This window comes from Leguminivora glycinivorella, chromosome 8, assembly GCF_023078275.1.
Source record: "Leguminivora glycinivorella isolate SPB_JAAS2020 chromosome 8, LegGlyc_1.1, whole genome shotgun sequence".
In the NCBI taxonomy this organism is placed as follows: domain Eukaryota; kingdom Metazoa; phylum Arthropoda; class Insecta; order Lepidoptera; family Tortricidae; genus Leguminivora; species Leguminivora glycinivorella.
This window is the reverse complement of record NC_062978.1, coordinates 16,093,276-16,381,633: the sequence shown is the minus strand read 5'-3', so window position 1 is coordinate 16,381,633 and position 288,358 is coordinate 16,093,276. Positions and strand designations below refer to the sequence as shown.

The window sequence follows — 288,358 nt, the reverse complement described above, 5'->3', positions numbered from 1 at the left end:
CCGATCTTAAGTAAGTATGCATATCATACATTTCACTACGTTACTAATTATAATATTTAAATTAGAATAGTAAGAAAAATACAAACATTTCAAATTTAATAATTTACCCACACAATTCATACTTAATTAAAATGTCATGATTATAATAAAATTACAAGAAATACTTCAATAAATTTAAAGTAATGCGCCTATCTATTTTATGATGTCAAAAATTCATTAATTGAATAAAATTGAGTATCACACCTTTTTTTGAACCATATTGAAAAAGGCCGTTTTTAGAAATGTTTGATTGGCTCTAGCGTCTTTTAAAATAAAAATAGCAAAAAAATCAAAACGGTCCGACGCAGATAAAAATAATAATAATCTGTGTTGAAAAAATCATTCCTCTATCTTCAAAAACCAGGGAGGAAATAGTCGAGTGCGTTTGTATGGAGAATTGACCTGTATCGTATCGTCTTAAGTCGATACTCAGCGATCGGCATTTATTTTAACTAAGTGTAGAGTAAAATTTCAAGTAGCGAGTATAAGATATTATAGAGTTCAGGCTTTGCTTTACATGAGATCTAATATTTTAACAATGCGAGCCATATGGGCTCGCCTTGGCATCATTTTATATGAAAATGTTTTGAAGGGATAAATAGCAAGGTATATCCAAAAACATAAAAAGTTCCTTCTTATTTTTCACAGCCAAAATAATTCAGCCAGACGTGTTTGAATCGATACGAAATATGCTGTATCACTAAATAAACAATCGTATCACAGTCAATTCCTACAATGGCAAAAGGGAATGTGGTGCAAAAACCGTCGCGTAAAAAATATTAAGCTTCTCCCAAAGTTGGTTGCAACGTGATAAGTTTATTTTGAAATAGAGATTCAAAATCGGCTTAAGTTTCCTATTTTGACCTTCTATTTTTGTGATTTGTAATGTGATTAAGTTATTTGGTTTATATACTTAAACCCCAATTTTAAGAGTGATTTTTCTCAATATTTAAAGTGATTCTTTTGTGACGTACAGTAATTTTAGCCCATACAGACTATACCTACTACATAGGTTTACAAAAACCAACAATCAGTCAAAACGAACTGTTTTTAAATCACTTTGATACGAAGAATTAAATTACTTCCCTGTAAACTGAAAAGACGCCAGAATGATCCAACTAAACCATATATCTTAACAAGTCGTTACGAAAACTAGCTTTAACTACTGAAAATGAGGAAAAGGTACTGCTTTTTGAAACTCTACATTTAACTAATGAGAGACGCGTTTTCACCGTGATGCTAAGATAGGTACCTACCAGTGGCGGCTGGTAAAAATTTCTGCTAGGCAACACTGAGCAAAAAGATACCTATCTATCTTTGCATTAGGTACTTTACTAGTAATCATGGCTTGGCTTGGCTTGGCATGGATCGGCTTGTATGGATCAGCTGCTGCTGGTCTGGTACCTACTTTGCTCTTAAATCATACAAGGGATTAAATAAACTACCTTATAGTACACGTAAGTCTTATGATTAAATCCTAGCTTTAGTAGCCTTTTATAAGTGATGGCCAATCATTTTATTTCGTATACTTACTTTTGATTTTGACAGACAATTTTTTCCCTAAATTAGACCTCCGGCAAAATTCTTAAACTGCATGTTTTTTACTCCTCTTTTTCGCCTCCTGATTTGCGCCCGTTTGTGATATGAAATGTACCTATATATTTTGTCTGTTTACTGATGCGAATGCGAATTTACACTTCAGTTATTTAAAATGTTCAATACGTTCCCTGAAATGCATCGCGACGCGACAGGCTGCAAGCATTCGCGTGTCGATGAACCCGAACAAAAACTCCCCCGCGCTATCAGCCGCGTTCTCACGCGTTCTCCTGATCTCTGACACGCCTGAAAAACCCACTTTTTATACAACAACTTTAAACAAATCCAACATGTTGTGACAAAAAGTATACGCGAAATAATTACCGTCAAAGTTTACAGCTTTGCATTTTTGACATAGCTTTTGCCCACCTAGTCACAGTTTAGTTAAAGCGAAATGCTTAGCTCAATAATATTTATTACGTTTTTGGTTATTTATTTCCCATTTATACTGAACTGTCATTTCTGTGATGCGATGAGTAATTGTGCTAAAATGGCAATTTGGTATATTTTAAAACAAGTTTTCAGTACGGACAGCCTGTTATCTTTAATTTTCTTTCATACTAGGTCAAAGGATAGCTGGAAAATGGTATTATTGTCTATTTTCTGAAATCCACTTTACATAAATTGCACTTGCGGCCTTCGTCGACAATGGAAGCACATTTACCTGCCACCACCTTGCATAACATATGAGCGTCTGATTGAGTTAGATTACACAATCCTTTATGCACTTTTTGTGCACATTAGGGGTAGATATTAAAATGTCAGGCATGCATTATGACGACGGCACCGGAAGTCGCGTTTCACTGCGAATGTTGTTTCCGGTCCGCCCCCGCTGTGAACTCTCATTATTCTTTCAGCAAATATGTTTTGACTAAGGCTATTACCTCTTTCGATCAGTGAGCGGACGCGGCCGTCTCAAATGATCCTGCGCACCGTCATTAATATAATGATTGAATCATTATCAATCATTAAAGGGTGAGGGCATCACCAGATGCTTCAACTAAAGGTACGTCTGGTCGAAGCCAGTTTGAAAGCGAATTCGGCTTCTTTTAATGACAACTTGTAAATATGACCGACACCTTCGTGAAAATGGGAAACATTAATATATTACCTAACTCAGTTCAGGAAATGTGTAATGTGTCACAGGCGTAAAAATATAGCCAAAATTACAATATTAAGGTAGGTACAATACAATCGACCGATTCAAGTACGTATATATATTAGTGACTGATCGTAGGTACGTTTAGGTAGATCGTTTCCTAATAGACATCGTGAAATGTGAGGTTTTTTTCTCATACCATGAGTCAACTGAGTCCTGCTACAAGGCACTTCTATTTCATAGCAGTTTGCTCTTCGAGTATCTGAACTTAAAGAACCATAACGAACTAATCCTGCCTATAGATATTATATTATATTATACTGCCTATATTTATAAATAGAACGTGTTATGTACCTAACTTATTTTTATTCAAATACTAGATTTTGCCCGCGGCTTCACTCTCTTTAAATTCGAAAATTGCGGAATGCTCCGTACAAACTTTCACCCCCCATTTTAGGGAATGGGGGGGTTAGAAAGAGACTAAAAGTAGCCTATGTCACTCTCCATCCCTTTAACTATCTCCACTTAAAAAAATCACGTCAATACCTCGCTCCGTTTTGCCGTGAAAGACGGACAAACAAACAGACAACACACACTTTCTCATTTATAATATTAGTATGGATGAATTTTGCCGCATTGATACTCATGCAAACAGTAAACTTTAAACTAGCCTCGAATGGCTCAAATGTTAAAATATAAATAAATAAATAGATGTTGATTTATAAATAGTAAATGTACATACAATTAAGATAAATGTCTCATTTAAATATATATAAATACGCAACAAATAAAAACTTCTGTACGTAAATAAATATTTTAGATAAGCGACGGTGTTAATTAACCTTGGCTTTTCTTATATCAGCCGAGGACTACCTTCATGAAATCGTGATTACACATCTTGTCAAAGTTAACAATAATATCAGTAACCTTTGTTTTCGACCTTACTATGTATATTTAAGCAGGTACCTACGCATAGCCCAGCCTTTTTAACCCCCGACGCAAAAACGACAGGGTGTTATAAGTTTGACGTGTCTGTCTGTTTGTCTGTCTGTGTGTGTGTCTGTCTGTGGCATCGTAGCTCCCGAACGGATGAACCGATTTCGATTTAGTTTTTTTCATTTGAAAGTTGTGTTAGTCGGGAGTGTTCTTAGCCATGTTTCATGAAATCGGTCCACCAGGTCGCGGTCGGGGGTTTTTTCAAAATTTTAATTTTGTGGTTATAGCTTATCAGGAGCTAAAGGAACTAAGAACACGAACAGTATAACCTAACCTTAAAATGAATTAAAATTTTGAAAAAAAAAACCCCGACAACGACATAGTGGACCGATTTTCATGAAACATGGCTAAGAACACTCCCGACTAATTCAGCTTTCAAACAAAAAAAAATCTAAATCGGTTCATCCGTTCGGGAGCTACTATGCTACAGACAGACACACACACACAGAGACAGACAGACAGACAAATAGACAGACAGACAGACTCGTCAAACTTATAACACCTCGTCGTTTTTGCGCCCGGGGGTTAAAACCCTGGTTCTAATGAATTTATCATTCCGTTTATGCATTACCTTTGGCTCATTAGAACATTCAGGATGCCAGATGGAACAGATTCGACTGTTAGAATTTTGCTGTTGTAAACCTGAATAAAGTAGTTCATCTCCAAGTAAATACTCGTATGTCGCCGAATAACAATAAACTATCTAGGCAATCTAGGCATTACACATTGCTCATGAGTCTCATGACACACCATTGTAAGTCCTCAATATTTATAAGATTAATTTTAGGTAATTGAGGAAGGCCAATAGTTTACACATATTTCCTGTAGTCGTGATGCAATGGAATGTGATTATCGACATACCAATAATACGATTTTCCGTAGCCTTTATACCATCAAAAGCGTAAAACCGTTATAAATCGAAAATAATCCGTATAACTGTCATCAGTTCCCCGTTCGCATAAAGAATGTGGGAACAAATTATCGCAAACACTTTGATGGCACGCAAAAAACCATTGCACAAAACATCACCTGATCAAAAAAATTACACTCCCACGCTACGAAAGGGTTGCGCGCACCTGACCTATATTGCTGGAGCGAAAAAAAATGTTTTCTTTTGCGTTTTTTAGCAGCGTTCTTTGCTTAGATCGTACAGATTGCAATGGTTATAAGATATGTAGTGTGTCCCAACCTTAAGGTGAAGCCGGGATATACGTAGACAAGAGTACAAGACATCTTAAGGTATCCATTCTCACAATAATTTCTTGAAGGAAGGAGGAGTTTTTCATGTTTTAATTTTAAGTGACTGAGTAAGTAAATACCTACTTTATCTAATTAATTTCATAAGTTGTATAGTTGACCAGTTACATAATCCAAACCAAACCATCTTTGGCTTAGGTTAGGTGACCAGTCCCTTAAAAAATCTAAAACTCATAAATTATTTACGCATGTTGTTAACAAAACAATCACGGCAATCTTTTATTCCTCGCATATCTCTACGATCAAATCACGCAATACAAGTTTCCGTACAAAACAAACATACAAAATACTTGTCCCGCGACGCCGCGCGGGATGCACCCCCTTGCGCAAGCGCACAATACACCATTGTGCGTACACGCAGGTAGCAGGTAGCTTAAAGGGTTATCCGCTTATGCAAAAAACGCTATCCGATTAACACTCAACACGAGTTACCTGTTTATATGCTAACGAAGTTCGCAGCCTCTCCTTCATCCCAAACGCGTGTACCTATACATATTTAATGTTTTATTAAATTTACATACTCATCCAAAAACGTGCCATGTACTTGATTTTATTATTTTATTCATTACCTATTGAATTTATTCAACAGTGACGTATGGTAACTTCAAGGAAATCTAATATATTGGGTTGGCACAAAAGTAATGACACACTCTACAAAACTCTATACATTTCCTTTCTTAAGGTAATTGTTTTCGATAATATTCTAGTATGTTGTAGAACATTCTAGGTACTTCTAATGTGAGGGTATATAAAACCGCCCTCGTGATTGGTTTAGTTAGATTGAAATAAAATGGACGAGCGACAAGTTCGAACACTTTACTTATACGAGTACTTGTTAGGCCACAGTGCGCGGGCTGCTGACAATATCAACACTGCATTGGGCGCTGGAAGTACAAGCCATGCCACGGTGTCCAGATGGTTTGACCGTTTTAAATCAGGAGACAGGAGCCTTGAAAGTCAGTCACGCTCAGGGCGACCACCTGCATTCAATGATGACGATTTACGCCGCGAACTACAGTCGAATCCTGCAGGGTTAGCACATGATTGCCGCGAGAGTATGTCGCCGCGAGATAGACTACCCGTCCTTATGTCATTAATACAGTTAGAAGAAGACGTGTCATCTATCTCGCGGCGACATACTCTCGCGACCATCATGTGCTAGGCCTACTGATGCTACTACTCGTGAATTAGCGGAAGTACTTAACTGCAGTCACCACGCTGTGGAATACCATCTGCATGAGCTTGGGTATCGAAAAATTTTGGCTCGATGGGTACCGCACATCCTTACCGACGCCAGTCGTGCAGTCCGTGTCGCCATCTGTCAATCACTTTTGCTGCGACCCCGACGTAAAGAGTTTTTGACTGATCTGGTTACGGGAGATGAATCATGGATTTATTATGAGAACGATACACGTCGTGCTTTTTGGCTGCCTCGAGAAGAAACGCCACCAACTCAACCGAAGCTGAGTCAAAAGAACCGCTTAAAAGTTTTGCTTTGTTGTTTCTGGGACTCGCAAGGCATGCTGTTTCATGAACTATTACACAATGAAACTGTAAACGCTAACAAATATTCAACACAGCTACCGAACCTACACTACCTACGTTTATGTAGCAATAGGTGTAAGTAAAAGAAAAGTAAACTTGAACGTAAAGTTTATAATGTTACTGCAAATGTAAACATATTTACGGCACATTCACAGGAAATCTTATTCTGTAACATGCAATGTAAACCTATTATGTCACAATTTGTGACAATGTTTCTATGACAGATTGTAAACTGAACTTTGGTGCGATAAGTGAAAAGATGAATCTGTCATGTGTGTTGGAAGCATATTTTTGTCATGCAGTGTGTAAAATTATTTAAATGTAAAGGTATTTTTGTAACACTCAATTGTAAAGGTATTTTTGACCTCGACTGTACATATATAAGTATAGGTACCTATAGATACCTGAGAGAATATAGCGTCCTGAACTAATGATAAATTTCTATAGTGTGCCTGCCTACGCGTTCAAATTACTTAATAGTAGGTATCATCAATTACAGTTGAATTATTCGACATATTGTGTTATACATACCTTTTCAGTAAAGATGGTGCTTATTTTACGCACTAGTGTGAGAAGTGGTTCATTTCTTATCAGGTCGAAACTTCAGAAGGCCATCTGTACTGAAAAACGTCGTACGATACACGTGCGAAAAGGAAATCCGTAACTCGTGTTGATTTAAAACACTCCCTTCGGTCGTGTATTCATTTATCGCCACTCTCCTCTCGAACTTCCTTTTTACCCACTTGTATACGATATGTACTATTTTTGTGCTATTGCTTATTTTGATGCTAACTGAATCCACTGAAGGATAGAAAACTACTCGTAGGTATTCATTTCATTGGGTAGGTATGTAGTATGAAGTAGATACCCACCAGTGGCGGGGCGTGAAAATTTTCGTTGGTAAAGCCGGAGGGGTTTTTGGAATCTGTTTTGTACGGGCTTCTACAGATTCTAGAGAATTTTAGGGAACCCGTTGGGAATCGAGTTGTATCGACGTTCCGCCACTGATACCCACAGTCTATAGATACATCTATGATCTAACATGCCATGATTATTGATTAGGTATTATTAGAGCTAGGTAACTGATAGTGTCTGTATAAACATTACAATAGCATGTATGTAAATACGAGTCATAAAAAATCCATAACCTGCCATTGCAAATATCAGGCACAAATGTCAATAATTAACCCGCAACGTAAATCAATATTTAACGACAGCAATTCTAGCGAGGGGCGGTTGCGAACTGTCGATAGTAAATACCGTACATTATCGTGTCCGCGAACAAATTCATTAAGTATGCCGTATTTCGCGTCAACCAGCCATGCTGGGCCTCATTACCCATGCGAAACTAGTAGCGAGGGAGCTAAGATTAGAAATAGCTAGAAACAGTGCCTCTACTATGGTCCATGAGATTTTGATATTTTACTTAGGACACGTTAGGGTGAAGTTGAAGTCACATCTATGAGCATCGAGTCACATTTTATGTTTGAGAAATCGCTCGTGAACATGCCTACGTTACGTATGCTTTCAGCTTTCCGATGCGTAACGTAAGCGTCTTGATACTAAAGAGCGATTTCTCATGCATAAAATGTGACTCGATGCTGATAGATCTATGTGGCTTCACTCTTACGCGATATCATCGCGGAAAATGTACATACTTACATAATTTTTTATTCTATTAACTAACCGTTTGGGGGTGCTTTTCACGTCTCCATACAATGTAATTTTCTGTGACGTTCGTTATCGAGTAACATATTGTATGTACATCGTTAAAAACTGATAGTAGAGGTTCGGATGCATTATTGAGTCGAGCGGCGGTTAGGTTAGAACTGCCCTCATTTCTCGCCGCTATTTATTCATTTTGCAACACATCGCCTGTCAGGCTGACCACCCCTGTCGGCTCACGCTTTCTCGTCGATGAATTCGTAATGAGCTGGCTTCGTTAAAGGCCGCGAATTCACGTAGGGCCCTCGTTGTAAACGCGTTAACCGCAACGCGGACACGCGACCGGGCACCTTCATCGAGCTTTGCCTTAGAAACAACGGAAGTATATATCGCTATAGATAGGCAGCCAACCAATATCTAAAACGAACCACCAGCTAGCTATGTTATAAATAATCTGGACAAATAGAATTTATCATAGGTCCGTCAGTAGGTAAGTACTCAATGCGTCAACACTCTCACTAGGTATGCAGTTATGCACCTATCAATTTATAAAGTGCAAACCTGTTAAAAAGTCGTAGTCTCGGAGGTAAGTAACAAAAGAATAAACTATCGCGAATTCAGCTAATTGTAACATCGATTAAAAACACTCCCTTCGGTCGTGTTTTAATTTATCACCACTCGTTTTGAACTTCCTTTTTTACGCACTTGTATCGTAATGTACTGTTGTACTTAGTATAATAACTAAATAAAACTATTGTTTTACATACATATACCTGCGTACATAGGCTACGCATAAGCTATAAACTGCTGTATAACTTACCGTGTGCACAGAACCAGAGATGAGTAAAAAACTGCATTAGACAGATCTGTCTGCGCAAATGCATAAAAAACCCACTGGGCGAGCACCATGTGCAGTCGCAGGTGCCCTCCGTTCCCACACAACCCTTTCAGCGACTCCCGCGCCCCTCTCACTCTATACAAAACTCACAACTCCAACACCTTCAAATATCAACTCTAAAATTTCCTACTTATGTAACATTTTACAAAGGAAAACTAATAGAGACTTAGGTACGGACTTGTGAATCAGGCTTCATTAGTCCCGAATCTACCTGTTCCAATCGTATTTATAGACGCTGTCGTGTCATTAGATTTATTGTGGATATAATGCAATCCTCTCCAATTTTTTGCCTTTCAACTCGAACAGAAATACTTTGATGCGTTTATGCTATTTTCATCGAAAAAAGTTTGATGACACGACGCGTTAGACGTCATACAAAGTAATTGTCCGTTTAAGTGGCATGGGCACATTACGTTTATCTTGAAATGTTTTTTCAAAGTCGTAAATGAGGAGTAAATCGTGAAAGGCATTAAAGATGCGTGCAAAGGTTTACACTTACGGGTAATGAACCTTCCTCAACATAACCTAACATGTCTTGGGATAACTGGACTTCTAAAAAAAACTACGCTTCATCAGTTAAAAAAATACCGCCTTACAGAAGACCGCAGCCAAATAGCACTAGACCCTACTCATAGTGTTGTGTTCCTGCCGGTGAGTAAGGCTGCCAGAGTTCAACGAGGGTGCGGTGTGCTGATGACGGGAGGACTTACGGAACTAATTGTTCCGTCTATTGTCCTTTGAGTCGTCGGCAATCCGAACCCTCCTTAGAACTTGTACACTCCTTTTTGCTGTGTAGGTACTTAACACAGCAAAAGTGAATGTACAAGTTTCTAATGGGGTGGCAACGCGCATGTGACACTGTTTGAGTTGCAGGCGTCCATAGGTTACGGTGACCGCTTTACATCAGGCGGGCCGTATGCTTGTTTGCCACCGACGTAGTATAAAAAAAAAAATATATACATATATAAAATTAACTTATAAAATTAGATGTACCTAAGCAATAAAATTGTTAAAAATGATAATGCGAACTCGGGCTAGAGCTATGTCTAAAACAAAAATATTTTGTACTTCCTTCATTTATCTGAAATGTATTTAGGTACTCGTAATTAAGCACGAATTGCAACTCAAACTAGAATTTATTATTAGCACGCACACACTGTTAGATAAATATCAAGCCTACTCACGTAAAGTTTATTTGAACTAAAAAAATTAACCAGAACCAAACTGAAAATACAAAAAGTAGTCGTTATCTGGATGTTTTGTAGCCAATTAAAGCAATCTTTGGTGACCGGCTGTCGAAAGGCTACCCGCAATAAATCGCAACCCTACACAAAATGTTTCCGCTGGGCTGCAGATACATCAGAAAACTTTACCTCTGGTTTTAGTTTAATATAATATAACATAGAATACTTTAGAAATTATTTCAGAGTTTGGTCTGTTTTACATTATTTCATGATAAGGCAATATTTTCATGAATGATCTCATACTGCATAAAAAACCATACAACAATGTTAAAGAGATTAAGGCCATCTAAAACTTCGGACTGGATTATAAGTTAGTACTTTAGTAAATCTTTAGTACTTATATTATGTATAAAAGTAAATATGATATAAAAACGCAGCTTTTATTTACATACGATTATCTATAAAGACTTGCTGACCTAACGTAACATAATTTGACCTAACGTAGAAGCGTAGCCGAACATAGCGAAAATGTCGTAGCGCCGCGTAGAGCCCGGTTTTAATGATGCGCTTTGTTCGCTTGTGTAAAATTCTCACATTTTCTTAGTTACTGAGTTAAAGACTAGCTGAATTCTGATATATTTCGTATTGGATTTATATGTTTTGGTTTTTGGACAATTATGTTTTGGTTTTCAGAAACGTATCTTGCTTTAAACTGTTTCCTTATAAATATTACATCAGTCGAAAAACAGCTGGAAAATAACACAATACCATGATCATGATTATTTGGGAGGGTACCCAGAAGGCTGGCTGATTGCCCCTTTATTTTATGTTTATTCGTTGGGCAAAATATAATAACATTTCCTATATTAATTCTCACATCTACAAGTCAGATGTGTGCATTCCCTAACCGTCTTGGTGGTGGTGAATTAATTCGATGCGCGCGCCGGCCTCCCATTGGTCAACGTGCTCAAGCTGCACTCGATTATGCAGTTGCAGATCATGTCCGATATCATGCCTATTTTATATTTAGCTTTTTACATCTGGCTCATTCACCCGCTATTTTGCCTTCCGACCCTATTTTTAGATAACGCTTTTTGGAGGGTCAATCGAAATTGTAGTTTCGGTTTTAACGAAACCTAATCGTAGATGACAAAATTAAATATTTGAAATGCAATGAGTGTTTCCGTAACCGATATTTCTCATTGAAGCCTGTTTGCATGGTAAAAAACGAGGAAGTCCGAGGGTGGCCGGTGGTCTGAGGCAGAAGGGTTGCGGCTAACAGCCCTCAGGGCAGAGGCAGAGGTAAACAAGCAGATGGCTGTGGCTTTAGTTACATAATCAACACTCATCGTATTCAAATGGGAATGCATCGATTCTCGGCGCAACGACCCTGAATATGTTAAACGTGCAAACGAAACATGAGAATTATTTGTTTGAGTTTTAAATCATTTCAATGGACAATAAATATGTCAATGTTGTACGTATAGAGACATCCTTATATTAGGCAAACATGCAATAGGGTCAAGTTCAAACACTGATGATAGAGATATCTACACTAACCATTCGAAATCTTATTAGACCAAGTCCATTCATAATCTGTACAGTAATATTATCTGATTGGAACTTCACTTATCCAACCTGGCATAACAAAAATCGAAACCGAAAGTTTTATAGAAAGCAGTGAGTACATATTATTGTAAAGTCACTGGAGCACCGGGTAACGACGATTGTTCTGCTGAGGCGGCAACAGGCTCGTCAATGCATTTGAGTCTTAGTACTACGCTGCTCAAACATAAGCGACCATCAAAATGTAGGTAGCATTCACTGACGTGTCTCTTTAAGGCTACCAAAATTGTCGTATATATAAGCGTCGATGGATTTGGAATATAGCGACGGTTAGGTGTGAGAATAGTTTTAGTGATGAAGATGAGTATCACGATGCGCTATATACGTAACGGTGCATTAGTGGCTGACTCACAGGGAACTGACCTAGGGGCATGCAGCGGAGTGCATTGACGTCGCCTCCTCACTTATCACTGGCATGTCTCCTCAAAGATACGTTAAAGGCGTTGAACATGCCCTTTCGGGCAGATGAATAACGCATATGTGTTCTTGTCTGAAAGTTTTGAACCACTCATAAAGTCACGTGAGGATAAAAACACTAAATTTGATATGCGGCAGACGGTTCGTTGTAGGCACATTTCAGTTGTTTGAGTCGTTGCATCTTATTCCTCTCGAGTTGATCTAGGTATTTATCCTAAGTGTGCAAAGTATTATTTTTGTACGTTAATAGAGTAAGTCCAAGGGTATTATTAGTTGGCAGCGATTGTGATAGCATAGTTAGATGTGTAGGTACCTCTATAAAACTGTTATTTTTAAAAGTCAAGCTTCTATGCGATTCTGAGATTCTGGCGCATAAAAACTGTGAAAAATCACTACCAACTTTGCCTGGTCTGTTTGGTCTGACTCTTTTTATTTCCCTGCTCCCAAGCTTTAGAGTTTAAAGTAAGTAAGTACCTACAAGTTAAAAGTACCTCATTAAATGCAAAATAAATGAAAATATGTTTTCACCACACCAACTGATGCTATTCGAAAACAGCAAAATTGCATTTTATCCACAAGAGTGCAAATTAATTTCATACAAATTTTAACTTGATGTCTAAAGCTGGGTGTTGGAATTATTTTAATTTTTAATTTGTTTTAATTATTAATTTGGAATTCACGTATATATGATGATTTTTAATCATAAAATTCATAAACGTTAAATAAATTGAAGTATTTTATTTATTTTGATGGTTTACAGTTCATATTTTCATAGTGTTGGTGTGGTGAAAAATTTTGTGTTTCACTCGGTGGCAAGTTTGTTTAACCTTCGTGCCTTGATACCCTCGCAATATTGGCGCGTGCGGTTAAACAACAACTTTGCCCCCTTGTAAAACAAATAACTATTAATTTCAGGTTGATACTTCATTCATGACACGCAAAAACCGTAGGTACCTATATTACCTTACCTAAGCTTACCTTTCATCAGCACATAACATCTCTTGTGTCAGATTGCTATAAAAGACTGGGTTTCATCGTCCGTAACACGAAAAACTTCAATAACCCTAAAGTATTGCAGTTATTGTATACGGCTTTAGTTAGGAGTAAAATAGAATCGGCCTCGATGATCTGGAACCCTCATGAAAAACTATATATATTGCTCCTCGAAAAAGTTCAGAAAGCATTTCTTCGTTTTTTGTATAAAAAAACATATGGTTATTTCCCTTTTCTTTACCCCACCAAATACTTACTTGGTATGTTAGGTTTCAACTCCCTAGAGATTAGACGTATTTCTAACTTGTTGTCCTTTACTTGTCAGATTTTAAGAGGAGATTCAGATTGCTCTGAGCTGGTTAATAGAACGTGTAGCCTATTCGTTCCTGATAACTACTTACGTAGCCGCAACCATCGTCTTCTTGCGGAGAACGTGGCCCGAACTGTGACGCACCAACACTCTCCTTTATTTTATTCACGGGCTCTTTTAAATCAATTTTTAAACGTTGCACCAGAATGCGATTTGTTTAATGATAGATTTAGACAACTTCGCTCCTATTTTATACGTTTCTGTGAGCTATCTTTTTAATAATGCTTGTTTTATTTGTGTGTGTGCTTATACTTTTTGCTTATTTTAACATAATATTTCAATTTTACAGCGCATTGGCCTATAAGTATAAGCTGTAATGCTGTGAAATTTTTCTTGGAATAAATAAATAAATAAATAAATAAATTAAAAATGGCACCTACCACCTACTAAAACCATGAATATTCTAGAAGCGTTATTTTCAAGGTTACGTAGATTGGAATTGGAGCATTGTTGATAGGTACTGCTGCGTTGTTGCAGTGTTGACGCGGGCAATATGAAAATGTAAAATAATCGATTAAGATGGTATTTCAATACGGGATATTACACAAAACTCTGCTCGTGTGACGGCAGAATATTGTCGTAATATTCCCTAAAATGGCATATTTCCCTCTAATTTATCCGCATGAGGTCAAAACTGGCTAGAAGCACTAAAAATCCTGCCTACTACCGTAAAAATAGTCACGGAAACTTTATCATTATCACAAATATCTATAAACACTAAATATTCTTAATAAACAATAAATAAATAAATAAATAAATATCATGCGACGTTAACTTGACCGTAATTCGTATGATCTAACCAAGGCGATGATAAGCGCTGTTTCACAATAGCAGAATTATTGGCGCTCTAGGGCCGCGTTATCTTTGCCTTGAGATGCTCCGCGCAAACAACTGATCGAGCTCACTGAAACGTATCGGAGACTATCGCGCGCGAAATTACTTCAGTTTCCCAATAAATGTTAGGCAGCTGAGAAACTTGAGTAGCCCTGTCCCACCTTCCTATGGTTTTTGGCCAAATAAAATTAAGATTTTTTCCTATTGCAAGCAAATAATTTTAAGAATATTAGGAAGCCTATTAAGGATCATAAGTATCTCTCGTCTTATCCTTACAATGGAAAAAGGACTCGATGGTTTTTGGCCAAATAAAATTAAGATTTTTTCCTATTGCAAGCAAATAATTTTAAGAATATTAGGAATCCTATTAAGGATCAAAAGTATCTCTCGTTTTATCCTTACAATGGAATTAGGACTCTCTAAAAAGAAGTAGGTACCTATCTTTTTATTGAAATGTTGGTTTCCCTATACAGAGTGTAACAAAAATGGTAGTGATCCGTGTAAGGGCGTACTCAGTATCGTATTCTTATCAGGAAAAAGTAGAAGAAAATTTTTTTTTCGCTAAAAAAATTTTTACTTTTGTATGAGCCGGGCCGCGCGAATCGGTCGAATCTCCATACAAAGATAAAAAAATTTTTTGCGAAAAAAAATTTTTATCCTACTTTTTCCTGATGAGAATACGATACTGAATACGCCCTTAAACGGATCACCACCATTTTTGTTACACCCTGAATACACTTATGCCGATTGTGTGGCTGAAAATTACATAAGTAGGTAGTATTTGGTATTGTGGTGGTTTATTTTAAAATTGTTGCCAACTAGCCAATTTTTTTATTTAAGTGTGTGTGTTTCTTCGCTTATCCTGCACTCTGAGGCTACTAATCAAATGATAAATGTATGTATACTAATAGGTAATTTATTACCATATAAACAAACATGTTGGCCATAAAACAAGATGAACCGCACAAGAACGCATGTCGCAAGGCCAGTTGCCTACTTACAAATTGAGAAACATCTAGATGTCGCCCGCTATCAAGTTCAAATCAAGGTATTTTACATGTGTATTGTGGAACGTGACCGAGTAGTGTCGCGAAGGGCTTTTAGCAGCGAGCATACTGCGTGCGCGCCGCTGTCGAGCACCATTCTGCCAACGAGCCCTTGCCGCTGCCGCAGCCAAACATCATACGTATACTCATTGAGATAAGCTCCAAAACTGAGCGTTCTATTTACACTTGTTAGTAAATAACATGGTTATCTATAGGTATATGTAAGTAGGTCAATGGCGGCGCGTGACGCTGGTGCGGCCCTTCGCGAACCGCGCAGGGCTCGCCTTGAACTAACCGCCTCATCAATGTCGGCAGCTTTCTTTGCTAAACTGATTTGATCTTAATTTTCCAACGCGTTGTGGTAATTTAAAAAACACAGGACAGTCTGGGCAGTAAGCGTGTTGAGTAAGACTGAGCTATAATTTTATTATTTTCCTTCGCAAAAAAAACTTGACAGGATTACGTTACCTATAGTTCTTATTTACGTTACTGAAACAACATCTTTTTCCGAAGTCATACTTAATCAGATCAGATATTTGGCTTTTTTAAAAGTAACTGGTTTAATGAAAATAGGAAAAAATCATTCATAATTATTTCACGATCCTAATAATGATGTTACTTAATGTTACTTAGGTTGACTGGAGGAGACGAGAGACGATACTATAGTGATGACCCGCCTGTCTTTTAGCTCCTCTACAGTTGTATTATTTCATGTACCTGTTGAGGTGTGCACTGTGTAATTAACAAATATTTGGTATTGCATTGTATTAGCATGAGTACCTAGTACTTAGATACCTGAAAAGCCGAAAGCAGTAAATATAAACTGTGGCGAATAATTCCGAAATATACGGAGAAAATGCTGGCTAGAAAACCAGCTATTTATTGTTTCAGTTGCATACAATACCTACAGCTCGCGTACCTATTCGTTATAAATAATAACCAAAATTTCCTTCGAATTTGTATACAATCAGAGTTCGTTTAGTGAAGAAACTAATATGAACAGCAAAAGACAAAATACCATCAATTCATCATCGCCAAAGAAGGTCGAAAAACCACAATTACTCGAGCCTTCCTAAATACACTAAGCACATGTAGTACAAAGCTACTGGAATGTGTGTTTCAGTCAAACAGGCATGTTTCGCAATGGCACTCGCATTGTTAAATCGTTCTCGATAGCGTCATCGGCAAATTGCCGAGGTCGGTAGGACCCAGGCCCTTATTCCCATCACTACATAAACCCAAACCTTGAGCCCAACCAGTACAAGATTTATCTCGGAGTACGCTTGTTTGTCAGAGATACAGATATCTCACTAGTATGGTTTGCTAATGGGAGATACGCATGTCGAGCGGAGCGATAGACATTCGGCCCAGGCTGCGTACGCGGCGGTATCTGGGGCAGCTATTTACAGCGAGCCCTCGCAAGGGACGCGGCGACTTTGACACGTATTCATCTCAGCAATATTGGCAAATACATCTAAGATAGAGACAGTTGTTTGAATAGGTTTCAATTCTTAACTTTGATAACCACACGTAAGTTAGGTACCTCACACTCGCAAATATTTTATTTCTGTGAATACTTAATTACATTACGAGGATTTAGAATAATACATTTATCTATGTGTATACAATTTCTACTTGTAGACTTACTCGTAGGTTCTCTTAGTAGGTTATTCTATCCTTTGTTGGTAAATTGTATTAACAAAATATGTACCTACTTGTATACTTAATATTCAAATTAGTTATGTATGTTTCAAGTCTTCGACCTTTTAAAAACCTTCAATGCCTCTCCGATTCTGACGATATTGAGGAAATAAATGCTTAAATCCGAGTGCGTTACATGAAAAACGATTTGCATAAGGGCCGCAGTTAATGATCGTGGTTTAATAGTGGTTACCAAGAGGTTTTAATACGTTGCTCGATAGCGGAAACGTCATGATATATGGCTTTCACTGTATGGAGAAGGTGAACAGCGCCCGAAAACAGAAGAGTACTTACTAAAACCAACGTGACGTGACGTGAACCCTATCAAGTACCTAAGATCTTTTAAAACGTTCAAAATTCGTGGTAAAGGACGAAGTCTGAGGAAATAAAAGGTAAAATAATACGAGGTAGCTTGAAGACGATTTGCATCTTAAGGGCCGACCATGCTGGCAGTTAGTAGTGGGCCAGTAGAAGGTCTTGGCCTCTTAGGCGAGGCCCTTTGATTCGCTATTACCATACCGCTTTATAGCAATCAACAATCAATGGTAACCAATACGCTTGTTAAACAATTTTCGTGAACAACGTGTTTCGAATTGTGTTGTGAATTGTGATGCTGTTGCTTATAAACACCTAAAAATATTAGGTACAGATCGATTATTGGATCTAACGATGTTGCTCTTTTCACGATTTAAATACGAGTGCTTATTTCAGCGAACTGAAAATTTTCCTCGGCGTTTTTCACTTAAAATATCTTTACAATTTAGAGCTATCGCATAATGTCTATACCTACCTTGTAATCGGATCTCATACTGCTATAGTTTGCTAACCAACAGGTATCTGCGCAAGAATCTGTCCCCAATTCTTATGAGAGTCCATTTTGTAGTTCTCATGAAATGCAATTTCAGCAGCTACGCAGGGTTACTTTTTCAGAGTGTAGGTATTCTGATTGCATTTCGGTATTGCGAACTATCAAGTACATGGTCAGGCGGTCCTTTTCGCACTATTTGTAAGTTTATCGAACTAGTGTGCTACGCCCGCAGAAGAACCATTTCTATCTGTGTCCGTTTCTGTTTGATATCATCATCCACGCCCACAGCCCGTTAAACTGTACTAAAACGAAACTATTAGGGCGTAACACACCGTATATTCGCGCAAGGCTGCATTACGCAAGCGTTACACGTGTCACGCGCAGCCTCGGCACGACCTCTTCTAGCACTTCCGATTCGCATGCACAGCGAACAACTCGAAATATTTTGAAAGGCGAAGGTGACGTCCATACGGAAATAAACCTTTAAAGGAACGGTTCACACTCAAACAAAGCAAGGACGACATAATTTGCTCTTAAGTCGATAGATGAAAACGATCTGTCCATTTGGTTTAAGTAGGTAGTAGTTTAGTACTTTAGTTACATAATTCGTTTATTAAATTCAACTACCCTCTGATAAAGAGTCACCCCTGATGCTGATACTTAGTTATTAATTCCTTGATTATTTCTAGATCGAGGTAACCTCGCGGGTGACTCCGGAGTCATTTTAATAATTTTGAGATTTTCATTGGAGATGGTGTTGACAATGTTGTCTCTATTTTTCGTAAGTATGAGTATGTTTACATTGCCCCTACTCCTTCAGTGATTATCTGAGTTCTAGCAATTGGTTAATATTGGTAGTCGACTGGCATTAATGCAAGGTTAAACTATTTCTACACCATTTTAATGCTAATTTGAAATTGGTCAAATCAAAGTAGGTAGATCTAGATTAGCATATAATGCATTAGGTCATAAATAGTCTAGTTTCTGGAGTTTAAAATTAGTGCAATTGAATAATTAACTTCTTGACTGCGCTACGTGATTGCGAAAATAAAAGAGCTCCAAAGAATATTCATATTCATATTCATATTCATATTTAGAGGTATTACATAAACATTCTATAGTTTAGTAAAGTAATTTAAATACATTAGTCCTAAAATTCAAAGAATAGAAGGCATTATCAATAAGCCATTTTTTTAATTTTAATAACTAGGCATAAGGTAAAAAGTGTTCGAGAATATGTCAGTACCTAGATCTATGATATTTCGGTCATTGTCATTAAATGTGCTAATAAGGTGTCATCTATTGGGCATTAGTCTGTCGAGCACTGGTACTTTTACCTAACCTAGTTACCAAGTGTTAGTGATGTTAATGAAAACAGTCACGTAGCACGCAGCAGTCCTGAAATTCGAGTCATAACGACCGACCTCAAATGCATCTACTTAAATATTATATATAAGCTGGAAACGTGATCTGCTGAAAAAAATCACGACTTTCCTACATAGAGTCCATATAAAGTTATAAATTGCTATTATTTGCTGCGTTTGAATAATAGGCTAGTTTCCTACTAGTCAAATCAGCTTATTTTTAAGAACTGTCAAAACGATTTGTTAATATGGAATTACTATGAAATACTGAGGAGTGACGTCACGGTCAATTCATTAACTTTATAAATGTCTTTCTCTTTGACTTATTAAATAGAAATTATGTTTAAACATAACTACTGTCCATATTTTTCTTCTAATGATGTGGTGCTTTCGTTCACTGCATGAAATATTTTATTTTAAGTATATTCTATCCACCTAGGTACTTATGTAAATTTATTTAAAAAGTTAATTTTCTATATGCAACATGATCTGACTACTTACGTCCTGTTTCTAATTGTTCGATCACGATCGCCCGTCCTATAAGTATTATTTTTAGAAGTATTTATTTAAGTAACTTTTCTAGCTACCGAAAACTCGTAGATTGTAATTTAAATCTCTAGAAATCGATATATACAAAACTTATTGGTCGAACTATTGAACAAATTTAATCAGCAAAGGACAGAGTACGTTGATTACGCGGCCGCCAAACTTGCAGCTGTTTAGATACGCGGCCGCAAGACCCTGAGATGTTTTCTTCTTCTAGAAGATACTACATATATAATTTTTGTATAAGTATGAGTAGATGATTTAAACAACAGTGTGTTTTGTTTCTTCAGCGAAATTTAATTAAATATTTTCTTAATAATTATGTTCTTTGTCGTACCTATTATTATGCGAGCTTTCGTAGCTTTTAATTTACATTGTGACTCATCATTGCAGTCACTATTGTAAAAATCCGCACAGAAAATGATTTTGATATTTAAGGCAGTAAGTACTTACCTATATCTAATACTGGTATAGGATGTAGGTAGTCTAAATCCGAACGGTAAGTACCTTATAGTTTTTATCACATCTTGTAAAGCGAAGGGCAGCAGTCGCGTCATAAGTTCTCGTGGACCTTAAGAATGGGCGTTTCCTTAAAAGGTCAATGAACTTACGATACCTATTTACGATGTGCCCTTGCGAGACGTACCTGCTTGTTTACATACTCAAACAGAATTCGTGTTATTTTGTGGTTTGTGACGTACCTCTAAATAACAAACATTATTTCTTGCTAATCATATGAACATTTTTGGCCGCTCCTTATTTCCATTGCTTATCATTATTTAAATATTCTACTGGTCAGGCACCGCAGTACAGTCAGAATTATTGGTGTACTATGTAGATACATGTTCTCAACAACCACGTCTTATGCCTTTGCTCTCGAAAATAGGTCATTTTAGTCTTCAGGGACTACCCTGAAACCCTTTTTTCAAACATTATTTACACTATAAGGTAATATCATTAAACGTTTTCTGCAAAATCAAAATCAAAATAATTTATTCAGCAAATAGGCCACAGGGGCACTTTTACACTGCTTAGGAAGACTTCAGAAGCAAGTTTACTAAATGAATGTAAAAGCATCCGTCACCTTGGTATCTAAATTATTTGGTAGCTAAACAGAGTACCTACCTAAATTATTTTAAAGAGCATTAGTGACTGTCCTACATTATGGTTTCCTTCTATCTTTACTGAATCATCGGTAGTAGGTATTAAACAAAACCCAGCTAAACATGAGACAACGTAAATAAAATCGGGAAACCTACTTCTATGATTCTGTGTCCGTATATGTTTTTTCAATCAAATATAAATTTTAGAGTTACGTAAAATTCAAGGCATCATTGAATTAAATTAGCCAATTTCCTTTAAACATCGCCTAACGCGTTTATTTTGTAACTAATCGGTGCGCACAAGAAAACCTTCACAAAACTAATTGAGGAAAATTCATAACAGCTATTTAGCATTCAATTAATCGCAGGTCGACCGCTATGAGCCCTTCACTTAGATAAACCAGATGCTATTAATACCGCCCTAGCGAAGACAAGGCGATCGCTCTGACGATTCAGATCTGTGGACTAGGTATTTGTAAACGTTGTCAGAGAATGCACTTCTGATGGTCGACGCGACAGCGTTCGACTCGCCTGCATTTTGTGAGCAACAGGAACGCCCAGCCGGCGCAGAAATGAAATAAACAAGTCCAGTGTGTTGGTGTGCCCGTGCCCATGGGTATGCCACGCACACAGTCACACAGGTTTGTTTTGCTGTTGAGATTCGCGCGTGCTCTTGCGCAAGAGCGAGGCCGTTGACTCGTGGCAGTCGTGGCCGCCATCGCTGCGGCGCGCGCGAATCCAGGGCCCGTAGAAAAAAGCCAATCGCTGACGCTCCGGATCGAACTGCAACTAAGCTGTCACTGGCGCACTGATATGAAAAAGCGACAGAGAGACACAAAGCGTTTCGTTGTCGAAGCGACAGCGATAGTGGTTTTGGCTAGGCTGACTCCCGAAGTGTCGCAACCGTGTGTCGCCGTGACCACCCGTGCCGTCCTAACGAAAACTGTATTTCATTAATGGAACTCGTATGTAGTTACGCCTTTTCGGTTTTTCGGGAGCGTGGCCTTAGCGCGGAATGTGACCGCATTAAGGGAACCTGGTCCCTGAGAATAAACAACATTGTCAAATCCCTGTAAAAAACATCAATCGAAAATTGTAGGTTCTGTACTCGGCATAAGGATGCCGTATTAAACCAAAATCATCATCTATGCATGTCTTGTGGCATAGATAACCTATTCCGTTCATAAAACTGACACAAGTCCTCAAGAAAACGTCAATATTCTTAATTTTGTCCCGCCGCTTACAGTCGACCCGATTCGCCATTTAATAATTAATGTCGCATCCATTAAGAACATTTTAGAAGCAATTTATTGAACAGTCCGAACAATTAATGGAAAACGTTTAATTAATAGAAAATTTCAGTAGAAAATACGTCAAAGTTTAATAGATATTGTTGAAATAAGTTCGTCGATTAGTAGGGACGGGTCGAAACTTATTTTGCTCATGGTACGTTGCGCAACAATTCGCAAACAGATAACGGAGTGGCGCTCCCCTCCGTCCTCTCGCAGAATCCGGTCGGGTTTCCCTCTCACTCTCGCACATCTTGTATATTACGCCCGTCCCGCTCCCACGCAATGACATAAATACCTACCAGTTGAGTTGCGAAACAGCGCGGATTATATGTAGGTATGGCAGGTGGATTGTGGCAAACGAGTTTAAATAACTGCTTTCACATGCCTGCGGATATCTAGGCAAATACTTGTAGCCACTTATGGCGATTCTTAATGTTGTACCGGAGGCGAAACTTTTCCTGACGTAAGCAGGTAATAAAATAGCAATTTCATGACATTTAGTTCAAAGGGCCCATTTTCATCAACATAAATTCGAAGGTTTACCAGCGACATCATAAAATGATTTCATCCGAGAAATGCAATATCGACTCTCCACACTTTAAACTACAATTCCATTCATAACAGCAGAATCGGACAACATTTTTATACCATGACGTTGGCCAATGGCATTTGTTTGCAGTCCAGAAGTGTCACGAGTTTATCGCCGATCGCTGACCAACATTTTTCAGAGATAGAGAATTCACAGTTTAGAGGTATTAATGCATTGGGTCCGTACATTAGGTCGCTAGGTGTAAAGTCTTAACAATGCACCGTAATTAATATATATGCATTATGTTTGTAGATCTATATAGTATCTTTTGCGAGGTTTTACGTGATGACAATGATATCCAAAATTGGACCTATTCGAAATGTCTAAATAAGTAATCTGACATAACCTGCCGATCAAATGAGTCCATTGGATGCATGTGATTTCATAGATGTAGGTAGGTAATTAATTAAATTTTCACAAAGTGTTATTAAATGAAATATCACAGATCATTCACCCCCTTAACGCTTTTAAAGTCTGTTTATTCTGAAATATGTAGGTATAGATACATATTCAATAATTAACAATATTTTTCGGGAATTCCATAAAGGAAGTTCTTATCGTTTTGAGGCAAAAGGGCCGTTTTACTAGGTTACGCGGATAATTTCACGAATTTAGGTACATATTAGTTATAAATACGGTGTGGTTATGACTTATGATGCTGCATCAACGTTGAGGTTTTCCTGTTATGGATATGGCCAAATAAAGTCAGTAGCTGCATTTAGAACAACTAAATAGAATCGATGAGTAACTATTTATTTTAAATAATATGACAGATAGGCCGACAGAGTCGCAGCTTAAGGGTTCGTTCGTTTTGGAGCTTTTAACATAAGAACATACAACCTGGTAACCCTAGCAATTGTCAAGAAGGTTCCTGATATGTTGTCACTATTATGAACGATATGAGGGTTCAGAATTTTTTCAATCAGAACTTCGTCAGGTGACTACTTGAATAGAAATTGTCGGGTCAGGTGATCCGTGTGCTCGTTTACCTCATTTGTGCCCCCAATTGCGATATCACGAATTTCCAAAAAGTTAAAATCGCCCCGTGTCACGCATCTAAAGCGAAGCGTAGTAAATCCTAACCAGCCGGCGTATCATGCTTCCAATTTTATCACTTATCCACGTGGATAAGACAACGGTCACTGTCACACTGACATACTTGCCAAAGCGTGACGGATGCTTTATCCACGTGGACAAGTGATAAAATTGGAAGCATAATACGCCGGCAGAAATATACATATGACTACGCGCCATGTTGCGGAATTTTATTAGAACTATTTTTTTTTTCATACTATACTCAACTGTCACCGTATACTGTATACAATGCAGCAATGCACGGTCGAGAAGTTTCCAAAGTTGCAGAACATTCCTCATGAGAATTTTCGGTAACTTCTGAGAATGTTCTCGAGAACGAGAATTTAGCAGAATACTTAGTAACTTCGTAGTTTATACCATAATTTCGTCGAACTCAGCAAGTCAAGACGTAGTCCCGTGGTAGTGCGCTGGCTTCGTATGCCGATGTTCTCAGGTTCGATCCTGACAGCGATCTTTTTGTTTTTATTTTGTTTGTTTTTTTTTTTGTATATACATATATTGGCATGACCAAAACAGGCATCAAAAAATAATAGTTCGGTACCTAATTTAAAAAAGTCAGGACTAAAACTGTGAAGTCTGAAAGTCGAAATATTCCCTGAAGTATAGTGAGAATTTAAGCAACTTATAGTGAGAATTTAGGTAACTTATCACTTATCAACAAAATAGCTAACTGTAATAGACAATATTATACCTATAATAACATATAGTTTTATATTATGTCCATTTAAACATTATTTCAAGTATATTTTCTTGTTTAAATAATAAATTGCATGTTGCGGGAATGTTCTGCGAACATTCTCAAGAATGTTTCCGCTTTTTGGGAATGTTCTGCAATTTCTACATTACTACGTATACATCAGAATAACAGCGCCCTCCTGACAATAATCATATACATATTTCTGGTCAGGCTTTAAGCAACGATGCAACTTGCGAATTGTCAAAGAGGCGGAGTCCGCGACATCCAATACGGCGGCGTAACGTGCGCATGCGTGCATGTTGCTGCCAGGTCCAATTGGTTCTCGCTGAAATTATTCATGCCACCTATTTGCTTTCACTGAAGCGTTCGGTAAGAAGTTAATCTGGCTATTAGAGACATAGGGAGATAAAAAGGCCGAGAGTTTCTAGCAGAAAACGACAGCATAGCGAATGGTCCATAATATGACTTCTTTCACGTGTAAGAGCATCCCTGAATGGTTTCAGTATCTTCTTCACTACTAATAAGTAAATGTAGTTATGTCGAAATTAGACAAAAACCGGCCCTATTTGTACCAGAAATGAACCGAGAAACTTATTTACCAATCAATTAATAGGTAATAGTTACCGCCTGCTGGGTACTCTGGGTAGTCCAATAATCATCTATCAATATCAACTGAAGCCGCTTTGAATATCCAAATCAAATACCTACAGCCTGATTTGAAAAAACTGTTCAAGGATAAGATATGACTATGCTATAGTCGACAAGGACAGGGACGTTCTTTACTCGTACCTTATGAAGAAACCTGAGGAAAAGCATTCGCGCTTAAAACAAGTTTTTGCTATTGCAGTTACTCGGTAATTTTTCCACGGACACATAGAGAGTCTAAAAACTCCGAGCGCTGCGAATCGCATACGTTAATAACAGCCTACAGCCTGTGCAATTTCAGGCATCAATCTTATTACTAAGTACTAAGTAAGTATCTTCTTCATTTTCATCATCTTCATCATCATATCAGCCATTTATTTCCCAGCATAGTCGTTCATTTGTATTTACGTCGAAGTCTTAAAATGGGAATGGCAAGATTAGCAGTGTTGCCAGCGATGCGTGTTTCTGACTCCCATTTTGTGCGAGTGCGACACGGCAGCGCAGCGATAGCGATAAGATAAGAACAATCGATATTTTCGCGCGATTCGTCCGCTCGCCGCACGAAAGGTCGCGTTGCGAAATAGCCAGTTGTAGTATAGCTTCAGGATTTAAAAAGAAAATAGCAAAATCACCTTCAATTAGACATTCCGAATGTAATGAAACCGTTTAATGAAATATCTATATTTTACCACTATTTTAATATTTTGGTGGTTTTGGATAGTAATGTGTTTAAATTGGAATCCATTACAGAACATTGTAGATTTCGTAGTATAAGGTTTCGTACTATTTGATGAGGAAGAAACGGAAGAATGAAAATTATAAAAACATACAAACAATTTGAAAACAAGGTTTGTTTTGTCGGAAGTACCTAGTGCAAATCCTAACACATAAGTGTCATAATGAATTTTTATTAATTTTAATTTACGATATAAAAAAAGCAATAATAGTGCGTGGAGTCCCTCCACGCGGAAGAAGTGAAACTTCATAACAAGAGGCGCGTTCCTAACACACATTCTAAGCTCCTGTAGGTGAACGCGAACCATCTGTAGGTAGGTACCTACAGTAAATTGCAGTGCCAGTATGACTGATAGGTAAAATCGAGTTCGGCGCCCGACTGGTGACAAATGTACCCCGTCCCACTCGCCTCAAAAAAGGATGTCCCCAAATCAATCATTTTGCCGGCGGCTAATGATGGGCTTGTAAATGTTTTGTTGGCATCTCTTATTCCGCTGGCACTTCATGTTGTTCATTTATGTCATTGCTATTTCATAAAAGCAATACATCAATATATATTAACTAGCTTTTGCCCGCGGCTTCGCTCGCGTTAGAAAGAGACAAAAAGTAGTCTATGTCACTCTCCATCCCTTCAACTATCTCAACTTAAAAAATCACGTCAATTCGTCGCTCCGTTTTGCCGTGAAAGACGGACAAACAAACAGATACAAAAACTTTGCTATTTATAATATTAGTAGTATGGAAGTATAGATACTTAGGTTAATTAATTAATACAATACTAGGCACATGTCCTAGGTAGTAAATTAATTAGTATTTAGTACATTTTTGATACTACTGCTCAACATTTACAGACTTAATTTCGAAATTGTAAAAACCTATGTACCTACTTATTAATTTACTACACAACACAATGCGCATTATTAGGTATAATGAATAAAAATCTATACATATATTTCGTGTAATATACATAGACAAATATCGATCTTGTAAAATATTTGCAAACATGAGGCGCGGAACCTCCTGAGGCCGATTATGAATTTCTATTTTGAAAATCTTTCGGTGTCTTTTTATATGGCCGATAGAAATTGGGAATTCCCACTGGTGATAGCACTCGTTTTCAATTATATTAGGTAGATAATACAATTGTAACACCTAGTACGTAGTAGAGATCTAATATATTATATTATATTGAACACAAAATACGAAATTGATCGGTCGAAATTCAAAAATCGGTCCGCTGGTGTCATTAGATTACGATTACTAGGATAACCTCATCCTGTAAGGTTAGTCTGTGATTAATGACTACACTCACTTAAGCGATATTTGCGAGGTTCAGCGTCTCGAAACTGAGTGATTTATGAACTTCGAACCATTAAGAAGCTTGACACGGCTTGTTGCCAAAGTGTTGATAGAAATGCGCTTGCTTCGGCCACATATGTGCTCCAAGGTTTCGTTTATGCATGTTGTTAAATATTAAAAGTCACTGTTTCAAACTATCCCAAATATGTATCGTATAATGTTGTGCAAATATTTGTGATTTGTACATACCACCAATGTTTACAAGTGTTTTTTTTTTTTTTGTAAGATACATACAGTACAGTAAAGCGCTGGTAGCTGGTAGCCTAGCGGTAAGAGCGAGCGACTTTCGATCCGGAGGTCGCGGGTTCGAATCCCGGCTCGTACCAATGAGTTTTTGGAACTTATGTGCGAAATGTCATTTATGATATTTGCCAGTTGCTTTTCGGTGAAGGAAAACATCGTGAGGAAACCGGACTAATTCCAATAAGGCCTAGTTACCTTTCGTGTTGGAAGGTCAGATGGCAGTCGCTTTCGTAAAAACTAGTGTCTACGCCAAATCACGGGATTAGTTGTCAAAGCGGACCCCAGGCTCCCATGAGCCGTGGCAAATGCCGGAATAATGCAAGGAGGATGATAACATACAGTACAGTATAGGTATACGCAGCTAGGTAATTAAATCAACTTTAAAATTTTTTCAAGGCGCATAATATTTATTAACCTTTAGCCATTATCATTTTTACCACAAAAAACCGGCCAAGAGCGTATCGGACCACGGGCGTAGGGTTCCGTAGTTTCCCGTATTTTTTTAAAAAACTGTTTAACGTATCAAGATCAAAATAATTTTCCTAGAAAGTCTTTATAAAGTTCTACTTTAGTGATTTTTTTCATATTTTTTAAACTTATTATGGTTCAAAAGTTAGAGGGGGGGATAATTTTTTTTTTTACTTTGGATCGATTATTTCCGAATGATTTTAGTAAACCCCTATTCATTTTTAAATACCTAATTTACGTGTACGGGGGGTACACGGATAGAATCATACTCATAGGGACAAACATGGAGGACAACTTGACAAGTACCTACCAAAAATTGATATAATGGATGTCGATATGTGGAAATTGCAAAGCAAATTTGTCTTCAAATGAATCTTCACAGCTCAAATATTGGTGCGACCTGGAAAAGGGTTGAACTTAATAAACAGTTCTAAATATTGTTATGAAATCTCAACACCAGACACACGAGCCGCATATCTGTATGAACCAAAGGGTCATCCAACTTGAACCAGGACCTACCCGAAGGCAAAACCGATAACGACTGCACCACACTTGCTACTACTTCAGTAACAAACACTCCTTTCAGAAATAGAATGTTCAACCGCAGCATCAAGGTGTAAAAACATCGTAAACTTAAATTAATGCCGAATATTTATTCTAATCTCAATATTAGGAAGAGTTTGTATTATGCCACGTGGTATCGATAAAATTTCAACATGTCTTGAAAATAAAGGGTTGAATTGAAAGTAGACACATATTGTTGAAAGGCATTATTCAAATTCGGTCCTTCAAGAACAAAGTCGGGTAACTAACAGTATCTGTGCATTCGTCCTACCTATGTAAAATCCGTTTTGAAATATTTTCTTTAAAATATTGGCAAATAATAGAAAGGGCCTGAAAGTACATGAAAACGAAAGTTCGGATACTTCGGATGGACGTAGTATTTTGTGGTCGAATTGAAACGGCGTGAGATGCTTTAGCGAGTTTATTGTTACTTACTTGCTTAACTACTTACTTTGTTAGTCAAAGTAAGTCTTAGCCTCCAACATAAGAGCATGCTACTTTACGCTGTCCAGAGCGACCTCCCGCTGGACCTCGTTGACGCCGAGTTCTCGGAGATCTGCCTCCACTTTATCTGATCGGGCAGTCAAGAGGGCCTATCTGGGCTGTCCAACTGGACGCCGTCCTGCTAGCCATCCTAAATATCGTTGGGCAGATAGAGTGGAGGCGTTTATTGTTACCCATCTGTACATAATTTAAATTTTTCATTGTACCAAATATTTATAAATTTTGCCAACATTCAACGTAAAGTAAATGAACTAAGGCTTTATATGGCACACAATTTATCCGATGCGCGTAAGATAAATCCCTTTATTCTAATATGCTTGCTTTTTCTGACGTTTTTTTAGCGTCTGCGAGCAGGTTGGTTGATATAACAGCACAGAGCCGAACTCAGTCTGCTCTATCATTTGGCTAATTTAGACAACTATATAATTATGTTTTTGGCTTTTTGATCTCACTAATAATTGTACGAAAATAATTACTTTATATTTGGTAACATAAATACTTATAGGTTTAGTAGTAGGTTTTGGTAACATTAATATTAAAATATCTAGGTATAAGCGGACCTCTGTCCAGCGTTCGTTTTCAGGTACGAGATCGTGATACCAAAATGTGCGTTTTCTTCCACATTTCCAGCAAAGTGTAAGCTCAACTTAACTTATTCTTTTGTCGCTAGCATTAATTAAAGCGTATTATAATTCGGCCCGATCACGAATCCGCCCCGCGGTTCTGAGTTATTTAATAGTGTTTTTTGTGCGCGAGTTGCCCGCCACCCTCGGCTTCGCGCAAAAAACCCTCACAAACACACGCCGTTTCGTTCAGGATGACGCGTGGCTTAGTCCTTTCTGTCTTACCATTAAAGTTTGGCTTTGTTAAATTCGTGCGACGTCGTGACACGATGTATACAGAATGTTGAGGAGTACGAGGGCGGGGGAGGGCGATCGCTATCGCACGCACCTCCAGCACGCACCACTATCCTTTGGCTGCCCACTTAATTGTTACGCGACGCGAACTCTTAATAAAGAATTGACTTGACCCTTTACCTAAGAAAGTACTTAAGGTACATGAGGCTACGTTGCATGTATTTTGACCAATTGAACACATTTGGAAAATTTTTCCTGTACCCAAAAGTTATAAATATTAGTAAGACAAAATGTATACCTATTTGTGCTCCCCGATCAAGATAAATTTTAAGCGATGTAACTTTGCAACAGTAGTTGCACGTAGTTGCAACTCGCAACCAAAAATGTTTGGCAAAACTTTTGAAATGTGTAAAACGTAAATTGGTTCAATCTGTCCAACGTTACATTATGTCCAATAAATAAATCTAAATCTAAAAAACTACGTATCTACTGAAGTTTATTGCCAGTACATACATGCAATAGTACAAGTTTCCAGTAGATACGCACCCCATATTATTTAGTATATACCTTCAGAAAAAAAAATGCTTGTAAGTACGATATGTTAACGACAAGAGCATAAAATATAGCGTTTATCAGAGTAAATTTAAATATAGGCGAGACAGCATGAGACGACAGGTGGGCAGTAACCTGTTCTCATGGTAAATGTCGGCAAAAACTCTCACTAACCCCTTGATCCCCGGCCTTTGAGGAGGATCCGCCCTTGCATGTAGAAATATTTTATTCCATGTTTGCATTTTGTAGATATTTATATTGATTATCTTTTAAAGCTTATTGAATTGTAATAATGCAATACTTTTTTATATGCAACAGTTAAATTTTTCGCTGTATTGATATGTTTACTTAAAGTAGGTAAGTAATTAGCGATTTTAGACGCTCATGTCGGATTCTGACGTTTCGTGTGTTGATTCTTCGTTTATATCCAGTAAGGCCCTAGGTGGCATACTCGTAGTAAGCACATTTCTGCAACAACAGCAGGGCAGGGGTGAACAAGAAAAGACGGATATGGTAACTTTATACCCCGCGTTGCGGAAACATCAGTCACAAGTCGGTACCTACCTAAAAGTCCCCAACAGTAAGTATAATCTTATGGTCAGTCGTATCGATAAGTGTATCCTCTAAAATGTGTAAATAATGCATATTGCAAGCGTGTGTAATTATGAAATATCTTAGAGACCGAGCTTAAATTAAGAAGCAAGTAAAAACTCCAAAATATACGTGTCCATGAAATAAAACTATCTAGGTTGATTTTTCGCCCAATTTAACCTTTAACCGCGATTTAAATAGGCATTTCATCGAAATCTTTGCAGCTAATTCCAATTTCTCCGAAATAGTTGTGCTCGTATAAGATTGGCAATAGGTAGTTATAAGTTTCATCAAAACGTGCTGTTTTTATCGTCTAATTATAATTACGGGTACGAAAAATAACCAACATTTACCGTAACACTGAAACACATTGCGTTTTGTTTATCCTAAAATTAATGTTCGCGCGGCCTGACCTTATTAAGATTTGTGGGCGTTGTAAAAATATTTTCTTACAGTTTTTCCCCGAATTTGCTGCATAAAAATGCGTATTGGTTGCGTGTGCGTACCGTGGTAGCACGATGGCGATGGGGGAAGCTCATTAAGGTAAAAAGCCGAGTGCAAACGGCGACTAATGGCGAATTACACGAAGGGGAGCGCGAACCCCACAGCGCCACCGCGACATTGTTTACATGTTGCTTTTCTGGCTTTCCAAAATTTTGTGAAATTTTAGAATTTTACTTTTCAACACCTTCCCAGACGGCCTTTACATATGATAATGCCATAATACTCTCAAGGTTTTTAAATGATTGGCTTGAGTGGTGATGTGTGTTTGGAATTTTTAAAAAATAGCCAATTGTGAGGCAAACCAAAGTAGTTTTTTTTTTATAATAATTCGGAGGACTACGCCGCAGGATTGGACGTCACGTCATACCCCAATATTTGATACACTGATGTTACGTGACGATTAAAGTCATTAAAGGCGTGCAGGACCTGGTTCTAACCTCAAAATATGTCTAAATAACAAAATTAACTCTAGGTACGATATGGATGGGATATCTTATCACATTTCTGTTTTATGAACAGCACGACTCTTGATACGTTAAACACAATTATGCTTAGTTTCATGTTGGGCTATTATTAGCTATTACTGCTATTAGGTACCAAAAAAGTTGCATGAGGTCCTCCGTTTATTACCTACTAGGTACGACAAAATTTTATTTTTTTCGATGCAAGCTAAAACGATGAAGATGATAACCGAACCATGTTGCTAATTGGCAGGATGCGAAGATTTGTGTTACGTTCTTAGGTTACAGAATTCCTGGCAATGACTGAAAAATGGGCCGAGTTGCCGAAATTACACCAGATGCACGATGTTTCTTTTTTAATACTATTACTACTATTAAATACCTACCTACCCATAGTACCCGTACTTTCCGAGTCAAAAGATTCGTCTCGAATATTGCAAATGATATATAGATAAAGATCACTAGTGAAGTTTAGTTTTTCAGGTGAATAATTACGACTAATACATTTTGAGTTGGAGCATGCAGCACAAAATGTACCTATTAAATATTTGATTTAAACACGTATCGTGAAAACGCAACATTTTAACTAAATACGTGTGTATCTAATTATGCCAACGTTTTTTGGTCTACTATCCATTTTGACTCCTGAACGTGCGTTGAAGCAAAAGTCCTATCAGCATTTCGGCGCGTCCACGAACCCTCCCCTCCCCAGCTTCTTCGCCCCCTGTGTCGCCTCTGCTGCACCGCGCCGAATTCGCCCTGCGCCTTCACTCCGTGCCTGTGACGCTCCCCTCTTCGCGTCGAACCAACCTTGAAAATTGTTTTTACCGTCATCGAGGGTATTCACCCCGAACCCGAATTCCGAGGCCCGCGCCACACTACCGCTTTCGGCAGGACGAACCACAAATTCTTATAGGAACCCGACAAGACTTTCATGAATCGCGTTGTGTAGTCCAACGTGCTGTTTACGCGCGCCGGGCGAAGGATATTTGACTTCGTCGAGTTTTTTACACGAATCGTGAGTTCGCTTGATGCGGCTCCTGCCTGAGATTTGTTTGTGAATCTTTTCTAAAGAATTTTCGACGACGCTTTGTGTTCCAGCTCGTTTTTTGTTACCTGTATTCTATTTGAATATTAGAAATTATAGAAATGAGGTAGATTCCCTACATTTATTGCAGTAAGGGCCTAAGTAACAACCAACCTAACTAAAAATTTACACAACACAATGAAACACATCATTGTGTTGTCAGGGATAAATCAATACCTATAAGTACTTTATATGCGATGTAAAGAAAATTTTGCATTTTTTTCAAATGTGTTTGATGATTACCTACAAAGAAAATGATTTTTATCTTTGCTGTTTCAGGAATCTTTTACTATAGATTAGTACACCTAAAAATTATAGGCGCTTATCCCTACTAGAATCTAATTGGAATTACCTTATTACTCACATCCCAATTAGGTACCTAAGGTATGTATCTAATCGTTCTAGTACCTGTCGCTACAAAACCCTAACCTAACTTAACATAAACGCAATAAAACACAAATACTACACAAATTATAGCTAACTCCGCCGCGCAGCCATTAAAAGGCGTGTACAAATTCCTCCCACAAAGAAAAACTAAAAAATTAGGTTAGGGCCTTATTTACCTGCAAGCGCTGCAAGAGAGCAAAATAAAAATAAAAAGCTACATGAGCGAACGAAGAAGGGTGGAACGGCAAAAAAGCAAAAACAAAACAAACGCGATGCACTCGGATCGGCGCGGGCGCGCCTACGCGAAGCGCAACAGCGTACACAATACAGAATGTCTATACTTATAGTATACATACAACATTAAAAAATACAACACATAGATACTTTAGATAAGTCCAGTCAGGAATATACGCTTAGTATCTGTATATAAGTTTATATGCAGGAGAGGGATCACGTGTTGTCGAAATGGATGAAACGCGATAGAACGATGTAAGAGGAAGTAGGTACCGTAATAGTTTTCGGCTTCCTAAAAAAAAAAAATGAATCTATAGTAAGTAGTTACGATTAGTGATTATACCTATTGCTGTGCTGCAACTGCAACCATGGCGTAATGTTTCATAAACGTATGCTGATAATATCCCTAAAACCTAAGATAGGTTACTTGTAATTTAGGTTAGCCACCAATAAAATTGCTAAGACAAGGATATGGTTTGAAACTAATAAACGTATTATTACGTAAAGTATTAGTGTATGGTGAGCTATCTGTAATGTTATTATCTGTGCTACGATCAGCGTTGCGGCCGCGCGTCCCACCACTTCCACACCAGAATTTTGATTGTCTCCATTACATTTTGGTGTAAATTGCTTTGTTTATAAAGAAAAGGGTTATATCTTGAAATAGGTAACTAGCACCAAGTTTAATGCCTACTACCTACTTTTAAACGCTATTTTTGTTTTTACGGTGTCACCATTTCATTCGGTCGGTTTCAGCATGAAAATCATGTTTCTAGAAGAGAACCAAGTCGTTCTGTGGTTCCATGTCAAAGTCAAATCATTTGCGATCTCGTAAACAGCCTGTTAATCAGATTTAAATAATTGATATTTAAGACAGCGATGATATTTTCATGCTAAGACTTTGATTTTGATAGGACAAACTGCGAAAGGTGACCCCCATGTACACGTAATACAGATATTTGTAAAATACATATATGTAAAGGTGCTAAACGAGTAGTAATTCTGACAGTACAATTCCAATCAATGAGGTATATTAGGGCAAACTGTGCATGTGTTAAGGTTATTTAATAGAAGTGGATCTTACAAAATAACTCTTGAGCAACTTATGGTATAAAAATCGTTGACAACTTAGCTTGGTTTGACTATCGTCGCGATTGTCATAATTCACGACATTGCACGTGCGCTGCTCAATAAGTCCTCATTAGTTTAGATGCGGGTTGTCTCCCATTACGTTATCTATTTTACTATTATGAGTGTACCTACTTATAATATTATGTTGGGAATATTTAGTTTTAAATGCAATTAAAAATTATTTGAGTATACGATCGGCATTGATAAAATGGATAAAACAACGTGTCAGTGATTGCCATCCCTTAAAATAATAGTCCCCACCCGACGACTTTAAAATATAATATGTATACCCTCTTAAGAGGGTATATTACATTTTACCTAGTGATGTGCAAGTTGCGGAAACTTTCCAAAAAAATCTTAACTTTCCCGAAAAATTCACGAAACTTTCACGAAAAATAAAGGGAATTTAAATTTATGAAATGGAAAGTGACCGTCCATACCATTTTCCATACAAAATATGGAAAGTTTCCGAAGTTATCCTATGTGAAAAATTCAGAATTTTGGAAACTTTCCGTCGGCACATCAGTAATTTTACCTATTTGGAAGACACCACAAAGCGATGACCAAAACTAAACTTTTAAAGCTCAACCCTCACTCACCTTTTGATCAAAACAACTAATAGTCATGAGCCGTCAATTAACTCAGCAACCCCTGCACAGTGCACATTTTGATTGGTGGCCAGCTGCCCGTGGCGGCAAAAAACTGCTTTCTAAAATTACTGCTATCAACCGCCGTAGATATCCAACGTGAACTTAGTGATGTGCCATGCTAGGAATAGTGGAGTGTGTTCAACGATTTCAAATGTTAAATTCAACGCAGATGCAATGGCAGATCAACGAGCCCTCACGAGACATATTCGAAAAGCGGTACGGCGGGATCTTCGGGCTTCAAATACACACCTCATTACGGAGGCCATAGAGCAAAACCGAGGTCCCAAAGTATTCATGAAGCGTCTCGGGAGGAGCCATATGTCTAAACTGACTACCGCCGATGGCCGTCTCGTCTCTTCTAAGCCAGAGATACTCTCGGAGGTGGAAGACTTCTATGGCCAGTTATATGCCTCGCAATCTCCGCAACCTGAACCTGTCTCCAGCGATCCCCGAGCTACTTTAGTCCGACACTATACCGACGAACTTCCCGACGTCAGCATTGACGAACTTGAGCTGGCCCTCAAACAACTTAAAAATGGAAAAGCCCAGGGAGAGGACGGGGTTACGACTGAGCTCCTAAGGATAGGGGAACTCCTGTCCTTAGGCAGCTGCAGCGCATATTTAACTCCGTTCTCCACGAAGGAGAACTCCAAGTGCGTGGAGCAGGAGCATGGTAGTTTTATTTTTCAAGAAGGGGGATAAGACTCTTCTCAAGAACTACCGCCCTATATCGCTCCTGAGCCACGTGTACAAGCTGTTCTCGAGGGTCATCACAAATAGGCTGACGCGGCGTTTAGACGACTTCCAACCACCGGAGCAGGCCGGGTTTCGTAGAGGATTTGGCACCATAGACCACATTCACACAGTGAGACAGATTATACAAAAGACCCAGGAGTATAACCAGCCTCTGTGTCTAGCTTTCGTGGACTATGAGAAGGCCTTTGACTCTGTCGAGACCTGGTCTGTTCTGGACTCTCTGAAGCGATGCCAAGTTGACTATCGATACATCGAGGTGCTAAAAAGCCTGTATGACGCCGCAACTATGTCCGTCCAAGTACAGAACAGTCAAACAAGATCGATTCCATTACATCGAGGAGTAAGGCAAGGGGATGTTATATCCCCGAAACTGTTTACGAATGTATTGGAAGACATCTTTAAGACTTTAAACTGGAACAGACGGGGCATAAATATAAATGGTGAATACATCTCGCACTTGAGGTTTGCAGATGATATCGTGATCATGGCAGAATCGCTGCAGGAAGTCCAAGAAATGCTGCACAGCCTAAATGTAGCCTCCCAACGAATTGGTCTCCGGATGAACCTGGACAAGACGAAGGTCATGTTTAATGATCTCGTCATTCCGGAGCCAGTAATCATCGACGGCACGCCTCTCGAAGTTGTCAAGGAATATGTATACCTTGGGCAGTTAATGCAGTTGGGTAGATACAACTTCGAAAAGGAAGCCGATAGGAGGGTCCAGTTGGGTTGGGCAGCGTTTCGGAAGTTACACCACATATTTTCGTCAGATATACCACAGAGCCTAAAGACGAAAGTTTTCGACCAGTGCGTCCTTCCTGTTATGACGTACGGATGCGAGACGTGGACTCTGACTGTGGGGCTAATCCACAAGCTTAAAGTCGCTCAACGTGCTATGGAAAGAGCTATGCTTGGAGTGTCTCTGAGGGACAAAATTCGGAACGAAGTGATCCGCCAGAGAACCAAGGTGACCGACATAGCTCTGAAAGTTAGTAGGTTGAAGTGGCAATGGGCTGGCCACATATGTCGCAGAACCGATAACCGCTGGAGCAAGCGTGTTCTGGAGTGGAGACCGCGTCTTGGTAAACGTAGTGTGGGACACCCTCTGGCTAGATGGCGGGATGATTTGCATAGGGGGGCCGGCGGAAACTGGATGCATAAAGCAGCAGACCGGGCTCTGTGGCGTACCTTGGGGGAGGCCTATGTCCAGCAGTGGACTGCAGCGGGCTGATGATGATGAAATGTTAAATTTAAATATGTAAGTAGGTATAGGTAGATACCTATCCTTATCATAAACCTGAGAAATTACCACGGCCGCATGCACTCTCTATTGCTATTAGAAAAAGCCGTTTGAAGAGAACGATTTAGGTAGTTGTGTCCCTGTTCCCTTAACAATCGAAATGGAGTAGGCAAATAACGAAATTGTAGAAAATGCGACCCAGAAAAGAAGTTCTAACCAAACCGTTCCGTTGCCGCATACCTATTTATAAAATAAATGCTACGAAACTGAAAAATAAGACAATAGATAAGTTTGTGTGAGTTAGTTACAAAGGTAAATATTATACCTAATAAATCACATGCTCGCGAGACCAGCTAACACGTATTTAGGTGGGCTCCTGTTGATATTCCTCACATTTCTGGGAATCTAGAACGGAATATTTCTGGGAATAATGGGAATATTCCCGGGCTCAGGAACAACTGCACAGCACACCACTAAACTCGTCCACCCGTCTTACGGAGATCACAATCAACCAACAGCGGCTTCTGCCGCATAAAATTTACGTTAACCTGACTTATGTACGGCGGACCTCGTTTTAACTGCTTTCTTCGTCGTTAGATTGGCAGGGTTAACTGAAGTATGTTATCTAAATGGTAAAATGGAGTTAAAGAAGCGGCGATGTCCTTTTTTGTTCTATAAAAACTGCAGTTTTGTTTCTGACTTAAAACTGCTGAATAGAGAGATTAGACTAATTCTGGATATCGCCGCCGCGAAGCCGTGTCAAATGTGTGAACTTCTTATCTGCCAATTTTTTTTAATCAATGCGGTCGATTCTGCTTTAAGCATAACCAATTAACCAAGAATCTGTATTATTTGTTATGCCTTGATTATCAAATCGAGATCTATTTGCTGGCAAACATTTGAATATCAATTTATTGCATCTTGGCATTATTCTGGCGATTATAAAATTTATAATTTAATAACGTTCAGTAATCACACTGTATTTATTTATGCTATACCAGAGTTACGGTTACTTTATTCAGAATTCGAATTTAACCTTGTCGGTATAGCGTAATCGATTCAACTTCAAAAAGTACAAATTATGCAACATATACCTATTTAAGTAAATTACCTACGTAGGTAGGATCAATGGTGTTGCATTCCCAATCCAAATGTAGCCTTAAATAGGTATAATATACACAATTTAGAGGTAACTTGAAAACTTACAACTTATGCATAGACATAAGTAGGTACCTCTTTAAGTAAATTACCTACATCTTCATTGTACAATAGAAAATACTTGCTGTGCTTACACGTTGCGGTACATTTACCAAACATATGTTATGTTCATACTCATACCAGCTACCCATACCCACTAGAAACAATTTCATTTTAGATAAAAGCTGCGAGGTTGACGTGGCGGGCATCGCAGCGAAGCTCGAGATAAGGAACTGTTTACACTGCTTGAGTCAATGTCCTCCTGCGCATGAACAGGGAAAACCTTGGAGACGTGCCGTACTAAGTCTTCCGGATTTGAGACCTTGCGCAAGGCTGTTGACCACCGAAGGGCCTGTGTGGGCCATTTATACGCAACGCACTTAGCTGACTAATGAATGGCACGTGAATTATAGACTAGTGTTATTGTTCACCGCTTGACGTTGTTTTCGTGCAAGCAAGCAAAGCATGTTCTAATAGAAAATAGCAGTTTTCAGTCGACTTGCGTACCTAAGTATTTAATGGTGTTTGTGCGTTTTATTTGTAATTTATTGTTAACAAGAAGTAGTAAGACGAGAATCAACGCTACAAATCAACGGACTGTAGCACAATTATTACACATTATAATTCAACAGTTTTCCTTAAGTACAATTTACAAAGTTTTTACATGAAATCATGCATTTGTATGGTATGTTTAGAAATTACATTATGAATACTTTCACCATTTCCAGGGATCGGACACTGTCTTGATCGGGCAATTCTGACTGGCATTGCTACGTAGCAATTATTAGGGCGAGCACAACTTGACGTTCCTTTGCGTGCCCTAGCACAGATAAGATATTACTTTATTTTTGATAAGCCTAATAGTCGACAGGTTCGACAACACGATTCGACCCTGAACCGCGCTGTCGAACTTCTGTTTTGTAGGAAGTGTCTTTCTGTACGTAAGTAGGTCAAGCAAATCTTGTCATTTAAAAACAGTCAAGCAAATCTTGTCATCTAATACAGAACCCTAAAAAAGGTGCGAAAAAAGGTTCTATGGATCGATAAACCATCGCCCCCACATTTTTCAAATTTGCCGCCTAAGATATGATTTGCTAGACCGTCTAAATATATGTATTTTATTCTGTGGTATTTCGTCCAAAGCTACTCCACGATAGACTCGCGTCTCTGTCCCGTAACTCGCGCGCCCCTAGCTGCCTCGTAAATAAATTGAGCCTGCATTAGTGGCAATTGTTCGCTTGCCGATGCGCTCCTGCTTGCTCGGCCGGACGAACCAATACCAATTACATAAGTCGCGATATTCGTATTTTGTATGATAAAAAACTTTAAAGCGTCATCTCAGAGCATAAGTTTGGGATCCGGGTCAAGCTTCAATGGGAAAACTATAAAAGAAACATCTTTCCTAACGTGAAAAGCGAACCTAAGTCGCACCTGAAAAAAAAAATTACAGCGGTGATCTCTATCGAAAGTTCGCGTTTTATACAAATTTTAATGAAAGGTCATATAATCCCCATTTTGTATAAGTAGGCAGTTATTTTTTACCACAGTCATCAATCACAATATAGTCAAAATTGAATAATTTAAATGCAGTAATTGATTATCTGCTTGGCAGATTCTATGACAACCTTTACAACCTTATATCAACCTCAACAACTTACCTACTTATAGGCAACGTTCATTGTGAATTCGATTGCCGACACGACAGTCGACCCCTTTGAGTCGGAACCCTTAGACTTATTATCGCAAGACTAAAATATTAACGGTACTAAAAAAATTCAATAAGTGCCAAAATAATACCAGACCGTGCTGGATCCCGATAACTCAAATCTATTCTGCTCCTAGACTCCTAGACCGTATCTCACGAACAGAATCAGTTCACAGGTCATTGAGTCGAGGACTTAAGTGGGTATTGCACGTTTAGCGTCATAGCGAATTCATATCAACACGAAATATTGCTTCACACACCACAAATAACCAGGTTGGTGGGTATTCCTATTGTAAACTGAGTCGTAGAGTCAAGTGGTTCGGCGACATACCTACCAAGTCCCAGGCTTAGACCAAAAGAATCCTTTTATAGATACTACGTCGGTGGTAAAGAAGCATACGGACTGCCTCTGTGGTCCCGGTTACTCACCGGAGCTTATGGTCCAATCAGCGCCCACAACTCCAGAGGTGTAACAGGCGCTTTACCGACTCTACAGAAGGCACCCTCGTTGGGCTCTGACAAATTTCCTATACCTTACTTAGGGTAAACCTAAGATTCATCTAATAAATAAAGTTACTGCGTATACCAACCATAATTCGAACTAAGCACGGACACTTACTTTCTATACTGGGTATTTATATTATTAATAGGTAATATTATTTCGCATCTTTGTTTTTAGTCAATAGGAATACCAATCCAAGACGGTGAAGATTAATCTGAGTAACGTACTGCATGGCTGGTTTAAATTAGTGCATTCATGCTACGCGATTTTAAAAACTAAGGTTATTTAATTGCGATGACGTACTAAAAGTACTTGTAAATATCTAAGTATAAAATTACTTTTAATAACAAAACTATATACCGTGAGACACTGACAAAAATAAAATCAATCGATTTTACATGTTTAATTTACTTACTTATAAAGTTACTTTATGAAGATAGGGGTCGCGTCAACCGGGTCTCCGATGTATTTGCATGAATTATTACTAAGTAATCTTTCAGTTGCGCCTTTTCCGTATAGGTATTCGAACGAAGATCCCAATTCATGCAAATAAGAGGTCGGATGGGACACGAAGGAAGCCCACGTTTTTAGTTTAATTAACACCTCCAAAATCCGTCCGCCATTCCCCGCCGAGCCCACCGAGCTTCGGCAGATAACGAATTGCAAGAAAAAACGAATCTCTACAAAAAACAATTGCAGATACGCGAACCATTAACGTTTTTGTAAAATTAACTTTTTTCGATATAACGGGACCCGTCTAAATTATTGCGTGTAATCTTTTGTATATTTCTTTTGTTCTTTCGAGAAAAAAAACTTTCCCACACTGACCTGCAGAAGGAAGCTTCAGCGAGATTTAACAAGATTTATTACTTGATTATTTCCGAAAAGGTTATAAATCTATTTCTCTGTCTGATATTCCTAATAAGTCATTTGACGTACGGTTATCTACTTAACATGAAAAGTAACTCTATTCACTTTTTGTATCACCCGCTTAGCAAAAATACAATGATATGTTAAGTTTATGCTTACTTTTTATAACGCGGGTCTTTAAAGTCGTCTGGGAAGACTCCAAACGCCGTGTGTATTTATAATATGATATTATAAAGAATGCACAAGTCATAGAGGCACCTGTGTCTCGCCTCTAACGCGTATAGTATGGTAACTAACTACCTGCAAAAACACATCGTGATATGAATGTGGATGCAACTCCGTTTAGTCTTGGCTAAAAAATATTGAAGTTCACAGATTGCATTTGCTGCAACCTACTAATTATTTTTTTACGCTTTTCCTTAGTGCATAAGTGCCTTAGTGGCTAAGTGCCTATATCTAGTTAGGTACTTATACTTTATTATTTAATTTTCGGCAACATAGCCGTACTTTCCTCTATATAATTGGTAATTAATTACCTATAGTTATTTATAAATTAACTTTAATCTGGCCCAGTCGGTAGTGACCCTGGGCTACCTAATGATTCTCCGACAATTTTTTAGCCGATTATTGATTCGCCGACAACGATTCGCCGAATGCCGTTTAGCCGAATAATCAAACTATCGCTGTCACTTTTGGTCGAATAACGTTACGTAGAATCTTGGTTCGCACACAGTTCAGTTCGCTTCTGTGCAAATTATCCGAACTATTATTGGACATTTTTCATTTAGCAAAGTAATATTTTCGTTAAGGCCATGTTTAGTCGAATAACGTTGCACATTTTAGATAGATAGATAGATAGATATCTTTACTTCTTAAAGAAAAAGACACAGTAGGTATTTCACACAATTATAAAACAAAGACTTTCTCTAAAAGATCGTCAATTTCATTTTTTTTTACAAAATGATAACAAAGAATACAAGTAGTAAGTAATCAACTTAAAATTATACAAAAAATAAATACAAATCAAATCAATAAATAGAACAATGTCATAGATGTCACATACAATAAAATCAAATGCTAGTGTATAATTAGCTAGGGCTAACCTAGGTCAAAATGTCAGTATTAATAAAAAATAATTATTGAAAAAAAAATACAATAAAAAATAAATATATACATTGTTAATAAATTTATACATTGCTAAAATATTTTCCAACGAATGAATTATCGCTGTTGTAAAAAAATTACGCACTTAATAGACACTTTTTTTTCTTACATTCATACATACATATAATCACGCCTGTAGCCCATAAAGTTTCAGTGTCACTCTTGGCAAAAAGGGGTTAAAAGAAATCCAGACTGTGACATTGCAGTGACAGCGCCACAATTTAACCCATACCCCACAGTCGACCTCTACGACACCCATGGGAAGAAAGGGGGGGGGGTTCTTAAACAATGTATAATGTGAAATTGTTTTCGTTGCGGTAATAATTTACATATACTGGCAACATTATGTTCTTGAAAAAAATTGGTGAATTTAAAACAACAATACATAATTTACTAAAATTAATCATTGGAATCAGAACATGATGATTAATTTAAATAAGTAAATGAAATAAATGTGAATTACTCTTACAAACGATCTAAGAACTAAATTTTTGAATCCGCAGAACACTTTGTACGCAAGTTCCAGGCTCCAGCCAACTCACCAAAAAAAAAACCCAAATGATCACTCGACCTATTGTGTTTCGACCAATTTTGTGTCGGCCAATTTTTACAATTACTAAATGATTATTCGTCGAAAAGTAAATCGGCGTATCAAATTTCTGCCTACCGACTCCGTTTACGAACGAATATTATGCGAAATGAGAATTTTCCAATCGTTATTCGGCCAAAACAGACGTCGGCGAATCGTTGTCGGCGTACCGAAAATCGGCGTATTTTATTTCGGAATATCAATCGGGCACCGTGACCCTGCCTGCTAAGCCGCGGTCTTGGCTTCGAATCCCGTTAAGGGCATTTATTTATGTGATGAGCACAGATATTTGTTCCTGAGTCATGGATGCTTTCTATGTATATAAGTGTGTATTTATCTATTACTGTATGTACGAGTATATCGTCGCTTAGCACCCATAGTACAAGCTTTGCTTAGTTTGGGGCTAAGTTGATCTGTGTAAGGTGTCCCCATTAATTATGTATTTATTATTTTTATTTATTATTTAATTGCATGTATTACTGGCCAGAGGCAGAAACAGATACAGCTTAGCTTGCCTATTTCTTTAATCAGAATAAGGAACAAGTAAAGACTCGGTGCCGTGAAAAATAAAACTTCCCACACCAAATCGAGTTGCATCCTTTTTAGGTTCACGCGAATAAACTTTATAGGAAAGTGGGATAAGGGTTTTATGTAAAAAAAAACATATTGTGAAAGGTCGCCCTGTGTCGCGGCATTTCGACAAAAACTATCGCGGACCCCTCTCATTTGTGTTTTTTATGCGCGATAGCCGCGCGCGCAGGTAGACGCGCATCTCGCAATCTTTGTATAGTAATATAAGTAATAATTATATTCTATCGGCTAGTTATTTTTATTTAAAGTATTATTTTCTTTTCATTATAATTGAAAATTACATTTGTCATTTATAGAGAAGGATATTCGGTCGACAAAGTTTACCTCAGTAAGGTAGGTACAGATTTAATTTTGAAAAATATGCGCAACTTTTTAGTAAGTCCGTAAGTACCTTTACATTATGTATGTAAAGTTATTGCAGCTCTGGTGGCTGTTTTTATAATATTTCTGGAAAATATATATTTCGAAAGTGTTAATATTTATTCGGGTTCTCTTATTTATCGCCGAAAATTGTATAGCCGAATATCACTTCCCAACTCACGTTTCGCCGAATTTCATTCCGCCGAATATTCATTTCCCAAATTATCATAATGTTTTTTTTTTTATTTGCCAACTTAACGTTTGGCCTTTTTCTTAAAAGGCCTTTTTGTAAAAACCAAACTTTCATGTTGCCGAATATTTTGCTTGGCGTAATATACAACTAGTTGTTTATTGTATAGGTATCAAATGTTTTATTGATCATCAACAATATGTATGGCGTATTTCGAAAAATATGCAATACTAAAGTCTTCTATGAAGTTCTTAATTTATTGACAGGGATGCAATTTTTACGTATAAATATTATTATTTAAAATAGTTACCTACTTACTTTTTTACAAATTGACAGGGATGCAATTTTTACGATTAAACAACAGTTTCGCCACTTTCTAAAACGAATAAATGGTGTTCTGCCTTTTCGCAGAAATATTATTATGTTTGGCCGAATTTCATTTGCCAAACAACGTTTGGCCGAAGTTTCATTTTGACAACTAACGTTTAGCAACTTTTATGCCATGTATGCCAACTTTTCATTTGGCAGAATTATTGAAAAGCAGATTATTATAATCCAACTAAACGTTTGGCAGACTAATCATTTGTCAAATGTTTCACTTGGTCAAATAACTTTTGGACAAATAACGTTTCGCAACGAAACATAACTATATATTTTTTAACATCACCCATTCGGAAAGGGTACTTTTCTTCCCTGTTAGGAGGGAGCAAAGTAGCACTTTTCTGTTCAAGGACTATGTTGCCAGCATAATTACATATGGCAGAGTCCAGTTAGGTGCGACGACGAGCGAAGCGAGGAGGAGCGTGTTAGGTTGACCGTGAGCAAACCGGAAAAAACTTTTTAATATAATAAAAACAATATTCTTGTAAAAAAGTAAGTAGGTAACTATTTTAAATAATAATATTTATACGTAAAATTAGTTTATCTTATCCGTTCGTGTCCATTCTAACTCATGCCACTGTCAAGGAAAGGAAGTTTGAGCATTGCAAGGAGTTAAACTTTGCCACCGAGTGAAATACAACATATTTCACTACACCTACACTACATTTTCAATCACTACAGTAGGAGAATGTGTAGATAAGAAATTACTTACTTAATAGTTTCTGATCAAATTGGTCGATTTGATCATCGGACTGACCTTTACAGTTGAATAAGGCAGAATTATTTCCGTTTGATCGAGCCTTTACATATTATAATACTTACTCCTCTTTTGCACATCATCTTTCATCAAAAGGAAAATAGCAAAAAATGAGCAAAAATGCAGGCGCAAGAAAAGTAAACTATACGCCTAGCTTCCCGCTGTAAATTTTGAATTCGCGCCTTTTTCTACGGCCAAGTGGGTCTGTTTAAGCAAGACGGTTAAATAAATAGATATTTTATTTTTCTGTGGTCGTTTTAACATAGTTCTCAAACGGCAAACTTGAACTGTCACTGTCAATGCCAGTTGAGTGACACAAGACTAGTACAAATGACAATTCAGATCGGTGAAATCGGCCTAAAGAAAACTTCGATAAGTTTTGCCGAGTAATTGGTTTCACTGATAATATTACTTTAATTTAAACTGTTAATATGGAGTACACTAACAAGGTAATTAGCGCTTATTGTTGATTCATTTATGCAAATGAGAGTTAAGGTTTATTAAGTTATTGCTCTTTATTATAGGACTTCCCTAAACTTAAGAACGATAGATTGTTAAGAGCTGCATTAGGACAAGAAGTAGATAAAGTCCCTGTGTGGGTTATGCGGCAAGCCGGCAGATATTTGCCTGAGTTTCAGCAAGTCCGCGCGCAGCACGATTTCTTCACTGTTTGTCGAACCCCAGAGCTCGCTTGCGAAGTGACCCTACAACCACTGAGGAGATACGAACATCTAGATGCCTCCATCATCTTCAGTGACATACTGGTTATACCACAAGCTTTGGGCATGACTGTGGAAATGCACCCAGGAGTGGTTAGTATTTTATTACCATTTTTCTGCAAATTATTGACCCCTTAAGTCTGAAAGTAAATGTGAGAGCTGAAAATAAATTTAGCAATATGCAGTATTTATTAGAGAAGTCATAGACTGTATAGAATAATTGAGATGCCAATTTCATTTCCAGTTTATAAATACTACATCATCTATCAAACTCAAACTTAGATGTTCAACTTAAAAGTCATATAATAGCAAAATTTTGTTTATCAGCATTATTCGGATAGTTGAAATGCTGTTAAAAAAGTCTCTTATCAAGATAATTTGAAAGTGATTGCCATGTATGATATGAGATATACAATGATAGACACCTATGCAACAACATACACAATTTCATGTTGATATTTCCGCCTGTTGTTACCTATTTATACTCTCACTCAACATTCTGTATATTTTTTACATGTAAAATGGTGCAATAAAGAATATTTACTTACTTCGACGACAACAACATACAAGGCGCAATCTGCGATTTTTTTTTGTAGCAGATAGCACCTTGTACATTGGTAGGTAAGGTGCAAAATTCAAAAATTGCAGATTGTACCTTATATGTTGTTGTCGTCGACTTATTTCAATGTTTTTTTAAAGGACTTATTTCTATCTTAGGTAAGTTTGCATGCATATATTTGTATGCACCCTTGTCATATGTATGAATGACTGTATGTGTTCTAAATAAATAAATACTGGTGCAAATCAAATGCAGATACACATTCAAAATTAATTTAATGAAATAGATGTTGATTGTTCAAGGATCAATATGGAAGTGTCAAATGACAATCAAAATTGTTCATTGGACTATAAGAGCTTGCCAACAAGCAAAGACCAATTCTTATGACACTACACAAGCACATTATTATTCACAAAAAAAAAATCAAAAAAAATCAAAATAATTTATTCAGCAAATAGGCCACAGGGGCACTTTTACACGTCACATGTACATAGGTATTTAAAAAAATATTTAAAATTGAGTTGAAATTACAATTGATACTATTATATACTAATTCTAAGTTCTAACTAAAGTTAACTCTATACAATTAATTAGAGATGTAGAAGGTCTCTAAATGTCGAATTACAACCAAGAACTACACTAAATTTTAATATAAAAAGTACAAATACAAAAAAAAAGTCTAAAATTACTTTAGAGGTGCAAATGACTCTAAATGTCACAACTAAAAATAAAATGTATATCTACTTGTACACATGTGCTTCTAAGCCTGTGCAGATTTAAATTCTACAATATTTCTGTATTTACAGGGCCCAGTTTTCCCTAAGCCGCTTGGTGGTCCTTCGGAAATTGATCAATTGCAAGAAGAGGGAGCAGTGTCCAGGTTACTGTATGTGGGCAAGGCGATCACACTTACAAGGCACAAAATAGAAGGCAAAGTACCTTTAATTGGATTTACAGGTGCACCTGTGAGTAAAAACTTAAATATTTTTTTATCACAATTGTTTAGTTTCAGAAGGAGATATTCTTTATATAATTTTAGATGAGTAATCACTTAATAAGTCATTATTTGTTTAGACAATTCTCAATGAGAAATTTCACACTGGTTAAAAGCACACTTGGAGCCTAAAAGATTCTTGAGGGCCATGGGTTTTAGTTAACACCTTTGCTGCAACAATTAAGTTAACTCGCAGTTAACCATACTTTGTATAAGATGTACCGGTACCGCAGCGAATGTGTTAACAAAAAATAATATGTACCAACATAAATTTTGCTTGAGATATTTGTTTAAATAATATTTTCATAAACTGCATGTTTGCAAATTAATCTAGGTTTTTTTCTGCTACACTACTCACAGTGCTTGTATTGTGGTTTGTCAATTAATTTCAGAAGAGATACATATTTTTTTGCTGGCATTGAGTTTTAAATTTAAATTATTAAATAGTCTGTTCTTTAATTTCAGTTTACATTAATGGGATACATGATTGAAGGAGGAGGCAGTAAGACCATGGCTAAAACCAAGGAGTGGCTGGAGAACTACCCTAAGGATGTCCATAAGCTCCTCAGTATGCTAACGAGAGTCATTATTGATTATTTAGTCATGCAGGTAAGCAAGGTTCCATTAATTTAATTTTTAGCTGACCATCCTGACTAATAATTGGTCACTAAACATACAACACTTTAAGTTTTCGCGCTTTGTACACATATTTAAAGTCACATACAGGTTGAACGCGATTAATTAACATTATTTTTACCTTTTTTCCCAACATTAATCGCGTTCGATCTGTATGTGACTTTAAATACTAAACATACAGCCTGGCAAAAAAAAAAGAGTAGAAATTAAAAACAGGCAACATCATCGTGTTGTCTCATATTTTCACACATACTGGTAATAAAGGGATGGCACTTTTTAATTTCTTCTCTCTTTTGCCAAGTTGCATAACTTGAAGTTTAAGAAAGCTTGTATTGTTCACTCTAAGGTTTATACTGCCCCAGAACTTACTTTCCAGATAAAATACCAGATTAGAGCTGTCCCTTAAAAAAAGGCATTAGCGAATAAACGAATAGATTGCCAGCTGTTTATTCATGAACAGAATAAAATCATTCATAAAATTGTAACGTCTAAGACAGTACTCTATTTATTTTGTATGTTAAGACAAGATAGGAGTCGGGCTAAGCTAACTCCTCAAAGTGTGATACAGTGTGAAGTTTAGAATAATACTTTGACGTTGTTCTGTTCTAGTTTGTGCAAAGTTAATACTTTAGACGGAATACATTGTATATGACTGACTCTCTTTTGTTTCCTTTATGTACAATAAAGCTTATACATACTTACATACATTAGCCGAGTCCACACAGAGCGAGGCAATTTCCTCGCGCGGCACAGAGAGTATGTAGAAGTGCCTAGGCCGGGGCAGTCCGCGCAATTTGCTCGGCCGAGAAACTTGCCTCAGCCTTGGCATATCTACATTGGACATTTGTGGCGCGAGCACATTGCCTCGCCACGTCTCGCTGTGTTGACAGGCTATTCAATATTGTTTATCAACTTCCAGGTTGAAAGTGGAGCTCAGTTGCTGCAGGTGTTCGAGTCCAGTGCCGACCATCTTACGCGGGAACAGTTCATTGAATTCTCTGCACCGTACTTAAAAGACATCAGAAGTGACGTACTTCAGAAAATCAAGGAGAAGAATTTGGAAAACGTCCCTATGGTAATCTTTGATTTAATTTGTAGTTTAGGCGAAGGCTAAATACATAATGTAAATCCGGAAAGATTACAATATTTTGTTCATTCCTTTGCCGTACATCATCATCCTCCTTGCGTTATCCTGGCATTCGAGCCTGGGGTGGGCTTTGACAACTAATCCCGAGATTTGGCGTAGTCACCAGTTTTACGAAAGCGACTGCCATCTGAACTGAACTACCAACCCGAAGGGTAACTGGGCCTTGTTGGAATTAGCCCGGTTTCCTCACGATGTTTTCCTTCACCGAAAAGCGACCAGCGCTTTTTTTCATGCCTTTGTAATTGTGAAAATGCATACCTTTGCCATACATACATTGTCACAATTACTTAGGTAGTGTTCAGATAATCCATAAATATTTTTGAGATTTACGTAATAGAATAATTCAAAATTATATTTCTTAATGATTATTTAATTATAAAATATACTTATTTTTATTCACAGACAGTGTTTGCAAAAGGAGGAGGACATTCTTTAGACGTTCAAGCTAAACTGGGGTACGAAACTCTCGGGTTAGACTGGACTGTGGACCCTATAGAGGCTAGGAAAATTGTTGGAGACAACATCACACTGCAAGGGAACCTGGACCCTCAAGATTTATATAAAACTCCGGTATGTTCATTTATTTATTTAAATGTTTACTGCAGATTCCAGATTTACTGTTTTGTGTCCCGATCCCGATAGTAGCAGCACCTCAGTAGCATGTAAGAGTTGATGACTATATATCAAATGTACTATAAATACTCCTTGAATTTTGCTACATAATTTACCTAATAAATTATACTTACTCATGTTTTTGTAATTATGACAAAAACAAGGAGGGTGTTGACTGTTGCAAGAATAAAACGTTTACATTATGATTGTTTCCATCAAACAAATTTTTACTTTACAGGAGGAAATCCGACAGATGACAATAGATATGGTGCGAAAATTCGGCAAGCACAGATACATTGCCAATCTAGGACACGGGATAACGCCGCAAACTCCGCTGGAGAGTATGACCGCATTTACTGAGGCTGTGCATGAAGCAGTTTGATACATTGTATCCTAGATTATTTTAGATGTCCACCATGGTAAGCATATGATGGACGCGACAGTATATCGCCCGCAAGATCCCCCCGTCACCCGTCCACCACCGACCCGCCCTCATCATCCTCCTTGCGTTATCCCGGCATTTGCCACGGCTCGTGGGAGCCTGGGGTCCGCTTTGACAACTAACCCTTAGACTACCCGGCTTACTCTAATTGTAATAAATACAGATCTACCCATCTGTATTTATTACATCTAACCTTACGGACGACATAAAGTCATACTCATCATATGTAGCCTGCAGGCAGTCTATCACAACTTGCGCTCTCGCTCGCGAGTCCATACTTGAAGTCGTGTTTGATTTATGGACTCGCGCGCGAGAACTCAAGTTAGTGCTAAACTGCCAGATGTTAAAAGCCAAGCTATCGGACATCTTAAAAACTATATTTAGAAGGTGGACAAAGATTTTCTAAGCAAACTAGTTGGGTTTCGTTATTGTTATATTAATTATGGTAATAAATGGTTTATTGTTTTCCTAGTATGTTTTTATTAAAAAAGAAAGACTTAAATATGTACAGACGAAGGTAATATAATTACATAGAGTAAGTTGTTTTCGTGTTTGTTCCGGGCATTTCTTCGTCATGGCTTCCGACTGACTTTTTCACGTACTGAAAACAAGAAAACAATAAAATTATAGTAACAGAAAATTTTCATCAATGCAGTATAAAAACTTTCTTTTGTCTTTAAAATAATATAGAAATCCTGTGACCAATTTTCCGACGTATATTAAAATTAAGCTATAAGATCATCTAAATATATAAAAGAAGAAGCTGACTGACTGACTGACTGACATATCAACGCACAGCCGAAACCGCTGGTCCTAGAGATTTCAAATTTGGCACGTAGGTTCCCTATATAGTGTAGAGGAGCACTAAGAAAGGATTTTCCAAAATTCACCTCCTAAGGGGGTTAAATGGGGGTTCAAAGTTTGTATGGGGAAACAAGATTAGTTTGACTAATTTATTCGAAACTTCACAAGAAGATTCCTTAAGACATATGACTGAATACGTGTTTCAGGTTTTTTGAAAATTTAACCCCTAAAAGGGTGAAAAGGGGGTGATAAAGTCAAAAAATCAATATGGGTATCGTTTTTATGGTTTATCGGGTCGCTGATCACGATAAATACAACGTTTTTAAAATCTAACGAGGCGGAAGTGAAATACCTTCTCCCCTGTTGTGGTGCAATGGGGTTTAAATATCAAAAAATATATATAAAAGAAGATATTGACTGACTGACTGACATATCAACGCACAGCCGAAACCGCTGGTCCTAGAGATGTCAAATTTGTCAAGTAGGTTCCTTATATAGTGTAGAGGAGCACTAAGAAAGAATTTTCCAAAATTCACTTCCTAAGGGGGTCAAATGGGGGTTCAAAGTTTGTATGGAGAAACAAGATTAGTTTGACTATTTTATTCGAAACTTCACAGGAAGATTCCTTAAGACATATGACTGACTACGTGTTTCAGGTTTTTTGAAAATTTAACCCCTAAAAGGGTGAAAAGGGGGCGATAAAGTCAAAAAATCAATATGGGTATCGTTTTTATGGTTTATCGGGTCGCTGATCACGATAAACACAACGTTTTTAAAATCTAACGAGGCGGAAGTGAAATACCTTCTCCCCTGTTGTGGTGCAATGGGGTTTAAATATATAAAAGATATTGACTGACTGATTGACATATCAACACACAGCCGAAACTGTTGGTCCTAGAGATTTCAAATTTGGCACATAGGTTCCTTATATGGCGTAGAGGAGCACTAAGAAAGGATTTTTCAAAATTCTCCTCTTAAAAGGGTGAAATGGGGGTTCAAAGTTTGTATGGGGAAACAAGATTAGTTTGACTATTTTATTCGAAACTTCACAGGAGGATTCCTAAAGAAATTTGACCCCTAAAGGGGTGCAAAGGGGGTAAAGTCAAAAGCACAATATGGGTATCGTTTTTATGGGTCGCTGATCACGATAAATACAACGATTTTAAAATTTAATGAGGTAGAAAATAAATTTTCTCCCCTGTTGTTGTGCAATGGGGTTAAAATATCCAAAATAGCCATAAGTATAGCTTTAGTTTTTATCTTTACTTCTGGTTCAAGAGATTTCAAATTAACACGGAAGTTCCTTAGAGGAGCACTAAGAAAGGATTTTTTAAAGTTCACCTCCTAGCATGATAATTTGACAGGGGCAAGGACAGGGCCAGGGATAGGGACAGGGACAGGGACAGGAACGGGATAGGGTTAGGGACAGGGATAGGGACAGGGACAGGGACAGGGGCAGGGACAGGGACGGGGACGGGGACGGGGACGGGGACAAAGATAGAGATAAGAATAGGGATTGGGGTCGGAATAATCGGTCGGCAATCGATATCAAGGCAGTGTAAAATGCAGGTGGCTCAGTGGGAAGGTATTAGTAAGTAGGCATCGGCGAGTATAGTTTATTTTTTACATAATTGTAACAGTGTTTGACGGTGTATGATTAGTACCAATAAATGTATCTATCTATCCTGCATCCGTAATAACTATTACATTCAATGTGCTGTAAGAAGATCGTTGCTTGCTTGCCTTTTATATGTTTACGATTGCAATAAGTATAAGCAAAATGGAAAAAATTGTAAGCGATAATGCAAGGAAGTACTTTCTACCCTACCGACCATAGCGTCGAGATACTGGCTATGTGGGTTGTATGAAGTTTCCCCAGTATAAATATTTAAATAGGTAAAATACATACATATTCGTACCTACTACCTACGCTGTGGTCGCTTTGTAACAATTCTACAATCATTGCAAGAATTTATTTTAAAGCAATAGTAATATGTGTAAGGTACAGTCAGCCAAAACCGGACCGTACAGCAAATAGATCAGTTACAATGGCCCTCCAGTCGAGAATGGCCCCGCTTTACCTTAATCGAAATAATCGCGGACATCTGTACCTACAAAGAAACCTAAGGATCCAAATGAAAATCTTATTTTTTGTAAACGTTTCAATAAGAATACTTTTATTACGCGGGCGAAGCCGCGGGTAAAAGCTAGTAATTATATATCAGTTCACTCCATCGTAGGCCACGTCTTTGCCTTTGGCTAGTCTGTGGTCAAGAGTAAGCCCATTTATAAATAAATAAAAAACCGGCCAAGTGCGAGTCGGACTCGCCCACCGAGGGTTCCGTACAAACTTTCTTTCAAACTACCTAGTAAAAATAATCTCATATTTTCATATAACTCTATATAATGACTTGACTAGAAGACAAAAGTATAGGCACTAATGAGTATTATTGTGTATAGCGCCATCTCCCGGTCAATTTGCTAACTAATTTGCGCGACCTGGTTTTTCAGGGATAATTCTTTATACTGTTAACCGATTTAAACAGTTTTTACTTTATTGGACAGAAGATGGTTTACGTAACATCTCGTATTAATTTTAAGCACGATATACATCCGCAAGGGTGGGTAAATTGAAAGTAAAAATCTGAAAAGTTTTTTGTGAATTAAAAAAAAGTATTCAACATACAAACACGATTATATTTTTCCTGTATAGCATAAAACCAATGTTTACTAAAATTTTCATAATTTTTCGTTGGTAAACTTCGGAGATAAGGGGGGGGGGGAACGGTATTTTTTTTTTTACATTTTCCTTCAAAATTCTTTTTTTTTTCCTCAACAAAAAAAATATAAAAAATAGTTTATTTACGTTCAATTTGAGCTCTTTCCAACGATACCCCACTTGACCTAGTACTTGAAATTTACAGTTTGCCCCCCTTTCATTTTGGTCATTTTCTACAATTAAAATTAATATATTTAAAAAAATTATACTTTCTATTTGTAGAGGTTTACAATGTTCACAACTATTCCAAATTTCAAGTTGATAGCATTAGTAGTTCTCGAGATATTTAGGAATGTGACAGACGGACAGACAGACGGACAGAGTCGCACCATAAGGGTTCCTGTTGTACCTTTTTGGTACGGAACCCTAATAATAATAAAAAAAAAAGATACCAATCCACATTGGAACAACGTAGGAAATATGGGCCACAAATCCTCTCGCACATAAATGTATTTTCTCCGGGCTGTCCGGTACGAATCACCATCATATACGGACATGTTATTGGTAGTGGCGGTATGCATGGACCAGGGTCAGGGGGTCCATCATAGCATATGTTGGTTACCTGAGGGTTGACTTGAATCTGCTCGTCCATCTCCTGAATGTACTGGTGCAGCTTGGTGCATGCCGCCATTTGCTGTTCAAGCACGCACAGCGTTTCAGGAGACGCGTACTTCTCCGGGCTGTCTAGGAACACCACCATGCCGTCCTTCTGGTTTATCATGGCGTATATTTCGCCCTCTTCGATCTATAAATAACATGTGTCCATAATATAAAGAAATTTAGATACTGGTCCCACCAAAATGGAGTAAGCGATGAGCAGGGCCCGTAACTTTCATGCCGATGACATACATTTGACGTCACGCTGCATATAGGATGATTCAAGAGTTTTATTTAATAATTAATCATTATTCATCAATCATTTTAATCATGACTTCAAAACTAATCTATTCATGCGTGAAATAATTATACCTACTTGACTTGATACGCGAAAAGTAATATATTTGTTTATTTTTTTACATCCGTTTTATTAAATATGTTTGTTACCATATTTCAATACATTATTAAAACAAAACAAATTGTTTCACGCATCGAGTAGGTATTAATTATTCCACGTCTGAATAGCTTATTTTTGAAGTAATTTGTACATGATAAAAATTGATTCATGAATAATGATTAATTATTACAATGAAACTATTTGAATCATCCTCCTCCTGACGCAGCGTGACGTAAAATTGATGTCATCGGCATGAAAGTTACGGGCCCTGGCGATGAGCTATCGACGAAAGAAACTAAACAAGATAGTCGCCCGCGTGTAAATAAAAGAGATAGCAAGCGATTTATAGTCCATCGCTCAGCGACGAACTAATTAAACTATAACTCGCTCACGCTATCATCGCGTCTCATTTATTTATACAGGAGCGACTATCCTTTGTTAGTTTCTATAGCCAATAGCTCATCGCTTACTAGCTTTTGGTGATGGGATCAGAGTTGTAAGAAAATATTAGATAAGTAACCGGCAACCTTCAAATTTAGGGTGAATAGGCATTTTCTGGGCGAGCTCACTCCATCGTAGGCCACGTCTTTGCCTTTGGCTAGCCTGTGGCCAAGAGTAAGCCCATTTATAATTAAACGAAAAAAAAAGTGGTTTAGTTTTTTCATATGATCGCCTTCTTAAATATTATTATTGCCTGTCATAAAAATACATAAATAAATATTGGGGACACCTTACACAGATCAACTTAGCCCCAAACTAAGCAAAGCTTGTACTATGGGTGTTCAGCGACGATACACATACTTAAATAAATAAATACATACTTATATACATAGAAAACATCCATGACTCAGGAACAAAATATATACAGATATATTGAGTCTGTGCTCATCACGCAAATAGATGCCCTTTCCGGGATTCTAACCCAGGACCGCGCCTCGGCAGGCAGGGTCACTACCGACTGAGCCAGACCGGTCGTCAAACACATGCTGTGTAAGAAACTATTTTTAACCCCCAACGCAAAAACGACGGGGTGTTATAAGTTTGACATGTCTGCCTGTCTGTTTGTTTGTCTGTCTGTGTGTGTGTATCTGTCTGTGGCATCGTAGCTCCCGAACGGATGAATCGATTTATGTTTAGTTTTTTTTTGTTTGAAAATGAAAATCGGTCTACTACTTATGTCGCGGTCGGGGGTTTTTTTTCAAAATTTTAATTTTGTGGTTAGGTTAGTTTCTTACCATATTAAGAATGTATGTCTCCGCCTGCTGCGGGCCGGCGAGCTGCACCCTGGACGCCACGTCGCTGAGGGACAGCGTCAGGAACGTCTTGGTCAGCCTTTGAATGTTCTTCTTGTACATGGAGTTTAAAACCTGAAATGAGAGGAATAAACAATGAAAAACTAAAATCACCTTATATTCTCAGGTGACCCTTTCGAATTTCATTTGTGAAATGCAAAAATTATCAACGCAAATTATTACGGAAGTACAGTGCGACATAAAGCAAATTTTTGGCGTGTTTTGCGTTCTACGTCAAAAATATGACAGTTACGTAGAAAATAGCGCCCTCGTTTATTTCCTATAATGTTCGCGAGTCACTTGTGTTGTGGAGGATTAATTATTTATTTACAAGTAATCATTATTGCACAAAACAAAATGTACAAATAGCGGACTTGATGCCTAATGGCAATCTCGGCAGTACGAGTTGACCATCAGGTCTCCGGCCGACCAGAGACACGTAAAAAGGTGCTAGAGGTGTCTATTCCAATAACTCTAAGAAACTTATGATATTACTATAAGATTTAAAAAAATCCTTACTTGATTAACTATTCCCATGTTCTGATCCCTGACGAATGTCTCGCGATGTTTGATGGCTGCATGCTGCGACGTTGCCAGCTCGTGGTAGGCTACGGACAGTGGCTTCAGAAACCTTCCTACTACTTGCGATGTGTATTTCGGCATGGGTAGAATCTGCAATGAAAGAATCCATACTAATATTATAAATGGGAAAGTGTGCGTGTGTCTGTTTGTTTGTCCTTCTGCGAGGAGACGAGGAGGAGGAGGACGAGGGCTTCGGCGAGGATAACATAGGCTACCTTTTGTCTCTCTCTGACCCCCTATTTCCCCAAAATGGGGGGGGGGGGTAGATTGTATTCCGCAATTTTCGAATTTAACGCGAGGGAAGCCGCGGATAAAAAACCGGCCAAGAGCGTGTCGGGCCACGCTCAGTGTAGGGTTCCGTAGTTTTCCGTCATTTTCTCAAAAACTACTAAACCTATCAAGTTCAAAACAATTTTCCTAGAAAGTCTTTATAAAGTTCTACTATTGTGATTTTTTTTTTATATTTTTTAAACATATGGTTCAAAAGTTAGAGGGAGGGGGACGCACTTTTTTTTTCCTTTAGAAGCGATTATTTCCGAAAATATGAATATTATCAAAAAACGATCTTAGTAAACCCTTATTCATTTTTAAATACCTATCCAACAATATATCACACGTTGGGGTTGGAATGAAAAAAAAAATCAGCCCCCACTTTACATGTAGGGGGGGTACCCTAATAAAACATTTTTTTCCATTTTTTATTTTTGCACTTTGTTGGCGTGATTGATATACATATTGATACCAAATTTCAGCTTTCTAGTGCTTACGGTTACTGAGATTATCCGCGGACGGACGGACGGACGGACAGACAGACATGGCGAAACTATAAGGGTTCCTAGTTGACTACGGAACCCTAATAAGTAGGTGGACATAAAAACGAAACAAGATGTAAGTAAACTACACAAAATACCCTGTCATAAAAATTAATCAATAAAATGTACTGTCTCTGTTTAACTTAGTTTCATTTCATCTCACTTGGTAAGAAGGAATAAGGAAAACATACTGAGCGAGAGGCACGACAGAGACATCTGTCCTTTTCTAAATGTTTCTATTCAGAAAAATAACGATTCTTTTTAGGGTTCCGTAGTCAACTAGGAACCCTTATAGTTTCGCCATGTCTGTCTGTCCGTCCGTCCGTCCGTCCGTCCGTCCGTCCGTCCGTCCGTCCGTCCGTCCGTCCGTCCGTCCGTCCGTCCGTCCGTCCGCGGATAATCTCAGTAACCGTTAGCACTAGAAAGCTGAAATTTGGTACCAATATGTATATCAATCACGCCAACAAAGTGCAAAAATAAAAAATGGAAAAAAATGTTTTATTAGGGTACCCCCCCTACATGTAAAGTGGGGGCTGATTTTTTTTTCATTCCAACCCCAACGTGTGATATATTGTTGGATAGGTATTTAAAAATAAATAAGGGTTTACTAAGATCGTTTTTTGATAATATTAATATTTTCGGAAATAATCGCTCCTAAAGGAAAAAAAAGTGCGTCCCCCCCCCTGTAACTTTTGAACCATATGTTTAAAAAATATGAAAAAAATCTCAAAAGTAGAACTTTACAAAGACTTTCTAGGAAAATTGTTTTGAACTTGATAGGTTCAGTAGTTTTTGAGAAAAATACGGAAAACTACGGAACCCTACACTGAGCGTGGCCCGACACGCTCTTGGCCGGTTTTTTATTTATTTTAACATCAGCAACAAGGTAAGCGATATTGACGTATCTTTTTATTTATTTTTGTTTTTTAACCTTTAACTCCCTCAAAAATGTAATAATTAAAACTCACCTTTCCATGTAAGATGAGTGAAACTAAAATGTACTTCTTGTAGGCTTCAAGCATGATGTGAGAGACCACCATTGCCGGCACAGTCACTACAACTTCAAAGAAGTAGAGGGCCCGTTCATAGTTCTTCATTGCCAAGTAAATCATTCCTCCGTAGTAATAGTATAGCAGGAAGTGTTTGGAGTCATTGTTACCGCCCAGCTGAAATAGAGGATATATATGTACAAAAATACTTGAACAGCTGGGTCTACCCAGAACGTGCAGTCTTGCACAGCAAGAGGCCAACAGATGTGCCTCGGTCGAGGCAGGTCTCAAAAAATTTAGTCTATATAGGCAGTTTGCTGCTGGCAGCTCGCAACACATTTTTATACAAGAGACACATCAGTGCAAAAACTTGTAAATAATGATGTATTCTTTACCTCAGAACTAATTCCAGTAACATCAGTATCCAGGAACTCAATTGCAGGTTTCATGCATTTAGACAACAAGCATAGCTGGCATAAGTCCGCATGTATAGAAGTGAGCTGCGAGTCAAACAGCTGTATTTTCCGTATAGCCTTCTTTAGAATTTCTATGCCTCTAATTGGTTGCTTGAGGTCAACAAGGTGGTCTGTCAGTAGATGGCAAAGATCGGCATCTGAAAATATTATGGATGATATTTTAACATTTTAGAAGAGTAATTATGACGAAGGGTAGATATTAAAGTTTTATTGAATAAATAAGCAAATAAAGTAAATAATAAGTACAAACAAAAATCCACAGCACAGGCTTCGTCAAATATAGTATCTATGTCATGTCAAGTACGTTATTAACATATATATATATATATAAAAAGGAACACAACATACACCTAAATCTAAAATAACCCTCCCTGAATCGTACCTGGCTCAAACGTCCCCATTATACCCGCCGCATTTCCCCGCTGAACTGCAATGGAGACCTGTTGGACCAGATACGACCCAGAACGAGGATCGCAGCCCCTCTCCCGTAAACGACGCCCTAATTCCCTGAAAAAGGAGCGAGCCTCTGAACCCCAAGGCCCCGCTGTCTCAATTGCCACCGGCACAACGTCATAAGCGGTTTCCAACGCGGAGTACTTTGTGTGCTTAGACTTTGCCGCGGACTCCGCCGCTGAGCCAGCACAACTTGTAGTCTGCCTCAAATGGGATGCAGCGTAAGTGCTGACACAAGTTGCATCCCACACGAGACAGCGCCCCCTTCGCCACGGAACCAAGGTCAGTCCGTCTGGCCGTTTGCCGTCTGTGCGACTCAACCCCGGTGGCTCCAAGACGCAAGGCACATTGGCAGAGACCAACGCGCGACGCACGATCTCGTTAATTGATTGATGCCTCGGGAACCGCCCAGCACACCTTTGGCAACTAAGGCCGTGGTGCCCATCTTCCTCAACCATCACTCCACAACGGCAACGGTGAGCCTCACACACCCTTGCCCCCAGCCTAAGAGCCGCTGAAATTCGTAACGAATCATTATCTAACAGCGTACCAAGCTGAGGCGAAGGCAAGGCATGTAACCACGCCCCAGATTCAGCCCGTTCGAGGGCTTTAAGGCGCGCCAGAACAACGCCCGATGCACCACTCACCAGCGAATCATACACCCGCTTGCTCAATATGTCATCCCACTGTTTTTGGATAACAGGATTGTCAGGCCGCTTACCGCAGGGGATTGTGTCCGACCACTGTGCAAGTGCATCAGAAACGTACGAGACTGGAAATTGCCGCCATATTCAGGGTAAATGCGAGCGACAAGATCCGCAGCCCCGTGAGCTGATGCAAGAAATGCAACTAGTCCCAACCCCTCAACCGCGCATATCCCTAGACCCCCATATCTTATGGGAAGAGCAGCCTGAACCCACTGGGTGTTGCTCAGTTCCACGTTCAACACCATCTCCAAAGTCACCCTGAGCTCACGATCGATTTCCTTAGCCAAATTTCCACGTTGGGGATGTTCTGAGGATGTAAGTCATCCGAGGCGTGGCAAAACAGTTCCGTAACAGCGTCAAAGCGACATGGGATGACAAATTGAGCAAATGGTCCCTAACATTAACGAGAGCATCCTTCTTCATCCGTAAAGCCGCGCTGACCCCCTCAAGAAAAATAGGCGCCCCCAATAATGATAACCCCGTCTTGTCAACCATTTTAATCCCAGGCAATAGAGACTCCAAATTATCCAAATGAAATTTCGACACTGGCCCGCACGTGAAAAGCTCGCACTTTGTTGGGTTCACCTCTAAACCCACATTTTTCAAGGCTGGTATCAATAGCTGTAAGTCCTCCAAGGGTAGATTGGTATGTACAACATCATAAACATCTTTAAGGGTTGTATTCCTACCTACCTGTTAAATTTTTGATCAAATTTGTATTGGATTTTATACACCGTGGGCCTGAATAACCCGAAAATTTTAACAGTGCATTCATGACCACATTTAGAGACTATAAACTTCAAACTTGGGTAAATTCATTCTGCTTTAAGGTTGAATTTATAAAAAATATAATATGATCTGAAAGATAATCAACCTTATAGCAGAATGGATTTACCCAGTTTTGAAGTTAAGCAACACAAATGTCATATAAACTTTTCTGGATATCTCCTAGTTCAGAGTTATTACCAATTGAAAAAAAGAATTCTTACTGTTACTCAGTACAAAAGGCTTTTAACGTTGATGCCATTATGGAGAATAGACTCACTATCCTCATTGATAGATGAGATAGCGTAATGAGAAAGTGAAATGCTGTCCTCACATAATTTCTTTTTTGACAGCTTATTATAAAGAAACATAACATAACCATATACTTACACAGGTCAGGTGCAAATCGGACTTGCTCTCCATTGCAGTTATTGATAAAATCATGGATTTGTTGGAACATCACAGTTCTATCAACATCATTGTTTCCCTGTAACAATAAAACCATAACTCAAGGATTCAAGTCTGGCACAGCTTGTATTCTTGCTCACGAGTCCATGTATACGTACTGTCAACAACACAACTGTGAATACAAAGTGCCAAAAATATGTATACAGAACTTTATTGCCTGTACATAAAGGTGTGTATACATATTTTCAGCACTTTGTCTGTATTCACAGCTGTGTTGTTGACTGTACTAGTGTAACTTCAAGTATGGGTTTTTTGCGCAAAAGCACAAGTTCTGTTAGACTTGCAAACATTTAGCAAAAGGATTCAATCAGTAATTCCAGGAGTCGCCAAATTCTTTGTGGGACCACAATGGTGATCTTGTCCCTACAATCTGAATCCCAGGAGGAATTAATTGGTGACTCCTGAGCTCTATACAGCCTTCAAGTGGCAGGACTTGGCTTTCAAAGCCAAATTATAGACTGATCAAAATGAAATCAAAGTTCTAGCATCTCAAAAATTATGTATATCATTTGCAGGGAGTGGAACTGACCATCTCAAAAATTATGTATACATATCATTTGCAGGAAGTGGAACTGCAAGTAGCGACAAACACATTTTGTGATATCAAAATTAAAGGATAAGAATGGAGAATATTGCAAAATGCCTAGTCCTGTACCTTATTTAGATAGAGCATCAGACGTAAGTTGCAAAAAAATTATAAATGATTGGAAAATTATTTATCCCACCTTAATGGTAACCAACAAAGTAGGATGTTTTACTAAACACACTCACAAATAAGCAAATTTATATTTAAGTTAGTAAAAAAATAACCTCTTTATTCTCAAAATAAGTATTGAACTTTAATACAGTATTCCAGCATAATCTGCATCAATAGCACACATAGCCTATGCTTACCTGTGGTAGTGAAAATTTAGCAACAAGGACGGCTAAAACACCAAGCGAATGTTGCTGGATGTCTAGAGTCTCCAAAACAGTGGTAAGGTGGGCGCTGTTCCTCTGAAGAACTTCGTCAGACTTTCCAATTATATCACACAGTTCCCGAAAATTCCCTGAATAAATAGCACAAAGTTTTAATTTTATTACAACAAAAATATTAGCACCGTCATGTGAAGGATACATAGGACATAGCTTCATAGTGGTGAAGAAAACACAACAAACAGCAATGAATAGCCAATCTAAAAGTAACAATACTAAGTAATAAAAATTCAACTAACCAGATCCAGACATGGCTCTTACATTGTTCACAAATTGTTCCAGTGGTGATGCCATTTTCAGTTAATCGTATATTTTGTCTTAAAACGTAAGAAAAAACAGACGTATTGAACTGACCAAGAAACTAGAACTATTTTGTTTATTCAAATCAAAATGTGAACAATTTCCCGTTCAGTCGCAGTCAAGATAAATTTGACCGGACCGGACCGGACGTACAATTACAAACGTCAAAAATGTCAAAATTGATGCGTATTATGCTGAGGTCCGTTCCAAAACAAGAAAAAAACTAATTCAATTCGACATCAAAACAACTACTATAGCCTGTCAACCAAATTTTGGCAGTAGCAATGTACATCAAACTAAAGTATGGTATCCCTATGAAAGGAACAAAAACCAGCAATGTACGTCGAACCACGGAAGTATAACTAAGGCTCCCCACAGACAGTCTTAAAAATTCATAATCTTAAAAAAAACTTGTATGCAATCTGACAGTTCAGATCTGTCAGTGTCTTGTCAGTGTCAGTTTGAACTGTCAGATTGCATACAAGTTTTTTTTAAGATTATGAATTTTTAAGACTGTCTGTGGGGAGCCTAAAGCATGGAAGCCATGCTAAAATAAGAGCTCGGTGACATGTATCTTACTCACACCACACTATTACCATTTTTGTATGAGCGAATGAGACAATATTCCACAACTTCTTTCGTTTTCTCGAAGGTTGTCCCTAAATGCTGATGTCAAAACGGACCTGGGGTCCATTTATTATACGGCAAAATTAAATATACGTTTGTCATTTCACACTCGGTCTCCATCTTTGACAACTGTACATAGTCGTATTATATTGGTTCGAGTTTTTAGCGCGACTTCAATGGTCGTCTTGACGATATTTATTTATTTTGTGAGGATTTCTGATAGATCGTGGCAAATATAGCTCAGTGTATATTTGTGATAGTTCCAAGTTTCATTTCTGACTATGGCTTGTGTGATCAAGTGTTGCAAATCACATTCAGGAAGAAAAGAAAACACGCAAGAGGTTATATCATTTCATCGGTAAGTTTCTTGAGTTTTTGATAATATTTATTGATACGACCTGGCAGAAATATAAATGTACATATTAGTAGTTTATACAATTCAAATCTTATTCAATTCTGTATAGATTTTTGCATATTTTTTAGAAGTTTTCTCAAACTCGGAAAGGTTATGTTTTTTAGCATAGTGATGTGATGTGTTTTATCGACCTTGCAATAATAACCTATCAATATTCATACCTTAAAAACGCCATCAATGATTATTGTTCTTTGTTATGATTCTCTTGTTATTTAGCTATTTTACAAATTCAACTTTATATATTTCTTAGATTTCCGAAGAAGAAGACCGGAAACACGAAGTTCAAGGTGCGATGCTCGCAGTTCCTTTACTCCCAAAACTCCACCAAAAAGAAGGCCAAGAAGCTGAAATGGAGCAGGCCCCCAGATGTCTCCCCAGGTGTCTACCTTTGACAATTGTACATAATCGTATTATATTAGATCAAATATCTCGGCGGTCGTCTGGCCGATTTTTAATTTAATTGTATTTATTCCTGATGGATAGTTGATGATTCTGCTAAATTCTTATTTGTGATGTGTTCAAGTTCCTTGTGTGATTATGGCTTGTGTGATTGAATTAAGGACTGTAATTCACGTACATGGAGAAAAGAAAACTCCCAAGAACCTGCTGTGTTTCATTAGTGAATTTCGGTCAGTTATTGATATTATTATTTGTAGGATCTAAACAAAGCATAAAATACGATCTTTTCATAGTTTATATAATAACTACTACCATGTTAAATTCTGTTCTGAAGTTTCTCCAAACTGTTTTTAGGTTATGTTTTTGTACTAGTGATGTGTCATTTTTATCGACGTCCCGACATTAACTCTATTGACATTCTTGCATTGAAAAGGACATAAAAATGATTAATGATGATCAGGTATCACAGACTGGGTAAATGGTAATGTAACATTTCTAGTGAATTAAACTTATAGTATTTTTTAGTTTTCCAGAAATTCTCAAACATTATTAAAAAGAAACTAAAAATAGATGAAACTATTGAAATAATAAATTTTGGTACCTACACTGCCGTTTTGTTTTATTTTCTATTTGATAGAGAAAATATTATTGAGGTAAGTATAAGTAGATTCTTGAGTGGTGGACTAGAAATTAATACAGGGATGCTACACGAATTAAATTACTTAGGTCTTTGCGTAAGGAGAAGAGAAGAATGTATTTATTTGTTTTATACTCGTATCTCCCATCTTCTATTTTTTACAAACTATTTAGGCCGATATTACACTATCATAGAAATATAGTCATAGACAACATGCCGTCCTTTTTATTCACGTTACAGAAAAAGGGAGGCATACAGACCTATGATCAGAGATATAGGTATGATAATGTAATATTAGGACTTGGTAAGAGAAGAGAAGTGACCGTTTATGTAGGTAAGTACATAAACAAACCATTTATTTGCAATCAGTAGGTACGGTTAGCCAAGAAGGCAAGAATGTATGAATATATGACTTTCATAGCCAAAAAGCCACATAATAATCCAAATGAAATGTTTATATCAATATTGTACGTTTTCGTTACTTTTATATATATAACGTTTATATTATTTTTAAGGTGAGAACGTAAGTAAGTGCATATTTTATCGATAATTGAATCGACAAAGTAACATCCCTAGCTAACACAAAACCAGGGACCACCTACCAAAAAGAGAAATAACTAGCATATATCCATCCTTCTTCAATACATTATCTAAGTCATAAGGAAGTCAAGGATGAGTATATGCATTTTACACGAATTTTTATTAGGGGGGCTTGGGGTGGAGATTTCCACAGATAAGATACAAATGACACGCGAATTTCCACCGATTTTCAAAACTAGTGTTGCTAGCCCTCGATTTTTCAAATTTGCCGCATTTTTCTAGTGACAAGATTTGGTTGACGGCCTATACAAGTATATTTTTAGAATTGTAAAGTTCCGTTTCCTATATATAGTCAGACACGAAGAGCATTGAATCACTACGTGTCAGACCAAGCTAAGTCGGCAACTACTTTGATAGCCGCTCTTCATCATCAAATCAAATTCATCGATTTGTACGTTAATCGAAAAGTAGTATAAATTGCATCCTAGTGAGTATTATATTCTTTGGTATAATCTAAATACGTATCGCCATTATTTTTGAACGAACATTTCGGTGTAGTTTACTAGTTTATTCGACACACAGTTAAAAACGGTTCTTTGTATGCCTAACCTACAAGACGAAGCTGTCAATGTCATTAATGATACCTGACATTGAAATGTCGTACATGTGTGCACTTCACTTGATTGAACCTACTCTACAGAAACAAACAAACAATTATTATGTACGTCACGGTTAATGCAATTCTACCAATAATTACTATCATAGCATTCATAGCAAATGTGCTTTTGCCACGTAAACATAAACAAATACATTTCAGGGTATATTGTAACCATATCTAGTTTCAAAAGAAGCTGCAAAGTGAAATAAAGAGTGATGGCAGCTTCTGAAGATTCTGTTAAAGAAAAGCTCACAGATTCTCTATCACAGCAACTAAGTGAATATGAATTACTGAAATCCATGTATCCGAACAGCGAAGATATAATTTTAACTGACACAAATATTCTTGTGGACATAGCTAATTTTGTGGAAAATGAATCAGGAACAGAATATACCCCTGGCCATTTGGATTTTACCTTAAACCTTAATGTAGATGGTTTAAAATTAGAAGTCAGTGTTAATTTACCCACCTTTTATCCAAGTGAAGAGGCAGATCTATATGTAAGGTGTAATCAATTGAATCGCTACCAGGAGACAAGCTTGAATTCAGAATTGTCTAACTTTCTTAAAGAAAATTTTGTTGGAGAAGTATGTATATATTCTGCAGTGTCATGGTTACAAGACAACATAACAAAATTTACTGAACAGCTGACAAACAAAACTAGTGCAGATATTATTTCAGAGCCGAAATCTAAAAATAATGATAAATTTGTCAGATTGTGGATTTATTCTCATCACATATACAACAAAAGGAAAAGAGATGAAATACAATCAAAAGCCAATGATTTGAACTTGACAGGGTTTTGCCTGCCTGGCAAGCCTGGTATTATTTGTGTTGAAGGTGCTGACAGTGACTGCAAGGAATGGTGGTCAATCATTAAAAGCATGTCATGGAAAAAAATTGTTGTCAAAAATACTGAAACTTTTGAAATTAGTGAAAAAGAAAAAGAACAAAGATTTCACAAGTTTCAAGAACTCCATTTTCCACATGCATCAGTGCGTTCTAAGCATGCAGATATGAGCGGACTTTCCAAGTACATGGATGAGCGTGGACTCACTGATATATTTAAGAATATGTTTGGGATAAGTGAAATTTGACAAGGGTCTTCTGGAAGAGTACATACCAAATAATACCTAACCAGATCGTATTTTGTAAAATACTGGACATTTTGCTGTAAAACCAGCATTCAAGAATATGTTAGAACAAGAACTAATAGTTGTAAAACTCATAAATGTTGTAAAGTACTCCTTATTGGTTTTAAGTTATGCTGGATGAAATAATTAAATACAACTGCTATTAACATGTTTTGAGCCCTAGTTGTTTATTAGTAATCAATTAGACTCTTTGTCATGCTTTAACTGCTTACCTATTTTGTTTCGAGTCAAAAGGATAAAGACCAGGCTATTAAAAAAAAATCATATTTGATATGATTTTGATCATTGCAATTTTCATCAGTTTTAATAAAAGCTTTCTAACAGTACACCTAATTATACATGATCATACTAATTTTTTTTATTGCATAGTTTTACATGAAACGAAACCCCCACAGGCCATAGTGATTGTGTTTTTTACAAGATATTATTTTTTGTATATGAACTTTATTAATGTCTATTATTTGTTACGAAAAAGTCTGTAATTTTTAAATACTTGACCAAACTATAGTTGTATTTTTTTATCTGAATCTGAATAGTAAGTAGCAAGAAATAAAAATATTTATTTTCTATATTTTATTTCAATTTATTTACTATGCAAAAAAACTTATATTGCAAGGAAAAAGGCGTAAAACTCAAATTTCATATTGTGTCACTCAACTTCAGACTCTGGTAAATGCATTCTGCTATAAGGCCTATAATGCTATAAGGCCTGCTATAAGGTTGATTATCTTAGTCTGATTATAGATTTTTTTTTATGTAATCGACGGAATAGTCGTAGTCGTAATAACAATAACTCGAGCCTGAACTTAAGAGCGCTATGACAAAAAATGGCGATATATTGTAAAATGCGCAATATTCAACGATAAAATTGTACACTTTACCCATACTAAAAGACAGTAAAAGTACTTGTTTCAGTTAGAACATGTTATTAACCGTAGGTTAAACAAAAAACATATGAAAGAAAAAGCTTATACAATTGGTAATGATTTTTTTTCTGATGCTCGTTTAGGAAAAACCGCGTGAAGCACTGATTTCGGAGCTCTTATTATGTACAATTTGATAAGCTCACTCTCATAAATGCGGTAAATTTAAGTTCCTAATATCTTGTACTTTAGGGCCATTAAACGATATTTATCATTTAATCCTTTGAAATTGAGAAATTGAAAGTAAAACGAACTCAATTTTGTCTTGAAAATACATCGAAACAAGTGATCATTTCTCCGAAAATCTACATGTTATCGAAGTTATTTGAGTATAATTATAAATAATCTGCACAATCTGCTTAAATTGCTGTTATCCATTTGTCGTTATAATATTTTATAATGATTTTTTGCCAATTTTTTGAAAACTAGCCTTCCTGTCGCTATTTTACCGGCAACGGACGCCTGCGATTTCTTTCAGTGCCGCGCCGGAGCTCGTGGAGGTGAGATGTATGTCGCTTCGCTCTCTGAGTTTTCATCGCGAACGTCGAGAATATTTATCGTTGTGTGGGTCGGACGCCTTGTTTATTACACGGGCTATCCTCGCATTGTGTGTGTGTGTTTAGCGACCAACGAATTTGATCCTAGATCCGTAAATATTTGCTTTTGTAATATTTTGTTATGTTTGAATGTTAAAGTATTACAACGTTATGATGATAAATATGTGAAAATTACAATACGGTCAAGATGGTAAGACACATCAAGATGGTACTCGGGATCTGATGATGGAGCCAGAAGGTGGTCACCAGTACCAGTGAACCATGTAAGTAAACCACTTCATGTTTAGGCTCGTTGGGTTCGTCTCAACAAGACCTTTGACAAGAGGTGGTACTCAGGGTCTGATGATGGAGCCAGATGGTGGTCACCAGTACCAATGAACAATGGTTCATTGGTACTGGTGTCTTGTTGAGACGAACCCAACGAGCCTAAACACGAAGTGGTTTAGTCATATGGTTTATTGGTACTGGTGACCACCATCTGGCTCCGTCATCAGACCCTAAGTACCACCTCTTGTCAAAGGTCTTGTTGAGACGAACCCAACGAGCCTAAACACGAAATGGTTTAGTTACATGGTTCATTGGTACAGGTGACCACCATCTGGCTCCATCATCAGACCCTGAGTACCACCTTGAAGTAATTAGAATTGTATTTGACTTATTTTATCATCATATTAATATATACTTTACTCTAATACTTATCATATAACAAAAGCAAATATTTGGGATGGGATCTACTTAATTATGATCACAGTTTATAATTATTACTTTAAATTTTTAAATAAATTTTAACATAATTAATATTATTTTGCGCTATATTCTAGTATTTTCGTACAAAATAATGTTATTAGAAATCAAAAGTTTATATCGAGATAGTAGATAGTGGTTGTTATCAAAATTCCATACGAAGGATCAAGATTGTTTTGTCCATTATTGTAGTGCGAGCGAGTGATAAGACGTGCTAGAAAGGGTCGGCATATTGGGCTCACGCGGCGGGTAAAATACCTAATTTCGCCCGACGCCGAAATGTTATAACGCTCTTAAACAACACATAATAATTTTATGAGTAGTCCACTCTTAGCACTTTTTCAGCGTTCCTTTTTGAATTTACCGCTTTTTCTATTGACAGGTTGCTGTGCCAAACATCAAATGCATACCTAGTAAAAAAGAGTAGAAATTAAAAAAATGGCAACATAGCCTCGTGTGTGAAAGGGACGGCACTACGATGTTGCTACTTTTGGGTCTAATCTTTTTTTATGCCAAACTGCAAAATTTTTGTGGCCTAGTGTGATGACCAGCTAGCTGTGTCTAGCGCTGACTGCGTCATTGTATCCTCCTAGTGAGTATTGATTGATTTGATATTGATTCTATCGTGGTCAAAGCCACCCATAAATAACCGAGAAACAAGCCGTAAGTGAGAGGGAAAATAAGAATCAAAGAAAATAAAATAATACTCACTGCTCACTGGTAAGCCAAGCAAATCTTGACACTAAAAAATAAGCTCGTTAGAAAACACGGAGAAACTAAAAAGCAAAAAATAATAAACCTTTGAATTCAGATTTCTTATCGGATTGCAATAATCTAAACATCCAAATTATAAACAAATCAATTCTTTTTGTAGTCGGCACCAACCCTGTTCCTCGCCAGTCGCCTTGATATTGCTTGTTTGCCCCACCCAACCATACTCAAGCTGGCAAGCGCGGATCCAGCTTCGTACCCAGGGGGGGGTCACGTGGTAAAGGCCCGGGGCCCCAGGGGGGGTCACGTGGTCTATTTGTATGGCCAACTTAGGCTCCAGGGGGTCATGACCCCCATGACCCCCCCCCCTGGATCCGCGCATGCAAGCTGGCCCCGACTCCGATTTGTTTATACTTAATTTGGATGTTTAGATTATTGCAATCCGATAAGAAATCTGAATTCAAAGGTTTATTATTTTTTGCTTTTTAGTTTCTCCGTGTTTTCTAACGAGCTTATTTTTGAAGGCGGTTTTATTTTTTGTTAAAAAATTGGTCGTCTGTAAAGTCGGTTTACGGACGGTAGTTTAACGTGATAACGTCAAACATTACAGTAGTATAGACAGGGGCGGTCAGAGTATAGCAAAAGGGGCCCGATTCTGGGACTTTTTTCACGTTTTTTGATTTATTTATTTATTTATTAAAAATACACAAAAGTTAACAGTATTTCACCAAAGCACTTATGTGGTAATATAATTATGTACATGTTAAATTGACATAAATAAAAGCAAACACACTTAAAAGTTAAACTATGGTTATTACATTAATCACCTGGAGTGTAGAGTCTATGAACCTTAAGAGTTTTCTGTAAAACACACCAACACTATCAGCAAATATGTCAATATCGTCTGTCTCCAACATGATGCGGTTAAGAGCAGCTCGGGCTCGAGCGGTGCGCCGGCCGCCGCGAACAGGCGCCGCCGCCGCCGCGCCGGCACCGCGCCCGGCATGCCAACCACCACATTCGCTCTTGGCACTTGCAGCCCCATTCTCTCAAGCACGGATGCGTCATCTACTCTATGGTGAAACAGTTGGCGGTAATGCATAATATGCAGCAGTTTCCGTCTGGTTTCTAGAGTTTGAAGACCAACCATTCCTGTACGAATAGAGATGGATACATATATGGGTAATATCCGTACAGTCGTTTGTAAATGTGCCTACAGAACTTCCTCTGCACTCTTTCTAGCATAGTGTTTTGTTCTTATTAGAAAGAATGCATTAAAATAAGCATCTTTTATAAATTAAAGTTTTTTTTAAAACCTACTAATTTAGGAGTTAGAGTGGTGCAAAGTTGCAATATTTTCCCGTAGCATTACTAAGGCGCCAGAGACAGAAAGCGATATCGACGGAGCCCCGCTTATTACAGAAACTGCACAGAATAGGAGCCTTCGGCCGTTTTAAGATACCTAACGAATCTAACCTATACCTATATAAAAGTCGTCATTTTGTATCCTAGACCGTTTGCGAGACACGCATTAATTTTATTAAAGTGCTAGTGCCATTTATTAATCTTAGAACCCTAATATCTCAGTAAATATTAATGGAGAAGAAAAAGTTTATATAACAAAACATCCTTATTTAAACGTGTTCTATATGATTTATCAATATTAACATCCATACTATCCATACTATACTATATACTATATATACTATAATATTATAAATGCGAAAGTAACTCTGTCTGTCTGTCTATCTGTTACGCTTTCCCGCTTAAACCACGCAACCGATTTTGATGAAATTTGGAACAGACAATCTTTAGACCCTGAGACAGAACATAGGCTACTTTTTATTTCGAAAAAAAAAGGGATGAAGGGGTTGAAAAAGAGGTTGAAAGTTTGTATGGGATTTCTTAATTTTAAAAGATAAAACCATGAAACTTTATATTTTAGCACTTGATAAGAAATCATTGAACATCTTGATAACGGATAGGGATAGGGATAGGGATTGGGATAGGGATAGGGATAGGGCACAGAGAACCTCCTATAGAGTGGCAGTCTTGTATATTTGGTTCGCGATACGAGTCACCAGTGTTTGGGGTGCGAGGAGCGGGCGGGGAATGTGTTAAGCGCGCTGTGATTGGCCGTTTCAAGGACGGCGGGCAGTCGCGCCAGATGAAAAGGGACAGAAGTATGACTGTCCCTCTACTGACGCGTAAGTGGCCAATGTAAGTTGACCTATGCCGGCTCTGAATAAATTATAAATATGACTTATTTGTGGAATGAAATGCCGTCTGTTTTTAAATTTGAGCTTCTTGTTACCTTTCCACACCATTTCACACTACAGGTGGACATCTTTAAGGCATCAAAATACCCTTTTCCAATTTTTTTGTGCGAAAAACACGCGCTGCTTTCGGGTCTGTTACTTGGTCGATACTGATCGGGCACGGCGAGCGCCCGCGCTTATATCAGTGCAAATACTAGGAAGGCTGGCGACCGCGAGTCGTCTTGTAATAGATGTCTATAGGGGTTGGTCTGTGGGATAGGGATAGCGATAGCGATAGCGATAGCATTAGCGATAGCGATAGCGATACGGATACGGATACGGATAATATGGGTATCGTTAGAGGGATACGGATAATCGGTCGGCGGTCTCTTACAATCAATGTGCTCTAAGACGATCGTTGTTTGCTTGCTTGAAGATTACGTTTGCGATAAGTATAAGCAAAATGTAAAAAAATTTAAGGGATAATAGAAAAAAGTACTTTTTACCCACCGATCATAGTGTCGAAATACGGGCTATGTGGGATGTTTATAAAGGTTTCCCCAGCGTATATAGAATTACCTACGCTGTGGTCGATGTGTAATATTTCTACAATCATTGCAAGCAAAAGTATTATGTGCAATCGAAATAATCGCAGATAAATATACCTACAGAGAAACCGGGTGAAGCCGCGGGTAAAAGCTAGTAGGTTATATTGGTAAAAAAAAATCATCGTAAATTTATTGTCTCTGGCGCCTTAGTAAATACTATGGGAAAATTCGCAACTTCGTACTGCTCTAACTCCTAAATAAGTAGGTTTTTCAAACAACTTCATTCTATAAAAGATGCTTATTTTAATGCAATCTTTCATGTTTTTAAATTACAAACACTCAAAAATAATAAACACGGGCGCGCCATCTGTCGCAGCTGTGGTGCTTTACTCAGGCCACAGAGCGCATCGATCAGCCGCTTAGTTCCAACGCGCGCCAATAGATGGCGCTTAAGCTATATTGGGAAACGGGACAATGACGTCATCTTTTTCGTGCATGCTGCCCGTAGTAACGAGTTATTAGACGTTATCACGTCAAAAGTTTATTTATTTATTGATTTTTAGTGGTTCCTATTGATATTATAAGTATGAGTCCGAATATGCGTACAGTAGTGAAAGAATTTAAAAGTGGAAAATGTCTGCCTTGGGTGAGACTTGAACTCACGGCCTCTGGATCAATATTCCAGCACTCTGCCAACTGAGCAACCAAGACTTCAACCAAGCCAGCGAAATTTTCCACTACTAAGGTCAATGGGACCCGTAGCGACATCTACCGTAAGAGTGTTAAACTTCTTATACGGCAACCGGAGTTCCAAGTCATATTGGAAATTCACCAGTTACGATGCGCTAACCATGCTAAATTTTCACCCAAGTCTCAAGTCTCACCCAAGGCAGACATTTTCCACTTTTAAATTTATTCTAAGCCTAGTGGCATCGATTGCAGACGTTTCTGCTAATCAGAAGTTAAAAAAAAAGTAGTGAAAGAATTATCCTTTAACTCTTAACTAATGAGGAGTTGACCTTCCATTCATCAGCTCAGCCACATAAAATTATTACCATCAGGCGAAAATACTGGTGTACCTTTGAAAAATACACTAAAAACATTGCATGTGCCTATAACATTTGAAGAGTTCCCTCGATTTCTCCAAGATCCCATCATCAGATCCTGACTTGGTGGCAATGGGATCATTTCGGGGTTATACCCGTTCGATTAAAAAAAAATTTGGAAATTGGTTCACGCATCTCGGAGATATCGAGTAACATACATACAAAAAAAAAAAACATTCAGTCGTATTGAGAACCTCCTCCTTTTGAAGTCGGTTAAAAAAAGGCGGCAAATTTGAAAAATGTAGTGAAGTAACGGGCCTTTTTTTAGTGACAAGATTTGCTTGACCATCTTCTTTATATTATTCTTCAATATCTGTCTCAATGTAAACTTACATAGTACATCCATTTTTTCTATGTTATGATCAAAGGTCGTGATTTTATGAAATTTCTAATTTTTCTGTACGTTTCGCGACAGACCGTCTAGATTTTAGTGTATTAAAACATAGTTTCAGAACAGTCGCTCGTCAAGGTCGTGTTGAATAGTCTTGCCAAATTAAATATTCTCAATTACTTTCTTCAAGCTATCTAGTTTCTCTTTTTCACCTAGTGAATATTACCTCAAGGTTGCATGTACCTTTCATTTGCTTTCGTTTCAATGGTGTTCTCTGAATTTGCAAGTAATCGCTGTGCCAGGTTCACTCGGTCCATGAAAGGCATGAAAGCTAATGGCCGCTAAAGTCTATCCACGAAACAGCTGATGTGCGTTGTTGTTTCTCAATTTTAAATTGATATTTTAACGGGATCAACTGTGGCAAAACACTTAGATGATACGTTATTCGCGTAATTGTTTTGTGTGGAATTCAGGGTTCGTGAAATTTAGTGCATAATCTGTTTTAAACGTGTACTTCGAGCGTATTTTATATCGCTGGTTTTTTCAGATGTCACTGACCATACAACAAATAATTTTGGATGCAAAAAGACTCGCTGGCCGTCTTAAAGAACGCGAAACTGAATCGGATGCTTTGCTAACTGAAACTCAATCTGCGTATCGACAAATCCATACCATGAAACAGGTAATTTATGCTTATTAAGATCTGGAGTGTGAGGTGATGCTAATATTGCTGCCTAATAGTGATAATAACTATTGTCCCATACGGTATTCATTTGTACGTAGTTATAATTGTTGAATTAGACTGACAGTCATCTACTGCTCTGCTACTGGTTCGTATTACATATTGATAAGCTGTAAAACACAATTATCATGGATTACATTTAACCTTTTATATGATGATGTTGATATGTTGTGCCGTATGTCTGTTTTGATTTCTTACCTATTGGTTATGAGCTTTTGTTTACAAAATTATGCATAAAACACAAGGACCATGAAAATTTAAGTAATAGCATTATTTTAAAGCTATTGTTACATCAACTGTTGTTATCACAACCAAACAACTTTTAGGTTTGTATAACAAACATAATTTGATTTTGAAATATGGACTGCTCTGTAATCTATACCAGCCACATGTACACTTATGAACTCAGGGTTGTCAGATTAATAAATACCTTCCCTGTGGTGCAACACAAGCTGTACATTGTACAACAGTTTCAGATACTATAAAGAACTCAGAACTTAAATAATAAACTGCATAGCTTAAGACAGAATATCTACCTACCTAAATCAGTAATCAGTAATTTATTGCAAATTCATAGGTACATAAAGTTATTACAGTATTTATTTTGTGGACAGTTATGAACCCTGTAAGGGCACTGCAAATTTGTATCCTTATTGCTAGCTTACTATCTAAATTCTACCTAGTTAAATAGAATATGAATCCATTTTATTTATTATTGGTTACCTGGTATCAACCAGGCGAAAATCTGATGTTGGTAGTTGCGTTAAAGAGCCTGGTTTGGGATGAGTATTTGGGTTACCACAACTAAAAAAAATCTGAATTTTATTATCTCGGAAACAAGATCTTTTACTCAAAAAGGTAGCTAATGATCACATATTTTGCTTCTAGTACAAAGAAGAGGTTGATACACTGAATGAGGCTTCTCGTGAACGCCCGCGAGGCGCCCTTATAGCTAGCATAGAAAGGGAGTCACGCTTAATGAGGGATGTTCAAAGGGAAAATGGCGAGCTCCGGGCTGCACTAGAAGAACACAGGCGGGCTTTGGAGCTCATCATGTCAAAATACAGACAGCACACTGAAAAGAGAGTGTGGGAGTCCAGAATAGACTTTACAGCAGCTGTCAATGAAAAACAGCAGGAGGTGAGTGCTAAATGTTACAGTTTATGAGTTGGTGACGGTTTAGCAAAATTTAAATGGAAATCTATTCATATCAGAAAATTGAGGGTTTCAATTTAAAAAAGTAATGTGCAAAACTTACAAATTGTTCTTAACTGTCCTTATTTCAGTTTCAATCATTCCTTTCGACTTGGTTGATACATGAACCAATGGTAATTTTTGAATTTTAATATTTGTAAATCAGGCAGGCAGTTGTACTAACTGATAAAGCCTGTATCCGTTTTTTACATTCATAAGTGTTTATAATTTAAACCTATAGGATTGGTAACTTTACAATTTCACACAAAGGGAATATTACAAAGAACTGTGAATGGGGGCGCCACTAGCACCAACAACCCACTTTGCTGCATCATATTTATTTGTAAACTAGGCACGCGTTTTGTAAGTGGATCCATACACATCAAGGCATGTCACGACTCACGAAACAATGACCTAGCGTGGAAAACTGCTATTGGAAATGTGTTGGGGCCGTAGCAGCGCGCGAGATTTCCTGTCCTTGTGCGGACTCGCCTACTGTACTGTCATGATATATTCTAGTGCTGCACTCTAGTGGTAGAATTAGAACATTCCAGTAACATTCCCTATTACTTATTTTCGCAGCTCATTCGTAAACAAGCAGAGAGAATCAATGAAATGACCAGCATCATGTACAAAGCTGTGAATATGGAGGAGAACGGTGAGAAAAGAAGGGAGGAAGAGGTGTACCACAGGCTCATCACTGAAAACAAGGTAAATACATTCACAACTTTGATCTTTCTCGGTTGAATCTCTTTGCCTACCTACAGGAATCGAAGGAAATTCAACAAAGGCTTTTATTGGTTTACTTGTGTATTCATGATCTGATCTTAAGGCCTACTGCCAGATTAGAAATTCGAAGATTGTTAGTTGTTGTATTGCGCAAAGATTAAAGTCGTCTCATGAAATTGCGCGCAAAGCAGTACCATCTCTGTAGGTGTGACTCGGGGGAAGTAGGTATGTATGTACATGCGCACACACTCGCTTTGCCTCTGCCGAGGCTTTTTCCAATACCGAGTTTTTAGGTGCAGAAATTTACTCGCAAGGCCTATTGGCAATTAACCGCTCAGTATTTTTTAAAGTCACCATAGATAAAATATAAGAAGATCATACCATCCCATACATTAAAATGCGACCGCCTACGAACGCGCATACACTAGACCACACATAGATGGCGCCACAAAAAAAATATCTTATAGCTTGTAGCTTTTTTTTTTTAATTTTGCTTTGGCTTTTACTCCCTGCCAATTGACAACATTTCATATTTTTGAGTACTACTTTTTATTGTTTGGTTTGAAAGAACTCAATACTAAAAGATACACGTATTTTTTTATTTTTCCAAAAACTGCTATTTTAATGAGAAATTCCCTTTTTATTACTGCTTCGAGCAGAAAGAGCGTAAGTTACAAACGTCAAGACACAGCTTCGTGACGTCACATGTGTTGTTTCATACACCTAAGAAAACGACAAAATCATTCCTAAAAAAAAAGTTTTAACAGTCAGCTTAAACAGTGCGGTATGTCTGACTGTCAAGTGTCACTGTCAACCACTAGTGAATGACTTCGAATCATAGACTAAGCCATGATTTTTTTAATATCTTTGCTACGAACTGTGATAAGTTTCACTGTCAAACTCAAGTGACATCCCAACTGGAAGATTTTTTTGATATAGTGGCAGCTCTAAATCAGCTATTTGACGTCACTTCTCCTTTAAACTATTTTTAAGATTTTTTATACTAAAAATGCGGAAAAAAAAATAAAAAAATGATTTATGTGATCTACAAGCGTATATCTCGAAATGGTTTTCGATTTAGGGACATTGAAAATTTTGAAACGTTGTCAATTGCACAGGGTGAATTTGCCAATGTCAGTGTTGGCTTGGTGTTACCGTAGTGTTGACTTTCACACGTGAGGAGAATGTTCGGTATTTTTTTTTTTTTAATATATATTTTTTGATGAAGGATGTGGAGGGAAAACCTAAAACAAAACATGATTGCTTGCATGCATGCTTGTAGCTTTCGATTATACTTGTAGATGACGTTAAGTGACACTTTTGACATAAATTTATGGCTCGAAAGTGACACTTAACGCCATACTACAAATCATCTACAAATAATCGATGGCAACAAGGCATTTTTTGTGGCGCCATCTATGTGTGGTGTAGTGTATGCGCGTTCTTAGGCGGTCGCATTTTAATGTATGGCATTTTAATGTATGATCTTCTTATATTTAATCTGTGAAGTCACTGAGATTAGTTAAAGTTTCTATTAGTTTAAAACTTTGGCCCACTCTGACTGTTTAACCTTTTTAACCCCATACTTAGGCACTGGTCCCACCGCGAGCTAGTAAGCTGGGCTATCGGCTATAAAAACGAACAAAAGATAAGCACTCCTGTGCAAATAAAAGAGACACGGCGATTTTGATAGCTCACCGCTGGGCGAGTAACTATAAAAATCGCCGTGTCTCTTTTATTTACACGGGGATGCTTATCTTTTGTTCGTTTTTATAGCCGCTAGATCATAGCTTACTAGCTCGCGGTGGGACCAGTGCCTTATGTTAAGAGTGTGTCTAAGTTGACTTTAAGTCGGTTGACAGCCGGTTATGGCACTTACACGATAGTTAGCAGGTCAGCTTATTCATATGAATGTAATAGACATTGTGCATCAAGGGAGGAAGTTGAATATTACTAACGGTTAAGACTCGAGTTAGTAATATTCACGAGTTACACACAATGTTTTTCATCACACAATGTTAAAAATATGTAAATAGATGTAAAAAAGTTAAGTATGGGAAATTTCATTATTCTTGGGAGAACGATTTTTCTATAACTCACGCTCCGCCTGCATCAATATGAATGTAAACATATTTATCGCACGGACGGCGTATTAATATTGTTAATGAAAATTATTCTGACTCGATGCTCTCATCTAATTTAATAGCAAATTTATGAACTCGGAGTCCTAATACCTCTAAACTAATCAAAATGTGCGTGTACGTGATCACAGGGCTTGCGAGAGATGCTGGACCTGTCGCGGCGGTACGGGTCGGACCGCGCGGCGGCGCCGCCCACCGAGGACAAGGACGTGCAGACGGACGCGCCGCCCCGCCGCACGCGTGACGCGCCCCGCCCGCGCCCGCCGACCACGCTGTACATGAGCCCCCCCGTGTCTGAGTGCTGACATCACACCCCGACTCTAGAGTTGAGACAGTGCACTGTGGAACGACGCCTGACGGGCCGGTTGCATCAAACCGTCTGTCACCGTTAAAGCGTTCGTTCAATTTTATTGTATGGCAAGTTCCATAGACGTCTGCTGCGTGACGATTCTATGTCTGTCAAATTTGGTTGATGCAACTGTCCCTTAGTGAGTTTTCACAATATCCGATCCGATATCCTAGATGTAGTGCGAAAATAGTATTTTTTAAAGCCCTGTTTTTCGTAGGGAATAGTTTTTCGACGCCCCGCCACTGAAACGTACCAACATTTCATGTTATTTCAGTCAGTCTCAGTATGAACGTACTGACACTGTCTGAACTAGCATCACAATGTCAAATACGTACCGTAATAAGAACACTCCCGATTAACTCAGCTTTCAGACAAAAAAAACTAAATCAAAATCGGTTCATCCGTTCGAGAGCTACGATGCCACAGACAGACACACACACACACAGACAGACAGACAGACAGACAGACATACACACAGACAGACACGTCAAACTTATAACACCCCTTCGTTTTTGCGTCGGGGGTTAAAAATAAGAAGGAAAAGCTTTTCGCACTACATTTGTACCTATTCAAAGCAGCATATTTGACATTTGCGTTTGACATCCATCCTACATCCGATATGGGATCGGATGATGTTAAACACTCACTCGGAAGGACTGTACCTAATTATTGATAACTTTTTATTGTCCTGAAAAAATCTATGAATGAAGACCTGATAAATCTGTTTGGGAAAACTTAGGATTCTTTTTTGACGCTTTAAAATGTTTTCAATAAAAACTGAACTCTTCAAGTGTCATACGAGTAGTTGGGATTTTGATTTTATTCCAATTAATCAAATTTTTAATTTGATTGACGTAATCATTTAATCAATCAATCGGTCGTCGTTCCACAGTGCTGCAGTAGCGTTCCAGTATACAACCTTTGTTCTACTTTACTATGGACAACCGAGTTACTGAAGACGTACATTTATATAGTTGTAGTATTCTTTGTCGCCTTGACGGTGACGCTAGGTGGCGCCGTGGTTTCGAGATAAAATGAAACGACTAAATTATGGAACACAAATGCGAAGTCGTAACGATTTTTTTCCAAATGTCTAGAGGCAATTTATTCGCGCGGCAAATTAACGTCCAAAATAAACATGCCTCTTTCGGGACAGGTCGCTTGAACGAGGAAAATATGCTCATTGCCTCGGCCGCGGCATGTCTGCGTCAGCAGTTTGCCGCGCTAAGACATGGCCTCGCGACATGCCTATAGCTCTATGTGGACTGGACCCACCTAATCAGCATTCGTTTCTAAACGGCGTTAAACATGATAAAATGTTTTGTCAAGAACCTAAAAATCTGTCTAATAATGTCTAATGTATGGTTTAGTCTTGAAGATTCTGCTAAGCAGGCAATGCCCATAATAATCTCGTGATTTTTTAAACTTTGGCAGTGGTAGAACTGTTACTCTCGTCGATTGAATCATATATTCCCACTTTTTTATCTGTATGTCTCGGAGTATTCGAGTTTATACACCAGTCTCGGTTGTCTATCAATTTACACACACACACAAACACAGATTTTTGAAAATAGGTCTTTTGACAGATATCGGCATTTCACATTTTGCAAAATAAAAGGAGAGTGACATAAATACAGCGAACTACATTATATCTAAAGAAGTGGCTATGTTCTCCTTTGGTTGTATTGATGTTGAATAGACTAGAAGTAAATTTGTATTGTAAAATTTCAAGTTATCGCTCATGTTATAATCTATGTATTGAGAAACAAAGTTTCTTATAAAATATGTAAATTATAGTATTAACATTATCATATTATCAATCTTTGAAATCACACATGGCAATTTTTTTATACTGGGTGGTTTATTTATTATACTGGGTGGAATCATATACAGGAGCAAAAATTTGACTGGTGATTAGACAGATGTGAATTGGTGATACTTCCTCAAATTGTCACTACAGTGTACAATTGTACATGTAATGAATCAAATTACAATCTCGTAGCCTTACGTATATACGTTAGCCGCGATTTTTGCTCGTACTGCATAAGAGCCCACCAGTATATTGTTGAGTTAAATCTTTTTTTAATAAGTACATTAATCAAATTGGAATTTAGTCTTGTTTTAGTAGTAATAATGGAATTATGTGAGTAATCAACCCAGTCTATTTCTTAAACTGGCACTAAATGCGAAAATTGTAAAACGGGTTTTTGTGCAGTGCTCATGCGAAAATTCAAAATGTTAATAACGTATATTTACAATACTCGATTATGTTAATTAAACCTTAATAATGCATAGGAAATTAGTTTAATTTAGCTTATTTGGATATAGCGTTAATGAAAATACTTAATATAGAAGGTCCTCTTTCTAATAATACGTAGGTCAGTACTTCCTGGGACCCACTATCCGTAACATATAAATACAAATACGTATGGTAATTTCAAGAACATAACATCATATGGCATCAAAAAACTTTTTTTTATAAACTAGTCAGTAAAGATATTTCTTATTAGGCGGGTCCACACAGGGCGATCAGCATCGCGAGGCTATGCGGCCGCTGCCTCGGCAGAGGCAAGCCATATGGTCAATTGGTCATTTGACGCACGCAGCTGCTTACTCTATGTGGATCTGCTTATTGTCAAGTCTATTAAGACGCCTTACCCTACCCATTATTGGACTTCAATGGTGTCGAACAATATCAATACTAATAAAATAACAGATTTGGATGTAACAAAATGGTGAAAATTAGATATTGAATCTGTTGGTAACTGATATTGCCACAGTTTCAATATGAACGTTTGTAAATCCTCTTTAAAATAATTTACCTAGATTGAAGCAGCATGATAGTCAAGAATCATAGATATTCATAATTTTCGTGATGTCATGTCTGATCTGATGTTAGTATAAAGTGATTATTGCTAAATAATTAACTACCTAAAATATGCAATATTTTTTCATGCGGCTTAGTAAGGTCAGCTTTTGATGTTAGAGACATATTAAGTAGAAGGACGGAAGTAGGGATTCTTCATAGGACGTAGTGAGGTTTCTGATCCATGTGTCGGTGGTTTCTATCCACGATTCTTGTTGTTTTGTAAGGTGTCCAATTAACCGGGTCCACACAGAGCGAGGCATGTCGCGAGCAATTTCGTCGCGCGGCGACTGTGCTATTTAGCCGTGCCTCGGTCGAGGCAGCATGTGCGTTTTGCTCGGCCGAGTAATCTGTCTCGACCGAGGCACGTCTACATTGGACGTTTGCTGAGAGAGCACACTGCCAGGTGACCTGCCTCGCTCCTGTGTGGACCTGGCTAATGGAATAAAATTATTTGGAAATCTTAGGTATAAAAGATTATCTATACATTAATACTTACTAATAGCCATTTATAGTTTTTATCATCATTTCCAGTGGCACAGACAAATAAAAGCACATGGTAATGAATGCCGTCCTTATTTTTACCATCATGTTGGCATTAGTCTACCTTTCAGATCACTTTTTCAAATGGCATTTGCTACGAAACGTGTTGTCATTTACGAGTGATGTAGAAGTTTTTATAATAGGTACTTTACCTTAAATTTAGCGCAGTAGTTAAGGAGTTGGCCAAGCCAAAATATATTTAGACCCAAAAAGTACGCTCGATAATCAAATCGAGTTGGGAAAATAATATTCTTACCTAAATTAGCTGATATGAAGATGCTAAATTCATTTAGAGTCAAGTCTTTTCATAATGTTAATCTATACTAATTAGGAAATAAATTCAAGTATATTTGGTTCAAGAACTAACTCAGTGCACTATTTCTAGGAACTGTACCAGACATTGATTAACTGACCAATTTAGGTATGTTTAATTCTATTAGCATTTGTATTTTTTAAGAAACCTGAAATTATTTGATTGATACAGATAAATAGCACAAAGATGTATTGATTGTACCTACAAAAAAAATGTTGTGTTAACGAGACCTAGAAGAATTTGCACTTAATAGTGCGAGATTTCGCACTTGATAGTGCGAAATCTTCTGAGAGACGAGTATTTTGTGCAGTTTTGTCAACGTATATAGATGGCGCTGTACGACTATATTGCGTTTATCTAGTTGTTAGAAATTGAGTATTGATTTTAATTACTTATTACAAAACTTGATTGATGTTTTTTTATCATAGTTAACATCAATCAATACCTACAAATTTGATGTCTGTTTGCCAGCATGGTACAAAACAAGTTGCTATGTGTCGACTTATTGATTCACAGGAATGTAGATTGCAGACAGCGGCAGTATTAGCTATGAGCACAAACAAGTCCTCTTATGTATCCTTGTCCAGTCAACATAAAATAGACAGTGACGGCCAAAGTAGCCAAACATAATATATGGTAACATACTTTTATTGTGATATTTTTTTGACTATGACCGTGATAACCTATTTGTTGCTGGCTGCACCATACTGTTGAATCTATAAAAAACATAGTCCACATCATCGCCTGATTTAAATTGTGAAATCAAGAATGTATATTATTATTTCTATTTAGTTAATCGTTTATTATTAGAATTTTAAAATTGACTTGATTTATGAGTGATACCTTTTCATGATAGTTTGAGCGAATATAAATAGGTTCGTCGTCCGCTAACATAGAAAAAAGTCGAACGCAACCTAAGAACAACCCATGGGTACCAGCAAAGCTATCAGGGTCAATTTATACCTTTCATTGCCAAAAGCCATGCCCTTTGACCCTAGGGTAGATGTGCCCCTGCTAATATCAACATGAGATGTATTCTTAATCAAGAGACGGGTCCACATAGACCGGGCCGCCTCGCGAGGACAACTGTAGATGCGCCTCGGCGACCGAGCTGCCTCGCGAGGCGGCTCGTTTTGTGTGTACTCGCCTTATAGTATATTAAACATACCTACTTATTCGTGATTCGCAAGTGTAAAATGTAACATTACCTCATTTGCTTTTGCGTGAGAAATTAAATGTGATGTTGCATAGGACCCTTTTACTATGGAAAAACACAAATATATAAACAAGTAGATTAAATTTTAGATTGTTAATTGTACTGTAACTTTAAATGCATATTTGGTGGTCTCGAGGACATTTTGTTAGGCGTAATTATTTGAATTTGACAAATTAAGAATATTGTACTCTATAAAGATCTTTTATCCTGTTGAAATTCACAAGCCCTTTAATGAATCACAAATTGTTTTATATAAACTCATCCCATTACTTATAATTATAACTCTTATAAGACATAAAATAAGACTTTAGATGTGACTTTCAGTTGGTTCTCTGACTTAAGTACCTATCCAAGTATCCACATTTCTGTTCATATACTGCGTTGACGCGAGACGATAGCGCTCGACCCCTTCTAATATCAGCAAAAAGTGAAGCGATCGCTCTTTTTCCTCTTATGTAGCTGCAAGAACAATTGTTAACTCATTATTGTTGTTTGGCCTCAAAACTACAATAACCTTATTGTAGACTTGAAGCCAAACAACAATGTACCTACACCTGTACAAAATAGTCATGTGATTGTGAACAGTCGTACTTGGCAGAAATTTTCTTATAACTCGCTTGTTAACGAGTGGCATTTGAGCACACAACAAACTTTAAGTAATGGGGTTCTTTATAAGACGTAACAAATGAGATTGGTAACTTGTACCTATGTGTAGATATTTTTACTGAAAGCAATGATAGAATATAAATGTACTAGTTTTTTCTGCTGTAGGACAACACATATAGAGCAAAAATGATAATAAATGTATCTGATAATATAAAAAAAATTAAAATTGCTATAATGACTTTTATTATGCTCAAAGTTCTTAAAAAACTGTCCTGTGTTCCGAAACTTTCATCCTAGTAGTACTAGGTAATTAGGTATAATAATCTGTAGTTTATTAAATTCAGAGAAGAAAGGATTAGTTACCTAATTTAATACGTAAAATTACTAATTCAAACGATGGCGCGTATGCAATAACGCGCCATCGTCTGAATTAGTAATTTTATTAGCGTAATAAAAAAAGAACAAAATATCTGTGCTCACCATAAATAAATGACCTTACCAGGATTCGAACCCCTGTCATTTGGCTTCATTTAGGCCATTTCTCTTATACTCTAAATAAAACAATATTTTCAGGAAACATGTATTGACTTATGATCTTATGTCACACCACATTCACCCATTTACAGTACAGCCTGTTATGCATCTCGGCAATCTGTCTCCTCTTCCGCTACAGAGAGCAATCAAAGGGAAAGTGGCATATACATCATAACAGTTATTACTATAGAAGAGGTTTGTTTTAGCGCTTACGCAGTCTTAGTATTATGGAATGGGTTTCAAGCCCGTGAAAAAAATTAAGTTTGAGCGACATCCAGTTATGAGATTTTTAACAGTAGGTACTGTTAAATCTGGACTTCTATGCTTAACCCTTAAATGCATGGTGATGTATATATGCATCATATATTTGATGGCCTGTGGCTCAATATGTAGCTATCCAAAATCACACTTATAGCTTAATTATTATTCAGTATTTATTATTTAATAAATAATAAAATAAATTAAATAATATTATGATTCACTATTTATAATTTAAGGATAAAGATGAAATGGCGGAAAAGTGTAAAAAAACAGGATGATGGCGATTTTTAGTATGTGATTTAGACAGATTTTTTCGGAGTTAGTAATTAGTTTATGTTTAAACATTTTATCATGGGGGTTTCACAAATAGTGTACCTTTCTAATAGTAGTCGAACTTCACAAATAAAACTTACCAATAATTATATATTTATATAAATAAGTTTTGGCCTATTTAACTTCTAACACTGATTTAGTATTAAAATCGGTATTAAATATTTTTTTAATTATTTTTCCCAGAGTCAGAAAACCATTGTCTATCACATATATTAATATCTCGTTAAAAGAAAAATTCATGCATTTAAGGGTTAAATTGCTTAGCATAACACATTGGAACCATTTCTGCGTGCAAAGGTGTAAATTGTATGACGATTCGTGCTTTCATGGTGATGGATATGCGATGTGTGCCACAGAGCTCTAAATATCTCTAAGTCACACCATTGCAGCTTCAGATAATTACAGAGAAGGCCAGCCATCATACCGTCGCCACATGCGATTCCGTTTTTTAGCAACATTTTTCCGAGATTTTATGTTGTTATGTGCCCAAGGCAACTTTTTCCTAATTTTTTACACCTCATCTACAATCAATAACTCCTTGACTATACATATTTGTGAAAAGGCACATTTGCCGAGGTGTATAACTATCCTAGTACTTTACTGAGATACTTTTAAAATAAAATTGCATGTTGATCACACTCTGGTCTGGGTATACTCAGATGGGAACCGGAAGGAGTGGTAGCCGAGGGCCATGATGTTTGGCAGCAAACCTGCATTGGGGATGATGTTCCATGACAGTGTGAGTGTCACATTGTTATGACCCCTGAAAACATACAACATTTTGGATTATTATTTGGAAGAATTCCAGTATTATGCCTGATTTTATAATATTTTTTGTCATATTATGCTTATGAGGAACCGCTATCTGAATTTGAATAATGCAGTTTTGTATGTTTTAGAAATATTTCCAATATTAAAAAAAAATTAATACACACAAGTCAAATTTTATGTCTTCTTTTCAAAATATCTTTTGAGAGAGTACATTTCAACTCTGTTTATAGTGATATGTGACTAGTATGTAAAGTACTACGTAAAAAAAGCTAAAGCCCAATGAAAGACAGACAAGTATAAAATTAATAACAGGGTGCTGATTGTCAATCTTCACTTATGGAACCCTAAAAATTACTAGGAGATATTTTTATAGCAATCAGATTTCTGTGGTTATATTTCTATTATTAAAATATCTTACTTACTTCAAGCCTTTACCATCATCCCAGAAGTAGTATTTCGTGTTCATATTCTTGAAGTCGAGAACAGCATTTTCTCCTCTAAGAATAATTTTGTCCCAAAGCACAATTTGGTTGAGCTCGTTGTTGGGAGTAATGTATTCTGCCGTCAGGTACAAAAACAGTTGTTTCACATTCCAGTTGAATAAATGGGACAGATCAGTCTTGAGATCAAAGGTAAGGAAGCCCAGATCATTTCTCTCTCTAGAAACTCCATAATCCGGTACATTCTTGCTGTAAGCAAACAAATCATTAATAGAATCGCCACTTCTTAAAAACTACACAAGTTACATGTAAGCAAAGTATAAGGATAAAATTTTATAAAACTTACACGACTACTTTTACTGTGTTCATTTGAGCATTTGTTCTGTAATCAACAGTTAATGTAGACAGAAAACACAAGAAAGTTAAGCATGCTAGCACGCTAAGAGTATACGTTAATATAGCGTTTCCTCTCGTTAACACTGAATACATATTTGCAGTTTAAATTGAAATTTAATAAATATAAATTCCTAGCGGTGGCTGTAATGCTAACCTCCGCAACGACCACTGTTTGACGTTTTAGGACACGTCAATTGTAAACGTCATGAAAGTGTGTTCAGAAACCATTGAATAAACTTACGTTCGGAAATAGTTATTTGTTATACAAGGGGGCAAAGTTGTATTTTAACGCCGAGTGTGAAATTGAAAAACGAGCAAGTGAAAGGACCACGAGCGAAGCGAGTGGTTCGAGAATAGAATCCTGAACTTGCGAGTTTTTTAACCCACGAGAAGTAAAATACATTTGCACCCGAGTGTAACACAAAAACACAAAACTTTTCCCCTCATTATAGCGAGGAAACTACAACGCAAAAAATGCGTTTATCACTGCTTCCAGTAGTTCCACAGGTGGTAAATCATCTTTATTACTAGATTCACCTACTTTTATCAATTTTAAAGCAGTTAATTTGACTTTATTCAAAGTCAAATTACTTTACCCACTAGTGGATAAAATGCGTTTTTACCCGCTGGTATTAAAGGACAAAACACGTGTTTCCGAGCTAGTGAGGGGAAAAGTAAATTAAAACTACGTCGTCAGGAGAGGGTTGAGTATGTCTAAATAAAAGAATCACTGTTTAAATCAGTAAATAATTTGTCTAAAATAAATATTCATCGGAATTATATTTATTACAAAAGTGACACAATAGTTGTCACATGAAAAACTCTATACATTTCCTTTCTTAAGTTAATTGTTTTCGATAATATTCTAGTATGTTGTAGAACATTCTAGGTACTTCTAATGTGAGGGTATATAAAGCCGCCCTCGTGATTGGTTTAGTTAGATTGAAATAAAATGGACGAGCGACAAGTTCGAACACTTTACTTATACGAGTACTTGTTAGGCCACAGTGCGCGGGCTGCGGCTGACAATATCAACACTGCATTGCCATGCAACGGTGTCAAGATGGTTTGACCGTTTTAAATCAGGAGACTGATGCTACTACTCTTGAATCAGCGGAAGCCCTTAACTGCAGTCACCACGCTGTGGAATACCATCTGCATGAGCTTGGGTATCGAAAAGTTTTGGCTCGATGGGTACCGCACATCCTTATCGACGCCAGTCGTGCAGTCCGTGTCGCCATCTGTCAATCACTTTTGCTGCGACCCCGACGTAAAGAGTTTTTGACTGATCTGGTTACGGGAGATGAATCATGGATTTATTATGAGAACGATACACGTCGTGCTTTTTGGCTGCCTCGAGAAGAAACGCCACCAACTCAACCGAAGCTGAGTCAAAAGAACCGCTTAAAAGTTTTGCTTTGTTGTTTCTGGGACTCGCAAGGCATGCTGTTTCATGAACTATTACACAATGAAACTGTAAACGCTAACAAATATTCAACATAGCTCACCGAACTATCTTCTGCTATCAAGAAAAAACGACGTAGACGAGCCACTGTAATTTTACTACATAACGCTCGACCTCATGTCGCATCTACCGTTCGCCAACAGCTGCAGAACTTGGGCTGGGAGACGATACCCCCCCACCCTATTCTCCAGACCTCGCACCATCAGACTTTCATTTGTTTAGAGCCCTGAAACGACATTTGCGGGGTTAAACAATTCAATGATTTCCATGATGTACAGGTGGAGTTGAACAACTTTTTCGAGGCACAGCCATCAGAGTTCTGGGCGAAAGGCATCCAAACTTTGCCGGATCGTTGGCAAGAAGTCATAGATGCTAATGGTGATTACATCATCGACTAAGCTTTTTGTATTGTAATAATAATAAAAAATATAAAACGTAAACCAAGTGTCTCATTACTTTTGTGCCAACCCAATATTATACTCATTGATTTCTACTCTTATTCTTATTTGCCAAGCCGTAAGAGAGCGCGCACACGGGCAATTGTTGCCGGCGACTTTTTTGTCGCGACCATGGCCTAGTATGAAAGTGCGCACACGAGGCGACGCAACTTTTCATACAAATACGAAAGTCGCCGAGCAACTGTTGCCCCCGTGGGCGCGCACCCTAAAGAAACGACAAGGACACTTCCTACAAAATCGAAGTTAGACAGCAGTTCAGGGTCGAAATACCTACTGCCCACAAACTGCTACTAATAACTGCCCCATATGTCTTAAAAGGTTGGAAATGTTGGAATGAAACAACTCAGCTCTCCACCATTTTATTTATTATGTACCATCTATATCATTGGAAGTACTCTCCTATCAAACACTAATGCGAGGGCTAATACGATCGTGAACACCGAAACTACTGTGGATATGGAACTGTTGCAGGGGACGCCTCCTGGTAAGGAGCGACAGAAGCACACTCTAGTGGTGGAGCTCCCGTTCGTAGACTCGTAGCAGCCCCGGTTGATCGAGTTTCCGAGCTGGTCGACCGCTCTGGTGCACATGTATGTGGAGTTTTCCGCTGTAAATATAGTTATTATAATTACGCTCGTGTCAAAAATTGCCATCGAAAAAATGTCTTTCTATGCCTAAAATTCAAGTGTAGGTAATATCTCTTACAGAGATACCTTTTTACGAGTAATTGATGGTGTTACTATTGAACGAATCAAAGGACATTGAATCCTGAGCGTAGCGAGACATTCTAAAATAAAATCCAGAGCGTAGTGAGGAATTCAAGTGTTCAGTGTAAATTATTTTGCTACCTACCATGTTACACATATCTACTGATTTTCACGTCACCTATCATTGAGGTATATGTACTACGTACTAGAGGCGACGTTGCTAAGAGAATTTTTACACAACGCACTGCGGTCCACTGGACCGCAACGTTGTCAGTCCTTACCGGGTCCTTGCGGTGCAGTGACGTGCCGTGATGCATTTACTTTCCACGTGAATAATGCCTTCTTGTGTGTTTAAAAATTGTACTAATCACTCGAGGAAATCAAATAAAAGCCAAGGTGTGACATTTCATCGGTAAATTAAACAAAAAGCTCGTCTATAATATTTTAAGATTGAATATTCTACAAACTCGCGAGCGGGCGCGACACTGCCGCCATTTTGGTGACGCAATCATAGACTATAAAAAGTTAACCGCGCAGATGTGCCATTTACACTGTTCCTACTACATATGTAATGTGTTTCATCTCTAATAGAGTTGCGAAATATAAATATTTCTATTTGGAAAATTAATAAGTAACTACTTACTATTTCATTAATTATGTTACTAAAATAATTAATATTTTTTTTTTAATATATATAGTTAATAGTTTTTGAGTAAAATTGTATTTTTAGCACGCTCACTTTTTGCAGTTTTCTTCGGCCTGGTCATGAAAAAATGGAACAATTTATACGCTTTGTCCAAAAAAATCGTGCTGAGGAAACTTGGTTACCAACTGACCACACATATATATGTTCATTGTGTATTTTAAAGAAGAAGATAAATACAGCACATTTATTTTGTATTAATCTGTATTGTTTAAGTTGTAAATAAATAAATACGTTTGACTAGAATATCCGTATTTAACTATAATGTAAAATTCCCGTTAGGCAGAATATAATAATGTGTCACATCTGGTGGTAGACCTACTCTACGCGTAAATAACCGCTCCCCGCACCCCGCGCATTTGTCAGCATGTGCAGTGTTTTTTGCTTGGCAACGTCGCCTCTAGTACGTAGTACATATACCTCAATGTCACCTATTAAAAAATTATTAGTTTCTGTTCTCCGGCCGGAAAGCGTTAAATTTCAGTCAGCTGCGCTAAACGAAGTTATCGCTTCCCGGCTCCGTCGTCGTCCTTGGCCAGTAAATAAGAAAGCTTCAGGTCACAGTCATGTTTGTTGACCTCGGCTCTGTTTCGGCCGAAAATTAGATACCTACGTGTTTCTTACTTTTTACTGGCCGAGGTATGTAATCTAACTGAGGTACATTACGGGCCTTTTACAAGGTACTTGGTATATTTTTCAGAAAAATCCCCGAAAAGAAAACACTCACACTTGACTAAATAATAATGTATTATAAATCAATATAGAGGTATAACTGGTAATAAATTATAACTATGATTTGTTTTCTGCCAGACGTCACGTTTCACGGAAAAATCTTAACACCGCGATCTAGCTTTTTTGACACTCCGTACAGCGACATCTAGATGGAAATTTGACAACTAAAAGAAACATAATCTTGATGCAAATGAACTAAGAGAAACATACAGAGGTTAGACATACCTACAATGCAGGCATCGCAGCTCATAATATGTAACGAGCGCGTGTAAATACATACCTATATCATTGAAGTAGTACGTATACTGCGCGCAGACATCGTTAGGGCCCAAAATGCACGAGGCTTCCAGTGAATGGTGCATCCAAATGTACTCCACGTCAGGCCATGTGCCGTCGACTGTGAATGCAACGTCAATTTGTGTATTTACGTATCCAAGAGCCATCGAAACAGCTCGGCGCTTAAGAGGTAAAGCAGAAAAAAAAGCATTTCGAAGGTTTGTGCGCCGCGCGAACCTTGCTGTAGGTATTGTTGTGATTGTAAGTCTGAGATAGGGATGTCGGATAAATGGGGTAATATTTTGCCTCAATTACTCTGAAAATACTTGTCTTAAAAATTCACTAGAAAAAGTGACTATCGCCACCAGATACATCCGACCACCCGAGGTGATTTAAATATCCAGTATATAAATAAAAAAAAAATATTGGGGGACACCTTACACAGATCAACTTAGCCCCAAACTAAGCAAAGCTTGTACTATGGGTGCTAAGCGACGATATACATACTTAAATAGATAATTATATGTATACACATACTTATATACATAGAAAACATCCATGACTCAGGAACGATTTTGGGTGCTCTTATGTATCTGATGGCGACTGTAGGTACAACTCAAAACATAAAATTACATGCATTGCGGTCGTAGGTAAGTCGTTTACCTGTTCGAGGTAATAATGATACCGAGCAAGCGAGACCTTCTAAAGTTGAATCCTGCCCTGACAGGTCGTGTTGAGAATCACACTGTTGTTGTTGTTCTGCGGACCCAGCCACGTGAATTGGAATCAATGACTCACTGACCAGACTATGCCAATTATTTCCTTATTTTGAGCTAGTAACTATAACCTCGTAACGCCCACCATACAAAAATGTTGCTAGAGAATTTTGATCCTAGTTGCATTTTAAATTAAGTTGAGTTTCATTTGTTCGAAAAATTTTAGAGACAAAAGAAATGCTACTTTATTTATTCACATGAAAGTTAAAATTACAATGAACCCAAATGTACATCTCATTGCACATTGGGCGGCAAGAGGATAAAAGTATACTTACAAGATGCGACCAACGGCTGCTGACATGGCACACCGGTCGCCAGCCGGGTCGCGTCCTGATAGGTGGCGTTGAGAAACACACTGTTGTTGTTGTTCTGCGGACCCAGCCACGTGAATTGGAATCAATGACTCACTGGCCAGACTATGCCAATTATTTCCTTATTTTGAGCTAGTAACTATAACCTCGTAACGCCCACCATACAAAAATGTTGCTAGAGAATTTTGATCCTAGTTGCATTTTAAATTAAGTTGAGTTTCATTTGTTCGAAAAATTTTAGAGACAAAAGAAATGCTACTTTATTTATTCACATGAAAGTTAAAATTACAATGAACCCAAATGTACATCTCATTGCACGTTGGGTGGCAAGAGGATAAAAGTATACTTACAAGATGCGACCAACGGCTGCTGACAAGGCACACCGGTCGCCAGCCGGGTCGCGTCCTGACAGGTGGCGTTGAGAAACACACTGTTGTTGTTGTACTGCGGAACCAGCCACGTGAATTGGAATCAATGACTCACTGGCCAGACTATGCCAATTATTTCCTTATTTTGAGCTAGTAACAATAAAAGTATACTTACATGAAATGAAATGAAATGAAATGAACAAACTTATTTTTATTCGTAACATACAGTTATAAGTCAGTGAGAGAATATGTTAATTATTTATATTTGTTACAATTTGCTTTTTTATATTGAAAATTAGCTAATTTATATATTTTAATATCATATTAGCGGTAAATTGAAAAAATCTTGATTTAATTACAATAAAAGTTATTTTCTTCGAGCCACGACTTTAGCCTATATTTAAAAATTTGGGCGGATGCCGCATTTCTCACAGTGCCTGGCAATCGATTGTACACGGAAGGCCCTATGTAATATACGGATCTTTCCGTCTTCGCAAGTTTGTGCGAGATTGAACTTAGCCTGTCCTCATACTTATTACTACGTAAGCTGTATTTCTGATTCGTCCCCCTGCGCTTGAATTCGTGAATGTGTCCGTACGTGAACACGGCTACTTGATAAAGATACAAGCATGGAAGGGGCAGGATATGGAATTCTTTAAACAGCTCACGTGCTGAGGCGTCCGCAGACACTCCGGCCATCGCTCTAATTGCACGCTTTTGCATCGAGAATACTCGTAGCCACTCAGAGGCTCTGCCCCATAGTTCGATGCCGTACGTTAGCAGCGAGTGGACCGTTGCGAAGTAGCAGTCGCGGACTGCAGTCCGTCCGGCCGTGCGCGCCAGCCGCCCCAGCGCAAAACAGGCGCGCCCGAGCCGGCCGCACAGCTCGTCTATGTGAGTGTCCCACACCAAGGCGCTGTCCAAGTGGAAACCGAGAAGGCGTGTGTGTGCCACATTCTGTATCTGGACATCTCCCGCACTTACCTTCAAGCTCTGTGACGGATGTCCATTGAGTTTGAAACTTATAAAGCAGGTTTTTTCTTTATTGAGTGCTAACCCATTCGACATGAACCAGTCCTGCAGCTGCCCCAAGACGCTGTTAAGAGCTCCTTCTATTTCTCGTGCAGATGACGTGCTCACTACGGCTGTGACATCATCCGCGTACATGTATATACTTGCTCCATTTATTGCCCCTGGTAGGTCATTTAGAAGCAAGCTGAACAACGTGTTGGATAGGCAAGATCCCTGCGGAACACCCATTAGGTTGTCCATTTCCGCAGATGAGATTTTCCCGTTGTCACCGACGACGACTTGGGTTCGCTCGGTCATAAAAGACAGCAACAGGTTCAGTGCCGGTCCGCGGATCCCGCAGTGTGCGAGTTTCTCGGCGACGAGCGAGTGGTCGGCCGTGTCGAACGCGCGCGACAGGTCGCAGCAGATGACCGCGACGTGGCGTCCCGCCTCGCGCGCGTGCAACACGTCGCGCACCACTTCTCGCACTAGATCGGTGGTAGATCGGCCCTGTCGGTAAGCATACTGACATTCGGATAACACGTTCCGGGGAAACCAGTACTCCAGTATCCTTCTATTAAGTCCGACCTCGAAGCATTTGCTCGGGCCGGGGACTAGTGAAATTGGCCGATATGACTTCATGGCAGATTTTTGGCCTTTGCCTTTGTAAAGTGGACATATTTTCACTTTTTTGAAACCGTCTGGGTATATTCCTGATTTCATGCAGTCGTTAAATAAATGCGATAGTATGAAGCTAATCGCACAACCGGCCTGTTTAAGCAGGCTAGCGGACAGCCCGTAGATGTCTGTGCTGTTCTTAGAAGCTATCGCGGTTTTAAGAATCAGGACTATTTCTGCGGGCGTAAAAGGCAACAATCTGATGGAGGTGTCGCTAGCTTCGCGCCACTCGGCCATGGCGGCGCGGCAGCGCGCGCGGGCCGGGGCGGGCGCGCCGCACGCGGCCGCCGCGCTCACGAACTCGCGGTTCATGGCGTCCACAAGCTGCTGTTTCGACGCAAACGGTTTCCCATCGGTGTCGCGTAGCAGGTCCGTGTAGTCGACGCGCTCGCGTGGTTTTCTCGCTAACTCCATGTTTATTGCCCTCCACATTGCCTTATTTTTATTGGGATTGCTGTTTATAAACGAATTAAAATAGTCCATTCGCTTAGTTTTTAATTTTTGGTTATATGCAATTTGTAATTTGGCTAAGGTGTCGCCTACAGTAAAGTTACCGGGGTTATCTTTTGTGTATTGTATATAGTCAAACAATAAAAGCTTAAGATTATAAACTTCGGGATCTATCCATGGTTTGCTCCTCAAATGAACCTTAGTGTTTTTTATTGGTATGTGTATATTTAAAAGGTTGACTAGTATACATAGCACCGCTTCAGTGAACCGTGTACAATCGCCTTTATATTTGCTGACAATTGCTTGCCAGTCGATTGATGCCAGTGCGTTCACAAACGATGTCTTATTATTTTTACTATAGACTCGTCCTTTTACCGTCAACGGCGCTGTCGGGCGCGCGGCGGCGGGCCGAGGAGCGATAAGCCGCTGCGCCAGATGGTCGCTCACGTTAGTGCACACGCACGCCGCGGACACACGGCCGTCGCGGATATTGGAGTACGCGTGGTCTAATAGTGTGGCACTGTCGCCCTCGATCCTTGTAGGGTGCTCCACGTGCTGGCTAAATCCATGAGCTGACAGTATATCACTCAGTTGTTTTTTACTTGATATATTAGAATTAAAATCTATATTAATGTCACCCATTATAATCGCCGTTAGTTTTTCATCATTAATTTTACTTAAAAGACTATCGAACAACTTCAAGTAATCACTATGATTAGTTAAGTTTGAATGATAGATCCCTACTACCAAAATTTCGTCGTCCAACAAATAAACTGCACATATATCGAACAATTGCTCGTGGGACAATTCACAGTAGTCGGGTCGATTTACTACTTTTATGTTGTGCCGGGCATAAATACAGCATCCGCCACGTTCAATTACGGGTCTACAATAAAAAGATATCAAGTCGAAATTTGTTAACGTAACTGACTGTATTTCGTGGCTTCTAAGAAAATGTTCAGTTATAACTAAAATATCACAACTTAATTCGTCATTTAACAATACTTCCAACTGTTTGGTTTTACCATGCAGTCCTCTTATGTTTTGGTGGCAGAGTGTGACGATGTCAGTTCTAACCGTCCGTATGTACGGTCGGCGTTCCAAGGACGTATCGGCGGTCGGTGTTGTCGGCGCCGGCGGCAGACCGGCGGTGGCGGCGGGTCGGCGCGCGCCTCGCGCGGCCGGCGCCGGTGCGAAACCACTCACTTACTTCCGTGCGTGGTGGCCAGTAGTCAGCAGACATGAGGATCTCGAACATGCTGTGTGTTGTCGTTATCGCGAAGGACGCGTAGTGGTCGTGCTTTAGGCGTAATTTAGCTACAGTACATTTCGTATTGCCGCTCTTCTTCGTGATGTACGCTTTTATTGCTTCAGCAGTGGTTTCGTATTCGAAAAAGCACGCATGTATTTTTTTAACACGCTCTGTCGTTTTCAAATCGCTATCCTCTGGTCCGGTGCCGGTTATTGCTATGCGCTTTTGTTTTGTTTTTTTGGAAGATACAGTTTTCCATGGGGGACCAGAGATAGAATCGACCTGTTCCGCCTCATCTACTGTTATTGTCGCGTTTTTATATGTTGTGTTTATTTCCTCTGACATCGGTGCTAAAGATTTTGTTGACGTCTTTGTCGTGTCATTTTCATTTCTTGATTTTTGGTCGTTAACAACATTGCTGACGGCGGGTAGAGAGCAGCGCCGGTTGTCTTTACTGGCGGGTAGCGCGCGCGCGCGACTCGTGGTAGCGATAGCGGTGGATTTGTTAGCGACTTTTGTCACAGGATTTTTTGCACACGTCGTCTCGGTCGTCGATCCGTTCGGGCTAGAGTCGCTTGCGTGTGGTCGGTCGCATCTTATGCAAACGAATTGCCTTTTTTCTGCGTCTATTATTCTGTCTTCAATCTTCTTTATTTCTGTTAAAACGCTCTCGATTTTATTTTCTATCGGTTTAAGGAACTTTCTTATCACGTTTTCTAGCGAGGCTATAGTGGATTTTGCCATGATTACTTTTAATTTTGGAATTAACTTCGCACACACTAAGAGCGCACTCGTTGCGCGACCGATGACGCGACGTATCTATACCTACTCAATATTTATCTTTAGATGAGTCAATTTGTTATCGTATAGGGGAATCACATCGCATATTTAATTGATAAGTCTTACTGATTAGATGTGATGGGCATGAATCGACACAGGATACCGTGACTTTATTTCCATGCGTATTTATAATTATAATCTAGAAAGACAGGAAGTTAAATTTTGAACGCATTTGACACCAAGAACCTGCTAGGCACCCGTAAACTTTGCTCGGATAGGTACAGACAACCAATTGGAACCCTAGGCCACTGTAGAACTATGGCATAGTGACGTTATGAATCAGACTAAGAAATTTCTTACTGTTTGTCATTTTGACATGGTTGTAGAGTGGCCTAACTGGTTGACTATACCTAACGTACCGGACAACCCGCTGGGTGGTAAAGTATTATTTAAAAAAATATATAATTATTAATTATAGAAAATGGCCAAAATGAAAGCGGGCAAACTGTAAATTTCAAGTTACTAGGTCAAGTGGGGTATAACAAAACTATTTTCTAAAATTTTTTTGTTGAAGAAAAAAAGAAGAATGTTGAAGGAAAATGTAAAAAAAACCGCCCCCCCCTTATCTCCGAAGTTTACCAACGAAAAATTACAGAATGTTGCCTCCATGCTAAATTTTACAGGAAAAGTAAAATCGTGTCTGTATCTTGGAATTTTTTTTAACTGTCAAAAAACTTTTTAGATTGTAACCTTCAATTTAACCATCTTTGCGGATGTATATCATACTTCAAATTAATAGGAGATTCTATGCAAAGCATTTTCTTTCCAATAAAGGCACAACTGTTGAAATCGGTTAACATTATAAAGAATTATCCCTGAAAAACCAACACACTTTACAGATCTCGCAAATTAGTTAGCGAATTCACCGAGAGATGGCGCTATTCACAATAATGCTCATTACTACATATACTTCTAGTCACGTATATGAGAATCATGAAATTATTTCACCTTTTGAAAGTTTGTTCTGTGGTTTGTACGGATACGGAACCCTCGGTGGGCGAGTCCGACTCGCACTTGGCCGGTTTTTTTTGTCAGGTAGTGAATGTGTTTACCATACGTCAGCAAGAATTTTGTTCTCACGAGCGATTTTGAAGTCCATGTCCATCATACCTACTAGAAGTACCTACGGTATTGCGCGGTGGCTTATTTTTTAAAGTCCCCTAGCATTTTTCTTGACATTAAAGAAAATTTCTTTAGCACTTCATAGTCGGTGGAGGGTTTGAAAACAAAGCCATTGTAGTAAAATTACTCCCTTCATTTTGGCACAATGCTTAAAAAATTCAATTTCAAAGAACCACGTTGGTATCGTAAGCTCGAAAACACAATAGTTCCAACTGGAAGGAAGTATGCATACCTACCTAATATACCTATAGCTTGTGTATTATATCTACAACAGGAAGTGGGTATTTTTCGCCTGTTAGGTTTGTTTTTATTTATTATGCAGGTATTTTATGGACATAAAGGACGTGTTACAGAAACTGTAGGTACAAGTGCCTACTGTACTGTAGGTATAAATAAACAAAATAACTTACATCCAAAATAAGTCCTTGAGACAATGTAGCAAGGAAGCTCAATGCGCATCAGGCATTTTGCATGGTTTTATTTTTTTAATCTGTTTTACTATTCACCATTCTTTTTAACAATGATAAACAGGAAAATACCATAACATATTATTTGTTAGAAAATATTGATTAAAAAAACGAAATGATAATGTGACTGCATGTGACACGATATTTTTTTGCCATAAACATTATCCTAAGGGCCGGTACAAACTATAAATAGTATAAATAACACTACTGCATAGACGGCGTGAAATTCAATCAATGTATGTATCAGCAGTTCTCAAAAAGTTTATACATAGCCACATCAGCAAATTTTTATGGATCCTATTTTGTTACCAACATTTAGTAATAGGTATAAATCGACTTTTGTAAGATATATACAGGATAATAGTTATAATTAAGAAAATATAGATACTAGAGAACCTGAATGATGAAATAAAACATAGTAAAATCTCAATTTATCAAAAAATCTTGGTAACAAAATAGGAATAAAAAAATATTCAACTTTTTCCTTAATTTTTGTACAAACTTTTTGAGAACTGCTGGTCTGGTATACATTGCAGTCAACTTTTAAATCTCCTAGCTCCTGTAGCAGCCCAAAGGGATTTAGTGAAACATTTTACACTGTCTTTCTTCTCATTTATTAAAAGTAGGTATTGATACATTCACGTCCCCTATTTGCAATCCGCGATGCGACTACCGATGGCGATGCATACCTGCACGAAATGAAATTATTCCCCATTCGCCATCGCTGGACGATAAGCCGATTTCGTCTAACCTCGTTCAATCAGCGAACACTGAGCTCCACTGCATTTGCGTAGATTTGCGGTGGAAACAGACATGTTCTGGTTTTTAAAAGATTCTGTATTGCGGTGGATAGATTACATACATACATTCAACTCACGCCTGTTTTCCAAAAAGGGGTAGGCAAAGCATATGAGGCTGCTAAAGTTTCAGAATCACTCTTAAGTGCGTTTTCACACTATCCGATCCGATATCTGATGTCCCATACATTAAAGGCGACATTTTGGATTTTTTCCATTGAAAACCTTCCGACATCCGATATCGGATCGGATTATGTGAAAACGGACTAACACTTAAGAGTTTTAAAGAATCCTTTTAATGCGTTTCCAATAACATGTGTGTGTACTTAGTACTTACTTACACGTACGTATCTAAGCTAATCTAATCTACTTAAGGTTACTGGGTTACTGGCAGACTGGCACTGCCAACCGCAACATATTTACTGATATATTATCGATCATCTCGCCTATAAGTATGATTTATGTACTACTTAATAAACCAATATTGCGCACATCATAGTTTACGAAATAGTAAATCGTGCTTTTTACATTGGAAATTTAAAAAATTCCAAGTCTATGTCTACAATTACAATTCAAATCATAACACAGTTATCGGTAAAAGGATCACTTCAATTTTACATCGAAGGGTGATTGCTGCACTCAATGGTATTAGTGTCATCAACAAATATCTAAGAAATCAGCACGCTCTTACTTAGCAATGAAGGGCTTATTTATATTGCCTTGTTTCCTAAATATTAATACGGAGTGTTCACTGTTCAATTATTTTAGCATCGATCTATAACTATAGCAATCACCTTAAACAGTTAATCCAGACATCTAAAGATCCTGAAAAAGGATAGAAATTGGAAAACAAGATTTTACCCAAGTAGGGTCCTAAAATTGATTCAGTCAGGGTAAAAAATCTGATGCGCCACAACATTATACAACGAAGAGCGGCGTAAAGATTTTGAGAGCAGTGAAGCCTGTCTACTAACATGTACTAACCTTATTTTTAGATCCCGGGCGTCCGGTATTTCAGGAAGCTGTTAAATCGGTGGAGATCGGAGAGTGCAAGTTTTAGACGTTTAAAGGCTTGACGGTTTTCATGTCAACTTTAGCCAGTCTTCTCCGAAACCACGGGGATATAGCAGTTCTCTAAACGTCAGCGGTCAGTACCTATCTACATAAAAAAATATAACACTATTGTAAATAAGAGCAGGCCAATTACGACTAGGAGGCAATTTTCAAGTGATGTAAATTTTTCTATGTTCTTTACTTCTCACTGAGCTCCATATGTATCCACTGAAAACGCGTGTCATTGCGTATAGTTGGCACTCTATTTAATAAGTACTTATCTGATGCAAAAAAATATAAACTTGGAAAAAAAAACCGTGGTTGAAATTTGACCCCCAGTCGTCATTGTTCCGATGTAGCTTGCGAAATTTTAATGAGTCAACGTCATGAGACTTAATTAAGTATATCGTGTACTGTTTTCCCTATTTACTCATTCAAAAACGGCATAAATGTATCCCACATCGATTGCGGTTTGTTAATACGTCTCAGGTGAATTCGTCATTTCGATATGCTAATTTCTGATTTGGTTTCGGGATTTATGCGTGGACAAGTTTAGTGGGAAATTAATGTATATGCCAAGCGTATTACCGCAATGCTGAATAAATGATGGTAGGCGTCCATAAAATGTATGTTTATTTCCCTTTAATATATATTGAGCTCTGCCACTGTTTTCTGAATGGAAACTCTGTACCTTTAAGCTTTCGCCACACATAAAGCGTTTTGATAGCGTAGCGTTAGCAGAGCGCAATGATAGCGGTGCGCCGGACGAACGCTGGCGTTCCGCTCGCAATCCGCGCGCATTCCGCTCGTTAGTTCCCGCCGGCGTCCGCTGGGCGCACCGACACCGACAGCGTCCGTCCGGCGTACCGCTATCATTGCGCTCCGCTAACGCTCCACCTACCCTCTTAAAACGAGCATGTGTGGTCGAGCTTTTAAAGTGACTGCCGGTTCTCTGAACCCTGCCGTAGTAATGATGAACTATCACTGTAAGAATTGCTACAAATAAAAAACAACTGAGCAAAAATAGTAGTCATATTCACTGGTGATGAAAATGGGGCTGAAAAGTTAACTTAGGCTCCTGGATAATTCCGCGTAACAGTAACGTAAGTGACCCATTGCGTGTCTATATATTTATGATGCAAATTGAAGGGTTAATTTATCTCTAGATAAGCTTAATTTTAGTTATTAGATATACCTACTTATTTTTTAATGATATAGGCAGCAAACGAGCAGGCGAGCCGCCTGATGGGAAGCAGTCATCGCCGTCCATGGACATAAGCAACATCAGGGGAGCCACTTATGCGTTGTCGACCTTTGAGAACCCTATATATACTTGCTTCTTGAAGAACCCATTGCACCATTTATAAACAAACACGCAATAAATAATGTTGCCTATTCGTCGTATATTTTTAACCATACAACTTACCCGGTTTATTTTAAAATGTTAAAACATTAAATTCTAGACAGAACATCACTTTCTTTCAATTTAAAAATTCAAAGTTTAACAAATCCGCCAAGCCTATTGTATATGGTAACTGAAAGGCATTGCAAATAAAAACCATAAGCGACAGTTTACAGGAAGGTAGCGTTTGTTTGGTCGTGTTTCAGAGGTCTGTGGAGCCCTTGTCTCTGCCACTATCGGAGTGCTGTCGATGACAGGCTTTGTGTTGCAGACGCGGTGCCGTTCAAAGCGGTGATAACGAAATCACTGTGCTATAGATACAAATTGTTTTTTTTTTAAATAAGATGCGGAAGCAGAATAAATTCAATAGGTATAGTGTCCGTTTTTATGTATTTTTAGTTACACAGTGCTTTGGTTTTTTACTGTCATACTGTATAACGTATTTGAAATGGGTCTCTATTGGTTCCCATAATTTTTTAAGTCCGATTTTTACTATCCATGACGTTTTCCGTCATAATTTTGCTTAGTCATATTATCACTAGTCATAAAATTAAACGTCAGAAATAGTAGTTCCGAGTTTTGAAAGTCATAATTATTGTTAGTCATAAAATTTATTAGACATAATAATCAAAGTCCATAGTTGTAAAAATCCATAATGTTGAAGGAAATAAACTTATTCGGAATAATTGTTCTAAGGATTTTATCACAAGTAATAATGATTAATAACCACGTGTTTCTTCACTAATAGCATTCAATGGGATCTCTATTGTTTCCCATAAAAAATGTTGCAATGTTTTTTCGTCTGCATTTTCGTAAGTTATAATTTGGCTTACTAACTTCCTCAGTATTTATTAAACTTTCATGGCACCTATTAAACCAATTGGTCTCGCCAAGGAGCTGACGTCGACAACTTCTATATCCGATTTTAAGGACATAAGATAACTAGCAAAAGGAAAATAACGAAACTAACTACACGAGGCAAAGGGTTGCTTTTTGAAACAATTTTGTTCCGTCAATAAGTCGACGGAGCCCCGCTACGCGGGCCTCCTATTTCCGCTCTAAGGTACAAAAGGAAACTAACGAACCTACACGAGGAAAAGGGTTACTTTTTGTTTTGAAGTCGTAAATAATATTTTATGTATAAAAATTTTCTGTGTAATTATTATGTATGTCTGAAATATATACTTTAGGAATTTTAGACATTAAATCTATATGCAGAACAATCAGTAGGGCTTCAAAATATATGCTTAATAATATTTCTGAATAATTATTGTTATACTTTTCAATTTTATAATCATCAACTTTATGACTTTTGAGATTATAATATCCAATATTATGGCTTTTTATTGTTAGAACCATTAAACATTATTCGTAACAAAAATTATAACTAGTGATGTTTATGACCACAAAATATATGAATAACAACTACTGACTAACGAAATTATGAACAATAAGTTTATGGGAAAGAAAGGGATCCCATTTGAAATATATAAAATAAATTTTAAATAAATAAATGGGATCCCTTTCTTTCCTATTCCTAAACTTATTGTTCATAATTTCGTTAGTCAGAAGTTGTTATTCATATATTTTGTGGTCATAAACATCACTAGTCATAATTTTTGTTACGAATAACGTTTAATGGTTCTAACAATAACAAACCATAATGTTGGATATCATAATCTCCAAAGTCATAAAGTTGATGAGTATAAAATTGAAAAGTATAACAATAATTATTCAGAAATATTATTTGAAGCCCTACTGATTGTTCTGCATATAGATTTAATGTCTAAAATTCCTAAAGTATATTATATTTCAGACATACTTACATACAATTACACAGGAAAATTTTATACATAAAATATTATTTATGACTTCCAAACAAAAAGTAACCCAATTCCTCAGGTAACGAAAATATAGATTTTTATTTATATTTTGTTGTGCAATAAAGTTTAAATAAATAAATATTTTGACAGAAGTGTGAAGCTGAAGTGTGTATTCAGTGTATTGTATACGTTTATGACGAAATTTTAATTTTTCACACTTTCTTGGCAAATATAGTACCTTTTGGTCTTAGTGGCTCTGTATCCCAATGTGCACTGCTAAGCAAGAAGTGATTTTATTGTTGAAAGATTTCACCCAAGACCACAAATAACTTTAGTATACGTTTTAAAAATAAAATCTTCGTATCTATGTGCTTAATGACGCTTCAATTTAAAGGCCGCTGTACACACATGGCCAACAGCTCCACCAACCCCCTTGGCCATGTGTGTAGAGGGCTACTTGGCCGTAAGTTGGCAGTTGGCGCTAGCGCTTGCCGGCCAACCGATTCGTGTCGGTTTTTTGTCCACACATCAAAGGATCTTGGCGCCAATGGCCAACTGCGTTTACACATTGGCGCTTCATTCAGTTGGTCGTCAGCCGTCAGAGAGGACGGTAGTGAAATATTTACGAAAATAATAAGTTTATCTATGTCAATAATAGTGTAGATTTTAGGAAATAAAATAACCTTGCAAATGTTTAATGTATTTCCTAAAAAAGATAAATGTTCTTATCATAATATTAAAAAAATTGTTAATATTTCAAATAATTTAATTTTACTACGGGGTTATTATTTTTTAATCAAATTTTTCTGTCAATGTCTATGATCTAGAATTTCCTAGATTTTTCCATTCCACGTCCATCTTTCATGAAGAGCCAATGCCAAGTGATTGGTTCGCCAATGTGTAAACAGCGGCTCTAATCTTGGCCAAGGGCTTTCACAAAGGGTTGGTGGAGCTGTTGGCCATGTGTGTACAGGGGCCATAACCTGCGAAAGCAACGGTTTGACATTTAAGGAAGAATAACATTTTGAACGAAGAAGTTGCCAAGAATTCATTAAAAGAAATCGTGATGCTAAGGTATTTTGCCTAGATATTCGTGTATAGCTTAATAATACTTGACTCGCTACGTGCATAGTTTGTAAAGTTTAAAGTTAGTGTTTAGCTGGTAGCAGGGGTGGGAGTAGCGTAAAGTTAGTTTGCTGCTTAATAAAGAAAAGTAAGTAGAAACCGTGTATGTTTTAGTCAAGTTGAACAAAAAAATCACAGTTGAGCTTATTAAGTTTATAAACAGCTTACATTAATCTTAGTTTCATAACGCCACCGCTTTGTTTCTTTCGGCGCCCCGCGTGGCATGCAACGACTTTAATTAAGATATCATGGGAAATAAACCAAGCTCTCGGCTCTTTGAAATATTACACAGTGGAGTAAATTTGATACCTGGGGATCGATTTTTTAATTTCGAACGCACGAATTCGCCGTTGGAAAGTCTGTGGAAAACGACGTAATGCTATTTTTGAATAAGTTTTTTTGCAAAAAAATCATTTTTGGCACAAGCTTTTATCGCCGACTGTCATCTTTCTTTCTATCAACAGTCATCTACTGCTCTCCGAGACGTTTCTAACAACCCCTTACTCGATGGGGATACAACATTTCATAACAGAGTTCCTATGACCACCCACCTCTCTGCTCCATAATATTGCATTGTCACGTGATTTACATACGTATGCAAAATTTCAGCTCAATAGGAAACCGGGAAGTGGGTCAAATTTTGCTTCTACTTTTGACGCACACTAACAAGGCAAGTAGAATAAAAGCTTGTAAAAAGGACGGTTAGTAATTTTATAACAAGTGGTAAAATGACCACTCGTTTTCGATTCTGTTAGTAGAATCTAAATCGCTAGTAGTGGAGATATTATTGAACGAATTTCACGAAACCGAATGGCCGAGATTCAAAAATCGGGCCCCTGTAGACACAATTTCTTTAATAGTATACTAATGTATTATTATTTAGTATTGGGATTAACAGTGTGTAATATTTGCTCGAGTATACAAAATGCGACATGCTCGTTATTGTTGTCATTATTAATGATAATGACGGATACCTTAGATCATTATTATATTATATTTGATTATATGTGTACTCGTGTGATCAATTAAGTTATTCTGAAGTACTTTGATGTACGTACCGTCAAAACATGTCATTAAGGAATGTAACAGGAGTAATAAATGAAACTGTAGACTGTACTCTTAAAACCGACCAACCGGTTAGGGTGACAAGTAACGTGAATTATCACTTTCGAAACCGGGCTCTACGCGGCGCTACGACATTTTCGCTACATACGGGGAAACCCATGTAATCGGCTACGCTTCTACGAGCGGTGTACCCGACAGTCGGGTTCTTGGTAGCGAAAGTGTTATTAGGTAAGGTACAGCGGGGCAAATCTCGACTGGGGGACAATTGTAACTAGTAATTTTTTTCCATTATTAAACAATATCATAATGTTGAGTTCTACATGTAACCTACTGAACCTGAAGATACCTACCATTATATAACCGGTGGACACTATTTAATAATGCAAACATTGTAAAACATGGAAAAAATGGACCAGTTACATTTGTTCCCCAGTCGAGATTTGCCCCGCACCTTACAACAAAACAATGATAGTACATTGAAGGAAATATTTAAGTATGTCATGTATTTTAAACGTCTAAGCTACATAATTATGCATGCCAAGTGTTATGCTTTCTGCCCCATCGGACCACAGCGGCTGCACTAGGTAAGTATCTGGTTTTGTAATGGTTTACGGTTGTCTATTGTTTGCCCGACAGTCATTTAACATAATATTCATTTGCCCGAATCTAACTTGCCTGAATTTCATTTGCCCGAATGATTTGTTTACCATAAAAATCATATGACATACTCGTTGTTTATCCGAATATTACCTTCCATAATCATACAATGCCATACTATTTGTTAGCCATATTATTAAGTTCAATAATATGGTTTCATAGAATATTCAAACGCCATAAGCAATTATTGCCATATTAATTGTTGCCCATATTATTACCTAACCTAACCTACTTTCTGATAGCAGTTTCATTTTCCAGGGGGTCGCAGTTCTAACCTAACCTAACCTACTGTCTGATAGTATTTTCATTTTCCGGGGGTCACAGTTCTAACCTAACCTAACCTACTTTTCAAGCAGTTTCCTTTTCCAGAGGTTCACAGTTCTAACCTAACCTAACCTACTTTCTGATAGCAGTTTCATTTTCCAGGGGTCACAGTTCTAACCTAACCTACTTTCTGATAGCAGTTTCATTCTCTAGTCCTTCTAGTACCTATTATAGTAGTTTTCGATTCTGCCAAAGCACATTATGGAAATTGACTTTTCTGGACGCTAATTTGTATGACAAATGATGGTATGGAATGTGGTAATTACGGATTTCGATGATTCTGACAAATGACATTATGGAAACTGACTTTATGGGAAACAAAGTTTCTGGCACTAGATTAATATAGTAAACAATGATTATGGCATAAGATGTTATGAGAAACAATATTATGATTGTTGAATAGGATGGAAAATAAAATTATGGCAAATGAAATTCTGGCAAATGGGGGTATCCCGGCGTGATTGTATGTTGTATGTTGTTACTATTAGTATTACCTTTTACCTAACGTTTGTGTATGAAAAACGATGTTTGTCTGAATAGTTCGTTAAATCCTCGTGCTTTGAACGGCGAAACCCTCGCCACGTTGGATTCCATTTTTCGAGTCACTGGCTCCACATGTATTTAGTTTTGGAATATTTCCCTTGTTCGGGTTTAAATTTATCAGAGTTAATAGTGTATAAATAAAAAGTTTGCCCTTCGAACTTAGTCAGACAAATAGTTTTTGTATGAAGTAGGAAGCCAGTAGAAAATGAAATAAATAACAAAATATTTAAGAATGTTTCATTTATTTAATTATACCTATAGGCAAATTAATACAAAAATATACAAAAGTACAAAACTTTTTAGATTAAATTACAAAGTACTGTAATTTTAGTAATTCTATCTAATTAATTACATATATTTATGGTTTATGTACAAAGTTCAAAGTATTAAATACTATTATTTACAAAGCAATAACTAAAATGTCATTCATATACCCATATGATTTTTTAGTATATTGCTGTATTATGTCTAAAATATTATTATTCCTTTAAAACACGCGCAGGAACGCAACGTCGCGCTAAGCTGGGAAACTTTAATAGAAGAAAATATACAACTTTAAAGTTTTCGTGTTCCCACAAAGGCCATAAATCTCTACATTCTGCTGCTTTTGCACTGTTTACTGCTCACCCACTCGCAATATAGTTTATCACATGCACTGCAAACAATGACATACTCGCTTAAAGTTTAGTTTTAAAAACTTACGTGTTATCGTAATCACTGGCACTGAGAGTTCTGCACTATGATTTATGCACGTCCAAAAAAATCACACACAGCTTTTTAGATTTTAAAATTTATCCTACGTATGGGAAAGGTGCAAATGGTGCGGGGAAATATCCCGGATAGCCGGCGCTGGCCTGGACAGGCAGCGAGGAAGTTACGTACGACGTCAGCACCGTCGGCACAACTTTAGTCGTGTACAACGTTGTGTGCACAGTCTTCGCGCCGAAAGTCAATTTCAAAACTTGGCTGTCTGTCGCTGTCACTTCTGTGTTCACGACCACCGGCGTCGATATTACTGAAAATTGTTGAGGGAATAACGGGTTAATCGGCTGTATGGGCAGAGCAGGAAGACTGCTAGTGCCGATTTCATACTCTGTTTTCGTAACTGTAGCTACTGCTCTGGAAATAGTACTGTGGACCGTGCTTTTACCGTCGAAGAACGGAATCACGTGGGATTCATAGATCGTCTCGTATTTCAGGACTGGTTTGGACGTGGTGACCACGTTAGGGATTTGTGCAGCCGCTGCAGGGTTGAGTAGTCGCAATAGAGCCAGTTGTTGTGCTTGTTCAGGAGTTAAGGCTGGTGTCGGGGGTGTTGGGGATTCCGTCACGTGATTGTTCTTGTTTTGACCGTGGGCCTTTTTCGATCTTAGGTGGTTATCTGGCACCCTATATTTGTCAACTTCAGCAAGATCAAAATCAGAACCAATGTTAGCTAGATCAAGGTCTGGTGGGAAAACTCGACGCGGAACACCTTCTTCATCTTCATTACTATCTCCGAAGTCTAATTCCAAGTGTAGCTCTGATCCAGCTTCATCGAGACGACTGTTGAATTCCTTTAGAGTTTTGCTTGGTATGAATTGGAAGTAGTCCATGGGTGGCAGTGTTTTAGTCGCTGTGACAAATCTTGTGATTTGATAGGTTTGAATAAACGTTAGACTGCTCGTTAGATTTACATCTTTTACCACTGGTAAGATATGAGTTTTTAGCATGTGTTGCGTAGTGCTAAATGTTTCTACTACAGTTTCTAAAGGCGGAGTTTCCATATCTGAAGATAATGTTATTGCAGGCAGTGTAGCTATGCTTGAATCTAGATTATGATCTTTTCCATATGGAGAAGCGGTGGCAAGTATGTTTTCTGTTAAAGGTTCGTTCAGAGCGCTTGGTGTATTAATAACTGCAGTTGGTTCTATTCGTTTTTGAAATGTAGACGTCACGGTGATAATCCGAGTGTTTTTAACGCGTCCAACCTGTAAAGAATTATATATAAATGTATTAAAAGCATAATTATGTATGATGTAAAACATGATTGAAGTATTTTATTAAATATTTTTTGATCGGTTTTTCTTTAGTGTATGGTATTTATTACAGTTTATAATGATTGAAGTTTTTTTAAAATACCTGGAAAGTGTAGGGAGACTTGATTGTAGCAATTTCATAGTAAACATCTTTAAAGTCAGCAGGAGTCGATATTTCAACCTTAAGTGTTTCTACTGGTGGAGGTTTCTCTATGGAATTATCATCAGCATCGTTTTCTAGCAAGGAGCTGGCACCGTTTTGAGAGCCCTGCAACTCAAGATCATTGTCGATTCTTGATTGAGATGATACATCGTTGGAATTAATGTCCTCTAGTAGTGGGTTGGAGTTAGGCGTCGTTTGTTCATCGTCACCGTTCATTTTCCTGATTGTAACTTTCGGTTTAGGGCTTGTTTTGTATTGCCAACGCCCTGAACCTGGGGTACGATTAAGTTTGAATTTGTAGACGCTGGTGGATGCAACTGGAGTAACTTGTTCAACAGGTGTGGCTTGCACACGAGGCTTGAATCCACGTTTCGATTGATTATCGTTGTTTGAAGGTGTAACGATAGTCTTATGGCCGGAGTTACGATTGCTCTTTCTTCTGTTGGAGAATGATGGAGTGGCACTTTCACTAAAAACAAAATGATTGCATATCAATACGTGTGTTTTGTTTCATTAACCAAAATTTAATATTATAAGACGATAAAATATTGAACTAGAGGTTTAAATGCCACATTTATGAGTTAAGATTATTAGCAAATGCTATTAAAACTAGCTAAACAAATGTCCATGAAAAGAATATGTATTGTATGTGAAAAGCTTACAAAAATTTTTAGTCCTAGTCATGTTGGTTTTTTATACTCTTAACCTTTTTCTCTCATCTTACCTTTGAAGTCGTTGGGTTTGAGATGAATTACGGTTTTTGTATTTTTTGCTTGGGGCTGGAGAAGTGTCGCGATTATCGTTATCGGAATTGTTTTGAGGACGGTGTCTGTTTTTAAATGAACTTCCATTAGATGTTTGTCTTCGAGGTTTACCAAAATTAGTTTCTTCATCGCTAATTGACGGGGTTGGTTCTAAGTTATGTCTATTATGATTTTTAGGTAATGTAGGTCCGACTGTTTTTAAAATTCTGTGCGCTGGGCTGGGTGAAATTTTTGGTCTATGACCCGGAGGTTGTAATATTTTCGAGTTGCTGTTTAGCACCTGGGCGTATTTTCCGGATATAAAGGTACCAATGACGCTTGTCTCATGTACGGTAGTTAGTCCATCCTTAACTATAGTTCCGCCGAGAGTAGTAACAAGGCCAATGGGATGTTCGTCATCATCCGGAGGAGGAGCTGGCTGGTGCACTCTATGTTTAGAACCATGCTTTGGCTTTTGACCGGGGACCTTGGATGGTCTTAAATTGATAACTTTGTATGTTTCTTCTACAAACTCTGATGGTTGGCGAGATAAGAAATCGTATTCCGGTTCACCAATGTTATTGTTTGTGATTAGGACGGCCGGTTCTTCCTCAGGGTTATCCGATTTAACTTCAATGACACTGTTTACTTTTGAGTTATATACAGCGGACGGTGGCGAATCATGTTTTACTTCTACTTTGCTGCTCAAAATAACGGGTTTGTTTTTAGGAGCTTCGGGTTTCGGTTTTTTGTTGCTGGACTGAGGAGAACCTTTAGGTTTTTGGGGAGCCTGCTTTGATGCAGCACTTTCTACAATTTTAGATGGCCCAGCTACAACTTCAACTTTTGTTATTATCTGTTTTTCATTTTTAGCGACAGATTTTGGGCTGTTTGCTACTTTATCTTCTTTTTTAGAGGTAACTACAGATACCGCGCTGGAAACGGCAGGAGGGCCAGTGGGCTTATTAGTTTTGTCTTTGTCCGCTATTTTACTTGGGTTGATAGCTTCAGGTTTTACACTTGTAACTGATGGCGGCGGTGGTTTAGTTTCAATTATGTTTTCTTGAACAGATTTTTCGGTGCTTGGTGGTTCTGAAATGAAATAATATACCGTTAATATAATAACTAAAAATTATTTTCATGACAGATTATTTACAAAAATCACTGTTGCAAGCTATTAAAGAAATTTGTGCATAACATCACCGATACATAAACATTATTCAAAGTTCCTAAGTATAAGCTAAAACATACAAATACAAAGCAGAATTGATTATGAAAAGTTCTTTGACCTGGTGGCGGGGCTGATTGAGGCGAGAAGACCATGACAGTGTTCCCTATCGTTGTGGTGAAGTCCAGAAAGCCGTAGACGGTCTGCGTTAGGTACTGCCCTGCTGCAGGCGGTGGGCTAGGCGGCTGAGGTGATCCTCCATCGTAAACTGGTCCGTCAGCTAAAACTATACTACCTGGAATAAGAAAACAATATTGATCAATGATCAGTCTCACTTCTTTAGACAGCTAACCCCAACGGCATCACAATACATCTCGCTGGCTGTGTGACTCAACCTCGTATAAGTACGGTCTTACCAAGCTCATATGAGAATCGTTCGAATATGCAGATTGATCTGCAATATTTGTGAGTGTCCCACTTTGTCGGTTAATTACTAACTCTGGTTAATTATTATTAAGGCGAGATTTACTTGTATCTTTATATGGATAAACTGACAAAGCAGCTTCATGGCAATCGACAAAGTGGGACGTTTTCTCGTGCACACTCACATTTATTTATTTATTTAAACTTTATTGCACAAGCAAAGAAACATGTACTACTGGCGGACTAAATGCCAAAAGACATTCTCTACCACTCAACTAATGGGTTAAACAGAGACATAATATGCAATACGAGGTTGAGTCATAAGACGTCACTTAACTATACGAGTTTCTCACACAACCCTCGAATTGTATAATTAATTAAAGTAGTCTAAAACATGTTCTACATTTTAAATGTGAAAAGCTTGAAACAAAGGATATAAAGATAAAGAAGAGAACCAGTGACGGCATTACTTCGGAGCCATTTGCCGGTAAATGATCCGTGATAGTACCTTCATATGGCTTAAAAAAAGGGTGTTAGCAAAACAAAGTCATTGGCGAGATACGAGTATATCTAAACTAATGACGTGTTATGTCGTTTAGCTCTGTTTGTATACTTTTGATAAATATATTTGAAGCACTTCGCAACGACAAACCGATACATGTTTTTGCTTTCTTATTGTTTATTTGTTTTCCTCCGCGATGAAAGTCTTAGTACTTCAGCAGTCCTTATGGCGCCACTGACGGGCGTCCATCTGTTGTTTACGCGTCTATACAAGGTGGAAATAAATATCGTGCCAGATCCCAATAAAATACATGCATGAGAGTATTTTGAGATTTCGAATGTATTAATTACTAATAACAATTAAATATAAATATATACATACATACTTATATATGCACGAAATATACATTGTTTACCAAAATTATAAAGTAACCGCGTTACAAAAATCATAATATGTACAAATTCATTAAAATAAATAAATAAGTAACTATTAAAATTATACACCGTGTTTTTTTTTTCGTTAAATTCTACACGTAGCTAGCTAGGATCATTATCAGGAACCAACCTGTATAATACATATAAGTTTTAGTTAAATCGGCAAAAAAAATTTTTTTATCATTTTCTCACATAATTTATGAATTTGTTAGTGTGAGAGACGCTTAAGAATAACATTCAAGTTAGTGTCAAGTGATTGACGGCATATGTCAAAAAAAATAACATTAGAAATTGGTAAAGGTTGTCACACACGTGTTTAGTAATTATCTTTATTTTTTAATAACTCGATAACCGTAAGAGTTAAGACGCTAGTTTCTCCGATAAATTAATTGTATTTGATCTAAAAAAACTTCCCTTAAAGTTAACGGATTTCAATAAAAACAGGGTGTATATTTATTCATTTTTATTTCCCGTACGGTAAAGACGTTGTGTCAAAAGGGTAGGGGCTTTGTTTGTCTCAAACTACAAGACCGTGGCGAAGTTATACATAGGTTGAGATCCCGAGGCCAAAAGGTAACAAATTCAACAGGGATTGTGACTAGTGCTCTTCCTTCCGGGCCATTTGCCAGCAAGTGGGCTGAGATAGTCTGCCCCGGATACGGATCGGGAACCTCAAGCGGTCTGATGTTTATACTTTCAATTACTTAACTCCAAAGATTGTACTCACACACACTTAGATCCACGATATGTGATACCATTTCGCGGAGTCTGTTTAACCTGTTTAACGATTACATTCGAAGGACCTTCTTATCGCGGTACAAAGGAATATTTAAACGTAATAATGTAATAAATGTGCAAAAGCTACCCACTTACAAGAAATATTAACGAACCATGACCACAAATAATATAGATTTCTAAGGCAGGTTCACACACTATTAATAAAGCCAGTTATACAATATTCAAAAAATTTTACCATTACTCTGTTAAAAAATAATTAACCAATTAATCTACACAAAATTGACAAAGAAACAAACTGCAAATGTCCAACACCATACAACACAAATGCCTCACAGCCTTCGTCGTGCTTGTTCCATTATCAGATGTACTACTGGATCCACCACTGGTGGTGGACTGGTGGTACTTTACCACCGGCTTGGGATCCAGTAGTACATCTGATAATGGAACAAGCACGACGAAGGCTGTGAGGCATTTGTGTTGTATGGTGTTGGACATTTGCAGTTTGTTTCTTTGTCAATTTTGTGTAGATTAATTGGTTAATTATTTTTTAACAGAGTAATGGTAAAATTTTTTGAATATTGTATAACTGGCTTTATTAATAGTGTGTGAACCTGCCTTAGAAATCTATATTATTTGTGGTCATGGTTCGTTAATATTTCTTGTAAGTGGGTAGCTTTTGCACATTTTAATTTTTTCCTCAGTCACCCGTTGACCACGAACGCTGTAAAGAGTTCGAAACGTCGGGATGTATTTTAAATTCATTATACGCGATTTAATCCGTTTCCATAGTTTTATTTCGTAATAATGTAATTGAAAACTGCGTAGAATATTCGCACAGCTTTAACATCATCCTCCTTGCTTTATCCCGGCATTTGCCACGGCTCATGGGAGCCTGGGGTCCGCTTTGACAACTAATCCCAAGAGTTGGCGTAGGCACTAGTTTTTACGAAAGCGACTGCCATCTGACCTTCCAACCCGAAGGGTAACTAGGCTTTATTTTTAGTTTTCCGGTTTCCTCACGATGTTTTCCTTCACCGAAAAGCGACTGGTAAACATCAAATGACATTTCGCACATAAGTTCAGAAAAACTCATCGGTACGAGCCGGGTTCGAACCCGCGACCTCCGGATCGAAAGTCGCACGCTCTTACCGATAGGCCATCAGCGCTTCGTACAGCTTCAACATTAGAGTAAAATACACTCATTATACAATAGTTTTCGTACGAAGGAGACTTCTTAGTTAATAACATGTTGTTAAACAAAGTATGCTTAATAACCTACCCATATCTACATAATTATTATATTGTATATTGGACTATTATTGGTATTAATTATGTTCTATAATGGTATTCATTGCTGTGATGAGGTATATTATTAGGATTGCACAGGATTGTTTTATTTCATAATTCATAAAGTATTAGGAACATTCAATGAAAACTAGATGAAGATTGTTTTGACAAAAAAATCATTAATTAATAATTATGCAGTGCATAGTGCATACAATTGATAAGCAATAGTTTTATAACTTTTCCTGTTAATACAGACCCTTTAAATACACGATGTAACATGAGAGAACCGAAAGATTTTAACTACGCATTTCTGAGGGCAAAATAAAGATAAAATGTTACTATGTCAAGTAAATTTCTAAAAAAAAAAATATTATTTTAGTTTTTTTTCGATATTTTTTTACATAAAAAGTAAATGTTATTGGTAAAACTGGCAGTAAAATAAAAATTTACATTTTATTAAAAAAAAATACTTTTTTGCAATGAGTTGACATCTATCAACGAGGATAGTTAGATTATGCCCGATAACGGCATCATCGCCATCAAAATAGCGTTTTGTTCTAAGAAATAATAAGTAATTGTTATATTTTTAATGCTTATAACTCTGAAAATACCTAGGCGAAATCCAGAAAAGTTTATAATTATGACATTTTATTCTTATAATATGATGAGGAATACGCTGTTAAAATTATTCGATTTTCTCATGTTACCTACACCGTGTATATTAACGTGGCTTCCTAAGCAGCAAACGGTTCGATTCCTTTGATCAGATATACTCGGAGCATATCTGTTCATGCGTATTTTTTGAATTCACCTAAAGCTTCACCCTTTTTATCGGCTTACTTGTTTACTCTGAAGGATGTTAAGAAGACCGCAATGGAATGTACTCCTGGGGACCGTTTCTCGAAAGGTACAAGCCTTGTATTACAAGTGCGCAAACTGTCAAATCGTATGGGCTGTCATGAATACACACTTGTAATACAAGGCTTGTACCTTTCGAGAAACGGGCCACTGGTCATATTTTGAGACTAGAAAGTCATATATATTTAAGTGGGTTTTATTAGGCTTCCGTAGGCAACTAGGTACCCTTATGAATATAGTAAGTCATTAGGTCAAAGCTGACTCACACAGCACGCACTTGTGCGGTTTTTAGGGTTCTGTACCACCCCAGGAGTCAAGGCACATTTGTGATCGATGCGGCAGGAAATGCCGATCCGCCATTGGCTTGTACCTTGTACAGCCATCATAGCCGATGTAGGCTGTAGACTGCCTACTCAGAATACCTACCTCTTACTTAGTCGCTGCAAGTGCTGGAAAGATGCTGTAGCCAATGATGATGTACCAAAAAGGTACAGAAGGAACCCTTATGGTGCGACTCTGGTTCATTATGATCGGCGCTTCTTTTGTAGCTGCGAAGTTTGTATACGTTTACAGTCCCTTCAAAGAACCTATCGAAAAAGCCTCCCACCCCTCCCTCTCTTCCCTCTTAAACCTATCAGAAAACAAATATTAAGTACCTAAGTATACGGACAATATGCTGTTAATATGTAATCACCGAAATTTTATTATGCTTGAATAAGGATTATTGCAATCTGGGCTATGTGAAGTATTCCGTGAATTATCGTTTTAATTAACACGGCAGCGTGCCAATTTACTACATGTCTGTTTACATACTGCAGTTTCATGAGGAACGGTAATCATTTATTTATTTTTTTAAAGAAATTTAAAGCACTGGGTTGATAATTTCAAACGAAGATGGATAGAGTCAAGGGTTTTTGGCGTGCTGACGTGGCGTGATTTTTCACTAGTTTGAATATCAACAATTAAGCAAAATCTGTTCAGTGAGATTGAAAACGTAACAATTACATTGGGTCTCGTTATAGCCGAGCTTGTACCAAATATATAGGTAGTTTCAACTCAGTTGAGGCCACGCACACTATAACACTGTCATGTAAAGACAATGAGATTTTGAAATTAGTGTTCTTACCGTGTACCGACTGCAGATTCAACAGTGAATTGCAAGAAAGACCAAAAAGTTTCTATTAACTATTTTGTTAAGAATTACGTCTATTAGAACAATTTTCAAACAAAACAGAAAATAAAATATCTCGTATGTGATTAATTAATTGTCAGATTATGATTGTAACATTAATCGTAGAAATCAAAGATAATATGTAATAGATTGCCTTATATTATCATCGTAGCTGTTAAAATGGTGTTTACCTATTTTTAGGGTTCCGTAGTCAACTAGGAACCCTTATAGTTTCGCCATGTCTGTCTGTCTGTCCGTCCGTCCGTCCGTCCGTCCGTCCGTCCGTCCGTCCGTCCGTCCGTCCGTCCGTCCGCGGATAATCTCAGTAACCGTTAGCACTAGAAAGCTGAAATTTGGTACCAATATGTATATTAATCACGCCGACAAAGTGCAGAAATAAAAAATGGGAAAAAATGTTTTATTAAGGTACCCCCCATACATGTAAAGTGGGGGCTGATTTTTTTTTTCATTCGAACCCCAACGTGTGATATATTGTTGGATAGGTATTTAAAAATGAATAAGGGTTTACCAAGATCGTTTTTTGATAATACTAATATTTTCGGAAATAATCGCTCCTAAAGGAAAAAAAAGTGCGTCCCCCCCCCTCTAACTTTTGAACCATATGTTCAAAAAATATGAAAAAAATCACAAAAGTAGAACTTTATAAAGACTTTCTAGGAAAATTATTTTGAACTTGATAGGTTCAGTAGTTTTTGAGAAAAATACGGAAAACTACGGAACCCTACACTGAGCGTGGCCCGACACGCTCTTGGCCGGTTTTTTTTCATTACTTATTAGCAGACATATAAGTCGCGGTAGCAATAACGTCAATTAACATAGGGACATCCTTCCGATATAAAATTATATCGATAGCTGAATACTTATTTGGAAGTGAAATTTCATAATGAGCTATAAAGTTCACCGGATAATACCATTACTGCTTTTAATACCATTAATGATAAGTATATCAATAAATAATAATGTTTTTCAAAAATATATTAATTGGTTTTTTTACATTCACTCACTTATTTCATTCATTCATTTTTTTGCAATCAGTACTAATCTTCATTTAGCTGTGTGTGTTATCATTCACTTCAACCTCCGTGGAATTACCATACACGCCGCAATAATTAAGATTTTATTTCATTCATATTGGTAGGCAATAATACTTGTTCAGTATGTGTGATCAGAAGTAGAAAATCCATACTAATATTATAAATGGGAAAGTGTGTGTGTCTGTTTGTTTGTCCGTCTTTCACGGCAAAACGGAGCGACGAATCGACGTGATTTTTTAAGTGGAGATAGTTGAAGGGATGGAGAGTGATATAGGCTACTTTTTGTCTTTTTCTAATGCGAGCGAAGCCTCGGACAAAAGCAAGTACTTACATAAATGGGCGCTCAAGCCAAGAAGAATAATGAGTCTGGGATCCATGGCAATGAAAATGACGTATCTCAGAGTAGACGATCAAAACAAAGTTGCTTGTTTGTGATGTGATCTCATTTTGATACACGACGTAACTTGTGGCGGTACCTGAAACAATAATAAATGATGTATATAAATCATCTGGACCAAATGAATAGGTATCTTTCTATATACAAGAACACGGTGATGTTTAATTGGACATCAGCGAAATTTCAGAAAATGCCCGGTATTTTGAAATCATGATCATAATTTACTGTCCCTATAAAAATTAAAAAGTTGAACATTCATCGCACAAAAGCCAGCGAACAATAATGCATATTCAATACGTCCTTCACCCGCAAAACATACAAGTATATGTGTTGAACAAAAAACAATTATAGAGGCAGTGAACAATTGGGTAAACATGTTAAATTTAAAATCGGTATTGGTTGTGTGCAATGGATTGTTTGCCCGAATAAATGGGAGGCCGCGGGCCGTTTTGCATATGGACTGATTATATTGTTCATTAAGTGGTCTCCAGCTTATATATATATGTACCTATCTATAAGCAAATTTTCTCAGACATAAAAGAGAAGAGTTCTTTGCAACGCTTAAGGATCGGTTGAACCAAACCGTCTGTTACCGAATTTAGCGTTCTCTTAATTTTTGTAGATATAGGGATTTCCATCGACTTCTGTTGTGTGTTTGTTAACTGTAGTTGATTCAACTGAACTTTAATCATTAAATATTTTTTCTACTCCCGAACTGTAATTCGTCATTTACAGGGTCGTGCATAGATCTTTAAAACCCTACATAAAAAGCCAACGTCCGCCGGCTTTCCGCGCATGCGCGCAGTATCGAAAAAACTGAAAACGCATTGTTTGGATCTGTAACCATGGCAACATATTGTTATACTCGTAACGATACTGCGCGCGTGCGCGGGAAGGCTTTGGGCAGCTGAGCTGACAGTGCAAACCTTTGCGTAAAAATACAGGAAACAGTGTGAATTTCACGAAAGTTATTTAAAAAAAATTATTAAAAACTAAGTGCATGGTCGTAGAAAAAGTATTATATGCAACGGTGTTTAACTGAGTCAAAAAATACTCGTGGCGTCTTAATAACAATTGCCACTCGTCTTTTTTGACCTCCTTTAAACGCCTGTTGCGTAAAATACTATTTTAATGTTAAAGGTTGAACACGCCAAAAGTGGGGTACACATAAATGATTATTATAAAAAATGTATAATAAATAAATAAAAGATGATTGATTTAACTATGAGCAAATTTAATGTATTTTAAATGAAAATCATAATTAGTCAAGGTTTCTTGACGAATAAGCCATGGACCGTACTTTTCGTCGAACACGATTCATATGAGTCTGCATCATCACGTCAGGATACCTCTTTGTCGCCAGGTCCACAGTTTTCGCAGCTCCGCCACGGAATTAACCTCTCCGCCTCTCATTTTAAGAAACCCTTTCATTATACTTCAATACTCCTTGATGGGCCTGAGTTCTAGACAATTTAGTGTATAGCTATATTTCTGTACCACGGCTACTCCATTTGCTTTGTACCACTCCATGATAGGTTTCGCGTAGTAATACCTGGCAAGGTCTGGCCAAAATAAAGGTCGGGAGTGGTGTTTCTTAAAAAACGGAAGCAACCGCTCTTGTAAGCACTCTTTTTGATAGATGATGCCGTTTATTGTTCCGGTAGTGACAAAAGAGCTGCTTCTTTTCCCGCAACTGCAAATTGCCTGCTAAACTAGGTTTTTTTTTGGAAACTTATATCTTATTTTATTTATTAGGCCTTGGGAGCCTCTGTGCTGTTTTTGCTAGTATAAAACTCTTGGCCAAGGATTTTTAGAATTCGGATTTTATGTAAGTTTCGCTGTCCATCAGAACGCATTCAAATTTTGTTAGTAAATTTTCGGTAAGCGTCAGGACCCCTGGACCACTACAGATATTTGATGTTTAGTACATACTAAAATTTAGTACCTATTTGATACTATTTGGTACCTGAGTACATATATTTGGTACCTCCACTGATATCGAAAAATCGAGCGAATAAAGTGGCCAGACATTCTGACGTCAGGATGTCTGGACCATTTTTGGTTTACATAGTTCTAGACAACACTACTAATTGATATCTTAGTCAATATTTACTACCTATTTGGTACCTGTCAATATATTTTTTTCAAATTTGCTGCCCTCCTGCGCGTCAACTTAAATAGGAATTTATTTTTAGGCACTCGCACATCATCTCTACTGACTAGTGGCATTAATATAGTCGGCGGCCTCTATACTTTTGACAGGCGCTACATACTTCAACGGCACGGCCGGGCTCACAACTTTAAATTCCGTCATAACTTTTTTCTGGTACGCCAAAAAAAATTGAAAAAAATATATTGACAGGTACCAAATAGGTAGTAAATATTGACTAAGATATCAATTAGTAGTGTTGTCTAGAACTATGTAAACCAAAAATGGTCCAGACATCCTGACGTCAGAATGTCTGGCCACTTTATTCGCTCGATTTTTCGATATCAGTGGAGGTACCAAATATATGTACTCAGGTACCAAATAGTATCAAATAGGTACTAAATTTTAGTATGTACTAAACATCAAATATCTGTAGTGGTCCAGGGGCCCTGACGCTCACAATTTTCGTATATTTTCTCGATCGAGTTTTTGCTATTGAATTCTGTCTTGCATTCCGATCAGGTGTCGTTTTGTGCTTTAAAATTTCTTAGCCCTGCTCTACGTTTCACCTTTTGAACATACGATTGGGACATCTTCACTTTTTAGCCACGTCACGAGGTGATATCATACAATTTGAAGCAAATATCCTTAAGATGCGTTCCTCCTTTTTTTTATCCTTTATACCTTGCAATCCACCACTTCGTGGCTTTCGTTCTAAAGTTAAGCGTTCCCAAAACCTCTTCAATACGGAACAAACAGTGGATTGAGGAAATTTTAATTTTTTACCCACATCCCTATAGCTGAGCGTTGGATTTTGCGTGTTTTCGTGCAAAATAAGTTCGCATTGTTTCAGTTGCCTGTTCGATATCGCTACATATATAAATTTCTCACAAAAGTTACTGATATATTTAAAAACTATGCTTTTTTACGATTTATATGGCATCAAAACATTTCCTATACCTTTAATTTTAACGAAGCAGTAAATGAATTTATATGCCTCAATTTTGGCGTGTTCAACCTTTATCAATATATTTTTCTCCTTCCATGGTATTGTTTTTATAAATTTAAAAATCGTTTGTAGGTAAGAATCACTTAAACGATTAATATGAAAATGAAAAATGAAAAACGATTAATATCACCTTTAAGTTGTAGGTTTTAGGTAATTTAGTGGCACAACGGTAAGACTAAATAGATTAGGTACAGGCAATTGATTTAGGAGCAGGGGTTATCTTCGAATGCTTGGATCTGTCTTAAGAATGCTAATAGTCCAGGGACACACCTGCCCAGTATTATTTTGCTATGTATAGGGCAGAATATCGATTTCGCGTAGTTTGGCTATTCGCATACCGAAATAATAAAAGGTAAAGCTGAGACCATTATCACTCTTTTGTAAGTAACCTGATTTGTCTTCATTTATCCATGAAGGATAAAATTTTAAGAAGGCCTTATAATCTATAGGTATAAACATTTTATTGGCCAATCCTGTAACCGTTCTGTGTAATACGAATAATATGACACTAGTAGTTCAATCTTTTTCATAACACATTAACTTGGACAAGTAAAACCTACTTTACTCTACTACCCATTCCCTGCATAAAAGTCAATATCAATACCTATTTACTTCCTATTTGTCGTAAAGTCGTCTCGAACTAGGTCGCTCAATGTAAGGTCCCGATGTCCCATGCAATTACCACTCGCGTCCATCTGTTGACTTATCACTTCTGCTGGCGACGGTTTCAATTGTATCTGGCGTGTTGGCGACACACTCAAGCTTCCATACGTATGGAACCTCGTCAAGCCGAATTTCTGTGTAGATTGGCATCTATTGTTCAAAGTCCAGTCTGGCATAGCGGAGCGTATTGAAAGCATTTGAATGCTTAGTAAGTTCCGATTGTAGGCAGTAGTCGCATCACTGGAACACTGAAATGTATGCAGGAAAATTCTACGGACGTTACAATCTATTCAGTCGGAGCCTTTAAATAGACGGGTAAAGAGATTAGCACGGTAGCTTTCATAAATAGAATTTGATAGTTCCGATTCCGATAGAATGCACCGTTAGTTTAGGTTCTTGTGATTTAAACGAGTCTTTTACGAGTTGATATAAATATACATACTTACTAAAAGCACTTCGATGGTGCAGGTAATCAGCAGAAAAACAATTGTATAAACACATTTAAATACTTTACGTATTATTAAAATGTTTGTGCAGTTATTACTGTACATAAAAATGTTAAAAACGTCTTGTTGAACACCTTACTACTTGTCTAATCCACCAAAAACTTCCATAATATTTTCCGGATGCCGCATTTCTAACTACGAGAATATTTGCAAATCTGTTTGAGCCTCTCCCGATATACACAGCTGTCAGCAGTCGAGGCCCTATCGACACGTGAAGGAGCTTTGTGCCTGCGAGGGAGTTGCGTGTGTGCGTGAATGGGCCCTGTTTGCCAGAGATGGTCGATGTTTGTGGTGGCTGGCGGCCGTCTGGAACTATTAAGCCGATGCTCGCGTTACAGTGGGTAGCGATAGAAAAATAGGAAGGACCAAAATTACTCGTGTGTAAAAGATGTGTTACACGTAATTTATTACGTAATGTGTTCTAAAACACTAAAATAATAACCAGAGCAGAAGCAATATAAGTGATCACAGAGAAAAACAATATAAATATTTTAGCCACAACTATAACTGCTACACTTCGCTACGCCGTAGAGCCGACGTAGCATGCGGCCTAAATATGAGTAGGTAGGTACGAGTATACATATAATAATATTCAGCTGAAACTTGAATTTTTGCAAAACTTGTTGCTTACGCCATCCGAGTTACAAAACTTTGAGGCGAAAAACATACGGTATGTAACCGAATTATCATAATGAATCACAACTCGTGAACGCTACTAAAAACTTTTTCCTTTATCTTTTTTGCTAAAGATATACTTATAATTAGGCTAACATGTACCCTGACAGTACTACAACTTGACATAAAATTTTACATTAATTAATTATTTACTGCCTGATGTTACGTAACAAGCAGCAAGGCAGTGTTTCTAAAATAACTTTTGCCTGGATAAAAGAAGCAGCACAAAAAAAAGAGCTTTAACTTCACCAGAATAACTACGCTGTCACCGCTATTTTACCAAAGGCGAGTGGGATTGGATCGAAGTCGATTGTATTTGCCGACGCTACCGGATCCGAGTGCTGGTTCATCCCTCTATTCAAACAACATTTAATGAGGTGGCCCGACTGAAAGACTGCGACTCTTATGTTGTCGCTCTTTGTTCATACAAATTTTATATGAATATTCTGTATTATACAAACCTGGTTAGAAGTGCAAATATGTTCAATAGAACACATTTTCTTTTCACAATCATGTTACAAAACATCATTTCTAAATTAAAATTTTATTAAATGTAACAACTATTTACGATAAATAAATTAATGTAATTGGACATTATTACACAAATTTACTTTATGTAAGCGACACCTACCCTACGTGTGTTATGTGCTATTAGCCAATTACTAAAACTGGTAACACTTGATACATATTTATTTAGGTACACATACAATTTCCAAAAGAAAAATAATCCAAAATCTTATGCGAGAGGGCGCAAATGTAGCAAAAGTCCACGCCCCCACGGTATGTAAATATTGGCAGACCCTCTGTAGACAAACTGGAGACGAATGTTGTCCGGTACCTAATTTATGTTGGCAGATCCGCGCCTATTGCCCCTGGACAAACAACGTGTACGCTTCACCAAATTTATATTCCAAGTTCCAGCGGAAAGCTACCCGCAGAAACATCCCGTGGCCGCCGAAACCGATAAAGAACTTACCAGAAGTGATACAAATGAGCGTAAATAACAAAAAATCCCGATGCTTATTCTTTGTTCGCCGGAGTTCCTGTGTTTACACTACGAGAAAGTTTGCGGGATCACGTCTGAATTAGAAGCAATTGTAGCGAGGAGATGTTTGATTCAATGAAACGTACCTATGTAACGTGCACGGAGCGAAATATTATGCTAAACAAATACGGCGAGGAGGACGCGACCGCGCTGCAGTTTTGGCTGCATCCCAGACACGTTTTACATTTTATTCAAAACGTTGACTTGAAGGACAAAGTTTTATTATTTTACTACTGTGACGTGATTCGAATGCACCTGGGCCGCCAACGCTGGTAAGTACCTACCTACATTTCAAACGGATTCCCTTTTGTACTGAATACATTTTTGTTGAGAAAATTGAATCGATATATATATTTACGAGCTCTCGGGTAGTTTAAAGGAAGGTATAATATGTAGCTACATAGGTCTGGCGGGTTGCAAGCATATATTTTTAACCATTATCTTTCTTATTTGTACAAATATCGCAGTAACTAAATATTGAGAATTCAAGTTATTTTGGGTATAATAGCGTCGAAGTTCCACGCTGTACGGTTGGTATGAAAACGTGATCGGGCACTTAGGGCGCTGCCTTAACCAGTAAAGGTGAACGTTCCAAAGGTTTAATAATTGAACATAATAACAAATACCATCATGAAATGTACTAAGCACAATATGGTCTTATACATTTATTCCAATTTTCTTTGGTATTGTTACTTATTTATAGTTAATTACATAATACATTTATAGTTAATTACATACCTTTAAACGAGAAATTCTTGTATAATTATGTATTTATACCGGCGATCTCGGAAACAGCTCTAACGATTTCTCTGAAATTTATTGTTTGGGGGTTTTCGGGGGTGAAAAATTGATATGGCTTAGTCTTAGGTCCAGGTAACGCGAAGTTTCGATTTTAGAACTCCGAGCGAAGCTCGTTCGCACAGTTACTATAGGAATAAAGATTGAATGGAAAATTGTATTACGAAGCTGTTTACTAGGATATGATATGATAGGTAATTTATTTTTATTGCAAAGCCTTTTGAATAAATTTAATTATACAAAATAAATAAATGTACACAATGCGGTACCAGCCTACAGTTATCCGAAACCGATTTTCATTTTAGACATTCGACCACATCTCATTCAGATGCAAATCCATTATGCGCACCGCGAAACGTCCAATACGTACGTTTTACATGCGCAATGAATATTAAAATAACATAAACGGATGTTTCATATGCCATTTTTAAACTAGTAAATTGACAAATGCAATCGCCAATGAATATATATGAAATACTGTTTTGCTTTTTTTTTACTGAAACGCGTTGTAAAATTCCCATTGTCAATTTATGGACTGTTTAACTTTGGACTCTGGTCTCGAAAGGAAAAAGCCTCAAATCAAACGCCCACTTTATTAATAAACGAAAGTACGATTAGTCGGCTAAACTGAATAGGTACCATACAAGTCTTCTTATCTTATCTCATCGGTACTAAAAATAACTCAAATCTCTTATACAAATTACGATACACAACTCTTGGCTAGTTGTAAATAGCAAAAGAGACATCTCTCGGGAAATTTAGTGAACACCTAGGTAAGCGTTTTATATAAGGACATAATTGTTGGACAGGTAAGGACATTTTTGTATGTTCAGACACAATGCTATATTGTTCATGAATAAAGTACTATGACTATGACTATGACTAATTATAATACTGTAATTTATAGTAGTTTTAGAAGGAAGATGTTTGGATTGACTTCTCACAAGAGATAAAGCTGCATCCAACTGTAGAACGTAGGCGGGGATTATTGATGCATGATTAATTAGATGATCTAAGGGCCACTTGCGAGTTGCAGTACAGTTCAACCTTGTATAAGTGGTAACCCTAAGTTAGTTTGTTAATCCTAGAACTTGTAAGTGGTCCTTAGTGAGTATAACAATTTAAGTTCTCGCTTTTTGTACACATATAGTCGCGTTTGAAAAAAGGTAAAATTATGATATTTCATCGCGTTCGATTTGTTTAAATATGCAGTGACTTTAAGTATGCCCTTATACTGAGTGTTACTAAGTTACCTAATAATAATTTTAAAATATGTTGCGACGTCCAATAATTAAACTGTTAAGTCAGGCGTGAACAATAATTCATATTAATCAGCAACACAATCCATGCATTTGCTGAATTACCCAACAAAGCCTTGCCTTACACTTCCTCAACACGATTCAGTTAAAATGCTGTTCCTTGGGTTATTTCGTAAGGTTGAGTTGAGCCTGAGGCATTTGAGGCATGAGTCACTGCGAGGGCGCGCCTCCGATAACAACAATGGATCCTAACTGCCAGCCAAAGGTTATCGCCGAACCTCCCACGTTACAGGTACATCGTTACTTAATGAGCACGGGATTTACGCGAGTCTGTCAGGCAATTATAAGTCTGATTAACAGCTTTTATTAGGGTCAATGAATCTTATTAATATTTCTGTCGTAAATATTATATTTTGGTTAGTCTATAAAAACATATAATGAGGATTGTAGAACTAAGCTTTATACAAAATACTTACTTTATAAAACATGACATAGGGTGCTACTAGCAGCGGGATATGGTTCTATTCGTTTGATTGCATTATACGTAGATACGCTCTTCTACGTTACGTCTCAAAAGCACCTGCCGCAAAGGTTACACGTGTCAGAAATAAACCAAATCGTGTTTAATCTGATTAAGTATATAGAATTATTACAAGGTTGATAGTACCTAGATATCATGATATTTATGGCGGTATTTGGGTGGAATCAAATTAGATGAATAATAGATGAACAAAAGTTATATTAACTCATATATTGTAACCTTAGGACTACCTTAAGGGGAAATAACGTGTATTGGCCAAGCTACACGACACTACTAAGCCTGATGTGATACCGAATTTGTAGTAGCCACAAAATGTACATGAAAAACATGGAATTGAAACTATTCCAAATCGCCATTCAAAAATTATTATCTCCAAGCTAAACGGCAAAAGTGAACTTTTTAAGGCATGAAACATATAGCCTATTAACCAACCTATACGACACTACTAAGCCTGAAGTGATACCGAATTTGTAGTAGCCAGAAAATATACATGAAGGAAATGAAATTTAAACTATTCCAAATCCCCATTCAAAAATTATTATCTCCAAGTTAAACGGCAAAACTGAACTTTTTCAGGAATGTAACATATAGCCTATTAGCCAAGCATAACGACACTACTAAGCCTAACGTGATACCGAATTTGTAGTAGCCAGAAAATGTACATGAAGGAAATGTAATTGTCTCTATTCCAAATCCCCATTTAAAAATTATTATCTCCAAATTAAACGGCAAAAATGAACTTTTTCAGGAATGTAACATATAGCCTATTAGCCAAGCTACACGACACTACTAAGCCTTACGTGATACCGAATTTGTAGTAGGCAGAATATGTACTTAAAGGAAATGGAATTGAAACTATTCCAAATCCCCATTACAAAATTAGTATCTCGAAGTTAAACGGCAAAAGTGAACGTTTTTAGGCACGTAATAAATAGCCTATTAGCCAAGCTACATGATACTATTAAGCCTTACTTGATACCGAATTTGTAGTAGCCAGAAAATGTACTTGAAGGAAATGGAATTGAAGCTAGTCCAAATCCCCATTCAAAAATTATTATCTCCAAGTCAAACGGCAAAAATGAACTTTTTCAGGCATGTGACATATAGCCTACTAGCCAAGCTACATGACACTACTAAGCATTACGTGATACCGAATTTGTAGTAGCCAGAAAATGTACTTGAAGGAAATGGAATTGAAACTATTCCAAATCCCCATTCAAAAATTACTACCTCCAAGCTAAACGGCAAAAGAGAACATTTTAAGGCATGAAGCATATAGCATATTAGCCAAGCTATATGACACTACTAAGTCTGATGTGATACCGAATTTGTAGTAGCCAGAAAATGTACATGTAGGAAATGGAATTGAAACAATTCCAAATCCCCATTCAAAAATTATTATCTCCAAGTCAGACGGCAAAAATGAACTATTTCAGGCATGTAACATATAGCGTATTAGCCAAGCTACACGACACTACTAAGCCTTACGTGATACCGAATTTGTAGTAGCCAGAAAATATACATGAAGGAAATGGAATTGAAACTATTCCAAATCCCCATTCAAAAATTACTACCGCCAAGTTATTTAAACGGCAAAAGTGAACTTTTTTAGGCATGACCCCTCTAGCCTATTAGCTAAGCTACAATACAATACTAAGCCTGATGTGATACCGAATTTGTAGTAGCCAGAAAATGTACATGAAGGAAATGTAATTGACTCTATTCCAAATCCCCATTCAAAAATTATTATCTCCAAGTTAAACGGCAAAAATGAACTTTTTCAGGAATGAAATATATAGCCTATTAGCTAAGCTACACGACACTACTAAGCCTTACGTGATACCGAATTTGTAGTAGCCAGAATATGTACTTGAAGGAAATGAAATTGAAACTATTCCAAATCCCCATTAAAAAATTATTATCTCTAAGTTAAACGGCAAAAGTCAACGTTTTTAGGCACGTAATATATAGCTTATTAGCCAAGCTACATGATACTATTAAGCCTTACTTGATACCGAATTTGTAGTAGCCAGAAAATGTACTTAAAGGAAATGGAATTGAAGCTATTCCAAATCCCCATTCAAAAATTATTATCTCCAAGTAAAACGGCAAAAATGAACTTTTTCAGGCATGTGAAATATAGCCTACTAGCCAAGCTACACGACACTACTAAGCCTTACGTGATACCAAATTTGTAGTAGCCAGAAAATGTACTTGAAGGAAATGGAATTGAAACTATTCCAAATCCCCATTCAAAAATTACTACCTCCAAGTTAAACGGCAAAAGTGAACATTTTTAGGCATGAAACATATAGCATATTAGCCAAGCTATATGACACTACTAAGTCTGATGTGATACCGAATTTGTAGTAGACAGAAAATGTACATGAAGGAAATGGAATTGAAACAATTCTTAATCCCCATTCAGAAATTATTATCTCGAAGTTAAACGGCAAAAATGAACTTTTTTAGCAATGTAACATATAGCCTATTAGCCAAGCAACACGACACTACTAAGCCTTACGTGATACCGAATTTGTAGTAGCCAGAAAATGTACTTGAAGGAAATGGAATTGAAGCTATTCCAAATCCCCATTCAAAAATTATTATCTCCAAGTCAAACGGCAAAAATGAACTTTTTCAGGCATGTGACATATAGCCTACTAGCCAAGCTACACGACACTACTAAGCCTTACGTGATACCTAATTTGTAGTAGCCAGAAAATGTACTTGAAGGAAATGGAATTGAAACTATTCCAAATCCCCATTCAAAAATTACTACCTCCAAGTTAAACGGCAAAAGTGAACATTTTTAGGCATGAAACATATAGCATATTAGCCAAGCTATATGATACTACTAAGTCTTATGTGATACCCAATTTGTAGTAGCCAGAAAATGTGCATGAAGGAAATGGAATTAAAAAAATTCCAAATCCCCATTCAAAAATTATTTTCTCCAAGTTAAACGGCAAAAATGAACTTTTACAGGCATGTAACATATAGCCTATGAGCCAAGCTACACGACACTACTAAGCTTTACGTGATACCCAATTTGTAGTAGCCAGAAAATGTACTTGAAGGAAATGGAATTGAAACTATTCCAAATCCCCATTCAAAAATCATTATCTCCAAGTCAAACGGCAAAAATGAACTTTTTCAGGCATGTGACATATAGCCTATTAGCCAAGATACACGACACTACTAAGCCTTACGTGATACCGAATTTGTAGTAGCCAGAAAATGTACATGAAGGAAATGGAATTGAAACAATTCCTAATCCCCATTCAAAAATTATTATCTCCAATTCAAACGGCAAAAATGAACTTTTTCAGGCATTAGTCATATAGCCTATTAGCCAAGCTACACGACACTACTAAACCTGACGTGATACTGAATTTGTAGTAGCCAGAAAATGTACATGAAAGAAAATGGAATTGAAACTATTCCAAATCCCCATTTGGAATGAATTCGGCTGCTAAGTGATTGCGTTCAAAGTAAACAAGGTACAGCTGTACTAAAAACAGATTTAAATAGCCAGTTAGAAGCTTAATAAAAATTATAGTATTAAGTTGTGATAACGAATTTGTAGTAGCCACAAAATGTACATGAAAAACATGGAATTGAAACCATTCCAAATCGCCATTCAAAAATTATTATCTCCAAGATAAACGGCAAAAGTGAACATTTTTAGGCATGAAACATATAGCCTATTAGCCAAGCTATACGACACTGCTAAGTCTATTGTGATACCGAATTTGTAGTAGCCAGAAAATGTACATGAAGTAAATGAAATTGAAACGATTCCAAATCCCCATTCAAAAATTATTATCTCCAAGTCAAACGGCAAAAATGAACTTTTTCAGGCATGTGACATATAGCCTACTAGCCAAGCTACACGACACTACTAAGCATTACGTGATACCGAATTTGTAGTAGCCAGAAAATGTACTTGAAGGAAATGGAATTGAAACTATTCCAAATCCCCATTCAAAAATTACTACCTCCAAGCTAAACGGCAAAAGAGAACATTATAAGGCATGAAGCATATAGCATATTAGCCAAGCTATATGACACTACTAAGTCTGATGTGATACCGAATTTGTAGTAGCCAGAAAATGTACATGTAGGAAATGGAATTGAAACAATTCCAAATCCCCATTCAAAAATTATTATCTCCAAGTCAGACGGCAAAAATGAACTATTTCAGGCATGTAACATATAGCCTATTAGCCAAGCTACACGACACTACTAAGCCTTACGTGATACCGAATTTGTAGTAGCCAGAAAATATACATGAAGGAAATGGAATTGAAACTATTCCAAATCCCCATTCAAAAATTACTACCTCCAAGTTATTTAAACGGCAAAAGTGAACTTTTTTAGGCATGACACCTCTAGCCTATTAGCTAAGCTACAATACAATACTAAGCCTGATGTGATACCGAATTTGTAGTAGCCAGAAAATGTACATGAAGGAAATGTAATTGACTCTATTCCAAATCCCCATTCAAAAATTATTATCTCCAAGTTAAACGGCAAAAATGAACTTTTTCAGGAATGAAATATATAGCCTATTAGCTAAGCTACACGACACTACTAAGCCTTACGTGATACCGAATTTGTAGTAGCCAGAATATGTACTTGAAGGAAATGGAATTAAAACTATTCCAAATCCCCATTAAAAAAATATTATCTCTAAGTTAAACGGCAAAAGTCAACGTTTTTAGGCACGTAATATATAGCTTATTAGCCAAGATACATGATACTATTAAGCCTTACTTGATACCGAATTTGTAGTAGCCAGAAAATGTACTTAAAGGAAATGGAATTGAAGCTATTCCAAATCCCCATTCAAAAATTATTATCTCCAAGTCAAACGGCAAAAATGAACTTTTTCAGGCATGTGAAATATAGCCTACTAGCCAAGCTACACGACACTACTAAGCCTTACGTGATACCAAATTTGTAGTAGCCAGAAAATGTACTTGAAGGAAATGGAATTGAAACTATTCCAAATCCCCATTCAAAAATTACTACCTCCAAGTTAAACGGAAAAAGTGAACATTTTTAGGCATGAAACATATAGCATATTAGCCAAGCTATATGACACTACTAAGTCTGATGTGATACCGAATTTATAGTAGACAGAAAATGTACATGAAGGAAATGGAATTGAAACAATTCTTAATCCCCATTCAGAAATTATTATCTCGAAGTTAAACGGCAAAAATGAACTTTTTCAGCGATGTAACATATAGCCTATTAGCCAAGCTACACGACACTACTAAGCCTTACGTGATACCGAATTTGTAGTAGCCAGAAAATGTACTTGAAAGAAATGGAATTGAAGCTATTCCAAATCCCCATTCAAAAATTATTATCTCCAAGTCAGACGGCAAAAATGAACTTTTTCAGGCATGTGACATATAGCCTACTAGCCAAGCTACACGACACTACTAAGCCTTACGTGATACCTAATTTGTAGTAGCCAGAAAATGTACTTGAAGGAAATGGAATTGAAACTATTCCAAATCCCCATTCAAAAATTACTACCTCCAAGTTAAACGGCAAAAGTGAACATTTTTAGGCATGAAACATATAGCATATTAGCCAAGCTATATGATACTACTAAGTCTGATGTGATACCCAATTTGTAGTAGCCAGAAAATGTGCATGAAGGAAATGGAATTAAAAAAATTCCAAATCCCCATTCAAAAATTATTTTCTCCAAGTTAAACGGCAAAAATGAACTTTTACAGGCATGTAACATATAGCCTATGAGCCAAGCTACACGACACTACTAAGCCTTACGTGATACCCAATTTGTAGTAGCCAGAAAATGTACTTGAAGGAAATGGAATTGAAACTATTCCAAATCCCCATTCAAAAATCATTATCTCCAAGTCAAACGGCAAAAATGAACTTTTTCAGGCATGTGACATATAGCCTATTAGCCAAGCTACACGACACTACTAAGCCTTACGTGATACCGAATTTGTAGTAGCCAGAAAATGTACATGAAGGAAATGGAATTGAAACAATTCCTAATCCCCATTCAAAAATTATTATCTCCAATTCAAACGGCAAAAATGAACTTTTTCAGGCATTAGTCATATAGCCTATTAGCCAAGCTACACGACACTACTAAACCTGACGTCATACTGAATTTGTAGTAGCCAGAAAATGTACATGAAAGAAAATGGAATTGAAACTATTCCAAATCCCCATTTGGAATGAATTCGGCTGCTAAGTGATTGCGTTCAAAGTAAACAAGGTACAGCTGTACTAAAAATAGATTTAAATAGCCAGTTAGAAGCTTAATAAAAATTATGGTATTAAGTTGTGATAACGAATTTGTAGTAGCCACAAAATGTACATGAAAAACATGGAATTGAAACCATTCCAAATCGCCATTCAAAAATTATTATCTCCAAGATAAACGGCAAAAGTGAACTTTTTTAGGCATGAAACATATAGCCTATTAGCCAAGCTATACGACACTGCTAAGTCAATTGTGATACCGAATTTGTAGTAGCCAGAAAATGTACATGAAGTAAATGAAATTGAAACGATTCCAAATCCCCATTCAAAAATTATTATCTCCAAGTCAAACGGCAAAAATGAACTTTTTCAGACATGTGACATATAGCCTACTAGCCAACCTACACGACACTACTAAGCATTACGTGATACCGAATTTGTAGTAGCCAGAAAATGTACTTGAAGGAAATGGAATTGAAACTATTCCAAATCCCCATTCAAAAATTACTACCTCCAAGCTAAACGGCAAAAGAGAACATTTTAAGGCATGAAGCATATAGCATATTAGCCAAGCTATATGACACTACTAAGTCTGATGTGATACCGAATTTGTAGTAGCCAGAAAATGTACATGTAGGAAATGGAATTGAAACAATTCCAAATCCCCATTCAAAAATTATTATCTCCAAGTCAGACGGCAAAAATGAACTATTTCAGGCATATAACATATAGCCTATTAGCCAAGCTACACGACACTACTAAGCCTTACGTGATACCGAATTTGTAGTAGCCAGAAAATATACATGAAGGAAATGGAATTGAAACTATTCCAAATCCCCATTCAAAAATTACTACCTCCAAGTTATTTAAACGGCAAAAGTGAACATTTTTAGGCATGACACCTCTAGCCTATTAGCTAAGCTACAATACAATACTAAGCCTGGCCCCGTAGCCGAATGGCATTTCTCCGACGCCAAACGAAAGCGATACGCCGCTGGCTCTGTCGCGCCAATACGCAAGCGCGATAGAGATAGATATCTACAAGCGCTTCGTTTCGTGAGCGTTTCGTGAGCGATTGTGCCATTCGGCTAGCCACCCTGATGTGATACCGAATTTGTAGTAGCCAGAAAATGTACATGAAGGAAATGTAATTGACTCTATTCCAAATCCCCATTCAAAAATTATTATCTCCAAGTTAAACGGCAAAAATGAACTTTTTCAGGAATGAAACATATAGCCTATTAGCTAAGCTACACGACACTACTAAGCCTTACGTGATACCGAATTTGTAGTAGCCAGAATATGTACTTGAAGGAAATGGAATTGAAACTATTCCAAATCCCCATTAAAAATTTTTTATCTCTAAGCTAAATGGCAAAAGTCAACGTTTTTAGGCACGTAATATATAGCTTATTAGCCAAGCTACATGATACTATTAAGCATTACTTGATACCGAATTTGTAGTAGCCAGAAAATGTACTTAAAGGAAATGGAATTGAAACTATTCCAAATCCCCATTCAAAAATTACTACCTCCAAGTTAAACGGCAAAAGTGAACATTTTTAGGCATGAAACATATAGCATATTAGCCAAGCTATATGACACTACTAAGTCTGATGTGATACCCAATTTGTAGTAGCCAGAAAATGTGCATGAAGGAAATGGAATTGAAACAATTCCAAATCCCCATTCAAAAATTATTTTCTCCAATTTAAACGGCAAAAATGAACTTTTACAGGCATGTAACATATAGCCTATGAGCCAAGCTACACAACACTACTAAGCCTTACGTGATACCCAATTTGTAGTAGCCAGAAAATGTACTTGAAGGAAATGAAATTGAAACTATTCCAAATCCCCATTCAAAAATCATTATCTCCAAGTCAAACGGCAAAAATGAACTTTTTCAGGCATGTGACATATAGCCTATTAGCCAAGCTACACGACACGACTAAGCCTTACGTGATACCGAATTTGTAGTAGCCAGAAAATGTACATGTAGGAAATGGAATTGAAACAATTCCAAATCCCCATTCAAAAATTATTATCTCCAAGTCAGACGGCAAAAATGAACTATTTCAGGCATGTAACATATAGCCTATTAGCCAAGCTACACGACACTACTAAGCCCTACGTGATACCGAATTTGTAGTAGCCAGAAAATATACATGAAGGAAATGGAATTGAAACTATTCCAAATCCCCATTCAAAAATTACTACCTCCAAGTTATTTAAACGGCAAAAGTGAACTTTTTTAGGCATGACACCTCTAGCCTATTAGCTAAGCTACAATACAATACTAAGCTTGATGTGATACCGAATTTGTAGTAGCCAGAAAATGTACATGAAGGAAATGTAATTGACTCTATTCCAAATCCCCATTCAAAAATTATTAACTCCAAGTTAAACGGCAAAAATGAACTTTTTCAGGAATGAAATATATAGCCTATTAGCTAAGCTACACGACACTACTAAGCCTTACGTGATACCGAATTTGTAGTAGCCAGAAAATGTACATGAAGGAAATGGAATTGAAACAATTCCTAATCCCCATTCAAAAACTATTATCTCCAATTCAAACGGCAAAAATGAACTTTTTCAGGAATTAGTCATATAGCCTATTAGCCAAGCTACACGACACTACTAAACCTGACGTGATACTGAATTTGTAGTAGCCAGAAAATGTACATGAAAGAAAATGGAATTGAAACTATTCCAAATCCCCATTTGGAATGAATTCGGCTGCTAAGTGATTGCGTTCAAAGTAAACAAGGTACAGCTGTACTAAAAACAGATTTAAATAGCCAGTTAGAAGCTTAATAAAACTTATAGTATTAAGTTGTGATAACGAATTTGTAGTAGCCACAAAATGTACATGAAAAACATGGAATTGAAACCATTCCAAATCGCCATTCAAAAATTATTATAACCAAGATAAACGGCAAAAGTGAACTTTTTAGGCACGTAATATATAGCTTATTAGCCAAGCTACATGATACTATTAAGCATTACTTGATACCGAATTTGTAGTAGCCAGAAAATGTACTTAAAGGAAATGGAATTGAAGCTATTCCAAATCCCCATTCAAAAATTATTATCTCCAAGTAAAACGGCAAAAATGAACTTTTTCAGGCATGTGAAATATAGCCTACTAGCCAAGCTACACGACACTACTAAGCCTTACGTGATACCAAATTTATAGTAGCCAGAAAATGTACTTGAAGGAAATGGAATTGAAACTATTCCAAATCCCCATTCAAAAATTACTACCTCCAAGTTAAACGGCAAAAGTGAACATATTTAGGCATGAAACATATAGCATATTAGCAAAGCTATATGATACTACTAAGTCTGATGTGATACCCAATTTGTAGTAGCCAGAAAATGTGCATGAAGGAAATGGAATTGAAACAATTCCAAATCCCCATTCAAAAATTATTTTCTCCAAGTTAAACGGCAAAAATGAACCTTTACAGGCATGTAACATATAGCCTCTGAGCCAAGCTACACGCCACTACTAAGCCTTACGTGATACCCAATTTGTAGTAGCCAGAAAATGTACTTGAAGGAAATGGAATTTAAACTATTCCAAATCCCCATTCAAAAATCATTATCTCCAAGTCAAACGGCAAAAATGAACTTTTTCAGGCATTTGACATATAGCCTACTAGCCAAGCTACACGACACTACTAAGCCTTACGTGATACCTAATTTGTAGTAGCCAGAAAATGTACTTGAAGGAAATGGAATTGAAACTATTCCAAATCCCCATTCAAAAATTACTACCTCCAAGTTAAACGGCAAAAGTGAACATTTTTAGGCATGAAACATATAGCATATTAGCCAAGCTATATGACACTACTAAGTCTGATGTGATACCCAATTTGTAGTAGCCAGAAAATGTGCATGAAGGAAATGGAATTGAAACAATTCCAAATCCCCATTCAAAAATTATTTTCTCCAAGTTAAACGGCAAAAATGGACTTTTACAGGCATGTAACATATAGCCTATGAGCGAAGCTACACGACACTACTAAGCCTTACGTGATACCCAATTTGTAGTAGCCAGAAAATGTACATGAAGGAAATGGAATTGAAACAATTCCTAATCCCCATTCAAAAATTATTATCTCCAATTCAAACGGCAAAAATGAACTTTTTCAGGAATTAGTCATATAGCCTATTAGCCAAGCTACACGACACTACTAAACCTGACGTGATACTGAATTTGTAGTAGCCAGAAAATGTACATGAAAGAAAATGGAATTGAAACTATTCCAAATCCCCATTTGGAATGAATTCGGCTGCTAAGTGATTGCGTTCAAAGTAAACAAGGTACAGCTGTACTAAAAACAGATTTAAATAGCCAGTTAGAAGCTTAATAAAACTTATAGTATTAAGTTGTGATAACGAATTTGTAGTAGCCACAAAATGTACATGAAAAACATGGAATTGAAACCATTCCAAATCGCCATTCAAAAATTATTATCTCCAAGATAAACGGCAAAAGTGAACGTTTTTAGGCACGTAATATATAGCTTATTAGCCAAGCTACATGATACTATTAAGCATTACTTGATACCGAATTTGTAGTAGCCAGAAAATGTACTTAAAGGAAATGGAATTGAAGCTATTCCAAATCCCCATTCAAAAATTATTATCTCCAAGTAAAACGGCAAAAATGAACTTTTTCAGGCATGTGAAATATAGCCTACTAGCCAAGCTACACGACACTACTAAGCCTTACGTGATACCAAATTTATAGTAGCCAGAAAATGTACTTGAAGGAAATGGAATTGAAACTATTCCAAATCCCCATTCAAAAATTACTACCTCCAAGTTAAACGGCAAAAGTGAACATATTTAGGCATGAAACATATAGCATATTAGCAAAGCTATATGATACTACTAAGTCTGATGTGATACCCAATTTGTAGTAGCCAGAAAATGTGCATGAAGGAAATGGAATTGAAACAATTCCAAATCCCCATTCAAAAATTATTTTCTCCAAGTTAAACGGCAAAAAAGAACCTTTACAGGCATGCAACATATAGCCTCTGAGCCAAGCTACACGCCACTACTAAGCCTTACGTGATACCCAATTTGTAGTAGCCAGAAAATGTACTTGAAGGAAATGGAATTTAAACTATTCCAAATCCCCATTCAAAAATCATTATCTCCAAGTCAAACGGCAAAAATGAACTTTTTCAGGCATTTGACATATAGCCTACTAGCCAAGCTACACGACACTACTAAGCCTTACGTGATACCTAATTTGTAGTAGCCAGAAAATGTACTTGAAGGAAATGGAATTGAAACTATTCCAAATCCCCATTCAAAAATTACTACCTCCAAGTTAAACGGCAAAAGTGAACATTTTTAGGCATGAAACATATAGCATATTAGCCAAGCTATATGACACTACTAAGTCTGATGTGATACCCAATTTGTAGTAGCCAGAAAATGTGCATGAAGGAAATGGAATTGAAACAATTCCAAATCCCCATTCAAAAATTATTTTCTCCAAGTTAAACGGCAAAAATGGACTTTTACAGGCATGTAACATATAGCCTATGAGCCAAGCTACACGACACTACTAAGCCTTACGTGATACCCAATTTGTAGTAGCCAGAAAATGTACATGAAGGAAATGGAATTGAAACAATTCCTAATCCCCATTCAAAAATTATTATCTCCAATTCAAACGGCAAAAATGAACTTTTTCAGGCATTAGTCATATAGCCTATTAGCCAAGCTACACGACACTACTAAACCTGACGTGATACTGAATTTGTAGTAGCCAGAAAATGTACATGAAAGAAAATGGAATTGAAACTATTCCAAATCCCCATTTGGAATGAATTCGGCTGCTAAGTGATTGCGTTCAAAGTAAACAAGGTACAGCTGTACTAAAAACAGATTTAAATAGCCAGTTAGAAGCTTAATAAAACTTATAGTATTTTGTTGTGATATCGAATTTGTAGTAGCCACAAAATGTACATGAAAAACATGGAATTGAAACCATTCCAAATCGCCATTCAAAAATTATTATCTCCAAGATAAACGGCAAAAGTGAACTTTTTTAGGCATGAAACATATAGCCTATTAGCCAAGCTATACGACACTGCTAAGTCTATTGTGATACCGAATTTGTAGTAGCCAGAAAATGTACATGAAGTAAATGAAATTGAAACGATTCCAAATCCCCATTCAAAAATTATTATCTCCAAGTCAAACGGCAAAAATGAACTTTTTCAGGCATGTGACATATAGCCTACTAGCCAAGCTACACGACACTACTAAGCATTACGTGATACCGAATTTGTAGTAGCCAGAAAATGTACTTGAAGGAAATGGAATTGAAACTATTCCAAATCCCCATTCAAAAATTACTACCTCCAAGCTAAACGGCAAAAGAGAACATTTTAAGGCATGAAGCATATAGCATATTAGCCAAGCTATATGACACTACTAAGTCTGATGTGATACCGAATTTGTAGTAGCCAGAAAATGTACATGTAGGAAATGGAATTGAAACAATTCCAAATCCCCATTCAAAAATTATTATCTCCAAGTCAGACGGCAAAAATGAACTATTTCAGGCATGTAGCATATAGCCTATTAGCCAAGCTACACGACACTACTAAGCCTTACGTGATACCGTAATTGTAGTAGCCAGAAAATATACATGAAGGAAATGGAATTGAAACTATTCCAAATCCCCATTCAAAAATTACTACCTCCAAGTTATTTAAACGGCAAAAGTGAATTTTTTAGGCATGACACCTCTAGCCTATTAGCTAAGCTACAATACAATACTAAGCCTGATGTGATACCGAATTTGTAGTAGCCAGAAAATGTACATGAAGGAAATGTAATTGACTCTATTCCAAATCCCCATTCAAAAATTATTATCTTCAAGTTAAACGGCAAAAATGAACTTTTTCAGGAATGAAATATATAGCCTATTAGCTAAGCTACACGACACTACTAAGCCTTACGTGATACCGAATTTGTAGTAGCCAGAATATGTACTTGAAGGAAATGGAATTGAAACTATTCCAAATCCCCATTAAAAAATTATTATCTCTAAGTTAAACGGCAAAAGTCAACGTTTTTAGGCACGTAATATATAGCTTATTAGCCAAGCTACATGATACTATTAAGCCGTACTTGATACCGAATTTGTAGTAGCCAGAAAATGTACTTAAAGGAAATGGAATTGAAGCTATTCCAAATCCCCATTCAAAAATTATTATCTCCAAGTAAAACGGCAAAAATGAACTTTTTCAGGCATGTGAAATATAGCCTACTAGCCAAGCTACACGACACTACTAAGCCTTACGTGATACCAAATTTGTAGTAGCCAGAAAATGTACTTGAAGGAAATGGAATTGAAACTATTCCAAATCCCCATTCAAAAATTACTACCTCCAAGTTAAACGGCAAAAGTGAACATATTTAGGCATGAAACATATAGCATATTAGCCAAGCTATATGACACTACTAAGTCTGATGTGATACCGAATTTGTAGTAGACAGAAAATGTACATGAAGGAAATGGAATTGAAACAATTCTTAATCCCCATTCAGAAATTATTATCTCGAAGTTTAACGGCAAAAATGAACTTTTTCAGCGATGTAACATATAGCCTATTAGCAAAGCTACACGACACTACTAAGCCTTACGTGATACCTAATTTGTAGTAGCCAGAAAATGTACTTGAAGGAAATGGAATTGAAACTATTCCAAATCCCCATTCAAAAATTACTACCTCCAAGTTAAACGGCAAAAGTGAACATTTTTAGGCATGAAACATATAGCATATTAGCCAAGCTATATGATACTACTAAGTCTGATGTGATACCCAATTTGTAGTAGCCAGAAAATGTGCATGAAGGAAATGGAATTGAAACAATTCCAAATCCCCATTGAAAAATTATTTTCTCCAAGTTAAACGGCAAAAATGAACTTTTACAGGCATGTAACATATAGCCTATGAGCCAAGCTACACGACACTACTAAGCCTTACGTGATACCCAATTTGTAGTAGCCAGAAAATGTACTTGAAGGAAATGGAATTGAAACTATTCCAAATCCCCATTCAAAAATCATTATCTCCAAGTCAAACGGCAAAAATGAACTTTTTCAGGCATGTGACATATAGCCTATTAGCCAAGCTACACGACACTACTAAGCCTTACGTGATACCGAATTTGTAGTAGCCAGAAAATGTACATGAAGGAAATGGAATTGAAACAATTCCTAATCCCCATTCAAAAATTATTATCTCCAAGTCAAACGGCAAAAATGAACTTTTTCAGGCATGTGACATATAGCCTACTAGCAAAGCTACACGACATTACTAAGCCTTACGTGATACCTAATTTGTAGTAGCCAGAAAATGTACTTGAAGGAAATGGAATTGAAACTATTCAAAATCCCCATTCAAAAATTACTAACTCCAAGTTAAACGGCAAAAGTGAACATTTTTAGGCATGAAGCATATAGCATATTAGCCAAGCTATATGACACTACTAAGCCTTACGTGATACCGAATTTGTAGTAGCCAGAAAATGTACTTAAAGGAAATAGAATTGAAACTATTCCAAATCCCCATTCAAAAATCATTATCTCCAAGTTAAACGGCAAAAATGAACTTTTTCAGGCATGTAACATATAGCCTATGAGCCAAGCTACACGACACTACTAAGCCTTACGTGATACCGAATTTGTAGTAGCCAGAAAATGTACTTAAAGGAAATGGAATTGAAACTATTCCAAATCCCCATTCAAAAATCATTATCTCCAAGTCAAACGGCAAAAATGAACTTTTTCAGGCATGTGACATATAGCCTATTAGCCAAGCTACACGACACTATTAAGCCTTACGTGATACCGAATTTGTAGTAGCCAGAAAATGTACATGAAGGAAATGGAATTGACTCTATTCCAAATCCCCATTCAAAAATTATTATCTCCAAGTTAAACGGCAAAACTGAACTTTTTCAGGAATGTAACGTATAGCCTATTAGCTAATCTACACGACACTACTAAGCCTTAAGTGATACCGAATTTGTAGTAGCCAGAATATGTACTTGAAGGAAATGGAATTGAAACTATTCCAAATCCCCATTCAAAAATTATTATCTCTAAGTTAAACGGCAAAAGTGAACGTTTTTAGGCACGTAATATATAGCCTATTAGCCAAGCTACATGACACTGTTAAGCCTTACTTGATACCGAATTTGTAGTAGCCAGAAAATGTACTTGAAAGAAATGGAATTGAAGCTATTCCAAATCCCCATTCAAAAATTATTACCTCCAAGTTAAACGGCAAAAGTGAACATTTTTAGGCATGAAACATATAGAATAATAGCCAAGCTATATGACACTACTAAGTCTGATGTGATACCCAATTTGTAGTAGCCAAAATGTGCATGAAGGAAATGGAATTGAAACAATTCCAAACCCCCATTCAAAAATTATTTTCTCCAAGTTAAACGGCAAAAATGAACGTTTTCAGGCATGTAACATATAGCCTATGAGCCAAGCTACACGACACTTTTAAGCCTTACGTGATACCTAATTTGTAGTAGCCAGAAAATGTACTTAAAGGAAATGGAATTGAAGCTATTCCAAATCCCCATTCAAAAATTATTATCTCCAAGTCAAACGGCAAAAATGAATATTTTCAGGCATGCGACATATAGCCTATTAGCCAAGATACACGACACTACTAAGCCTTACGTGGTACCGAATTTGTAGTATCCAGAAAATTTACATGAAGGAAATGGAATTGACTCTATTCCAAATCCCCATTCAAAAATTATTATCTCCAAGTTAAACGGCAAAACTGAACTTTTTCAGGAATGTAACGTATAGCCTATTAGCTAATCTAAACGACACTACTAAGCCTTAAGTGATACCGAATTTGTAGTAGCCAGAATATGTACTTGAAGGAAATGGAATTGAAACTATTCCAAATCCCCATTCAAAAATTATTATCAATAAGTTAAACGGCAAAAGTGAACGTTTTTAGGCACGTAATATATAGCCTATTAGCCAAGCTACATGACACTGTTAAGCCTTACTTGATACCGAATTTGTAGTAGCCAGAAAATGTACTTGAAAGAAATGGAATTGAAGCTATTCCAAATCCCCATTCAAAAATTATTACCTCCAAGTTAAACGGCAAAAGTGAACATTTTTAGGCATGAAACATATAGAATAATAGCCAAGCTATATGACACTACTAAGTCTGATGTGATACCCAATTTGTAGTAGCCAGAAAATGTGCATGAAGGAAATGGAATTGAAACAATTCCAAACCCCCATTCAAAAATTATTTTCTCCAAGTTAAACGGCAAAAATGAACTTTTTCAGGCATGTAACATATAGCATATGAGCCAAGCTACACGACACTTTTAAGCCTTACGTGATACCTAATTTGTAGTAGCCAGAAAATGTACTTGAAGGAAATGGAATTGAAACTATTCCAAATCCCCATTCAAAAATTACTACCTCCAAGTTAAACGGCAAAAGTTAACATTTTTAGGCATGAAACATATAGCATATTAGCCAAGCTATATGACACTACTAAGTCTGACGTGATACCGAATTTGTAGTAGCCAGAAAATGTACTTGAAGGAAATGGAATTGAAACTATTCCAAATCCCCATTCAAAAATCATTATCTCCAAGTCAAACGGCAAAAATGAACTTTTTCAGGCATGTGACATATAGCCTATTAATAGCCAAGCTACACGACTCTACTAAGCCTTACGTGATACCGAATTTGTAGTAGCCAGAAAATGTACATAAAGGAAATGGAATTGAAACAATTCCTAATCCCCATTCAAAAATTATTATCTCCAAGTCAAACGGCAAAAATGAACTTTTTCAGGCATTAGTCATATAGCCTATTAGCCAAGCTACACGACACTACTAAACCTGACGTGATACCCAATTTGTAGTAGCCAGAAAATGTACATGAAGGAAATGGAATTGAAACAATTCCTAATCCCCATTCAAAAATTATTATCTCCAATTCAAACGGCAAAAATGAACTTTTTCAGGAATTAGTCATATAGCCTATTAGCCAAGCTACACGACACTACTAAACCTGACGTGATACTGAATTTGTAGTAGCCAGAAAATGTACATGAAAGAAAATGGAATTGAAACTATTCCAAATCCCCATTTGGAATGAATTCGGCTGCTAAGTGATTGCGTTCAAAGTAAACAAGGTACAGCTGTACTAAAAACAGATTTAAATAGCCAGTTAGAAGCTTAATAAAACTTATAGTATTAAGTTGTGATAACGAATTTGTAGTAGCCACAAAATGTACATGAAAAACATGGAATTGAAACCATTCCAAATCGCCATTCAAAAATTATTATCTCCAAGATAAACGGCAAAAGTGAACGTTTTTAGGCACGTAATATATAGCTTATTAGCCAAGCTACATGATACTATTAAGCATTACTTGATACCGAATTTGTAGTAGCCAGAAAATGTACTTAAAGGAAATGGAATTGAAGCTATTCCAAATCCCCATTCAAAAATTATTATCTCCAAGTAAAACGGCAAAAATGAACTTTTTCAGGCATGTGAAATATAGCCTACTAGCCAAGCTACACGACACTACTAAGCCTTACGTGATACCAAATTTATAGTAGCCAGAAAATGTACTTGAAGGAAATGGAATTGAAACTATTCCAAATCCCCATTCAAAAATTACTACCTCCAAGTTAAACGGCAAAAGTGAACATATTTAGGCATGAAACATATAGCATATTAGCAAAGCTATATGATACTACTAAGTCTGATGTGATACCCAATTTGTAGTAGCCAGAAAATGTGCATGAAGGAAATGGAATTGAAACAATTCCAAATCCCCATTCAAAAATTATTTTCTCCAAGTTAAACGGCAAAAAAGAACCTTTACAGGCATGCAACATATAGCCTCTGAGCCAAGCTACACGCCACTACTAAGCCTTACGTGATACCCAATTTGTAGTAGCCAGAAAATGTACTTGAAGGAAATGGAATTTAAACTATTCCAAATCCCCATTCAAAAATCATTATCTCCAAGTCAAACGGCAAAAATGAACTTTTTCAGGCATTTGACATATAGCCTACTAGCCAAGCTACACGACACTACTAAGCCTTACGTGATACCTAATTTGTAGTAGCCAGAAAATGTACTTGAAGGAAATGGAATTGAAACTATTCCAAATCCCCATTCAAAAATTACTACCTCCAAGTTAAACGGCAAAAGTGAACATTTTTAGGCATGAAACATATAGCATATTAGCCAAGCTATATGACACTACTAAGTCTGATGTGATACCCAATTTGTAGTAGCCAGAAAATGTGCATGAAGGAAATGGAATTGAAACAATTCCAAATCCCCATTCAAAAATTATTTTCTCCAAGTTAAACGGCAAAAATGGACTTTTACAGGCATGTAACATATAGCCTATGAGCCAAGCTACACGACACTACTAAGCCTTACGTGATACCCAATTTGTAGTAGCCAGAAAATGTACATGAAGGAAATGGAATTGAAACAATTCCTAATCCCCATTCAAAAATTATTATCTCCAATTCAAACGGCAAAAATGAACTTTTTCAGGCATTAGTCATATAGCCTATTAGCCAAGCTACACGACACTACTAAACCTGACGTGATACTGAATTTGTAGTAGCCAGAAAATGTACATGAAAGAAAATGGAATTGAAACTATTCCAAATCCCCATTTGGAATGAATTCGGCTGCTAAGTGATTGCGTTCAAAGTAAACAAGGTACAGCTGTACTAAAAACAGATTTAAATAGCCAGTTAGAAGCTTAATAAAACTTATAGTATTTTGTTGTGATATCGAATTTGTAGTAGCCACAAAATGTACATGAAAAACATGGAATTGAAACCATTCCAAATCGCCATTCAAAAATTATTATCTCCAAGATAAACGGCAAAAGTGAACTTTTTTAGGCATGAAACATATAGCCTATTAGCCAAGCTATACGACACTGCTAAGTCTATTGTGATACCGAATTTGTAGTAGCCAGAAAATGTACATGAAGTAAATGAAATTGAAACGATTCCAAATCCCCATTCAAAAATTATTATCTCCAAGTCAAACGGCAAAAATGAACTTTTTCAGGCATGTGACATATAGCCTACTAGCCAAGCTACACGACACTACTAAGCATTACGTGATACCGAATTTGTAGTAGCCAGAAAATGTACTTGAAGGAAATGGAATTGAAACTATTCCAAATCCCCATTCAAAAATTACTACCTCCAAGCTAAACGGCAAAAGAGAACATTTTAAGGCATGAAGCATATAGCATATTAGCCAAGCTATATGACACTACTAAGTCTGATGTGATACCGAATTTGTAGTAGCCAGAAAATGTACATGTAGGAAATGGAATTGAAACAATTCCAAATCCCCATTCAAAAATTATTATCTCCAAGTCAGACGGCAAAAATGAACTATTTCAGGCATGTAGCATATAGCCTATTAGCCAAGCTACACGACACTACTAAGCCTTACGTGATACCGTAATTGTAGTAGCCAGAAAATATACATGAAGGAAATGGAATTGAAACTATTCCAAATCCCCATTCAAAAATTACTACCTCCAAGTTATTTAAACGGCAAAAGTGAATTTTTTTAGGCATGACACCTCTAGCCTATTAGCTAAGCTACAATACAATACTAAGCCTGATGTGATACCGAATTTGTAGTAGCCAGAAAATGTACATGAAGGAAATGTAATTGACTCTATTCCAAATCCCCATTCAAAAATTATTATCTTCAAGTTAAACGGCAAAAATGAACTTTTTCAGGAATGAAATATATAGCCTATTAGCTAAGCTACACGACACTACTAAGCCTTACGTGATACCGAATTTGTAGTAGCCAGAATATGTACTTGAAGGAAATGGAATTGAAACTATTCCAAATCCCCATTAAAAAATTATTATCTCTAAGTTAAACGGCAAAAGTCAACGTTTTTAGGCACGTAATATATAGCTTATTAGCCAAGCTACATGATACTATTAAGCCGTACTTGATACCGAATTTGTAGTAGCCAGAAAATGTACTTAAAGGAAATGGAATTGAAGCTATTCCAAATCCCCATTCAAAAATTATTATCTCCAAGTAAAACGGCAAAAATGAACTTTTTCAGGCATGTGAAATATAGCCTACTAGCCAAGCTACACGACACTACTAAGCCTTACGTGATACCAAATTTGTAGTAGCCAGAAAATGTACTTGAAGGAAATGGAATTGAAACTATTCCAAATCCCCATTCAAAAATTACTACCTCCAAGTTAAACGGCAAAAGTGAACATTTTTAGGCATGAAACATATAGCATATTAGCCAAGCTATATGACACTACTAAGTCTGATGTGATACCGAATTTGTAGTAGACAGAAAATGTACATGAAGGAAATGGAATTGAAACAATTCTTAATCCCCATTCAGAAATTATTATCTCGAAGTTTAACGGCAAAAATGAACTTTTTCAGCGATGTAACATATAGCCTATTAGCAAAGCTACACGACACTACTAAGCCTTACGTGATACCTAATTTGTAGTAGCCAGAAAATGTACTTGAAGGAAATGGAATTGAAACTATTCCAAATCCCCATTCAAAAATTACTACCTCCAAGTTAAACGGCAAAAGTGAACATTTTTAGGCATGAAACATATAGCATATTAGCCAAGCTATATGATACTACTAAGTCTGATGTGATACCCAATTTGTAGTAGCCAGAAAATGTGCATGAAGGAAATGGAATTGAAACAATTCCAAATCCCCATTGAAAAATTATTTTCTCCAAGTTAAACGGCAAAAATGAACTTTTACAGGCATGTAACATATAGCCTATGAGCCAAGCTACACGACACTACTAAGCCTTACGTGATACCCAATTTGTAGTAGCCAGAAAATGTACTTGAAGGAAATGGAATTGAAACTATTCCAAATCCCCATTCAAAAATCATTATCTCCAAGTCAAACGGCAAAAATGAACTTTTCAGGCATGTGACATATAGCCTATTAGCCAAGCTACACGACACTACTAAGCCTTACGTGATACCGAATTTGTAGTAGCCAGAAAATGTACATGAAGGAAATGGAATTGAAACAATTCCTAATCCCCATTCAAAAATTATTATCTCCAAGTCAAACGGCAAAAATGAACTTTTTCAGGCATGTGACATATAGCCTACTAGCAAAGCTACACGACATTACTAAGCCTTACGTGATACCTAATTTGTAGTAGCCAGAAAATGTACTTGAAGGAAATGGAATTGAAACTATTCAAAATCCCCATTCAAAAATTACTAACTCCAAGTTAAACGGCAAAAGTGAACATTTTTAGGCATGAAGCATATAGCATATTAGCCAAGCTATATGACACTACTAAGCCTTACGTGATACCGAATTTGTAGTAGCCAGAAAATGTACTTAAAGGAAATAGAATTGAAACTATTCCAAATCCCCATTCAAAAATCATTATCTCCAAGTTAAACGGCAAAAATGAACTTTTCAGGCATGTAACATATAGCCTATGAGCCAAGCTACACGACACTACTAAGCCTTACGTGATACCGAATTTGTAGTAGCCAGAAAATGTACTTAAAGGAAATGGAATTGAAACTATTCCAAATCCCCATTCAAAAATCATTATCTCCAAGTCAAACGGCAAAAATGAACTTTTTCAGGCATGTGACATATAGCCTATTAGCCAAGCTACACGACACTATTAAGCCTTACGTGATACCGAATTTGTAGTAGCCAGAAAATGTACATGAAGGAAATGGAATTGACTCTATTCCAAATCCCCATTCAAAAATTATTATCTCCAAGTTAAACGGCAAAACTGAACTTTTTCAGGAATGTAACGTATAGCCTATTAGCTAATCTACACGACACTACTAAGCCTTAAGTGATACCGAATTTGTAGTAGCCAGAATATGTACTTGAAGGAAATGGAATTGAAACTATTCCAAATCCCCATTCAAAAATTATTATCTCTAAGTTAAACGGCAAAAGTGAACGTTTTTAGGCACGTAATATATAGCCTATTAGCCAAGCTACATGACACTGTTAAGCCTTACTTGATACCGAATTTGTAGTAGCCAGAAAATGTACTTGAAAGAAATGGAATTGAAGCTATTCCAAATCCCCATTCAAAAATTATTACCTCCAAGTTAAACGGCAAAAGTGAACATTTTTAGGCATGAAACATATAGAATAATAGCCAAGCTATATGACACTACTAAGTCTGATGTGATACCCAATTTGTAGTAGCCAGAAAATGTGCATGAAGGAAATGGAATTGAAACAATTCCAAACCCCCATTCAAAAATTATTTTCTCCAAGTTAAACGGCAAAAATGAACGTTTTCAGGCATGTAACATATAGCCTATGAGCCAAGCTACACGACACTTTTAAGCCTTACGTGATACCTAATTTGTAGTAGCCAGAAAATGTACTTAAAGGAAATGGAATTGAAGCTATTCCAAATCCCCATTCAAAAATTATTATCTCCAAGTCAAACGGCAAAAATGAATATTTTCAGGCATGCGACATATAGCCTATTAGCCAAGATACACGACACTACTAAGCCTTACGTGGTACCGAATTTGTAGTATCCAGAAAATTTACATGAAGGAAATGGAATTGACTCTATTCCAAATCCCCATTCAAAAATTATTATCTCCAAGTTAAACGGCAAAACTGAACTTTTTCAGGAATGTAACGTATAGCCTATTAGCTAATCTAAACGACACTACTAAGCCTTAAGTGATACCGAATTTGTAGTAGCCAGAATATGTACTTGAAGGAAATGGAATTGAAACTATTCCAAATCCCCATTCAAAAATTATTATCAATAAGTTAAACGGCAAAAGTGAACGTTTTTAGGCACGTAATATATAGCCTATTAGCCAAGCTACATGACACTGTTAAGCCTTACTTGATACCGAATTTGTAGTAGCCAGAAAATGTACTTGAAAGAAATGGAATTGAAGCTATTCCAAATCCCCATTCAAAAATTATTACCTCCAAGTTAAACGGCAAAAGTGAACATTTTTAGGCATGAAACATATAGAATAATAGCCAAGCTATATGACACTACTAAGTCTGATGTGATACCCAATTTGTAGTAGCCAGAAAATGTGCATGAAGGAAATGGAATTGAAACAATTCCAAACCCCCATTCAAAAATTATTTTCTCCAAGTTAAACGGCAAAAATGAACTTTTTCAGGCATGTAACATATAGCATATGAGCCAAGCTACACGACACTTTTAAGCCTTACGTGATACCTAATTTGTAGTAGCCAGAAAATGTACTTGAAGGAAATGGAATTGAAACTATTCCAAATCCCCATTCAAAAATTACTACCTCCAAGTTAAACGGCAAAAGTTAACATTTTTAGGCATGAAACATATAGCATATTAGCCAAGCTATATGACACTACTAAGTCTGACGTGATACCGAATTTGTAGTAGCCAGAAAATGTACTTGAAGGAAATGGAATTGAAACTATTCCAAATCCCCATTCAAAAATCATTATCTCCAAGTCAAACGGCAAAAATGAACTTTTTCAGGCATGTGACATATAGCCTATTAATAGCCAAGCTACACGACTCTACTAAGCCTTACGTGATACCGAATTTGTAGTAGCCAGAAAATGTACATAAAGGAAATGGAATTGAAACAATTCCTAATCCCCATTCAAAAATTATTATCTCCAAGTCAAACGGCAAAAATGAACTTTTTCAGGCATTAGTCATATAGCCTATTAGCCAAGCTACACGACACTACTAAACCTGACGTGATACCCAATTTGTAGTAGCCAGAAAATGTACATGAAGGAAATGGAATTGAAACAATTCCTAATCCCCATTCAAAAATTATTATCTCCAATTCAAACGGCAAAAATGAACTTTTTCAGGAATTAGTCATATAGCCTATTAGCCAAGCTACACGACACTACTAAACCTGACGTGATACTGAATTTGTAGTAGCCAGAAAATGTACATGAAAGAAAATGGAATTGAAACTATTCCAAATCCCCATTTGGAATGAATTCGGCTGCTAAGTGATTGCGTTCAAAGTAAACAAGGTACAGCTGTACTAAAAACAGATTTAAATAGCCAGTTAGAAGCTTAATAAAACTTATAGTATTAAGTTGTGATAACGAATTTGTAGTAGCCACAAAATGTACATGAAAAACATGGAATTGAAACCATTCCAAATCGCCATTCAAAAATTATTATCTCCAAGATAAACGGCAAAAGTGAACGTTTTTAGGCACGTAATATATAGCTTATTAGCCAAGCTACATGATACTATTAAGCATTACTTGATACCGAATTTGTAGTAGCCAGAAAATGTACTTAAAGGAAATGGAATTGAAGCTATTCCAAATCCCCATTCAAAAATTATTATCTCCAAGTAAAACGGCAAAAATGAACTTTTTCAGGCATGTGAAATATAGCCTACTAGCCAAGCTACACGACACTACTAAGCCTTACGTGATACCAAATTTATAGTAGCCAGAAAATGTACTTGAAGGAAATGGAATTGAAACTATTCCAAATCCCCATTCAAAAATTACTACCTCCAAGTTAAACGGCAAAAGTGAACATATTTAGGCATGAAACATATAGCATATTAGCAAAGCTATATGATACTACTAAGTCTGATGTGATACCCAATTTGTAGTAGCCAGAAAATGTGCATGAAGGAAATGGAATTGAAACAATTCCAAATCCCCATTCAAAAATTATTTTCTCCAAGTTAAACGGCAAAAAAGAACCTTTACAGGCATGCAACATATAGCCTCTGAGCCAAGCTACACGCCACTACTAAGCCTTACGTGATACCCAATTTGTAGTAGCCAGAAAATGTACTTGAAGGAAATGGAATTTAAACTATTCCAAATCCCCATTCAAAAATCATTATCTCCAAGTCAAACGGCAAAAATGAACTTTTTCAGGCATTTGACATATAGCCTACTAGCCAAGCTACACGACACTACTAAGCCTTACGTGATACCTAATTTGTAGTAGCCAGAAAATGTACTTGAAGGAAATGGAATTGAAACTATTCCAAATCCCCATTCAAAAATTACTACCTCCAAGTTAAACGGCAAAAGTGAACATTTTTAGGCATGAAACATATAGCATATTAGCCAAGCTATATGACACTACTAAGTCTGATGTGATACCCAATTTGTAGTAGCCAGAAAATGTGCATGAAGGAAATGGAATTGAAACAATTCCAAATCCCCATTCAAAAATTATTTTCTCCAAGTTAAACGGCAAAAATGGACTTTTACAGGCATGTAACATATAGCCTATGAGCCAAGCTACACGACACTACTAAGCCTTACGTGATACCCAATTTGTAGTAGCCAGAAAATGTACATGAAGGAAATGGAATTGAAACAATTCCTAATCCCCATTCAAAAATTATTATCTCCAATTCAAACGGCAAAAATGAACTTTTTCAGGCATTAGTCATATAGCCTATTAGCCAAGCTACACGACACTACTAAACCTGACGTGATACTGAATTTGTAGTAGCCAGAAAATGTACATGAAAGAAAATGGAATTGAAACTATTCCAAATCCCCATTTGGAATGAATTCGGCTGCTAAGTGATTGCGTTCAAAGTAAACAAGGTACAGCTGTACTAAAAACAGATTTAAATAGCCAGTTAGAAGCTTAATAAAACTTATAGTATTTTGTTGTGATATCGAATTTGTAGTAGCCACAAAATGTACATGAAAAACATGGAATTGAAACCATTCCAAATCGCCATTCAAAAATTATTATCTCCAAGATAAACGGCAAAAGTGAACTTTTTAGGCATGAAACATATAGCCTATTAGCCAAGCTATACGACACTGCTAAGTCTATTGTGATACCGAATTTGTAGTAGCCAGAAAATGTACATGAAGTAAATGAAATTGAAACGATTCCAAATCCCCATTCAAAAATTATTATCTCCAAGTCAAACGGCAAAAATGAACTTTTTCAGGCATGTGACATATAGCCTACTAGCCAAGCTACACGACACTACTAAGCATTACGTGATACCGAATTTGTAGTAGCCAGAAAATGTACTTGAAGGAAATGGAATTGAAACTATTCCAAATCCCCATTCAAAAATTACTACCTCCAAGCTAAACGGCAAAAGAGAACATTTTAAGGCATGAAGCATATAGCATATTAGCCAAGCTATATGACACTACTAAGTCTGATGTGATACCGAATTTGTAGTAGCCAGAAAATGTACATGTAGGAAATGGAATTGAAACAATTCCAAATCCCCATTCAAAAATTATTATCTCCAAGTCAGACGGCAAAAATGAACTATTTCAGGCATGTAGCATATAGCCTATTAGCCAAGCTACACGACACTACTAAGCCTTACGTGATACCGTAATTGTAGTAGCCAGAAAATATACATGAAGGAAATGGAATTGAAACTATTCCAAATCCCCATTCAAAAATTACTACCTCCAAGTTATTTAAACGGCAAAAGTGAATTTTTTTAGGCATGACACCTCTAGCCTATTAGCTAAGCTACAATACAATACTAAGCCTGATGTGATACCGAATTTGTAGTAGCCAGAAAATGTACATGAAGGAAATGTAATTGACTCTATTCCAAATCCCCATTCAAAAATTATTATCTTCAAGTTAAACGGCAAAAATGAACTTTTTCAGGAATGAAATATATAGCCTATTAGCTAAGCTACACGACACTACTAAGCCTTACGTGATACCGAATTTGTAGTAGCCAGAATATGTACTTGAAGGAAATGGAATTGAAACTATTCCAAATCCCCATTAAAAAATTATTATCTCTAAGTTAAACGGCAAAAGTCAACGTTTTTAGGCACGTAATATATAGCTTATTAGCCAAGCTACATGATACTATTAAGCCGTACTTGATACCGAATTTGTAGTAGCCAGAAAATGTACTTAAAGGAAATGGAATTGAAGCTATTCCAAATCCCCATTCAAAAATTATTATCTCCAAGTAAAACGGCAAAAATGAACTTTTTCAGGCATGTGAAATATAGCCTACTAGCCAAGCTACACGACACTACTAAGCCTTACGTGATACCAAATTTGTAGTAGCCAGAAAATGTACTTGAAGGAAATGGAATTGAAACTATTCCAAATCCCCATTCAAAAATTACTACCTCCAAGTTAAACGGCAAAAGTGAACATTTTTAGGCATGAAACATATAGCATATTAGCCAAGCTATATGACACTACTAAGTCTGATGTGATACCGAATTTGTAGTAGACAGAAAATGTACATGAAGGAAATGGAATTGAAACAATTCTTAATCCCCATTCAGAAATTATTATCTCGAAGTTTAACGGCAAAAATGAACTTTTTCAGCGATGTAACATATAGCCTATTAGCAAAGCTACACGACACTACTAAGCCTTACGTGATACCTAATTTGTAGTAGCCAGAAAATGTACTTGAAGGAAATGGAATTGAAACTATTCCAAATCCCCATTCAAAAATTACTACCTCCAAGTTAAACGGCAAAAGTGAACATTTTTAGGCATGAAACATATAGCATATTAGCCAAGCTATATGATACTACTAAGTCTGATGTGATACCCAATTTGTAGTAGCCAGAAAATGTGCATGAAGGAAATGGAATTGAAACAATTCCAAATCCCCATTGAAAAATTATTTTCTCCAAGTTAAACGGCAAAAATGAACTTTTACAGGCATGTAACATATAGCCTATGAGCCAAGCTACACGACACTACTAAGCCTTACGTGATACCCAATTTGTAGTAGCCAGAAAATGTACTTGAAGGAAATGGAATTGAAACTATTCCAAATCCCCATTCAAAAATCATTATCTCCAAGTCAAACGGCAAAAATGAACTTTTTCAGGCATGTGACATATAGCCTATTAGCCAAGCTACACGACACTACTAAGCCTTACGTGATACCGAATTTGTAGTAGCCAGAAAATGTACATGAAGGAAATGGAATTGAAACAATTCCTAATCCCCATTCAAAAATTATTATCTCCAAGTCAAACGGCAAAAATGAACTTTTTCAGGCATGTGACATATAGCCTACTAGCAAAGCTACACGACATTACTAAGCCTTACGTGATACCTAATTTGTAGTAGCCAGAAAATGTACTTGAAGGAAATGGAATTGAAACTATTCAAAATCCCCATTCAAAAATTACTAACTCCAAGTTAAACGGCAAAAGTGAACATTTTTAGGCATGAAGCATATAGCATATTAGCCAAGCTATATGACACTACTAAGCCTTACGTGATACCGAATTTGTAGTAGCCAGAAAATGTACTTAAAGGAAATAGAATTGAAACTATTCCAAATCCCCATTCAAAAATCATTATCTCCAAGTTAAACGGCAAAAATGAACTTTTTCAGGCATGTAACATATAGCCTATGAGCCAAGCTACACGACACTACTAAGCCTTACGTGATACCGAATTTGTAGTAGCCAGAAAATGTACTTAAAGGAAATGGAATTGAAACTATTCCAAATCCCCATTCAAAAATCATTATCTCCAAGTCAAACGGCAAAAATGAACTTTTTCAGGCATGTGACATATAGCCTATTAGCCAAGCTACACGACACTATTAAGCCTTACGTGATACCGAATTTGTAGTAGCCAGAAAATGTACATGAAGGAAATGGAATTGACTCTATTCCAAATCCCCATTCAAAAATTATTATCTCCAAGTTAAACGGCAAAACTGAACTTTTTCAGGAATGTAACGTATAGCCTATTAGCTAATCTACACGACACTACTAAGCCTTAAGTGATACCGAATTTGTAGTAGCCAGAATATGTACTTGAAGGAAATGGAATTGAAACTATTCCAAATCCCCATTCAAAAATTATTATCTCTAAGTTAAACGGCAAAAGTGAACGTTTTTAGGCACGTAATATATAGCCTATTAGCCAAGCTACATGACACTGTTAAGCCTTACTTGATACCGAATTTGTAGTAGCCAGAAAATGTACTTGAAAGAAATGGAATTGAAGCTATTCCAAATCCCCATTCAAAAATTATTACCTCCAAGTTAAACGGCAAAAGTGAACATTTTTAGGCATGAAACATATAGAATAATAGCCAAGCTATATGACACTACTAAGTCTGATGTGATACCCAATTTGTAGTAGCCAGAAAATGTGCATGAAGGAAATGGAATTGAAACAATTCCAAACCCCCATTCAAAAATTATTTTCTCCAAGTTAAACGGCAAAAATGAACGTTTTCAGGCATGTAACATATAGCCTATGAGCCAAGCTACACGACACTTTTAAGCCTTACGTGATACCTAATTTGTAGTAGCCAGAAAATGTACTTAAAGGAAATGGAATTGAAGCTATTCCAAATCCCCATTCAAAAATTATTATCTCCAAGTCAAACGGCAAAAATGAATATTTTCAGGCATGCGACATATAGCCTATTAGCCAAGATACACGACACTACTAAGCCTTACGTGGTACCGAATTTGTAGTATCCAGAAAATTTACATGAAGGAAATGGAATTGACTCTATTCCAAATCCCCATTCAAAAATTATTATCTCCAAGTTAAACGGCAAAACTGAACTTTTTCAGGAATGTAACGTATAGCCTATTAGCTAATCTAAACGACACTACTAAGCCTTAAGTGATACCGAATTTGTAGTAGCCAGAATATGTACTTGAAGGAAATGGAATTGAAACTATTCCAAATCCCCATTCAAAAATTATTATCAATAAGTTAAACGGCAAAAGTGAACGTTTTTAGGCACGTAATATATAGCCTATTAGCCAAGCTACATGACACTGTTAAGCCTTACTTGATACCGAATTTGTAGTAGCCAGAAAATGTACTTGAAAGAAATGGAATTGAAGCTATTCCAAATCCCCATTCAAAAATTATTACCTCCAAGTTAAACGGCAAAAGTGAACATTTTTAGGCATGAAACATATAGAATAATAGCCAAGCTATATGACACTACTAAGTCTGATGTGATACCCAATTTGTAGTAGCCAGAAAATGTGCATGAAGGAAATGGAATTGAAACAATTCCAAACCCCCATTCAAAAATTATTTTCTCCAAGTTAAACGGCAAAAATGAACTTTTTCAGGCATGTAACATATAGCATATGAGCCAAGCTACACGACACTTTTAAGCCTTACGTGATACCTAATTTGTAGTAGCCAGAAAATGTACTTGAAGGAAATGGAATTGAAACTATTCCAAATCCCCATTCAAAAATTACTACCTCCAAGTTAAACGGCAAAAGTTAACATTTTTAGGCATGAAACATATAGCATATTAGCCAAGCTATATGACACTACTAAGTCTGACGTGATACCGAATTTGTAGTAGCCAGAAAATGTACTTGAAGGAAATGGAATTGAAACTATTCCAAATCCCCATTCAAAAATCATTATCTCCAAGTCAAACGGCAAAAATGAACTTTTTCAGGCATGTGACATATAGCCTATTAATAGCCAAGCTACACGACTCTACTAAGCCTTACGTGATACCGAATTTGTAGTAGCCAGAAAATGTACATAAAGGAAATGGAATTGAAACAATTCCTAATCCCCATTCAAAAATTATTATCTCCAAGTCAAACGGCAAAAATGAACTTTTTCAGGCATTAGTCATATAGCCTATTAGCCAAGCTACACGACACTACTAAACCTGACGTGATACCCAATTTGTAGTAGCCAGAAAATGTACATGAAGGAAATGGAATTGAAACAATTCCTAATCCCCATTCAAAAATTATTATCTCCAATTCAAACGGCAAAAATGAACTTTTTCAGGAATTAGTCATATAGCCTATTAGCCAAGCTACACGACACTACTAAACCTGACGTGATACTGAATTTGTAGTAGCCAGAAAATGTACATGAAAGAAAATGGAATTGAAACTATTCCAAATCCCCATTTGGAATGAATTCGGCTGCTAAGTGATTGCGTTCAAAGTAAACAAGGTACAGCTGTACTAAAAACAGATTTAAATAGCCAGTTAGAAGCTTAATAAAACTTATAGTATTAAGTTGTGATAACGAATTTGTAGTAGCCACAAAATGTACATGAAAAACATGGAATTGAAACCATTCCAAATCGCCATTCAAAAATTATTATCTCCAAGATAAACGGCAAAAGTGAACGTTTTTAGGCACGTAATATATAGCTTATTAGCCAAGCTACATGATACTATTAAGCATTACTTGATACCGAATTTGTAGTAGCCAGAAAATGTACTTAAAGGAAATGGAATTGAAGCTATTCCAAATCCCCATTCAAAAATTATTATCTCCAAGTAAAACGGCAAAAATGAACTTTTTCAGGCATGTGAAATATAGCCTACTAGCCAAGCTACACGACACTACTAAGCCTTACGTGATACCAAATTTATAGTAGCCAGAAAATGTACTTGAAGGAAATGGAATTGAAACTATTCCAAATCCCCATTCAAAAATTACTACCTCCAAGCTAAACGGCAAAAGAGAACATTTTAAGGCATGAAGCATATAGCATATTAGCCAAGCTATATGACACTACTAAGTCTGATGTGATACCGAATTTGTAGTAGCCAGAAAATGTACATGTAGGAAATGGAATTGAAACAATTCCAAATCCCCATTCAAAAATTATTATCTCCAAGTCAGACGGCAAAAATGAACTATTTCAGGCATGTAGCATATAGCCTATTAGCCAAGCTACACGACACTACTAAGCCTTACGTGATACCGTAATTGTAGTAGCCAGAAAATATACATGAAGGAAATGGAATTGAAACTATTCCAAATCCCCATTCAAAAATTACTACCTCCAAGTTATTTAAACGGCAAAAGTGAATTTTTTAGGCATGACACCTCTAGCCTATTAGCTAAGCTACAATACAATACTAAGCCTGATGTGATACCGAATTTGTAGTAGCCAGAAAATGTACATGAAGGAAATGTAATTGACTCTATTCCAAATCCCCATTCAAAAATTATTATCTTCAAGTTAAACGGCAAAAATGAACTTTTTCAGGAATGAAATATATAGCCTATTAGCTAAGCTACACGACACTACTAAGCCTTACGTGATACCGAATTTGTAGTAGCCAGAATATGTACTTGAAGGAAATGGAATTGAAACTATTCCAAATCCCCATTAAAAAATTATTATCTCTAAGTTAAACGGCAAAAGTCAACGTTTTTAGGCACGTAATATATAGCTTATTAGCCAAGCTACATGATACTATTAAGCCGTACTTGATACCGAATTTGTAGTAGCCAGAAAATGTACTTAAAGGAAATGGAATTGAAGCTATTCCAAATCCCCATTCAAAAATTATTATCTCCAAGTAAAACGGCAAAAATGAACTTTTTCAGGCATGTGAAATATAGCCTACTAGCCAAGCTACACGACACTACTAAGCCTTACGTGATACCAAATTTGTAGTAGCCAGAAAATGTACTTGAAGGAAATGGAATTGAAACTATTCCAAATCCCCATTCAAAAATTACTACCTCCAAGTTAAACGGCAAAAGTGAACATTTTTAGGCATGAAACATATAGCATATTAGCCAAGCTATATGACACTACTAAGTCTGATGTGATACCGAATTTGTAGTAGACAGAAAATGTACATGAAGGAAATGGAATTGAAACAATTCTTAATCCCCATTCAGAAATTATTATCTCGAAGTTTAACGGCAAAAATGAACTTTTTCAGCGATGTAACATATAGCCTATTAGCAAAGCTACACGACACTACTAAGCCTTACGTGATACCTAATTTGTAGTAGCCAGAAAATGTACTTGAAGGAAATGGAATTGAAACTATTCCAAATCCCCATTCAAAAATTATTATCCTCCAAGTTAAACGGCAAAAGTGAACAATTTTTAGCCAGAAAAGGCATGAAACAATTCCAAACATTGAAAAATTATAGCCAAAAATATTAGCCATAAGCCTATGAGCCAAGCTACACGACACTACTAAGCCTTACGTGATACCGAATTTGTAGTAGCCAGAAAATGTACTTGAAGGAAATGGAATTGAAACTATTCCAAATCCCCATTCAAAAATTATTATCTCCAAGTTAAACGGCAAAAACGTGAACTAATTTTTCAGGCATGAAACATATAGCCTAGCATATAGCATATTTAGCCAAGCTACACAGAAAATGACACTACTAAGCCTTACGTGATACCTAATTTGTAGTAGCCAGAAAATGTACTTGAAGGAAATGGAATTGAAACTATTCCAAATCCCCATTCAAAAATTATTATCTCCAAGTTAAACGGCAAAAAGTGAACGAATTTTTCAGGCATGTGACACTGTTAAACATATATTCCAAGTTATTAGGCATGAAACGTATAGCCAAGCTACAAAAATTATTTTCTCCAAGTTAAACGGCAAAAATGAACGTTTTCAGGCATGAGCCTATGAGCTACACGACACTTTTAAGCCTTACGTGATACCTAATTTGTAGTAGCCAGAAAATGTACTTAAAGGAAATGGAATTGAAGCTATTCCAAATCCCCATTCAAAAATTATTATCTCCAAGTCAAACGGCAAAAATGAATATTTTCAGGCATGCGACATATAGCCTATTAGCCAAGATACACGACACTACTAAGCCTTACGTGATACCGAATTTGTAGTAGCCAGAAAATTACATGAAGGAAATGGAATTGACTCTATTCCAAATCCCCATTCAAAAATTATTATCTCCAAGTTAAACGGCAAAACTGAACTTTTTCAGGAATGTAACGTATAGCCTATTAGCTAATCTAAACGACACTACTAAGCCTTAAGTGATACCGAATTTGTAGTAGCCAGAATATGTACTTGAAGGAAATGGAATTGAAACTATTCCAAATCCCCATTCAAAAATTATTATCAATAAGTTAAACGGCAAAAGTGAACGTTTTTAGGCACGTAATATATAGCCTATTAGCCAAGCTACATTTTTAGGCATGAAACATATAGCATATTAGCCAAGCTATATGATACTACTAAGTCTGATGTGATACCCAATTTGTAGTAGCCAGAAAATGTGCATGAAGGAAATGGAATTGAAACAATTCCAAATCCCCATTGAAAAATTATTTTCTCCAAGTTAAACGGCAAAAATGAACTTTTACAGGCATGTAACATATAGCCTATGAGCCAAGCTACACGACACTACTAAGCCTTACGTGATACCCAATTTGTAGTAGCCAGAAAATGTACTTGAAGGAAATGGAATTGAAACTATTCCAAATCCCCATTCAAAAATCATTATCTCCAAGTCAAACGGCAAAAATGAACTTTTTCAGGCATGTGACATATAGCCTATTAGCCAAGCTACACGACACTACTAAGCCTTACGTGATACCGAATTTGTAGTAGCCAGAAAATGTACATGAAGGAAATGGAATTGAAACAATTCCTAATCCCCATTCAAAAATTATTATCTCCAAGTCAAACGGCAAAAATGAACTTTTTCAGGCATGTGACATATAGCCTACTAGCAAAGCTACACGACATTACTAAGCCTTACGTGATACCTAATTTGTAGTAGCCAGAAAATGTACTTGAAGGAAATGGAATTGAAACTATTCAAAATCCCCATTCAAAAATTACTAACTCCAAGTTAAACGGCAAAAGTGAACATTTTTAGGCATGAAGCATATAGCATATTAGCCAAGCTATATGACACTACTAAGCCTTACGTGATACCGAATTTGTAGTAGCCAGAAAATGTACTTAAAGGAAATAGAATTGAAACTATTCCAAATCCCCATTCAAAAATCATTATCTCCAAGTTAAACGGCAAAAATGAACTTTTTCAGGCATGTAACATGTAGCCTATGAGCCAAGCTACACGACACTACTAAGCCTTACGTGATACCGAATTTGTAGTAGCCAGAAAATGTACTTAAAGGAAATGGAATTGAAACTATTCCAAATCCCCATTCAAAAATCATTATCTCCAAGTCAAACGGCAAAAATGAACTTTTTCAGGCATGTGACATATAGCCTATTAGCCAAGCTACACGACACTATTAAGCCTTACGTGATACCGAATTTGTAGTAGCCAGAAAATGTACATGAAGGAAATGGAATTGACTCTATTCCAAATCCCCATTCAAAAATTATTATCTCCAAGTTAAACGGCAAAACTGAACTTTTTCAGGAATGTAACGTATAGCCTATTAGCTAATCTACACGACACTACTAAGCCTTAAGTGATACCGAATTTGTAGTAGCCAGAATATGTACTTGAAGGAAATGGAATTGAAACAATTCCAAATCCCCATTCAAAAATTATTATCTCTAAGTTAAACGGCAAAAGTGAACGTTTTTAGGCACGTAATATATAGCCTATTAGCCAAGCTACATGACACTGTTAAGCCTTACTTGATACCGAATTTGTAGTAGCCAGAAAATGTACTTGAAAGAAATGGAATTGAAGCTATTCCAAATCCCCATTCAAAAATTATTACCTCCAAGTTAAACGGCAAAAGTGAACATTTTTAGGCATGAAACATATAGAATAATAGCCAAGCTATATGACACTACTAAGTCTGATGTGATACCCAATTTGTAGTAGCCAGAAAATGTGCATGAAGGAAATGGAATTGAAACAATTCCAAACCCCCATTCAAAAATTATTTTCTCCAAGTTAAACGGCAAAAATGAACGTTTTCAGGCATGTAACATATAGCCTATGAGCCAAGCTACACGACACTTTTAAGCCTTACGTGATACCTAATTTGTAGTAGCCAGAAAATGTACTTAAAGGAAATGGAATTGAAGCTATTCCAAATCCCCATTCAAAAATTATTATCTCCAAGTCAAACGGCAAAAATGAATATTTTCAGGCATGCGACATATAGCCTATTAGCCAAGATACACGACACTACTAAGCCTTACGTGGTACCGAATTTGTAGTATCCAGAAAATTTACATGAAGGAAATGGAATTGACTCTATTCCAAATCCCCATTCAAAAATTATTATCTCCAAGTTAAACGGCAAAACTGAACTTTTTCAGGAATGTAACGTATAGCCTATTAGCTAATCTAAACGACACTACTAAGCCTTAAGTGATACCGAATTTGTAGTAGCCAGAATATGTACTTGAAGGAAATGGAATTGAAACTATTCCAAATCCCCATTCAAAAATTATTATCAATAAGTTAAACGGCAAAAGTGAACGTTTTTAGGCACGTAATATATAGCCTATTAGCCAAGCTACATGACACTGTTAAGCCTTACTTGATACCGAATTTGTAGTAGCCAGAAAATGTACTTGAAAGAAATGGAATTGAAGCTATTCCAAATCCCCATTCAAAAATTATTACCTCCAAGTTAAACGGCAAAAGTGAACATTTTTAGGCATGAAACATATAGAATAATAGCCAAGCTATATGACACTACTAAGTCTGATGTGATACCCAATTTGTAGTAGCCAGAAAATGTGCATGAAGGAAATGGAATTGAAACAATTCCAAACCCCCATTCAAAAATTATTTTCTCCAAGTTAAACGGCAAAAATGAACTTTTTCAGGCATGTAACATATAGCATATGAGCCAAGCTACACGACACTTTTAAGCCTTACGTGATACCTAATTTGTAGTAGCCAGAAAATGTACTTGAAGGAAATGGAATTGAAACTATTCCAAATCCCCATTCAAAAATTACTACCTCCAAGTTAAACGGCAAAAGTTAACATTTTTAGGCATGAAACATATAGCATATTAGCCAAGCTATATGACACTACTAAGTCTGACGTGATACCGAATTTGTAGTAGCCAGAAAATGTACTTGAAGGAAATGGAATTGAAACTATTCCAAATCCCCATTCAAAAATCATTATCTCCAAGTCAAACGGCAAAAATGAACTTTTTCAGGCATGTGACATATAGCCTATTAATAGCCAAGCTACACGACTCTACTAAGCCTTACGTGATACCGAATTTGTAGTAGCCAGAAAATGTACATAAAGGAAATGGAATTGAAACAATTCCTAATCCCCATTCAAAAATTATTATCTCCAAGTCAAACGGCAAAAATGAACTTTTTCAGGCATTAGTCATATAGCCTATTAGCCAAGCTACACGACACTACTAAACCTGACGTGATACTGAATTTGTAGTAGCCAGAAAATGTACATGAAAGAAAATGGAATTGAAACTATTCCAAATCCCTATTTGGAATGAATTCGGCTGCTAAGTGATTGCGTTCAAAGTAAACAAGTTACAGCTGTACTAAAAACAGATTTAAATAGCCAGTTAGAAGCTTAATAAAAATTATAGTGTAAAGTTGTAATAACGAATTTTTAGTAGCCACAAAATGTACATGAAAAACATGGAATTGAAACCATTCCAAATCGCCATTCAAAAATTATTATCTCCAAGCTAAACGGCAAAAGTGAGCTTTTTTAGGCATGAAACATATAGCCTATTAGCCAAGCTATACGACACTGCTAAGCCTATTGTGATACCGAATTTGTAGTAGCCAGAAAATGTACTTGAAAGAAATTGAATTGAAACTATTCCAAATCCCCATTCAAAAATTACTACTTCCAAGTTAAACGGCAAAAGTGAACATTTTTAGGCATGAAACATATAGCATATTAGCCAAGCTATATGACACTACTAAGTCTGATGTGATACCCAATTTGTAGTAGCCAGAAAATGTGCATGAAGGTAATGGAATTGAAACAATTCCAAATCCCCATTCAAAAATTATTTTCTCCAAGTTAAACGGCAAAAGTGAACTATTTTAGGAATGAAACCTCTAGCGTATTAGCTAAGCTACAATACAATACTAAGCCTCTTCACTTTCATTCATGTACATTTTCTGGCTACTACAAATTCGGTATCACGTTAAGCTTAAAAGTGTCGTGTAGCTTGGCTAATAGGCCATATGTGACATGCCTGAGAAAGTTCACTTTTGCCGTTTAACTTGGAGGTAGTAATATTTGAATGGGGATTTGGAATAGTTTTAATACCATTTTATTTATGTACATTTTCTGGCTACTACAAATTCGGTATCACGTAAGGCTTAGTAGTGTCGTGTAGCTTGGCTAATAGCCTATATGTTGCATGCCTGAAAAAGTTCATTTTTGCCGTTTAACTTGGAGATAATAATTTTTGAATGGGGATTTGGAATAGCTTCAATTCTATTTCCTTCAAGTACATTTTCTGGCTACTACAAATTCGGTATCACATCAGACTTAGTAGTGTTCTGTAGCTTAACTAATAGGCTAGAGGTTTCATTCCTAAAATAGTTCACTTTTGCCGTTTAACTTGGAGGTAGTAATTTTTGAATGGGGATTTGGAATAGCTTCAATTCCATTTCCTTCATGTACATTTTATGGCTATTACAAATTCGGTATCACAACGGGCTTAGTAGTGTCGTATAGCTTGGCTAATAAGCTATATGTTTCATGCCTGAAAAAGTTCAGTTTTGCCGTTTAACTTGGAGATAATAATTTTTGAATGGGGATTTGGAATCGTTTCAATTTCATTTCTTTCATGTACATTTTCTGGCTACTACAAATTGGGTATCACAATATGCTTAGCAGTGTCGTATAGCTTGGCTAATAGGCTATACGTTTCATGCCTAAAAAAGTTCACTTTTGCCGTTTATCTTGGAGATAATAATTTTTGAATGGCGATTTGGAATGGTTTCAATTCCATATTTTTCATGTACATTTTGTGGATACTACAAATTCGTTATCACAACTTTAAACTATAAGTTTTATTAAGCTTCTAACTGGCTATTTAAATCTGTTTTTAGTACAGCTGTACCTTGTTTACTTTGAACGCAATCACTTAGCAGCCGAATTCATTCCAAATGGGGATTTGGAATAGTTTCAATTCCATTTTCTTTCATGTACATTTTCTGGCTACTACAAATTCAGTATCACGTCAGGTTTAGTAGTGTCGTGTAGCTTGGCTAATAGGCTATATGACTAATGCCTGAAAAAGTTCATTTTTCCGTTTGACTTGGAGATAATAATTTTTGAATGGGGATTAGGAATTGTTTCAATTCCATTTCCTTCATGTACATTTTCTGGCTACTACAAATTCGGTATCACGTAAGGCTTAGTAGTGTCGTGTACTTTGGCTAATAGGCTATATGTCACATGCCTGAAAAAGTTTATTTTTGCCGTGTGACCTGGCGATAAGAATTTTTGAATGGGGATTAGGAATTGTTTCAATTCCATTTCCTTCATGTTTATTTTCTGGCTACTACAAATTCGGTATCACGTAAGGCTTAGTAGTGTCGTGTAGCTTGGCTAATAGGCTATATGTCACATGCCTGAAAAAGTTCATTTTTGCCGTTTGACTTGGAGATAATGATTTTTGAATGGGGATTTGGAATAGTTTCAATTCCATTACCTTCAAGTACATTTTCTGGCTACTACAAATTAGGTATCACGTAAGGCTTAGTAGTGTCGTGTAGCTTTGCTCATATGCTATATGTTTCATGCCTGAAAAAGTTCATTTTTGCCGTTTAACTTGGAGAAAATAATTTTTGAATGGGGATTTGGAATTGTTTCAATTCCATTTCCTTCATGCACATTTTCTGGCTACTACAAATTGGGTATCACATCAGACTTAGTAGTGTCATATAGCTTGGCTAATATGCTATATATTTCATGCCTAAACTTGTTCACTTTTTCCGTTTAACTTGGAGGTAGTAATTTTTGAATGGGGATTTGGAATAGTTTCAATTCCATTTCCTTCAAGTACATTTTCTGGCTACTACAAATTAGGTATCACGTAATGCTTAGTAGCGTCGTGTAGCTTGGCTAGTAGGCTATATGTCACATGCCTGAAAAAGTTCATTTTTGACGTTTGACTTGGAGATAATAATTTTTGAATGGGGATTTGGAATAGAGTCAATTCCATTTCCTTCATGTACATTTTCTGGTTACTACAAATTCGGTATCACGTAAGGCTTAGTAGTGTCGTGTAGCTTGGCTAATAGGCTATACGTTACATTCCTGGAAAAGTTCAGTTTTGCCGTTCAACTTAGAGATAATAATTTTTGAATGGGGATTTGGAATAGAGTCAATTCCATTTCCTTCATGTACATTTTCTGGTTACTACAAATTCGGTATCACGTAATGCTTAGTAGTGTCGTGTATCTTGGCTAATAGGCTATATGTCACATGCCTGAAAATATTCATTTTTGCCGTTTGACTTGGAGATAATAATTTTTGAATGAAGATTTGGAATAGCTTCAATTCCATTTCTTTTAAGTACATTTTCTGGCTACTACAAATTAGGTATCACGTAAGGCTTAGTAGTGTCGTGTAGCTTTGCTCATAGGCTATATGTTACATGCCTGAAAAAGTTCATTTTTGCCGTTTAACTTGGAGAAAATAATTTTTGAATGGGGATTTGGAATTGTTTCAATTCCATTTCCTTCATGCACATTTTCTGGCTACTACAAATTGGGTATCACATCAGACTTAGTAGTGTCATATAGCTTGGCTAATATGCTATATATTTCATGCCTAAACTTGTTCACTTTTTCCGTTTAACTTGGAGGTAGTAATTTTTGAATGGGGATTTGGAATAGTTTCAATTCCATTTCCTTCAAGTACATTTTCTGGCTACTACAAATTAGGTATCACGTAATGCTTAGTAGTGTCGTGTAGCTTGGCTAGTAGGCTATATGTCACATGCCTGAAAAAGTTCATTTTTGACGTTTGACTTGGAGATAATAATTTTTGAATGGGGATTTGGAATAGAGTCAATTCCATTTCCTTCATGTACATTTTCTGGTTACTACAAATTCGGTATCACGTAATGCTTAGTAGTGTCGTGTATCTTGGCTAATAGGCTATATGTCACATGCCTGAAAATATTCATATTTGCCGTTTGACTTGGAGATAATAATTTTTGAATGAAGATTTGGAATAGCTTCAATTCCATTTCCTTCAAGTACATTTTCTGGCTACTACAAATTAGGTATCACGTAATGCTTAGTAGTGTCGTGTAGCTTGGCTAGTAGGCTATATGTCACATGCCTGAAAAAGTTCATTTTTGACGTTTGACTTGGAGATAATAATTTTTGAATGGGGATTTGGAATAGCTTCAATTCCATTTCCTTCAAGTACATTTTCTGGCTACTACAAATTCGGTATCAAGTAAGGCTTAACAGTGTCATGTAGCTTGGCTAATAGGCTATATATTACGTGCCTAAAAACGTTCAGTTTTGCCGTTTAACTTAGAGATAATAATTTTTGAATGGGGATTTGGAATAGTTTCAATTCCATTTCCTTCAAGAACATATTTTGGCTACTACAAATTAGGTTTCACGTAAGGCTTAGTAGTGTCGTGTAGCATGGCTAATAGGCTATACGTTACATTCCTGGAAAAGTTCAGTTTTGCCGTTTAACTTGGAGATAATAATTTTTGAATGGGGATTTGGAATAGAGTCAATTCCATTTCCTTCATGTACATTTTCTGGTTACTACAAATTCGGTATCACGTAAGGCTTAGTAGTGTCGTGTATCTTGGCTAATAGGCTATATGACACATGCCTGAAAATATTCATTTTTGCCGTGTGACTTGGAGATAATAATTTTTGAATGAAGATTTGGAATAGCTTCAATTCCATTTCTTTTAAGTACATTTTCTGGCTACTACAAATTCGGTATCACATCAGGCTTAGTATTGTATTGTAGTTCAGCTAATAAGCTAGAGGTTTCATTCCTGAAAAAGTTCATTTTTGCCGTTTAACTTGGAGAAAATAATTTTTGAATGGGGATTTGGAATTGTTTCAATTCCATTTCCTTCATGCACATTTTCTGGCTACTACAAATTGGGTATCACATCACACGTAGTAGTGTCATATAGCTTCGCTAATATGCTATATGGTTCATGCCTAAAAATGTTCACTTTTGCCGTTTAACTTGGAGGTAGTAATTTTTGAATGGGGATTTGGAATAGTTTCAATTCCATTTCCTTCAAGTACATTTTCTGGCTACTACAAATTAGGTATCACGTAAGGCTTAGTAGTGTCGTGTAGCTTGGCTGGTAGGCTATATGTCACATGCCTGAAAAAGTTCATTTTTGACGTTTGACTTGGAGATAATAATTTTTGAATGGGGATTTGGAATAGCTTCAATTCCATTTCCTTCAAGTACATTTTCTGGCTACTACAAATTCGGTATCAAGTAAGGCTTAACAATGTCATGTAGCTTGGCTAATAGGCTATATATTACGTCCCTAAAAACGTTCACTTTTGCCGTTTAACTTAGAGATAATAATTTTTGAATGGGGATTTGGAATAGTTTCAATTCCATTTCCTTCAAGTACATATTTTGGCTACTACAAATTCGGTATCACGTAAGGCTTAGTAGTGTCGTGTAGCTTAGCTAATAGGCTATACGTTACATTCCTGGAAAAGTTCAGTTTTGCCATTTAACTTGGAGATAATAATTTTTGAATGGGGATTTGGAATAGCTTCAATTCCATTTCCTTCATGTACATTTTATGGCTACTACAAATTCGGTATCACAACGGGCTTAGCAGTGTCGTATAGCTTGGCTAATAAGCTATATGTTTCATGCCTGATAAAGTTCAGTTTTGCCGTTTAACTTGGAGATAATAATTTTTGAATGGGGATTTGGAATCGTTTCAATTTCATTTCCTTCATGTACATTTTCTGGCTACTACACATTCGGTATCACAATAGACTTAGCAGTGGCGTATAGCTTGGCTAATAGGCTATATGTTTCATGCCTAAAAAAGTTCACTTTTGCCGTTTATCTTGGAGATAATAATTTTTGAATGGCGATTTGGAATGGTTTCAATTCCATGTTTTTCATGTACATTTCGTGGATACTAGAAATTCGTTATCACAACTTTATACTATAAGTTTTATTAAGCTTCTAACTGGCTATTCAAATCTGTTTTTAGTACAGCTGTACCTTGTTTACTTTAAACGCAATCACTTAGCAGCCGAATTCATTCCAAATGGGGATTTGGAATAGTTTCAATTACATTTTCTTTCATGTACATTTTCTGGCTACTACTAATTCAGTATCACGTCAGGTTTAGTAGTGTCGAGTAGCTTGGCTAATAGGCTATATGACTAATGCCTGAAAAAGTTCATTTTTCCGTTTGACTTGGAGATAATAATTTTTGAATGGGGATTAGGAATTGTTTCAATTCCATTTCCTTCATGTACATTTTCTGGCTACTACTAATTCGGTATCACGTAAGGCTTAGTAGTGTCGTGTAGCTTGGCTAATAGGCTATATGTCACATGCCTGAAAAAGTTTATTTTTGCCGTGTGACCTGGCGATAAGAATTTTTGAATGGGGATTAGGAATTGTTTCAATTCCATTTCCTTCATGTATATTTTCTGGCTACTACAAATTCGGTATCACGTAAGGCTTAGTAGTGTCGTGTAGTTTGGCTAATAGGCTATATGTCACATGCCTGAAAAAGTTCATTTTTGCCGTTTGACTTGGAGATAATGATTTTTGAATGGGGATTTGGAATAGTTTCAATTCCATTTCCTTCAAGTACATTTTCTGGCTACTACAAATTGGGTATCACGTAAGGCTTAGTAGTGTCGTCAAGCTTGGCTCATAGGCTATATGATACATGCCTGTAAAAGTACATTTTTGCCATTTAACTTGGAGAAAATAATTTTTGATTGGGGATTTGGAATTGTTTCAATTCCATTTCCTTCATGCACATTTTCTGGCTACTACAAATTGGGTATCACATCAGACTTAGTAGTGTCATATAGCTTGGCTAATATGCTATATATTTCATGCCTAAACTTGTTCACTTTTTCCGTTTAACTTGGAGGTAGTAATTTTTGAATGGGGATTTGGAATAGTTTCAATTCCATTTCCTTCAAGTACATTTTCTGGCTACTACAAATTAGGTATCACGTAATGCTTAGTAGCGTCGTGTAGCTTGGCTACTAGGCTATATGTCACATGCCTGAAAAAGTTCATTTTTGACGTTTGACTTGGAGATAATAATTTTTGAATGGGGATTTGGAATAGAGTCAATTCCATTTCCTTCATGTACATTTTCTGGTTACTACAAATTCGGTATCACGTAAGGCTTAGTAGTGTCGTGTAGCTTGGCTAATAGGCTATACGTTACATTCCTGGAAAAGTTCAGTTTTGCCGTTTAACTTGGAGATAATAATTTTTGAATGGGGATTTGGAATAGAGTCAATTCCATTTCCTTCATGTACATTTTCTGGTTACTACAAATTCGGTATCACGTAATGCTTAGTAGTGTCGTGTATCTTGGCTAATAGGCTATATGTCACATGCCTGAAAATATTCATTTTTGCCGTTTGACTTGGAGATAATAATTTTTGAATGAAGATTTGGAATAGCTTCAATTCCATTTCTTTTAAGTACATTTTCTGGCTACTACAAATTAGGTATCACGTAAGGCTTAGTAGTGTCGTGTAGCTTTGCTCATAGGCTATATGTTACATGCCTGAAAAAGTTCATTTTTGCCGTTTAACTTGGAGAAAATAATTTTTGAATGGGGATTTGGAATTGTTTCAATTCCATTTCCTTCATGCACATTTTCTGGCTACTACAAATTGGGTATCACATCAGACTTAGTAGTGTCATATAGCTTGGCTAATATGCTATATATTTCATGCCTAAACTTGTTCACTTTTTCCGTTTAACTTGGAGGTAGTAATTTTTGAATGGGGATTTGGAATAGTTTCAATTCCATTTCCTTCAAGTACATTTTCTGGCTACTACAAATTAGGTATCACGTAATGCTTAGTAGTGTCGTGTAGCTTGGCTAGTAGGCTATATGTCACATGCCTGAAAAAGTTCATTTTTGACGTTTGACTTGGAGATAATAATTTTTGAATGAAGATTTGGAATAGCTTCAATTCCATTTCCTTCAAGTACATTTTCTGGCTACTACAAATTAGGTATCACGTAAGGCTTAGTAGTGTCGTGTAGCTTGGCTAGTAGGCTATATGTCACATGCCTGAAAAAGTTCATTTTTGACGTTTGACTTGGAGATAATAATTTTTGAATGGGGATTTGGAATAGCTTCAATTCCATTTCCTTCAATAACATTTTCTGGCTACTACAAATTCGGTATCAAGTAAGGCTTAACAGTGTCATGTAGCTTGGCTAATAGGCTATATATTACGTACCTAAAAACGTTCACTTTTGCCGTTTAACTTAGAGATAATAATTTTTGAATGGGGATTTGGAATAGTTTCAATTCCATTTCCTTCAAGTACATATTTTGGCTACTACAAATTAGGTATCACGTAAGGCTTAGTAGTGTCGTGTAGCCTGGCTAATAGGCTATACGTTACATTCCTGGAAAAGTTCAGTTTTGCCGTTTAACTTGGAGATAATAATTTTTGAATGGGGATTTGGAATAGAGTCAATTCCATTTCCTTCATGTACATTTTCTGGTTACTACAAATTCGGTATCACGTAAGGCTTAGTAGTGTCGTGTATCTTGGCTAATAGGCTATATGACACATGCCTGAAAATATTCATTTTTGCCGTGTGACTTGGAGATAATAATTTTTGAATGAAGATTTGGAATAGCTTCAATTCCATTTCTTTTAAGTACATTTTCTGGCTACTACAAATTCGGTATCACATCAGGCTTAGTATTGTATTGTAGCTCAGCTAATAAGCTAGAGGTTTCATTCCTGAAAAAGTTCATTTTTGCCGTTTAACTTGGAGAAAATAATTTTTGAATGGGGATTTGGAATTGTTTCAATTCCATTTCCTTCATGCACATTTTCTGGCTACTACAAATTGGGTATCACATCACACGTAGTAGTGTCATATAGCTTCGCTAATATGCTATATGGTTCATGCCTAAAAATGTTCACTTTTGCCGTTTAACTTGGAGGTAGTAATTTTTGAATGGGGATTTGGAATAGTTTCAATTCCATTTCCTTCAAGTACATTTTCTGGCTACTACAAATTAGGTATCACGTAAGGCTTAGTAGTGTCGTGTAGCTTGGCTGGTAGGCTATATGTCACATGCCTGAAAAAGTTCATTTTTGACGTTTGACTTGGAGATAATAATTTTTGAATGGGGATTTGGAATAGCTTCAATTCCATTTCCTTCAAGTACATTTTCTGGCTACTACAAATTCGGTATCAAGTAAGGCTTAACAATGTCATGTAGCTTGGCTAATAGGCTATATATTACGTCCCTAAAAACGTTCACTTTTGCCGTTTAACTTAGAGATAATAATTTTTGAATGGGGATTTGGAATAGTTTCAATTCCATTTCCTTCAAGTACATATTTTGGCTACTACAAATTCGGTATCACGTAAGGCTTAGTAGTGTCGTGTAGCTTAGCTAATAGGCTATACGTTACATTCCTGGAAAAGTTCAGTTTTGCCATTTAACTTGGAGATAATAATTTTTGAATGGGGATTTGGAATAGCTTCAATTCCATTTCCTTCATGTACATTTTATGGCTACTACAAATTCGGTATCACAACGTGCTTAGCAGTGTCGTATAGCTTGGCTAATAAGCTATATGTTTCATGCCTGATAAAGTTCAGTTTTGCCGTTTAACTTGGAGATAATAATTTTTGAATGGGGATTTGGAATCGTTTCAATTTCATTTCCTTCATGTACATTTTCTGGCTACTACACATTCGGTATCACAATAGACTTAGCAGTGGCGTATAGCTTGGCTAATAGGCTATATGTTTCATGCCTAAAAAAGTTCACTTTTGCCGTTTATCTTGGAGATAATAATTTTTGAATGGCGATTTGGAATGGTTTCAGTTCCATGTTTTTCATGTACATTTCGTGGATACTAGAAATTCGTTATCACAACTTTATACTATAAGTTTTATTAAGCTTCTAACTGGCTATTCAAATCTGTTTTTAGTACAGCTGTACCTTGTTTACTTTAAACGCAATCACTTAGCAGCCGAATTCATTCCAAATGGGGATTTGGAATAGTTTCAATTACATTTTCTTTCATGTACATTTTCTGGCTACTACTAATTCAGTATCACGTCAGGTTTAGTAGTGTCGTGTAGCTTGGCTAATAGGCTATATGACTAATGCCTGAAAAAGTTCATTTTTCCGTTTGACTTGGAGATAATAATTTTTGAATGGGGATTAGGAATTGTTTCAATTCCATTTCCTTCATGTACATTTTCTGGCTACTACAAATTCGGTATCACGTAAGGCTTTGTAGTGTCGTGTAGCTTGGCTAATAGGCTATATGTCACATGCCTGAAAAAGTTTATTTTTGCCGTGTGACCTGGCGATAAGAATTTTTGAATGGGGATTTGGAATAGTTTCAATTCCATTTCCTTCAAGTACATTTTCTGGATACTACAAATTGGGTATCACGTAAGGCTTAGTAGTGTCGTCAAGCTTGGCTCATAGGCTATATGATACATGCCTGTAAAAGTACATTTTTGCCATTTAACTTGGAGAAAATAATTTTTGATTGGGGATTTGGAATTGTTTCAATTCCATTTCCTTCATGCACATTTTCTGGCTACTACAAATTGGGTATCACATCAGACTTAGTAGTGTCATATAGCTTGGCTAATAGGCTATATGTTTCATGCCTAAAAAAGTTCACTTTTGCCGTTTATCTTGGAGATAATAATTTTTGAATGGCGATTTGGAATGGTTTCAATTCCATGTTTTTCATGTACATTTTGTGGATACTACAAAGTCGTTATCACAACTTTATACTATAAGTTTTATTAAGCTTCTAACTGGCTATTTAAATCTGTTTTTAGTACAGCTGTACCTTGTTTACTTTGAACGCAATCACTTAGCAGCCGAATTCATTCCAAATGGGGATTTGGAATAGTTTCAATTCCATTTTTTTCATGTACATTTTCTGGCTACTACAAATTCAGTATCACGTCAGGTTTAGTAGTGTCGTGTAGCTTGGCTAATAGGCTATATGACTAATGCCTGAAAAAGTTCATTTTTCCGTTTGACTTGGAGTTAATAATTTTTGAATGGGGATTAGGAATTGTTTCAATTCCATTTCCTTCATGTACATTTTCTGGCTACTACAAATTCGGTATCACGTAAGGCTTAGTAGTGTCGTGTAGCTTGGCTAATAGGCTATATGTCACATGCCTGAAAAAGTTTATTTTTGCCGTGTGACCTGGCGATAAGAATTTTTGAATGGGGATTAGGAATTGTTGCAATTCCATTTCCTTCATGTATATTTTCTGGCTACTACAAATTCGGTATCACGTAAGGCTTAGTAGTGTCGTGTAGCTTGGCTAATAGGCTATTCGTTACATTCCTGGAAAAGTTCAGTTTTGCCGTTTAACTTGGAGATAATAATTTTTGAATGGGGATTTGGAATAGAGTCAATTCCATTTACTTCATGTACATTTTCTGTTTACTACAAATTCGTTATCACGTAAGGCTTAGTAGTGTCGTATATCTTGGCTAATAGGCTATATGTCACAATCCTGAAAAAGTTCATTTTTGCCGTTTGACTTGGAGATAATGATTTTTGAATGGGGATTTGGAATAGTTTCAATTCCATTTCCTTCAAGTACATTTTCTGGCTACTACAAATTGGGTATCACGTAAGGCTTAGTAGTGCCGTCAAGCTTGGCTCATAGGCTATATGATACATGCCTGTAAAAGTTTATTTTTGCCGTTTAACTTGGAGAAAATAATTTTTGAATGGGGATTTGGAATTGTTTCAATTCCATTTCTTTCATGCACATTTTCTGGCTACTACAAATTGGGTATCACATCAGACTTAGTAGTGTCATATAGCTTGGCTAATAGGATATATGTTTCATGCCTAAAAAAGTTCACTTTTGCCGTTTATCTTGGAGATAATAATTTTTGAATGGCGATTTGGAATGGTTTCAATTCCATGTTTTTCATGTACATTTTGTGGAAACTACAAAGTCGTTATCACAACTTTATACTATAAATTTTATTAAGCTTCTAACTGGCTATTTAAATCTGTTTTTAGTACAGCTGTACCTTGTTTACTTTGAACGCAATCACTTAGCAGCCGAATTCATTCCAAATGGGGATTTGGAATAGTTTCAATTCCATTTTCTTTCATGTACATTTTCTGGCTACTACAAATTCAGTATCACGTCAGGTTTAGTAGTGTCGTGTAGCTTGGCTAATAGGCTATATGACTAATGCCTGAAAAAGTTCATTTTTCCGTTTGACTTGGAGATAATAATTTTTGAATGGGGATTAGGAATTGTTTCAATTCCATTTCCTTCATGTACATTTTCTGGCTACTACAAATTCGGTATCACGTAAGGCTTAGTAGTGTCGTGTAGCTTGGCTAATAGGCTATATGTCACATGCCTGAAAAAGTTTATTTTTGCCGTGTGACCTGGCGATAAGAATTTTTGAATGGGGATTAGGAATTGTTTCAATTCCATTTCCTTCATGTATATTTTCTGGCTACTACAAATTCGGTATCACGTAAGGCTTAGTAGTGTCGTGTAGCTTGGCTAATAGGCTATTCGTTACATTCCTGGAAAAGTTCAGTTTTGCCGTTTAACTTGGAGATAATAATTTTTGAATGGGGATTTGGAATAGAGTCAATTCCATTTACTTCATGTACATTTTCTGTTTACTACAAATTCGTTATCACGTAAGGCTTAGTAGTGTCGTGTATCTTGGCTAATAGGCTATATGTCACATGCCTGAAAAAGTTCATTTTTGCCGTTTGACTTGGAGATAATGATTTTTGAATGGGGATTTGGAATAGTTTCAATTCCATTTCCTTCAAGTACATTTTCTGGCTACTACAAATTGGGTATCACGTAAGGCTTAGTAGTGCCGTCAAGCTTGGCTCATAGGCTATATGATACATGCCTGTAAAAGTTCATTTTTGCCGTTTAACTTGGAGAAAATAATTTTTGAATGGGGATTTGGAATTGTTTCAATTCCATTTCTTTCATGCACATTTTCTGGCTACTACAAATTGGGTATCACGTAAGGCTTAGTAGTGTCATGTAGCTTGGCTAGTAGGCTATATGTCACATGCCTGAAAAAGTTCATTTTTGCCGTTTGACTTGGAGATAATAATTTTTGAATGGGGATTTGGAATAGCTTCAATTCCATTTCCTTCAAGTACATTTTCTGGCTACTACAAATTCGGTATCAAGTAAGGCTTAACAGTGTCATGTATCTTGGCTAATAGACTATATATTACGTGCCTAAAACCGTTCACTTTTGCCGTTTAACTTAGAGATAATAATTTTTGAATGGGGATTTGGGATAGTTTCAATTCAATTTCCTTCAAGTACATATTTTGGCTACTACAAATTAGGTATCACGTAAGGCTTAGTAGTGTCGTGTAGCTTGGCTAATAGGCTATACGTTACATTCCTGGAAAAGTTCAGTTTTGCCGTTTAACTTGGAGATAATAATTTTTGAATGGGGATTTGGAAGAGAGTCAATTCCATTTCCTTCATGTACATTTTCTGGTTACTACAAATTCGGTATCACGTAAGGATTAGTAGTGTCGTGTATCTTGGCTAATAGGCTATATGTCACATGCCTGAAAATATTCATTTTTGCCGTTTGACTTGGAGTTAATAATTTTTGAATGGGGATTTGGAATAGCTTCAATTCCATTTCTTTTAAGTACATTTTCTGGCTACTACAAATTCGGTATCACATCAGGCTTAGTATTGTATTGTAGCTTAGCTAATAAGCTAGAGGTTTCATTCCTGAAAAAGTTCATTTTTGCCGTTTAACTTGGAGAAAAGAATTTTTGAATGGGGATTTGGAATTGTTTCAATTCCATTTCCTTCATGCACATTTTCTGGCTACTACAAATTGGGTATCACATCAGACTTAGTAGTGTCATATAGCTTGGCTAATATGCTATATGTTTCATGCCTAAAAATGTTCACTTTTGCCGTTTAACTTGGAGGTAGTAATTTTTGAATGGGGATTTGGAATAGTTTCAATTCCATTTCCTTCAAGTACATTTTCTGGCTACTACAAATTAGGTATCACGTAAGGCTTAGTAGTGTCGTGTAGCTAGGCTAGTAGGCTATATGTCACATGCCGGAAAAAGTTCATTTTTGACGTTTGACTTGGAGATAATAATTTTTGAATGGGGATTTGGAATAGCTTCAATTCCATTTCCTTCAAGTACATTTTCTGGCTACTACAAATTCGGTATCAAGTAAGGCTTAACAGTGTCATGTAGCTTGGCTAATAGGCTATATATTACGTGCCTAAAAACGTTCACTTTTGCCGTTTAACTTAGAGATAATAATTTTTGAATGGGGATTTGGAATAGTTTCAATTCCATTTCCTTCAAGTACATATTTTGGCTACTACAAATTCGGTATCACGTAAGGCTTAGTAGTGTCTTGTAGCTTGGCTAATAGGCTATACGTTACATTCCTGGAAAAGTTCAGTTTTGCCGTTTAACTTGGAGATAATAATTTTTGAATGGGGATTTGGAATAGCTTCAATTCCATTTCCTTCATGTACATTTTGTGGCTACTACAAATTTGGTATCACAACGGGCTTAGTAGTGTCGTATAGCTTGGCTAATAAGCTATATGTTTCATGCCTGATAAAGTTCAGTTTTGCCGTTTAACTTGGAGATCATAATTTTTGAATGGGGATTTGGAATCGTTTCAATTTCATTTCCTTCATGTACATTTTCTGGCTACTACACATTCGGTATCACAATAGACTTAGCAGTGTCGTATAGCTTGGGTAATAGGCTATATGTTTCATGCCTAAAAAAGTTCACTTTTGCCGTTTATCTTGGAGATAATAATTTTTGAATGGCGATTTGGAATGGTTTCAATTCCATGTTTTTCATGTACATTTTGTGGATACTACAAACTCGTTATCAGAACTTTATACTATAAGTTTTATTAAGCTTCTAACTGGCTATTTAAATCTGTTTTTAGTACAGCTGTACCTTGTTTACTTTGAACGCAATCACTTAGCAGCCGAATTCATTCCAAATGGGGATTTGGAATAGTTTCAATTCCATTTTTTTTCATGTACATTTTCTGGCTACTACAAATTCAGTATCACGTCAGGTTTAGTAGTGTCGTGTAGCTTGGCTAATAGTCTATATGTCACATGCCTGAAAAAGTTTATTTTTGCCGTGTGACCTGGCGATAAGAATTTTTGAATGGGGATTAGGAATTGTTTCAATTCCATTTCCTTCATGTATATTTTCTGGCTACTACAAATTCGGTATCACGTAAGGCTTAGTAGTGTTCTGTAGCTTGGCTAATAGGCTATATGTCACATGCCTGAAAAAGTTCATTTTTGCCGTTTGACTTGGAGATAATGATTTTTGAATGAGGATTTGGAATAGCTTCAATTCCATTTCCTTCAAGTACATTTTCTGGCTACTACAAATTCGGTATCAAGTAAGGCTTAATAGTGTCATGTAGCTTGGCTAATAGGCTATATATTACGTGCCTAAAAACGTTCACTTTTGCCGTTTAACTTAGAGAGTTTAACAACAACCTGCATAAAGCCGCGGGACAGTCCATGGATTACTCAAACAGTAAAGAAGATGATGAGTCTACGGAACGAAGCTCACAAAAGGTATAAGCGTACGGGTTTGGAGGCGCATAAGCAGTATTATAAGGATTTCAAACATTTAGTCACCGCTGCTTTGTGTAATGAAAAGCGAGCATATTTCTCTCAAAAAGTCAACTGTCACTCTAAAAATTCAAAAGTTTTATGGAAAAACCTAAAAAATGACATTTTTATTGATCAAAATAAACAGCTAGCAAGCCATTTTAATGACCCAAATATTATTAACCAACATTTTCTCAATATACCTAATAATAATTCAATACCACTTAGTCATCTCACTTATTTTGAGTACCATAGATTTAGTTCTTCTCAGTTTTCTTTAAAACCCGTAACTGAAAGCCAAGTTTCAAAAATAATTAAGAGTCTCAAATCTAACGCTCAGGGAATCGATGCAGTTACACTGGAAATGATAACTCTTACTTTGCCTCATACTTTGGAAGCTATTACATGTATAGTCAACACGTCTATTTTAACTTCTGAGTTTCCCGATGCCTGGAAGGTTGCCGTGGTGCGCCCCATTCCCAAGATCCGTGAGCCTACTCAAATTAAAGACTTAAGACCCATAAGTATATTACCTTGTCTCTCTAAAGTCCTAGAAAAAGTGGTTTGTCAACAATTAACTGATTATTTAGAAAAAAATAACATATTACCAGTATATCAGTCAGGCTTCCGCAAGAACATTGGGACGGCCACAGCACTGCTCGACGTTACTGATAATATCTTGGCAGCTCAGGACCGGGGACAAGGTACCATTCTAACATTATTAGATTTTTCTAGGGCTTTTGATACGATAGATATTTCGCTCTTGTTGTCAAAGCTGTCATACTACGGGTTTGAAATGGACAGCTTGAAATGGTTCGCAAGTTACTTAAGTAATCGGAGCCAGCTAGTGGAATTGCAAGCCTCCAATGGCAGGGCAATTGTGTCCGAAATACTTCCGGTTACAAGAGGCGTGCCGCAAGGCTCTATTTTAGGTCCAGTTTTGTTTATATTATACAGTCGTGACATAATACAGGCAATTAAACATTGTAACTACCATATCTATGCCGACGACTTACAGCTTTACGTCCCGTGTAGTTTGCATAATATAGACTCAGGAATTCGAAAGTTAAATGAAGATCTTGAGCGCATTGCTGGATGGTCACAATCAAACGCACTTACTCTAAACCCTCTAAAGTCTAAATTCATGTTATTGGGTACAAAAAAACAAGTACAGAGGATGTCTGAAAGTAATTTTGAAGTGCGCATCAACGGTAATGTCCTGGAACGTGTTGAAGAGACTAGAAACCTGGGGCTTCTTATGGACGAGGAACTAAGGTTTGAAAAACATGTGCTCTGTGCGGTCCGAAATTGCTTTTATAGACTTAAGCTACTTTATAGAATAAGATACTTCCTTAGTATTGAGCTTAGGGTGAGGTTATGCGATGCACTTGTTCTTTCACAGTTTGATTACTGCGATACAGTATATGGGCCACGCCTTCTGTCGCGTACTCAGAGATTAATACAAAGAGTGCAAAACGCCTGTGCGCGTTATTGTTTTGATATCCCTCCACGAGCGCATGTAACGCCATATTTAAATAAGAACTCCATTCTAAAAATGTCCACGCGGCAAAAGATCCATTTAGCGTCGCTTATGTTCGGCATTGTTCACCATCAGATACCTTCGTACCTTTACGATAAGCTGACATGGGCGCACAACTCCAGATCCTCAGAGGTTAGGACGTCTAGGTACCTGCAACTTGTCTGTCCTCGTCATCACTCAGCGGCCTTTCGTGGTTGTTTCCAGTACGCTGGTATGAAGATCTGGAATGACTTGCCTCCACCAATCCGTTCGCTGAAGTCGTTAACTGGTTTCAAGTCAAACTGTCGTGCGCACTTTTTACAAATTCAAACGGAAACTTTCACGTAGCATGTCTTTCACTTACACATTTATACATTCTCACTCACTTATACATTTTCACTATACGAGTACCTACCTACTTTGTTTTCTGTGGCAAAAATTTAAATTTTGAACTGCGGTTCACTAACACACTTGGTATTGTTGTCCTACCGTCAAAATATTTTATAAATTCTTCTGTTTTTTTTTTTTGTAACGGCTGTTGTGTTTCTTATTTTTTATAATTTGATTTTGTATGTTTATTTTAATTATTCTCTTGTTTTTTTTTTTCTTAATTGTTTTTATGTGTCGTTGGCGTACGTGCCGCCACTAAACCTAGGTCCTCACAGAAAACCAGCGCTGCGGGTTGCCGTGGCATCATGCTGAGTGAGGGTCCTATTTAGCGTCCATTGTATGTTTTGTTTGCATGCCTTCTTCTTTTTGTGTGTACCATGTTGTGACGTTAAATAAATGAATTCTATTCTATTCTATTCTATTCTATTCTAGATAATAATTTTTGAATGGGGATTTGGAATAGTTTCAATTCTTTTTCCTTCAAGTACATACATATTCTGGCTACTACAAATTCGGTATCACGTAAAGCTTAGTAGTGTCGTGTAGCTTGGCTAGTAGGCTATATGTCACATGCCTGAAAAAGTTCATTTTTGCCGTTTGACTTGGAGATAATAATTTTTGTATGGGGATTTGGAATAGCTTCAATTCCATTTCCTTCAAGTACATTTTCTGGCTACTACAAATTCGGTATCAAGTAAGGCTTAATAGTGTCATGTAGCTTGGCTAATAGGCTATATATTACGTGCCTAAAAACGTTCACTTTTGCCGTTTAACTTAGATATAATAATTTTTGAATGGGGATTTGGAATAGTTTCAATTCCATTTCCTTCAAGTACATATTCTGGCTACTACAAATTCGGTATCACGTAAGGCTTAGTAGTGTCGTGTAGCTTGGCTAATAGGCTATACGTTACATTCCTGGAAAAGTTCAGTTTTGCTGTTTAACTTGGAGATAATAATTTTTGAATGGGGATTTGGAATAGAGTCAATTCCATTTCCTTCATGTACATTTTCTGGTTACTACAAATTCGGTATCACGTAACGCTTAGTAGTGTCGTGTATCTTGGCTAATAGGCTATATGTCACATACCTGAAAATATTCATTTTTGCCGTTTGACTTGGAGATAATAATTTTTGAATTGGGATTTGGAATAGCTTCAATTCCATTTCTTTTAAGTACATTTTCTGGCTACTACACATTCGGTATCACAATAGACTTAGCAGTGTTGTATAGCTTGTCTAATAGGCTATATGTTTCATGCCTAAAAAAGTTCACTTTTGCCGTTTATCTTGGAGATAATAATTTTTGAATGGCGATTTGGAATGGTTTCAATTCCATGTTTTTCATGTACATTTTGTGGATACTACAAATTCGTTATCACAACTTTATACTATAAGTTTTATTAAGCTTCTAACTGGCTATTTAAATCTGTTTTTAGTACAGCTGTACCTTGTTTACTTTGAACGCAATCACTTAGCAGCCGAATTCATTCCAAATGGGGATTTGGAATAGTTTCAATTCCATTTTCTTTCATGTACATTTTCTGGCTACTACAAATTCAGTATCACGTCAGGTTTAGTAGTGTCGTGTAGCTTGGCTAATAGGCTATATGTCACATGCCTGAAAAAGTTTATTTTTGCCGTGTGACCTGGCGATAAGAATTTTTGAATGGGGATTAGGAATTGTTTCAATTCCATTTCCTTCATGTATATTTTCTGGCTACTACAAATTCGGTATCACGTAAGGCTTAGTAGTGTCGTGTAGCTTGGCTAATAGGCTATATGTCACATGCCTGAAAAAGTTCTTTTTTGCCGTTTGACTTGGAGATAATGATTTTTGAATGAGGATTTGGAATAGCTTCAATTCCATTTCCTTCAAGTACATTTTCTGGCTACTACAAATTCGGTATCAAGTAAGGCTTAATAGTGTCATGTAGCTTGGCTAATAGGCTATATATTACGTGCCTAAAAACGTTCACTTTTGCCGTTTAACTTAGAGATAATAATTTTTGAATGGGGATTTGGAATAGTTTCAATTCTTTTTCCTTCAAGTACATACATATTCTGGCTACTACAAATTCGATATCACGTAAGGCTTAGTAGTGTCGTGTAGCTTGGCTAATAGGCTATATGTCACATGCCTGAAAAAGTTTATTTTTGCCGTTTAACCTGGCGATAATAATTTTTGAATGGGGATTTGGAATAGAGTCAATTCCATTTCCTTCATGTACATTTTCTGGCTACTACAAATTCGGTATTACGTAAGGCTTAGTAGTGTCGTGTAGCTTGGCTAATAGGCTATATGTCACATGCCTGAAAAAGTTTATTTTTGCCGTGTGACCTGGCGATAAGAATTTTTGAATGGGGATTAGGAATTGTTTCAATTCCATTTCCTTCATGTACATTTTCTGGCTAATACAAATTCGGTTTCACGTCAGGTTTTGTAGTTTCGTGTAGCTTGGCTAATAGGCTATATGTTACATGCCTGAAAAATTTTATTTTTGCCGTGTGACCTGGCGATAAGAATTTTTGAATGGGGATTAGGAATTGTTTCAATTCCATTTCCTTCATGTATATTTTCTGGCTACTGCAAATTCGGTATCACGTAAGGCTTAGTAGTGTCGTGTAGCTTGGCTAATAGGCTATATGTCACATGCCTGAAAAAGTTCATTTTTGCCGTTTGACTTGGAGATAATGATTTTTGAATGGGGATTTGGAATAGTTTCAATTCCATTTCCTTCAAGTACATTTTCTGGCTACTACAAATTCGGTATCACGTCAGACTTAGTAGTGTCATATAGCTTGGCTAATATGCTATATGTTTCATGCCTAAAAATGTTCACTTTTGCCGTTTAACTTGGAGGTAGTAATTTTTGAATGGGGACTTTTTCCTTCAAGTACATACATATTCTGGCTACTACAAATTCGGTATCACGTAAGGCTTAGTAGTGTCGTGTATTTTGGCTAATAGGCTATACGTTACATTCCTGAAAAAGTTCAGTTTTGCCGTTTAACTTGGAGATAATAATTTTTGAATGGGGATTTGGAATAGAGTCAATTCCATTTCCTTCATGTACATTTTCTGGCTACTACAAATTCGGTATCACGTAAGGCTTAGTAGTGTCGTGTAGCTTGGCTAATAGGCTATATGTTACATGCCTGAAAAAGTTTATTTTTGCCGTGTGACCTGGCGATAAGAATTTTTGAATGGGGATTAGGAATTGTTTCAATTCCATTTCCTTCATGTATATTTTCTGGCTACTGCAAATTCGGTATCATGTAAGGCTTAGTAGTGTCGTGTAGCTTGGCTAATAGGCTATATGTCACATGCCTGAAAAAGTTCATGTTTGCCGTTTGACTTGGAGATAATAATTTATGAATGGGGATTTGGAATAGTTTCAATTCCATTTCCTTCAAGTACATTTTCTGGCTACTACAAATTCGGTATCACGTAAAGCTTAGTAGTGTCGTGTAGCTTGGCTCATAGGCTATATGTTACATGCCTGAAAAAGTTCATTTTTGCCGTTTAACTTGGAGAAAATGATTTTTGAATGGGGATTTGGAATTGTTTCAATTCCATTTCCTTCATGCACATTTTCTGGCTACTACAAATTGGGTATCACATCTGACTTAGTAGTGTCATATAGCTTGGCTAATATGCTATATGTTTCATGCCTAAAAATGTTCTTTTTTGCCGTTTAACTTGGAGGTAGTAATTTTTGAATGGGGATTTGGAATAGTTTCAATTCCATTTCCTTCAAGTATATTTTCTGGCTACTACAAATTTGGTATCACGTAAGGCTTAGTAGTGTCGTGTATCTTGGCTAGTAGGCTATATGTCACATGCCTGAAAAAGTTCATTTTTGCCGTTTGACTTGGAGATAATAATTTTTTAATGGGGATTTGGAATAGCTTCAATTCCATTTCCTTCAAGTACATTTTCTGGCTACTACAAATTCGGTATCAAGTAAGGCTTAATAGTGTCATGTAGCTTGGCTAATAGGCTATATATTACGTGCCTAAAAACGTTCACTTTTGCCGTTTAACTTAGAGATAATAATTTTTGAATGGGGATTTGGAATAGTTTCAATTCCATTTCATTCATGTACATTTTCTGGCTACTACAAATTCGGTATCACATCAGACTTAGTAGTGTCGTTTAGGTTGGCTAATAGGCTTTATGTTTCATGCCTTAAAAAGTTCAGTGTTGCCGTTTAGCTTGGAGATAATAATTTTTGAATGGCGATTTGGAATGGTATTCAATTCCATGTTTTTCATGTACATTTTGTGGCTACTACAAATTCGGTATCACATCAGGCTTAGTAGTTGCGTGTAGCTTGGCTAATAGGCTATATGTTTCATGCCTAAAAAAGTTCACTTTTGCCGTTTAACTTGGAGATAGTAATTTTTGAATGGGGATTTGGAATAGTTTCAATTCCATGTCTTTCATGTACATTTTCTGGTTACTTCAAATTTGGTCTCACTTCAGGTTTTCTGTTGTCGTATAGTCCTAATAATAAGATATACGATTTGCGTCTAGAATAGTTCATTTATGCCGAAACTCTACCTCATTCAGTTTACGCTTTCACTCAATGGCCGAATTTATTTCATTAATCTTTTAATTTTTAGGTCTAGGTGTATGATTGGTTTCGCAACATTATAATATAAGTTTTATTTGACTTCTAACTGGCTATTTGAATCTGTTTTTAGTAGTGCTGTACCTTGTTTACTTTGAACGCTATCACTTAGCAGCCGAATTTATTCCAAAAACTCGTTATTTCTTTTCATTTTATTTTTCTGTCTACTACTAATCAGGTACCATTTTAGGCTTATTTTTGTCGTATAGTGTGACTCACTGGATATACGGTTTATATTTAGAAAAGGTTTATTTATTCGTATTAAATGGAGATGATAATGATTTAATGAGGAAAAGTTTCATACTAGGTATTTATTGATTATGTTAATTTCTGGCACCTTGAAAATCGGTATCACTTAAGATTTGTTTTTGTCGTAGGTATAGTCTTTCTTACGGATTACACGTTATTTCCCCTTAAGGTAGTCCTAAGGTTACAATATATGAGTTAATATAACTTGTTTGGCCGCTGATAATAAAAGTTAGCAGCCGAGCTCAAATGTTATGATTTTCTGATTTTGAGTGTATTCTTTTATATTTACTTCATAAATAATGTTATTTGGAACAAATTAGTAGCTTTTATGCACCAAATTGTGAAAAAAAAATTTTACTTCTTAATTTGGTCGGGTTATCGGCGGCTGCTAACTTTGGCTGCTAACTTCACGCCGGTAGATGAACAAATCTTTTCTTTTAATGGTGATATGTATATGTACGAGTAAATATTACCTACATCTACTTAAATGTCGATTCTAAGCCAGAAATATTTTTTACAGTAGCTAGGTATGTATAGTACATGTTTTACGTAGCAGTGCGCAAATACTAGCATATGTCGTAACTTTCTAGGGCTACATGTAGGTACCGTAAAACGTTGTACGATACACGTGCGAAGGAATTCCCATCCTTCCTCACTCGTATACTATTTTAAACTTGCCAGCTTGAGTTTTACGTAAAGTTAAATATGAACGACTATATACATAATTATGTATAGTGTATAGGTGCAATGAACAGCTGTTTTTGTAAGTACAGGGGAGTCCTCAAGCTTGGGCGGGCAGGCTGGCGGCAGGCAGATGTTTGTGCGATCTCCTTGTTCCCCATTGTACGCGGTTAAGCGGCGACAGAAGCATCTCCCAGATCTGCCTGCCATTGTTAGGAGCGATCGATGCTCGTCTGAACGCCACAAAGGACAGGGGAATATTGTTTGTCGCGTTTATTACGAGGCTTGTCGCGTCGCGGATATCATTTTACATACCTACCCTGCGCGGTGCGACCATTCAACGGGTGGCTCCCGTAAAACGCCTTGTAGGATCAATTCGCGAATTCTTTAAATGATCTATATACGGACGTAGTACAGTTAGATTCAACAATATAGTTTAAAAACAGAGATAAATATAGGTATATCTTTACAGGTCACATTGCAAAGTCATAATATTCTAAACATAACAAATATATAGTCGTATTTTAAGTTACATTCGATTCATCACTTTTGATGCAAATAGAGCCTCTGATTTTTCTCCATGAGTTTTAATGTTTTAGAATACGCTACTCGATTGTAATGGAAAATGACATTTATCCTTTGAAGAAAATAAGCAGAGCAACAAACGGTTACTGACTAATAGAACCGAAAATAAAATACTATTTCCTTGACCACGCTATCGAGTAACGTGTTCTGAAGCGTCAAAACTCACGGCAGAGGCTCTAAGTACATTCTAATAGTATTTGCTAGCTCCAGGTAACGTAGAGAATACCGCGTTACAAACTTTGTAGTGTTCCTAACCACAGAACTTAATTTAGATAGAAGAATACCGCGTGTCTAATTTTTACAAACTTTGTAATTTTTGTGTTGTTGTGAATTCACTAAACATTTTTTATGTTTTTTGTGGACGAGTTGAACTCAGTGTGAGCTACCGCTAAGTGTACGTTTGCTTGATCTGTGCTAATGGACGAGTTGAATGTGTGCTACCGCTTGTAGAGCTATCAGGCTGGACTTTCGTGCTATAAAACATTAACGACCCTTTTAAGCTTTTGTAAAATGGCAGTTCAATGAATTGTTAAAGATGAATTCTACTGCTCTCCTTTAATTGACATGTAGAGTGAGCTGCAAAATTGCATAAATTGCAATTATACATTTATTAGATTTGATAGAAAATAATATAACGAGATGGTATATGTGTTTTGTACGTGTTTGTGTTTAGCATCATGCCAGTTGCTGTGAATTATGTATGTGGTTCTTAGTTCTATGTCAATATTTTATGAGCAATAATAAAAAAAAAATCTTAAGGACATTCTTACACAGATTGACAGAGTCCCGCGATAAGCTCAAGATGGCTTGTGTTGTGGATACTCAGACAACGTTATATGTAGATAAGTAATACACAAAAACTTATATACATAGAAAGTTTCATGACTCAGGAACAAGTACCTGCGCTCATCACATAAATAAAGTCCCTTAACGGGATTTGAACCTAGGACCGCGGTTTAGCAGGCAGTCACTACGCGCTAGGGCAGACCCGTTGCCATTAGAATTTTCGATTTGATTTGATAGCGCTTATTAGTAGGCAGCTCTGATATTCAGTTTCAGATGATAATTGTATGTATTGTATTTGTATACACGATTTTAAAACGCTAAGCCTATTTTAATACCCTATTTTATATATTTTAATAATACAAATTAACTTTAACTTTGTGTTCAAAATCTCTCAATGGTTTTGGCTCGGTACCGCTGGCTACAATGTTTATTTAGAAGCTTAAGTATAAAGTTTCTCGAATAAGCATTTAATACATATGTCCATTCGCTGTACAAACAGTACAGATAAACAATGCTAAAACAACACTGCCCGTTTCGGCCGCACTAATTATTCAAGACGTCTGCCGTATTAAAATTACGATTATTTAACACAACAAACAATATTTTTTTTATAAATACTTATAATTACAAACGGGACTTATAGGACATTCTTACACAGATTGACTAAGTCCCACGGTAAGATGGCTTGTGTTGCAGGTACTCAGACAACGATATATATAATATACAAGTACTTATATACATAGAAAATATCCATGACCCAGGAACAAATATCTGTGCTCATCACACAAATGAATGCTCTTACCGGGATTCGAACCCGGGACCGCGGCGTAGCAGGCAGGGTCACTACGCGCTAGGCCAGTCAAGTCGTCTAGTTATAATATAGAGAAACTACTTTTTGTACGTCACATTTAAAGTACTAAAACGCATAGGTACAACTCACGACCACACAAGCGAAATTCTCATATCGTTTTATGCACAGTTGGACATAATGTATGCCATTTTCGTAAATATTATCATTTGCAAAGCAAGCATTGACAGAAATGTAAATACTAAATTGTTAATTAAATAGTAAATACTTGGTCAGTTATTGTATTCAATCATGTGCATTTTCAAACGAAATATTAATTGTACTTATATTTGAATGTAATTTCAAATTTTAGATTGTTACAGGGACGGAGTTACTAATGGATGAATAATGCTGTATATTTTGGGCGTAATGGGATCTCAACTCTCAAATACAGTCGCTCGGGAACAACTCGGATTTATTACTGAGAGGTCGTTTCAGAGCCTTTAGCCAAGAATACAGTCGTTGAAGCTTCGTAGCGAACAATACGCAACTGGCTCTGTCGAACCAATACGGGAGAGCAATAGAGAGAGATAGAAAGAGAGATAACTACGATACTTTACAGAGCGCGAGCAACTGTAGACAAGAACAGAAACTCCTACAGTTCCAGAATGGATATTGTGTACGACGATGTCGAACTAAAAAAAATTGTGTCTGAAAATGGTAAACTCGTTAAGGATATCTAATTTGTTCTGGTAAATCTCTATAAGCATGAATGTATTCATGAATTCATTAGTAATAGATAACTGAAACAACTTTTCAATTCAATTACAGCGCCCGCAACTTTGGATAACAATACCCAATACCCAATGTACAATATCTCGTCGTAGAAAAAAAGTTATGACTGGTCAATAAAAGTTTTGGGGCTAAAATTGAATTCTATAAATTCAATACATTCAATATTTGACGTCGCTTTGTACTACAGTTGAATCGCTTGCGGCACAATATACGTGGGGTCATTTTTGAGCTGTATTTAAACTTCTATAGATAGATAGATAGATAGATAAGTCATTTATTTGGCAGACTGCAAACACACACAATACAATACACAATTTAAAACACACAAATTAGGCGCAACATAAAAAGAGACAGAACAGTAAAATACAATTGAGACAGTAAAAAAAAAAAAAACAACAATAACAAAAAAGAGAAAAGAAAAAGAAAATACAAACTGTGTGCGTTGCAGCAGGACAAAAGGGTCGCGGCTCAGTGATACGCTTCGCTCTTTCGACCGAAGCACTGATTTTCTGCCGGAACCCAGGTCACAATCACAATAGATAAATAATTACTTATATAATAACGATTTCTATAACATTAAAATGGAAACAAGTGTAAAGTGTAATAAGTGTATAGTGTGAATGTTATCTTATGTGCATATCGTGTGATGTTTTCTGGATAGTGTTAATGTTAAAATCGCAAGTATGTAAGCCTAGTTTGACTACTGTTCCCACCAGATTATATTCTGAAATCCTACCAATACAATTCTAATTCGTTGGTAAACTATTCAGAGTAGGTAACTGAATGATAATTGACAAGAGATGAAAATCAGACCTATAATAACATATTTACGCATCTCAAGCACACCGATGCTAGTTAATAATATGCGAGAACAATTGGCTTGAGTTATTGCCAAGGTAATTTCCAAATAAAATCAAAATCGGAGTAAATTGTTTTTAAGTCAGAAATATCAGAATCGGTCTCGGGTAGTCCAATAGTCCCATTTGAAGGAGACACATTTTTAACTTATTTCGATGATGACTCGGTAAACCACTAACTTGATTTTTTACCATGTGACTACCAGATGAGCTTTGAAATGCATCTTATGCCATAGTCTATTGTTGTCAACATCAAAACTCGATTAACCCCGTGCAATGTTAACGAAAAAAGTTTTTTTCTGGAAGGATATTCATACTAATTTTGTGTAATCTTTTATGTTCTGCGGCCGTGATGAGAGCTGGGTAATTTGGGCTAATCGACACTCATATGATGATGTACATTGAGCTAAAGCATTATTGCGAGCACGAGCGATTCAAACGCTGAAAAGAACTTAAATAAGGAATTTTGTTAGTAAAAGTTATCCTCTAAACTGTTTCCATTTTATGTTTTCTCTACTCAGAATCCTAATAATGATAATTAATAATTACCGCCATATAGTAGCTACGAAAAATAGCGGAAGGGAAACTTTTTTCTCCTAGGAGGATTAGGATTTAGGAAAAAGAATGAAAGAATCAGAAGTAACATCAAAATTCAGAAATATCTTATTAAATGTAATTTAATAAAATAACCCATTAAATGCACTAACAGCTATCGCATATAAACTTACGAGTTACACTGGTTTTTCTAAGCGTCCGACTTGGTACTCAAGAGAATTACGTACCGAGTAATGCGAGTATGAAGATATTCCGTGTTATTGATCAAAATTATCGTAAACTGTACAATTGTACGTTAATGTGTGTTAACCTGCCGACCTCTGCAATTATTACCGGCGGTTTATGTTTTGTTTTTAGCACGAGGTAATTTCAACTAAAAACCTATGTTTAGGTAGTTGTAAATCATGAAAAATGAATAATTGCCACCTTAATCTCATAATAAAGATTTCCAACACGTATACACAATTGCACATGATACTATTACATGCACATAATATATTTCTCAGTACATATGGTGTTGCTGTACTCTCTTCGGTAGTGTTTTAATGTGTCGCCTCTCGTTTCAAACTTCCTCTTTTCCGCAGTTGTTTAGGTTATGAAGATCCAACAGCTATTAGTTATTACAATATAACACTAATGAATAATAGATGGAAAGCCAATTACAGAATCACACTTATAGAAACAATACATATGAATACATTTAAGTATTATTCAAGTGAAAAGTGTCAACGCACGGAACACAAACAATTGACGTAAGAATTTACACAATCACAATCAATTTTCAATCTTAATGAACTATTCCAAAGTTTAGAAATATTTACAAATACGAATAATCTTTTGCGGGTTTGTATTTTTCTTTGTTAAGCACAAGTATGTGCATTTTAAACCTCTGAAACTGAAGTATCTATTCCTCAATTTCCACATATCAGCCAGGTACAAATTTACGTTCGTATTCCTACGAACTCACAACATGAGAGTCACGTTTGGGTTTCATTTGCGGCGTGGCCGAGTATCGGTCTATTGGTTCGAGTCGGTAAGAGCACTCGTTGCCCGCGCTTGCGGCCCGCATACTTCTCATTCAAATAAGCCAGTTTATCCTCTGTGCTAGGAGTACATTCAGAAACAAACAGTACCAATTCGTACCCATCAAATCATTACCACACCATCCCACTCAAACACATGCGACTCCTTTGAAGCAAACGGTGCAAATAACCAATACCTTGTCTGTGTCATTTTCAGACCTTGTTCGTAGTGAATAAACCAAACGTTGTTTATTCGCCTCTATCCCAAACTTCCGTTCTGCTATATCGCTTATATCGCTCACTCATCCACTGAAGTGATACTTACATTTCCTTTACTTTCATGAGAACCGATGGAGGTTCATTTACCTATCAGAAAAACGCTACTAGACAACGTACAACTTAGTTTTGATAATGTCTTTATTGTAAATTGAATATATCAGTTTAGGCCGCATTTGAAATTGCTTATCTGCTCAATTTAATATTTAGGTTACATTTACATACCTACTATAGATGTGGTGTTAAATCCACAAGCTCATTTAGTTGATGCGGTTTGGATTATAATCAGATGGAAACGTAAACAAACTTTTCGCGCCACGTGACCGGCATCGGAATGGCGGGACGATTCTAATTTCACGGCGTGACTAAGAGATCTCCTCATTTTCCTGACGGTTGCGGATATTTTCAATTTTCCCAACGGTGGCTCCTTTTTATTAGTTGTTGTTTTGTCTTGAATACTAATCGGAAGCGAATTAACATTCACGTGACATCTTCCTTTGTTTATCGGGAACGCGCTGTAAGCTAGGTGCCGTCACTTGAATGTCATTACAGAGACGAGACTAAATGTTCAGTAGTTTCAATTACGTTCCTATAACCTAACTATATGTTGTGCATAATGTAGTGTCTCAACTATGTATTGTGTTATATTTCGCCCATCCATTGCCCCTATGTATGCAGAGCACCCCTTATACCTCTTGCAGCAAACAAATTTCTACGCAGGGGTGGGTCACCTCTCTCGGCACCTGACTGTAGGTACAGTCACCGGCAAAAATAAGTGATGCAACGTGACGTCTTGTATGAAATGTCATACGAAATTGTCAACGATTAAATGCGACAAGGTACAGAAATCATCACTTCTTAATGCCGGTGACTGTACTTACCTACAAGGTAGGTCCTTGTAGCTTACTAAAGATTGGTTTATTTCTGATATCTCATTAGATATGCCTATTATTACCGGATAATCGAATACAGTGTCAAAGATGGTTCATTAACTATAAATACCATAATAAACGATCGTTGACCTTATAGAAGCGCGCTCGTGCCAGGGAGGAGCGGAACAGTATCGATATAACGATTATAATAGACGGATCATTAATTCGTCCTCGCAATTTTAATTAACCCCACATTATGACAGGCTGCGCTATGAACAGAATTACCTACACATAGTAATGTGTTCAACTGTATGCGTGTGTCGTGTGTGTGTACCGTGTTTTTTAAGCACTAGGTACATTATATTTAGTTACCAACGGTGTTGTTTTATTCTATGTGGCTTACCATGTTAATATATCAAATGTGATGCTAAGTACCCATGTACATATTTATTTATGTTACGTGTAACGAAGTAAAATAGGTAGACATAAGACATAATTATGAAACGGCAATTCCGAGAAATTATTCATTGCCCAAAAATTAAATACGGTAGGTATTATGATAAATTAACTTTAATTTTGAGATGTAACATTTTTAATTTTATGAATAAATGAATAGGAATATGAATATTAAATTTTTGGCAAGCTTGCGTTCCGTAAAGTATAATGCGATTATTAAATATTTTGTGTCTAATTAATAATTATAATATTCGTATTATAACTGTTCATAGTAAGTAGATCAAAATATGGCTGTCAATCAATAACCTATTAGTATCATGCGCTACAAAGTGTACGTCGATTTTAATCCATTCAAGAAGCTCTCAGAGTCACAAAATATGATCATCCAATCGACCGACCGTGACTTGCATGATATGTTTCTACCTACAACGGAAATAGTTGTTTCATTTAAAAAAAACCGGCCAAGAGCGTGTCGGGCCACGCTCAGTGTAGGGTTCCGTAGTTTTCCGTATTTTTCTCAAAAACTACTGAACCTATCAAGTTCAAAATAATTTTCCTAGAAAGTCCTTATAAAGTTCTACTTTTGTGAATTTTTTCAGTGTAAATAAATATATATATAAATAAATAAATAAATAAATAAATAAATGTATTTTTTGAACATATGGTTCAAAAGTTAGAGGGGGGGGGGACGCACTTTTTTTCCTTTAGGAGCGATTATTTCCGAAAATATTAATAATATCAAAAAACGAACTTTATAAACCCTTATTCATTTTTAAATACCTATCCAACAATATATCACACGTTGGGATTGGAATGAAAAAAAAAAATCAGCCCCCACTTTACATGTAGACCCCCCCTACATGTAAAGTGGGGGCTGATTTTTTTTTCCTTAATAAATCATTTTTTTCCATTTTTTATTTTTGCACTTTGTTGGCGTGATTGATATACATATTGGTACCAAATTTCAGCTTTCTAGTGCTAACGGTTACTGAGATTATCCGCGGACGGACGGACGGACGGACGGACGGACGGACGGACGGACAGACAGACATGGCGAAACTATAAGGGTTCCTAGTTGACTACGGAACCCTAAAAAAGAGGACTGTAGTTAGGTACAATGCCCAAGTTCGGGCCAAGTTTCCAGGGACCTAAGATAACCTCTGCCCCAATATTATGATTGAACTGTGTTAGACCCCAGAAAGGTCGCGTATTGTGGTTGTAAAGGACATGTCAAAATGCTATGAACGTCCTTTACACCCACGATGTTTTTAACACTCCGAGATCCCATTCAACTCTCAATAAGTTACGCATTCAGTATTTAATTCTAGCAGGGAAACGCTTTCGTAGTTTAAGTAAATATAAAAACACTAATGGTAATCACGTAAACTTTAATCAGCAACTGTGAACAGTAGACTATATTAATACGACAGTAATTTTAAGTCTAAAGTAGAAAGAAGTCCTAAGAATAACTAAGAGTTAAGTACCTATTTATAAACGCAAGTTAGGATGCGTATACAAACTGTGACCAACTAATAAATAATAGTAACTGTAGTTAAGACTACCTACTATGTTGATTCATATTTTTGATAATTTTAAAACAGAAGATTGTTATTTAGTCTTTAACCTGTTAATCTTAATTATGAGTTCAATCCTAGAAATATTATAGTCAATGCTTTAAGTACCTGTGGGTACATAGCCAAGTCACCAAACACTGTTAAAGTTTACTGGCGGCGTAGCTGAATGGCAATCGTCGACGCCAGACGCCGACAAAAATGCAGTCTGGTGATAACATAAACGTTTCGAAATCTGCCCATCATTTCAAACCGAACAATGAAATGACAAAGGGTTTTTTCACAAACCAGATTATACTGAAGGAAATATTACAACAGATTTTTGTAAACGCATATTTTATCATAAAGGTTTTGGATAAATTCAGTAAAAAGAAATATCCGGGCGTCTTATATGTATAAGCTAACATCCTGTCACTGCAATAGTTATCTAGATTTCGTTTTTCTTCAACCCCTTAATTGACAAAAGTAGCTTATGCTACTAGCCATGCTAGTAGCTATGCTATGCTAGTCTCTATAGACTTGAACAGTTACATGTGCTTTGTCTACACATTTTGGGAATACAGGCGCGAGTTTATGTTTATAAGTAGGTCTACCTATGTAAAATTTGTAAAAAGTAGTTAAACGTAACATTATATTTTTATAATGCTGTTTTGAACTAAGTGCCGATAACTGTAACAGTACAATTTTAGTATACCTAATGAGCTAAGTTTAATTTCCTGGATTAATATACAAAGGTAAGTATGTAACAGCTTCAATACACTTCCTAATAAATACTAAGAAAAGGACACGCAATCCTAATAAGGGTAGGTATTTCTTTATAACATGAAATGCCTGACATTTTTCAAGTTAACATGGCATTGTCGGACTAAAGGTCGCTGCCAACTAAATCGTAACGTTTTGCTCGAGCGAGTAATTAGAACTGTCATCGTTCCTCGTGTCCTGTCCGCCAGTCACACCTCCGTGACCTCAGTGCCCACACGACTCTGCTCAGATTGATGACCTTTTCTATCTGTTTAGTTGGAAAGACAAAACAATACTTATTAACCTTAACGCCTTCATGTCAAATCATGAACATTAAATTATGGAATTATACATTAACTAGCTTTTGTCCGCGGTTTCGCTGTCGTTAAATTCGAAAATTGCGAAATGCTTCCACAGCAACTTCTACCCCCCATTTTAAGTGGGAAGTGGGGAGTTAGAAAGGGACAAAAGTAGCCTAGCCTATGGCACTATGCATCCCTACAACTATCACCGCTTAAAAATCACGTTAATTCGTCGCTCTGATTTGCAGTTAAAACCTTTTATTTAACTTACACATATACAGTGACTTGCAAAATTGTATGAAGAAATTATGAATGAATTCATTGACCAATTTGCCAGCACTTTGGCAGCAGAGCTCACTGTGCCTTTTACGGGTTACCCGCAAGTTAAATTTGATCCGGTTCCCAGTTTCCAATGAAGCTGAAAATTCATTTTAATTTATGCAAATTGGATAACATTGAAATATTAAGTTGGAGATGGTATAGTATAGGTTTAATACTAGTACTATGTAAACTACGCAAATCAACTAAGGCCCACTTCACTCAGGGTTAGCGGGATGTCATCTGTCAATTTCCATATAAAATCGAGCGTTAACACTCCATTTGCGTTGGTGCAAGTGGCCCTAACTGTATTTCGGGTTAAAAGTTATTTCAAATGATAACCCATTTGTCCTGAAATTTTCGACCGCTTCATATAAGTATATACTTATTTGGCATTTACCATAACAATAAGTAGTTCGTCATTCCAAAGATATTTAGATTTAGCAATGCGACGGACGGACATGGTCGCAACATAAGGGTTCCTTTTGTATTTTTGGTAGTGATAGTGATCCCTAAACCTTTATTTACTCACTAATTTATATACTAATAAGAAAAATAAATATAATTTCTTTTTCGCAAATATTTCGCGCCAACACTTCCAAGAAGCTCGATCCTTTCATGTCCCAGCAACATCATGAACAACTATTAATTATCTGAATCACTGTTCAGGGGGCCGATTTGTGAATCTCAGCCGTGAAATTCGTTCAATAATATCTCCACGAGTGGCCATTACCACTGGTTTTAAAATTACTAGGCGTCCCTTTTCAAAAATAGCATTACGTCGTTTTCCACAGACTTTCGAACGGCGAATTCGTGCTTTCGAAATTCAAAAATCGATCCCCTGCGCGAGAATTTACTGAATCGGGTCAAAAGGCAAAGCAAACATTGCGCTCGCGTTACCTTGATTTAAACGTTTCGTTATATTTTCAAAGATGAAATAATTGCGTAACTTCCTACAACGAACTTTAATCCATTGAGCTTCAGTTATTCCATTACAATAACACCATTATTATTCAACCTTGACTATTTGACATCGAAAAGTCAAGGCGTGCGTAAATATTCTTTTGTAATTGTTTACTAAAATACGTGCGGGCGTTTAGCTTTAAGTGTTCCTTTAAGTATTTATTTCAATCAAACCGAATGGAGATGAGTGTTATTAATGGCTCTATATCTATCATTTTTTAAAGTGTGCTAATTGGCACTGAGTGACGGATTTCAACACTTTAATAGGTATTTAAAAGAAAAGTTATATTATTGTGAATAATATGTTTCCCTTAAATTACATATGTATATTAATATATATGTCACAGTTTCGTTTTCTTTCAATCCCTTATTTTGCAAGAGTGGCACTGAAGCTTTAGTAGTTTCATGTGCTCTGCCTAACCCTTATGGGATACAGGCGTGATTGTATGTATGTACATAATAATATGGCTATATTGTTATGCTATTATACCAGTTATCCAATTGGTAGTTTTAATATGAGAACCGAGTGGGACCCACGGAACACTGTAGAGGGTGCAGGCCGGGGTTCAGGCAGACCGAAGAAGAAATGGCGGGATGACTTGGACGCATTCTATCCACGCTGGCAGGATTGCCCAGCAGTGGGACACTATACTAGGCTAGTAAAAAAAAAAGAGAACGAAACTCCTATGGCAGGGTGAAATATGGACGAGCTTTCTGCGGGCTCTTAAATAGTCTAGACCAAAAGGATTAAGACAGCTTTAATCGTAATATTCTGTCCATTAATGGATTTTTATCTCCGCCGTTAAGAGAACGAGAAAATTACCTTTCTTATTCAAATTATTAGCTTTGAAGTATGAGTTGGGGGCGTGGAGCGATAATATTCTTCTTAGAATTTTATTTTTTATGAAATATATTTGTCCTAAATAACTGAATATGAAATCTTCCTCCAAATCACATTACACGACGTCTCAGATTAAAAAAAAACCTTCTCTCAGACATTCTAGGCCATAAAGCGACCTATTTTATTCGAGGAAATATAGGCGATATATTTATATCGAGGATCAACCGGGGTAATATATTCCCGAGTTCTTTAGTACGTTTTCTCCTCAGTTGTGATGAAAATTTGCAAAATATTAAAAATGTGTGTTACAATACAAGTACATATACAGTATATACACTAATTTAATAGTGCACTAGTTTTTAAATTAGTAATTTGCACTTCTATGTCAAAACTTGAAAGAGTCATATGTACTGTAAAACATTGTATTATATACGTGCGACGAGGTACTTTTGCAACTCGTGCCGATTTCTTTTTGGTTGTGTTTCTCTTGTTTCTAATTTCCTATAGTAAAGTACAAATTCATCCCACTTACTAGGCGATGTGGCCTAATATTTCCTAAATTTCAATCAAAGTTAGGCAGTAATTGAAATACAGAATCTTCTTCTTCCTCCTACCCTTATCCCACGTTATGTGGGGTCGGTACAACATGTCTTCATCCTCCACCTTTGTCGCCCAGCATTCAGATCCATACAATACAACAGGCCTCACAATCGTCTTATAGATTTTCCCCTTAAGTTTAAGGGGTATCCGTCGATCGCATGTTGTCCCTGAGACCTGTCGCCATTTCATCCATCCCGCATTTATTCTATTTTTCACGTCACGGTCGATGCTTCCGTCATTTTGGAATAATGACCCAAGGTACCGGAAGTCGGAGCAGACTGGTATACACCATCTAAGGCAATAGGGGAAAAACTGGATAGACCACCGAAATCGCAGAACATCTGTTCAGTTTTGGTTCTGCTGATTTTCAGTCCCACACTTTCCAGTCTTTCTTGCCATTTTCCCAGTCTGCTCTGGACCTCAAGTGCATTTTCCCCAACAAGAACAATGTCATCGGCAAACAGCATACACCAGGGTGCTTCCTCCTGTATGTCCGATGTCAGAGCATCCATAACCAGGAGGAACAAATACGGACTTAAAGCCGACCCCTGGTGTAGACCTACCGCCACATTGAACTTGTCGGTGACTCCAGCTTCAGACCTGCCGTGAGTACTAGCTCTATCATACATCGCCTGAACAAGCCGCACAGAATGTACCATGTAAATGACACGCAGTTCGATGAAAAATGTAGATTAAAATCCTCGCTGAAACTTCGCCGTGATATAAGATGATAAGACGTCTATCGTAAATCGGGTCCCACTTGACCGTCTTCCCCTGCATTCGCATGCAACTAGGCCACCGAGCCATCAGCCGCGCTCGTAACACCTTTAACTATGCACTATGTCAAAAACCTCTTACTGAGCGTAGTGGGCTAATATAAAGACATAAAATCGTGGTGAAAATATTTCTGTTTGAATACATGTCGCTGCTGTTTTAAACATAATTTATCGTAATTTTAAAAGATTTTTAGTAAGATGAACCTAATTTTAAGGAAAATAAGTCCAACAACGATAGCATGGTTATCACACTTACAAATAGTGCGAAAGGGACTGATGTTATATAGTGCCTAGTGTGGGGGCCATCGAATATGTTTCTTCTTGATTTGTATTTCTTGAAATAAATATATTGTTATTGTTATTATTTATCGCGCGACCATGCTTGCCTGCCAGATTTCTTGGGATAATTTTACTTAGAATCGTCAGCATTTTTTATCCATCCATTTAAAATATACCTAAAAATATCTATCCGTCACATGATGGAATGGAAAGTACAATTTCCATACCAACTTACACATTTTTTAGGACATTTCTCAATAAACTGAAAATTATTATCAGGATGGAAGAGAATCAGCAGCAGAGAAGCTCAAAAACTTACACCTAAGAGTGAAAAGATTACCTTGTTTTTGAGCTAATTTCAAATAACCCGCAACCCAGCAAGTTTAATTATTATTGTCTAACAAAAATAATTGACGTGGGAAGCCCGAAGCCCCGAAGGTCTCGAATATGAATGGATTTCGTGATATTTACTTCAATCGCGATAATCCTTTGATGAATAATTTATTCGTGGTCCCGGCGAGTCAGTAGTACGGCATTGTAATTATGTAGGTAGCTGTCGAAGTTTAATTACAGAGGCGACGATACAATGTGCGAAGCCACGGCTCTAGTTCCGATATTTGATATTGCCGGGAAAACATGCAAATGAAAGGGTTTACCGCTGAGCCGGTGGGGATGTATCGCGCTGTATGTGTGTGTTTGTTTTGTGCGAAGCTCGCTCTATTTCATATGCCACCGTGAGCATTATGTAACATTGCAGCGCGTTTAGAGCATCATCAACTCATTTATCCTTTGTCTTGCGCGCTTGTATAGACTTCTTCAGATATTGCAAAACTGGGCTAAATAAGCTTCTGAGAAAATGTACCTATGTAAAAATCTTACACAATTTGCTTAAGTGTAAAAATGTGTTAGAAACTAAAGAGCTCACAAAATTTGTTAAAATGTGTTTGTACAAAACAATAACACGTGTTGCATGAAACATGCCTTGCTTCTGTGAGCTTGTTTTTAAGAAAGAACAGAAAATAATTTAGCACGTACAATGAAAATATGCAGCCTGTGTTCTGGCGAATATTTTATTATCGCGGAGGCTTTTATTCGTAATCACGTTTACGTCACGTCAGCGCCCGCATCATTATTCGGAGACATGCAGTCGGAGCCGGGTCGTGCTAAGCCACTGCTGAAGTACTCGGAGCAAATGAAAACCCGTTCCGGAAAAATGGTTTGTATTATTCTAGATTAATTTGGTTGCCGGTCTGACGCTATACAGAGTGGGGCCTGTAACCAAGGTGAAGAATTGAACTGTAGGCTATTCTCCTTATACTGATCAACATTTGTTCGGCGACTTTTAAAAATAACTTGTATTTTGATTTTTATTACCCTTGAAAGTTTTTTCTAAGAGGTAATGTATTGCGAATTCTGTTAAGTCTAAAGTGTGACAGACAACGTCAATGACAACAATAATGGCGTACATTGAAGCTAATATTTATTTTGTATGAAAAATTTAAAAAATTTAAAGACTTCATAATTTTTAAAAGTCACTGAACAAATGTTGATCAGTATAAGGAGAATAGCCTACAGTTCAATTCTTCACCTTGGTTACAGGCCCCACTCTGTATTGTCTAAGCTCTACAATTAAGACGATACAGGAGGGGCCAATTCTCCATACAAACGCTCTCGACTATTTCCTCCCTGGTTTTTGAAGATAGAGCAATGATTTTTTTCAACACAGATTATTATTATTTTTGTGTATGTTGGACCGTTTTGACTTTTTTGATATTTTTATTTTAGCCAATCAAAAATTTCCAAACAGCCTTTTTCATTATGGCGCAAAAAAAATAGCCAAAAAAACTAAACGGTTTTCACAATTACAATATCGCTGCAGGATCTAAGCAGGGCAAGCCTTGAGGTTGGATTAATGATGAACATGTCAAAGACTAAGCTCATGACCAATAGTGCAACAACAAAAGTAGAAGTGGATGGGCGAGAAATAGGATATGTCCATGAGTATATATACCTGGGCCGTCTGAAATAGTCCCCCTTCCAGGAACGGCAAGATAAAGAAGTCGCGAGACGGACCGAAAACGCCTGGAGGAGCTTTTGGTCCATGAAGAGCACATGAAGGGAAACCTTCCAATATCGTTAAAAAGAAAACTCATGGACATGTGCATTTCTCCCCATCCTTTCCTACGGAGCACAGATTTTGGTCTTTGTTAAAAGCTTTCAAAAATCCAAACTGAGGTTTGTCAGCGGGCCATGGAGCGTAGTATTTTGAGCGTGAAATTAACCGATCGCATTATTTTATTATTTTCAATTCATAATGTAATTTTTTGACGATCATGAAATACAATACTGCGCTCCAGAACGGGAATAACTGACGTAGCTGCAACTGCATGCCAAGCTTAAATGGGACTGGGCGGGACACGTCTGCCGGATGCCGGATGCCCTGTGGGCCAAGATAGATGGGTACCACAAAGCGGTAGACCTCGCCAGAATGGCGCGACGAGCTTGACGCCTTTGACGAGGATGGAGACTTCAGGGGATAGGGATGCGTGGAGGAATTTGAGGGAGGCCTTTGCCCAACATAATACGGGCTCTTAATATATATATAATATAATATCGCAATTTTTTTTTCGAAAAAGGGGGATTTTAGCGTAGGAAGGATATGTAAATCCTTCGAGAAATAATAGGATAGTAAAAGGATAGTAAGTATATGTAAATCCTTTGAGATACAAAATTGACGAGCGTAGTAAATGACTTTCGGTTCTCATTAATAGTTGAATGGAAGTTGCCATCGCACGGCGCTGAGCCTCTAAGAGGCGGCCGGGGTTGACGGCCCATATTATCCTGTCATTTTGAAAGACCACTTTACCTAGACGTGTACTGTTCCATAGCTGCTCTTCTATTTAAACATGTATGAGCCTTATAGGTCGATTTTGAAAGCAGGCATTATAAGATTTACCTGTAAGTCTTTATTATATTTTTTTATGAATTAAGAATACTTTGTTAATACCTGCCATTTTCCATTCACCTTTCTGAGTCTGTTACTGTGAATAATATATGGGCTACTTTTAAAACTCCGGTAGATTCGAAGTAGATACATATCTACATGAATAAATAATGAATGTCTAACTCACTTCAATAAGATCTCAGCCCGATGTCTGCCAGTCATAGCCGATCGCATTGATTAGTCACGTATAATAGGACCTTAGTCTGAACGATTCAGTCAAAAAAGTCGTATCCGTGGTCCTTATAAAAGCTCATAAGCCTTTTTATATTAAACTGCTCGATGCTACCCTCCACTGCATTTCTGTTTAAAACGTAATTGATTCAGATCCGTTCTACCCTACCGATACGCTTAATTGACGTTTGTGTACTTTTGCATATGATTTATATGATGATATAGCATAAGATATTTTATAATGAGATTTGTCCTTAAAACAAAATGGCATACATATATTAAGTATAATGAATGGCATACAGTCTAAGGTCGAATTTGACTAAGAATATAAATTATGAAAGAAAATGTATTTTGTCATAATTATAACGAAAAGTCTAGCTAGATAGATACTTATAGCTATTGGGCCGCCTAGTAGGGGAATACCTAGACCAAACAAAACATTACTTAGTTCTGAGGTAGTAACGTAAGATTTATGCAATATCCTAGTATCACCATACGTAGATAAGACATTACACACGGTCTAGAAAACGTGTGTAATGTGTAAATCGTGTACATGAAAACTCAACAACGGTACGCATCGACATGTATCCTTTGTGTACTGCCAAAGAAAGGCGTTAGAACCACGTAATCTCTACACACAGGTAAGAACAGTGTACCTAGCCAATGTCTAGGTCGCTTACACATATCGTTATGGCTATCCCTCTCTATTGCACTTTCGTAGTGCCACGACAGTGCAGAGCCAGCTACGATAAGGATATAGGTGCGTGTAAGTGCGTTTTCAGATTTTTCGGACCGATATTCCATACATTACAGGCGCCATCTTGGATTTTTTCCATTGAAATCCTTCCGACATCCGATATCGGATTGGATAATGTGAAAACGGCCTAAAGCTCAAGTTTCCTAAAATGAGGGCACATACGTCTGTAATACTTCATACTAGTAAGAATGTATGTACTTATGGAGTATGGAGACGGCCGCTATGTGCCAACACCGCTATCCTAGGAAACCAGAGCTTAAGCCATTATGACGTTGGCTAGGTACCCGGATATACTGAAGACGACATAACTATCAAGACCTAAACACGGTCCTATACTCATCGTTTTAAGATTGCTTTCTGACATGACTGTATATTGCTAGTTTGGTACTGGTTGTATAGCGTAGTACGCATGATTATGATACATACGGGACGCTTTCACATTCTTCCTAGATTGCACCATAAGTACGAAAACGGCTGTGTGAGTGTGAGCCTAATGAACCCATGTAGACCGGTAAATTAATGTAGAAAATAATATTCTAAATAAATAGTTTAAGGCATACTACCAAAGGATAGACTAACAGACAGCGGGAATCGGAAAACTTCAGCTTATCGTCACATCCTATTGGAAATACGAGTAATACTAGAATACAGTCGACTACAAAGAGATGTATCCACTTTTATGTATCTACTTTTTCACCTTATCAATAAGGTGAAAAAGTAGATACATCTCTTTGTAGTCGACTGTACAAGCATGGTGGTAAGTTATATTCACCAAGCAGACATACCCGTTCGTTCAAGTGGTTCAAAGCCGTCTTAGGCTCTCCACTCCATACGTTCAGCTGTCATGGTTATTGATGTGCACCGACTTGTAATGACTGGAGAAGGCCTGTGTGGCTACCATGAGTTTGTAATACGTTACTCGATAGCGGAAAAGTCACGGAACATAAGTAATTGATGGTTACTATGGTCACTTGGAAAATAACTTTCTTACACTGGCGCTAGGGGGATGCATGGGGCACGGTGGCCAATTGACAACTCAATAACAAAAGTCGCATCCTTAGTCGGTTTGTAATTTTTGGTTCTACTAAGTTAGTAGAGGTTCCTAATCGTTTGTGTTCGTGGGCGCCGTTCTTTTCTCCATACGGGTAAGGTAACATATTATAAATTCATAGGTACTATTAGTAAAGGGCACGATGTCCGTTGCGCGTCAGGCCGGTTCATTGCGGTAATTATTCCGGGGCATGGCGTTAATTGTCCAATTGACGGCTCAATCAAAAACTCTTTTGATTCTATCCAGCTGTCCAGTGTATCCATCCAATAATTGTCATTTTACGGGATGTTTACGCTATCAAGTAGTGTTGTGTCAGGTAATTATCTGGGGTACACTTTGACCCATTGACGGCTTAGTCAAAAGTTACAGTTTTAGTCCGTGAGTACCTAGTTTTTTGTTCTGGAAAGTAGCTGTCTGTGGGCGCCGTTCATTTTATCACATTAAAAGTCATTTTACGAGATGTTTACGATATCAGGTAACATGTTATAAACTCATAATAGGTACACTCGGTATTACGAGTATAGGGCACGATGTTCGTCGCGGTAATTATTCCAGGGCATGGCGTTGATTGTCCGTCTCTTTTGATTCCATCCCGCCGTCCATTATATCTATCCAATAATAAAATTGTCATTTTACGAGATCTTTACCACACGTCGGACACTGGCGATTAAATATATGAAAGAGGCGCGTTCCTAGCACACAGTCTAAGCTCGTGTAGGTGAACGCGTACTATGCTTGTATCAGTGATATATGACAGATCGTCTGTTCGCGTTTTTGACAGGCGGTAAATGTGAGGTAACCGAGAGGTAGACTCGATAGTACTCTTTCTTATACTGTGTCTTTACGCATCAAGTACTGTGTTATAAACTGATAGTAGGTACTACGAGTATAGGGCACGATGTCCGTCGCGTGTCAGGCCGGTTCATTGCGGTAATTATTCCGGGGCACGCGTTGATTGCCCTCGCGGCTCGTGACTGCACATCATCTATCAACTGCCACACATCGCCCTATGCGCCCAATGTTATTGCGTGGCAATTTTTAATAACTCACAAGTTAAATACATGTGTTTAGTTAGTAACACCTTATAGTTAATACTCTGTTTACACTACTGGCAAATAAGTACCCGCAGTAAGCGTATTATAAACTAAAGAATTTTAAAGTTAGGAATTTTTTATATTTGATGTTTGTGTATTACATGTTGGTGCTGCAAGAAAGAGTTTACTTACTTCCTAGCCTAGCTCGCCATCGACAGGGCACCACACACCTTGCAAACTAAATGGTCGCGTTCCGTGCGGTTTCAGAGGAATTTCCTCCCGCGGACGCTCCGTCCGAGGTATTCCCGATGAACTACAGTATGGGGTTCTTCAAAAAAGGAGTGTACAAGTTTCTAATGGGTCGGCAACGCGCATGTGACACCCCTTGAGTTGCAGGCGTCCATAGATTACGGTGACCGCTTTCCATCAGGCGGACCGTATACCTGTTTGCCACCGACGTGGTATTAAAAAAAAGCCTATATTCGGATGCTGGTTGTTGCTGAATTTCTGTTTTTGTGAGCTCTTCCTGATTGATTTCAATTTTGAGCAATGCGTTTTAAAATAAGTGACAAAAATAAAGTAATATATTCTTAATAAAAAAGGTAACTGAAAACTCTGTAGCTTTAAATAAAGTACACAAAAAAAAGTGAATATTTTTTCAATACAACTACAACTACAGCTACAACGAACAAAAACGATACTAGTATGCATCAGGTTAGTTCAATTAATGCATGACGTACAAAATGTCGAAACGAATATGTTTCAGTTTTATTTTTTTCATTTATTGTGTGCCAAAGCGTTACGGAGATTTCCAATAAATAGTACCTAGTTGGTCGTGTGTGTGCTTACACAACCGTAATCGTCACTATATTTGCTACTTCGGCAATTTCCTTGAGTGATGCGTCCGCTGCAAGTGCGAACGAAACGGCCACACTGACACAAAGCGCTACTTCAAACAAAACAACACAATAAACATAATTTAACATTATAAATTAAACATAATTGTAACGCATTAAGGTATAGATTAGAGCGATTTCGATTTATCACTTAATGCACTATAGTTGTGACGCTGCACGTGTGCCGAGTAGAGATGCTTCGAATATTCGACAACTATTCGGAATTCGGCCAAATATTGCCTACCATTTCGCGGAATACCGAATATCCGTTGTACCTAACTAAATGGGGAAAATAAAAAAATAAGCACAAACCACTATGTATATTGTTTTGCGATATTAAGTATTGTTGGAAAATGGTGAAAAACAAAGACAATTTTTTGAGAATTTGCTGAATAAAAAAATATTTAAGAGTTCCATTTGATTGACAAGTTAAGTGTTAAAGTTATGTAAGTATATGCAAATGTTGCTCAATAATATGTCTCACAGTTTTTAATTCGACATAAGAAGTATAGGGGTAACATATTAATCCATACTTAATATTATAAATGGGAAAGTGTGTGTGTCTGTTTGTTTGTCCGTCTTTCACGGCAAAACAGAGCGACGAATCGACGTGATTTTTTAGGTGGAGATAGTTGAAGGGATAGAGAGTGACACTGGCTACTTTTTGTCTCTTTCTAACGTGAGCGAAGCCGCGGGCAAAAGCTAGTATCTTATACAAGTAAATAGGAGGCAGCTTGGACAGGTAATTATTTTATTTACAAACCCACTTTTGTACACTTATATTTTGTACAAATCTTGACTCATGTCCAATAGTCGGTCGCCTAATATCCGGTATTCGGCCAAATCCACTATTCACCTCTAGTGAGTATGAAGTATGCGTAGTTACATATTCGACACGCGTACCCGTCACTTCACGTTCGTCACTTGGAAATCATCCACTTACACATTACCGGAGCGGCGGGAAATGTATGAATCGAACTGGCGGATTTATTTTGCCGAGCTGTTTTTTATAAAGTTGATTGCTGTTGGACCATAGGGAATAAAAGGCGGATATTGCAGGTTGAATTTGCACGTATTTAAGAATTGAAATTTAATAATCAGCGTATTATTATGCTGTATTGATGCACACGCATTCAACACATTTTACACATACAATTACTTATTTTTTTCAATAAATTCCATTTCCTCCATTAAGTCATCCAATATAGCAATTTTTTATGCTATTAAAGCGTCTGCATCTGTATAATCATCAAATATTATTTTAATATTTTTAATAAACTCTTGGGAATATAACTTTGGTTGTCCCAATGACTGCTTTCTACAAGATTCATTTTACAGCTTTCAGCACTTCAAGACGTTTATAACCTACGTTTATTCTCTTAAGTGTCATACCATTAATGGAAGTCGATCTACACAGTAAACCATGATTACCATGACTCTTTTTGATTCTGAAATTCATCCTAACATAAAGCTCGGAAAACCCGAGCTAAATAGGTCACAGTGCGCGTAATCGTGTAAGGCTGACGTGCGTCAGTCATTTCACTCCATAGCAGGCGGATTATTACTTCCACCAACAGAGATTTAAGTCCAAATTTGATTGGCTAATGGAGTTCTGTTACCGAGCGATCTTTTTGTATGAGAGCTCTCGGCATCAGTAAATGGGATTAAATATGTTTTTCATATCTGACGATATTGGTTTTTTACGGGTTTATGACTAGGGATAGCTGGGGGAGATATTTATATCTATAGATGTAAATGGAAAGCAGTCTGGTTCTTTTCACAATATTATATCACTACCTACACTTCTAAATATCTCAGACTCTCAATGATTATTACATATGTACTTATTTTTTATTTCTCTTATTTACAAAAAGGTCCCGATGAGTTATCGTGTGGTTATCGTCAAAAAATCTCGAATTATATTCCATTTTGAGTGATGGTCTTTGATTTAATTGCCACAACAATACAAAGACGCAATACATATTCTTATATAACGGCCCTTTTGTCAGATACTGAAGCACGCTCAATAACCTAACCACAAAATTAAAATTTTGAAAAAACCCCCGACCGCGACATAGTAGACCGATTTTCATGAAACATGGCTAAGAACACTATCGACTAACTCAGCTTTCAGACAAAACTACAAACTAAATCTAAATCGGTTCATCCGTTCGGGAGCTACGATGCCACAGACAGACACACACAGACAGACAAACAGACAGACAGACAGACACGTCAAACTTATAACACCCCGTCGTTTTTGCGTCGGGGGTTAAAGAACAGGCAAACCAAAAACTGAGTCGATTTCCAGTTGTCAGTTATAGAAGCATCGGGCTGCGACACGTTTACACAATAATACCATCCAACAGCATTGCACAAATTGCCTCTTTGATCTGTGCCTGCACAAATGTCAGGCCTAATGCGATATATTAGGGCCCTAGGCGACCTGCTGCGGGCTCTGTGCTGAAGCTACAGCCTATGTAAAATCAATTTATGTAAGAGTCAAATAATTAGTACAATAATTTAGTACGTGTATGTACCTAATTAAGTAATTACTAAACTCAACATTGTGTTGAACAAACGTCGATTACCCTTTTCACCTGTGCGATCGTACCTGCGTTTCAAGTACATCATACGCTCTAATGATATCAGATATTAGCACAAATCCAAAATGCCTAATTGATTTTCGTGATGGGAAATGAGAAAGATATACAGAGTTTGTATTGTTTAATCCAACTATGACTATGTATTTGAATTAAATATTTGCGGCATAAGTGCGTTTTCAGATTATCCGATATGTAGGAAGGATTTCAAATGCAAAAATTAAAGATGGCGGATTAAATATATGGAATATCGGTCCTACATCCGATATCGGATCGGATAATGTGAAAACGCTCTAACCAGTAAAACTTAAACTCACTGTACTGGGTTTAAAATATAACAGGGCTTGTAACTCTTATAAGCTTAATAAGTTGTAAGCGGCATAAATAAAGGTATTATTGTGTAATTACACTGTTGTATGTTGTTATTCAATTAACAACTTACGTAACGTGAGAAGATTGCACCGTATAATCAGATCTTTTAACGGTAATGGGTTTGATTTGTTTGGTTTTTATTAAACGTGCAAACAATTATTGTTTTAAGTTTTTTGTGTTTTGCAAACCTTGTTACTCATTGTATTGTAGGTAATCTAGTGGAGTAATTCCAAGGATTAAAGAAACTTGCCTACCTTTTCTGCTTGTAGATACCTACTTTGCTGACCTGGATTTTACTTAACCATTTTTATTTTAGTACCAATCGATATCTAATGGCACATCTAAACGAACTAAATCGTGGCTTGGGTAGATTTATCACTAGGCAAACTCAACGAAAAAGGCCACAAAGCCAGAGCGCTAGCGTTATTTTGGTCTGCCACGATTTTATTACACTCTAAATCTCATACAACGTAAATCTTTAGAAAAAACTCAATATGTATCAACGTACGAGAGCGATAGACTTAAATTTTGGCCCGAAACGTACACTATCGTGTGTAATGGACTAAAATGCAATAAACAAGATTTACGTATATGTCGATATACCTATGAAGTTGTGTGTTCCCCAAGTTTACAATTGCAGGTCATGCTGTTATTTGGTAGGAAGTGCGTCATGATAATGTGATTTCAATCTATCGATCTGATTACAATATAAGTTATATTAGTTCAGGCAGGCAAACATGGTCGCGCGATAAATGATAAAACATCAGGCCTGATGTTTTTATCATTTATTGCGCGAACTCTAGAACCCTGTCTTATTGACACCGTGCTGTATTTGTCAAAGAAGTCACTTCGACGTTTACTGTGAAAAGGTTCTACAGTAGCGTAAGATTCAAATTGGTTGACTGTACATTTAAATTAGCCGGGGTATATATCGCGTGCACTTAGGTTATTATTTTACGCCGTCGGTTGAAACTTAACATTATTATGCTCGGTTGATTGGTTTAGTTAGTCACACCTAGAATCAAGTAGTTAAAGTTCGTATACATTACTTAACTTTAGTTTCGGTCTTTAAGTACTTCAAGGCTAAATAATTTGACTAGCCAAACTTAAGAATGCTCAGCTTGTAATTGACATGTCTTTTCCATTCCTTTTAGTTTCAACTAGCTGTTTCCCGCGGCTTCGCCCGCGTACTAAAATAATTCAAGCTTTGGACCGCCATTTCGCCATTTTAGAAGGTGAATTTTGAAATAGTAGGTACATTACGATACAAGTGCGTAAAAAAGGAAGTTCGAAACGAGTGGCGATAAATTAAAACACGACCGAAGGGAGTGTTTTAAATCGACACGAGTTACGAATTTCCTTTTCGTACGTGTATCGTACGACGTTTTTCAGTACAGATGAGCCTCCGAAGTTTCGACCTGGCGTATAATGAACCACTTCTCGCACTAGTGCGTAAAAAAACACCATCTGTACTGAAAAATCCTTTCTTAGTACTCCTCTACACCTTATAAGGAACCTACGTGCCAAACTGGGAATCTCTAGGACCAGCGGTTTCGGCTGTGCGTTGATATGTCAGTCAGTCAGTCAGTCAGTTTCTTCTTTTATATATTTAGATAGGGTCGTTTCAACATAGCGTAACGTAAGCAAGCAAGGTTAGTTACTGATTAATACCTAAACCCAACCTTTGATCCCTGTTTCATATTCTATTTAATATTTTGGAACAATGTGAGCATCCAATTAAAATGGACATATTTGTGTACGATTTCGTTGGAGTCGGATGGGAATGGCTCTATTTACGTCGTGAAAGGGCAGGGGATGGCGAGCCGGCCGCCCACGGACCGCTCATTGTACCTATTTAATTAATTATCTTGACAACTTTCTGGAAACATACTGCAATTTTATTATTAACTTTAATTTTGTTGACAGTTTAAGTTTCGTGTTAAAACTTATCTATTAATCTGGAAGAACCTTTTTTTAACCGAAACGCCATGTTTAACACTGTGAGATTAATAATGACAACATACTCGTACCACTGTCATATCTTAGAAGCATTGTTTGGAATAAAAAAAAAAGATATTTATTTACCAACACAGCACAAAATGGACATGTAAGGACTTATAAAAACTACTTATAGGCCGGTGCAGTCATGAGATTTATCTAAGACAGTACGTTTTAACATTATCCGATCCGATATCGGATGTAGGATCGATATCCCATTCATTTAAGCCATCTTTGGTTTTGCCTTTGAAATCCTTCCGACATCCGATATCGGACCGGATAATGTGAAAATGCACTTAGGGATATATAGTTTTGGAAAATAAGAGAACTAGACAACCTATTTAGTACCAAATACGATTGGAAATGATATATTTTTCGCTTTTTATTTTCGCGCGACTGCATGGGCTGGCAATGATATATGGTACTAAAAGGATAAGTAGCGCAAGTGGGCTAAGAGTCAACATCCTACAATGGAAATCTTAGAACAAATTAAATTATTCTCATTTTGAAAATATTTTAATCCAGCTCAGTGTTTCAGCTCAGTTTTTCAGTGTTCCAGCTCGGAACACTTGGAGGCCTTGGTCACTTTTTCTTTGTATATGACATTTATTTAATCCTACAATGGAGTAAGGCTATGGTTGGAGTTTTTCTACAAAATCTGTTTAGAAAGATTGATCTTCGTAGTCAAGTATATGCAATGGAATTAATAATTAGTAGACCATTTCGGTTCATCAGATAACAATGGGTATCATTGTCAGCATAATATGAACATGAAGCATGACCGATGTATAATTTTAATTGTCTACTACTTACTACGATTCGGAATACCTATGTATCGTACCGATCCTTACATTTAACGAATTATGAAAGGTTCTGTGAAATACGGAAGGTATATATGCAAGGTTTTAGTGAGGACAGACTCTCGTTTTGAAAAAAGTGAGGAGGAGGCTGTAATCATACGGCGATTATGATGAACTAAGGGCCTTATTTGGACGAAATAGGCTGCTGTTATTTTTACATTTCAACCCTTTAATGTACCTAAATTTGATTCGAAATGTTCCCTCGTCATTATTATATTTGATTTTAACAGGATTCACTTAAATGTCGTTGAACGCAGGCGAATAAATAATAGTTACGTACGTACTAAATGGAAACATAAGGTTTGTGGATAGCACCAGCAGTGCACTATCAGATAGTCATTTAATTGTTCACTCATTGCTATTAGATAGCTGCAAGTTAAATTATATAGTAGTAAATTTTGCGGCTGTTGCGAGCGGCAAAACCGAGCGCGGCGGCGGAACAAAACTCAATTAGCGATTATATTATAATTTCACTGTTTTGCTCCATTTTGCTATCCGTAAATGTTTTGTCCAAATTCAAATCAAGTTATATGTTCGAATAAGAACGTCACATAGAATACAAATGAATCGTTGCAACGCTCACCCAATTGAATAAAGCATTGTTGGTTAATCAGTTAATCAAAGCGCTTGTTCTATACCAGCCTGCACCGCCCATTGCGCCAAATTTTCGGGTTGTCATTCTGTTTCGATGCATTTGCATAAATCGGAAATTTTCAAATGCCTTTGTTCAGCCACTGGCATACGAAACGTTGTGATTGGCGCGGAAATTGATAAACTAACCTTAATTTAGATATGTAGCAGATTATTAGCGCCGGGGTTGATTATCCGGGGTGCATGGACGAGGAAAACGACCCTTCCTGAACGCGATCGTGCAGCAGCTTAACCGGCAATAATCAACTGTGAGGCGAAAGGAGTAATTAGTGTTGAATCAGCAGGGCACAAAGGTTGTCACCTATTACGTGTGCGCTTGCCGGTTCGGAAAACGATCAAACGATGTTATCTGTGGTTACACTAGTTAGGTATCCTCCTAGGATAGGGGGTGCTTTTCGGCGTAATCATCTTTTAATAAATCAACTTTGTTTCATTTTCTAGTAGCCCCTAATCATACCTACTAATAGAAAGGCTATCTAATAGATAATTAATTTGTCTATTCAAGGATAATCAATATATCTTTCTGTAAAATCGTGCTTCAGTAAATCCTTTTATCGCTTTAACTCTACAGCATACGTAATAAGTATCGAAGCGGATGAAGCCAAAGAAATTACTTTGAACGTTAACACCCGGGCTGCTTTCAGACTGCAAGCTCCGGGACCGCCCAATACCGGCTCGAGACATTTCCAGACTCCAGCTAGACGTAATTCAAATTACCGGGACACAACCTGGGATTTCGAAGTCGCTTCTGTAAATACCCTCGTATTCGAAATTTATACTAATGTTGTTTTATACTAATATATTTAAGTAGAGATGTTTAGGATGGGAACAAGTAAATTGAGGTACAATATTGTAATTTTTGTTTCATTAAGAAGAAATTAAGATGGTTTTCTAAGATTATAACAATGCAGGGTGCAGGGTCTCTAAAAGGAGGTACTGTTAATAGATGTAGGGAATTCTTAATATGCAGCCTTAATAGGATTTTATAAGGTACCAACACATAGGTAAATTTCGATCAGTTGTACCTACAAGCAATAAGTAATATTTTGAACACTATATAATTACATAATCGATACCTCTGGGTTCAATTGGCGTAAAGGACATTTTGGCGAAAATGAGTTATATATACAGTTTTGTTCAGAATTTCAAGCGCTATCGATCTGTGTAGTTAAAATTTCGATATCTCTTAAAAAGTTGCCTTTACGACCAAGATTTTCTACTATGGACTTGCAAAAATAGCTTTTCTGAAGGGGCGTAAATATCAAGTCATTAATTATAAATTATTATTTGTGTCGTAAAGGAAATCTACAAATAAAAATATAGTCGTAAGTCACCTTGTTACATATTGTTGCCCTATAAGCCCTTACTTTCTAAGGATCACTTTCTATAGTAGTGTGATAAAGTTGGGCGTAAAGGACAAGTTTTTTTGTTTTTCGTCCTTTACGACCAGCACTAAAAATATTTTATCCGCAACTGTTATCGATATCTTTGGGTTCAATTGTCGTAAAGGACATGTAATGCCGGTTTCCAAGAGAAAGATAAACCCACTTTTTTGTTTTTTTGACCTATATTTGTGACGTGTATAAGAAAAATATGCAGATTACGAGTATCTTTAACCTAGTGTAGCAACCGTAGTGATAAACTAAACGATTTAGAAGATAGATGGTTGTAAAGGACACGTCAAAATGTTATAACGTCCTTTACACCCATGATTTGATAGGGTCGTAAATGACGGTCTTAGATGATTTTTATACAAAGTCGGGGCGTAATTGTAACCGAAATGGTACAAATGTTGTTCTAAGTTTACAATTAAAAACTGGAAAAATGTATCAAAACGTACTTAATATGGCATAGAATAGCTCTACATCAGTTTAATGCAGTATATTATTTATCTAAGCTATCTTAGCAACAAAAAAGAACAAGACTAATATTTTATATCCAGTTTTGTAATAAAGAAATAATATTTGCTTAAAAACTATCTAATACTTTGGCAACAAATTCAAAGTTATTTTTTAGTATTCGCCGCTGTCTGAATAGTCAGTAGGTTACGCATTCAGTCTTTAATTCTAGCAGGGAAACGCTTTCGTAGTATTATTATACTGCGGCGAGATGTAGGTAATTAAAAAAAACATTATGGTAATCAGGGTACGTACCCAAATGCACAAACGCTCACGATAATATCTATTTCGTAGCTATATATCTTTATCGCTCTTGCGTATTGCACCAGACTGCATTTTTGTCGGCGTCTGTCGTCGACGATTGCCATTCAGCTACGCCGGCAGTAAACTTTAACAGTAGACTATATTAACATTTAGTGCGACAATAACAGGTGCGTTTCGCTAACGAATGAGCGTTAGCGTTTGGTGACTTGAATATGTACCCAGGTACTTAAAGCATTGACTATAATATTTCTAGGATTGAACTCATAATTAAGATTATTCTTATTTAACAGGTTTAAGACTAAATAACAATCTTCTGTTTTAAAATTATCAAAAATATGAATCCACATAGTAGGTAACTAGTCTTGACTACAGTTTGTATACGCGTCCTAACTTGCGTTTATAAATAAGTACTTAACTCTTAGTGGTTCTTAAAACTTCTTTCTACTTTAGACTTAAAATTACTGTCGTATTAATATAGTCTACTATTCACAGTTGCTGATTAAAGTTTACGTGATTACAATTAGTGTTTTACTTAAACTACGAAAGCGTTTCCCTACTAGAATTAAATACTGAATGCGTAACTTATTGAGACAGCCGAGCGGCGAGTACTAAAATAATAACTTTCCAAAATATTACATAGTTTTTAAGCAAATGTTGTTTCTTTATTGCAAAACTGGATATAAAATAGTCTTGTTCTTTGTCTCTGCTAAATATTTAAATAAATATACACTGTAACACTAATGTGGCTATTCTATGCCATATTAACTACGTTTTGATACATTTTTCAAGTTTCTCAATTGTAAACTAAGCTAAAAAACAGTTGCCATTTGTACCATTCCGGTTACATTTACGCCCCGAATTTGTATAAAAATCATCTAAGACCGTCATTTACGACCCTATCAACTCTAATTGTTCAAAAAAGTCGTGGGTGTAAAGGACGTCCATAGCATTTTGACGTGTCCTTTACAACCATCTAACTTCTAAACCGTTTAGTTTATCACTACGGTTGCTACACTAAGTGAAGGATACTAAAAATCTACATATTTTTCTATATACGTCACAAATATAGGTCAAAAAACAAAAAAGATATAAACATTTTTCTAAAAAAGAAGTTGTTTTTTGCTTCTCCTGAAAACCTGCATTTTGTCCTTTACGCCAATTGAACCCAAAGGTATCGATATAATTACCGCGCAGCGAACGAACAAAATACATAAAATAAATAAACAATTTTCCGTACAGAAACAACGTTCATAGCTTTCAGACATGAAATTGAAAACTGGCAGACTCCGTGCTGTTCGCAGCGAGATTACCTTAACTAAATTATACAATCAAGTGTGCATTCATGATGGCTCCATGCCACTGCTCCACAAAAAGATTTTACACGTGCCGCGTGCGAGCTCACGTCTATTTAATGCTTATTTCACTCGGGGAAATATATGTTGTCCATGCTCAGCCAACTGTTAGAGCCCTCCGAGGACATCTTTAGTGCTAAACTAAGTACCGTAAGTACGCCAGTTACGAGATTCCGCTCAGAAAATATTCATCCGTGTTATACTTGTACATCTCATTCTCTAAACAAATTGTTTTATCGCTCGCTACCTTCTAAAGTGGATCCGCTCCGGCGCGTTCGTAATTCTTCTCAGTCCGCATACAAACAGCCCCTAAGGAGGCGACAATCCTCACCGCAAACAATAAAAGTATACATAAAAATAAATTTGATACTTCGGAACCGCGGACCGCGAGACATGTAATCCCGGCACAGCGAACCGATTCCGAGAACTTGTAGATGAATGTGTCAATTCGAATACTGAGTGTGCCATTGGCACAAAAGCATCATTCATTTGATGTTCCGCGGAGATGAAAAGGTGGAAATAAGTGTAGGCACAACGTGCACGCGTGTTGTAATATCGGAGAGCAAATTGCATTGTGCCAAATTGTGCCGCGACGCAGGCGTCGAGATGAAATTGGATTGCGCACTATCTAATAATTCCGATCGTGATTTTCGATGATGATATTCGTGACGTGTCTGTTGACAACCATAGGAGAGGGACTGATTGAACACATGACACTTCCGTGTCCTATTTGCTTAAATGATTACAATATTCTGTTGATTTTTGAAATAATGTCGGCTAGTTTTAAACAATGTCTGATGCTTTACTGCAGCCATAAGAACGAAGATTGGTAATACAGGGGTATGATACAGCTATAAAGCTACCAGCTTACCAGAACAGGCTTTTCATATTTTATTTTGCATTTTATAAGGATAGATATACGTATACGGTTTTAGATGTTGAAACTGCACAGAAAAAGTAATTGAGGTTGAAGGGACGATGTTATCACGGCAAGCGTGTAAGCGCAATTCGTACGTGAATTATTCAATGATACCAAACTAATTAATCTGATACAGGTGTGTTTCGCTAACAAAACAATTAATATTTATGAGGATATGTTTAAGCGTCCTAAATGCATAACGTTTCAGACTCTGAATGGCATTAGCATGAGTATAAACAGAACAATGAGTTGAGCATAATATATCAGTAACTGATACGATTCACTCTGACAAATTGAGTCATTCGCCTACTGTCACATCGAGTGGGTAATTTACTTGAGAGCTTTATAATATCTTGGTAACAAATTATCAAATTATAGGGAGCTTATAATTCATAAACTATCGTCTACTTTAGGTTTCTGATTATGTCTGGATTAGAATAATTAATAGAGAGCGAGAGTGCTGTATTGTTTACAATTACCGAGAGTGACAGTGTTTCTTCACACTTTTAATTGTGAGTAATGCTTAGGCTCAAATTGTTTAGTGAGGAAGGCCGGTCACACGGTGTGTGGGAAACTTCCACCTCTGGAACACAGGCTTGAGCAGTCGTCGTGTCGCTTATCCGACTGCATCGCTGCACTTCGAACAAGAACACAGTTTCGTTGTATGAAAGTGTTGGGTACATACTACCTTGTTTGTGTGGGAATGCAGAATGCTGATAACGTACTGTTGCGCGCGCATTTTGCAAAACTGTGACGCATTGTTTTTTTTACAATGGGCTGTGTAAGACTGTTCCATGATTAGTTGTATGTATAATTTTTTAAAGCGTTTCTATGCACTTGCGTAATTTACGAAGTGCTAATGAAAGTATTTAGGTACTTTCAGAGTATTATCATTTATTTATTTCATTTATTATCAACCAACTTACACTAACAGGTAAACCAAACATGTAAGTTATAGGTTACATTACATTAAACTATATATACATACACAACTATATAGGTAAATTGAATAAAATTAACGAACTAGACAGGACTACACAATATTACATATACACTGTTTTAGTTTAAATTTTACAGCTTATTATATTACTTACTAAATAATTAGCCTACCTAAATAATCAGTACATAATAACAATGACGCTAAGACGTTATAGTTGTAGGAGTGGTGATCGACTCCAAATACCGAGTAGCAGTGGCTAGAAGCTTCGGTTCCCCCTGTGAGAATATGTCAGTCTGGGGGTCAAACAAAAGAATATTATTAATGTGATTCAGTGCTACGTACAAAGGGCTGGAATCTAAAGCTACAGTGTTGGTGCTGGGGATAACAAACAGAGGTGTGGCGCGAGGTCTAAGAGTAGTTCGTACAAAAGGCGTTGGTATTTTAAAAGAGACATATTGCAACAACCACGGATTTGCGATTGATCCACGAATTAATCTTATAAAATATTTTATTACTGCTAGTTGCCTTCGAACCTCAAGGCTAACGAAACTAACCATTCCCAATATGAATTGCGTAGAGGATACATGTATGGATAGTAACCATGCTGTTTCCAGTACAAGTACCTAACAAATGACTTCTGAACCTTCTCAATAAGAAGAACGTATTTCTTTTCATTTGGGTTCCAGATAACATAGTTACTTTCCAGCAGGCTACGTACAAAGGCATTATACAATAAAGTAATGACATGGTGATTATTAAAATGTTTGGATTGACGGATGACGAAACCAAGAGCTTTTCGTGATTTTTTACAAATTTGAACTATATTCTCATTAAAAGTTATTGCAGTGTCGAAGCATGTACCCAAGTCACGGATAGATTTTACATTTGGTAAGTTTTCGTCATTTAATGCGTACGATCTCGGAATAGTTTGTGAAGTTCGTGAATATGTCATTACTGCGCATTTACTTGTGTTAAGGTGTAAGCTATTAATGTTACCCCACCGATATACGCTATCTATGTCGGATTGGAGCTTACTTACATCAGATGCATTTTGTATGGGCATAGCGAGCTTGACATCATCAGCGAACATCAATATCATGGAATGCTTTACGTATTCTGGAAGATCATTAATTGTTATCAAAAATAGTAACGGTCCAAGACTGCTACCTTGACCAATACCCGAAGTAACGGAGTACGTTTCTGATTCAGCGGTATTGTACATACAATAATATATTGCTTGCGTCCAGACAGATAATTTGCAAAGAATTTTAACAGCGACTCAGAAAACCCAGCCATTGCCATTTTTCTCAATAAAACATCACAGTCTATTCTATCAAAAGCCTTTCGGAAATCTAAGTATACTACATCTACTTGCTTTTTCTCATCTAACTGGTGAGTGGTGTAAGTTACAAGGTTAAGAAGATTGGATGTAGTTGATCTGTTTTGCAAAAAACCATGTTGTGAGTCTGTGAACCATCCCCGTAGTTGTTGATGAATCTTTTTGTACAGAACCGTTTCAAATACCTTACCAAATACTGAAAGGACCGCTATTGGTCTGTAATTATTAAAATCGGATTTAGAACCCGTTTTGTGAATAGGGAGAACTTTTGATAACTTCCAGAGTAAGGGACAGCTAAGATTTGTTTTAATAGCCAAATTAAAAATGTACGCTAGAGGCTTTATAAAAGGTTCGCAGCAATCGCGAACTATATATTGTGGAATACAGTCTAGACCTTGAGTATTTTTCGGCGCTAGTCGTTTTATGGCTGAACGTATATCATTATCAGTGATGCAATCAACTGTTATTAACTGATGGGTAGTGTCCCAGTGTTGTAGAGCATTGTGGACATCCAATGCTGGACGGTCAGGTAAGAATACGCTACTGAAGTAGTTCGAAAACTCTTTTGCTATTTGATCTGGCGACATATCGCCAAAAACTGCTTGTTCATTGTTTTTCCTATTTTGTTTCACATAAGACCAGAAAGATGTGACGTCTCGTTTAATGTTTAATTGTATGCGTTTATGCACTTCAAAATCACGGTCAGAATGCATTTTTGCCTGTCGCCTGTAGTACGTAAAAAAGGCATAGTCTAGTTGATGGTTACTCAATTTATACCGTTTATGATACTGATTTTTCATTTTATTTAACTTAATAGTTTCAGGCGTAAACCATATGGGATAATGAGTCTTGTGTGTTTTATGCGCTTTAAACGGCACTGCAGAAGCAATACTCTGGTTAAGCAAGTCATAGAAAGTGGAAACTGCACCATCCACTTCATTCTTGGAGTAGCTGGTATCGTCCCAACACGTGTTGGCTATTAAAGAGTACAAAAGAGAAAAATTCGCTTTCCTGTAATTTCTTAGGGGTGTTGAGTCTTCCGTAGCAATTTGGGGTTGGGTGGTGACAGTAGTTTGAGTGGTGTTAATCTGTAAAGTTATTTCTAATGGAACATGATGAACTTCTTTGGAAACAATACCCTCACAATTAGAGATCGAAGCCCCAGCCACAGCTTCACTGACCAATACCAAATCCAACATTCTACCGAGATCATTAAACACTGTATTCTTTTGCTGTAAATTACATTCTGCCAGGAACATTTCAAACTCATTGTTTACCGTGGAACTCGCCGAATGTAAGTTGAAATCTCCTAATATAACTACAGGCAATTTAGAATTATTAATTAATCTTCTTATACAATCGAAAATTGAATAATATCTTACATCGGCCTTTTTAGGCGCTAAGTATACTACACAGCAAATAAATCCTACCCGACCCCTAGTGACCATCGCGCAAACAATCTCATCATCTTTACTTGGCTTACAAATCTTACAATCGAGCCGCGAGACGGAAAAGGGCGCCCGCGCCGCGAGCAGCACGCCGCCGCCCCGTCCCCCGGCTCGGTCGCAGCGCAGCACACTGTATTCCGTCTTATCAGATATTTAAGTAAGTAACATATTTTCATTTCTAGTTTTAAACATAATACGCTAAGACTATAATGCCTAAGTTTGCTACTGAGAGTTTAAGATATTTTTATGCTGTAAGGTTTACAGAGAGATTTTTTAGATCTCGTTTTTTTTATAGAAAGAAAAAAAAGTTTATTTTCTACGTGTAGTCAAATCCTCGTATTATGTACGATAAAAAAGGAGCACGGAACAAGGGCCTCGTAAGTTTCTTAACACAATTGCTACACTTGTTAGCAAACCGAATACTGTGCGCGAATAGAAATCCATTCTCAAGGAGAATTCGCTTTCGCGTTACACCTCTGTGAACAAAGATTAGTGCCCGATTAGACTACAAATTACCTAGGTACGTATTTTTAGTGGCTCTCAATTTTATTCTATGGGATCTCAAAGTTTATGCTTTAATTTATAAGTGTAGATCCTAGGACACCAAATTTGAAGAAATTAACAATATTGTTACCGGGGTGGCCGTTATACCTACTTCTGAATAGGGCGGACAAAATTTTCAATTTGTGCTCTTTTTTTTTCTACTCGTAACTACTTACATTTCTTACAGCTTTTTTAATAGGAGAATAAAATAATAATTGCCTTAATAGTAGGTAGCATTAGCAATGTATGGCCAGTTCGAAGGAGAAAATCTTTGACTTCTCTGTAATTAAAGATTCAAAAAGAGTAGGCATAAGTTCACCTTCATTTCCAAAATAAATATGTAACTGTGTACGTTGTTGTGACTGAGCTGACTTTACAGTTATAGCTTTGCTATCTCTTGAGACTTCACGTACGGTACATGATACATGAGTACGTGCTCGCCTGTTCCCGCGTCTAAGCCTGGCGTACGCGCACAATAAACAATAGAATACTTGCGAAACCTCTCATTCCGAACACGAGGCATGCACGATCAGCTTATTTATGCCCTACGGACGAACCTGCCAGTACTTATTATGGCGAAATCACCCCTCAAACCTCAATTACTTGGAAATACACTGAAGAAGCAGTGATGCGCTTATTAAGCTGGAACTTATGGGTTATGCCGATCGCTTTAATGAACATGATTGTAGTTTATGCGCTATTGATATGAAGTGAAGTTGGTAACATTTCGTGACATTTGCGAATTTATGATTAGGCATCAATTTATTTATCACAACTCTTCTAAATTGAGAATTGATAATATGTAAAAGCCCATCAGTGTCATTTCTTCACGAACTATGTAACGTAATAATTATTAGTCGATTTCGAAATGGATTTTTGAAAAATAAAAAAACCCTTATGGGATCAGTCGTCTGACTGTCGTCGATCGCAGTAAAAGTACGAAAATATTAAAATATGCCGAGTACGTATTTATATTGCTTCTTTAATCGAATGTTATAAGTTGTGTATTATTAATAAAATATTGCATAAATAATTTTGACAAACTGCTTACAAAGATAGACGTGACTACTAGCGATACAAAACCTTAAAAAACATTATTTCGTTTCACCTACTTTTTTATTTTATTATAGTTAAACCAAACAGTCACATTAACCCATTACATATTAGCAATACAAAAATGTACTGCAAAAAAAGAAAACAATAACAAAAGACCTGGAGGTTCATAATTGTAAACTAAATAATGTTCACTTAATGAATGGATATAGAAGAAAATTAAACTGCATACAACATAACATAACATAACATAATTATGTCATGTTACTTGTCCCGGTGTCAGATTATAATGCTCTAAAAGAAACATCTGTTCTTAAAATTAAACTTCTCATCGAGTCAATTATTCTTCGTTATGTTTAAAATAGGTTACAACTTACAACAAAACAAAGCCATATTCCTCAGAGAGCGCTATTCAACAAGCAACACTGTCGCCGGAGTCTGTGCAAGTTGGCGGTCACCGGGACACTTCCCAGCGGTCTACACAGACAAAATAACACAGTAACCAATGCGAGAAATGTTCTAAAAAATTGCACGCAAAACTGTATTTTTTAACCCTTTCATCGGTAGCGGCAAAATACTTGCCTTCATACTAAAAATAAATACGCATTTTTACAATAAGTTCAAAATCAATCAAAATCAAAATTACAGTTCAAAATCGATTTTAGTAGAACGTCAAAATGGTGAAAGGATTACGACTTCAGTGTACTAAATTGACTTATGATGACAATTGCATTCAAATGTATCTGAGCAACCAAAGCTCTTAAAAATATCAGAAAACGCTTCTATTGTAAGTGCGTACACATTTAATGGTTTGTAACTTTAACAAGTTAAGTCAAACGTTGGGGAAAGACTAACATTTGAAGGGTATTCTCGTGCTGTTACTCTTATCCCGTGTACATTAAACTAAATTGGTCAACCCGACCTACAAAACATTTTCTATGTTTCACAAATTAATTTGTACTTATGATTAACAAAAGGCGTTTAACAGGAAGCTCTATACTGTGTTCAGCGAGTTTTAGTCAACATTGTCCAGTTCTAACCCTTCTGCAAACGTTAGTGTTATCCGCGCCGTCGTCTGCTTTTAAGCGATAATCTCTCCATTTGAGCCACATTTGTGTAGAAATGTAGTGAATAATTATATGATCTCGTATTTTCTCGCGCATGATGTCATTATCTCGCTTTCTCAGTTATCGTGTGTAGTACTTACAGGAGCTTACAATTTCTAACCGACAAAGTAGGGTTGGGTCTTAGGGATAAATATTATCATCAACATAAAGTCGTTGAGTTAATTTATGGATTTGGATTTAAATTCGTTATGTACGTAGATAAACTAGTATTTACATACAAACATATTAGTATTTTCCGTGTTTATATTGCGGCCTGAGGTCCAAGCTGATTATTTTTCTAAATTTCTTCAAAACTTCCGGATACTTCTCTTTTATTAAACCTTTGGATATTACAATTTTTTATCTCCAAAATAAACATATCAAGTTTAATATTTAATCATTTATGTACTTATATCGAAAAAATGTCTTTTGATATTCATAAAATAAAAGGGACCACAGCCTGAACCTCAAATAACGAATTTAAAGCACGTATGTACCCAAATTAAATTAAAAAACCGGCCAAGAGCGTGTCGGGCCACGCTCAGTGTAGGGTTCCGTAGTTTTCCGTATTTTTCTCAAAAACTACTGAACCTATCAAGTTACTTTTTTTCCTTTAGGAGCGATTATTTCCGAAAATATTAATATTATCAAAAAACGATCTTAGTAAACCCTTATTCATTTTTTAATACCTATCCAACAATATATCACACCTTGGGGTTGGAATGAAAAAAATATCAGCCTCCACTTTACATGTAGGGGGGGTACCCTAATAAAACATTTTTTTCCATTTTTTATTTTTGCACTTTGTTGGTGTGATTGATATACATATTGGTACCAAATTTCAGCTTTCTAGTGCTTACGGTTACTGAGATTATCCGCGGACGGACGGACGGACGGACGGACGGACGGACGGACGGACGGACGGACGGACGGACGGACGGACGGACGGACGGACGGACGGACGGACGGACGGACGGACAGACAGACATGGCGAAACTATAAGGGTTCCTAGTTGACTACGGAACCCTAAAAAGCGTGTCGTTTATTTCAAGAATAATTACATATAAATGCTAATAAACATTAATAAACAGAGCATCCTTTGAGAGTATTACAATGAGAATTTACAAAGAAGAATGGCTTCATTCAAACAAATAAATGTATTCCAAAGCATAATATAAATTGGGTTTGATACGCATAATATCCGAATCCCATTGTACGACGCGCAAAGTTTGGTTTGGAGCATCTTCGACAGCCGGTACAGATATAATTAATGGGTTAGCTTGTTCCGTGTCTTTTATACTACACGATCCTCTAAAACTTAACATAAAGTAATTTGAATGATACGAAATGACAAAGCAGACGGACTTTAATACCTACCACCTACTTGAGAACTTAAGGTTAAATTCTTACATACGTTTGGTTTCAAAATTATGTCATTCGCATTTGCATTTTGATCGTAGGTACTTACCAAATAGACATAGCCAAGTTTAAATCTCGATCACGTAACATGATTTGGTCTATATTTTATTGTTGCGTATTCAAATGAACAGATAATGTGTTACTAATAAGAAGAATTTTTTTTTACATTGAACCATCAGAATAATAATTATGCCTCCTTGTCACGGATAGATTGTGTAATAGTTTCCTAATACTTAAATAATTCCACAACTATCTATATAGATGTATATTTGTAAAATGTTTGTCGTCAAATGGAGTCACCTAGCCAACGTCACAATCGCTTAGCTTTCCCTATCAGTCTTCTGTAGTGGCACGATAGAGAGTCAGGCTGCGTTTCGCGCCACGTAGCGTTAACGATTGTCGCTTCGGTTAGGCCGGCGAACTACTTAATGAAACAATCGTGCATTATAAACGTCTCTCATCCGTAACAGCAAACAGTCGGCAGCGATCGTGCGCGTCAAGCGGCCTGAATAATGACATCGGGTGACATTTAATTTCGGATACAAAAGCTTCTTTATTCTGTTTACCCTAATCCATTGCGATACGCCCGCCGACATTGAACCTTTCAATAAATTTAATTATTGTTTAGAACTACCCCCATTGTTTCATTAAACCCTTCGCCACAAGAACTATCACAAAGTTATGAAAGGGAAATAAGAAGATGAGATCTGAACTTCATTATTTTCAGTCACTTTAAAGTTTTGTTATTTTTAATGATGATACGCAGTATAAATTCACTTACTTCTTGGTTCGACAGGCGTGAAAAAAATTCAAAACAATATTTAATAAGCTAGGAAATTGTTCACTTTAATAACCACAATGAATAAATTCAAATTTCAAATCTCCACAGTAAACGATTTGTACTCGCAACGATAAAGATCGACATTGACGTATTTATGATTTTTAGATTCACTATCGGTTATTGAATATAAATAAAGAAATTAAGAGGTTTTGATTTATGTTATCTTATATCAATAGTTACAACTGTTGATTGCAGAACTTTTATTTAAATTAATGAACATTATTATACTCATTTTAATATAAAAGGAGGCGGAGTAGCTACAAAGGTCATCGTTAAAATACTGGTAGTAATTGTTTTGCAATATATATTCAGTTTAAAGCGTTCTTGTCATGTCAGATCGTCGTGCTCAATTGAGAGTTTGAGCAATGGTTGGCTTCTCCGTCAATAGTATTATTGCACCTGTAACTTGTGCCACCTAAAGACAATGGATCAAGTACATTTCAAAGGCGGATTAGGACGGAATCGTGATGAGTCAGCGACTACTTGTCGGAAATCAAGGTAGAATATTTTATTATGTGGTATTAAATACTTGTATATCACAGAGGTCAGTGTCAATTCCAATCTGCGTGACTGAATGATTTCAAGGCATTGAATTTTCACACGCATCTGAAGAAGATAAATCCCCGTTTTTGGAAGAAATTTACATATCTAATAATAATGCGTTAGAATATCTTCAAGAATAGTGCTTCCTTAAAAAAATAGTACTTACGTCAGATAGGACCTCATAATCCAAGACCTGTAAAAAAGAAAAAACGTATTATAGTCTCATTCATAAAAGTGTCTGAATAGTCCCCAACACGTGCTTGAAATCTACGTTAAAATTTAATTTGTTCCAAATTACGAATTAACACGGGGGGAAAAATTTATAGCCCTTTAAAATAAACGCTAAGTAAAGTAGACTCGGAAATTAATTTTATGATCCGTGCGGTGGGGATAAATACTTGTACTTTCGGCACACGAACACGAACAGCGGTGTCTTTATATTACTTTATATACGGAAATAAATACTTGTATGTGCAGTGTAACAAGCATTCGACCGCATAGAGAATTTAGAGACGTAGTTATCTTATGATTGTGCATTTAAAAAAGAATTAAGTAATAGTTCTTTGTTTTATAATGAGACGTTATAGTTTAACCACTTGTGCTTCTGAATCTGAAGAAATGAATCAATGAAGCGAAATATTCTACTCTTAATATTGAATCGCAAGAGTAGCGAGAGAGTCGAAAAGCGGAACAATATGAACTGAAAAACATAAAAACAATCATATACATACTTGATGATAATGACGATAATTCTAAATAATTATATGATATTCTACCAGCCAATCAGCATAAAATATACAATTTACATGAAATTACTTTGAATACATGTGAATGAAATACAACTATCTTTTTAGATTTTTTGAAGTATCTATAGAGCCTTTACTAGTTAATTAGTTATTGTGCTGGTGGTGTGGCGACGTTAAAATATCTATTAATTAACAATTACCAAGTTTACAAAATTGCATAGGTACGAGTACTGTCAGTCTGATATGAAAATGGCTCTCAAACACAAACGTAACAGTTAAAAAACTGAAATACGAGATATTATTTTATTATCACCTGTATCAAAATCTCATTTTAAATCTTCGGCTCTGGAACAAATTTCGTTAGTCACAGCTTCATAATTACTTATTTATCTTAACCAGTTGACAAGTTATCGCCCGGGAAGTTTATAATCAAAATCTGTTGTTAGTTTCCGGTCCAGTGGACTGAATAAAAGTTAACGTAAAATAATGAATTAATTTGACAATCTATTTTACTGTAATTCAGTGTAATTTATTATCAACGCGCCTCGCCTAGTAGAATTTAACTGGCCACGTTATTTGACAATGTGTTAATGCTTCAGGACTTTTGAAACTCACGATGTAGGTAGGTACTATCAGCTGCAAAAGTGCATGGAGAAATTATGAATGAATTCATTGATAAATTCGCCATGCACTTTTACAGCAGATAGTACATAGAAGGTTGCACTCGGTCAAATGCTTATGTATACCCCAAGGCGGAGACAGAATTGTTGGTTTACTTTTAGAGTCTTATTATATAATAATTTAGAGTCTAGTTAGACGGTAGTCCTAAATTGGTTAGTTCGTCACCGCCCCTGGCTCCCCCGGACCGGGTGGCAAGCGTAAAAGCACTTACCCTACGTAAAAAAAGGTAGGTATGTAGGTAGTTAAGCTTTGATGATAGCACAGGCTCTCATTGTCTAGTAATGATAACCATCAAGGAAGGTATTACCGTAGTAACATATTAATAAAATATTTAAGTTATTTCCATGGATAAATATTTACGAGAGCTAGACTTTACTAGGTCTGGTTCGTCTTCCAATAATATCATCAACTTTGGTTGTTTGGATTTCTTCTTCAGAAGCCAAAGAATATACACCTGGAATTTATTTTGCTATTGCTAAAGTTCTTAGTTCGAGGACTGTGGTGATAGACTGATTGTCACAACTTTGAATAATTCATGAGTTGCAGAGGGCCGCATCGAGGAGGTGTTCTTTCTCGGCATTTTGTAACAGACAAGCTTGTACAATTTCGCTCCATTGTGCCATTATTATGCATAACTCTGACGACTGCTGGGACAAGCCAGAGTTACAATAGCTTACGCTTCGTAAACGTTTCGTAGCTTTCCTCTCTATCGCTCTGCGGTAGAGGCGTGACAAAGACAGACTGCTTTTCGATCGCCGCATAGCGTCAACAATTGTCATTTCGCCTAGGCCGGTCGATGCCGGTGAAATGTTTCTGTCATGTCAGCCTGAACTGCATTCGTTAAAAGGTTATTAGAATGTAGGTCTTGGTGTCTCGTTTTCAAGGTTGGACCTTTACGATTTGGCATAGCCTGTTTCGTGGAAAACGAAATTCTGTAGTCGTAGGTGGTAGCTTAATAGCTAGTGAACTAGTTTATATTTAAGTGGAAAATATTTGACTGTTCTATGATTTTACAGGTAGTGGGAGTGGGTAATAAAATACTTACAATAGGTACTCCTCATAACATTTTAATGTTTTTCTTATGACAATAAACCATTAAAAACAATCATTCCTTAAGGTGGCTCGCCTAGCTTACCCGAAGCTCAGGCTGCGTTAGATGGCGGTAATCTGCAAATTACCAGTCTTATTTTTTTTGTGGAGTCGTACAGGCATTTATATACTTTCAATTATGCTTCGCGAACATTTAATATTAAAATTGACGTATTACAACAAACATTCAACTTCTCATTGTAACGTTAATCCCCTCAATGTAGATAAATTTACTATTTTACACTATTTTTAAGTACCACTCATACATACAAACAGTGTTTTTGTATCCCTTCTAGTCGATAATTTCACGCGGCGACAGCTTGTTTAAATAGCCTTGCGGTAAATACGTGCCATCGCATGATTTGCATGGAAGTACTGGGTTCGAATCCAGGACTTTTTTCTTTTTTTTTAATACTACGTCGGTGGCAAACAAGCATACGGTCCGCCTGATGGAAAGCGGTCACCGTAACCTATGGACGCCTGCAACTCAAAGAGTGTCGCATGCGCGTTGCCGCCCCATTAGAAACTTGTACACTCCCCTTTGCTGTGTGTGCACAGCAAAAAGGAGTGTACAAGTTCAAAGGAGGGTTTGGGTTGCCGACAACTCAAAGGACAATAGACGGAACAAATTAGTTCCGTAAGTCCTCCCGTCGTCAGCACCCCGCACCCTCGTTGAGCTCTGGCAGCCTTACTCACCGGCAGGAACACAACACTATGACATAGTCTATGAGACACTATTTTTTGTTTTATTATTTATACATAAATGTATATGTACTCGTACAGTAGTTACTGAGCGTTTTCCACAAAAAAGATTAAAAACCTATTCTCTTACATGGTAATAATTTTTGGGTTCGTCGAACTCAGAATTTGTAACATAATTATCCTAATCTGATATTTTAAAAAATTCCAAAAAGTATAGATAAATTTTAGTTTCTAAACTACGATTCGAATGATTTTTTTTCTAATTGTTTATTTTCGATGGAGCAAGGGTATTCAAATCGCTTTTGAAATCTTAAATTAGTAAATGAAAATGCAATAGTTAACTGAGTAACGTAATGCTTTAAAAACTCAAGTGGACTTTTTTATCTAAGGAGTAATTTCGAGAAAATATTATATTTAGCGAGGGTATTAAAAGTTGTGTTTTATATCTCAACTTAATAAATAGAAAATGAAAATGACAATAAAAAAATCAATATGTTCTCTAAGATAAAATTGATACCTTCGGCTCTCTATTCTTGCTCGGTCAATAAAAAATACAAAACTTATATCCAAAAAAATACAAAAAGTTTATAGAATCCTGGGATTTGAACGCAGTTTCACGGCGTGACAGGCGACTGTTCACCAACGACGCCATTACACAACACGCTGTTACCGACGAAATTAGGCTATACATACATAATTATTTAAATATAAATAATAATGTCAAATCCATACTAATATTACAAATGGGAAAGGGTATGTGTCTGTTTGTTTGTCCGTCTTTCACGGGAAAACTGGAGCGACGAATTGACGTGATTATTTAAGGGGATTTAGTTGAAGGGATGGAGAGTGACATAGGCTACTTTTGTCTCTTTCTAACGCAAGCGAAAAAGCTAGTACAGATCGGGTAGCATGGTCGCGCGATGGACGATAAAATATCAGGCCGTCCCTATAATCGCACTTACTAATAGTGATTAGTAAGTGCGATTATAGGGACGGCCAGATGTTTTATCATTTATCGCGCGACTATATTAATTGCCTGCCTGGACCAGATTATGTTGATGATAATTTGATGATAATTATTATTTGTAACCATTTAGTTAATATTGTCTTCAGTTACCGCGATACTTACTCATGAAATAAAAACTATGAAAACGGATTAAATCGCGTATAATGAGTTTAAAATTCATCCCGACGTTTCGAACACTTTACAGCGTTCGTGGTCAACGCGTGACTGAGGAAAAATTACAATGTGCAAAAGCTACCCATATTCTTGCTATTATATTCTTGTATATAACCATTTAGTTGTTGAAGAAAAACATTCACACAACAGCAACATAGGTCAACCAGCTCAGTAAATGCAAGGAGTACAGCACATTACTAATACTATGCCCACACTATGACCTATGTAATAATGTATTATACCAGACGTGTAATATTTTATTTTATCAACAAAGGCATAATAAAGGATTGTATTGTATTTTTGTATGAAAATAAAAAATAGGAAAGCAATATAGTAATAGTCAAATATTCCATTAAAAAAATAAAAAATACTTAATAAATCCATAAAAGTTCAAATGATTAAAAAAACTTCGGAATCGAACCCACGATCTTCTGCATCATAGTCGGTCGTTTGACCGAGACGCCATTTCGATTTACGTTAGCAGTGTCGAAATACACGATATATATCTTTGTTGACAAAATGCGTCATTATTTCTGAGTCTGCTTGAGTTAACTAAACCAATATCTTTAAATAATTACTTGTCAAGAGCCAAATGTCACTGATGACAATGTCAACTAAAAATGCGCGAAATATTACGGCTCTGTGTCTGTGCACAAAATTTGGCACGCACATTTACGTAAAATTAATAAAAAATTCACATGAATTTGTCCATGATTTCTGTATCAAACAATGTATTTCATTCACTACCGCGACGACGGATAATGTATAGTAGATGTATGCGCATATTTTTATTTAGTTGTAGTGTGCGGTGACTAAATAAATGGTAGATGTTTTTTGTATGGAAAGCGAGCCACCTTAATGAAAATAGGTAAGGATCTAACTGTCTAAATCGAACAGAAAGCACCAATTGACGAAACTGTGTGCAAAAACTATTTAGTTTGTTTTTACAGGAAAATGTCTTGTCTTGCTACATCAGAATAATACCTACGGGTGGGTACTAATTACAGGTTAAGTAAACAGGCATGGGTGAAATATCGTGGACAATAAATTCAACGTTGCCTTGCGACATACACTAAAAGTGTTTTTTTATGATTAATTGGTTCGATACCGTAATGAAAGAAGTAGTTTTCTAACACTTAATTGAAAAATGTGACCTCTTAGCTGTCTTGCTCAACAATCGGTATAATAATGTAAGTAATACTCGTATGCAGATTCAATTAGTTCCTTACCAGTTACAGTTGTTCTCTGTTCATTAGTAATTAATATTTCATGTTAATCGGACGGAATATTGATGAGGTCGTGTTCTCATCGTATTAGGCTTATAGGGCTGTATATGTAATTTTGGTTCATAATACCAGGTGTCTCCTGTAACTGTAACCTGAGCAATTAATTAAACTGTTGGTAGTGTTGGTTATACTTCTCAAACTCACCATAAGCGATTAAAAAAATAACGTGTGTGTGTGTGTGTGTGTCGAGCGTGACAGGCAACTTTAATTAAGTTGAAGCAAATACTTACATTATGTATAATTTTTATCAAAGTAGTTCATGTGCTCTGCCTACCCCTTTATGGGATACAGGCATGATTATATGTATGTATGTATTGTATGTATGTATCTATCCAATAACACACTTTTTGTAAAAGAAACATTGCGAGAAATACTATCCTCCTCGTAAGCATCCTCCATAGCCCATGAACGTTTGCAACTCCAACTGCCTTGTTTTTGCGTTGACTTGTCAAAATTGTGAACACGACTGTACCATTTGCGTACTTACGTTGTATTGTATGAGGTTTTAAATAGGTTTAGTGGCATGAAGAGGTGTATACATGTGGTTATTATTTTAGAGGCCTATTAATCAGCTTATAACTATACCCGCTTTGTTTGCCAATTGATATAAATGCTTACTTACGTGTGAAATAGAGGGTTACAAAATATATCATCTTCAATCAAACATGAATTGAAGGTGCCACTTTACAATTCGATTAAAATGTTTTCGTAGGTATTTATCAAGTAAGTATTTAATATTTGATGTTGACCAATTAGTTAGTTCACAATTTGTGCCACTATTCATGTGTTTGTTTCTAAATATAACCTTGTTTGTGGAAACCATTTAATAGAGGTCCTATATTAATCACAATGAGCGGCGTTGCCCTAAAACCTCATTTGCCGTAAATCACGACGAAAAATAATTAGGAAGTAGGCGACTCACTAAGCCTGCGGTGGTTTACCTATGCAGGGGTAGCCGACCGGGCTCAGGCTGATACAGATTGATGAGCCCTGTCCGCACAGGCCGATGCTAAACTACAGTGGGTTGCGTACCCCTGACATATTTGCTGCCATAAGTTTGGTCAAAATAGACATGTTTGTTGCTGAGAACGCGTGAAACTATGTTAAAGTGATTTATTTTGAAGCGTTTTCGCGGTAAGTATCCGTATCCAATATTTTGTTATTTCTACTGAAAATGCCGAGATAACTATCGGAATCGGATGCAGGGCGACAAATGTCATTTCTACAACTATAATTATTATCTTAATTAAATAATTTTATCAAAACAATTTATCAACTTCTTGAGTTTACGTCGCCCGAAATCTAATTTCAACACTCCGCCCCTTTTCATTAAAAATTTCGAAACTTGTACCAATAAATCAATTGGTTCTCGGCATAATTATATGTCAGAGGTACGAGTTCAAGAAATGGTGTAATTGTGTACCATAATTGTAGAGATACAGCCTTTTTCATTTGAACGTATTGCGGAATATCGAGTACAATGGTCGCACAAAAAGCCTTCACCTAGCGCTTGATATCACGGTCATGTCAAATGTCATGACGCGTTCACCCTCTACTCTTTTATCGGTTGTTTCTGAAAGACAGGGACTTGGGATGGGAACAGAAATTAGGGTGAATATACAGAGAGAAGTTTTATTCATATCCCATTATACCTACTTTTCACATACAGCAAGAAGTATAGCCACATTTCAAGAGGAACAGCCCGATTTGATGTTATAGTAAATAGTTATTTGTTATACAAGGAGGCAAAGTTGTATTTTAACGCCGAGTGTGGAATTGAAAAACGAGCAAGTGAAAGGACCACGTTGTTCTATAGTTCGAGAATAGAATCCTGAACTTGCGAGTTTTTTAACACACGAGAAGTAAAATACATTTGCACCCGAGTGTAACACAACATTTTTCCCCTCACTATAGCGAGGAAACTACAACGCAAAAAATGCGTCTTATCACTGCTTCCAGTAGTTCCACAGGTGGTAAATCATCTTTATTACTAGATTCACCTACTTTTATCAATTTTGAAGCAGTTAATTCGACTTTATTCAAGGTCAAAGTACTTTACCCACTAGTGGATAAAATGCGTTTTTACCCGCTGGTATTAAAGAACAAAACACGTGTTTCCGAGCTAGTGAGGGGAAAATGTCATTTACAATTGCCTTTCAAAGTTATGCTACAGCAACTCTTATCTTTTCTCGCCTTATGGGGAAATGCGAAGATGATTCAAATACCTATTTTCAGAACCGAGGGCCGATTTTTGAATTTGAAGCGCTTGATTTCATTACTCGAAAATCTGTAAATAAACTTGCGATTTTTATAAAGCACGAGCGAGAAATCGGGAATTCGTGACCACTCGTTTCTAATTCTATTAGAATTTATTGCTTAGTAGTGGAAACGAAATACACAAAATGAGCGCTCGAAATTCTGAAACCGAAAATGCATCTTTTTGTAGACAAATGGATTAATAAGTAGGTATATAAAACTTATAATATGTAGATGATTACAGTACATAATGGCTTTAGTGAGATAATTAGCATATAGCTACCATGTCAAAAATGTCCATATGGAATGTATACCTACTGTAAAACGTAGTAAGAATAGATAATTCGCAACTCGTATCGATCTGAAATAGTTGTCAAAGCGGACCCCAGGCTCCCATGAGCCGTGGTAAATGCTGGGATAACGCAAGGAGGATGATGATGATCGTCTGAAATGCACGTCACACGTTTCGTAATTCCCTATTTTTCGCGCTTATATCGTAATGTACATATGGTGCATTAGGGTAATTCCCAAAGTTTTCTAATTACGAAAGTCGCATAAAAATTACCATTATTTCCATCATATCAAGATTCCCTTTCGGGAAAACGTATCTAAATTACCAGAGCATTTCTGTCATTCGTTCGTTTGTTTGACGACCGGTCTGGCGCAGTCAGTAGTGACCCTGCCTGCTACGCCGCGGCCCCGGGTTCGAATCCCGGTAAGGGCATTTATTTGTGTGATGAGCACAGATATTTGTTCCTGAGTCATGGATGTTTTCTATGTATATAAGTATTTATATATTATATATATCGTTTTCTGAGTACCCACAACACAAGCCTTCTTTGAGCTTACCGTGGGACTCAGTCAATCTGTGTATAGCACAGTGTATAGTAAGAATGTCCTATAATATTTATTATTCGGAATCACCCTAAAGCACCTTACTACATATTATGCTTCCCTGGTTGGAACCTAGAGTATAATGCATACTTAAGCATTATATTAATAGGTCGATATTAAGGAGCGTAATTGAATTAGGTTTAATAGTTTTGACGGGCCGTTGATAGCACTGCGCTAATCATGTTCAGTAAATTGCTCATTAAGCGCAGCTGGTGCGTGCGTAATATTGAATTAATTAACTGGAAAAATAAACAGTTTCATTAACTAAATGTTTAATAGCGGTAATGTAAACATAGGGTTCAATTAAAGCTTGTTAATTTTTTTTACAGTCTCTGGTAATGAAGGGCTGCTGTTAACGTTACGTTTACCTAGACTGTAACATCATAAACTGAGCTGTGTAAGCAAAAATATGAGGCGAGTTGTCCGCCCGTTTGCCTCTTCCCATATAATAAAAAGCCCGTTATTCTGAGGAAGCGAGATCTTGAGTGACATCCATGGGCATCCAAAGTGATGACCAGAACCAGCCACTGTTACAAAACGTGTCTAAATTAATTGATTATTTGTCAATTATATCAGTGAGAGGTTATTTGCTGCTTCTATAGGCTCGGTCGCATTGTCTTTTGTTTTGACATATCATTAGTTGATAATGTCTCGCCCTGACTCGTGCTACACTTTCGCTCTTCGGAGGGTCAGTCTGACAATGAACTCAAAATGTCCACTTCTGATCCTTGTCGATTGAATAAAATTCTAATTTAGACAGCTGTTAATAACCGGCCTATTGTTTGTTTGCACAATGATCTGAATTAATGATCAACAAAATAATGGCAAGTAGATACTGCGCTGTACCGCAAAGGTTAGTCTATGTACGTTCGATGTAAATACCAAGGCAATGTTTGTGGCATTTGGAATGGATTCCTCGCCATGAAAATAAATACAAAAGCGTATATAATAATAAAGCTTTATCTTGATAAGTCAACTGCTAAGTCGAGATCGTTATCTGACAATACAACAAATCAATAAGATATCGGAACCAGCGATGACCAAGTCACGATCACGCGATCGCTTTGAAGACATTTTTGGAACTCAATAACTTGTTGAAGGTTACCACTACATATGGAGCAAAGAGGGACATTCATTCGCTAAAATACATGAGCACATGCTCGGTAGTTTCGCTGTCACGACTTGCTCTAGGAAGTTTGAAATTGAGAACATTTATTTTAAAAGTCACATAATAAATCCACGGTTCTGAAATTGCATTTACTCGCTTTGATCATATTAAAAATATTAAAGAATTTTTCAAAATATGCTGTTTTCAGAATACTTATTCTACTAATACATAAGCGGGTTTAAAACAACATGTTTGGTCAGTACAGGTGCCGTTTAGTTTTTACGATCGAGTTGTTTAGTACAAAATACTTGAACGGACGAGCTCAGCCATTCTGCCCGACGTTAAAACCCCTTTCTACAGCAGCAGGACAATTTGTAGAAAAGGAACGGGTGTTCGCGTCGTTACTGAAGAACACCACTAGGTATTTTTGCTTCTTTAACCTCACCATTTGCTGGGTTTAGAATTTTGCCGTAATTGCTGACGGCAACAGGGGAAAACTCCACAAAACCGTACCTTAGTTTTTTTGGACTTAACATTCTGTTTTTGTTTTTTAATTATATATAATGATTTTGATATTTTTTTCTGAAATTATAAACTGTTTCTGTAAATGGTACTTTTAGCCTGAAAAAAGTGTAAGTGTAAACATAAATACGTGATAATTTTTGAAGTTGAACATGACGAAACTTTAAGGGTATCGTTTTGGCTACGGAACTCTAAGGGTTTTATCGATCCAAGATAACATCGTCCATCAATCAATGACCTCTCGTTACTAATAGAAAATCATTAAATGGTCTGCTACTGCTTATTATCGATCGGGTATCGATCACGACGGACAATGGCGAGCACTCGCCATCAACAATTAGGCGAATGTTTATGGAATTATGTAACGGACCTTGGAGCTTGACCCTAATCGTGATCTGCTGGACTGACCGATGGTGCTAGTGTGGTCCAAGGAAGAGAGGTAGCGGATCTCAATTCATTTAGTACTCAAACACTACCTTAAATATTTATTGATTGTACTATGGCCTAAATACCTTACTACCTAAATAAAAATGGCATTATAGGTTTATTAGTTTGAAAAAGAAAACACTTATCTCGTTTACACAAACTTTGGGTAGCAAAATATCGAACTGATATGAAGCGGTTCAAAACTATAAATACCTGTACTCTCATAATGTTATTCATTTAATGTGCAGATAGTGAAATGAGTTACCTCGTGAGACATTTTCTTTGCGCTATAACATGGAGTTCTTAAAAAAGAGATTATTAGAAATCTTAAGGGCCGGCAACGGTTAAATGGCTCCTCTGAGTTGTCTAGGTATGGGCGACGATGATCGCTTACCACCAGGTTCGTCTGATCTACATACATATAGCTGATTATCGCACAAAATAGCGACCCATGACATATTATGACTTGTATTCAGATGTAAATAATCCCAAACACACATTGCTTGGAACGTGAAAATAGTATCTATCTAACAGCTATAATTTCAGTGCAACTGTACACACTTATCATTTGCAAAATTGTATTTGAAATGCGAATTTTCTCTAAAAGAATATAGCTAACAGGGGCAAGACATTAATTCAGTCGTCTAGGACGTCTAGCTGAATTTGCATCTACAATAACGTAGTACAACCTAAATGGTCGCGCACTGTGCGGTTTCAGAGGAATTTCCTCCCACGAATGCTCCGGCTGTGGAATGAGCTCCCTGTCGAGGTACCTATTCCCGATGAACTACAGTATGGGGTTCTTCAAAAAAAACCGGCCAAGAGTGTGTCGGGCCACGCTGTGTAGGGTTTCGTAGTTTTCCGTATATTTCTCAAAAACTACTGAACCTATCAAGTTCAAAATAATTTTCCTAGAAAGTCTTTATAAAGTTCTACTTTTGGGATTTTTTTCATATTTTTTAAACATATGGTTCAAAAGTTAGAGAGGGGGGGGCGCACTTTTTTCCTTTAGGAGCGATTATTTCCGAAAATATTAATATTATCAAAAAACGATCTTAGTAAACCCTTATTCATTTTTAAATACCTATCCAACAATATATCACATGTTGGGGTTGGAATGAAAAAAATATCAGCCCCCACTTTACATGTAGGGGGGGTACCCTAATAAAACATTTTTTTCAATTTTTATTGCACTTTGGTGGCGTGATTGATATACATATTGGTACCAAATTTCAGCATTCTAGTGCTAACGGTTACTGAGATTATCCGCGGACGGACGGACGGACGGACAGACAGACATGGCGAAACTATAAGGGTTCCTAGTTGACTACGGAACCCTAAAAAGGAGTGTACAAGTTTCTAATGGGTCGGCAACGCGCACGTGACATCCCTTGAGTTGCAGGCGTCCATAGGTTATGGTAACCGCTTTCCATCAGGCGGGCCGTATACCTGTTTTCCACCGACGTGGTATAAAAAAACAGAAACTTGTTCAAAAGTGCTTATAAATATTCTCCATTGCTATACAGTCATGTCAGCAGTCAGCACATATAACCTGCCGTAGCAATTTTAATAATATGTCGAGGATCAGAGTTAATGTAGACTTTTTCAACAACAGACATCTAAATGTAATGAACATTAAAGCCAACAAAGCGACATATAAAAACATATTTGTCATGTTCACTTTTCGCTCATCATATCGCTTCGCATCATTTGTCTCTCACATTATTGAATTTACTAAAATTTACTTTAGTATTGAATGAATTTACTTCAAGGTTAGATACTAAATCAGTAAATGATAGCGTAACTCAGCAGTTCTAAAAAAAATTGTACAAAAATAAAGGAAAAAGTTAAATCATAATTATGTTTTTATTCCTATTTTGTTACCAAGATTTATTTGATGAATTGAATTATTTTTAACCCCCGACGCAAAAACGACGGGGTGTTATAAGTTTGACGTGTCTGTCTGTGTGTGTGTGTCTGTCTGTTTTTCTGTCTGTCTGTCTGTCCGTCTGTCCGTCTGTCTGTCTGTCTGTCTATCTGTTAGTCTGTCTGTCTGTGTGTGTGTCTGTCTGTGGCATCGTAGCTCCTGAACGGATGAACCGATTTCGATTTAGTTTTTTTTTTTTTGAAAGTTGAGTATATTACTAGATGTTGGTAAAATTTGAAAAACCCCCGACTGCGACATAGTAGACCGATTTTCATGAAACATAGCTAAGAACACTCCCGACTAACTCAGCTTTCCGACAAAAAAAACTAAATCTAAATCGGTTCATCCGTTCGGGAGCTACGATGCCACAGACAGACACACATACAGACAGACAGACAAACAGACAGACAGACAGACTAACAGATAGACAGACAGACAGACAGACGGACAGACAGACAGACAGACAGACAGACAGACAGACAGACAGACGGACAGACAGACAGACAAATTTTTGGGTCGGGGGTTAAAAATAGGATCAATTAAAATTAGTTATTTTCTTATGTAGCATGGGCGTATTAAATTAATGAATATTTAATTGATTGACGTTCATATTGTTCGATGGTGTGGTGAAAAATGTCGTATTTTACTTCAAGAGAAACAATGTTTGACCCACGTGCCTTGAAACTCGCACAACGCTCAATCTTTCTTTAGCTGTGGTAGGTATAATATTTGCACGAGCTGTTAAACATCAAATTTGACCCCTTGAAAAGCAAACAGCCATTATTTACGAGTAGATAGGTACTCCGATCCAAAGTTTATTGGTCCATGACTTGACAAATACCTCCCTCTTATTCTTCCACGTGTATTAAGTATTAATTCGAAAAAAACCGGCCAAGTGCGAGTCGGACTCGCGCACCGAGGGTTCCGTACAAAATTAAAAATTTATGGTTTTCGTAATTTTTCCTTTATCTATGCTATAAGACGTTGCTTCGTACCAAATTTCAAGATTCTGAGTTCACGGGAAGCACCCTGTAGGTTTTGATTCCCTTGCAAGTGTCGAAAATTTGCGGCATAAACGGCTGTATCTTTTGATTGCGTTGGCTTAGAAGTTTGATTTTTTCACAGCTTCAAGGGACAGTAGACCTGAGTAATTGATATAAATTTCAGCTTCATACCTCCACGCGTTCCTGAGAAAAAGGGTCTTGACAGACGGACGGACGGACGGACAGACGGACAACAAAGTGATCCTATAAGGGTTCCGTTTTTTCCTTTTGAGGTACGGAACCCTAAAAAGGAACTCAAACAGCAGGTTTAAAAACAACTTTGCCCAAAGACAGCTACGGGCTGAAAACATCCATGATCCGATCCTTGAAAGAAGTTATAAACGCATTTATCTGGAGTAATTTATCACGAAGTTAGAAGGCGGTTTTGTTTACCGCCGCAGCCGGCAGCGCGACGCCGTCGCGAGGAAATGGGAACAGTGATGAAAGGAAAGACGACTAATTATTGTTATTTGTTACCATATATCTTAATATGATTTGTGGGTGCCGCATTCGGGTAGGTATTCTAAAGATAGAACAGTATAGTGTGACGGGTTATTCTCTGAAATGGAGGGTCAGTTGTACCAAACTGCCCGTTACCGAATATATCGTTCCTAATTTTATTTGTATGCGAATTTCCATAGACGTCTGCTGCATGACGTTGACGTGTCTGTTAACTGTGGTTGGTGCAACTGGCCCTCCATCAACAGTCTGGCTGAAATATGTATGACATTTACTGCAGCAATGCAGTTGGCTGCAAGGCTAAAAGTCAAGTTGTCGCAATAGTGCAAATACTTTATTGGATCAATAACTTGAGAAAGTGTTCTGATTGCAGTACAATAACACCTTTAATTTCGTTACCTGCTTTTTAAAAGCGAAGCTAGTATTCGTATAAAGTATTCTTCATGAAATTGTTTTCATCGCTAAAGCTTTGGTAAATCTTTCCGCTTGTATTTTGAACCGTTCTGTGTGGGTCGTGATCGCATATAGCTCTAACACCAAACCTATAGCCTTTGACACTGCGTGACTGCCACACGGTCATGGAGGACATACCACACGTATGACAATAATACCTACCATGATAGGTCCATGTAATTTATTAAAACCCATGTACGAGTAACATGATAAATTATTGTGCGTTACGGAAATCGTAAGAATTCACCTTGAACGATTGTTCCTTTAGCAGTGACAAATGACCTGATTTGGGTAAAACAAAGACGGCGCTGGCCATACTTAAGTACATATTTACTTACTCGAGTTTCATTAAGAGAGCTTTTTAGGCTTCCGTCTCAAAAAGTTACAAAAGAAACCCTAATAGAGGGAGTAAATAAAAATAAACCATAAAAATTGTTAATAAATATTTGACGACATAGGTAACTCCAGGCGTTACTGAAATGAATTGTTCTTTAAGAAACGTGAATACCTAAAGTTTTTGCATAAAAAATGGTTTATTTCGAGAAATCTGTGATTAAATCATGCAAGTACCAGTCTCTCACGTCCATTAGTTAATTAATGTTTTTTTGTTCTTATTGAGAAACATTTGGAATGATTTGCACTTTTCTATTCACCGGTTTTCAATGCTGCTAATTGAATTATGCGGTTCCTCGGAACTATATTTATTTAAGGTGCATTAAAGATATTCAAGGGGCCTCTCCTATAGGTAACAGCTACATAATTTAAATAAAAAGCCTTTTATTTCTTAAGGCACATACAAATATTTCACTAAAGCCCAAATAGTTCACTTTTAGTAATTCTTTGGTCATTAGGTTTATATTTATGTGTTAATATTGTTTGAATTTTTTTAAACGTGGTGCAGGACGCCCTGTGACAAGATGGAGTGACGACATCCGCAAGTTGGCTGGTGTTGGCTGGATGAGATTAGCTGAAGACCGGGAGCAGTGGCGTGCATTAGGAGAGGCCTATGTCCAGCAGTGGACGAGGATAGGCTGATAATGATGATGATGATGATGAATTTTTTTAAATAAATTATTATTGAACTTAATAATACGAACCCTTTCCTAGATGAAGGTCCAGAGTAATAACACCAGTCGGATCGAATCGATCTTGTGTTTTTGTATCCTTTAAATAGCTTTATGCTTTTATTAATATGAATGCAGTCATGCCGATACTCGGTAAATACTTGTAGAGATAAAATTAGTAATGTAAACAAACTAAGATATTATTACATGTAATAAAACGTGTGAATAATGATGTCACTAAACAAAAAGATTCCGGATAACAATGACCTTCGTTTAACAAGAAAAACCTAGGAATGAGTAATTAATCATTAAAATGGAACCCAGTGATAACCAGAATTTATACTTCATCAATGTACAGTCAGCATAATAGCTATGGAACATTATTGGAGCAACTTTTGTTCACCCGTATTTTTACATTTGACTGTACCTAAAAAATTGACTAAGATACAAGGACTATTTTTTGATTGAAAAACTTTTTTCGTACCTATTAAAATTTAATCAAAAAATTAGGAGTCAGTGTCGGAGGTTGATCGTTAAATCCATTTCCACCTGGCTAGGGTGGCTAAGATAACTGTTACTAATATAACCTTTAAGCATAATTACGGGCCCTCTAAGGATTCTCGTTACCTATACTGCAGAACCCTAATAACTGGATATCAATAAATTGCGCGCTGCTCTAATAGTATAGGTAAATCAACATAAACAAGCCGCTAATTATTTATGAGTCTCACGTCTTAGTCAAACAGTATTATTTTCCAAGATTTATTCAATCACTTGCACTCTCATTGCCTATAATCAAGTAAATCAAAGCCACTTTCTATGGTCAGTGAGAGTTCCAAGGCGCACGCCCTAGTTGAAACCGACCAATATTACAGTGTACCAGCATGTCGCAGTTTTTATTTGTCTACTTTTTATACTTTATTAAATTAGACATCAGAGAAAGCTGATTGCGCAATGTAGATTATCTTTGCTGGACTCTGATTAAAAAGAGTATAATCCAGGTTAGAGCCTATTATTTACTCGGCGAAGTGTTCTCGGATTTGAATCTAATAATTGCCTTCTGATGTAATGGTTCTATCGTGAAGATAAACGGTAGGTAGCTACGTATTTTTTATTACATATAGGTAAATACATACAAATATTATTACCTTTGACTCTCACTCACTACTCAAACATCAAAAGTCCCTAGTACCTACTTAAGTTCATAGTAATTTAGAAATAATTTGATATTCATATATTATGCGATATAATGTGTATGGTGCAAATCCTATAAAATTAAGAGTTTTCATATTTTGAAAACTGTATTTGTATACACATTCTCAAACCATTTAAAACTAAGAGTAAAGATAACTTTTATGTCCATAGCGAAAACGCAAGTAGTTGTTAACAATGCTTTCGCTTATTACGTATATTGATCGGGGTCTTGGCCGTGACTTGGAGCGGATCAAAGTTATTGACTTTTGATAATGAAACCAGTTTGTGGCGTGTTGACCGAGAGCCTACGGCCGCGTTCAATACCAGTCTGACATACATCGAATCTGTTCCATATTACGACCCACTCAACTTTTCCCCTATACATTGCCTCTCATCCCTCAGAGCATCCGAGATGAATGCAACTGGAGCGCGCAATGTAATACGTAACATGATTCGTGAACGCCGTGTTCCGAATACCGACCGCAAATTAGTAAATGCCTGGCTTATGGCCAGTGACAAGTCCGTACCTTGTCGTTAGATGCAAAATATGTACTTCAATAGATAATTATGTAATATTTATTTGAAAATAAATTGAATGTCAGAAATGATTTGAACACTTTATGAAATGTACCTTATTTGTTTAATCATTCTTGAATATCGTATCTCCGGGCGACCGTGACAATTATTTTTAACTAAAATAATAAAAACCATTAATCATTAATAATAAATTTCTACGACACTAAGTTTGAATTATGATATACCTATACTTCAATTATTAAATAGTAGTAAAATGGAGGCTTCCCTTGCCTTCGAGCTTTCGATAGTTCAAGTTCTTTATTAAGCTAAGCCGCGGACCTGGGTTCGAATCCCGGTAAGGGCATTTATTTGTGTGATGAGCACAGATATTTGTTCCTGAGTCATGGATGTTTTCTATGTATATATGTATGTATTTATCTATTTAAGTGTGTATATCGTCGCTTAGCACCCATAGTATACAAGCTTTGCTTAGTTTGGGGCTAAGTTGATCTGTGTAAGGTGTCCCCAATATATTTATTTATTTGCAATCATGTTGTATAAATAGTTGATCCCTACATGTTTTTGTATATCTTTTAAATATGTCGTAGTATGTTTCCTCGCAACAGTCGCCACAGAAATGTTCGGATATTCAGATTACCTACCTTGGCCTGGAAGCACCATAATAAAGTAGGTACTTTATTATGGTGCTGCTCAATAATAAAATTATTATTTAAATTATTATATCTACAAAACCAAGTAATACCTCACTAATTACACCTCTCGTCGATATTTTATTAATATATAGATATACGCTTCATAACTACTGAGAAAACAGCACCTGTACAACGTAATTAAACTGAAAACGGGAAACATTCAGCGTTATGACTGGTCGGACAACTGGAATAGTACCCGACGCTAGTCTTCCGTGAAAACCTGTAGCGAGTCTAGTCACATTTACGAGATTATTTGAGATTTATTTAATACTAGCTTTTGCACGCGGCTTCGCTAGCGTTAGAAAGAGACAAAAAGTAGCCTATGCCACTCTCCATCCCTTCAACTATCTTTACTTAAAAAATCACACCTATTCCTCGCTTCGTTTTGCCGTGAAAGACGGACAAACAAACAGACACACACACTTTCCCATTTATAATATTAGTATGGATCTAAACTCCCCGTGTGGCTAAGAATATCACAACTCCCTTTCCTTCCGTGGATGTCGTAGAAGTCGAGTCTGGGATTTGGGTTCAAAAGTGATGTGAATGATGGACTAGCAACCTGTCATTGCTATATGACAATTTCGGTTTCGTTCAATCCGTTTATTGCGTCCGTCCGATTCGTGAACTTGAACAGTTTCTTGTGCCCTTCTTACTCCTTTTGGTAAAACAGTCGTATGTATGTATTTCTTTAATGTTAGAATTGAGAAATGTTACTATTTATGCAAGCAACAATGCAGTCTATCAGGATTGCCATCGTCACGTACGAAGGTAATTTAATAACAAGAGATTTGAAATATCAGGCGGCTAAGTGGCCCCAAGTAATAAAATGCTCGACGCGGAAAAGCTGCGGTTTTGTGATCACGACAAGTTTCGCAAAGTTCTTGCTTGTTTCTGGCAACGGAACAAATTATTGTGCAAGTCCCTTAGAAACGTAAGTAGGCTGGGTCTTTGAATTTTTTTCGAGGTATTTCAGTTTGTCCTAAATTTATAAAGTCTAAAAAGTTATTGCGAATAATTTGCGAAAATATTACGATTGATAATAATAGTAATATTTTCGATCACTGAATGACACAACACTTAATACATTCCTTGATGGAACATTGACATAAGACGTAAATTTATACATTCGGAACAGTTTCGTAACGTAACGCGTTGACGTTAACATTATTTACGCGAACGGCTCCATCCATCCTTCACCATTATACCCCACAAAGGAGTATCAATTTGTGTCATTACTTTCTAAATAGCTGTAGATAAAAGCGTTCTTTTACTAATGTGACGTTATTAGCGTATGCGCATACAAAGCGGCGATGCTGAGATGAGATAACATTATTTATCTGGTGACGGAAAGACGCGGCAACACCTCACTTTCTCGCTCGTGCGGGATAGAACCATTGTTATATCTTCGCTGTGCCGGACTTTATGATGATATATCGCTCAGATCCACGTAACACCTGGTATTTGCATAAACGATTTCATTAACCGTAAACAGTGTTAAATACTTTTGTTATTCAAATGTGTGATCGATCGTGTGATAATTCTGATAAACAATGCAGGCTCCCGTGCCGAAGCGTATTTTGTTAATGACAGTACTCGCGCTAACGCGGGCTTATGGCGGCTTTCATCAGCCGCTGTGTAATTTTCTTTGCGGACAGGTGTAATGTAAATATGTTGTTTACAATCGTGGAGGCTGTTACTTCTGTAAATATTATACCGGATGTCTAGTTTCAGACTTTATTATTTGACTAGGTGGACCAAGGAAAAGGTGGATAATTATATTAATTATAGTGTATGAGATACATGTGAATGATGAGACGACGTCCGATAGAGAGATATGGAAGAAAAAGTTATATTATTAAATTAAAACGGGACTTAATCGCGTAAATTTACGTTTATATTTAACCCGACGTTTCGGACATGACATTACGTCCGTGGTCACGGGTAGACTGGCTGGGAGTTGTATCAACATCTTCTAGATGTACGAGTTTTTCGAACTACCCGCACTTGATTGTCATTAGTCACTTTTACCCTAGGGTTGCCACTCTGCCTACATAGAACACTCACGACATCAGATGGTATGGGACTGGAAGTTTTCTCACGTTAACACTTGCTAATCACTGGATTCCACGAAGATGAAATCCCTTGCCCTTCATTTTGATTGAAATTACGATGTTTCCTGATTTCAATCGCTTCACGTATTAAGTCCCGTTTTAATTTAATAATATGAGTGAAGATCGTGTTAGTTTAAATGAAAAAGTTATACTCCATCGATCTCAAAAGTAGATGAGATAAGGGCGAGTGACTTTTTCTTCTCCTCAACGGGGTTGGAGTCCGCCTTGGCCACTAATCCCGAACATTAACGATGTTATCCACAACCTTCCAATCCAACTTATTAAGACTAATACATATTTATGCGACAAACATTAAAAACATTTTTTGCTGACTTTAATACACAAGTGATACGTTAAACGAAATGAGACCGCCTTTGAAGCTCCTGTTAAGTCAAGTCGAGGCCTAACTTGTTTATCTTAGCGGAAACGGCAGAGTTGCGAAAAGCGTCTAAGCTAAAGGTAGTTTTCTTAAAGTTGGTTAGGTCGGGGCCGAGCTCGTGCATTAATAAAGAGACCTCTTTCTCCGGGCGAGCAATCTCGAGCGTCATCCGAAGTGCCGCGAATACCTTATTCACCGCCGAGACACTGCATCACATTTGCTATCTACCTATATTTATGTCCTAGTTTGCAAGATAATGTATGTGGCTAATTATTAGTAAATCTAGGTCCAAATTAAGCATATTTTTTTGTACTATCGAACCAACTGAATCATGACCAGTGATCGGTTTTTTGGATTCGACATGGGGTGAACGACCTTAATCATTATGTTAGTATGGATATGCCCCGGGAATCCGGGCTTAATGTTGTTAGAAAAGGCAAAAAAATATGTACAATGTCCACAATGCCAAATGGTTTTATTGCTCAACCAAAAATATAAAGCAACAACATTAACATTATAAACTTAAACTAAAAATAGTACATAACGTAATAGGCCTTACTAACATGCGATTTCATAACCACTATAAATCTCTCCAACAATTTAAAAATGTGAACTCTTTAGCTTTGATATTCTTACAATAGAATTTAGAAAAACAATTTAAATTTAATGTTCGGTTTGTATATAAAATTAAAATAAATAATCATCATTTTTTCAATATTATCAATTTTTAATCTATTTCTTTTTACATCCAGAATCCATTTGTACGCGGAAAAAGACCTTTCTACCTCAACTGACGTCAGCGGAGCGAATTTATATAAAAAAGTTTCATCGAAAGATTAGGAAAAGAATAGAAGTTTTTGTCTCAACTGGTTGCCATGTAAGAGTAAAAAGTTCCTTAGAGATAATTTCGTCGTATCAATATTAATTTTTCTACTTGATATCCCGCGAGGGTGAATCCAAAAAACCGATCACTGATCATGACCCACCATATTAAGCTCATTTTGCCAAACCGTCTTAATGTAAGTAGATCGAAATTCGCTTGCAGAAAGGGTTTCTTTGGTGACGAACTTATTATCATTTTATTAGACACTGACATGTGTGTAGTGACATAATTTAGTTAATATTTAAAACGACCTAAGTGCGCGACATAAGCGATACTTATACCTTACAAGTTTGAAAGATTCAAACGAATTATCTGCCAAGTGGGTCATGAATCAGTTGGTTCGATAGTACTTTGGGCACATACTAGGCGACGATAAACATATGTACTTATAATTGATACATAATATACACATAGAAAACAACCAAGCCTTTGGTCCAAATATTTGGATTCGAACCTAGAACCACAGCTTCGAACGCAGGATCACTACCTAGGCCAGACTGGTTGCCAACTCATTCCACGCGTTTCAAGGGCTTTCAACTATAACCATACCTAAAAACGACAAAGTTATGCAAAGTGAAGAATATAATTTCAAATAATGTCAACAGAGACCTTACAAATATCTGTTTATTGCTATATTACCTAGTATGGATTTATTTCATGCGAGTTGCTACATTTAACACAGATTATCCCATCCATTATCAGGCCGGACACCATGATTTATGATTATGTTTGAGTATTTAGATCTGATTGTTCTCAATCACGCATTATACCCTTTTTTATGTAAACGAGAAACGTAATTTCCGCTTCAAAAATTGGGGATAATGAAAGAATACCGTTTTAATATTCATCGCGCCTGCGATTATAAGGACCTATATTATAATAATACCTACGTTTTATTCGAAAGTCCCTGATTGGAAGTTCGAAGGCGCAAGGAAATGCTTTCGCTCCATGAATAGATTCAGGCTGAAAAGGAAATTGAAGGGTCGTTCCGTACGCCCGTCTCTGAATGCTTCCATAAATTTGCGAATACATTATTGGTATTAATACAAAATGGCACTTCTGATTTTTGTAACTGTAGGTCTATCGACTGTTGTGTCACTAGAAACGTTCAAATTAGCTTGCATGTAGCAACGTGCAATAAATGGTATAGCATAGTAAGGCATGGAACGGTTTTGCGAAATTGCAATGGAATTATTACAGTGTAGTGCCGATTTTCTTTTGGTGGCATTGGTGTTAAGTCTTTCGCAAACGAGTTTATAGCCCAATTTACGTGAACATGTTACGGATTAGGCGGTCACGGGAGCATGAAAATATATGAGGGGCGTGTGGCCGTGCCTGCTGAGGAAACATTGTGTCGAAACGTCCGATCATAGAGAGATGATAGCGCGGAATGCTCAATGCCGCCGGCATCGGCAGCGGGCCTAGAAAGTACTTGTGAAATAACCATTTTGTTTTACCTAATAACTGTTTTTGTTACGAAAATTAATCGCGGAGAAAGCCAAAGTATTATTGTACGAATATAACATTGTCGACGAGGACTGGTCAGATAATTGTTAGCTATTACGACTTTTCTCATGATGCGATTTGAATATTTTAAACATTGCTTTTAATAATACAAAAAGGTTTTTAAATATCTAACATTGTTTACTTGATTTACTCACTTCGCCTCGTGTAAAATCATTGTTTTCAAAAACCAAGTCTTGGTAAGCATGCTTATTGCCATTAGAAATCTCAACAGACACATTAACTCTCAATTAGCTATCGTTTTATGTCTAATTCAATCACACTAATAAAGACACCTAGTAATTACTCGATATGTATGAAAATAAGGCTCAATAATTACAGTAAATTATATTCCCAAGTGTGTAATAAGAGTTATAATCCACCTTGAACGTGCCTGAGTTAGCGCCACTTCCTTTTCCTGCGCCGTACTGTAATCATTTACAGAATAATCACAACTAATGATTGCCCAGATACCGTGAAGGTTGAGTTTTCTATTCAGAAGGTTGGAATTCTGAAGTATCTTCATTCTATTGTTACATACTATTTGTGATACGATATGTGAAGCTGGAATTAGGTAAATTCACAGATCACATCATTTTTTAGACGGAACATTCAAGGTGAGTGCCCAAGGGAAAACGTCCCACTTTATCGATTGCTATAAAGCCGCTTTGTCAGTTATTCATAAAGATACAAGTAAATCTCGCCTTAATGGTAACCGACAAAGTGGGAAGTTTTACTAAACAGACTCACATATTATATTTTGTAGTAATTTTGTACCAGAAAAGTTGTACATATGTATATCATAATGCGGTGTCTATGTAATATGTGAGTAAACCCTGTTTGAATAAATGCGTAATTGATAGTAATTATCTGCATGTGTTAATGAAGTTGCTCGTGGGTTTACAAATTAATTAGACATGAGTAATGGTCTATTAGGTAGCAAATTTATAGCATAGGTAGATACACGGATAGATGGAATATATCAGACAGAATGCACAAAGGCATAAACTAATTAAAATAGATGATGGTACATACTACGCACCCTACTACAGGATTCTTTGCCACAAGATTAATTGGGTACATAGTATCAAAGTTGCTCAATTATGTGGGTAACAATTTTATGCAAAATGGTTACCTATCTACGTTCACAGTAGCATACCAAATTCCGAGTGGTGAAAATTTCTGCTAGGCAACACTGAGCAAAAAGAAACCTACTTTTACATTAGGTACTTTACTAGTAATCAATTTTAGGCAAGCCTGTGGGAATCAGCTGGTATGGATCAGCCGCTGCTGCTTTTCAAAGTGTTAACAATATACTAAAAAAATTAATGGAACTGTTTTTGAAACTTTAGTCATACTGTATGTTGCAAATCGAGAGTCATTCAACGCACAGTTGTGGTTTCAAATATTGCAATGATAGGGTTTCGCCTGTTCTGCAACGTTTATCTGCATTTGCATAAACACATACGTTCGCAAGTGCATTTGCGACATCAATATTTGTCTAAAAATACTTCAAATGGATTACTTCGAAAACCTTTTAGGCAAACAAAAGGCTTTCTTGATAATTATAAACTTAAAGTATGTGTATGCAAAATTGAGTGTAATTGAAACACTTCCAATTTTAGATACATACTTACTTAAAGTTGTAACTAAAATGCGGTCGGCCCCTGTCGGCATCTTCACAAAGAGAACGAATAAAATCAATGTTGAATATAAACTTTCGTATTCAAAACTGCGAACGGAGCGGACGTGTCGCCAAATTTGCTCCAATGAACTGGAAATCATATACGGATACAAAAAGATTCAAAAGTAATAAGGTAAATAAATATCGTCACGTCTAATCGTTTTTTTTTGTGTTGTTTACTACTTATTATTGTTACATTTTTTGCAAGTGTGTGTAACATTCTCTATCGCGAAGAGACGACTGTTAAGCACACGGGGCACGTAACCTTAGATTGAAACACCATAACCTCAACCTTTGTCTCAGTGCATTTATAACGGATGTTATAATGGCTAAACCGATCAGGAACAGTGAATTATTTTAATTCGTTTAACCATTTATAATTAGAATATTAAACGAACACTGTTTTTTACACCAGAGTTGTTTTGATTTTATATGGTGTTTGGGCTAAAGCCTATAGCCAAGAGTTCAATAGCTGACGCTCAGTAGCGTATCGTATTAGTTATCACTTTAATGCTTTTAATGCTTTAACGCTTTTTATTGGAGTAACAGAGTCAGGTATCGCTCGCCACAGGGCAGGTCGTCATGCACCGAGTGTACTCTTGCCTACAGGCCGTGAACAGTATAACTATTAGATATAAAAGGTAATAAAACATCAAGTTTCATGTTTACATACGGCCTTTCAGTTCTAGGCTAGAAAATGCGTTGCGAATTCTTGTACCGAATAATATCTTCACATTACGCGCATTAAATGACCGGTACCGGTCGGTAGTGACCCTGCCTGGTGAGCCGCGGTCCTGGGTTCGAATCCCGGTAAGGGCATTTATTTGTGTGATGAGCACATTAAATATATTTAAATATATTTATCTATTTTAGCTAGTCGCTTGCCATAGTACATTAGTTTGGCTGTTGCTGTGTAAGATGAATAAAAGCTAGTTTAATTACTCTGTAAGGTGCCGAATTTATATTTATGTATGGGCGTTTTATCAGAGACTGAGGTACTCAAACTATATGTAAATGTAGTACATATAAATAAAACGTGAAATTTTAGATGTTGCCAAATCTGTATTTTATTTTATCATTCAATAAGTTTGTTGTAACTATAAAAACTTTTTTTTTACCTAATTTCCACGATAAGTTACTAAAGTATTCTTACATCTTTCTACGCACCTAAACCGACCTAAGATAACATCGTTACAAAATACCTATTCGTATTCGTTTATTGTAAAATATTCATATTTTAACCGTTAAGTAACCGAAGATAGTTGAAAACAACGCCAACAGCTCATAAATACACCGAGCAGACTGCACCGCGATCACTCCTGATAATGAAAAAGTTCGCCAGCCTCAGAAAGTCCCAAAGCAGAAAAATATAGCAGAAACTTCTACGTCTTTTGTATAAGCAAAGGCAGTATAAGTCGTACGTAAAAAACGTACTACATCAAAACCATAAAACATATGCTCGTTTAGATGTCCCACAACTTTGGTTGATTGATGCTCGCATATGTAGATGGCGCTAATAATAATTTAACAATTTCAACACATAATATTGCTATTTTTTCGGTTGTAATGCATCTTTTATCATAACATTGTATATATTTCTTTTATTATGCATACGATGTGGCGTTAGTAGCCGAAGATTCCGACTGACCTGTTACTAGTTTAAGATTCTAATTATTTTAACCCTGTGTCGAGAGATGACTGTCAATGCAACTTTACTACGAATCTTACTTTAAAAAAAAAAAAACAAACAAATTCTCTTCATCCATTCATCCATCCATCCTTCACACATTCTCTTTGATAAAACTATTCCCATCACGTTATACAATGAGGGCGATGTTTGCGTATGCTTTTTTTCATATCCACGCATGATTTGTTCACTCTAATGATATGAGACAGAAACAGGTTTCGTAAGCATGTGACACTTTTCCTTTCAACTAACGCGTGTGTTCGAGTGAAAGTATTCTAACGATCTTTTGATGTTCTGTCACCTTGTTTAAGACACGGCTAAACTGAATTGCACATAGTTATGTTCTTTGACGATGATTTTTTCAATGCTGTTGATATTTCATTTCTAGCAACAATTTGACGACCGGTCTGGCCTAGCGCGTAGTGACCCTGCCTGCTACGCCGCGGTCCCGGGTTCGAATCCCGGTAAGGGCATTTATTTGTGTGATGAGCACAGATATTTTGTTCCTGAGTTTGAGTTTGTTGTCTGAGTACCTGCAAAACAAGCCATCATGAGCTTACCGAGGGACTCAGTCAATCTGTGTAAGAATGTCTTATAATATTTATTTATTTATTAAAAAAAAAAAAATTGAGAGACAACAATTTTAAGGGTCAGATAAGCTAATTCATTGATCGATACTTATTAATATTATAAATGGGAAAGTGTGTGTGTGTCTGTTTGTTTGTCCGTCTTTCACGGCAAACGGAGCGACGAATTGACGTGATTTTTTTAAGTGGAGACAGTTGAAAGGATGGAAAGTGACATAGGCTACATTTTGTCTCTTTCTAACGTGAGCAAAGCCGCGGGCAAAAGCTAGTTGCTTATAAAGTACATAATTAAGTTAGTGACACACTGAAAGCTCCGAAAGGGGGCGATGGTCGCTCTTTCACCATAATGACATAATCATCAGAAATATTTTCCTGACACTGAACTTCATTTTGACACTGTATCATGCATCAGCATCAGCATGCATGCACTTTTCAAACTATCGCTTAGCCGAAACTTCTGTTTATTTTGACAGATTGCTGTTCTTTAAGAAATCATGGCATTTTACAAACTAAGTAACCGTTTTCTCTACTTTACGTCATTCAGGCTCATTATGAAATGTGTCCAAAATAAACTGTGCTAAGTGAATGTAATTTGTAAGATGTCATGGCGTAAATAATTTGCAAAGCTAATAGGGTTACACGGGTAGCTATTGTCTATTAGTCTGTACAAACATCCATGTTTATTTTGTATGACACTAGTGCTCTTTAGTTTCGTATAGTGCCGCGGGCAAAAGAGCTTATGAACGGTAATCCATACACGTACAGTCGAGTTAATAAATATGTCTACATTTCTTCACCTTAACTCGTTGCAATAAGGTGACAAAATGTACACATATCTATGAACTCGACTGTACTTATGTATAAATGTGAAAGTGTCTGATTCTTTTTGTATTTCCTCAACCTTTAATCGCTGAATTGATCTACGCGTATGTTTTGAAATTTAGCTTAGAGATGGTTCCGGGAAATAAAATTATATAAAAATGGGGTGAAAATTTGTACAGGCATTCAGTAACGACTGATTTGATTTATTTATATGAGATTTGATATGGAGATATAAATACTTATAGGTATATTATAAATAAAATGAAATAAACGAAGACTAGATCAAACTAAAAACATTAAATAATGAAATGCTACGTACCTACTGAATACACACTCCCGATGTACATATGTACATACGTTTTATCAATGAATTCATTCATAATTTCTCCATGCACTTTTGCAGATACAATACAAGTACTTACATAGAATTAACAAGGGTATATGTAGACGTACATATTTGTAAAGCTGTGTTGTACCTACTATTATGCGGCAATGTTTTCTTGAGTGATTCCACTAGTTGCAAGTACGTTTACCGTGTCAAGGGAAGCACGGCGGGATGAACCTTCCAAGACAAAACTGCGCGCCATATCGGCCTCAACTAATAGCCGTCAATGTTACACTACTTATATGTAGGACCACATAGCTCAATTGCATTTAAGTACAGCAAATATTAAGGCCGATTTAGATGACGCGTGAAGTCGCATGCGATTTTAGTTACATTGCGGACTGTTTATTCACCACCACATTACACAATTTAGCGCACCAACCAAGAACAGCAATGTAATGAAATTTGTATGCGAGTTCTCGTATCGTGTGAGTGGGCCTTTTTACGTAAAACGACATAACTGTATACGATCCTCTTATAAGTTAGGTCATTTTAGTATGGAACACTGAAGACATGTTTTTTTCTGTAATTGACGCACTAAATAGGTTTCTCAAACGAGGTTAATTAGCTAGACGTGGATCCATGCCTTTATTTGATGCGATGATGACTTAAAAGCCAATTTTATGCGTGTTTGTGGTCTTCGTGGAGATTCTTAGAGTACTTGCATTGAGTGCAGTATATTATACCCTAAATACCTACATACTAGAATTACTAGAACTAAATATATGTATGCCCATATTAAATCAGTAAGTAAATTATAAAAATACATAAGTTAAATTTTTCTTGTCCATAATTGGTAATAAGTTTGCATAAGGTAAGATCCAATTATTTTTTGGGCAGTTGTTGGAAGGACGTTTCGAGGCATCCCCAGTCACTAATTTCTCCTCTCTTCTTGACCTCCTTGGTTTCTCTAGATTAGATAGCTATTTTGTCGTAGGTAATTTTATTTACGTATATCTAGCTAAAAAGTACCTACTCTATTTGTTAAAATCACAACTAAATAGGTACTAACATTGAAAATCCTTTTGCCCGAAATGCACTTAACGAATTTAAATGCACAGCTCGGCTGCATATTATTGCACAAGTGCAATCGGTTGATGGCAAATGCATTCCTTTAATTAAACGAGATCGTCTATGTTTTCAACACGAATTTAAATGAGAAATGCTAGTATTTTATTTTTGCTTAAATTTGGCATAAAAATTACGACAGGAGTTAAATAATTCAGCTGAGGTATTAGATTCAGATTCAGATTCAATAATTTATTCAATTGTAAACACAGTTAATATACATAAGTAAGTATTATATAAAATTCTAATAAGCGATGAGATTAAAAAAAAAATGTAACTCTGGTTTACCACGAAATGGTCCCGCCTCAGCATAAATGCTGACCCAGGGGTCAGCGCTGATCTTCCGGCGAGACCAGTTTTACATACTTAGTTTTATATATACAGGGTGGAAAAATCGAATGCCACATGGATGGCAACTACCTTAAATATTGTAAATAGCACATTTTGTGTAAGGGAGACTTTCTTTTGTTTTTAAAAACAATAAATTCTGCATTTAAGGATTTATGAAAAATCGCTTGCCTCAGTCGGGACTCGAACCGATCAAATGTGACAAAAAATAACGTGTCAAGTGTGGTTAGTACCTCTAGAAGAAGGGTATGTGCGTCGTCAGGGGCGGCTCACTCCGCGATTCTATCGACGAGCTACAAGTACATGCTGGCAGCCGCGAGTTCGCGGCCTACTCAGGGGTGGCGCGCGTTCTCACGGAATGCACGTTCGCACTTTCTATTGTTACTTTACGTCGCGAGTTTTTTTTAAGGTTCATATGCGATATCCGCGTGTGGTATGGCTAATAATGCTTAGTTAAATAGACATCATGAATAAAATAAATACCATAGGACATTCTTACACAGATCTACTTACTGATTAAGTCGCACGGAAAATTTTAATAAGGCTTGTGATGTTAGAACTTAAACAAAAAAATATAAATACTGTATAAGAAAGTACCCAAGACTTGAATATAATAGTACCTATAACATTTTATCTGAGTATTAATTCGTTTTAATCCATAGGTAACCCTATCGCCGGACGCAACGCACGTGCGGCTCGTTTCTTTGTAAGAATTTAGTAGGTATATAAAAAAGCGGCATTTCGTGAACATCAAAGCAGTGGGCCTTCTGTACTTGTACTATTATATATTCTGTGGCGTCGTATGCATAATTATACAGTGTGTTTTTATAATACAAGTACAAATTGTTAGAAGATGAAGTCTCCGTGTCATAAAAGGTTACCAATATTTTAACTACCAAAGTTGATAAACAGCTCATATATTATATTTTCTAAAACGAATAATAACATTTGATTTTTTACACAAAAGACGAGGCAAAATGAGATGAACTACCTTTCCTTCGTTAATTTTATTAACTTGTTTTTGAATTATAAACTTATTTTTCCAGTAGACAATAATAACATAAATTTTAGACAGTTTCGCACTGACCATGCTATAAAAACGTATAATGGAGGAACAAAAAGCACTAGTTTAACCACCAACTTTGATACCGAGCGCATTCAAAGTTCAGGAAGCAACCATAAAAGCTCAACTTTTAAGGCTGGCGTCCACTAGGCTCGCCGAATCGAATAGCAATAATTCGCCTTCTGTCCATTTACTATGAAGCTGCGCCCACTCGCTAATTGACGATGAATCGGATTCAGCGTTCATAGCATATGTATAGAAGGCGAAAAATTGCGATCCGATTCGGCGAGCTTATAGTGTACGCTAGCCTATACTGAGTGGGTAGATACATTATGGTACGGCTTTAATCTCTAAAAACTGTAAGTAGAATTTGGCTTTACTTTGCGGGGCTTCAAAACGTACATTTCATATTTTAGTGTTGAAAACTTATTTAATAACTATGAGTAAAATTTAAAAAAATGGACCGTAAAATTATACTTTTCACTGCTACATCCTAAAATGAATGTACGACAACTACTAAAGCGACTGTGATATGACCTTTTAACCCAGCTTATTGCCCTTATTGGGGTTAGTTCCGTCTCCTTGGGATATTTTTCCGCATAATAAAACTATTGATAAATCAGTTCCTATAACTGGTAATTCATGTGAAGTTGTGAATGCGTTTATGTGATGTACACATAGGGATTTGATGTCATGACCGACCCATTACTTCCCAGCGGGATTTATAAAATGAATTATTTTTCGTATCTTCAGCTCGTAAATAAAAAATCGTCCGATTAGAAACACATTGTGACGTGAACACGCACTCACATACGAGTCAACATCGAGACGTGGTCAGTTGGTATCTCGTTTCTTAATTTCCCGGGGGACGGGGCTGCTGCCGCGGACAAATCGAAGTGTATGGGCACGTCAGCGTACCCTCAGCGTGTACCTACTCGTATTGGGTTACTTTTAGAAACAACATTAATAGTGGCAATAAGTTCTCGCGCTTTGTACACCTATTTAAAGTCACATACAGGTCGAACGAGATTAATTAACTCCGCGACCACGGCCATTGCAACCTGGCCGAAACGTTGGGAAATAATTTTTAAGAAAAAAAAAACCGTCGCCTTTCGGGTTCTGGTGAAAGTTACTTGCGAATGTTGGATTATGTAGAAATGTGTAGGTATTTTTTAAAACTGCTTTTAATGCTTTAATTATTAGATGGCAACATAAATGAATATACGTATAACGTTAAGGTTTGAGGAGTTTCCTCAATTCCTCATGAATCCGATATTATATTATAAGAAATCGAAGCTTGACAAACTTTGACTTGAAAACTCAATATGCTTAACAAACATAACTAAATAAATAAATGTCACTGTTCTGAACTTAAATGCATGCTTTTCTTGCAAAAATACCAAAGTCACTTATGAGTGTGCCGTTCAGATTTGAGGAGTACGGTTCTGACTATCATCAGCAGTTCCACTGCACCAAATGTCACTGTTCTGGACGCAAGTGCATGCTGTTCTTATAAAAATACCAAAGTCACTATAAGCGTGCCGTTCAGATTTGAGGAGTTCGGTTCTGACCATCAGCAGTTCCACTGTACCAAATGTCACTGTTCTAGACGTAAGCGCATGCTGTTCTTATAAAAATGGCAAAGTCACTATAAGCGTGCCGTTCAGATTTGAGGAGTTCGGTTCTGACCATCATCAGCAATTCCGCTGCACCAAATGTCACTGTTCTGGATGAAAGTGCATGCTGTTCTTATAAAAATACCAAAGTCACTATAAGCGTGCCGTTCAGATTTGAAGAGTTCTATTCTGGCCATCATCAGCAGTTCCACTGCACCAAATGTCACTGTTCCGTACCTAAATGCATGCTGTTCCTTTAAAAACACAAAAATCACTATATGTATGCCTTTCAGATTCGAGGAGTTCCCTCGATTTCTCCAGGATCCCATCATCAGAACTGGGTTCTGAGAAAAATGGGACCAATCTGTATGCATATACATTCAATTAAAAAAAAAATTTCAAAATCGGTCCAGTAACGACGGAGATATCGAGGAACAAACATAAAAAAAAAAAAAAAAAAAAAACATACAGACGACTTGATAACCGTCCTTCTTGAGATATGAGGCGACGGTTAAAAAGGTAAAATAATGTTAATTAATCGCGTTCGACCTGTATGTGACTTTAAATAACATTAATAGTGGCTGGACTTAACGTAATAGTACACAAACACCATCATCATCTTCCTTGAATAGTACACAAACACCATCCTCACTTAAATAGTTATAGTACCATGCTAATGTACCGGACGAATTTACCCTAGTAACGGAGTACTTTGTACACCAACTTTTAAATTATAATGAGTGTAAATATTTTATATTATTATTATACCCACATTACTAACTTTAGAAAGTCTGTTAACGTTTGATGATTTGATATTGAAATTCTAACAAAATAATGTTTAAGCAATGTAGTATTTGCTTTCATGTTTAATGTTTTGATCACCGAAGCTTATTTAAATGTACATATCAAATTAACTGTCAGTATCATAAAAGATGCTCGACTAAATAAATAACGCCTATTTTTTTTATTTCAAACGTTTTTTTCATCAAAGGCCGCGTACATAAAGCCATCCCAATATATCATACTTGACAAGAATTTAATTATATAATAACATTCTTGAAACATAAAAGAGGACGACATATTTTTTACTCGGCTGGGGCCGTCCTTTGTTGTACTCCGCTTGAATCTAAGTGTATTATATCAAATTTTCTAATTTCGATCTAAAAATGTATTGATGAAATAAAGTAGAATGCTGTAGGGTGAAGCACCTTCCTTCCCTTTCTTATTTTTCTGTACGAATTCACGTCTTCACAATCATCATTAAATTCATAATAACGTGACTAGATTCCTCTATACCTTTTTGATGAGCATTTTGCTTTACACGCAAAATTATTAAGTCCTCACTAACCAATTCGATATGAATAGTATAACAAATAGAAACTTAATTTCATATTAAGCCTCGGATTGGATGTTACATGTGCCGATGAGAAAATTTAATAAAAGCGCACCGGTTCGATGAGTATTATTAAAATTGGTCAAGAACGATTTTCCTATAAAATATTGGTTCAGTTATTTGCGTCATCATTGCGGCAGCTGTTACAAGTATACTTAGGGTTGTAGTCGTTAGCCTCTATTTGTCAGTTATGTGTTAAGAACGAGGTATAATTTTAAAAATTTCAAGTGCCGTAGCCGAATGGCATTTCTGCGACGCGAAATGAAAACGAAACTCCGCGAAAGGTAGTCTGGCTCTGTCGCGCCAATACGCAAAAAGCGATATAGATATCTATCTACGAGCGTTTCGTTTCGTGAGCGTTTGTGCCATTTGGCTACGTACCCAAAGATTGGTTAGTTTTACGACTAAAAGACAGAAAACATTATGACCCAACATACTCGTAATGATAAGGAGGTACTTACTTATTGTGCTCCATATGAAACAAACTGAGATTATAAGGGACGACACATTATTAGGTAAAAAAGGTTACATGTTATTATTAAAAAAAAGTGATGAAGAAAAACGAATTCCAACCTAGCGTGTTGCAAAATAGTACCTACGCGGGAATTTCAGATGGTATTGCACTTGAAGCAAAATGATTTTCTGTTATGGAAAACCACACATCAAACGCGGAACGTAAGGTTATAAAATGTCAAGAAATGTTCGAAATGTTTTCGTATATTTGGAATAAAAAAGTGAAGTGATCACGAGGTGCGGGAAGCAGGTGCATAGGTGGCTCCGGTATTGATATTGTATCGGAATTTTTGCGCACGCCGCACAATAATACCTAATAACGAGTTTATGGGAAATTTATTGCTGGCATTTGCGGCGTATTGTGAAATGTGTTTTCGAAAAGAGGTAATCCGATTGTCACTTTAAAAAATGATAGTTTAGTTTAGTTTAGTTTATTGATCTCTCAATACAATTTTCATATTTAAAGTAAAAGAGTACAATAGCAATTACTTATTGTATAGCGATCGTCGTAATGTACATAATGTAAACAATTCAATTCATAAAACATTTTAAGAACCATTGGTTACGTTATAAATCAGTTTTATCATTAATTATTTAAATAAAATGGTTTCACAATGAATAAAAAAATAATTGTACTATTAAATAATGTCAAATTAAATAAATAAAGACAGAAAGTGTCTAATAAAAATATGTCAAATGAATTAGTTACTACATAATAAAATAAATTAAATGCTAAAAATCTTGGTCATCGTCAGTTCACATTGAGAGATATTCCTGTACTGAGTAAAGAGATTTATTTACTAAAAAGATTCTTAGTTTGCGTCTGAATGTCACATCGCACATCTCGTTTTTTATTTCAGTTGGTAGGTGCTCGTAGAAAGTCGGGCCTATTACACGTGGGTTTCTTGCATGTAATGCTGTACGGCGCGGGACGGTTCGTAGTTTTCCCGAACTCCGGAGGCATTTACCCGCAACCTCCACTCGCTTAAATTGAGACAAGTGTTTACGCGTCAACATAACTACCTCGAAAACGTACTGCGAATAGTGAGTCATGATTTGATGTTCAGCAAACAATTCTTTACAGGATTGCCTCGGTTTTAAATTGAGTATAGTCCTTATCGCTCTTTTTTGCATGAGTAACACCCTATTTGCATCGGTCGAGTTACCCCACAAGATCACGCCGTATGTCATAAGCGAGTGGAAGTATGCGAAGTAAGCCTGCCTCAACGCAGCACATGAAATCATTGGCTTCACCTTTTGCAATGCGAAGATTGCACCACCCAGCCTTCCACATAGTACGTTTATGTGCTGCTTCCAACTCAAGGTGGGATCCATTGTGAATCCTAAAAACCTACATGAATCGCTTGTCGGGATAGGAGACTGAATATTCACGTTAGGGACGCACCTACCTGCGAACAGCATGACGTTCGATTTGTTAACGTTTAGAATCAGTCCGTTCGCCGAAAACCATTTATTAAGATGATCGCACACGGTGGTGACTTTGTAGTTGAGATGCTCATATGTTTCAGCGCTGACAACTACAGTTGTGTCATCGGCAAACAAAATGACTCGACCGTCTTTAACAGCTGAGGGCAGGTCATTTATGAACGCGAGAAATAGAGTATTTCCCAGAGCCGAACCTTGAGGAATTCCCATACAGAGTATAAAACAATCCCTTGAATCAAGAAGCCGTAAAAACCTGGTCGCTTTCGAAGTATCTATAATAAGGCCGATTGGTGTTATCTTAGAAAGTTAAGTAGGTACTTTAGGTTGTTATTAATATACGAAATTGTCAACAATTAAAAGCGACAAGGTTCTTTATGCCGACGACTGTACCAATACATAGATGTGTCTAAAATTACTTCTACGTCCAGACACGTAGAACCGACAACTTGTCCGAGACATCATGCGCCGGGCTCCTAACCCAAGCTAAATTATGAAACCAGTGGCAGAACACGTGTCGTGCTTAGCTGAAATCCGTTATCGAGAACGACTCTCAAAGGATTTAATTTCCTGTCGGCGAAATGAAAATCGATTAGTTTGATTTCCGACGTTCGCCGGCGCCCGGGGGTCGATAGTTTCCGATTTGCCCAGGGCCCAATTTAATAAGACATGCGAGGTAATCTAACTGGGACACCTTCGGGGCTGAAAGTGTTCCGGCACAATCCAATTAACTTTATTGTTTCATTTGGATGCATCCGTGGCATTAAATGCAAGCGAATCTAGTGTTATAGTTATAGTATTTGACCTTGGGGAAACAACTATAATTGGAATTTATAAACGTACGTTTGGCTGAGAAATTGTACCTACAAATAATGCAGATCTGAAGACGATCTTATTTTATTTTATTTTATTTTATTTGTTAGGAAAACTTACAGCTAAAGTTACAATAAGGCTTATAACATAAAAACAATGAGCCAATAACAAGTTTCCACAGATAGAAACTGGGCAAAGTACATGCGTGCAAAGTTACAGAAAATTATGTACCTGTTCAATCAGGTATGGAGAAAAATGACCCCATACATAGAAGTTTGTTTGTATGCAAAACGAATTGTAGTGCTGACTGTACCTACATATCGTACAGTCAACCAATTGGAACCTCAGGCCACTAGAACTCTGTCATAGCGACAATGCGTGAATAACGCTGAATGGCATTGGAGCTATTTATGTGGTGGTTTCAAAATGTGATTGCTGCTGAATGATTGACAATTGTAGAATGTTGATTTATGCATTCTTTATTGCACAAAAAAATGCAACTGTACGAAAAGCGTTTTAATACTATAAGGCATTCTTTACCAGAGAAAGAAATTGTAGGTTACCAAGTTATCAACTTTCATTGCCTAATTTATACAAAAATATTGTATAACATATTATACAATATAACTTAAATGTACAGTCTACCAATTGAACCCTAGGCCACTGTAAAACTATGTCATAGTGACGTTATAAATCAGATTGTAAACAATTTCTTACTGCTTGTCATTTTGACATGGTTGTAGAGTGGCCTATAGGGTTCCAATTGGTTGATATAGATAAGTACAAGTATAATATATTATAAACATATTTAAGTAATTTATATAATCATAAAAATACATACAGAGTTATTATCAGCTGAAATACACAAAATTGGAATTCTACGAATTTTCCATTATGCCAGCATGAATGTTCTCAGCGTTATTTAATACCTACACATCAAATGAAAAACGCGACGTTAGAAAAAGCGTTAATAAATAAGCTACAGGATTAGATGGTTTCCTCGAGATTATGTCACCGCGAGATCTAGACTACGCGTCTTTATTTCATTAATACCATTAGAAAAACAGGTATGATCTATGTGACGGCGAGATACTATGGCGCCAATCATGTGTTAGCCCGTTAGACCTATTTAGCGCTGTAATCGTTAAAAAACTTCCATAATACTAATATAAATTTGGCCATAATGACCAATAATAATCGTTTATACTCGGCTGCTCATTACACCACAGACCAGCTTAATGGCGCTCAGTAAACATATTAATTCATTAACAGTCACTGAACAATATTTGATTTCGATTAATGAACGAACTTTTATTATTTATATAAATCGTGATGTGATAAAATATTGGGTTGGTAAGAAAGTAATGAGCGAATCATAACCAATATTGTAATTTTTATTTAATTTATTATTTTAATCATTTATCAAAAATATAACGGCCTTCGTTATCTACTACTTGTCTCCATCGTTCTGATAAAGAATGAATAGCATCGGCGAAGAAATTCTTAGGCTTAGATTCAAAAAACTCAGCTATGTACTGTCGTAGATGGGCTTGATCATCGAACTTTTTTTCATTCAAGGCATTGCTTAGCGATCTGAACAATGCGTAATCCGTAGGTGCCAAGTCTGGAGAGTACGGTGGATGAGGTATCACTTTCCAACCTAGCTCCAATAGCTTTAGCCGAGTCACTTTTGCAATGTGTGGGCGAGTATTGTCGTGTAAGAAAAAAACTTTAGCATGCTGTGGACGACTCTGACAGATTTTTTGGTTTAAATTTTCAAGCTGATTACAGTATACTGATGCGGTAACAGTCATTCCACTTAGTAGGAGTTCCCAGTGAATAATACCATGAATATCCCACCAAACGGACAGCATAACTTTTTTCGGGTGAGGCTTTGTTTTTGGTGCCTCTATTCCTTTTTCGTTTGGAGCTAGCCACTGACGTTTGCGTGTGTGATTTATATATAAGACCCATTTTTCATCTCCAGTGATAAGATGGTCCAACCAGTTGAATGTGCGGCGAAAAGACAGAAGTTGTATGCAGATATCGGCACGGCGGTTTAGTTGATCTCTATCAAGTTCGTGCGGTATCCAAACACTGTATTTGTAGTTTTTTCCCAACTCGTGTAAATGTGTTTCTATGGTAACATGAGAGCAGCCTAACTCGGTAGCAAGAGTACGACTCGTTAGCCTCAGATCTCCTTCAATTAAGGTTTTTAATTTGGCTACATCAATCTTCACCGGTCGACCAGACTTAGGTTGATCTGATAATGAAAAGTCGCCACTACGAAACCGCTGGAACCATCGTTTCGCCGTGGCCTCAGACACAACTTCAGGAGCAACACGCTGACATATATTACGCACTGCTTCGGCGGCTGAATGGCCAGACTGAAATTCATATAGTAAGCAATGCCTTACATGCACTTTTAATTCGTCCATTTTCTTCCTTATATTAGCTCGGCGACAGCTAGTGAATGACTGACGAGAAACTGTGCGACTCGCCCTTTATATACTTTCGACCATAGAAGATTCTAGAACTCTCAAAAATTTTATGTGGAATTCAATCGATCGCTCATTACTTTCTTACCAACCCAATATTATGGGTTTAATATATATATATATCTTTGTTTAAGGTCAGCGTCGGGAAGACCGTCCATCAGGGAAGTCCGTCTACTGACTATAACTTTTGTATTTATTTTGTATATATCTACGCTTCGTACACCTCCAAAGGTATACCAGTTTTTTAACAACTCGAAACTATTCTTTGTTTGAATTAAAACACACATCATGGGTAAAAAAGTATGTATTCTGTTTCATGAAATATAAACTGTAATCGTCTCACTGAAAATGCTGCAATAGCTTTTGATTGCAGACATCTAAATTGATCCAATTAACTAAATGGTTTATAATTACTTCTAAAAATAATCTAAGCGTTTTGCCTACTTATAAATGTTGATGATTGTAGGTAATTTATACCTACTATTTGTATATAAGGTGAGGCTGTGCACTGATGAAATGAAAGCTAAATATCGTTACAAACTATTTTTTTATTTCTTTTTATTGGCCATTGATCATTGAATCTTGGTGCAGATATTTAAAATTATTTAATGCACGGAATTATTCTTATAACGATTTTTTCAGTGTCGGTGTATACATAAATATGTACATGTACCTAGTCACACAGCATTCAATTTAAATATCAGTTTGTTATAAAAATATTTTGGAACTTGGATTGTTATTTAACATTTTGACGTTATTGCGGGAATAATTATTTGCTTACCAAACAGGCAGGCACGGCTCTGTCCTTCTCTGAAACAAAAACAGAAACTTTTAATTAAAACCGTTTGTTTCGAACTTCATCATTGTTCTTAATAATTACACCAATTCTAAAGGATGGAATCACAGTCAGCTTTAATTGAAATGGGGCGTTGTGAACTTGTGACAGGTTCAATATCTTAAGAGTCCGTCAACTGCCACCTACTACCTCTATACTTTGTACTTTAAGGTATTTAAAAAAACATAAACAATTAACTACGGTTACAGTACCAACAAGTTCGAGTAGTTCCAACTATTTGTTGGTTAACGAACCGAATACAAAACCAAGCGGATCTGTCACTGAGCGACCTGTTTTGAAACCTCCTTATTAAATTTGGTCGAGTAAAACTTTTCATTTACGCTAAACATACCTACGTAAGGGTTTTGAGGGTAGATTTGTTTATATTTAGGTAGGTAGGTAAATCCCTAAAAGCATACGGGCCGTCTGATCGTAAGTTTAGTCACCTCAGTCTATGGACGCCAGCAACTTTAGAGACTAACAATTTTCTTTGTAGGTATTATTATAACTTCGAGCAACGAGAACTAATATCAGACAGATATAAATTATTTGAACGTGCATGCCAATTTTCGTGCAATTTCAGCAAGTTTTCAAATGAGAGACTATCTTTCTACTGTTTGCCGCAATTCTTACCTAACTCGTAGGAAAAACACTTGAATCGTAGGTAAAACATTCAACGACGAAATATGTAATAAATTTACATGATTTAGATTAAAGGTTCGAGATATCAAACCACAGTAAGTAGTCCGTGGAAAGGGAATCGCCTTAAAGCATTATTAATATCAATTTTCAACTGTCAAGAACAATTTCAATCAAAACTATTGCGCATGTTTTGCTTAACGACTACCTGCTTGAAAATTACTTACATATTGACTACTTGCTCATAAAGTGGCTACAGACTATCAGCTAGTTTACTGGACTATAACGGCCTGTTAGTTATTCGGCGCTGTTACATTTTGCTTTCAAATAACAACAGCCATAGCATATGATTGGCGCGATAGTATCTCTCCGCGACATATATCACACGATTTTTTCTAATTGTATTACTGTCATTAAAGGACAATATATCTCGCGCGACATATTCTCATGCCAATCATGTGCCAACCCTGCTGGCTGAAGTTGTAGACAGTGAGTCCTTAACATCAAATATGGTCACAAGAAATTTCTCTACTGATACTGGGAAAAGTCGGAATATAAGGTTGTGTTTCTGCCATATTAAGAATTCACTACCGTGTTGGTTTGACGTAATAGCTATTGGCGAACTTTAAAATAAAATAAATTATCGTCGGTTAGCGTGATAATTACATGAAATAAAAGTATGCAAACGGTTTATATTGCGGATACTAATTTACAATACGAGTAAACTCGATGAGACGATCCTACAGCGTTCGTAGTCACCGCGAACAAGAGCGCAAACGCTTTAAAAATTTCGAAATGATGGGATGTTATTGTAAATTCATTACAATTTCATAAAACTAATTAGTCTATATATTACATGCATACATACATACAATTACGTCTGTTTCCCAGAGGGGTAGGCAGAGATCACGGATTTATATTTGCTACGATGATAATTAGTCTATTAATGAATAAACATAAAAGTTGACATAAAGAATAATAGCAGTAACTTAATAATATGGTAAGACTTCCGAGCCGTATGAGTGACATAATAGACTTAATAGCATAATAGTTGCGTAAGTGGTCGTCGTAGGAACATTAGGGGTCGGAGGTCGAGGAGAGAGCTGGATTGGACTGACCCTGTGTGAATAGGGATCGTGCGTTATGGTAACTCTTGATCGCTGAATATATTTGATGTTAATGTTTATTTATTTATTTATTTAAACTTTATTGCACAAAAGAACAACTTAGTGTACAAAAGGCGAACTTAATGCCATGAGGCATTCTCTACCAGTCAACCTTTGGGCAAAGCAGAGAAGATTGTAGGCGGTGCATTAAGAGACCAATTTTGAAATATCAATCAAAAGCTTAGACATATAATATATTAACGTACATACAATTACATACTATTTTTACATAAATAACGATAGGTTATATAATACATAGGTACTCATATATATAAATTATATATATATATATATATATATATATAAATATTACTAACCTGTCAGAAAGATAACATTCAATTCTACCTTAAGCTGCCAGCAAAGAAGTCGCGCACAGATTTTTTAAAAACGTATTTGTTGGGTAATTTCCTAATGTTAGGTGGTAGACCGTTCCAGAGGCGGATGACCTGAATGGCGAAAGAGTATGACATGAAGCCCGTACGGTGAAGAGGAATAGAAAGAGTGAGATTGCCGGTAGAGCGAAACTGACGGACCCGCGAAGCATCAGAAAAATTAAAAAGAGATTTTAGATATCCAGGGGAGTGTGGATCATTAAGAATAGAATAAAGAGTGCAGAGCATGCGAATATTACGCCGTTGACGAATGGGAAGCCAGCCGAGCTGTGAGCGAAATGCGGACACGTGATCAAATTTTCGAAGACAGAAGATGAATCGGATACAATTGTTAAGGAGTCGGTCCAATTTGTCAAGAAGCTCCTCGTTCACCATAGTCGATAATGGGTAAAATCAGGGTGTTAACTAGCAGTGTTTTAGTTTTGACTGGCAAGAAGTGTTTGAGCTTGTTGAGTGCGTGAAGAGTGCCCGTAACCTTCCGACTGATTTCGGCAATCTGCGGTCTCCAGCTTAAAGTGCTATCCAAGTGCACTCCCAGATCCTTGTTCATATTTCTATGATAAAAAGATTTTTTTTTTCATTTTTATGAGATTGATGCTGTCAATACAATCATAAGAAATCGTTTTACGTCATATTTTTTAACAATTTTTGTACACATATACATATTATTACACTTGACTGTACCTCTGCAATCTTTGGTCCGAGACCATGAAAATAATTCCTTCGATTTTGGGCGATGGAGGAAAATACAATTTATCCAAACACGCAAGCTTTCACGGTTATAAAAGGTGATATAAATATCCTACTAAGTTGTATTAAATACCGGGTCCTGTAAACCAAGGCCAAAAAAAAAGGGACATCTCATTAGCTATCACACTAAGCCAATTTTTCCTTAATGAAAATGTCACGGTTCTAAGATATACGTACATATTAGTATGGAAAATAGAGTGTCAATATGTAGAAAACCATCATGTCATGACATTTTCAATAAGGTCAAATTCGCAAAATGTGATAGTTAATGTGATGATGCCCTATTACCCCTTTTCGTTTTGGCGTTGGTTTTAGGGACATCCTGTATTTATTGAGTAGGTAAATTAAAATTTATTAGTATTCGCTTTACGTTTTACTTTTTAAATTTGCATTTTATCGGTTTACGAAAGGTAGTGAGGTAATGATTTCATTTAGCCGACTTATTAAAACCACTTTGAAAAAGGAAATTGTTTAATTATACTGACATGAATTATACATATACCTATATATGTATAAGTAGGTATATGTTTTTAATAAATACCAAATTGCGTGATGAAATACGAACTTTTGGAATACGCTAATCTTTTTTCAGAATGTTAATCAACGAGGACTTTACAGAATCACAATTTTGAAAATTACTAGTTCATAGTAAATTTAAAATAAGTAGTTCATTTTAAACTACAAAAAAAACAGACTGCTGATATATTTGACATCTACCTACGTCCAATTTCATTAATTAAGTTTCGTAACCTACGGAGCTTACGAAACTTAGAGTGAGAAAGTTCAAATATTTTACTGAATACAATATTATACTGAATTCAGTAAAATATTACTGAACTGTATTTTACTGAAATACAAAAGAAAATCTTATAGTTGCCTTTCCTTTTAGTCAAATTATATTAAGAAATTGTATTCTTAAATCATTCAAATCAATTTGCTAACATAGCCTCTGGCAAATTATTAAAAAGCTGCCCAACAAAATAGGTCGAAATAAATGAATTGAAAATCTTTCCAATAACAAATTAAACTGAGCTAAATTATTTTTCTAAAGTCGCAACATTTAGCTGGAGTGTTAATTAAACTCCTTTCATTCAATGAGACTGAGAATGAGTTTCGGAAATTAATCAGTATTTGAATAAGTCAAGTAAAGAAAGTTCTAAACGGGCAGAGTTGGATGAGAAATTAAATTTCATTCTATTCTAAAAGTTTGTAAGATGATTAACATAATACAAGCCGAGATGAAAGACGCTTCACCTGGTGCTTGGTCAACTACAGCGGACTACAGAAGGTTATGTATTACTTATAGTTATAATACAAGTGCTGAAAAGAGAAAATTCTAAACAAGTAGCAATAAAAATCGACAAGATTTAATTAAACTACCTAAATATGTGTATCGTACGACGTTTTACAGTAGGTACACATAGACCTTTAGTGCTTCGATATGAGCAAGTAAATTACTACTTTGCGCACTAGTCCGGAAAAATACAAAACACCATTAGATTTTTATAGTTAGGCCAGTATACACCTAGGCCATTAAGCAAGCTATAATTAGATACGCAGGTACGAAGCGGTGAAGATAAACAGGTACACGAGTCCTAAGGGTCCTTGGGCGTATTTTTAGACCCTGAATATAAATTAGAGTGTAAACGACAAGCAAATACCGATATGGCCAAGTTCATCTCAGTTACGTGACACTTGCAGCATCCTCTAGTAACATTTTAAAGACAGTTTGCAGGTGCCGTACACCAACTTCGTCGGGGATAATATCGCACTGAACATAAATTGTACAACTTAGTGCCTCATAAGAACACGGGGTAACGTCTAGTGTGATAAAGTTCGAGGTTTGTGAGAAGAACCAGATTATTAAGGTTCTGCAGTCAGAATAATACTTTATTTACTGCCGATAATTTCTGATCTTACTAGGTATTTTTTCTTTCACCCTTTCCTTAAAGACGTAAAGAGAAGTTATTTAACATAGTATCACACATTGCTTACTTAATTAACTTGTGTAGAATTTCGTGTCAAATATGGGTATTTTTTCTTTCATCCTTTCCTTAAAGAGGTAAAGAGAAGTTATTAAACACATTATCACACATTGCTTACTTAATTAACTTGTGTAGAATTTCATGTCAAATATGTACTATTAGTTATAATTCAGACGTGTTGTCTTTTAAGGTATAGTGCTATTTAACCCTCCCGACGAATGGACCCCGACAGCCATAATTTTTATACTCAATTCCGTATTGTCAACCTTCCGTTAAAACTTCTGGTTTAGTTTCAAAGAAGACGAATGGAGAACGGGTATCCGACTTCCACTCGAAATATTTTAATGAGATATTCTCACAGCTTTAGAGACAGTAAATGAGGGCCACGATCTTCTGCGTCGGTTAATTTTGTTTCACGTAAAGTTTGTTCAATTTCGGAGATTTCTCGGCAGCGTCTTATTTGTGTGCTTCCCGGATTAAAAGATAATGTTTGTAAGTTTGGCCGTTCCGGAGTTGGCTGGCGGGCCAGATTGAAGTTATTACCTGACCGTGGATCGGCCGCGCTCGGACCGGCGAATTTAGACGATTATTTCCACGTGGCAGATGCCGACAACAATCGCGATGACAAATGACTTTTGTACGTAAGTATAAATTACAATTCTTTGCGCTACGACTCTTTTTATTACTTCTGTAACTCTGAATAATTACCTTTTCGTATTTTTCGTTGTAGCTCCTAAATAGATGCTTGTGATTTATGGCCATGCGATTCATTTACATGTTTATCGCGATGTAAAAGGATAGCGTCCTTAAGGTAACGGACCCAATCATGGACAGTTTAAGAAAAATTTTCGCCTCTTTTTGATATTTCACTCATAAATGTAAAAATTCTACCGCTAAGCGTGTTAAATCTTGAATGTCCAATCCTTCTTTTACATTTCAAGCGTATTGCAGTATGGATACTCCTATTGGTTTCTTCATAGTTAACAAATTAAAAATAGGTGTTTTTTCTCCAATTATGGACGGCAGTTCTCCAGTAATGGATCCCCCATTATGGACAGTGAAATAAGTTTAAAATTTTACTTTTAAAGCCAACTGATACTCAATGAGTCAATATTATATACCATAAATGCAATTAGTTTGAGTTATTTTAACATAGGATTGTTTCTTGTAAATTTTGGTTTTGTAAATTGTTCCTTGTCCATCATAGGAGGTAGGCAGTGTTTCGGTTCCAGTAATGGACACTCGCAAAATAACACCATTTCTTTATATCTTTGGAGCAACAAACTAGTATGTTTTATACCTTATCTCATGCCTAATGCAGTAAGTAAAACGCATTCAAGTTTACACCGAGTATTATTTTTTTATTATTTTTTACATGAACTCAACTCTCTTAGCAACATTACTAAGAATTCGTCTTGATATTTTTTTCAGTAAACTGATGAATTTTATCTTGTCGCCAAATCCTTCAGAAATAACCAAATTAATTGAAACTTCAAAATGAAACAGCTCTACAACTCTAGTTTATGGTACATAGCCGTCAGTTTTTAGAAACTAATTTTAGATACTTATTTGTAAGGATTTGTGTTTTTTTGTCCATAATGGCATCACCGTCCATTATGGGGTATTTCACCTTATAACTCATAATACAAAATGACGATAAGAAAAATGTTTTAAAAGTAATACGCTTGTTTCATTATTTTCGACATGTGTAAGTACCTACTTCCAATCAATTAGCTACTTAAGTATACTTGCGCAGATAACACGCCTGCATTCTAATTAAATCGTGTGTCAAGATCGACGTACGGCCTAATTATATGAACTTGGCCTTGGCGTTGCATCGAATCATTCAGAAAAAAATAATGAACCAACAACGAGGAAGCCTGCACGTTGTGTCATGTCAAAATAAAGGCATTACTTAATAGATACTCGCGTGACGCGAGCTCACGCTCGTACGCCTCAGGCCAGTAAGTAGAGATCCGTTACTTTTAAAAACAATAAGTGGTTTTCATTGATGTTTTTTTTTATCATTTGTTGAGTAAGACAATTGTTGTTGTCATTTGTTGAGTGACTTTAGGGTCAATGCCGCTGAAATATGAATAAATAACTTAAGCGGGAGAGAGGGTTACAACCCGTTAGCGTTGAAAATGACATGAAAAATGTATGTATTTTACATGACTGTCGTTGTATGACGATGTATTTTTCATGTAATTTTCAACGCTAACTAGTTGTAGTACCCAACGGAAACTAGTGAGTTTGATCTACGCTTCTGCCGCGACTGTTTTAGAGGGAATTGGCCGTGGTTACTTTCATCAAAATCATATACTATTTACAAAAAATCATGTGCATTACTAGTGTTGATAGGGAAGTAAAATCATCTCACGCGCAAATATTTCAACACGGAACCAAAATCAATATGTCCGGATCATTCTTAACCGGTTCTTTTGTTTCTTGTTTTACACATATTTTTGACAACGCTTGTTTTGATGGGGTCGGCACGTTTATGCTAACGTTCTTCCGTATTAACGAGTTCGATAATTCACTTACACTCTTTATGTGCATACGTATGTTGAATTCATTATATTGTTTATGATTTATTGTTGTAATAAAATTATATACCATCACGATTAGCACATTTTTATCACCCGAAATAATCCAGTAAACAACTTTTAAAAGTAGTTAGCAATTTACAGTTAAGTTTTATTTCATTGCTATGTATGAGCTGGTATGAGTCAACGTTTATTTTTATAAGAATAAAAATACTACATCATTCTTCGGTGTCTTCGATAAAAAATACGATGGAATGATAAATACTAAAACAAGTAACTCACGAACAACACGTTTATATGTTGTCTGCCTAGTTTTAATACTTTTAATCTCTTTCAATCAATAAATCATTATGAGTTTATGTGTAACCCTAATAGAGCCGTACATCGACTTGATTTTGTAATTCTGAACCCTGTAACTGCAGCAAGTATTCAACTAAAAATACGTGTAACTTAGGGGAGACCTCCCCCCGCTCAGTCACTGGTGAGCCTCTAGTACCTCATATTGTATCATTGGTTGGCTTAAGTTTGATTTTTGGCTCAATTTTTTAATAGTCAGTCAACCTACCCCTATAGTCAACTAGCCCCGGTCTCCCCTACCTTCAGTCTTCAATATTGAAAACGCCAACATGAGAATAATTTACATATACTGGTATCATCTTAGAATATAAGTTAAATAACAGGGAAGGCAATGTTATTAGATTTCGAATAGCTCTCTCCTCTGCCGCAACGAGTTTGCCTGCTTTCGTGCGCGCTTCTCGAACGGCTATTGAGTTCCTGTGTCTTACCTGTGCGCGTAGTTGAACGCACAAACGCTCACGAAACGCTCACGATAATATCTCTTTCGTAGCTATCTGTCTCTATCGCTCTTGCATATTGGCGCGACAGAGCAAGACTAACTTTCTGTGGCGTTTCGGTGGCGTTTCGCGTCGCAGAATGCCATTCGGCTACGGGGCTGGTTACTATAAATAGTTATGCTTTTATGTATGTATGAATACAATATTTAACTTGATACATAAGAATATATTATCAAAGCAGTTTATAAAAGCCTTAGTCGGGTTTCCATAGTAAGTCGGCCATTAAATAAATTTGATTCAGGAATTTTTTGTAGGTCTTATGGTAAATGATATGCTGAGTGAGTATCAACGTATCAAGATCCCACTAGAGACAGTTTTTGAACTATAATTTTTAAAAGTTTTTCCTTTCAAATATTGTTTTTCGGGATATATCAAAGTGAATGGTTTTAAATATTAAATTATGTAATGTTAAATATCTTTACAAGCGAACTATATAATTATGATAGGGTTTAAAGCCAGAATATAAATATGTTAGTGAACTCGACAATAGTGCTATCATACTAGCCGGTACTGCTAGTAGGTAGGTATATTATCAACCGTTGGAGTAACGCTAGGTTTACACGGGCTTAGTATTAGCGATTAGGAGCTTGTCAGCAAAGTAACAAGTGGCAAGTAGCCGTCTACACATGGGTATTAGAGAAAAGTATTAGTTACAGATATTGCCATGGTAACGAAGTAAACTAATCACAGGAGTAGTTGAACTTCACTTGTCAGTAATGTTTACACCACTTGAAAGTTACAAGTATTAGTAGTTTTTTGTCGGCGATAGGTACTTGTCGCTTAGTAAATAGAACTGACTTCTATTCACTTGCACTCGCAGTTGCACTAATACTAAGCACTTGTAAAATATGTTTACACGCATGTGACAATGACAAGTGTTAGTGACACGCACTAAGCATTAGCTACTAAGCCCGTGTAAATAATAATAATAAATAAATAATAATCATAATCATAATCATGGGTGCTAAGCGACGATATACATACTTAAATAGATAAATACATACTTATATACATAGAAAACATCCATGACTCAGGAACAAATATCAGTGCTCATCACATAAATAAATGCCCTTACCGGGATTCGAACCCAGGACCGCGGCTTAGCAGGCAGGGTCACTACCGACTGAGCCAGACCGGTCGTCAATCCAGCATAAGGTACGTGTGTGCGAAAGTCATCGTATAAAAAGGAAAGTTCATTGAACGTACTATATGATTTAAAGATATCGATTGTATCATATATTTTTTACCTTCTGTTGATTTTCGATATTAAACTTTAACATAATTGTGCCAAGGTTGTTTTTCGACAGACGTTTTTGTATACGATGTCACGTATTGAGCGGGATGTAACATCGTTTTTTTATTGATCGTTCTTATCGGTATATATCATAATAACCAACCAACGAGCAAGAACTCAGTTATTTGAATCGAAATAATAGTTATTTTAAGTTAAAATACATCAGTAGGTAGTTACTTTGGAGGCTATTTATATATATGTATGACAATTACACTTACTTGCAAAACTTACTTTTTACTATGCAAAAACATCTGCCAGCGAAACTAAATATGTTTAAATTAAAGAGAAAAATTAGAAATGTACACCTACGGTTAGATACGAACCTGCGCTTTCTGCAATGACGGTACAGCGGTGCAGAAGGTCGCAGGGTTGAGTCCTGCCGTGGGTGTGATTTGATTTATAATTTTCCTTTAATTTCAAAATATGTAGTATACTTTCAACTTTGTCGACATATATAAGTAACACAAGTTATCTGGAATTTAGCAGTAACCTTAAGTTTGTAAGGAACAAAAACCTACACAATATCACTAACTAGTAATGTAGCTATATAACAAACTAGTAATTAATACACTAGTGTTAAATAATGTAAAATGTATTCTGAAAGAAATGCGTTGACCCATTTTTTAAATAACCGGCAGTGTCCGACTCCGAGTGCATGTTTCCTTAAAAGGAGTGTAAAAGCAGTTACGTGTAATTTCTTTAATAGTCCGCTGTTCTCTTTACTTAGTATGTTTTTGCTTATATAACGGATTCACTACGACGAAGAAATAATAGCATAATATGCAATTAATCCGAAGAATCTCACATACCAAGTGTTATTACTTTAATGTACAAATTATAAATTTAATTGCCAAATGACTATAAACACATGCGAAGAATAAAATTAAGTAGTTAAAAATAATATGTCTAGGAGGTAATTAGTTAATTACTAGTTCAGAAAAACTTTGTTTAACTCTTATTGCATTAAACTTTAATGTACAAATTATAAAATTAATTGCCAAATGACTATAAACACATGCGAAGAATAAAATTAAGTTGTTAAAAATAATATTATGTCTAGCAGATAATTAGTTAAAATATTACTAGTTCAGAAAAACCGTATTTAATTCTTGTTGCATTAAACTTTAATATACAAATTATAAAATTAATTGCCAAATGACTATAAACACAAGCGAAGAATTAAATTAAGTTGTTAAAAATAATATTGCTCGGAGGATAATAAAATTACGAGTTATGAAAAAAAATATTTAATTCTTATTGCATTAAACTTTAATGTACAAATTATAATATTAATTGCCAAAACACTATAAACACAAGTGAAGAATGAAATTAAGTTGTTAAAAATAATATTGTTCAGGGTATAATAAAAGAAAAACTTTATTTAACACGTTCGCTGCGGCAAGCCAAAGCCTTAACCCAAAATCTAGTGCGTTACGAGGCCCAATCCGCCCCGTAATAGTTTACATCGTAGTGCGATACGGGTATAAAAGTGCCCCGTACGCCTAAGTCTGTAAAAAGTGCTGTAAGTTCCTGAAATATTGCATTTTCCAATTTCTTTTTCGACTAACTGTAAGAGTATGAAATTTCCTACGTCTCATTATCCCCGCACGTGGATACGATAAAAACTCACAAAATTATATAGAAAAGAAAATACGGGGTTATTTTTTCCCCGTATCGCACTAAAATTGAAAAAGTACGGGGCTTAGTACACCCCGTAACGCATGTAATGAATTAAGGTCGATAAATTAGTAGTGATGGGAAATAAAAAAATCGATGTATATGCTGTATTAACAAAAAAATTTCACATCAAAAATATGATACTTCGCACTCTTGTATTTTTGTGAAAGTAATTAATATAATTAATAAAAAAGATAAATAAAATAAGATAAACCACCACCGTTTTTACATATCAAAAACATATATTTAATTACCTGCTAGCAATTAGATGTCAATTTGTGGTGATTTTGACGTTTATTGTATGGGATAACCTTTGTTTTTGGAATATAGTAGTTCTAACGTGTGGTTCGAGCGCTTCATTTTTAATTTGCCGATAACAAGTATTTCAGTAAGCACTGCACTAGCGATACTGTGCCCACAACCCCGTACGGGCCAGCAAATTCTTTTACGGGGTTCACGGAGACCCGTATCGCACTAGAAGGTAATTTTTGTCCCCTGGTCGGTACGGGGTTCCTGACACCCCGTATATAATTAATATATCAATAAATAATACTTTTGAACAGAAATCCAAATGTATATTTGTCATTTTCGTAGTTGTAAAAATGACCAAAATACAGCTTCCGCACCAGCGGAGTGAACACGATTTTTCTCACCCGCACTGAGTGATGACAGCGTACGGGGTTCAAAAACCCCCGTAACGCAGTGAACGTGTTAACCTACTACATTAAACTTTAATGCACTAAGTATAAAGATAACTGCCAAATGACTATAAAACATGCGAAAAATAATAATATTATGTCTACGGGACAGTTACGAGTTAAGAAAAACTTTATTCAATTCTTAGTATACGAAGCGAAGCGAAACAGTAAAGTCAGAATCCGTGTTGCAGATGTTATCCGTTAATTACTTTTTAATGATCTTATAAACTGAAATAGATTTAAAGAAAAAGCGATCGTCCACTGTTTCAACGAACTTCCTTACGTACTTTTTCTAAATAAATAGTACACTTCATATCGAATACCTACTAATTATAGTCGTTCGATCACAATGCGAATTTTAAATTTAATACAAAATATGCAATTGCAAAATGCAAATGCATCAATGTCGTATAAATTGTATGGTTCTTATCGTTTGTATAAGATTAGATTTAGATTTATTTATTTCATAATATAATGTTACAATATAAATTATTCTAAGTTAATCTACACGAATTTATACTATGATCGTCAAGTTAATAATATAAACAATATACTAGGTACTTAAATTAAAAATATAAATGAGATAAGTCATTAAGATCGTTTAGAATCGTAGATGTAAACAAAATAAGGACGAAATAATTACTTTTTAGTTTTATGCAGCTGTGCTGTTATTTGTTGTGCTGCTATAGCAATAAAATAAAATATTTTTCTCAAACATGGTATGAAATATTGATGTTATGTGCCTTATAATTGGCAGCGAAGTATGACGTTGCAGGTGCGGCTAGGACGATTGATAGATAATAGAATTTCATACAAACCTTGCAGGCCAAGGCCGGCAAAGTCCTCTTTTTTAATTTCCAAACACAGATAATTGTGACATAACATCCAGGTATTTAGCCAATTAAAAAAAAAACTATAAGGGGCTTTATAGACGTGCCGACTGCAACTGGTACGGGCCCTAGACAATATTTGATTTTGGGTGCGTTTTCATACAAAAAAATTTTTTTTCGTTTTTTTTTAATTTTTTTTTAACTTTTTGTTTTTTTATAAGCGTATACAGAGTATCAAAGGGGAACGAAAATTCGATTATTTTTGCGCTACGACTCACCGTTTAGGAGATACAGCCATCCAAAGTTACTATTTTCAGTAGACTTTATTTATTTCATACCATGTTTGAGAAAAGCACTATACATACCTCGGCCTCTGTAGTAATGTACTATTGAATATACACATTTGAAATATGCAGTTTCACTTCTAATTTGAGCAACGAAGGCCTCGGCCTCCGCATGAAGTGCATAACAGTGTCTGTACGCTCGTGTAATACAGGCTTATAACATCGTGTGTAATAGACGTAATCGCCGAGTGTTATGAGACATGTATAGCAGTTTACGCGTGTAGGAAGTTGCTTTGCGATGTTAGACTTAATCTAATGCAATTTGCTTTGAAGTTTAGCTGACGAACAGTTGCATTAATCCAAAAATTCTATACACCGTGATTTTTTTCTGATTTTCCGTTAAATTCGACACATCGTTGCGCTCGTTAACACGTTCACTGCGGAGCCGGATTTTATGAACTCGCTCTCAGTGCGTTACAACCCATGAGAGTCCTGTATTGAGCTTTCTCTCTGTGCGGTACAAGTCAATTACAGCTTGTAAGGAGGGTTTCATATTTTACCTAAAATACCTTTACCAAATACACATTTATTAAATTTTATTGAAAAAATGTTTAGTCTAGAGTCTGGCTAGCCAAATATTGTTGACAGATATTTCCTTGTGGTATCACCAATTGTCTATGGTTTAAAAAAAAGGCTAAAAGTCTGCTGTCAATTTATGTCACTTATTCAAATTGTTCGCGGGTTATTAAGGGTAAATCTTAAATATTATGACAATGACGATACCAAGCGAGGTCCGCAATTTGCTGTTTAAGCTAATAAATAATTACAACCAAGAGCGAAGTCGACGTGAAGCGGCATATAATGAAAAACTGCAATGTTTACAAGTCGTAAACAATATAGTAGGTTGGTGCTCTATTAATATTTTGATACTTTAAGTACTAGTTCTAACATTTGCCTATAACTTTGATTAAGTATGTGAATATAATAAAACTTAAATCTCATAAACAGGAAAAGAGTGTAAAGACAAGGAGAAACTCGAAGCTCTGGAAAGCATTAATAAAATAAAAATATTGGAACGTAACGACTTACTTACGAAAAACCAATATTTAGAAGAAATCAGTGAAGTGACTGGTCAGTAGTAATTTGATATAAAAATATACATACATACATACAATCACGCCTGTATCCCATGAAGGGGTAGGCAGAGCACCTGAAACTACTCGTTTCAGTGCCACTCTTGGCAAATAAGGGGTTGACAGAAGACGAAACTGTGACATTGAAGTGACAGGTTGCCAGCCTCTCGCCTACGCCACAATTTAACCCATATCCCACAGTCGACTTCTACGACACCCACGGGAAGAAAGGGGGTGGTGAAATTCTTAACCCGTCACCACACGGGAAAAAATATAAAAAATAAAATAAATAATATAATTTAGCCTATATACGTTCCACTGCTGGGCACAGGCCTCCTCTCATGTCTGAGAGGGCTCGGGCTATATAGTCTCCACGCTAGCCCAATGCGGGTTGGAGACTTCACATAAATCTTTGAATTTCTTCGCTAATGTATGCAGGTTTCCTCACGATGTTTTCCTTCACCGTAAAGCTAGTAGTACATATTAAATGATATTTCGTACGTAAGTTCCGAAAAACTCATTGGTACGAGCCAGGATTTGAACCCGCGACCTCCGGATTGAAAGTCGGGCGTCATATCCACTCGGCCACCACTGCTTATATGGCAATAAAAATATAAAATATATAAAAATATCTTGGTGAAACATGTCTATATATGAGCGGCAAAAATGTCGATAGTGCATTTTCTTTACCTACCTACTTAACATATTAAACAGACATTTGAAATAAAACTCTTTTAAACGGATTAATCGCGTATATTAACATCATGATCATGACCTACGTTTCGAGCCCTTTACAGCACTCGTCTTCACAGGGTCTACCCCTAAGACAGACATTTGAACCTTAAAAAATGTCAATTACCACCATTAATTGGAAATTTGTGAAACTACTTTTTTTATTATTTTGTATGGACTAATCTTTTTTCCATTCAGGTGTTTCTGTTAGAACTTTGAAATATTGAACTTTGAAACGTGCTGAATGCAAACCCATAATATATCTGGACGAAACCTATGTTCATCAACATTACAAACCAAAAAAGTCTTGGCAGGGTCCAACCACAACAGGTTTGGTTGAAAACATTTCGCAAGGAAAAAGATTTATTATTGTGCATGCTGGTTCCGAAAATGGCTTTGTGCCCAATGCATTGCTAGTATTCAGCACTAAATCGACCGCAGCAGATTATCATCATGATATGAATTCTGTAAACTTCAACAAATGGTTACGGCAAAAATTGGTGCCGAATTTACACGAACCTATTAGTGTTGTCGTTTTAGATAATGCAAGTTATCACACGGTGCAAATTAATAAGCCGCCAAATCGACAATCCCGCAAAGCAGATTTGCAAAACTGGCTCATTGAGAAATCGATTCCGTTTGATGAAAGGTGTACTAAAGAACAGCTTTTATGTTTGGTTGGACAGCATAAAGAAGAGCCTGTCTATGAAGCAGATGAGATTCTCAGGACTCATGGGCACGAGGTTCTAAGACTGCCACCATACCACTGTTTCTTGAACCCCATAGAGCTGATTTGGAGTATCGCTAAGCGAAAAGTGGCCAGCAAAAATGTAGCTCAATCTGCGCAGGAGTTGGAAAAAACTATCAAAGAATGCTTCGAAAGCGTGACACCTAACGACTGGAAAAAAATGACTGATCATGTTCTCCACATAGAAAACCAGTACATGCAAAAGGAGAATATAACTGCTCAAATGAAAAGATTTGTCATAAGTGTCTGTGATGAGGAGTCTTCTAGCATTTTAGATTCAGATGAAGTGGGTTCGCAGACGGAGTATTTGCTGAGTGACTTTGATGACAACTCAAACTAATCCAACAACATGGAAGCAGAATATTTAGAGTCCGATTTCGACTATAGCGAATGAGTCATGGTTAGTTAAATATGTAAATATTCATATGAGTATTTTTTTTATTGTAACTTAGGGGTTTTACCTCTTTCGGCCTCTGTCTTGCCTGTGAGCAAACAAGCAAATGCAAATGTTGTAAGTTGGAGTTGAAATTTGGCATAGTAGTCTAATTTAAACTGTGGTGAGACATACTAACAGGCACTTTTAATTTTTTCATCCATTCCCCATTACTACTTGTAATACACGTTAATTATTAATATTTAAATGCCAATAACCATCGTAAAACTTTTAGGTTAATACGTCAAATGCTAACAGATTTTGTCAAATTTCTGTACATATATTAGCAATTTCTGTACATATATTGCCCGTGTGGTGACGGGTTAAGAATTTCACCACCCCCTTTCTTCCCGTGGGTGTCGTAGAAGGCGACTGTGGGATATGGGTTAAATTGTGGCGTAGGCGAGAGGCTGGCAACCTGTCACTGCAATGTCACAGTTTCGCAATGTATATTAGCAATTTCTATTGATTTTCAATATGAGTGTGCACAGAAAACAAAAATATTTTCTAGTATCAAAACTATATCTCCTACTATACCAAGTGTGACCAGCCCTAGATTTTTTGAATTTCCCGCCAAAAGTTGGGGCAATATTTCATTAGCCACACTCTAATAACTAATCTACACAATACTGTCTTCGCCGAAGTTGATGACTGTTCGTTTAGATTTTATAGACGAATTAATTAACAGGTCAAAATTGACTTGTAACGCACAGCCGGAACGGGCACAGGTAAAAATATCGATGATTTAGTAGTGATGAGGAAAATAAACGAACTAATATATCGATCCAATTCTTACTTTCTTTACCTTTAATGTAACCAGATTTTTATATACTACCAAAACTTTTAACTTTGCTCTTAACATTATTTAAAAAACGATTTTTAGAAATTTTAGTAAATATTTTGCATCAAGCAATTTAAACTTTTTACAATATATTTTTACGTAATAATATTTAGCAAAATTGTAAGCGTTTTGCGTATAAAAGCGTTATATTGTATTTAACGAATTTCATTTAAAACAATCGAAACACATTTTTTCACCACAAAATAACGTGTGGATTGATAATATGGTAACAACACTAATGCATTTTGCACTTTGCTCCAGTGCTATACAAGGTCGTGCGTAACAGGTCATTATAGGCCCTGTTCCGCACTGGATAACAAAAGTTTAAGACGGGTGCGAACAAGACATATGTGACCTGTTTATTAATTAATATGCTGTCAAATAGAGTGTAAAATGACAAATATAAACGTATACTTGACTATATAAAAATAATAAAATATCACAATGATATGGGCTTCGCACCAGGGTAAAGTTGCGCATTTCTGTCGCCGCACCAGGGGGAAGTCCAGAACAGGGTCAGAATGACCTGTTTCGCAGTGAACGTGTTAATACAAACCATCTGGTATATTCCTTTTAGCGGATCCGACAAATAAATCATCAAGTATTTGACGGCAGATGTCAAAATAAATACTATTAGGAAGTAAGTATAGTATGAATTTTCTGAGATGAACGTTTCGCTTTTGCCGTAATCTGTTAAACAAAGGCCTTTGTTTCTATTATTCCCGGCGGCTAGCTCCCGTTTAAACGGCACGTGCTATAGTCTCAGTGTAGTTAAAAAGCAACTATCATGATAGTAATAAGGTTCAAATTTATTAAACAGTTTGCAGTATGCAGGTAATTTTTTTTTGAAGATGACAAAACGTGTTATCTCCGAAAGGGCTTTTTATGGATTTGAACCTTATTACTATCATGATAGTTGCTTTTTAACTACACTGAGATAATAGCACGTGCCGTTTAAACGGGAGGTATCAAGTTGTGTAGTTTGCTTCCTAAAACTATTCAGTAATATTTTTGACTAAAAGTATTTTAAATATTCAGGTAGGTACTTAAATTTTAACACGGTTACAACAAATTATTTGTTGTGTGTAAACAAACGATGTCAAGGGACTCTACTCATTAAGTATTAAGAATCATGTGACGCGTACGTACAGTACAGCTCTATCAAATTACTGTACAGTGTGATTAGTAATTCAATGTCATCTACCTAATAGCGCGGCTTTGCGCATTACTTAAGCATCATTCAAAGCCAGTCAAGCTAAGCTTTGATTTGATTGTTTCCGTGCAATACACATTGTTACACATAACTAGGAAGAAGGCTTAAACGAGCCTACGATAGACCAATTTGTCATTACCATATGTCTAACTAAACGCAGTAGAGATGACAATAAAATGTGTATCCGAAACGTAAGAATTTAAGACACTACAGGAGCGAAAATGCTAAAATGGAAAGGAGCCCCCCGTTCAATTTGGGAATTTTTGTTAAATATATTCGTGTTATTAACTTAAAAAAAATGTCCATTCAGAACAACTCAGTTAAAAGATATTGCGAAAAAATCTTTAAAATCGAGGTTCCGCTCTCGACTGTTTCCTCCTCAAATCAATCGTAACGAAATTTGAGAATCTGAATAACAATAAAATTAACTGTGTCGGACCGTTCAGTTTTTTGGTTAACTGTTACCAATTTTGAATACCTACCACACCTTTTTTGCACCATAATCAAGAAGGACGTTTTTGGAAATTTTTGATGGGCTCTAGCGTCTTTAAGAATAAGAATATCAAAAAAATCACAACGATACGACACAGGTAAAAATAATGCTCTATTTTCAAAAACCAGGGAGGAAATAGTCGAGAGCGTTTGTATGGAGAATTGACCCCTCCTGTATCGTCTTAGGGCCAGTTGCATCAACCACATTTGACAGACACATCATCATCACGCAGCTGAGGTCTATGGAACTTGCCATACAATAAAATTTTACGAAT

The 288,358-nt window shown here is 36.6% G+C and overlaps 10 protein-coding genes across 12 annotated transcripts; 5 read left to right on the top strand and 5 right to left on the bottom strand.

The window, feature by feature from the left end:
* The first annotated feature begins 46,344 nt into the window (after positions 1 to 46,344).
* LOC125228938 (uroporphyrinogen decarboxylase) lies at positions 46,345 to 51,611 on the top strand. The gene is made up of 7 exons (XM_048133658.1): positions 46,345 to 46,483; positions 46,559 to 46,846; positions 48,119 to 48,277; positions 48,772 to 48,915; positions 49,862 to 50,017; positions 50,492 to 50,659; positions 50,940 to 51,611. Exons 1-7 carry the CDS (start codon positions 46,466 to 46,468, stop codon positions 51,081 to 51,083), a joined length of 1,077 nt encoding a protein of 358 aa, XP_047989615.1. The 5' UTR covers positions 46,345 to 46,465; the 3' UTR covers positions 51,084 to 51,611.
* Positions 51,612 to 51,630: 19 nt separating this feature from the next.
* Positions 51,631 to 63,713, bottom strand: LOC125228937 (COP9 signalosome complex subunit 3). Its single transcript, XM_048133657.1, has 9 exons — positions 63,479 to 63,713; positions 63,159 to 63,313; positions 62,187 to 62,283; positions 59,791 to 60,008; positions 59,375 to 59,572; positions 57,532 to 57,684; positions 56,956 to 57,087; positions 55,289 to 55,471; positions 51,631 to 51,744 (listed from the first exon to the last, which is right to left on the bottom strand). The coding sequence occupies exons 1-9, from the start codon at positions 63,531 to 63,533 to the stop codon at positions 51,670 to 51,672; spliced, it is 1,266 nt and encodes a 421-aa protein (XP_047989614.1). The 5' UTR covers positions 63,534 to 63,713; the 3' UTR covers positions 51,631 to 51,669.
* Positions 63,714 to 64,073: 360 nt separating this feature from the next.
* On the top strand, positions 64,074 to 65,192 carry LOC125229172 (60S ribosomal protein L38-like). Its single transcript, XM_048133961.1, has 2 exons — positions 64,074 to 64,524; positions 64,832 to 65,192. Exons 1-2 carry the CDS (start codon positions 64,448 to 64,450, stop codon positions 64,971 to 64,973), a joined length of 219 nt encoding a protein of 72 aa, XP_047989918.1. The 5' UTR covers positions 64,074 to 64,447; the 3' UTR covers positions 64,974 to 65,192.
* Positions 65,193 to 66,793: 1,601 nt separating this feature from the next.
* LOC125228800 (RWD domain-containing protein 2B) lies at positions 66,794 to 68,295 on the top strand. The gene has a single exon (XM_048133484.1). The coding sequence runs from the start codon at positions 67,031 to 67,033 to the stop codon at positions 67,910 to 67,912; it is 882 nt and encodes a 293-aa protein (XP_047989441.1). The 5' UTR covers positions 66,794 to 67,030; the 3' UTR covers positions 67,913 to 68,295.
* A 7,136-nt stretch (positions 68,296 to 75,431) lies between these two features.
* LOC125228603 (FGFR1 oncogene partner 2 homolog) lies at positions 75,432 to 80,492 on the top strand. 2 transcript variants are annotated; one of them, XM_048133242.1, is made up of 5 exons: positions 75,432 to 75,515; positions 75,695 to 75,829; positions 76,778 to 77,029; positions 77,666 to 77,794; positions 80,085 to 80,492. In XM_048133242.1, exons 2-5 carry the CDS (start codon positions 75,695 to 75,697, stop codon positions 80,256 to 80,258), a joined length of 690 nt encoding a protein of 229 aa, XP_047989199.1. In that variant the 5' UTR covers positions 75,432 to 75,515; the 3' UTR covers positions 80,259 to 80,492. The 2 variants fall into 2 exon arrangements, with proteins under 2 accessions (XP_047989199.1, XP_047989198.1); XM_048133241.1 differs by having other exon boundaries at positions 75,452 to 75,621.
* A 6,614-nt stretch (positions 80,493 to 87,106) lies between these two features.
* LOC125229158 (signal peptidase complex subunit 3) lies at positions 87,107 to 88,762 on the bottom strand. Its single transcript, XM_048133945.1, has 3 exons — positions 88,532 to 88,762; positions 88,168 to 88,434; positions 87,107 to 87,737 (listed from the first exon to the last, which is right to left on the bottom strand). The coding sequence occupies exons 1-3, from the start codon at positions 88,672 to 88,674 to the stop codon at positions 87,608 to 87,610; spliced, it is 540 nt and encodes a 179-aa protein (XP_047989902.1). The 5' UTR covers positions 88,675 to 88,762; the 3' UTR covers positions 87,107 to 87,607.
* A 2,090-nt stretch (positions 88,763 to 90,852) lies between these two features.
* On the bottom strand, positions 90,853 to 94,524 carry LOC125229159. Of its 2 annotated transcripts, none has more exons than XM_048133946.1 (3): positions 94,360 to 94,524; positions 92,927 to 93,043; positions 90,853 to 91,111 (listed from the first exon to the last, which is right to left on the bottom strand). In XM_048133946.1, exons 2-3 carry the CDS (start codon positions 93,006 to 93,008, stop codon positions 90,882 to 90,884), a joined length of 312 nt encoding a protein of 103 aa, XP_047989903.1. In that variant the 5' UTR covers positions 93,009 to 93,043; positions 94,360 to 94,524; the 3' UTR covers positions 90,853 to 90,881. The 2 variants fall into 2 exon arrangements, with proteins under 2 accessions (XP_047989903.1, XP_047989904.1); XM_048133947.1 differs by lacking the exon at positions 94,360 to 94,524 and adding an exon at positions 93,974 to 94,127.
* Positions 94,525 to 94,728: 204 nt separating this feature from the next.
* Positions 94,729 to 97,158, bottom strand: LOC125229081. The gene has a single exon (XM_048133857.1). It carries the CDS (start codon positions 97,156 to 97,158, stop codon positions 94,729 to 94,731), a length of 2,430 nt encoding a protein of 809 aa, XP_047989814.1.
* A 12,059-nt stretch (positions 97,159 to 109,217) lies between these two features.
* On the bottom strand, positions 109,218 to 269,357 carry LOC125228764 (proteoglycan 4). Its single transcript, XM_048133436.1, has 7 exons — positions 269,323 to 269,357; positions 229,650 to 229,676; positions 119,878 to 120,022; positions 113,200 to 113,373; positions 111,892 to 113,002; positions 111,108 to 111,636; positions 109,218 to 110,956 (listed from the first exon to the last, which is right to left on the bottom strand). The coding sequence occupies exons 3-7, from the start codon at positions 119,921 to 119,923 to the stop codon at positions 109,778 to 109,780; spliced, it is 3,039 nt and encodes a 1,012-aa protein (XP_047989393.1). The 5' UTR covers positions 119,924 to 120,022; positions 229,650 to 229,676; positions 269,323 to 269,357; the 3' UTR covers positions 109,218 to 109,777.
* Positions 269,358 to 284,814: 15,457 nt separating this feature from the next.
* On the top strand, positions 284,815 to 285,444 carry LOC125229079. Its single transcript, XM_048133856.1, has one exon. The coding sequence runs from the start codon at positions 284,815 to 284,817 to the stop codon at positions 285,442 to 285,444; it is 630 nt and encodes a 209-aa protein (XP_047989813.1).
* The last annotated feature ends 2,914 nt before the right edge of the window (positions 285,445 to 288,358 follow it).

Bases quoted from the DNA above. Each gene is read 5' to 3' on its own strand.
- LOC125228938 (XM_048133658.1), top strand. The intron at 46,847-48,118 runs GTTAGTATTTTA...CTGTATTTACAG, and splicing joins TGGAAATGCACCCAGGAGTG to GGCCCAGTTTTCCCTAAGCC. The intron at 50,018-50,491 runs GTAATCTTTGAT...TTTTATTCACAG, and splicing joins ATTTGGAAAACGTCCCTATG to ACAGTGTTTGCAAAAGGAGG.
- LOC125228800 (XM_048133484.1), top strand. From the start codon at position 67,031: ATGGCAGCTTCTGAAGATTCTGTTAAAGAAAAGCTCACAGATTCTCTA.
- LOC125228764 (XM_048133436.1), bottom strand. From the start codon at position 119,923: ATGGATCCCAGACTCATTATTCTTCTTGGCTTGAGCGCCCATTTAT. The intron at 111,637-111,891 runs GTAAGATGAGAG...TTTTGTTTTTAG, and splicing joins CAAACCCAACGACTTCAAAG to TGAAAGTGCCACTCCATCAT. The intron at 110,957-111,107 runs GTATTTTAAAAA...AATTCTTTACAG, and splicing joins AGTCTCCCTACACTTTCCAG to GTTGGACGCGTTAAAAACAC.
- LOC125228603 (XM_048133242.1), top strand. From the start codon at position 75,695: ATGTCACTGACCATACAACAAATAATTTTGGATGCAAAAAGACTCGCT. The intron at 75,830-76,777 runs GTAATTTATGCT...TTTTGCTTCTAG, and splicing joins AAATCCATACCATGAAACAG to TACAAAGAAGAGGTTGATAC. The intron at 77,795-80,084 runs GTAAATACATTC...ACGTGATCACAG, and splicing joins GGCTCATCACTGAAAACAAG to GGCTTGCGAGAGATGCTGGA.
- LOC125229081 (XM_048133857.1), bottom strand. From the start codon at position 97,158: ATGGGTGACATTAATATAGATTTTAATTCTAATATATCAAGTAAAAAA.
- LOC125228937 (XM_048133657.1), bottom strand. From the start codon at position 63,533: ATGGCATCACCACTGGAACAATTTGTGAACAATGTAAGAGCCATGTCT. The intron at 60,009-62,186 runs GTAAGTATATGG...TAATATTTTCAG, and splicing joins CCGATTTGCACCTGACCTGT to ATGCCGATCTTTGCCATCTA. The intron at 55,472-56,955 runs GTAAGAAACTAA...TGTTATTTATAG, and splicing joins AGACATACATTCTTAATATG to ATCGAAGAGGGCGAAATATA.
- LOC125229172 (XM_048133961.1), top strand. From the start codon at position 64,448: ATGGCTTGTGTGATCAAGTGTTGCAAATCACATTCAGGAAGAAAAGAA. The intron at 64,525-64,831 runs GTAAGTTTCTTG...TATATTTCTTAG, and splicing joins GAGGTTATATCATTTCATCG to ATTTCCGAAGAAGAAGACCG.
- LOC125229159 (XM_048133946.1), bottom strand. From the start codon at position 93,008: ATGCACCATTCACTGGAAGCCTCGTGCATTTTGGGCCCTAACGATGTC. The intron at 91,112-92,926 runs GTATGTATTTAC...CTATATTTACAG, and splicing joins GTACTACTTCAATGATATAG to CGGAAAACTCCACATACATG.
- LOC125229158 (XM_048133945.1), bottom strand. From the start codon at position 88,674: ATGTATTCAGTGTTAACGAGAGGAAACGCTATATTAACGTATACTCTT. The intron at 88,435-88,531 runs GTAAGTTTTATA...GTTTGCTTACAG, and splicing joins AACACAGTAAAAGTAGTCGT to CAAGAATGTACCGGATTATG. The intron at 87,738-88,167 runs GTAAGTAAGATA...GTATGTTTTCAG, and splicing joins GATGATGGTAAAGGCTTGAA to GGGTCATAACAATGTGACAC.
- LOC125229079 (XM_048133856.1), top strand. From the start codon at position 284,815: ATGAATTCTGTAAACTTCAACAAATGGTTACGGCAAAAATTGGTGCCG.